The sequence below is a fragment of the Crinia signifera genome, chromosome 11 (assembly GCF_055691185.1).
Source record: "Crinia signifera chromosome 11, ASM5569118v1, whole genome shotgun sequence".
Classification (NCBI taxonomy): domain Eukaryota; kingdom Metazoa; phylum Chordata; class Amphibia; order Anura; family Myobatrachidae; genus Crinia; species Crinia signifera.
The window spans coordinates 101,329,714-101,594,448 of NC_139227.1; the positions used below are offsets into that span (position 1 = coordinate 101,329,714).

General features: G+C 46.3%; 3 protein-coding genes and 2 long non-coding RNA genes across 9 annotated transcripts; 2 read left to right on the plus strand and 3 right to left on the minus strand.

Moving 5' to 3' along the window:
• Positions 1–6,935: 6,935 nt before the first annotated feature.
• GAS2 (growth arrest specific 2) lies at positions 6,936–146,865 on the minus strand. Of its 5 annotated transcripts, XM_083163994.1 has the most exons (13): positions 144,561–146,865; positions 144,061–144,125; positions 143,697–143,777; positions 140,887–141,053; positions 103,035–103,124; positions 99,184–99,340; positions 82,950–83,110; positions 74,621–74,745; positions 58,319–58,460; positions 51,313–51,376; positions 45,355–45,502; positions 40,145–40,252; positions 6,936–10,260 (listed from the first exon to the last, which is right to left on the minus strand). In XM_083163994.1, the coding sequence occupies exons 7-13, from the start codon at positions 83,092–83,094 to the stop codon at positions 10,042–10,044; spliced, it is 951 nt and encodes a 316-aa protein (XP_083020120.1). In that variant the 5' UTR covers positions 83,095–83,110; positions 99,184–99,340; positions 103,035–103,124; positions 140,887–141,053; positions 143,697–143,777; positions 144,061–144,125; positions 144,561–146,865; the 3' UTR covers positions 6,936–10,041. The 5 variants fall into 5 exon arrangements, with proteins under 5 accessions (XP_083020120.1, XP_083020118.1, XP_083020121.1 ...); XM_083163992.1 differs by having other exon boundaries at positions 144,061–146,865; XM_083163995.1 differs by lacking the exon at positions 99,184–99,340 and having other exon boundaries at positions 144,061–146,865.
• Positions 52,839–108,451, plus strand: LOC146045259 (uncharacterized). The gene is made up of 4 exons (XR_014465394.1): positions 52,839–52,879; positions 53,911–54,024; positions 60,962–61,051; positions 108,220–108,451. It is a non-coding gene; the product is annotated as an uncharacterized LOC146045259 (long non-coding RNA).
• An 11,766-nt stretch (positions 146,866–158,631) lies between the features above and the next one.
• LOC146046070 (uncharacterized) lies at positions 158,632–166,358 on the plus strand. The gene is made up of 3 exons (XR_014465737.1): positions 158,632–158,765; positions 159,757–159,891; positions 165,726–166,358. It is a non-coding gene; the product is annotated as an uncharacterized LOC146046070 (long non-coding RNA).
• A 37,456-nt stretch (positions 166,359–203,814) lies between these two features.
• SLC17A6 (solute carrier family 17 member 6) lies at positions 203,815–246,856 on the minus strand. The gene is made up of 12 exons (XM_083163998.1): positions 246,136–246,856; positions 244,286–244,538; positions 243,449–243,567; positions 219,450–219,564; positions 217,691–217,778; positions 217,524–217,610; positions 215,286–215,428; positions 214,235–214,384; positions 212,283–212,415; positions 211,981–212,091; positions 210,140–210,267; positions 203,815–204,824 (listed from the first exon to the last, which is right to left on the minus strand). The coding sequence occupies exons 1-12, from the start codon at positions 246,219–246,221 to the stop codon at positions 204,486–204,488; spliced, it is 1,752 nt and encodes a 583-aa protein (XP_083020124.1). The 5' UTR covers positions 246,222–246,856; the 3' UTR covers positions 203,815–204,485.
• Positions 246,857–259,445: 12,589 nt separating this feature from the next.
• On the minus strand, positions 259,446–263,442 carry LOC146045268 (P2Y purinoceptor 1-like). The gene is made up of 2 exons (XM_083164012.1): positions 262,271–263,442; positions 259,446–261,284 (listed from the first exon to the last, which is right to left on the minus strand). The coding sequence occupies exons 1-2, from the start codon at positions 262,289–262,291 to the stop codon at positions 260,268–260,270; spliced, it is 1,038 nt and encodes a 345-aa protein (XP_083020138.1). The 5' UTR covers positions 262,292–263,442; the 3' UTR covers positions 259,446–260,267.
• Positions 263,443–264,735: the final 1,293 nt, after the last annotated feature.

Consider the following 264,735-nt stretch of genomic DNA (forward strand, 5'->3'; position numbering starts at 1 on the left):
GTCAGTGGGATTACTGTGATGTAATGGAGATGCGTCTGCACCAGGTCTGCGTGTGTCAGTGGGATTACTGTGATGTAATGGAGATGCGTCTGCACCAGGTCTGCGTGTGTCAGTGGGATTACTGTGATGTAATGGAGATGCGTCTTCGCCAGGTCTGGGTGTGTCAGTGGGATTACTGTGATGTAACCGAGATGCGTCTGCACCAGGACTGTGAAGCAGCGGGATTACTGTGATGTAACGGAGATGCGCCTGCACCAGGTCTGAGTGTGTCAGTGAGATTACTACGATGTAACCTAGATGCGTCTGCACCAGGTCTGCGTGTGTCAGTGGGATTACTGTGATGTAATGGAGATGCGTCTTCGCCAGGTCTGGGTGTGTCAGTGGGATTACTGTGATGTAACCGAGATGCGTCTGCACCAGGTCTGTGAAGCAGCGGGATTACTGTGATGTAACGGAGATGCGCCTGCACCAGGTCTGAGTGTGTCAGTGAGATTACTACGATGTAACCTAGATGCGTCTGCACCAGGTCTGCGTGTGTCAGTGGGATTACTGTGATGTAATGGAGATGCGTCTGCGCCAGGTCTGCGTGTGTCAGTGGGATTACTGTGATGTAACCGAGATGCATCTGCACCAGGTCTGTGAAGCAGCGGGATTACTGTGATGTAACCTAGATGCGTCTGCACCAGGTCTGCGTATGTCAGTGGGATTACTGTGATGTAACCGAGATGCGTCTGCACCAGGTCTGTGAAGCAGCGGGATTACTGTGATGTAACGGAGATGCGCCTGCACCAGGTCTGAGTGTGTCAGTGAGATTACTACGATGTAACCTAGATGCGTCTGCACCAGGTCTGCGTGTGTCAGTGGGATTACTGTGATGTAACATAGATGCGTCTGCACCAGGTCTGCGTGTGTCAGTGGAATCACTGTGATGTAACAGAGATGCGTCTGCACCAGGTCTGTGAAGCAGCGGGATTACTGTGATGTAACCGAGATGTGCCTGCACCAGGTCTGTGAAGCAGCGGGATTACTGTGATGTAACCTAGATGCGTCTGCACCAGGTCTGCGTGTGTCAGTGGAATCACTGTGATGTAACAGAGATGCGTCTGCACCAGGTCTGTGAAGCAGCGGGATTACTGTGATGTAACCTAGATGCGTCTGCGTGTGTCAGTGGGATTACTGTGATGTAACGGAGATGCGTCTGCGCCAGGTCTGCGTGTGTCAGCGGTATTACTGTCATGTAACGGAGATGCACCTGCACTAGGTCTGTGTGTGTCAGCGGGATTACTGTGATGTAACGGAGATGCGCCTGCACCAGGTCTGAGTGTGTCAGTGGGATTACTACGATGTAACCTAGATGCATCTGCACCAGGTCTGCGTGTGTCAGTGGGATTACTGTGATGTATTGGAGATGCGTCTGCACCAGGTCTGCGTGTGTCAGTGGGATTACTGTGATGTAATGGAGATGCGTCTTCGCCAGGTCTGCGTGTGTCAGTGGGATTACTGTGATGTAACCGAGATGCGTCTGCACCAGGTCTGTGAAGCAGCGGGATTACTGTGATGTAACGGAGATGCGCCTGCACCAGGTCTGAGTGTGTCAGTGGGATTACTACGATGTAACCTAGATGCGTCTGCACCAGGTCTGCGTGTGTCAGTGGGATTACTGTGATGTAATGGAGATGCGTCTGCGTGTGTCAGTGGGATTACTGTGATGTAACGGAGATGCGTCTGCACCAGGTCTGTGAAGCAGCGGGATTACTGTGATGTAACGGAGATGCGCCTGCACCAGGTCTGAGTGTGTCAGTGGGATTACTACGATGTAACCTAGATGTGTCTGCACCAGGTCTGCGTGAGTCAGTGGAATAACTGTTAGTTAACCGAGATGCGCCTGCACCAGGTCTGTGAAGCAGCGGGATTTACTGTGATGTAACGGAGATGTGCCTGCACCAGGTCTGCATGTGTCAGTGGGATTACTGTGATGTAACGGAGATGCGCATGCAACAGGTCTGTGTGTCAGCGGTATTACTGTCATGTAACGGAGATGCACCTGCACTAGGTCTGTGTGTGTCAGCGGGATTACTGTGATGTAACCGAGATGCATCTGCACCAGGTCTGTGAAGTACATTTTGGAGGCTGTAATTGTCCCCTAGCCAAGTTTGTTTACAATTGACCCAGTAAAATAAAATTTGAGAGTGACGCAAACAATAAACCGGACACAAACTAATCAAAAAATTACACACTTTATCAAAATTAGCCAGACATGAAAAGAATACACTCTAAACTACTCAAAGCTCAGCTAACACAGTAATGTACTGAAAAAGGAAAGAAATTAACAAAATTCTTTTCAACATTTCAAATTCAGCAATTTTTTTTTTTTTGCAGAAAGTTACAGAAATATCAGAATATAAAAAGGTTTGTGCTTAAATAATTTCTCTAACTGAAATGCGAATCGCGTCACCATAGAACAATCCCTCACATTGCCTCCGCTGTGACAGAGGCAATGTGTTACATGGATATAACACGTTAATAGTCACTCTGTGTAGCTACTGATTGTCATACAATGATTGCTAATGGTGATTTACAGACTGCATTCTCTAGAGGCGTCAGGAGTAACACTGTACATCGCACTCTACCTGCGGGCACGTTATTCCAGTTATTTGTAGATTATAAGGTTGATGGTTTTGAGAAAACTGCATCAGAACTCACCAACGTGGTACCTAAGGAACCTACTGACGGACGATCCAAGAGGTGCTTCCATAAGTACCCGCCTGAAATCTGTCGCGCCGTTAGCGCCCACTTAAAACAATAAACTTTTATGGGTTAGTCTCCGATAATTCCGATTTTTCTGCCGGCTCTATCTCAGCGAAAACTCTATTTCCAGCGCTGGCGAAGTGGATTTTACTATCTCTGTTGACTACAGTGAAAAGATTAAGAAATTAGGCAAACTGAGGTAGGTGGTTTTTGGTGGGTTAATGGCTACACCCTTGTGACCGTCCGTCAGTAGGCAATCTGATGTAAAAACACAAGAAACAACCTGTTATTTACTAATGACCTGCAGCAGCCAATCAGACATCTTCATATGAATAGTTTAGGCAAAGCTGCTGTTGCCATTGGCTACTGCACTTTTACACTCTTAGGAGACCCCAGCACAGTGTTCTGTGTATGATTTACACAACATTAACTAAAGAACTATACATGTAACCAGGGCCGGTGTAAGGCTTCTCTGCACCCTAGGCAAAACTTCAACCTACTGCCCCCCATACCCACTTTCCAACCCCAGGCCCCCAGGAAGGTGGCCAAGTTCCCTACTTTCTCTGGAGGCCTCCCTTTACCACCCACAACAGAGTACAAGGAGGAGGGGGCAGCAATGGAGTATGCCTCAAGGGAAAGTATGGAGGTGAGGTCTTAGAGGTTCCACTGTCGCCACCTGCATTAAGTACAACAAGGATCCTCATAAACATCCTTGATTTTTTGTAGGGAGACTTGGTGGCGCCCCCCCCCCCAGATCCCAGCGCCCTAGGCAGCTGCCTAAAGCTGCCTAATGGTAGAGCCGGCCCTGCATGTAACAGATTAATACAGCGGGTAACATGAATATAATACTTGCATGTCATTCTACCAGAGGTTTCATGAAGTCTTCTGCTTTGTAACCTGTAGGGGTCACGGTTGCCGTTTCTCTCCATGAAAGGATTCAGGGCCTGATTAATAGGTGGACGCAATGTGTGCAGTGGGGCGATATTACGCTACTGTGTATGTATAAATGTCGCACTGCACATATGACGCCATTGATTAGTGATGGTGAAAACACAGAGGATATGTTCTTAAAGTGAGATAAAGCGTCTTGAGGTGGCTACAAAAAAGCAGACATGTCCAGTATGTTTTCTGAGTGCCACAGTCACCCACTGGGACGCAGCTGAAGCCGCTCTGCCTGAGACAGCATAGGGTTACAGAGAGTTCCAGCATAGGGTTACTGAGGGTTCCAGCATAGGGTTACTGAGGGTTCCAGCATAGGGTTACTGAGAGGTCCAGCATAGGGTTACCCAGAGGACCAGCATAGGGTTACTGAGGGTTCCAGCATAGGGTCACCGAGAGGCCCAGCATAGGGTTACCCAGAGGACCAGCATAGGGTTACGGAGAGTTCCAGCATAGGGTTACTGAAGGTTCCAGCATAGGGTTACGGAGAGTTCCAGCATAGGGTTACGGAGAGTTCCAGCATAGGGTTACTGAAGGTTCCAGCATAGGGTTACGGAGAGTTCCAGCATAGGGTTACGGAGAGTTCCAGCATAGGGTTACTGAGGGTTCCAGCATAGGGTTACTGAGGGTTCCAGCATAGGGTCACCGAGAAGCCCAGCATAGGGTCACCGAGAGGCCCAGCATAGGGTTACCCAGAGGACCAGCATAGGGTTACGGAGAGTTCCAGCATAGGGTTACTGAGAGGTCCAGCATAGGGTTACGGAGAGTTCCAGCATAGGGTTACCCAGAGGACCAGCATAGGGTTACTGAGAGTTCCAGCATAGGGTTACTGAGCGTTCCAGCATAGGGTCACCGAGAGGCCCAGCATAGGGTCACCGAGAGGCCCAGCATAGGGTTACGCAGAGGACCAGTATAGGGTTACTGAGGGTTCCAGCATAGGGTTACTGAGAGGTCCAGCATAGGGTTACCCAGAGGACCAGCATAGGGTTACCCAGAGGACCAGCATAGGGTCACCGAGAGGTCCAGCATAGGGTTACCCAGAGGACCAGCATAGGGTCACCGAGAGGTCCAGCATAGGGTTACTCAGAGGACCAGCATAGGCTCACCCGGGTTGGGATCATTTGGTCTACAGCATGATGGTCGACACCATTAGGTCGATATGGGAAAAGGTCGAAAGGTCATTAGTTTGACAGGTCATTAGTTCGACAATATCTAGGTCGACATGGGGTTTTTCACAGTTTTTTACCTGGATGTCAACACAGTCGACATGGACACAGATTAAAGAGCACCGCTGTGCTTGCTATGCATCGGGCACGGTGCCCCGCTATGCTCGGCACACAATTTTATTCTCCCACCACGCCCTAGTGGATGGTAGGGCATGAAATAGCGCCTGTCGGCTCAAAAAACAATGAAAAACCCCATGTCGACCTTTTGACTGTCAACCTAGACACTCGAACTAATGACCTGTCGAACTAACTACCTGTCAAACTAATGACCTTTCGAACTAGAACCATGTTGACCTTTTCCTATGTCGACCTAGACCCATGTCGACCTTTTCCCATGTCAGCCTAATGACTGTCGACCATGCTGTAGACCAAATGACCGCATCCCGGGTTACCCAGAGGACCAGCATAGGGTTACTCAGAGGTCCAGCATTGGATTACTCAAAGGACCAGCAGACGGACTGCTATGCACACAAAGTTTTTGCTAATATCCATAAGCGGCAGATGTGAGACGTTGGCAGTGGGCCGCTCTGTGCGCAAGATGGCGTCCTTATTAGCATATTTTTGTCAGGCAGATAATTGCTCCTTGAGGAGACACTTACACTCTCTTGGGCCAGCAACGGTGTATTCGCGGGAATAGGAACCTGGTAAAGAACCATTGCCATTCCTATTGGGTGAGCCAACAAGTGTTCAGGTTAGCCTTCGTTCTCCCCCAGGTTCTCCTGACCAGCTCCGGCCGCGGTAAGCTGGAGACATGGGGACTCCCACACACTGGGCTCCTACTGTTCTGCGGCTGGATGTAAGTGCAGTTACTGACAATGCTTACAATGACCTTGGAGTTTTCTTTACATCATTTGTAAGTGTTGGGACCACGGGGCCCTGGCTGTTCCTTGTGTAATTCGGTTGGGTGCAATAAGCCAAAGGCTGATGGCCAAACAAGAAATGTGTAAGTTGACGCTTTTTTCAGGTCACTACAGCAATGTGATCAGAATCCGGGACTATGCCGTTACCTCCTACAGCCTATCGGAGTCTAGAACACATATGTGCCCTAAATATACGTAACTGGGTTACAGTAACTATAAAAGAAATAGGCACTCTCAATGTTTTATGTAAACCAAAGTATTATTTATATAGTCCAAATATTTATTTATTAAGTTATTTATGTAGCGCACACATATTCCGCAGCGCTGTACGGAGAATATTTTTACCAGTTATTATATAGCCAATTAACCTACCAGTATATTTTGGGATTGTGGGAGGAAACCGGAGTACCCGGAGTAAACCCACGCAAGTACAGGGAGAATATACAAACTCCACACATTTATGGCCGTGGTGGGAATAGAACCCATGACCTCAGTGCTTGGAGGCAGTAATGCTATCCATTACACCATCCGTGCTGCCAAATACTTACATGTATATGGGATGTGTTCAGGATGCCAGCGGTCAGGATACAATCGCCGTAATCCCGACACTAGTAAGAAGACCGGTGCCAGAGCTCTGACACCTCTCACATTACCGACAATGGAATCCTGACTGTTGGCATCCCAAACATGACTATGTTGGGCTGGTTAGGGATAGGCCATGGGTAGGGGGTTAAGCTTAGGCTGCAAGGCGGGAGAGTTAGGCAGCAAGGCGCCTATTCTGGATCACTCAGAGTGAACCGAAGTCAGGGTTTGTGCATTTCTGCGCAAGATGCAAACCCCAACTGCAAACATCAGTGGGAGAGGGAGGGGGGGACATCCTAATGAAAATGGTGGACTTTCCATGGGTACACGGGCGGGCCAATGCCTGCCGGGGGCCCGCCCTGTCTTTGTCCTTGACACCCACAAATACAAGTCAGTCTCAACTGACTTAGATTTGCGAAAGCAGGAGAAATCAATGTCGGAGTCCATGTAATTATTTCTCCTGCTGTGGGCACATGTGAGGGGGTGTGTCTTCCCCTCGCAGTTTACCAAGTCAATCAGAATCATCTCCTGTGACAGGAGGTATAGGCATTAAGGGATTAGACTGGGGGGGGGGGGGGGGTGTTGAGGGTTAGGTTGCAGGTAGGGAGAGGTAGGGTTGTCCTACTTACCGACCAGATTTTGGGATTGTGCAGGTCAGGATGCCACTGTCAATCTTCTGTACCCAACCCTGTGATAAAATCCTGTAAATCAGGGGTCTTCAACCCATGGCCCACGGGCCCGCGGAGCTGATCTCAGTGGCCCCCTGCCCGCCGGCCCACCATGCACAGGATTTTTTTTTTTTTTAAGTAAAAGAAAATGCTGCCGAGGGAGGCAGTGTAATGGAGTCCCCTTGGGTGCCACCTACCCGATTTTCAGGCAGGGCAGAGGAGTGGATCCAGCGCGGCTGAGGGAGGAGGAGGCACGTCTGGTCACGAGCTGGGAAGTTGGGACCCGGCGAAGCTGTGGGAGGAGGAGACGCAGCTGGCGGGAGCAGGGGACCCGGCACTGGAACTGCAGGAGGAGGCATGGATGGTGGAAGCAGGTGACCCGTCAAAGCTGCAGGATGAGGAGGTACATCTGGCCGGGAGCAGGGGACCAGGCAAAGCTGCAGGCATTACTGGGGGCATTGTGTGTGAGGCATTACTGGGGGCATTGTGTGTGAGGGGCACTGCTGGGGCATTGTGTGAGGGGCACTGCTGGGGCATTGTGTGAGGGGCACTGCTGGGGCATTGTGTGTGAGGGGCACTGCTGGGGCATTGTGTGTGAGGGGCACTGCTGGGGCATTGTGTGTGAGGGGCACTGCTGGGGCATTAGGTGAGGGGCACTGCTGGGGCATCATATGTATAAGCAGGAGTACTGCTGGCATTATGGTCTGTGGCATAATGGGCATCAGTGTGGGGCATAATGTGCAATGGGCATAATTTTGTGTGGATTAATGTGTAATGGGCATCACGGTGCGGCATAATGTGTAATGGGCATTATGGTGTATGACATAATGTACAACAGGTATTACGGTGTGTGGCATAATGTCTAATGGACACTATGGTGTGATGCACAATGTGTAATGGGCATTACGGATAAACAGTGTAACAGTGTATATTGATTTAAGTAGCCTTTCATTGTTTGGGTTTGATCTGTGAGGCATACTATTTCACTGTGTGGGCCTTCATGTTTGTATGTCATTGTGCAGCCTTCAGTCAACTTAAGCGTGTGAGGACAACGACCATTCCTGCGGTAACCATGGTCATGCAGGTTGCAAAAGAGGTGTCAGGTAATTGTTTTCCTGCTAGTTCACACTCGTTATAATTAGACCACGCCCCTTATAATTAGGTCACACCCGTTTTTGGGAGCGCGCCTACGGCGCGTGCAATTTATTTAATATCACATTATATATGGGGGGGGGGGGCACATATTTTACTGTTTGCACTGGAACCCAAATTGGCTGCTGATAGCTATTAGGGTGTGTGTGTGTGTGTGTGTGGGGGGGTTATGTGCTGAGTAAGGGCGGCTGTGCCAACTATCTATGAAGGACTGTGCTGACGTTATAGGGGAGCTGTGATTCTATGGAGCTGTCCGAAATTCCGTAGGCGATTTTAGTGGCCTCGGGCTTCACTGGATTTTTTTAGGTGGCCCACGCTGTCTTAAAGGTTGAAGACCCCTGCTGTAAATGATCTGACGTGCTCTGGTGTGTTTAGAAATATCGTATTGATATCTGTCTTGTGACCAAATGCTCACAGATTGGAATTTAATCATAGTGATTTACGGAAATCCTATATAATAAAAGGTTAACACTGCTCCTCACCTCTATGGGGAGAATTCAAGTGTTGTACAATCCGGCAGCCCTAGATTGCACCCGACAGAGTGATTCAAGTGTTGCTTCATTCCGGCACTATGTTTCATCTCACGGGCTGGTAACTAGTGCACGACGTATATATGTACTTTGACTATATCTATAATACTTTGGTTTATATAACACATTGAACGTGTCTGTTTCTTTTACAGTAACCCCGTATAACGTACACAAGGGATGGAAAGTAAAATACTTGGTGGAATTGGAAATGTTAGTGGCCCAAGTGGCAGAACCCACCATAAATACAAAGATACAGATGGGTCATTATTACAGAAAGTAAAAATAAACATATATTTTATTCTTGTTTTGCCCGTCCTTTGCCATCCCGGGAATAATTCCAGCACTACGGAAATTGTTAGTAAGTTATCAGCGTAGGACTAGGCAGTGTCCAGCTCAGATCCATTGTTACACTAAGGGGTACATGTACTAACGCTTCTAAAAATGAAAAGAGGTGATGTTTCCCAACCAATCAGATTTTGTCTATCATTTCTCTATGGCATCTACATGACAGAGGGGAAGGTTGTCGCAAAACCAAAATCTAATCGAAAATAACACTGAATCAAACAGTATTAACTGCCTTTGATGCAGATTAGATCTTGATGTGCAGCATTGGAATCGAAAGCAGAAATAGACTTAACAGGTATTGTAAGTCTATTTCTGCTTCGATCTGGAAGATCAAAGGCAGTTACATGCTGTTCTATGCAGCACCCCTCCCCCCCCCCACCCGGCGATATTGAATTGGTGTAGATGGCCTCCATATCCGAGTGTGTGTGCATCCCTTATAGGGTGTACACACGCTTCGATTTGCTTTAGATTCAATGTTCAATTCGTTTTTCCATTAGATTGAGCATTAGATCTTCCCATTCAGTTTGGCAATAGATCTGGACTTTTGCATTTGATCCAATATTTTTCTGTTCGATTTAGACAAAACGGGAGTGCGCATCGCATCGAATGCAGATCGAAAGTGTCTAAAAACCCATCGATTTTGATTCAATTTTGCTTCTAGAAGCAGAATCAAATCGAAAACGTCAAGAGCAAAGCGTGTGCACAAACGAGATGAGGGATGGGGGGGAGGGGGTGGGGGGCTGTTAATGGGAACCTACAATGGGAACCTGACAATATCGCAAAATACTATCACTGCTGAAAGCTACTATAGGTACAATTTAGCGCCCTCTTCAGTGTTCCTCACATATACAATAAGGCTTTGCATGTTTACTTTACATGCTAAACATACATCACTTATAGGCGTATCTAACCCTCTCGGCACCCTTGCATGGTGCATGTAATGCGTCCCAGCCAATGAGCTCGGCCACCCAGGAGGATCCGCGTTAATGTTTCACTTGATCTCCTTTTTGGGTTTGTAATGGGCGGAGACCACCAGGTAGGTGTCGGGACTCATTTCTTTGATGGTTGGGGACTTGTTTTGGATCGGCGAGGTTTTCCCATCCACGCGTGATATTTGCAGCATCCGACACGGGTCGTGCTTCAGCAGGTAACCGGCGAACGTCTCCCACCCGCCTCCGACGCGGACCATCACGTGTTTGTTGTGGAGCATCTGCAAAACAAAAAGGAGCCAGTTAGCACCAGTAGCGGATTACGGTTGTGGCCCGGTCCTGTAACTCCTACACCTACTGTCTGCCGGGCTTTCCACTGGGTTTAGGGACCACCCAACTGTCACAAATAATATTTCCTATGAAGGTGAATGATTAACAAGGAGTATATTGGTTATAATATAATAAGATGTTTATTGAAACCCCATTAAAAATGTATTAAAAAGGTTCTCTATACATCACATACATGGTATAGTGATCACATACATAGCATAGTGATTTAAAGTTGTATTCGGAATTGCAGGTCCCTTGTTGATATAAAATTCTTAGCTGTTGGCATATATATCTCTTATATATTTGGCTACATCTGTCAATCATCTGCGGCTGTAACGCTGGGCGGGGTCACACACCACCCAGCCAGCCAGCAAAATCGTAGCCAAATATATAAGAGAACAGAACCCTGCACGCCACACACCTATGCCCAGAGGCGTACCTCCTGGCGTCGGAGCTCTGCCGCCGGCTCCCCCGCCCTGCTAATACAGCCAGTGTGCGCCGCGAATGCAAGGGAGACTTCGGGGGACGGAAGGAAGCCCAGGTTCTCCGCAGTTGGGGCACGCCCCCAACAGTGACAGCGGCGGACGGGCCCGGCGCACACTTGATGTACACAAAATTGTGCGCGCTGCCCTGCCTCCCCTGGGACATGCGTCGGCCGGGAGTCCACCTCCGGAGCTTTGACTCCCGTGTCCCGCACTGTGCCCCCTGCCAGAGGCGTAGGGAGGGCGGAGTTGGGGCGCAGGGCGCCGCCTCCCCTCCGCAAATGAGAGTCCTGCTGCCCTACACACGCAGGGCAGCCTGCGCCAGTGGCTGCCCTGACCAGCACCTGCCCCGTCTGCCCGGCAGCTCACCTGGTCCCGGCCGCGACGTGATGGGGTCACGTCACGTGTCTCACTCCAGTCCCTAACCAAGCTGCTGCTGCTCGGGCCGGCTCCCGGGCAGCGCTGAGCAGCAGGAATAAGGAGATGTACTAAAAGGAATGACAGTGTCTGTGCTCCTCAAGGTAGATTTTTTTCGTTTTGTTTTGTTTTTTAAATAAAGAATTAAGGGAATAATCATGGGGTCTGGGGGTTTGGTGGGGTGTGGGGGGGGGGGGGGGGTCTCTCTGGTTTATGCTGCCACCCTGCTCTTCTCAAGGTGGATTTTAGTTTTTTACTAAAGATAAATAATTATGCCAATAATCATGGGGTTTGGGGGATTTGTGGGGGTGGGGTTAATCTCTCTTATATGTGTCTTATATAGCGCAGCAGATTCTGTTACAGTCTCTTATATAGCGCATCACATTCCGTTACAGTGTCTTATATACCGCAGCAGATTATGATACAGGGTCTTATATAGCGCAGCAGATTCCGTTACAGTGTCTTATATAGCGCAGCAGATTCCGTTACAGCGTCTTATATAGCGCAGCAGATTCCGTTACAGTGTCTTATACAGCGCAGCAGATTCCGTTACAGTGTCTTATATAGCGCAGCAGATTCCGTTACAGTGTCTTATATAGCGCAGCAGATTCCGTTACAGTGTCTTATACAGCGCAGCAGATTCCGTTACAGTGTCTTATATAGCGCAGCAGATTCCGTTACAGTGTCTTATACAGCGCAGCAGATTCCGTTACAGTGTGTTATATAGCGCAGCAGATTCCGTTACAGTGTCTTATATACCGCAGCAGATTATGATACAGGGTCTTATATAGCGCAGCAGATTCCGTTACAGTTTCTTATATAGCGCAGCAGATTCCGTTACAGCGTCTTACATAGCGCAGCAGATTCCGTTACAGCGTCTTACATAGCGCAGCAGATTCCGTTACAGTGTCTTATATACCGCAGCAGATTATGATACAGGGTCTTATATAGCGCAGCAGATTCCGTTACAGTTTCTTATATAGCGCAGCAGATTCCGTTACAGCGTCTTACATAGCGCAGCAGATTCCGTTACAGCGTCTTACATAGCGCAGCAGATTCCGTTACAGCGTCTTACATAGCGCAGCAGATTCCGTTAGTGTCTTATATAGCGCAGCAGATTCTGCCACAGCGTCATATATTTCAAATGTAACATGCCAACACATGTTAGCCACGCCCCCAATTCATTACCGGGGGGGGGGGGGGATATGACCTTGCTCCGGGCACCGTGGCACCTAGCTACACCGCTGCCCCCTGCTGCTGCCAAAAAGACAGAAGCTGCCTCCCATCCCACCAGGGAGCAGTATCGGCTCCTGCCGTCCTTCACCGTCCCTCTGACGATGCCCTCCCCCCTGCTGGCAGCAGCACGCAGCAGGGTAGCTGCCTCTTTTCTCCCCCACTCCCACCCCACACCGAGCACAAGAGACAGCTGCAGCACATCTCTACTCTGTGTAGCTGCTCTGGTCTCCTCCCATCACCACAGCAGCAGTGAAGTCAGCAAATGTTGGGCGGCCTGGCTGGACTGGGAACAAAATGTAAGTGGCACTTTTGAGGGGCATTGTGAAAGCTGCACTACTGTTGCCATTATTTATTATTTATAAGCACTGGGGGCATTACATTCAACAATGTGTGGCATAATGTGTAATGAGCATCACAGTGTGCAGCATATTGTGTACTGGGCAGTACAGTTTGTGGCATAGTGTGTAGTGTGCATTACGGTGTGTGGCTTAATGTGTAGGGGGCATTACGGTGCGTGGCATAATGTTAGTCCCCTCCGCCGCGCAAGGGTCCCACCTATTACAAATGGGGGGGGCGCAAAACATGCCCTAGCTCCGGGCACCGTGGAACCTAGCTACACCACAGCCTATGCCCAACTAACCCCCGCAATAACGCACACCTTGAAACAAGCAATGCACCAAAATCCACCAGCACGGTCCCTGTGCCCCGGCTTCTGCGCTCAGGGCAGTCAGTGTCGCGTCACAACTCTCGCGGGAACATGCTTCGCACACACACTGTGCCGAGAAAGCCGTGCGCCCGCTGACTCCTGCTGCAAACCCTGCGCTGAGGCCCGCAGGCCCGCAAGATGCCTTTACACTGCACCCGCTGCCTCCTGCTGCCAACCCTGTGCTCAGCCCCGCAAGCAGACTTTAACCTGCGCCTGCTCGCTGCCTCACACTTCCTCCTGCAGCCTGCCACCCCGCTAGCCTGCAGATGCCGCCTGGCACACCACCCACCTTCACAACTACTGTGGCTGATGCCTGGCAACACCGGCTGCCTGCACCCGCTGCCTGGCACCCCCTCCTGACGCAAACATACTCTGGCCGATGCATGCCACCACCGGCCGCCTGAGCCAGCTGCCTGCCACCCCCTCCTGGCTCACAACTACTGTGGCTGATGCCTGCCACCATTGCCCGCCTTGGACACCAACAGGCCACTCATCTATACCACCAACGGATAAAAGGTACTTTTCACACACCATTGTAACACACACACACTTTCTATACCACCCCATGCACACCTACCTACACTTACAGCACAGCAATAACATCCATAACACTACATAACACCACCCCACAACACCACACCACCAACGCCCCCATTAATGCCCAAAATTGCTTTGTAAAAGCAAGACTTTCAAAAACCCCACAACACCACACCACCAACGCCCCCATTAACGCCCATAATTGCTTGGTAAAACCAAGACTTTCAGCACCAATGTGTAACCTGATGGACGCAGGGACAGGCCTCCTAAAGGAGCCTCTCCTTGCGATGCACGGAGCATGGCCCTCTATGTATGCGCCGTTACGCGCTGAGCCACACCCCTTCCCCAAAACACCCTCACCCCACTAACCCTTGCCCACTCATTCCTACGAATATTTTGTTGTCATTTTAATGGGGCGCAGCCCCCTACGACGGTGTGAAGAGCGCCCGTAGGGCGCGATGAATCACCTAGTATATATATATCTGGTGTCCATGTGCAACCGAAACAATGCCATCTGCTGGCAGCAAGTGAAACTACATCTCTTTCTCCTTCACACATACAGAAACACAGAGACTAGATTTTGAAGCTTTTGCTTCGAGCTGGCTTAGCTAGTATATATATATATAAGGCTAGCTACTCCTCACTCCTCACCTCTATGAGGTGAAGTACCGCCACTGACTACTACAGGCCACTCGACGGACCAAATTAGTCCTTTGTGTGCTAAAAGATGTCATAACAGAAAGTGAATGCATTTTTTGCAGGGACACTGATCAGTTTCAAACTTGCTGGATATGGAGAGAGGGAGCTGTGAAGACAGAGATTGGGGGTAGGTAGGGGCAGGGAGTGGAGAGTTTGTGGGCGAAAAACTGTCACAGCTCAAAGTGAAAGTACATTGCAGAAGCTGTCATTTTGATGGACTTTTAACTAGTGTCTAAAACACAGACTGTTCCTAATAGTTGCTGCAGTTAGTGCAGTGTGGCTCATGAAGTACAACAGCCACAACACTTGTACTTCATTAGCCAGTTTATAGGGATAGTATGGTGTTGTGGATCAGACATAACCACTGATGAAGTCTTTCTTGACGAAACGCGCATAGGCAGAGCTACAAATGTAATCGGCGATGCAGGGACTTTCAGAAGCAGGGCAAGAATATAGCTCCTTTGCCGGGGATCCCGTCGGAAGCGAATGGTGATCAACGCTGTTATACACAAGTGCTTTTTGTGTTATGGCTATAACACATGTACTTATGTGAGTTTTAATTGTTACAGTAAAAACTGCTTTTAAACCGATTGTGCGCCTCAATCTTCTTTGATAATACACATATATATATATATATATATATAACATTGTAGTGTTCCCAGGCCTGCCGCACTGTGCGTGCGATACTGACAGGCCATGCAGAATGCATGGGGGCTAATCTAATGTTCTCTGAGAGAAGGTCAGAGCTGGTATGATGGGATTTCTTGAAGGCCTCTCCATCAGGATCACATCCTATAATTGTTCTTAAGCTCCCAGAAGAATTCCATCTAACGGCCGGGGGCTGAATACACTTCTTCTAAATTGTCAGAATGTAATATAGATTTTCTCCTCTATATAAAAATGACATTAGGCGAGGACTGTACGCCGTATATTCGGTATATATCGGGTTAGTCGACTTCTGCCTCGTTTATTCGAGGCAGAGACTATACAAGAAATATTGCGGCAAATATACACAACGGGGAATCAGTTGTGCAGCAATATCAGGGATTTACCGGTTTGTGTAATTTCCATGGCGGATCATTGGGAAAGGGGAGGATACAAGAACTAATCTCTTTCTAAACTCACTCGATACATCGGCTAAAATCTGAAGCTCACAAGTTAATAGGTTAGACACAAATATTGTCGGCTGAGAAGTTTCCAGAAGATTTTCAAATCTTAATATAAGTTAGTGAATATGAATTACTTTTGGGCATCAGACATGGGGCCAGATTCTCTAAGCTTCAAAAGTGATAAAATGGAGAGTGATAAACAGCCAGCCAATCAGCTCCTGCCTGACATTTTTCAAACACAGTCTGTGACATGGCAGGTAGGAGCTGATTGGCTGGCTGTTTATCACTCTCCATTTTATCACTTTTGAAGCTTAGAGAATCTAGCCCATGGTGTCTTGGGGCGGGGTGACAGAATTCCGCCGTCATTAGTGCGGCCCCCCCAGGGATGGACCTCGATGGAGGTCCTATAGCCACACAAAAGGTGGTTCTGGAAGTCCTGAGCCTGCACCTTGTCACTACCTGCATTTCCACTGCACAGTGCGGCAAAAGCTGTTTCCATGACAACAGAATCCTGGTTATGAGTAGATATTGACATGAAAGTTGTAAGCCGGGAATGAATGACATTATCCACTTCAGGGGCTGCATGGGAGAACCTCTAAGGGGCCACACACAATACCCTTCATCTCAGCAATCAATTAATGGGAGATACCGGTCTGTATGACATATCTGCAGCCATTTTACATACGTGTTTCAGTTACAGCTAACAGATCTGACAGTATGGTAGGTTGGAGCAGGTGGTCGCCAGGGGGCATCTGTGGCCCTCGGGCTGCCTGCTGCGCATCACTATGGGAAACGTCTGCACAAAGGACAACAACGGCCATCAAACACGGTGATATGTATTGTGCCATTAGCTGTCTAGGTGTATATGTGTAAAGGCGGCTGCAAGTGGGAAACGGCCCCAACTGTCAGGGAGTGAGCTCATAGGGACTGACGGTTTCCACTGGTAGGTCTACAGTGTCTAGGTCGATGGTCAATTGGTCGACATGGAAAAGGTTGACATTGAGAACATTTCAACATAAGAAAGAGATCGACATGAAAAAGGTTTGTTTTAATGATGCATGGTCCGGGCACCCCTCCTCGCTGTCACTCAGGCTGTGGATTGAATGCATCCGCAGTTTCATCCCTCACGTATTCGCGCTGCGTCAGATGCGCACTTGCGAAGAAATCTCCACATAGCGATTTTTGCACAATCGCGGGGCCTGCTAAATTAGACCAATAGTAGTTTGCCTGTTGCTTATATCTTCAGGGAACAAATATTTGCAATTCCCATATCCGCAGGCATCTGCAGACCCATATGCTGTGCCCGTGCCCACAAATACCCGTCCACGCCAGCATCAACTATCAGTCTGCTTCGTTAGTTACCCCGCTCTATGGATTATGTTTTATACAATATAAATCGGGCGTATGTTCTCGTACAAAAGTGAATTCGCTCCCCTGCGTGTTTGCACAGAGCGATGTTTAGAGACTGCGCAAAAGCATTTATGCGCATGTGCAGCCTCTTTGTGCGAGCGGGCGCAGCGAATTGATTATTCGCCGGCCTGTTCGCACAGAGCTGTGCAGGCGTGGAGCGGTGGGCAGTGCGTTCCCATGAATATGCTGGGCGTTCCCATGGAAATTTGCCGGTGATGCGGGTGCCGGGGGTGGGCAGCTGCCCGCCCTCTTCCCGTACAGGGGCGCTGCAGATCTAAGACACCAGAGAGTGTCTTAGATTTGCGAGCACTAGAGAAATCAATTATTTCGGCCCCGTGCGCAAACTGCGAATGTATGTTGTTTGCAGACATCCGTTTGCATGCGTGCGGGTGAAATCTGCGTGCGGGCGTTCGTACGGGCGGCATGTAGATGACCCACAAAGCTGAGAAGTTTGCAGAATGAGGGCCAAATGGCGTGCACCAATAGAATTCCTGTATTCATCCGTATGCAGAGTTATACACATAATGGCGTACACCCCCGACACTCCCAGATAATGGACAGTTACCACCCCGAAACGCCGGCTTCCTGTCAGTCAAACAGCAACCGGCGTGCGATTAAAGGAAACAAAGATTTTTGTCGCTGTTTGGCATCGCACATGCATACTGTGATCCATAAGCTTGCGCAGTCATTTGCTAACCGATCGACCTTGCGAATTGGCACAACGGTGATCAGGTCTGAATAACCCCCTAAATTAGGTGCAGCATACGCAGGCGTGTCATTGGATTAATTCCGCAAAGCCCGCCCCTTCATCCGCCATAACACCCAGGCAGATCCCATTTATGCCTCTTCAGTGCAGATGCGCTTGAAATGCATCCGCACCGCCCGCACTCATGCGAACTTGCCGCGAAAACATGCGCAAAAAAAAAGCGTGCTTACAACATGGCGTCAGCGCCAACGTCACAACACAATCTTTATCTAACATAACAATCTATCATTGTAATGCTGGAGTTATCGCCCTCTCACAGCACACTGCGTTCTGCATCGTCACACCCGCTCGCACGTTTCATGTTTGTTAATGAAAGCTGCGGCACCCGGGTTCCTTCGCCGGCACAGAAAACACACCACAGGGTTACAGATTGTTCTCCCTCTGATTTCATCTCATAAATAATCTACAAATCTTCGGCATAGCCCCGGTTGCCATGGAAACCACTTCATCCTTAAGGCAGCGTGCGGCAAGGTTGAGGCGGCGCGCCCGCTGAGACTGTATGCTCTTCCAGCAGCCTATTAAAAAGCGAGCGCAGTGCTTGATTACACGCGCGTACGCCGCTAATTAAAATCGTGATTTAAATATATTCTACAAGGCTCCCATGATCGGGCTGAGCAGTCATCTCTTCATCTGTGCATATTCTTCTGTGTATTTTACTATGTTATATCTTCATGTGAAGCTTTGCCCCCTGTTTCTGTCTGTATATTAGCTATATCTTCTCTGAATTACAGATTTGCCTCACTGGAGTTCTCCAGCAAAACAAAATGGCCGCTCCCTTGCACAATCATTCTCTTCATGTACTCTATCACTTGGGGCCTTATTCTAGTTCACTCTTTCTGACAAAATCCTTCTTAGATGGACAAAACCATGTGCACTGCAGGGGGCAGATGTTACTTGTGCAGAGAGAATTAGATTTGGGTGAGTTATTGTGTTTCTGTGCAGGGAAAATACTGGCTGATTTATTTCTACACTGCAATATAGATCTCACTTTGAAGTAAAACCCCACCCAAATCTAACTCTCTCTGCACAAGTAACATCTGCCCCACCTGCAGTGCACATGGTTTTGTCCATCTAAGAAGGATTTTGTCAGAAAGAGTGAACTAGAATAAGGCCCTTGGTGCTGCTCTGTGATTGATACAAGAGGTACCAACCAAACTGCTAATGTTACACACAATGGGGTCTATTTACTAAAGCTTCTAAAAATGAAAAGATGTGATGTTACCATAGCAACCAATCAGATTCTGTCTAGTTTCCATCAGTATCCATCCTAGAAAATGACAGAATCCGGGTGGTTTATTGAACCTTCCAAAGAGAACAAGGGGACCTGTTGCACATAGCCAGGGGAGCGAAGACGAGGGCAGGTACTGATTACCCAGGGTATCTGGTCCTTGAGTCGACAATGTATTGGTCGACAGTCACTAGGCCGGCACCTGAAAATGGTCAACATGCCATATGTTTTGCATTGACAGAAGGTCGACACAAGCTTAAGATTGACATAAACATGGTCGACACTCAAATGATGCATCAAGGTTTTTATATTTTTTTATTTGTTTAGACTGACTTGGTACATACTTTAATATCCAAGTGGGCATACCGTGAGAATATAGAATGAGAATATAATAGTGTGCCGACTCGGTACACTTATACTGTTTCCATGTCGACATATGTCGACACATTACAGCAAATCACTGTCCTTGCAACTTGCCATTGCTGCTCAGTAGTCCCTACTAATGACTCTCTTTATCCCCCCTTGTAGGAACCCCTGACAGGAGAGACAGCATGAGCACATGATCACACAGGGTCTTCTTACCTGTGCTGGTGTGCACTAACCCATAGCCTGCTGCTGCTGGTAGTAGTGAGTGATTTACGGTAATAATTTTTGCTAGTAATCTTTCTTTAGTTAAATACATTTGTTTAGAGTATTTGGTGTCCATAATGATTTGGCTAGTGCTATAATGGTATGGAAAACAGTACATCCCATAAATATAAGTAGTGCCTACAATTTGAAGATTTTCCAGTGTTCACAATAGAATAACATTGAATACACCGGAAACATACTTATATGCTTAAGGATGAATTCACATAAGGTCAAATTGCATTTGAAATTTATTGCATAAACATCAAACTAATCATGTGCTGATTATATCACAGCACATATTCCATATTCCCTGGACCGTAGAAAGCAGAAAAGTTTTGCAGACAAATATAATGTAATTTATGCCACCTGCTGGCCGGGAAAGCCGGCAGCAGCACTGACCTCATCTGCTTGGAACAAGCTCTGTTTCTTCCCGAATTTGCATTAGAAATGATTTATGTCTTTCTCAAGGTCACGTCCGGCAGAAATGAAGAAATGTCAGTGGTAGGTGCGCCATTCCGGCCTTAGATTTGTACAGTAAATACTGCTTCTATTGAACAAGGAATTGACTGACAGTCCGACTGCTGGAGAAAACACTGCGTTGCGCTGTCTCGGTAAATATTTAATGTACGAGCAAATATGATTCTGAGACTGCGGGATGGAGCGGGCCGGACAGGTTATTCAATGACACGTCTCATAAATAAGAGGTGAAGGAATAGAGGTGAATGAAGTAACTTGTTTAAACAGCTATTATTAAGTAGGCGCGTGTCTGCCCTGTTAACGTACCTGGAATCTCCTCTTGCGGGAAGTATATGGCAGAGACATTTACTACGCACAGAAATGGGTCTGGCGGTCAAACAGACCAGTCGTGTCATTTAGGGGTCTTATCTGTTTTAACCCCTTCTGGCTAGGGTCCTTTATTATTTATTTCTCTTCCCCCTCTCACGTTTGTCACTTTTCACGTTCCTTGTTTTTTGTAGTTTTGTCACGTTTTTTTGGGTTGTGTGGTCAACCCTTTCGGGCCTTCCATTTCCCCAATGTGCCGAAGCTCTCGCCTTTTGGGGAGAGCTTCGGTCCCCCCGAGGACGACCCCGAGCCGCAAGGCGGAGGGAAGTCCACTGCGGGTCTCTCCAAACCATGGGGTGCGGAGGACCCACCGTCCTAACCCTTTCGGGGGTTGAGGAATGAGGGTCTCTCTAAGCTTCGGCGAAGAGGACCCACCGTTCCCTATTTTCCCCTCTTCGGCCTTATGGTTGAGAGGGGTTAGGGGAAAACAGGGCCCTGTCTCCTAGGAGACGGACCCATTCGATCGCACAGCCTCCTTTGCACGTGTTTAGGCACAGCACTGGTGGTGGGGAGCACACCTCGGGCTCCTGAGTTTTTTCAAACTCATCTGTTTTAACCCCTTCATTTATAATGACCCAAATCCCAGTGGGGTTGACATGAGTGTGTTTTATGTCGACACCAAATGGTGCCCCACGTTATAAATAATACAGAAATCATTAGAATATTATAAAAAAGTTAAGGACATATCCTAGTAAATAAGGCTAACTACTTCTCACCTCTGAGGTAAAGTACCGCCAGTGACCACTAGAGGCCGCTCAATGGACCAAATTACTCCTTTGTGTGCTAAAAAATAACAGAAAGTAGAGGCAATTTTTTGCAGGGACACCTGATATTTAGGAGCCCCCCCAGCCACTACAAGAGATTGGGCAAATTTAACCCAACAGTTGACATTTAGACCTAAGAGTACTTTAAATAGGATTTGAGGTAAAGGGGTGTACACGCGGTGTGATCGCCATGCTATTTGATCCCGATTCGATCGGGATGGAATCGAATGGCAAGGCAAACTTGGAGAAGAAAACAACAACGCCCCCTGGGGGTGGTGGTGGCGGCGCTTGGCAGGGTTGACTTCACTAAGCTGCTGATATATAGGGGTTGTAAGTCCCTGAAAGACTAGAACAAAGCAAGAAAATGTAAAAATATCAGTGCTGAGTTTACTAATAGAATTATGCTAAGAATCAATAGGACTGGTTTTACAAATACATACCTCCCAACTGTCACGATTACAGCGGGACAGTCCCGATTTTCGGGTCCTGTCCCGCTGTCCCACCCTCGGCAGGCATTGTCCCGCTGCGGGGGGTGGCAGTTGGGAGACCCCCCAATCTAATAGAATAGACGCACATGCGCACAGCGTCTATTCTCGTATGAAAATGAGGTTGCGGCTAATTAGCATAATCCACACCCTCATTTGCATACGCCCCACCCCCTTTTCGGGCGCTCATTTCCCCAACACAGAAGTTGGGAGGTATGCAAATAGAGGAACAATTTCATAGACATAATGCGACCAATATTTAAAATTAAATGAATAAAAACAACATAAATGAATTACTTTGAGAATACGGTAAGAAGTATATTTCCAAATGCTAGTTCACTAGACTTATAAAACAACCTTTACAGTTCCTGGTAAACCAAAATTGGGGTATGGGGATCTGTCCATTCCTATTTTGCCCTTTAAATCACTCCAAAAGGTAAATATAATTGGATTGTTTTTTACCGTCCACCGTGTATGGCATACCCACCAACATGACCCATTCCATTAGGTACAAAATGCTCTATTCCTGGACTTCCCTGGACAGAGAGGTGGGACTCCAGAATAGTCCAAAATTCAAAGAAGGGGGGGTCACATCAACTGCCAGTGAGTCCAGGACAGTGATGTTTGAGGTGGCAGTAGGTGGGGCTCCCCTTTTTGAATATTGGACAATGGTGCAGTCCCACCTCTGTAACTGTCACCGGACAGTATAGCTGGCGGTGTTTGGGCTTGATGGAAAAAGCTCCTGTGCGGAAGTCAGTGGGAGACGTGTAGGGCTGGTTCGGATAGGTCCAGATGAAAAGCAAAGAATGATGGGTTGGATACCAGGATTCAGTAGGATTAGATAAAACGGTACTTGTTTAGTTTCATGGCGGCTGATATATCGGATGCGATATCGGACGATCCGATGCGATCCGATGCGATTTTTTACCTGTTCATAACCCCACTATCCACTGCGCAAGGAGTGGATTTTATATAGTGTGGCAAGCGCAGTGATAAATCCGTTTGACACGGCAAAACACGTCAGGAGTTTTATCCAAGTAATTTATTTTTATTGCTTTTATTAATTTCATTTTAAATATTGGTCGCATTACGTCTGTTAGTTTGTTTCTCTATCTGTAAAACCAGTCCAATTGGTTCTTAGTATAATTCTCTTAGTATACTGGTGCTGCCATTTCCACATTTTCTGGCAAGTCAAACTTGTCTATTTTTCTATTTGATTTCGATGTCATGGGACAGCGCATCGGGATCGAAATGAAATGCGTCTGATTTCCGTTCGATTAGATTTTGCTAATATATCATGACTCTCCCTTGCAGTGATCACTGGTGGCCGCCATATTGCAACCAATTAACACAATGACTGACAACTGGGACATATAAACCATTTCTGTTGCAGATACAGGATGAGCCTCACATACTGTATCGCTATTTGTCACCTTGGTAAAATGTTGGAATGTAGGTTCTATAGCGCGAATCTAGATATATGGCGCTTAATTTACGCTGAGCAACCTCAAAAATAACCAATTGCAGCCCCAGTAGCCAATCCAATGTACTGTAGGTGAGAATAGAACAAAAGCAGTTTAAAAGATTTGAATTACTGTGTTGTCTCCAGTTAAGTTTTTGAAGGTGCAATTCCACAATTCCCCAGTAGGTGGCAGGTTTGTTCCAGTCTCCATTGAGTTGAGTTTGCATTTACAGCAAGTTACAAATTGGTCTAAGGGGCCAATTTTGTAAAGTGTGTTTACAGTCAATCTATCAAAACAGTCTTCTTCATATAGCACACACATATTCCGCAGCGCTGTACTGAGAATATTTGGTCATTCTCATCAGTCCCTGCCCCAGTGAAGTTTACAGCATAGCTGCCTACTCTCCTGGAAGTTGAAGGAGACTCACGATTCTTTGGGTAGTACCATGCAGTGGCGTAGCTAGTGTAAGGCAGCCCCCACTGCTGCTTGGGGGTAGGGGGCTGCGTGGGCACCGGCACCCACCTGGGCCCTGGCGCACTGATTGAGTCTGACATGCTGCTGTCCTCAGCAGCAGCACCGACAGCACGTTCCCTCCCGGCACCTAAACACCCTGGTGGTGGTCAGACTTCAGAGGGGAGCCGTGGCAGGGCTAACGGTCAGAGGGGGCGGAGCTACATGGGCGGAGGGGGCAGGGCTATAAGGGAGCAAGAGTCAAGACTGACTGGTGGAAAAAGAAACAGGAGAGAAGGAGCTGCCACCAGCCTGAACTAGATGAGTAACATGTGAGTGTACTGCAACTGGTGTGGGCATATGTACAGGAAGCACTACTACTGTCAGCAACTGGTGTCAGCATATGTATATGCAGCACTACTAGTGTCGGCAACTGGTGTGGGCATATGTACAGGAAGCACTACTACTGTCAGCAACTGGTGTGGGCCTATGTATAGGCAGCGCTACTAGTGTCGGCAACTGGTGTGGGCATATGTACAGGAAGCACTACTACTGTCAGCAACTGGTGTCAGCATATGTATATGCAGCACTACTAGTGTCGGCAACTGGTGTGGGCATATGTACAGGAAGCACTACTACTGTCAGCAACTGGTGTAAGCATATGTATATGCAGCGCTACTAGTGTCGGCAACTGGTGTGGGCATATGTACAGGAAGCACTACTACTGTCAGCAACTGGTGTCAGCATATGTATATGCAGCGCTACTAGTGTCGGCAACTGGTGTGGGCATATGTACAGGAAGCACTACTACTGTCAGCAACTGGTGTCAGCATATGTATATGCAGCGCTACTAGTGTCGGCAACTGGTGTGGGCATATGTACAGGAAGCACGACTACTGTCAGCAACTGGTGTCAGCATATGTATATGCAGCGCTACTAGTGTCGGCAACTGGTGTGGGCATATGTACAGGAAGCACTACTACTGTCAGCAACTGGTGTGGGCCTATGTATAGGCAGCGCTACTAGTGTCGGCAACTGGTGTGGGCATATGTACAGGAAGCACTACTACTGTCAGCAACTGGTGTCAGCATATGTATATGCAGCGCTACTAGTGTCGGCAACTGGTGTTGGCATATGTACAGGAAGCACTACTACTGTCAGCAACTGGTGTGGGCCTATGTATAGGCAGCGCTACTAGTGTCGGCAACTGGTGTGGGCATATGTACAGGAAGCACTACTACTGTCAGCAACTGGTGTCAGCATATGTATATGCAGCGCTACTAGTGTCGGCAACTGGTGTGGGCATATGTACAGGAAGCACTACTACTGTCAGCAACTGGTGTGGGCCTATGTATAGGCAGCGCTACTAGTGTCGGCAACTGGTGTGGGCATATGTACAGGAAGCACTACTACTGTCAGCAACTGGTGTCAGCATATGTATAGACAGCGCTACTAGTGTCGGCAACTGGTGTGGGCATTACGTTTAAGCACCGCTACTACTGTCGGCAACTGGTGTGGGTATTATTTATAAGTTGTGATATTACTACTGTCGGTAACTGGTATGGGCGTTATATATAAGTTACGCTACTACTGTCGGCAACTGGTGTGGGCGTTATTTACAGTATACTGTAAGTTGCGCTGCTACTGTCGGTAACTGGGCATTTTATATATATATATATATATATATATATATGCAGCGCTACTACTGTTGGTAACTGTGGGCATGATGTAGGCATATGCAGGAGTACTCGGGGCATAGGGTAGAGCATAATATGTGTTGTAATATTATATGGGCATTACGGTGTGTGGCATATTGTGTAATGGGCATTACGGTGTGCTGCATATTGTGTAAGGGGAATCATGATGTATGACATAATGCATAATGGGCATTACTGTGAGTGGTATAATGTGTTATGGGCATTACGGTGTTATTAGTACTTTTATATGGCCACGCCCCTTTCTCGTGAAGCCACTCTCCTACATTTTGCTGAGCGCCTTCCACGTGCACTCTCCCTATTTTGACTGTAGTGGTGGGGCAGTCACCTGGTACAGGGTACCAAAATGGCTAGTTACGACACTGGTTCTGTTGGGGTACTGTGTGTTGTAATTTGGAATGGGAGTACTATCGTACTGACTCAGAGGTCAGAGGTTTTTTACACCAATATAAAGAAATATATATACTGCATATGTCGCCTAGCAATGCTCCACAACGCTTTCACGCTGCTCAGCCACTGGATGCAGGGTAGAGACCGATCTGCACTGGCTAGATATATAAATAAGTAAAGTGCAGTACATGTTTTTGTCTTACCAAAATGCTGTGTGTGTGCGTGGGGGGGGGGGGGGGACACAACACATTTTTTTGGCTGGGGGGAGCAAAATTTATAGTTCTGCCACTGGTACCATGCATCTCTGCAGGGGTAGGTCGATCCCCTTTATCCAGCTTGGAAGTAGCTGATCCAGAGGTGATCCATACTTGCCTACTTTTGAAAACCAGTTTCAGGGAGATTCCTATAGCAGACAGCGACACCCCAGGCAGGGAAGAGGAACTGCATGGGTTTTCAAATATGGCGGGTGCTAGAATGAACACTAATTATAAACAGCCCCCACACACACATTGCACAATGTGCACACAGTTTCTCTCCAATATATAACAGCCCACACTCCCCAGTACACACAGCACTCACCTGGCTGTGTTAATCCTTGTAGGGGAGTGCAGGGACCCTATGTGCAGAGCCAGATTAAGGTCTAAATGGGCCTGGAGCTGAAAATTATCAAGGGCCTATTATGCACAATGATAAGGTTGTGGCCAGCACCTAATAATATGGGGGCATGACCAGTGTTTAAGTGGTCTGCTCATGGGTGTATCTCTATTTGTGTAAATACTTTCAACTAATTATATATGCCTGGAAAAGACAAAGGGCTGGCATAGGACAAAGGCAGGGAGATATATTGGCGGGTGCCCTCCAAAGGAGCACTCGCAGGACGCCGATGTCCTAAGATACTTGTGGGGTGAGGTGGCACTCCAGTCATAAAAAAAATACCGAAAGCCGAAACTTGGTAGACAACATTTCAGCATCTTTTATGTGGTCACCTAAGTTTACCACACCATATACCCCTTATACAAATCATGTAACACAATAGTAACTCCTTTATACTTTACTTGCCTCTTACACAATATGCCACATGGAATGAGCCAAAATTCACACAGACTGAGCCAAAATTCACCCTATGGCACATGGATTGAGTCAAAATTCACGTTATGTCACACAGATTAAGGCAAAATTCACATTTTGCCACATGATTGACCCAAAATAAACACTATACCAAACAGATTGAGCAATAATGCACAATATGTCCCACAAACAGGGGCATTGCGCGCCGAAGGCGCGCTTTAAAAATTTACACCATAATGCCCATTACATGTTAAAGCCACACACCATAATGTCCATTATGTACTATGCCAAACAGCATAATGCCTACTAAAAATTATGCTACATAAGTGCTGCTTACCTACATGCTCATTGCCAGGGGTTCCATGCTCATTGCACTGTGGGAATGCATGCTCATTACCAAAGGGGAATACATGCTCCCGGTAACTGGGGGACAGCCGCCGCCGGGCAAAAAGGACAGCCGGGCAGAGAACAGGGGGCTGCCCGGCTGTATTCAGAGCACTGCAGGTCCCGGCTATTTGAAATAATACCCCTTTCACACCATAAAATGCAGGGATTTACCCAGTAATATGGTCCCACGATCATGCAGGGACATTCCCGGGCTGGCCCCTTTTATACCAGACTAGTTCCTGCATTTTCTGGTGTGAGGGGGAGATAACTCCCCCTTTAAACAACCAGCTATATCTTCAGAACCAACTGACCCATTTTCATGTGGGCTTCAAATGATTTTGTTTCCGTGAATCTGGGCCATTTGGTTCCAGAGAAATCTGCCCTCAAACAACATGAACAGCCAAGAAATTACATTTCAGAAAAAAAAAAAAAAAAAATGGTTTACCTGCAATATCTCTAGAATCAATGAACCCATATGGACCAGCCTGGTATCAGATTGAAGGCCCAGCGATTTGAGATCAACCTCAAGCTTCTGTGATGCCGGAGGGGAAACTGGCAGCCGTTGGAACCGGGTGGGGTCGGAATTAGCGGGTCCCATGTTATCCTATGGGGAAACTGTTCCAGCTTTGCCTGGTGGTATCTCCGGTTCCCGGGAGGCTAGCAACACGGGGCCAGGGTCGTTGGAAAGCCCTGGCCCCCGGCTACAAAATGGGCCTATTTGGAGAGTGGGCCTGGAGCTGTAGCTCCATCAGGCCCATTGTTAATCCGGCCCTGCCTATGTGTGGTGGGAGCAGGCAGTGTGGTGAGCGGGAAGCATAGGGCAGCCGGTGACAGGAGCAGGCAAAGCAGCAGGAGTAGGGCTGAGGCACGGTGTGGTGGGCGGAGCCAACCCCGGACGCACTGGCTGCTGCTGACTCGCCTGCAGTGCCCCTACCGACTTCCTCAATGGGACAGCAGCAGCTCGGCCACCCATATCCCCGCGGTGGCCGGCAGTGATGTTACCACGCAAGCCCCGCCCCCTACATTTCTGGGCGTGCGCATGCGCAGTCCAGATATTATTGCGGAACCCCCAAAAAACGGGAGTTGCCAGTATGTTTCTGGGGCAGTGGGAGGCTAATGCAAATAGTGGGAGCCTCCCGCTGAATGCAGGGGGGTAGGCATGTATGAGGAGATCACTGGAATTGCGGGGGAGTATATAGGGTGTGGGGATAAATGCCATGATTTGCATAGATGATGACAGAGCCTGAAGCCAAAGGGGCCAGCAATGTCTGGGCTTCTATTGCAGACAAGACTGTAATCAGCAAGTATGGAACATTCCCTACCCCATGCTTACCTAATCTCCTGGTGGCTGGCGAAAATTGGGTAGGTGCGCCGGGCCCCCAGAAGTTGAGGCAGGTATCCTGGAGGCCCCCGCCCCCCCCCCCCCCCGTCCCGTCCCGTCCCGTTCTATCTATTAGTATATTTTGGTGACCTTACTCTTTTTTGCTGTCTACCCATCACCGGGACGGGTTCTTTTTTACCTGATTGCACAGCCACGAATTTGAATTTGCAAGGACCAGCGTTCAAGTAGACGCCAGAGTGAAATCCTGCCTTGCTGTGCGAATAAATGTGTACGGCTGCAAATCTATTCTCAGCTGTGTAAATATGTTCAAAACCATTCGTAAGACAGAGACTTGCTCGACAGCTGCTAAGAATAGACACATATTCAGCCTGTTGCTGATTTCACACACCCTCCCCTAAAATACTTTGGCACCCTTGGTTTTCCCTGACACTCCAAGCGATTTTTTGCAGCAGCAGCAGCTTACCAAGTCAGACAGAATCAGCCACTTAGTCACAATGACGCTTCAAGGGAGGGGTGTGTGTGTGTGTTTTTTTGGGGGGGGGGGTGTTTGCACGAACACCAATGTGTTCGTTGGTGGGGCAGATGTAACATGTGCAGAGAGAGTTACATTTGGGCAGGGCCGGCGCCACCACTAGGCAAATCTAGGCATTTGCCTAGGGCGCCGGCCACTGGAGGGCGGCATTTTGCCCCCCCCCCCCCCCCCGTGCCGCCCGGGTACCTGTCCTGCGGCGCTGTGTATTTAAAGCTGGCGGCGGAGGCAGCGGGGGGTCCCTGCAGTCCATTAGAAATAACGAGCGCTATCCGCCGGGCTATGCGGAAGCGCTTCTGTTGTGAAAACACTGGCAGCACGGCGCACGCTGATCTCAGCCAATCAGCGTGCTGCCAGTGTTTTCACAACAGAAGCGCTTCCGCATAGCCCGGCGGATAGCGCTCGTTATTTCTAATGGACTGCAGGGACCCCCGCTGCCTCCGCCGCCAGCTTTAAATACCCAGCGCCGCAGGACAGGTACCCCATTCCCCTGGCACCGGACAGCGCCGCAGGACAGGTACCCCCCGGCACCGGACAGCGCCGCAGGACAGGTACCCCCCCTCCCCCGGCACTGGGGCGCCCCCACCCCGAATCGCCTGGGGCGCTCTGGTGCCTTGCACCGGCCCTGCATTTGGGTAGGGTGTGTTGAAACTGAAATCTAAATTGCAGTGTAAATATAATGCAGTCAGTATTTACCCTGCACAGATACAAAATAACTCACGCAAATCTAACTCTCTCTGCACATGTTACATCTGCCCCCCCTGCAGTGCACATGGTTTTGCCCATTTTGAGAACAAATTTGTCCTGCGATCAGATCTGAATAAGGCCCATAGCCAGTCCCTGGCAAGAAGCACACTCCAGCGTCCTGGCCGTACGCGCAGCGGCGCTGAGATGGGAGTCAGTATATATATATATATATATATAACCCATATCTCACTGCGTCTTACATGATAAGTACAGGATAAGAGGGGGGATTTATTTGTGTCGCTTAGAGTGACAGCGCCCCAGGGGAACTGCGCCACCAGGAAGCCACATTACATGAGCGATTTGTACGCGGCTATCTGTGAGATCAGCGCTGTATCTCCCGCGTCTGACAGCCTGCTGGGCCCAAGAGGCCTTATCCCTGTAATCACTTATACAGCGGAGGCCGAAGACAGGAATCCGGCTTCCTGAAACAATGGTGATGAATGACGGCGGCGACATTGCAAATTGTAACCCAACGCCACTTAATAAGAAAATGTCACATCAGGGAGATGATACAGACGTATTGGAGAACACTCAGCCGCGAATACGCTGTAATTCACAGCAGCTTCAGGCTGGACCTATCATAATCTCATTACCAGCGATCCGCCGTAGAGCGCACTTCATGGAGACACTGCGCACAATACTCCACCGAACCGCTGCAACACAGAACTGTACAGTCAGTTGTAAAATCATTCTGGCCAGGCTCAGTCTCTGATACCTACAGTAATCTCAGTACTCTCCATAAATACATCTACAAACAAACCATCAGCCGCAGGAAAAAACACTATTCCTCCATTGTTACCCATTGGGTTATATATCATAATATGGTGCTCAGGGGAAGATTTATTATAGCGGCGCCTATCGCGCCGCTATAACAGTTCCTGCTTCGCCTCATTAGCGAGGCGAAGCAGGAGGAGACACCGACAAGATCTATTAAGATCTTGCCGCCGGAGTGGGGGAGCGCTAACTCCCCCCTCCGGCGATGTCCCTCCTGGAGACAGCGCATCAGTTAATACTGATGCGCCGTCTCCTTCCCCCCCGGCCGGCTCACTGCGCATGCGCGGGATCTCGCTAGTCTCACGAGATCCCAGCGCAGCTTAGCGCCAGCAGCAGGGACAGCGCTGTCCCTGCTGTTAGGTATAGGGCATCGCCGCCTGCAGCTGGCGAAGTCAACAGCTGCAGGCGGTGAAACGGTCAGCGATGCTGACTGTTCATAAATCTGGCAGGAGGCAGGGGCGCAGTGCAAAATATCGCCCCTGCGCTATGCCTCCTGCCCCACACCGCCGGCGTTAGAGTAAACGCTCGGCGGGTGTGATAGATCAGGGGAAGCGCTATCCCCTGCTATAACGCACGGGGATAGCGCAGATTCCCCTGATCGCCATATAATAAATCTACCCCTCAGGGTGGTGTGAGTGGGAAAGTCATTACCGAGACCGTAACTAAGGTAGTGTGGAGATGCCATGGCACTGCAGGCAGGGGGTGCTGTTGTTGTATTTAATATATTAAACTCCTCACAGTTAGGACCATGGTTAGAATTGAACCCATGACCTCAGCGCTGTGAGGCAGTAATGCTAACCATTATACTGTCCGGGCTGCCCAATTTCAAACCCATCGCCTGTTGCATTGCAGTCAGACACTCTATCCATTGAGCGATCTGCCCTTGCATAGAAAGCTTGAAATATTTGAACTATTTGAAGCTCACCTTAATAATCAGCATGGCTGCTGAGGAGATCTATGTAGCGTGTCAATAGAATTGGATGTGTGACTGCACGGGGGATGCCGAAAGATGCAGACACCTCCGAATCAGGCCCTTAAGGGTGCACACTTAAAATTAAGACCCTCCTGCATCCTTCCCACCATTCATCCATGAGCCAGTAATTGCATCCATGTGGGTTATGCAAATTCCAATCCTAGTCACACCAGTAATATCAGGAGAATAGGGGCTTTCCCTATAACGCGCTGGCTGCGGCGTCACCTGATCACGTTTCTTACTTACACTTTGCAAACGATAGTTTCATCCACTGACGGCATTTCCTGTCTTTTTATTATGTTTTATTAAACCCGCAGATTCCGCGGCCCCTGCCAATGGAGGCGAGCGAGGAAAGTAAGCCTGCAGCTGATTTACCGAGACTATTCCCAGTCTAAACTATATCCCAGCTGTGGCAGGAAGATAATATTCATCTACAGTATATGTAGCCCCCTCCCCTCCTCCAAGTTGAAACAAGGCCGCTCTGTTACTTAGAAGTGCATCAACTGGAAAGACGTCTCACTCACCCACTGGATGCGATCAAAGACAAAGCGCGGCTCGGTGCCTTCATTACGCGACAACAAATGGGCAAAAATGATTTCACTACAGTATTTACATAAATAGTTTCTTCAAAAACATTTGGTGAATCAGAATTTAAAGCAGATTTTATAGCAGATTTTAAAAACTTTGCATTTCTGTTTTTAAACATAGGTAGCGGGAAAAAGTTTTCTTACGAGTAATAATGGCGAGTAACTAGTGCCACTGAAACGCCGCAGTCGGAAGCGTTTGACCTGCAATGTGCCCCCTCCAGCATGTTGCTTGGGGTTATGGTATATGATGTTGACAGAAGGTCGACACAAGCACTAGGTCGACAATGGGAAGGTCGGCAGACAATTTTTTTACGTTTTTGTACCGAATGTGGACACAGTCGAAATGGGCGCCGGCTAAGTGTAACGCGTCCCCTCGCATGGCTTGCTGCACTCGTCAAACTATATTATTCTCCCACTATGTCCTAGTGGATGGTAGGGCATGAAATACCGCCTGTCGGCACATGTCGGCAAAATGAAAATTGTTGACCTAATGCTTGTGTTGACCTTCTGTCAATGTTGAACATTCATAGGTGTCAACCTACTCATTGTTGACCAATCGTGATTGTCGACATAGTCTACCCAGGGTCCAGATGCCGTTCCTTGGGAGATGCCACACTGCTCTGTGGACAGCAGGAGAGCCAGTGATCTGTTTGGGGGTAACTCTTGTGTGTAGGGACCCCCAGATCTAGCGCACTAGTTGCCCCATCTATAACCCAAATGCTAGTCTCAACCTCCCCATGTGTTCTAGCCATCACCTGGGTGGGCAAATACTGAGATGCCCACTTTTAGTGCCCATGCACCGGTGGTTCTAGACAGTCCAACCTTTGGGTCCTACCCCGTGGGAGATCCTGGAGAGAAGGTTCAAGTGTAGAGGGAATGGCAACTCGATTCATTTCACCTTGGCCATGCCCCTCACCGGCATCATTTGGTGGGGAATGAGGACCTTGATGATGTCATTTGTATAGAATAATGTTATCAAGCCCTCATCCTGCCCACTTTATGATGGGAGTGGTGGGATACAAGAGGGTGGTTATGGCCATCGATGGCTCTGCCAGGCATGGTCGATGGTTTTAACCCATCAGCAGCAAACCATCGATGGCTGAGTGCTGTGCATGCACAGAGCGCAGACATTGGATTGGCTCAGTAATTTTCTTTAGTAGCGGGGTATCACCATCGGTCAATGGATGCAAAAGATCGATGGTTGATGACCATCCCTTCCCCCACAGGGTCATTCCCTTCTCTCCTGGGAGTCAATATTCGGGTGCATTAATGTTCACATGTATATGCCCAAAAGGGAAAAGATGTTTTGCATCTTAGTAAATTACCTGTAAAGTGTTACTTAGAAATACAGTATATGACAGTTATAATCTTTTTTGAAATGTCCTATACAAATAAAAAACTTAAAAAAGATTCATAAAAATACTACAGTGGTTGGTAACCATCGATGGTCAATGGACATCCCCACATGTTAGTAGGTTAATTGGCTTCCAAATATATTAACCCTAGTATGTCCATGTGATAGTATAAAGTACCTGGGCAGTACGGACGGTGTAATGGTTACATTACTGTCTCACAGCACTGAGGTCATGGGTTCTATCCCCACCATGTGTTATATATACAGGGCAGTACGGATGGTGTAATGGTTTGCATTACTGTCTGACAGCACTGAGGTCATGGGTTCTATCCACACCATGTGTTATATATACAGGGCAGTACGGATGGTGTAATGGTTACATTACTGCCTCACAGCACTGAGGTCATGGGTTCTATTCCCACCATGTGTTATATATACGGGGCAGTACGGATGGTGTAATGGTTAGCATTACTGTCTGACAGTGCTGCGGTCATGGGTTCTATCCCCACCATGTGTTATATATACGGGGCAGTACGGATGGTGTAGTGGTTACATTACTGTCTGACAGTGCTGAGGTCATGGGTTCTATCCCCACCATGTGTTATATATACGGGGCAGTACGGATGGTGTAATGGTTACATTACTGTCTGACAGCACTGAGGTCATGGGTTCTATCCCCACCATGTGTTATATATACGGGGCAGTACAGATGGTGTAGTGGTTAGCATTACTGTCTGACAGCAGTGAGGTCATGGGTTCTATTCCCACCATGTGTTATATATACAGGGCAGCACGGATGGTGTAGTGGTTAGCATTACTGTCTGACAGCGCTGAGGTCATGGGTTCTATCCCCACCATGTGTTATATATACGGGGCAGTACGGATGGTGTAGTGGTTAGCATTACTGTCTGACAGCAGTGAGGTCATGGGTTCTATCCCCACCATGTGTTATATATACAGGGCAGCACGGATGGTGTAGTGGTTAGCATTACTGTCTGACAGCACTGAGGTCATGGGTTCTATCCCCACCATGTGTTATATATACGGGGCAGTACGGACGGTGTAATGGTTACATTACTGCCTCACAGCACTGAGGTCATGGGTTCTATTCCCACCATGGCTCTAACTGTGCGGAGTTTGTATATTCTCCCTGTGCTAGCGTCGGTTTCCTCTGTTCCTCCCACAATCCAAAAAGGTTAATGGGCTTCCAACAAATTAACCCTAGAATGTATGTGTGCATGTTCATGTGGTAGGGAATATAGATTGTAAGCTCCACTGATTCTTTAAATATTCTCTGTACAGCACTGTGGAATATGTGTGCGCTATATAAAAAAAATGGTAATAATCTTTGTACAGCGCAGCAGAATATGTGTGCGCTATATAATATAACTGGTAATAATATTCTCTGTACAGTGCTGTGGTATATGTGGGCACTATATAAATAACTGGTAATAATATTCTCTGTACAGCGCTGTGGTATATGTGGGCACTATATAAATAACTGGTAATAATAGCCTCTGTACATCGCTGCGGAATATGTGTGCACTATATAAATAACTGGTAATAATATTCTCTATAAAGCGCTGCAGAATATGTGGGCACTATATAAATAACTGGTAATAATATTCTCTATAAAGCGCTGCAGAATATGTGTACGCTATATAAATACCTGGTAATAATATTCTCTGTACAGCGCTGCGGAATATGTGTGCACTATATAAATAACTGGTAATAATATTCTCTGTACAGCGCTGGGGAATATGTGTGCGCTATATAAATAACTGGTAATAATATTCTCTGTACAGCACTGCGGAATATGTGTGCGCTATATAATAACTGGTAATAATATTCTCTGTACAGCACTGCGGAATATGTGTGCGCTATATAATAACTGGTAATAATATCCTCTGTACAGCGCTGCAGAATATGTGTGCGCTATATAAATAACTGGTAATAATATCCTCTGTACAGCGCTGCGGAATATGTGTGCACTATATAATAACTGGTAATAATATTCTCTGTACAGCGCTGCGGAATATGTGTGCGCTATATAAATAACCGGTAATAAATAGACTCCGGCAGGGATTTGATGTAAGTCCTACACAGTGAGAATACACAATCTCATCCTCCTTATTTCCTGCGTCTCAGGGTGACAAACAATATTCCATGCAAAATAAGGTCACAAGGTCACAGTAGAGTTATACGTTCCGGGACCATCCCCTTCGCCAAGTGATAGTTGGTAATTTCGTAGGCCGGGGACCCCATGGCGCTGGCGTTGTGTTTTAATTAAATCTCGGAGTTGCAGGTCACATCTGGGAAATGACCCTGACCTGCCGCAGTCTCTGAGATTGAGTTGCAGGAGGCTGTCTCTGACAGCGACCTGAATATATGTCCATACATTACGATGTATTCCTGCACAGCACAATATCAGCGTTCACAGAGGAGGACCCGTCTATGTCCTTATTATACTGAGTGGTGCAGAGGACATAGAACAGTGTGGCTACACAGATATGGGGGTAATTCAGGCCTGATCATTGCTGTGAGAATTCGCACATAATCATACCTCCCAATATTTCAAGCTTGTGTGGCCTAGCGGGAAGGGGGTGTGGCCTGTACTTGCGGGGCTGCCGCAAGGCCACACCCCCATTCTTCGCCACTGTGGGAGCATGCTCAGGTCCATGCGTACGTATCTTAGTCAGGGTTGCCGACCCTCCCGGAATTTGCGGGAGTCTCCCGAAAATCGGGTCCTTCCTCCCGGCCCCCGGAAGGGTGGGCCACCCCTCCCGGAATCAGGGGGACCCCCACTGAGCCCCCCGATCGCGGCATTTATATGCCGCAATCCGCGGGTCTCAGGGGAGGGGGCGGAGCTAAAACGGCACAATCGTGTCGTTTTAGCCCCGCCCCCTCCATGGATATCAGTTATTTCTGCTATTTGATGTAATGGGGGCGGGGCTTAATGATGTCACGGTTAAGCCCCGCCCCCAAAACTCGTAATGCAATATTCCTCTCCGGGCTTCTCCCGGAGAGGATTTTTTTAAAGTCGGCAACCCTGATCTTAGTGCACATGCGCAAACCCAGACAGTGACAAAATCCAGCATCTAATCTGATCACAGGCCGTTCGCAAGTTGATTGACAGGAAGCCGGTGTTTGTGGGCGGTAGCAGGACTTTTTCTTGGAGTGTCAGATAAAAAGCAGACGTGTCCAGGCGTTTTCAGGGAGGGAGGCCCCCCATTCTCCCCTAAACCCGCCCACACTCCACCTCTCCCCACATCATGGGCTCTAGCCAGCTCCATACCCTAAATTACCTGTGCGCATATTACACCTCACAGTACAAATAACGTCCTCCGTTCTTCCAGGCTCCGGGGGAGTTACTGGGGCCCGCAATAGAGACAAAGGCGAGAGACAAAGCACCAGCTAATTCACTTCAAACTGACATGTTACAATGACAGTTAGGAGCTGATTGGCCAGTACATTATGTCAGTCCATAGGGCCTGATTAAAGGTTCCAGGTGCCCTGCACATGTAGCTTCCCGTGTAAAGCTGCTGAACATACGTGTATGGGCGCTTAGGGACTTGTAATACGGGTGTGACAGTCACAACGGAGCATTTGGACGGTATATGGACGACTGACACACAAGGGGAAATTTACTATGATGGGAGTTTTATTTTACATAGTATATTGCTATGGGCAACCAATCAGAATCTACTTCTTATTGATCTTGCACTAGCACCTTCTAGAAGATATTAGATAGAATCTGATTGGTTGCCCATAGCAACATCACATCTGAAATAGAATAAATTTCCCTAGCAATGTCTAGGTTGGCAGTCAATAGGTCGAGACCATATGGCTGACATACATATAGTTGGCATAGTGAAAAGGTCGACACTAGAAAAGGTTGACATGAGTTTTTCAGATTTTTTTACATTCTTCACCATGAATGGGAATGGTAAAGTGTCGGGAAGCATGAAGCACGCATGCGAGGGAACGTGGTCAGATGTCGACATTGACACTGAAAAAAAAAAATGAAAAACTCATGTCAACCTTTTCAAGTGTAGCTTTTTGGTTATGTCTACACTTTTCCAGTGTCGATCTTATACACGGTCGACACCTAAGCCTGTGGAGCCCCAATTAGTGCAGTGTGTACCCTCACATGCCTCTGGCCACTTTACCGATCCCAATCGGAGTCCACGTAGATGTTAAAGTATGAAATTGTATTTTCGCGTCGGCGTATTGGCGGACTATCTAGACGCCGATTCCAGAACTGAGTAGTATCACTGTTTGCATAATGAGACGGACCAGCCAATAGGCTAAAAGCTTTTAAATGAGCGCTGCCACCATCCCCCGGCAAATTACGCAAAGTGTGACTGGAATTGTGTTCACGTCCGCCATCTTGTGCTACATTACCGGGGCTTGTATATTCAAAGAGGCGACTAACACCTCGTGCCCAGCCATTTTACAGATTCCTAGGAAATCTACAGGCTGCATTGTCTTAGATACCAGACAAGCGCACAAAATGGCCGCCTGCGTGGTGGAACGCGGCTCGCGATTACACTGCGAAGTTGAAAGGCGCGCTCGTGCTCCTCTAGTGAGACCCGTATTTGTGCGCACATTGCTTTACTGTAACTGTGCAAGCGTCTGCACACTGAGCAAGCCGGCTGCCAGCGAGCTTGTGTTTATAACGTGCTAATGTACTAAACAGACATCAATATACCTCAGCTGCTGAGCTGGAAACATCACTCACTCCTAATGCCTCCGCTCCCTGTAAATCCCCAAAGAGATATCCCAGCTCGGTTACCATGGTAACAGGAGTAGGCCCCCATCGCTCAGGCGGCCTCTGCCTCGTGCCCTAACAGCCCCGGTAGAGGCAGGAGCAGAGATCGATATTCACCTTCCACATTATACTGTACGCAGCGCAAGTTCTCAGATCAAAGACTTGTTTTCCGTATTGAATAATTAAAAGGGCAAAACATCGTTAAGGTCGTTCTCACACAGACGGCGGGTTTATGTGTGCGTGCACCCCCCCCTCCCCCCCCCACTGGCGTGCAATGTCTGACTAACGCTTCAGATATGGAGCTAAGATTCCACATCACTGGTCAAATAGAATCCTGTCTCATTTTGGGCCCGATTCAGCGCTGATCGTAGAAGCACAAAAACGCTATTAGGTGATTTTCACACTTCTGCACATGCGCAGAACGTGTAATCTACGTCCCAAACTGCGGTTACATCCCGTAAGGATGCAATTGCATTTTGAGTGACAGCAGGGAGCGGCAACAGGACCGCGACGCATGTCCGGACAGTTATTTGCGGCGGTTGCATGACATTACTTGCAGCGGATGCGGGCCAAAACATGGCGGCCCTGTCCCTGGCTTCGCAGTCGGGCTGCCGGGCAGGGGGCTACCATAGAAATGCAATACATTGCATTAGCATTGTGGGCGGGGACTTCACATGCCGGGCGGCCTTGCCCCCTGCATGCAGGAGACTGCCGCCGCAGTTTTTGTTTTTTTAAGCAAAACTGCAACCGATGCTGAATTGGGCCCGTTGTCATTTTAAGGGGTTGGCTAATTGGCAATTGATTCAATCGGAACTAGTGATGTCACTGATGAATGAGGCATGCCATACCTCATACCTCATGCCTCATTGACGTAATTTGTTCCTAGTGCATTGACAGTCTGCAATTTCTCTGATTAGTCCGTCTGCCTACCAAATGATAATGAAAAGAGACACCAAGGTAGCATGAAGATAACACCTGGATGATGTCACAGGAAGTGCCTCAGGAGCGCACTGAGCGTGCTCCTGCCAGTAAATGGGATGGTCACAATCTCATAAAGGGGCGATTTGTGATTTATGTTCTTTAAATGATAACAATAATTGTTTCGATAGAGAAAATTGTTTGTAAAATGTAAAACCCAATATACACGCTGGTCACCCCCAAAATATACGCTGATCAACCCCAAAATATAAGCTGGTCTTCCATTCCTGCAGCAGATATTGCAGCACACTAAGGTATTATGCAGGTAGTGCGCGGAGGCCCTACATTGACACACGTTTCACAACTTCGCTAAAGCTTCTCTCTCATTTGCATTGCTTGGTTATCATTGGTCAGTTATCTGCCCTGCACAGCACATGGTGAAGCCAATATGCCACATCCACAACTCAATCACAGACCCTTGCTACATGCAAAGTGTACGTACAATACAAGCATAGCTACAAAACAATGGCAAGGTATACAGGGGGTTATTTTGGTTCACTCTTTCTGACAAGTTCCTTCTTAGATGGACAAAACCATGTGCACTGCAGGGGGGGGGGGGGCAGATGTAACTTGTGCAGAGAGAATTAGATTTGGGTGGGGTTTTACTTCAAAGTGAGATCTATATTGCAGTGTAAAAATAAAGCAGTCAGTATTTTCCCTGCACAGAAACAATATAACTCACCCAAATCTAATTCTCTCTGCACATTTTACATCTGCCCCACCTGCAGTGCACATGGTTTTGTTCATCTAAGAAGGAATTTGTCAGAAAGAGTGAACCAAAATAACCCCCATAGTCACAATATCCTAAAATAGTCCATGCATCAACAAGCACCAAGGGGGTTCTTGATCTGGAACACTGTCCCCCAAAATACTTTCATTCTACTCTGTATATGAGCTTAGTACTTCCCGCTCCGTACATTTGGAATCCCCATTCATCTTTTTTTACATAAAAAATGTTAGAAAAAATTTGATATACTGTATATAAAACACTTTACCCTGATAAACAGGATCTTCTCCCCGACTTTGTATCTTCCCTGGGAAAGACGTTCCACGCAGAACTTATTGGGGCATTTGCATGGGGGGTCCTCAGAAATGCGCTGAACCTGAGAAACACATGACCTTGATTATATCTTGTCTTACACCTGTCACATATCACTAAATGTATAATTTATTAAAGAACAGGGGGCGAAATGTAATAGGGTGCGATTTTTAGACTAAAAAAAAATCGCACCAAATCGCACCTTTAAAAATCGCATTTTTTGCCGCGAATTCGCATATGTAATGAGATGCGAATTAGCGGCAAAAAATGCGATTTGCCGCGATTTGCCGCGATTTTTAGTCATGAAAATGTGCGCATTTTCAGTCATGAAAATGTGCGCATTTTCATAAATGCGATTTTGTTCAAAAAAAAAAAAGGAAAAAAAAAAACGGCGTGGGGTCCCCCCTCCTAAGCATAACCAGCCCCGGGCTCATTGAGCCGGACCTGGTTCCAAAAATACGGGGGGACAAAAAGCATAGGGGTCCCCCGTATTTCTGAAACCAGCCCCGGACTCTTGGACCGGTCCTGGTTCCAAAAATACGGGGGACAAAAAATCTGGGGGTCCCCCGTATTTTGAAACCAGCACCGGGCTCCAACAGCCCGCGGTGTCATGCCACAGCCGGGGGACACTTTTTATACAAGGTCCCCCGGCCAAAACATGAGCACCGTGGCTGGTCAGCCTTGGACGGGGTACCTGGAGGAGTGGGGACCCCCCCAATAAAGGGGTCCCCCCCCCCCAGGCTTCACCCGTCCAGGGCTGAAGCCCGGGGCTGTCACCGGCGTCCGTGGCCAGTGGACGCCGGCCTGATAGGGTTAAATCCATCATACATATCATTACATTGCTTTTTACTGGCGAACTACAAGTGCCAGCAGACCTCCCCCGCATGCTGGGACTTGGAGAACCACAAGTCCCAGCATGCAGGGCATTAATGGGCCCGCTGGGACTTGTAGTCCACCTGTAAAAAGAATGTTTATAAAAAACACACACACAGAGAAGTACAAGTTTATTACACACACACACCTCAATTTTACACCAGCATACTTACCATTCCTGGATCCAGCGCTGGTCTGGCTGCTTCACAGCCGGCTCCCCCCGCACTGACAGGCAGCGGGGAGAAGCGGCTGTCTCCGTCGCTTCTAACAGCCTCTGTAGCCAGGGCCGGATTAACAATGGGGCTGATGGAGCTACAGCTCCAGGCCCACTCTCTAAATAGGCCCATTTTGTAGCTGAGGGCCAGAGCTTTCCAATGAGCCCGGCCCCGCATTGCTAGCCCTCCGGGAACCGGAGATACTGCTAGGTAAACCTGGAACGTTTTCCCCTCTTAGGATAACATGGGACCCGCTAATTCTGACCCCCACCCAGTTCCAATGGCTGCCAGTTCCCCCTCTGGCATCACAGAAGCTCGAGGTTGATCTCAATCCCAAATCGCTGGGTCTTCAATCTGCTACCAGGCTGGTTCATATGGGTTCATTGGTTCTAGAGATATTGCGGGTAAACTGATTTCATTTAATTTTTTCATTTCTGAAATGTCATTTCATGGCTGTTCATGTTGTTTGAGGACAGATTTTTTTGGAACCAAATGGCACAGTTTCACGGGACCAAAATCATTCGAAGCCCACATGTAAAAGGCTCAGTTGGTTCTGAGGATAAAGATGGTTGTTTTAGGAGGGGGTTCTCTCCCCATCACACCAGAAAATGCAGGGACTAGGCTGGTGTAAAATGGGCCAGCCCGGGAATGTCCCTGCATGATCCTGGGACCATATTCCCAGGTAAATCCCTGAATTTTTACTCAATCTGTGTGCCATTGTGTGAATTTTGGCTCAGTCGGTGTGAATTTTGGCTCATTCCATATGGCATTATGGGGTAAATTTACTAAAGGAAATTTGTAAAAAAAATAGGTGTATTTGTATCCAGAAATACACTTATTTTTGACATTTACTATCCCGAAAATATGGCAATTCGTAGTCGTATTGATGTGCTATCAATACGAATACGAATTGCCGTATTTTCGGGATAGTAAATGTCAAAAATAAGTGTATTTCTGGATACAAATACACCTATTTTTTTTACAAATTTCCTTTAGTAAATTTCCCCCTATGTGTAAGAGACAAGTACAGTATAAGGGGTTACTATTGTGTTGCATGATTTGTATAAGGGGTATATGATGTGGTAAACTTAGGTGACCACATAAAAGGTGCTGAAATGTTGTCCAAGTTTCGGCTTTCAGTATTTTTTTATGGATGACCCCACAAGTATCTTAGGACATCGGCATCCTGCGGGTGCAGCTTTGGAGGGCATCCGCCAAAATATCTCCCTGCATTTTTCCTATGCCAGCCCCCTGCCTTTTCCAGGCATATATAATTAGTTGAAAGTATTTACACAAATAGAGACACACCCATGAGCAGACCGCCCAACCAGAACACTGGTCACGCCTCCCACATTATTAGGTGCTGGCCACAAACCCTTTGTTGTTTGCATTATTGCGCCTAATAGGCCCTTGATAATTTTCAGCTCCAGGCCCATTTAGACCTTAATCTGGCTCTGTCTGTAGCGCTGTCCGAGTGCTACAGAGGCTGAGAGCGTGATTGGCTGAGCTACAGTATGCGTCTCCATGGAGACGCATAGCTCAGTCCTGATTGGCTGAGCTATGCGTCTCCATGGAGACGCATACTGTAGCTCAGCCAATCACGCTCTCAGCCTCTGTAGCACTCGGACAGCGCTACAGAGGCTGTTAGAAGCGACGGAGACAGCCGCTTCTCCCCGCTGCCTGTCAGTGCGGGGGGAGCCGGCTGTGAAGCAGCCAGACCAGCGCTGGATCCAGGAATGGTAAGTATGCTGGTGTAAAATTAAGGTGTGTGTGTGTAATAAACTTGTACTTCTCTGTGTGTGTGTTTTTTATAAACATTCTTTTTACAGGTGGACTACAAGTCCCAGCGGGCCCATTAATGCCCCGCATGCTGGGACTTGTGGTTCTCCAAGTCCCAGCATGCGGGGGAGGTCTGCTGGCACTTGTAGTTCGCCAGTAAAAAGCAATGTAATGATATGTATGATGGATTTAACCCTATCAGGCCGGCGTCCACTGGCCACGGACGCCGGTGACAGCCCCGGGCTTCAGCCCTGGACGGGTGAAGCCTGGGGGGGGGGACCCCTTTATTGGGGGGGTCCCCACTCCTCCAGGTACCCCGTCCAAGGCTGACCAGCCACGGTGCTCATGTTTTGGCCGGGGGACCTTGTATAAAAAGTGTCCCCCGGCTGTGGCATGACACCGCGGGCTGTTGGAGCCCGGTGCTGGTTTCAAAATACGGGGGACCCCCAGATTTTTTGTCCCCCGTATTTTTGGAACCAGGACCGGTCCAAGAGTCCGGGGCTGGTTTCAGAAATACGGGGGACCCCTATGCTTTTTGTCCCCCCGTATTTTTGGAACCAGGTCCGGCTCAATGAGCCCGGGGCTGGTTATGCTTAGGAGGGGGGACCCCACGCCGTTTTTTTTTTATAAAAACACTTTTACACATTTTTATTAACAGAACCATGCACAGATCTCAATGATCTGTGCATGGTTCTGTCAAATTCGCCTGTCAGAACCTGGTCTATTTTTTTTGCGATTTTTGGTAACATTTACCAAAAATCGCACCCTATTACATTTGCGAGTTGTATACTTTATAATGGGAAAACATCTGGATGCGAATTGAAATGTGACTAAAAATCGCACTTCTAAAAGTGCGATTTCGCGGTAAAAAGTGCGATTTTTTACCGCGATTTTCAACCTATTAAATGTGCGATTTTCGGAAAATGTGCGATTTCGGCCGTTTTTGACCAAAAATCGCACATGTCTAAAAAATCACACCCTATTACATTTCGCCCCATGTCTCATTCAGCATAAGATATAAACAATTTTCAGGCAACTGCCCCTTGCGATGGACTTTGGGGTGGGGTTGGGGGTAAGAGGGGTGTTGCATGTAACCAGGTGTGTCAATGTGATTTTCCGCAGAAAATTCGTACTATTGTTTACTAAATTCTTGATACACAAAAAGTATTCTATTTTCCAAATAAAGTGAACATTACTTTTTTTTTAAGTATTCACCAGAAGAGTCTATGCAGAGTTACTTACATTCAAACCACTTCATACCTCCCAACAGTCCCGACTTTTTGGGGACATTCCCGCGTCCCTCCCGCGGCCGGCAGTGTCCCACGGCGAGTGGGGGCTGTTGGGAGTCCCCCCTGTCGGCTGGTGAGCAGCGGTGAATAAACGCTGTGCGCACGCGCACAGCGTCTATTCCCGCAGCCAGGGGGCTGGGGGCATGGCTAAAGGCTCACAGAGCCTCTGGGTCATGCCCCCATAGCGTCAAAACGGGGGCGTGGCCTCGCGGCTTTCTCCTGGATAAAGCTGTCAGCCAGACAGGGAAACATGTCAGGGAGCACCTGCTGATTTTATCTTGTTGGACTACTTTGATTGGTATTGGACATCTTACTTTTGGAGATGTATTCTACAACTAATCTTCCTGGGCTACAAGCTGGAAAAGGTACCATCCTTATACAACCACTCTTGGGATTCCACCACCTACAAACTGCGGATTACAAGTATGTGCTATTGTTGAGGACACCCCTATTCCAACATCCATGTCCTCCAGCGTAACTGAAATCCAGCAAGGTTTATGGACCCACTACTCTTCTAAGCTCTCAGAAGGATCTGCCCAAGAGAATCCAACATCTCCAGGAATTGCCTATTAAGACTCCATACCACTAAGTATACAACTCATAATTATTTTAATTGAGTACACAAGTAGACAAACTGTTTGTCATAAATGTTTTTATACCATATTAACTGTTAATCTAATACAATTTACATAATAAATTATACATATTGTTTTTTACCATTAACAACCAGTTGATCCACTTTTCTTAGCCCTCCACCCTTTCACTATTTGTATCTATCCTTTAGGGGTTGACGCCCCCCAGTAGGAGCAGCTTGACACAACACCCTATCAGGCGCCCGTTTACTTCTGTCCGTAAGGCCATTAGTTAACCCCCTTGCACTCTGTGATGTCACTAGTTCCTAAAAATCGGATAGGCTACTTTCTCATGTATGTTGGTGTGTCTACAAAATGGCTTCCAGAATATCTTTTGTCATCAAACCAAAGACGAGTTTCTGGAGTTATATAACTTACTGCGTCATCTAGAAGCTTCCCAGCACTCTTCTTCCCAGAGGAGGACTTTGTCGGAGATGGGGAAGGGGACGGGGTGGGCGTTAAAAAAGTTTCTTCTTGTTCAATCTCCTTTTCCAACTTTATTAACCCAGGCGGCTCCACACCAAACCTGATGATCAAGAAAAAAGGGGTCACAGGATTAATTCAGAATTGAGGCCTGCACACTGCTAATATAACACAGTGATAGCTCCACTTACCCAATGTTTTACACATGGGTAACACTGGAGGGGACAGGCTGTGTCGGGAAACGAAGACATGCAGCGGGGAGGTATAGATTATATAGTGACAGGTAAAATACAAACATTTTATGGAATCATCAGATCTGTGCAATTGTTCATCTCACCCGTAAACAAACCAGGCAAGGCAGCCATCTTGGGCTGAGCATAAGAAAGGCCTATATACCATTCGTTCACCCGGTGTAACCCAGGCACATATACTACAGCTCTCTCCCGGTGTAACCCAGCCACGTATACTACTGCTCTCTCCCTGTGTAACCCTGGCACATTTACTACTGCTCTCTCCCTCTGTAACCCAGGCACATATACTACTGCTCTCTCCTGCTGTAACCCAGGCACATATAATACTGATCTCTCCCAGTGTAACCCAGGCACATATACTACTGCTCTCTCCTGCTGTAACCCAGGCACATATACTACTGCTCTCTCCTGCTGTAACCCAGGCACATATACTACTGCTCTCTCCTGCTGTAACCCAGGCACATATACTAATGATCTCTCCCTGTGTAACCCAGGCACATATACTACTGCTCTCTCCTGCTGTAACCCAGGCACATATAATACTGATCTCTCCCAGTGTAACCCAGGCACATATACTACTGCTCTCTCCTGCTGTAACCCAGGCACATATACTACTGCTCTCTCCTGCTGTAACCCAGGCACATATACTACTGCTCTCTCCTGCTGTAACCCAGGCACATATACTACTGATCTCTCCCTGTGTAACCCAGCCACGTATACTACTGATCTCTCCCAGTGTAACCCAGGCACATATACTACTGCTCTCTCCTGCTGTAACCCAGGCACATATACTACTGCTCTCTCCTGCTGTAACCCAGGCACATATACTACTGATCTCTCCCTGTGTAACCCAGGTACATATACTACTGCTCTCTCCCTGTGTAACCCAGGCACATATACTACTGCTCTCTCCCGATGTAACCCAGGCACATATACTACTGCTCTCTCCTGCTGTATCCCAGGCACATATACTACTGCTCACTCCTGCTGTAACCCAGGTACATATACTACTGCTCTCTCCCTGTGTAACCCTGGCACATTTACTACTGCTCTCTCCCTCTGTAACCCAGGCACATATACTACTGCTCTCTCCCGGTGTAACCCAGGCACATATACTTCAGCTCTCTCCCAGTGTAACCCAGCCACGTATACTACTGCTCTCTCCCTGTGTAACCCAGGTACATATACTACTGCTCTCTCCCTGTGTAACCCAGGCACATATACTACTGATCTCTCCCTGTGTAACCCAGGTACATATACTACTGCTCTCTCCTGCTGTAACCCAGGTACATATACTACTGCTCTCTCCCAGTGTAACCCAGGCACATACTGTATACTACCACTCTCTCCCAGTGTAACCCAGGTACATATACTACCGCTCTCTCCCAGTGTAACCCAGGTACATATACTACCGCTCTCTCCTGCTGTAACCCAGGTACATATACTACTGCTCTCTCCCTGTGTAACCCAGGCACATATACTACTGATCTTTCCCTGTGTAACCCAGGTACATATACTACTGCTCTCTCCTGCTGTAACCCAGGTACATATACTACTGCTCTCTCCTGCTGTAACCCAGGCACATACTGTATACTACCACTCTCTCCCAGTGTAACCCAGGTACATATACTACCGCTCATTCCCAGTGTAACCCAGGTACATATACTACCGCTCTCTCCTGCTGTAACCCAGGTACATATACTACCGCTCTCTCCCGCTGTAACCCAGGCACATACTGTATACTACCACTCTCTCCCGGTGTAACCCAGGTACATAATGTATACTACTGCTCTCTCCCGGTGTAATCCTGGCACATATACTACTGCTCTCTTCTGGTGTAACCCAGGCACATATACTACCACTCTCTCCCGGTGTAACCCAGGCACATATACTACTGCTCTCTCCCGGTGTAACCCAGGCACATATACTACCACTCTCTCCAGCTGTAACCCAGGCACATATACTACTGCTCTCTCCTGGTGTAAACCAGGCACATATACTACTGCTCTCTCCCGGTGTAACCCAGGCACATATACTACTGCTCTCTCCCTCTGTAACCCAGGCACATATACTACTGCTCTCTCCCTCTGTAACCCAGGCACATATACTACTGCTCTCTCCTGGTGTAACCCAGGCACATATACTACTGCTCTCTCCCGGTGTAACCCAGGCACATATACTACTGCTCTCTCCCTCTGTAACCCAGGCACATATACTACTGCTCTCTCCTGCTGTAACCCAGGTACATATACTACCGCTCTCTCCCTCTGTAACCCAGGCACATATACTACTGCTCTTTCCTGCTGTAACCCAGGCACATATACTACCACTCTCTCCCGGTGTAACCCAGGCACATATACTACTGCTCTCTCCCTCTGTAACCCAGGCACATATACTACTGCTCTCTCCTGGTGTAACCCAGGCACATATACTACTGCTCTCTCCTGCTGTAACCCAGGCACATATACTACTGCTCTCTCCTGCTGTAACCCAGGCACATATACTACTGCTCTCTCCTGCTGTAACCCAGGTACATATACTACCGCTCTCTCCCTCTGTAACCCAGGCACATATACTACTGCTCTTTCCTGCTGTAACCCAGGCACATATACTACCACTCTCTCCCGGTGTAACCCAGGCACATATACTACTGCTCTCTCCCTCTGTAACCCAGGCACATATACTACTGCTCTCTCCTGGTGTAACCCAGGCACATATACTACTGCTCTCTCCTGGTGTAACCCAGGCACATATACTACTGCTCTCTCCCGGTGTAACCCTGGCACATATACTACTGCTCTCTCCCGGTGTAACCCAGGCACATACACTACTGCTCTCTCCCGGTGTAACCCAGGCACATATACTACTGCTCTCTCCCGGTGTAACCCAGGCACATATACTACTGCTCTCTCCCTCTGTAACCCAGGCACATACACTACTGCTCTCTCCTGGTGTAACCCAGGTACATATACTACTGCTCTCTCCCGGTGTAACCCAGGCACATATACTACTGCTCTCTCCCGGTGTAACCCAGGCACATATACTACTGCTCTCTCCCTGTGTAACCCAGGCACAAATACTACCGTTCTCTCCCACTGTAACCCAGGCACATATACTACTGCTCTCTCCCTCTGTAACCCAGGCACATATACCACTGCTCTCTCCTGCTGTAACCCAGGCACATATACTACTGCTCTCTCCTGCTGGAACCCAGGCACATATACTACTGCTCTCTCCTGCTGTAACCCAGGTACATATACTACCGCTCTCTCCCTCTGTAACCCAGGCACATATACTACTGCTCTCTCCCGGTGTAACCCAGGCACATATACTACTGCTCTCTCCTGCTGTAACCCAGGCACATATACTACTGATCTCTCCTGCTGGAACCCAGGCACATATACTACTGCTCTTGCTCATTGCTATTATCTCGAGTTGTGTTGCTGACAACAGGGAACCTTGTTTTAGATGCCAAGAAGACTAGAAGTACTAATAGAATAGGCAGAGCTGTCGGTTTCTGCAGCCTGTGTGTAGCTTTCATAGGCTGGGAGGGAGATTCCTTCTCTTTCCTGTCTGTCTGGCCAGTCCTGCGAGCTGTAAATCCAGGAATTCCCAATGGACGCTTGCCTACACCTGCACATACTGTAGTCTGACTAATACATAATATGCCTGAGAACATAGAGCTCTCTCCTGCCGAGATCACAGTACAGGCAGACAGAGCACCGCAGGATAAGGTGTCAGTGCCCAGTCCACTAATACTCCCAGGCCCAGGAGTTGCTAACATGCCAATCTGGGGGTTGCGATAGGAGGACCCCCACATTTCCACTGACCATTCTTGGACACTGGCACTTTCCACATGAATCAGTTGTTACTGTGATATTGGTCTGAGCAGCGATGCAGATTAGAGTGTAAGGCTGCGAGCAGGGCCCTCCGACCTCTGTGTCTGTGCTATTGGTCTGAGCAGCGATGCAGATTAGAGTGTAATCCTGCGAGCAGGGCCCTCTGACCTCTGTGTCTGTGATATTGGTCTGAGCAGCGATGCAGATTAGAGTGTAAGGCTGCGAGCAGGGTCCTCCGACCTCTGTGTCTGTGATATTGGTCTGAGCAGCGATGCAGATTAGAGTGTAAGGCTGTGAGCAGGGCCCTCCGACCTCTGTGGCTGTGATATTGGTCTGAGCAGCGATGATGATTAGAGTGTAATCCTGTGAGCAGGGCCCTCCGACTTCTGTGGCTGTGATATTGGTCTGAGCAGCGATGCAGATTAGAGTGTAATCCTGCGAGCAGGACCCTCCGACCTCTGTGTCTGTGATATTGGTCTGAGCAGCGATGCAGATTAGAGTATAAGACTGCGAGCAGGACCCTCCGACCTCTGTGTCTGTGATATTGGTCTGAGCAGCGATGCAGATTAGAGTGTAAGGCTGTGAGCAGGACCCTCCGACCTCTGTGGCTGTGATATTGGTCTGAGCAGCGATGCAGATTAGAGTGTAAGGCTGTGAGCAGGACCCTCCGACCTCTGTGGCTGTGATATTGGTCTGAGCAGCTATGCAGATTAGAGTGTAAGGCTGTGAGCAGGACCCTCCGACCTCTGTGGCTGTGATATTGGTCTGAGCAGCTATGCAGATTAGAGTGTAAGGCTGTGAGCAGGACCCTCCGACCTCTGTGGCTGTGATATTGGTCTGAGCAGCTATGCAGATTAGAGTGTAAGGCTGCAAGCAGGGCCCTCTGACCTCTGTGTCTGTGATATTGGTCTGAGCAGCGATGCACATTACAGTGTAATCCTGCGAGCAGGACCCTCCGACCTCTGTGGCTGTGATATTGGTCTGAGCAGTGATGCAGATTAGAGTGTAAGGCTGCGAGCAGGGCCCTCCGACCTCTGTGGCTGTGATATTGGTCTGAGCAGCGATGCACATTACAGTGTAAGGCTGCGAGCAGGGCCCTCCGACCTCTGTGGCTGTGATATTGGTCTGAGCAGCGATGCACATTACAGTGTAAGGCTGCAAGCAGGGCCCTCTGACCTCTGTGTCTGTGATATTGGTCTGAGCAGCAATGCAGATTAGAGTGTAAGGCTGTGAGCAGGGCCCTCCGACCTCTATGTCTGTGATATTGGTCTGAGCAGCGATGCAGATTAGAGTGTAAGACTGCGAGCAGGGCCCTCCGACCTCTGTGTCTGTGATATGATATTGGTCTGAGCAGCGATGCAGATTAGAGTGTAATCCTGCGAGCAGGGCCCTCCGACCTCTGTGTCTGTGATATTGGTCTGGGCAACGGTGCAGATTAGAGTGTAAACCTGCGAGCAGGGCCCTCCGACCTCTGTGTATGTGATATTGGTCTGGGCAACGGTGCAGATTAGAGTGTAAGCCTGCGAGCAGGGCCCTCCGACCTCTGTGATATTGGTCTGAGCAGCAATGATGATTAGAGTGTAAGTCTGCGAGCAGGGCCCCCCAAAATATATCTCATACCCCCCCTTCCCCTGATAAATCTGTGTATCACCATTGCACAAGTGGTAAGGCTTGAACTGCTCACAGGCATAGATATAGTATAGATTCTCACGGCGACATCTGTCTGCAATGTGTCCAGTAGCGCTCACACTGAGATTATTATTACAAGAGAGGATGAAAGAACCGTAAGTAATGTCCCTTTCTGTGCAGTGACTCTCGCTCACCTGACTGCAATCCTGCCCAGCTCCAATAGGCACAGACATACCTCCCGCGGCTGCTTGTGGAGCACTAGGAAGGAAAGACATAGAGAGTCAGTACACATGCCCACAAGGACTATCTCACCCCATGGTGTCCGGTCAACAGTCATCATTAGGATGACCACTTTTGGTTGGCATTCGATAGGTCGATGTGACAATGGTCGACGCAGCATATGACCGACATTAATTTTTTCACAAAGTTTTTCATATCTTTCAACTCTTAAAAAAAAAACAATTTTGCTGTGGACCTAAAGAATCAAACACAACCCCATGACACAAATATAAAAATTGCGTTGTAACCCGCAGCAACTAGTCACATCCAGGGCAGCCTTGCTATGGTTTACTGGCATTTCGCAAATTGGCATCAAATTTTACTGACACATTTATTTGCAGCTGAATTTCTCTAGATGGTTAGTGACCGCTGTAGGCGATATAGTAACGCTCTAGTCTCACCCTACAGAAATATATAAATGTATTTGCACCAGTGCTCTGCAGACCCGCTACTGAGAAACATTTTCCAGTTTCCTCTCGGTATAAGGGCTCATTATTACTACCGTGTACCCTATTCGTAGACAGCACAGTAGTGTAAGCAGCCCTGTACATGAGGAGCACGAAAGTCAGATTGTTGCTGTGGGTTACAGCGCATTTGTAAATGTTAATGAAATAATCCAGATTGAAAAACAATGCATTGTGATGTGTGAGATGGGTTTGGGCCACGTGATTCCGGACACACTTATTGTACAGCCTCCATGCATGTGAGGTAACGCTGTCATGCGCTGGCACACGTGTGTGCATTTACATGTCTGATCTGGTGATGACACTTGGGCGTGGATATAGATAAAGGCGGTGATCGTAAATGGTGAAACGCGTGAATATGGTGAGAATTAGCAGCGCAGAGCCCATTACTTGCATTTGTAGAGAGATGGTTACATCCGTTATACTCCGTCTGTTGTCTTTTCCAGGCTGATGAGTGTAGTCTATAAGATTATAATACATGTTACGGCATTTCTCCTCCGCTGAGATGCCTGTGACAGCAGGTACGTCACACTCATACTAGCACTCTGGCACAGCTTGGTGATATCACCCACATGCATTAAGGGCCACAGTAACCCTGCAGTATGAGGGGGTACAGACACATGACGTGGAGAATCAGGGGTAAGTCATGGCTCTACTAGGCCAAATCTGACGTGGGGTTGGAAGGAGAGGGTTCTGGCTTTGGTGAACAGGTCTCTATGGGGGCTGTTTTTGAGGTCAGAAATGGCAGGGATTTCTCGCCCGTGTTATCGGGAAATAAGGAAACGTTAATATTTTCTCTGTGACTCAACATTTCGCAGCCCGTCCTCTGTTACTGGTACAGTTATGGAAGGTTCAGTATTTGGGAACTGGGAGTTTGGCAGATGAGCTCCCGTCTGTCAGATGAGCTGGACGCCTAGAACACCTCATGCAGAAAATCTGGGACAGACAGACCATTGTGTGCTGGTCATTAGCAGACACTGTACTAAATGTGTTCTCATGCCAGTAAGTAAGATACATGGTAAGGCTTCTCTCCACCTTCATACCACTTTAACGTCTTGTGTGCACACTCCTATAACTTTTACTAAGTCATCAGCTTTGTAGCTTCCCCTTGTACTTTCCAGCCTGGTGCTATACAACTGAAACGTAGATGTGAAGGCAGAAGGAGAAATCACGGCATTTAGTAAAAGTGAAGGGAGGGCATATATATATATATATATATATATTTTTTTTTTTTGTATATATATATATATATATATATATATATATATATATATTGTATATACTGTATATAGAAGCCATTGGTTAAAATCTGAAGGTAAATTAATGTAATGCCTTTCCATTGAAGATGAGGATGAACAGGCCTGTCTGAAGAGATTACCCTAACCCTAACACACTGCATGTTTTCAATACCCTTCCAGAGTCCTAACGCTGAACACATCACCATGCATGGTGGCCATTTTCCTGGTGTTTGGCACATGGACAATAAGAAGATCACAGGCAAAATGGCCACAGCACCATTTTTATAGAGTCCTGGACATGCTCATTAGACTCTGGCACATTGTTAGTATCTCCTAGTGACCTAGTGCCTGGAGAGGAGGGGGCTCAGACTCTGATTTCACACAGGCCACTTTCTATTAATGTACAGTATGACTAAATTCTACCTGGCTAAAGGACCTCTCATGTGACAACCAAGTGACACGCAGCAGAAGGGGGAGGAGCAAGTATATGGCCTAGTGTATGGCCAGCTTTAGAGGAAGGGATTGATGAAAATGCAATATTTGCTGGAAGATCCTTTGATGATGGCATACAATGAGCCGGTCTTCGGGCTCCCAGCCAGCCTGGAATAACTCGCAGAATTGGATTTCCTGTGGAACGCGCAGCATCTGAGATCTATAATGTTTTTATAATCTAGCATTTTATAGAACAACCAGTAACAGGGTAATAGAGAGCCGTCAGCATCCCCAGCTCCTTATGTGCTGTTTGTACAGACGATTAAGGAGTCTTATGGCAGCCGATTCATTCATTACTGAATATTCTCCTTTCTCCTAGGGTAAAAATAGCAGCCGGGAAGCTGATTGCATGGTTCCGATCTTACAGACAGGCACATACATAAATGAGGCTCAGATCCCAGCCTCCACCGTGGTTTTCGACAACAGAGAGACGGTAAGATTGGCGCACTGGCAGCTTTTCAGGCCAATGAGATTTAGCCACGGAAGACAGATCATCGAGGGTATGAGGAAGACAGTATCTGAGAATAGACTCTTCAGAAAGAGAAAGGTCAGCTCGTGTTATCTGGGAAAGGAAAGAACATTTCCCCATATCAGATTTTCTGTCGCGGTTTCCAAAGCGAACATCTCACTGGTGCTGCATTCATGCTATATTTAAGTATTAAGGCTGCGTTCCCAAGTTACAGTAAGTGAAACGTCACCCCATCAGCCCCTCAGGAGCTGTTCTAAGCACCCAGTTTTCTTGGGGTGTTCGTGGTTGTCCCAAGGCATTGGTGTGAGGACCAATCAGAATCTGCAGAAATGGAGATTGAGGCTTCTGAATGTTCTGCTAATGAGGTTGTGGGCAGTTTTACCTGTGTGATGTGACGATCGCTAGCTAGGTGGCGCTAGTATGTAGTCTGTTCCTATGAAGTGTGATTGCCTCTATCTGTAGCTCCAACTGGGGCTATGATGCCAGGCATGTTGGAATAAACCTGTAGAACCAGGCTGACATTGCTATTAGAAGACCTATATGTCATAGAGATAAACATGCTCAAGGGTACTTGGCTTCCACCGATCTTGTGTGTGCAGTCGTAGAGTCTGTTAAAATAATGTTGCTGTTGCCGGTGACAATGATGATGCCATAAAGATGCCAGTTAGTGTGCTGACCCAGATATAGCTAAACAATAGGAGCACAAAGAGCTGTCCACTGGTCAACACAGCAGTGATGAGGTAAGGACAGGGATCAGACAAGGAGAGTCAGCGTTTGGGTAGAGGTCAGGACAGGTATCAGACAAGGGCCCTTATTCTGATCGGTGCGGCCGGAGCCGCATATGCGGCTCTGACCGCACCAGGCGAATCCCCGCCTTCCATACGGATCGCCACGGCCGTCCGTACGCGGACATGTGGCGATCCGCATGAATGTGTACGGGGATACGCCTCCTCCATGGTGGGAGCTGCCCCTGCATTCGATGGGCGCCGAACATCGAATGCAGGGCCGCACGCTCCACCAGGTCCCGCAACACAAGACCACACGGACACTTGTCCGTGTGAAATCTTGTATGGGGGCGGGCAGCTGACATCCGGCGATGTCAGATGCCCGCCCTGTACCCACGCGTCACAGCCTCATTACCATGCATACGCCCCGCGTTTGCATGGGAACGCCCATGAAACGCGGGGCGTATGCATATGTAAATGAGGCATAGTAGCCCCTCACGCCCCTATCCACCCCCTTTGCGGCGGTCAAAAAACTTGTGCGGCGATTTCGCCTGCACATGCGCAGAGTGCCCTCTGCACATGCGCAGACCGAAAACATCGGCGGAACGGCCGCAAGCGGCCGTTACCGCTTCAATCAGAATAACCTCCAAGGAGAGTCAGCGTTTGGGCAGAGGTCAGGACAGGCATCAGACAAGGAGAGTCTGCATTTAGCCAGAGGTCAGGACAGGTATCAGACAAGGAGAGTCAGCGTTTGGGCAGAGGTAAGGACAGGCATCAGACAAGGAGAGTCAGCGTTTGGGCAGAGGTCAGGACAGGCATCAGACAAGGAGAGTCAGCGTTTAGCCAGAGGTCAGGACAGGTATCAGACAAGGAGAGTCAGAGTTTGGGTAGAGGTTAGGACAGGCATTAGACAAGGAGAGTAAGAGTTTGGGCAGAGGTTAGGACAGGCATCAGACAAGGAGAGTCAGCGTTTGGCCAGAGGTCAGGACAGGCATCACACCAGGAGAGTCAGTGTTTGGGCAGAGGTCAGGACAGGCATCAGACAAGGAGAGTAAGAGTTTGGGTAGAGGTCAGGACAGGTATCAGACAAGGAGAGTCAGAGTTTGGGTAGAGGTTAGGACAGGCATCAGACAAGGAGAGTAAGAGTTTGGGTAGAGGTTAGGACAGGCATTAGACAAGGAGAGTCAGTGTTTGGCCAGAGGTCAGGACAGGCATCACACCAGGAGAGTCAGTGTTTGGGCAGAGGTCAGGACAGGCATCAGACAAGGAGAGTAAGAGTTTGGGTAGAGGTCAGGACAGGTATCACACCAGGAGAGTCAGCGTTTGGGCAGAGGTCAGGACAGGCATCAGACAAGGAGAGTAAGAGTTTGGGCAGAGGTTAGGACAGGCATTAGACAAGGAGAGTCAGAGTTTGGGCAGAGGTTAGGACAGGCATTAGACAAGGAGAGTAAGAGTTTGGGCAGAGGTTAGGACAGGCATCCGACAAGGAGAGTAAGAGTTTGGGCAGAGGTTAGGACAGGCATTAGACAAGAAGAGTAAGAGTTTGGGCAGAGGTTAGGACAGGTATCACACCAGGAGAGTCAGCGGTTGGGCAGAGGTCAGGACAGGCATCCGACAAGGAGAGTCAGAGTTTGGGCAGAGGTTAGGACAGGCATTAGACAAGGAAAGTAAGAGTTTGAGGAGAGGTTAGGACAGGCATCCGACAAGGAGGTTGAAGGCAGCCAAACAGATCGCTCCATATAAAGTAATCCCGCAGCCAGTTTGCTGATAAGTGATCACAATGGTATCTGGTCCAAGTCGGAGAGTTCCCTACTCTGAATTACCTGGCTGGAACCAATGTATCAAAACGAACATATTTGGGGCCTCATTTAGAACTGGACGCATATATGTGGCCTGTATATGCACATAGAAATATAGCAGCAATATGTATAATTCCCTGGAACACTTTTATTTCATATTACATCCAACTCAGCGCGCAGCAGTATTCCAACGTCAGGCAAGTAAATGCGCATCTTTACCCCTAACTAATGCAAAATTACATCCGATGTCCACATCCTTTGCAGCAGGCCAAGGTTGCAGGCCCAATATAATATAGTAGAATGCACATCAACTGCTATCTCTCTGTGATTTGGTAGGTACTTAACTGGAGGGACGTAGAACTTACTGAGCAGCGCCATGTAACAATCAGAAGGGGTAAGTACTTCTTATAACCTAAAAGCAATATCTCCTATGTCCCACCCTTGTACAGGCTGAGCACCACATGCAGTAAATCATACTAGACTACCTTGCCTTCGGAAGATTGCATCCGCGTGCAATGGGGGTGAGGCCTGAGAGTACAAATCCCATTTATCATCGGGTTTCCTTTGTACCCACGCCTGAGAGCAGTGCGGAGAAGAGTGAGCCCATAGCAGCCGGTCTCTGCGAGGACTGACAAGATAGAGGAGAAGAGTGAGCCCATGGCAGCCGGTCTCTGCGAGGACTGACAAGATAGAGGAGAAGAGTGAAGTCTCTTCCCAGAGAGCCCTGACCGCTTTATCTGGGGCTTTGTTCCAGAGGAGCAGATCAGCCAGACGATACTCGGAGTCGCGTCCACAATGAGGGTGGAAAGAAGACACCGCGCAGGGATCTCGTGTCAGTTGGGAGAAGGACAGAAGCCTTTTCATACACACTGCTCCCATTTATCCCCTTATCCTGTCTCCCGTTATCTAACGTTAGCTGAAATATCAATTCTTTATGTGTCAGTCTGAGAGGCAGTCATGTGTCTGGCGGCGTGATCGGGGCTGATAGCAGGACCCGGCCAAAGTCTACTCAAAATAGATGCATCTCCTCCAGGGAAAATCTATTTATATAATATTACACAAGCACCGATATTTGGCTGTTTTTGGTGGGAAGGGGGTGGTGGGAGGGGGGAAGGCGGACATTTTCCTCAGTATCCGGGTGGCTGACAGACAATATTTAGGTCAACAGTCAATAAGTTGACCGCTAATGGTCGACAGTGAATAGGTCGACACCTAAGAATGGTCGACATACCCTAGGTTGACAGCGACAGAAGGTCGACACAAGCTAAAGGTACAAATGTACACGGTGGACACTCAAGGTCAAAATAAATTTTTCACGTTTTTTTGTTGGTGTCGATGACGAGCTATGTCGTCATGGGCCTCATATTAGTGTACCACCGCGTCAAACAAACCAAATCGTTTTTTTTAATCACAAAAAACTTGTCGACCTTATAAGTCAATCATGGCGACCTTTAGCTTGTGCGGTCTATTTTGTCAGTCCCGGTTCCCACAATCCCTGATGGCAGCCCTGTCTTCAGTGGTCAGCGGCTCTCTAGGTCTTTGTTGATTGTTGCCAGTCTACTGGGACATTTTCAAAATGTACTTTTGGTCCAACTTACATAAAATCTCATCCCCAAATGAATAAAGCCTGAAAACGTTTAATATACGTAACAGAACAAGCAGGTATATAGATCATTCACCATAGTGCCTGGCACTGCTGTGATACTATGCGCTAGCTGTGCAGATGATACATACCAAGTCCTTCCGACTCAAACAGACACGTCTCCCCAACACCTATCCTCCGGCACCAGGACAGGAAGTTTGCCGTGTTGTCTCTTGCAAAGAAGGAACCCGACGGGGCGTTGGCTCTGTAGGGAATCCTCCGGGATGGCAGATCCTGCAGATAAAGGTGTAGCTGTGAGAAATCGGTGTAATAATTCCTCTACCACACGGTAATAAAGGAGCTTTTCTGGTTTACAATAATGTGCAGAAAATCAGAGTCAGAGGCCATACTGCATCTAGTATTCATTACTGGGGTCATATGGACCCGTAGCCAATCAGAGCATTAGAATAGGAAAGGTGGAAAGATTCGAACTACTGTATGAGTACATTGCTCTGGTTATTCAGAACTGATGGGTTCTTTGCTAGTTTTGCAGAGCCCCGTGATCAGATATGTGCTGTGCAACCAGAGTGAATGCCGCCCTTTGCAGCCTGCTATAAGCTTGGGGCAAGGGCGTAACTACCATTGGTGCAGGGGGTGCAGCTGCTATGGGGCCCAGAGCTGAGAGGGGCCCACTTTGCCTGTCAAAGTTACATGTGCTTTATATATTTTTCCAGCATTAGGTAATAAATAGGGGCCCTTACAAACTTTTGCTATGGGGCCCACATGTATCTAGTTACGCCACTGGCTTGGGGAAATATTGCAGCCCTGCAATTAGCTGCAAATCCATTGGGAACTCACCATGGAATGATTCCCCAGTGTGTGCAGTCTTACTCAGCGGCTGCAATAGAATCCGGCTGATCGGGGGCGGAGCTGACATCACATGACTTCCCCTCCCACACCTGGCACACCTGCGTATTCCCTGACACTCCCAGATATCAGCCGCTCCCCATGTAATGGTTCCCCAGTGTGTGCAGTCTGTGCGTAGCCCAGGACTTACTCAGTGATAGAATTAGTCTGATCGGGGGCGGAGCTGACGTCACATGACTTCCCCTCACACACCTGGCCACGCCTGCGTATTACCTGACACTCCCAGATAACAGCCGGTTACCACCCAGAACACCTGCTTCATGTCAATCACCTTGCGTGCGGCCTGCGATAAAACCAGTAGCAGGATCGTATTGCAGGACGTCAGTGCACATGTGTACTATGAGCAGTCTGCCAATTATCGCCTGGTCTACCACTTAGCAACGATGTGATCAGGTCTGGATAACCTCTTTTCTCTGGATATCTTAATGTCAACAGCAGCACAGAGTATTTATGTGCAACTCTTAGCACATAGCTGCAGGAAGACTGGTCAAATGCTCCTTTGTATACATTATGTCCATGCATTCAAATTATACACAGAAATGATAGTAAATGTTTAGCGTTAGCAATCTGCCAGCTGGTTGCTGTTCCGGGACTTCTGCAGGTGCCTCTACACTGCTACTGGAGGTACACTGCTGCTGGAGGTACACTGCTGCTGCCGCTAGACTGCTGCTGGAGGTACACTGCAGCTGCCTCTACACTGCTGCTGGAGGTACACTGCAGCTGCCTCTACACTGCTGCTGGAGGTACACTGCAGCTGCCTATACACTGCTGCTGGAGGTACACTGCAGCTGCCTATACACTGCAGCTGCCTCTAGACTGCTGCTGGAGGTACACTGCTACTGGAGGTGCACTGCAGCTGCCTATACACTGCTGCTGGAGGTGCACTGCTGCTGCCTATACACTGCTGCTGGAGGTGCACTGCAGCTGTCTCTAGACTGCTGGTGAAGGTGCGCTGCAGCCAGTGGCGTAACTAGATACATGTGGGCCCCATAGCAAAAGTTTGTAAGGGCCCCTATTTAGCACCTAATGCTGAAAAGTGTATACAGCACATGATACTTTGACAGGCAAAGTGGGCCCCTCTCTGCTCTGGACCCCATAGCAGCTGCACCCCCTGCACCTATGGTAGTTACACCCTTGGCTGCAGCTGCCTCTAGACTACTGCTGTCTATACACTGCTGCTGGAGGGTTATGGTATAAAACATAGACTGACTCATGATAGACAGTCATATGGTCGACCACTAATGGTAGGCAGTCAAAAGGTCAACAGGGAAAAAGATTGACATGAGTTTTTTATGTTTTTAGGGTGTCTATGTTGACATAGGTCGACATGGTCTTTGTCTAAGTGTACCACGTCCCCTCACCTGGCTTGCTGCACTCACCATGCTTCTCCCTCCACACCCTAGTGGATGGTAGGGCATGAAATACCGCCTGTCGGCACATGTCGGCTGAAAATGTTGTAAAATAAATGCATGTTGACCTTTTCCATGTCGACCATTTGACCATGTCGACCTTTAGCCCCTCTCGACCTTTAAACCCTGTCGACCTTTTGACTCTGTTGACCTTCTGACTGTCTATCATGAGTCAGTCTATGACCAGTCCGGATACCCTGCTGGAGGTACACTGCAGCTACCTCTACACTGCTGCTAGAGGTACACTGTTGTTGGAGGTACACTGCTGCTTGTGCCCTAATTCCTATGGCTGGTGCTGGTCTGCCAGAAGATGTCTTGGTCTCTTATTTCTGTGCCTTGTGGATATCTGTTGGCAGTCCCTAATTGTTACAGTCCCTTATTGCCTGTGCCCATTATTGGGAATACCTCTTGGCTGACCCGGGTTGCCTCTAACTCTGACCTTACTGGATTCCTTTTTAGCTCCCTTGACTGTATCTAACCTATTAAAGGCTCTCTGCACATCTACTGCTTACCACACTGGTCCATGGATGGTAACCCTGAAGCCAACAGGTGAGAAGCTTACTTGCTTTTGGTTACTTTCTACCTGTTGCCATATCACCGTGACACTGCTACTGGGATTCAGTTTGTTTAGCGGTCAACTCCAGCATCCGCGTGCTTATTATAGTCGGTGAACACAATAAATATTTGGGGTTGTGATATTTATTACAATAGGAAACTTTATAACCTTGATAAAAATATAACATGTCTGTCTGTGTGTCTATCTATCCATCTATATATCTATATCTATCTATCTATATATCTATCTATCTATCTCAGGGTTTCTCAAACTCGGTCCTTAGAACCCCACACAGTTCACATTTTCCAGGTGCACAGGTGCACTCATTACTCACTGACACATTTTAAAGATCCACAGGTGGAGCTAATTATTTCACTTGTGATCTGCAAAACATGCACTGCGTGGGGTCCCGAGGACCGAAACTGAGAACCTGTGATTTATCTATTATACCACATAGTGCAGGGCAGGCCAACCTGTGGCTCTCCAGATGTTGTGAAACTACAAATCCCAGCATGCCTTGACAGTTTTAACACTCCCTTATAGCAAAACTGTGGCAAGGCATGATGGGATTTGTAGTTTGACAACATCTGGAGAGCCACAGGTTGGCCAGGCCTGACATAGTGCATCCATGTAGTTTTTTAATTGTTTTTTTTTTTTTTCATCTTTTATTTATCAAAATTTTTTTTAAGAGGAACAAGGCATACATACAAATAACAAAACAAAAAAAAAAAAAAATTTAAAGAAATACATAGATACATAGAAAAATATTACAAAGCAATAATTACCTATTGGACATAAACTTTCAGTCAAGTAAGATAATAAAATTAAGCACATTTGGATTGGAGAATGGATATAGTTAATTGTGGTTGCTCGCATCGAGGGTGGAGAAGTAGCCATAAATGTGGTTTTAATTATGCTATATATGGCCCATCCCTATAGTATGTCATCAATACAGGTTACACATCTTGACACAAAAACCGGCAGGGAGACGCCAACAAAAAAAAAAAAAATTTAAAATTTTGAGGGAAGGAAGGGGGGTGTATAGATGTACAAGGGAGAGAGGATGTTACCAAAATTGCTCTATCCTACTAATTATCAATAGTGCATATAGATCATAATCATAATATTTAACTATATTAAAATAATATGTATTATCTTTTCTTCTTTTTTTTTTTTTTTCCTTTCCTTCTCTCTCCTCCCTCTTTTATAAGTGCATTACTTTGTGACTCTCCATTTAACCATATTACCTTGTGAGTACTAAGTGTTCCTTAATTAAACGACCTGTAATGTTCCTGCTCAGTTGTGTAGTTTTCTAGTACTAACCATTCATCTATCGAAAGTACAGTACTTGCCAGGCAATATCTGACACATAGACTGGCAAAAAAAAAAAAAAAAGGTAGAAAAAGGAAGTGCAAAAGTGTTATATAGGGGAGAGAGCATATATTACCAAAGTTGCTCTTTCCTTCTAATTATTATTATCAATAGTGTGTATAATAATTCAAATATATCATAATCACCATGTTTGACTCTATTTAAATAATGTGTGTTATTTTTTATAGGTGCAATACTTTGAGGCTCTCCATTTAACCCATATTGCATTGTGCCTACTAAGTGTACCTTGGTTGGTCGACAAATAATATTCCTGCTCAATTGTGTAATTTACTAATGCTAACCATTCATCTATCGGGGGACCCGTGTTTGCCATCCAGTATCTGGAAACTAAAACCTTTGCAAGAGAACACAAACTGCTTATATATGTTTTTAGCGTTGACTCAACTCCGTCGCAGTGCAGAACATTCAAAATACAGCATTTACTAGTCAAGAGGTCCCGTTCCACCCCAGTGTGGATAATAATATTCTTGACCCTCCCCCAAAATTCCAACACTGGTTGACATTCCCATAGGAGGTGGAAATAAGTACCAGGGGAGGTCTTACATCTATTACATATTATTGAAGATACGGAGCCAAATTTAATCAATCTAGAAGTGGACATATAAGCGCGATGTAATACATAGAGTTGAATTTGTTGCACTTTTATGGAGGATAAGGCCTTGGCATATGTTGACAGCGCGACTCGCCAATCATCCTCACTTAGGGGACCCAGGTTCTCTTCCCATTTAATTTTTAACTTTTCTAAGTCATCTCTATCTGCCTCTGCAGTGACTATTCTATATATTTTAGATACCTTTTTTTTTACCGCAGTTTTAACATATTTTTTTAAGGGTGACACACTGAAGCTCAATCTTAGGTTGGGGTAATGATGCTCCAGACAGCTTCTTAGTTGTAAATAACGAAAAAAATAAAATTTTGGTAAACTAAACTCCCTACTGAGCTGAGCAAAAGATTTAAACTGCCCGTTTATAAAAAATTGACTCAAAGAGTTAATCTGGAATAAACCCCAAACTCGGGTGAGTTGTAATTCTTCAGAGTTATTAAACATCTGTTTATCTTCTAATGGATATTGGGGATCAATACCAGTATACCCTACAAATTTATTTGCTTCATTCCACACCCTTATAGACTGAACCACCAGGGGTGTATCCAAAAGGAGTGTGTAACCCTGGAGTAGCCTGGAGGCTGGTCTAATCTCTGGTGTAGATACCTTCACCAATTCGTCTACTAATCCAATTACAGGGCTCTCATCGAACCATTGATTCATTTGCGCTAATTGTGAGGCAAGATAGTACTTTTTGAAATCTGGTAGGCCAATCCCTCCCAACTCTTTTTCTCTAACCAATGCCTTGAGTCTAACCTTTGATCTAGAGTTATTCCAAATAAATGAGATCATAATGGAGTTAAGCTTACGGAATATTATGCTGGGGATGTAGATTTGGGACTGTCTTAGTACATATAATATTTTCGGTAGTATAGTCATTTTTACTAAATTTGCACGTCCCAACATTGTCAATGGGAGTCTTCTCCATGTTTTACATTTTGACTCAAAATACTCCAAAAGTGGTGCTACATTTAAAGGAATAAACTCTTTTGGGTCCACTGTCACCCATATACCAAGGTATCTAAATTTAGAAACAAACTTTAATGGGAGTAATTGGGAGGATAGAGATATAGGTTCAGGTTTAATGGGTAAAATATGGGATTTAGACCAGTTAATTCTCACTCCAGAGTAGTCCCCAAATTTATCAATTACAGCTAGGACTTTGAGTATATCAGTGCCAAATTTGGAGAGGTAGATCAACAGGTCATCGGCGTAGAGAGATACCACGTCTGAGCCATCACCCACCTTAAATCCCCGCTTATATAAGGATGCCCTCAATAAGCATGCCAATGGTTCTATTGCCAGGGCAAACAAGGCAGGGGATAGTGGACATCCCTGCCTTGTTCCCCTGGTCAACCGAAATGAAGTCGATGTCCAGCCATTAATTGAGATCCGGGCCAGGGGATTCGTATACAATAACTGTATCCATTTGATATATCTTGGACCGAATCCCATGGCCCTAAGGACCGACCATAAGTATTGCCACTCGATGACATCAAAAGCCTTAGTGGCATCCAATGATACCACAGCAGGCTGGGTATCTGCCGCGCCAGGGATCTGTAGGTGGCTGTGTAATTTTCGAAGATTCAGCTCGGTTGATTTACCCGGCATAAAACCACTCTGGTCGGGATGAATAATTTTTAAAATATATTTGTTAAGGCGAGTGGCCAATATTTTAGCCAGTACCTTTGCCTCCACATTTAGCACCGATATAGGTCGGTATGACTCGACCTTAGTCCCATCTTTCTCCTGTTTTAATATTAGGCTTATTTTTGCTTCTACAATGGAAGGGGGAAGTTTATTCTCATCGAAACATGAAGAAAAGGTATGTAACATGAGTGGGGCAAAATAGTCAATATATTTCTTATATAATTCGGCTGGTATACCGTCTAATCCAGGGGATTTATTATTAGGCAGCTCTGTTATTGCTCTCCTCACCTCTTCAATGGTAAATGGGGCTTCCAGATCTAATGTCTCTAGTTGTTCTAATGTCGGAATAGGGATTTTAGCAAGATATACATCTATGTCCAACTGGGTATTCCTCAGTTGTGAGGTATAAATAGAAGTAAAATAACTTATAAATTCTTGACCAATGTCGGGGGTAGCATGAATTCTAGTTCCATCCTCTTGTTGAATACAAACTATTTTATTAAGGGAGGTTTCGGCCTGAGCAAAAAAAGCCAGGTATTTCGCAGGCTTATCAGAAAATTGATAATTTTTTTGGGATCTAGCTGACATTACTCTCTGATTTTGGGATTTTAATGCCTGCAGCCATTTTTCCTGGGACTCTAGCCACTGGAGTCTAGAGGAGTCCGTACCATCGACTAGAAATTTGGTTTCTCTAACCACTGTTTCCCTCTCCAACCGAAGGATAGCCTCTCTGTCATTTTTTTTTTTCTCGGCTATACGCTTTTTCAAGGTTCCCCTTACAAATGCCTTAAAGGCATCCCAGGTGATGGAGTCAGGGGCAGACCCAGAGTTTAGGTCCCAAAATTCCTCCCACTGAAGGAGAATCCTGTCGTCCTGTTCAAAAGATTGCAACCAGCTAGGATTAAATTTCCAGAACCTTGGACCAAGCTCCTTTGATTCGGAGAGGTCCAACTCAACGGGGGAATGATCAGAAATCCCCCTAGCCATATATCCAACACTCTCCACACTCAGGGTTATATCTCTGGATACGAGAACGAGGTCAATTCTCGAAAATACATGATGAGTAGCGGAGTAGCAGGAATATTGCCGGCTAGTTGGATTTCGTACTCTCCAAATATCCACCCAACCCATATCATACACAAAGTTGCTAAAAGCTTTTGTATTCTTAGTTTTATCAGGTAAGGTGGATCGCCATCTGTCCCCTTGGGGATCCATTACATTATTAAAGTCTCCCGTACAGATGACAGGGATTAGTGGATATGTTGCAACGAATTCCGCCGCCTTCAGCAATACATCAAAACTGAATGGAGGGGGGATATAGACAAATAATAATAATAATTGTTGAGTATTAACCACACAGTTGAGAAAAATATAACGACCAGACGGGTCTATCACAAAATTATTACATGTAAATGCTAACGATTTCCTAATCAGCACTGAAACACCACGGGAGGAGGAAGTAAATGGGGCATGGAATAACTTCCCAATCCAAGGCCTCTTCAATGCCAATAGCTTCCCACCCACCAGGTGGGTCTCAACCATGCACATTATATCTGCCTTGGATTTCCTTAGGTGGTCGATAACTAAAGAACGTTTGGTACTTATGTAATATCTGGGCTCCCGTTTTTCTTATGAGACCGCGTCCCCTCGCGGGGCTCGCTGCGCTCGCCACGCTTCGGGCGCGGTGGCTCGCTGCGCTCGCCACACTATATAAAATCAACTCCATGCGTAGTTGGATAGTAGGGGTATGAAAAAATAGGGTGCATTTAACATGGGAGCCCAGATAATACATAAGTACCAAACGTTTAATTTTGTTATTGAGACCACGCACGTTCCAAGATATTAATTTAACCATGGTAAAGATGGGATAAAAGGCAGAGCTACCTCCTCCTTACTGGACGTACCACTCCAGTACAATGGGAGAAAGTTGCGAATATACCCACTCTCCAAACTCCAATACCCTAACTTGACTGAAAGATACAAAATTTCAAAATACATACAAAAATAACAACACAAAACATATGGAAAAATATTACCCCATATAGAACCCATTCCCACCCCCCTCCCTGTATATCACCCACTACTTGGCCTACTTTTTAAACCACTACTACCCATTTGCAATTATATCCAAAAAAAAAAAAAAAGGGAAAAAAACCTAACAAAACTTCCTCAATCGCTTGGGGCGATAAAATAAGAACCCCTGGCCACCAAAGTGTAGGGAGGCTCTCCGGCACTATAAAGGATTAATCAATCATGTTATTCTAACTGGGAGCCTGCTGATGCCGGCCCGGTAGCCATTTATCAAGCCATTTTGCGGCTTCGTCCGGCGTGGAAAAAAAAACAGAGTCACCGTCATTAACTACTCTTAGTTTTGAAGGATAATCATCGAATACTTCAATTTACAATCACGAAGTCTTCTTTTTATGTCCACAAACTTAGCTCGGTCACGTTGAACATCCAAAGCAAAGTCTGGGAAGACCGAAACTTTATGACCATCATACAACAACTGACCCTTTTCACGGGCCAGACGCAAAATTGCATCTCTATCCTGGAAATTCAAGAGTTTAATAATTGTTGTACGTGGGGGGGCACCCGGTGGTAAGGGTCTGAAAGGGATACGATGTGCCCTTTCAACCGCGAACTGTGCAGACAAAGATGTTTTACCCAGTTCTCCCGTCAACCAATTCTCAAAAAATTTCACTGCGTCAGACCCCTCCACACGCTCAGGTAAACCAATAAATCACAAGTTGTTCCTCCGCAACCTTCCTTCTACATCGACCAATTTAGCCCTCATTTCTGACACCTGGAATGAGAGATTTTTTAACTTAACACCAGTTTTGGTATTTTCATCTTCCAGGGTCGAAATACGGTTTTCTGTGTCCTGGATTCTCTCGTTAGTACGTTTAAGATCAGTTTGTAGACCTGCAATCTGTGACTGGATTGCATCAATTTTGTCAGTGAGACGATGCTCGCTACTGGCTATTGCCTCCAAAACCTGCTGCAATGATATTTCTGGGGTTACTGGGGGGGCTGTAGATTTTGATGGGGTGGTATGTGGAGTAGTGTTCGGGGTCTGTACTGCATTACTTTGCGAGCGGGCAAACCTTTCCAATTTTGCTGCTGCGGCAGTTGCGTTACCGGTTTTCCCCATGTTATTCAGTCACACTAGCAGGTATATTGCAAGGTTCAAAGAAACACTGGGGCACCTCTAGCCTCCTGCTCAGAGGATCAGTCCACAATATGAATTATACTTTTATTTTTCCTTTCTCTTTCCCTGCCGCACTCCCTTCCCACCAAATGGGCCTGCACGCTTCGCAGATTCTCTCGGATATAACCCCTCCACAAAAAATCTTTGATAAACCTGGAGTCTCTTTCCTCACCGTTTTACTGTGACCCAGGACCAGGTATGTCCGTACAGCACCCTCCGCTCCTTTTACTCCGTCCTAACCGGTGTCCAGGGGCAGCAAGTATCTCTGCAGAGCAGCCACGTATTCTCTGGATATGTCTGTGCAGCTTCCACCGCTCCCTTAGCACCGCTCTCACTGGCGCACAGGGACAGCAGGTAACCCTGTTGAGCCGCCTCCTCTGCACTGGATAGGTCTGCGCGGCCCCCTCCGCTCCGTTAGTACCGCTCTCACCGGCGTCCCGGGGCAGGGAGTGTCGCTGTATAGCAGCTGGGTCTTCACTGAGTGTAACTGTGCAACCCCCACCGCTCCATCAATACCGCTCTCACCGGTATCCAGGGGTAGCGGGTATCGCTGTAGAGCTGCGACGTATTCACTGTATATGCTTGTGCGGCTCCACCGCTCGAACCGGCGCCAAGGGGCAGTAGGTATCTCTGTAGAGCAGCAGCCTCTTCACTGAATATGTCAACGCGGTGCCCTCCGCTCCGGTAGCACCGCTCTCACCGGTGCCCAGGGGCGGCGGGTGTCACTGTGTATCAGCTGCGTCTTCTCTGGGAGTAACTGTGCAGCCCCCACCACTCCGTTGATACCGCTCTCACCGGCGTCCAGGGGCAGAGGGTGTCACTGTTGAGCTGCAGCGTCTTTACTGAGTGTAACCCCTGCTCCGTTAACGCCGCTCTCACCGGGTCCAGGGGCAGAAGGTATCGCTGTAAAGCAGCCGCGCCTTCGCTGCTATCAGGGACGCCTGACACCTTATCCTCCAACTCTCGGCACAGCACGCGGTAGGTGACCCGGAAGGGATTGATCAAACCCGGGCACGCACAGCACAGCAAACCAGTTAACAGACGGATGTTTAGCCGGAGAGCTCCCACAACCTCCTTACTCCCTCACTGCCGTGGCCACGCCCCCCTTTTTTAATTGTTTTTTAACTGTTTCACACTTATCCATCCATGTGGATTGGGAATAATAAAGTAATTGGGGGTCCACGTGATAAAATCTACAAATTGCCATAAAAAAACACCATGACAACCTTTTTTTAACGTGTCAACTATTTCCAGGTGGTTTCATGTGCTAACCATTTGGTGTTGACCTAGATACTGTCGACTTATTACCGTGGTATTGGAGGGGGATTCTTGTGCCTACGTCTGGACCAGTAATCAGAGAGTAAAGGTGGCCATACACGCACCGATATGTGTGCTGTGCGTTTTGTACTTTATTTGTGCCGTGCGATTTTGGCACTTGTAGGGGGATGCGATGTACTGTACTTTGCTGGTGCGATGCGATTTTAGCCACTTTTTTTTTAAAGTTAATGGACATCGCATCACATCTTTTTGTGCTTTACAATATTGTACCTGCGGGGACACGCATCGCATCCCCGCAGGTACACTTTGCGATTATCGCACGTGCAATGCGCTTTGTACTTTAAAAGTACAAAACGCACTGCAATAATCGCAGCGTGTATGGGCACCTTTCATGAATGTATCTATAGGAGAAGCTGAAGTCTAATGACCTGATGCAGGGAGAACAGTCACCAGCGCAATGCTGTATCCGTACGGGGAACACGTCTGCTTTACATGATGTCTCGTCTGGCTGTCCCGTGTTTGCAGGGGATGCGGTCAATTTACCTACAATCAAAATCCCGACTGTGAAAGTACCGCCAACCATTGACCGACGGTCAAAATACCGACAAGGTCAAAATACCAAAATGTTTTTTTTTCATTGAAACCGACTTGTACATACTTTACCATCCCATTGGACATGGAGGGGGAATATAATAGTGTGCCCGAATCACCGGGTTCATGTCGACCTATGTCAACATACAGACCCCAAAAAATAGGAAAACCTGTGTCTAATTTTTGACCTGTCTATATTTTAGATGTCTGTATTTTGACCGTCGGGATTTTGATTGTAGGTAAATCATACTGAACCCATTTGCAGAACATAAATAAAGAGAATGAATGGCCAAACAGTTGCCAGAAATGTTGTTTGTTGAGACGACTTGCTGTAACAGCAGATAACTACTCTTTATAAGCAGAAAAGATGAACTATAGGAAGTTCCTGCGCAGTAAAGCAATGCGCCATACCAGCAATAGGAGAGCACCACCTGCTGGCCAAACGGCAGAAGAGACATTTATTTATTTATCACCATGAAATTCTATTGAAGTTTGAGTCAGGTTGGGGGGTCATTAAGTCGACAAGTATAATGTCAACAGACAATAGGTCGATCACTATTGGTCAACAGGCAGAAGGTGGACACATTCAAAGGGTCGACGTGAAAAAGGTCAACATGAGTTTTTCAGTGTCTATGTCAACATAGGCACTGCGCTTGCCATGCTTCAAGCATGGTGCCTCGCTGTCCTTGGCACACTTATGTTCTCCCTCTATGCCCAGTGAGATGGTAAAGTATGAACAAGTCCGTTTAAAAAAAATCATGAAAAACTCGTCGACCTTTGTCCATGTCGGTCTTTTGCTTGTGTTGACTTTTGCCCATGGCGATGCCATGTCAACCTTTTTCATGTGTCGGCATTCTGCCTGTCGACCTAATGACCGCATACTGTTTGAGTCCCTTTTATTTTACTAATGAACACAGAGGAAAATGTTGTTTGCTTTTCTAAGAGAATATCTTTAACTGTGAGATAATTATAACAATAAGAGAATTCCTGGCACGTCTCGTTATCTTAATAAGTCGTTCTCTGTGATCAGAGCGAGCGCCGGGGACTCTGGCAGTATAATGAGCTTTCCATGTGGCGAGCGCGGATTGTGTTGACACAAGTGTAGAATATCCCGCCTATGCTCTGAAGCAGGGGTGCCCGCAAACCTGCTCTCAAATATCAGGCCAATGGCTCCCCTGCCACCGTCCCCGTACGATCTTGTCTCGCTGATGGCGATGGATTGCGGCTTTTATGCAGGATGTGAATGTGAGAGTAAAACACATGATGTCATCCTGCAACAATGCTCTCAGGTTGGCTTGCTGTAAGCTCTTGGGGTTCTCCGCTCCGCCGCTGTTGTGAAATCAGAGAAAGAAATACTTATAGACTTTGCTTTTTTTTTCCAAATAAATTGGCTGAATGGGATTAGCTGGAAACTCTTTAACACTTTGCTGGCAGGATAATATCCAGTGTAGTAAAATCCCAAATATTACGCTTGGCCAAATCACAGCGGTGCCCAGGCTGTATGTATCTTAGGGGCCAATTACACCCTACTCAGGGGCAGCCCAGTTACTTCATCATTCCTAATTTATGGCCATTTGTATTTTTATTTCCATCTCGGTTTCACCAACTTATTTAATGCAGAGGGGGGGGGGGGGTTTGGATTCAGGGTCCTGTTATGCTGCTGAGAATCACCAGTCCCAGCAGTCCTGGCCCATAATATCAGTTTGGGGGGGAAGGGGGGGGGGGGGGTTAAAGATTTGGGTAGTACTACAGCAGCTGGGATCATACGGATTGGCTACCCCAGAGGTTTCCAGTCTTCACGTTCTCCAACAGGTCATGTGTTCAGGATTTCTGTCCGTGCACACAGGTGGAAGAATTACTGACCAAGCAAAACAGATTAAGGTGTCTATTTACTGAGCATATACATAAAGTGGGGAGCGATAAAGTACCAGCCAATTAGCTTGTGGGTCCTAACGCTCATTTTTCAAACACTGCCTGTAACATGACAGTTAGGGCCCGATAGGCTGCTATTTTATCTCCACCCACATGTTTAAAGGAAACATGATCCGTCTGCAGGCCGAGGACAAATACATTTTAAATCTCATCATTTGTGACTTATTTTTCTATACATGTGAAGTTGCAGCGTGTCAGTGTAACCCAGATACAGGATGGTCCATTACAGAGCAACCTCCCAGTGAGTGGTGACATCACTGCTCTACAAATATACTGTAAGTGCTGATGTCACTGGTCACTGACTACATATAAAGATATATGTATCCTACCTATGTATTCTAAATCTGGGCATACACTAGGCAACTTCTCACCTCACAGAAGTAGCCCACAATCCACCTTTGAGCCACCAGGGCCCTTTTGCATGTGATATCTCATGCAAACCCAGCAAAGCCTTCCCAGCTCCGGTGCATTGCATCGGACCTGCTGTCAATCACATGTTATTTGGCCACTTAACATTCTAGGGTTCATTTTAGTAGAACCAATTAACCTACAGTACCAGTATATGCTTGTAGGAGGAAACTCGGGAGGAAACCAGCAAAAGCATGGGGAGAATATACAAACTCCACACAGATAGGGCCATGGTGGGAATCGAACCCATGCTGTGAGGCAGTAATGCTAACCACTACTTTGTATGCTCTGTCCAATGAAACTATGAAGGATTCATGTTGGCTTCCATAGCTCCATCATCTGACCTATATTCTCTCCCCCCATTCATTGCTGGAATACATTCCCTAGATTCCACAGGCATCACATAATCCCTGACAGCCAATCATCTGCCTCCTGCCAAACCATTCCTAATTATCTTCTAATTTGCCAACAGTGACAGCAGTGTTTCCTGTGCCAGCAGCCACTGAGAGAGGGGGTGCAGGCTGTACGTCCTTACTCTGATGCCGCATGTGGTGCCGGCACTACGTGACCTCCCTGAGTTGAGCAGAGGGGTCATGTGATGCAGAAGGGGTCATATGGCACAGAGAAGGTGGCGTGGTGCAGAAATTGGCTGCTATGGGCAAGTTTCAGACTTGGCAGGGCATAAAGTGTCACATGCCACTCAGATTACCCACAAATGCCACTTACTTCCCCAAGTGCCACTGAGATCTCCCCCACATACCATTCACTTCCCCACATGCCACTCACTTCCCCACATGCCACTCACTTCCACACATGCCACTCAGAACTCACCCACATACCACTCAGAGCTCACCCACATACCACTCACTTTCCCACATGCCACTCAGAACTCCCCCACATGCCACTCACTTCCCCACATGCCACGCAGAACTCCCCCACATGCCACTCACTTCCCCACATGCCACTCATAACTCCCCCACATGCCACTCACTTCCCCACATGCCACTCAGAACTCCCCCACATGCCATTTACTTCCCCATGTGCCACTCTCTCCCCCACATGTCACTCACTTCCCCACATGTCACTCACTTCTCCATCTGCCAATCAATTCACCACATGCCCCTCATTTCCCCACATGCCACTTAGAACTCCCCCACATGCCAATCAGTACTCCCCCACATACCACTCAGAACTCACCCACATACCACTCACTTCCCCACATGCCACTCAATTATCCCCCACATGCCACTCAATACTCCCCCACATGCCGATCAGAACTCACCCACATGACACTCAGAACTCCCCCACATGCCACTCACTTCCCCACATGCCACTCACTTCCCCACATGCCACTCAGAACTACCCTACATGCCATTTACTTCCCCATGTGCCACTCTCTCCCCCACATGTCACTCACTTCCCCACATGTCACTCATCTGCCAATCAATTCACCACATGCCCCTTATTTCCCCACATACCACTCAATACTCCCCCACATGCCACTCAATACTCCCCCACATGCCACTCAGAACTCCCCCACATGACACTCAGAACTCCCCCACATGCCACTCACTTCCCCATATGCCACTCAGAACTTCCCCATATGCCACTCACTTCCACACATGCCACTCAGAACACCCCCACATGTCACTCACTTCCACACATGCCACTCAGAACTTCCCCACATGCCACTCACTTCCCCACTTGCCACTCAGAACTCCCCCACATACCACTCACTTCCCCACATGCCACTCAGATGTCCCCCAAATGTCTTTGCTCAGATGATGATCCCTCAAAATGTCACTCAGATCTCCCCCACATGCCGCTCAGATCTCCCCTACAGGCCGCTCAGATCTCCCCCACAGGCCACTCAGAACTCTCCCACAGGCCACTATCCTTTCCTATTTAATTTTCATCAGATCCGTATGTAGAATGAGCAGATGATGGGTGATTACAAGGTGACAGTTATTCTGCATATTGTGCTCATGAGTCTTCATCTCCTGTCACCGCACAGTTCCCCAATGTTTCCTCTATACTGAGCTTGTTATTGAATCCTGGTGACACATGGCGTGGTATAGGGATCACCAGCCCCTCTGCTAGATGTATAACCAAATGCTGACCTTGGATACAACACAGAATTCTCAATACAGTCTTGGTAATGACACATGGAAGAAGGAAAGACAAAGCAATACAAAAATGAAATACAGCTCCAAACTGTCATTTTTTTTAAACACAGCCCACATCATGGCAGCTAGGAGCTGATTGGCTGGTACTTTATCTCTCTGCAGTGCTTAGACCCCAAAGTCACAGAAGTTCTGTGTGCGATACCTGGACTACTGACCTAATACTAGACAATAAACCATAATAGGTACCGTAGTATTTTCCTAATGCTGCATCTGGGTTCTACGGCAGTCTTACGAATCATTGCACCAGGCTCTGCGCCAGATTTCTCACCCTCGGGGTAACAATGCAATCGGAGCAGACGAGTGACTGACTCACCTTCCCAGTCTTCTTGGTGTCCATGTGCTTCTCTCTGAATTTGCCCTGTAGAGTTTCTGCAAGTTCACAGAGCAGTGCCCCATTATCCAGCTTCTCCATAAACGCCTCCGCCGTAACCTCTTTCCCTGTCACAAGCGTAAGGATAAATATATTAGGCAGCCATACAGGAAAACATGTTCCATCAAAAAGTTCCGGTGAATATATTGCTTTGCTGACACAAGAAGACTGAACGGTTGGGCATCCACCATCTACGCAGGCATGTCCAAACTAAGGCCCTCCAGCTGTTGGGAAACTACAAGTCCCATCATACCTTGCCACAGTTTTGCCATTAGAGAATGCTAAAACAATGGCGAGGCATGCTGGGATGTGTAGTTTCACAACAGCTGGAGGGCCACAGGTTGGACATGCCTGATCTAGAGAATAAGCAGCAGAACTGACATCACAGAATATTTGGTCGTGATGTCACTGTTTCCTCAGGAATTGACTGCTGCCCCTTCCAAGTTTAGGTCACCGATGTATTTTATGTAGCACCTTATATAGTACTTTTTACAGTCATTTTAAAGATGCGTTTCCCAACCTGCACAGAACTATATGGAACATCGCACTGTCCCAGGTAGAGATGGGTCGTTCGTGAATGAAGAGGGTCTTTTGAACGTAAAAGACTGAAGGAGCCGCCAATCCCAAAAAATCGTAGTTCTTTTACTTTCAGTTTCGTTTTTCATGACAATGCATTTGCCTGATCTCAGCACTGCCACCTGTGGCAGCTGAGATGTACTAACTCTGGAGACTGAGTACAGTGCTGTGACTGCAAGTAAAAGAAAGAATAACAAGGCTGCTAGGGATGGCCATCGGTGCAGACGCCATCGATGGCGATTCTGCACCCAGCCATCGATCAGTGTTTTACTCGGGTATGTATGTTCTAATTTGTTCAGCTCACTGTTTTAAAAAAAATAAAGTAAAAAAACAATGGGAATAAATGATTGTAAAATAAATTATGCTTCGTTATTATCAAATTACCCCTTCTTTCAAAGTGAACCGGTGATCCGCCTAAAAGATACAAATCTTTTTTACAAACTGATCTGCTGGATCCCAGCTCTCGCTAGTGACCCGTTTTGCCCATCTCTAGTCCCAGTTAATACTTTGCAAACATTATTTGTGCTGATGGGGGTTGAGAAACATGGTGATAGCTAGGTCCGCCCACTGACCAATGAGGATGCCCCTCTAACTACATGAGTAGCCCAGGTAAACACTGCAGATCATAAGGAAACTGAGTTCCTGAAAATACTTTGTTACCAGATGATCTGTATATTGTCCATTGTTTGCGTTACTGCCGGGTTGTGCTGTGACACTTTATGTGACACATTTATCAGTTGTGTATGATACAGTTTGCTTGGCCCGTTACAACCAACGCACTAAGGTTTTACAGTCACATCTTTTCCTCCTTGCTAGACTCTTGGAGAATCGCTTATTTCAGCGAACATCTGCATTCAATGAAAAATATATTAGGTGTCAGCTTTCAATTTACCGTGCTTTATGGCTGCACGCGGTTGTGCGCTGTTTCTAAACCAGAGCTCTGACATATTTTACAGTTCAGCTGTATTAGCTCAAATGAGGATACTGTGCATGAAAGACCCTTTTTTTTCTTCATTCAAATGGAAAATCCATTAAGACCCTTAAGCGTTTCTTACAGGGAGCCTATGAGGGCGCTTTGTGAGGGCGGAGCATCTGAAGTCTCGCCAGCAATATACAGATCGTGGGTCACCTCTCATTGGCCAATAAGGGGTAAATATTTACTAATGCCTCTAAAAATGAAAAGAGGTGATCAGATTCCAGTGGCAAACGCAGGATTTTCAGAAGGGGGTTTCCAGAGGGGTGGAGCAAAGCACGGAGATGGACACTTAGGTGACCCAGTATACACCAGGTCAGTTAAAGTATTATAGATAGACCAAATGTTTATAAATAATAATAATAATAATAATAATAATAAAAAAAAAATATATATATATATATACATACATACATATATATACATACATACTGTACATACATACAGGGGTGTCAACAGCAGTGTAGACCCCTGGGCATAGCAATGTATTGGGGCCCCTACCGATACTCCAACAGTAGGGGTGGGGGAAGCTTTGATGTTGCCGCGGGTGGTAGGGGGTATTATATCAACCACTCAGCATGTAGGGCCTGGATCAGTAATTTCCACTAATTACCCCTTTACTGCACAGATGGTGGGAGATGGGGTGGGAGAAGGGGGCATTGGGCTGAATGAAGGGGCCCTGATACATAACTTCCAGGGTGGTAGAGGATGTTTAATATGCAGAGGAGGGGTGTATAGTGGAGTGGGCTTATTATTCATAATTTTCTGGTGGGAGGACAGCTTGCTTGACTGCAGATATCTCCAGTTCCCGGAATTAGATTTCTTAGATTTTACTGGAATTAAAACTAGAGAATCCCACCTACCAAATGGTATTGGGGACTAGGGGATCAGAGTTCAAGAGGCAGAGCAATCTGCCAACGAGTATTTAGAACTACATACCAGGTGTGTGGAGCTGGAACAGTAACCAGCTGCTGGAAGGCTGATATCTCTGGTAGTGGTCAAGGTAGAGACAAGCTACTAGTGTCCATCAATGGGGGAGAGTCCCAGATTGTGGAATATACCCTCAGAAAAACTCTAAGCCAGAAATAACCTGAAATATCTGACTGGGAAGAGCAATTAACAGGCTTGGATGGGGACCACTGCTTTGAAGTCAGATATCTCCGGTTCCCAAGGGCCGATTTTTACAATTCTTGTACCTAGGGAAAGAGGGGACCCTCAGCTTTCAGCTGAGGGCCCTTAGACTCCTGTGGGGGTTTCTGGGTACTCAGAAACCCCCCCTGCGTGCGCTACTGGATTCTATTTTTTGTCTATTGCGTCCTAGAAAATGATAGAATCTGCTTTATTAAACATACCCATAAGAAACACCGTTTTACATACAAGCGTGTTTACAACAACAACAAGAACAGCAGCAAAAATACTTTTGGGAACAAAAATTAAAAAGTGTAATTTTTGTTTTAAAAACAAATCCCAAACTGCAATAAGAATATTACCATACCTCCCAACTGTCCTGATACACACAGGGCGGCCCCAATATTTTGTTACTGCCCCAATGTCCCACCTGTGGGCAGTAGTGTCCCGCGGTGGTGGGTAGGGGATTGGGCAGTTGCATACCTCCCAACTGTTACGATTTTAGAGGGACAGTCCCGATTTTCGGGTCCTGTCCCGCTGTCCCACCCGCGGCAGGCATTGTCCCGCTGCGGGGGGGTGACAGTTGGGAGACCACCAATCTAGTAGAATAGACGCTGTGCGCATGCGCACAGCGTCTATTCTCGTATGAAAATGAGGTCGCGGCTAATTAGCATAAGCCGTGCCCTCATTTGCATACACCCCGCCCCTTTTCGGACAGAAGTTGGGAGGTATGCAGTTGTAAGTCCCCCTGTCACTCGCTGCCTTGCCGAGCAGAGCAGCAACGAATGGATGTTGAGTGCATCTGTTCAGGGAGACAGGATAGGGGGCATGGCCAGCACTCTGAGCTGCTGGCCACGCCCCCACATCAATGAAAATGGTGGCCTGTCCAGTCCACGTGAAAAGTGATGCAATCATAGGCCAAACCCCCAACCATCAGGCCACACCACTTAATTTCAGGTGCGCCAATTTGTCCCTCTTCCCAGGGGTGCATATGATATGACACCGGTATTATAAATACTCATTAAATTATATTTGCTAGATCTCAGGTATTTGGTGTCTTTGGAGGCTAAAAATTGGGCAACACTTTTGGAGTAGTGGTTAGCATTAATAACCACTAATAGGATTCAGGCAATAAAATAAATAACTGTGGTCTCGGTATAAATCTTCACGTGGTTGGGATTATAATGGGAGGTGTTTTAAGAAGTGTAAAGGTGGAGAAGTTGCCCATAGTACTAATCAGTGTGAGGTAGATGATAGGTAGAAGCTGATTGGTTTGCATTGTCCTACCTCTCCACCCCATACACTGCTTGTACATCTCCCCCATAGATTATAAACTCTGTTGGGGCAAAGACTAATTGTTAATAAATAAATTGTTCATAAAAGTTTATTACAGGTACAAAAGGATTGGAGGGCCCTTAGACTCCTGTGGGGGTTTCTGGGTACTCAGAAACCCCCCCTGCGTGCGCTACTGGATTCTATTTTTTGTCTATTGCGTCCTAGAAAATGATAGAATCTGCTTTATTAAACATACCCATAAGAAACACCGTTTTACATACAAGCGTGTTTACAACAACAACAAGAACAGCAGCAAAAATACTTTTGGGAACAAAAATTAAAAAGTGTAATTTTTGTTTTAAAAACAAATCCCAAACTGCAATAAGAATATTACCATACCTCCCAACTGTCCTGATACACACAGGGCGGCCCCAATATTTTGTTACTGCCCCAATGTCCCACCTGTGGGCAGTAGTGTCCCGCGGTGGTGGGTAGGGGATTGGGCAGTTGCATACCTCCCAACTGTCACGATTTTAGAGGGACAGTCCCGATTTTCGGGTCCTGTCCCGCTGTCCCACCCGCGGCAGGCATTGTCCCGCTGCGGGGGGGTGACAGTTGGGAGACCACCAATCTAGTAGAATAGACGCTGTGCGCATGCGCACAGCGTCTATTCTCGTATGAAAATGAGGTCGCGGCTAATTAGCATAAGCCGTGCCCTCATTTGCATACACCCCGCCCCCTTTTCGGACAGAAGTTGGGAGGTATGCAGTTGTAAGTCCCCCTGTCACTCGCTGCCTTGCCGAGCAGAGCAGCAACGAATGGATGTTGAGTGCATCTGTTCAGGGAGACAGGATAGGGGGCATGGCCAGCACTCTGAGCTGCTGGCCACGCCCCCACATCAATGAAAATGGTGGCCTGTCCAGTCCACGTGAAAAGTGATGCAATCATAGGCCAAACCCCCAACCATCAGGCCACACCCCTTAATTTCAGGTGCGCCAATTTGTCCCTCTTCCCAGGGGTGCATATGATATGACACCGGTATTATAAATACTCATTAAATTATATTTGCTAGATCTCAGGTATTTGGTGTCTTTGGAGGCTAAAAATTGGGCAACACTTTTGGAGTAGTGGTTAGCATTAATAACCACTAATAGGATTCAGGCAATAAAATAAATAACTGTGGTCTCGGTATAAATCTTCACGTGGTTGGGATTATAATGGGAGGTGTTTTAAGAAGTGTAAAGGTGGAGAAGTTGCCCATAGTACTAATCAGTGTGAGGTAGATGATAGGTAGAAGCTGATTGGTTTGCATTGTCCTACCTCTCCACCCCATACACTGCTTGTACATCTCCCCCATAGATTATAAACTCTGTTGGGGCAAAGACTAATTGTTAATAAATAAATTGTTCATAAAAGTTTATTACAGGTACAAAAGGATTGTATATTAATCCAGTGTGGGACAGTGGGAATGTGACACCTTGTCAGAGTACCACGTAGTGTGTAATAGTCCAGCATGGACAGTGGGAATGTGACACCTTGTCAGAGTACCACGTAGTGTGTAATAGTCCAGCGTGGACAGTGGGAATGTGACACCTTGTCAGAGTACCACGTAGTGTGTAATAGTCCAGTGTGGACAGTCGGAACGTGACACCTTGTCAGAGTACTACATGGTGTGTAATAGTCCAGCATGGACAGTGGGAATGTGACACCTTGTCAGAGCACCACGTAGTGTGTAATAGTCCAGCATGGACAGTGGGAATGTGACACCTTGTCAGAGCACCACGTAGTGTGTAATAGTCCAGCATAGACAGTGGGAATGTGACACCTTGTCAGAGTACCACGTAGTGTGTAATAGTCCAGCGTGGACAGTGGGAATGTGACACCTTGTCAGAGTACCACGTAGTGTGTAATAGTCCAGTGTGGACAGTCGGAACGTGACACCTTGTCAGAGTACTACATGGTGTGTAATAGTCCAGTGTGGACAGTGGGAATGTGACACCTTGTCAGAGTACCACGTAGTGTGTAATAGTCCAGCGTGGACAGTGGGAATGTGACACCTTGTCAGAGTACCACGTAGTGTGTAATAGTCCAGCGTGGACAGTGGGAATGTGACACCTTGTCAGAGTACCACGTAGTGTGTAATAGTCCAGTGTGGACAGTCGGAACGTGACACCTTGTCAGAGTACTACATGGTGTGTAATAGTCCAGTGTGGACAGTGGGAATGTGACACCTTGTCAGAGTACCACGTAGTGTGTAATAGTCCAGCGTGGACAGTGGGAATGTGACACCTTGTCAGAGTACCACGTAGTGTGTAATAGTCCAGTGTGGACAGTCGGAACGTGACACCTTGTCAGAGTACTACATGGTGTGTAATAGTCCAGTGTGGACAGTGGGAATGTGACACCTTGTCAGAGTACCATGTAGTCGTGTGTAATAGTCCAGTGTGGACAGTGGGAATGTGACACCTTGTCAGAGTACCACGTAGTGTGTAATAGTCCAGCGTGGACAGTGGGAATGTGACACCTTGTCAGAGTACCACGTAGTGTGTAATAGTCCAGTGTGGACAGTCGGAACGTGACACCTTGTCAGAGTACTACATGGTGTGTAATAGTCCAGTGTGGACAGTGGGAATGTGACACCTTGTCAGAGTACCATGTAGTCGTGTGTAATAGTCCAGTGTGGACAGTGGGAACGTGACACCTTGTCAGAGTACCACGTGGTGTGTAATAGTCCAGCGTGGACAGTGGGTATGTGACGCCTTGTCAGAGTACCACGTGGTGTGGACAGTGGGTATGTGGCACCTTGTCAGTACCACGTAGTGTGTAATAGTCCAGCGTGGACAGTGGTACATGACATCTTGTCAGAGTACCACGTAGTGTGGACAGTGGGTACGTGGCACTTTGTTAGTACCACGTGTGTGACATTCGCGCTGCTCCCTACACAATGTGTGGTCACTGAACTGTAATTGCTGTGGAGCCGGGTAACTCACTGTCTTGGTGTAATACACTTTCTGGGTTGAAAGTGTCTCCGTCGACAATAGTCAAGTTGACACCAAAAGGATGAAATGCACCAGGCTGTCATTGGAAAAATGTTGTCACATGAAAAGTTCAACATGAGTTTTTCATGTTCTATTGGTGTCAATGCGGACGCCTGATCACGTGAACTGCCAATGTCTACACAGAAAAAAGTGTGAAAAACATATCAACCTTTTCAAGTGTCGATCATTGTCATGTCATCTTTTGTTTGTGTCAACCTATTGTCTATGTCAACGATATGTTGTCGATCTAATGACTAGACATTGTCGACTTATCATCTTGAGCCCCACTTTTTGGACTTAGCCCTAGTCTCTTCTGGTGGACATTTTTTTGATGATTTGCAGTAGAAAATTGTCTGTGGAACTTGTTGGGCACCATGTTTTCAGAGACCTAGAAATTAGGATCCGGGAACACAGCGGGTGATATGGTTTTAGAGACCAGAGTATGCGCAGAGGAGGGGCTCCACAGAGTACAGTGTGCACACAGGGCCCCTCTGTAATACCACCCCTGCCCAACAATCCAACATCCCAAGGAAGAAGCCTTTGGTTTTTCCGTATAACATATACACTGTTTCCTTGAAATCCCTTCATGGCGACTCTGGTGCTAGTTGTTATATTGTTTTGGCCTTTGTATTAGTCGATTTCCACAAGGAACTGCACCTGTTAGCTGTATTGTGGGAATGGGATCATTGGGTTGACCAAAAGATGGACGACAGTCATTTGGTCGACACCGTTAGGTCGACATACTGGAAGGTGGACAGGTGTCTAGGTCGACATGGGACAAGATCTACAAGTGTCTAGGTCAACACAAGCAATAGGTCAACATGGGTTAAGTCGACAGTCAAAATGTCGACATGGGGTTTTTCACTGTTTTTTGACCCGAATATTGACACCGTCGACATGGACACAGTTTTATGTGCACCGTGTCCCCTCGCATGGCTCGCTGTGCTCGGTACACTATTTATTTCTCTCACTATGCCCTAGTGGTAAGGCATGAAATACCGCCTGTCGGCACGTCGGCTCAAAAAACAGTGAAAAACCCCATGTCGACCTTTTGACTGTTGTCCTATCCCATGTCGACCTAATGCTTGTGACGACCTAGACACCTGTCGACCTGGTCCCATGTTGACCTAGACACCTGTCGACCTTCCAGTATGTTGACCTGATGACTGTCGACCCTCTTTAGGTCAACCAACCGACCGTATCCCGTATTGTGTTCCCCATATACTTTATGTCAATTCAATTGTCATATTGCAAAGAAACATTTTTTTAAATCCTCTCTTACCCAGCATGTTGGTCAGCCATAAAGCCAGGTCTTCCTTCATGGGCAGCAGGTTGGCCTCATGCCGAATGGCCAGCCATTGGCTGTATTGGTGCATGTCCGATAGGCCAGGTCCCCGAGCAGCGGGGCTTAATGTAGTGCACATCATAGCCAAGGGAGAGCGTCTACAACACAATGTACACAAAGTCAACACTTTAATGAACACAAACACACAATGTAACAAGTCATTGGCGCAGACATGATTCGCCCTATAGGGAGGCTACAAATGCACAACAAAGTAAGTAATATGTAATAAACAACACAACATAAACGAGCAATTACAGACGGTGTAATGGTTAGCATTACTGCCTCACAGCGCTGAGGTCATGGGTTCGATACCTACCATGGCCCTAACTGTGTGGAGTTTGTATATTCTCCCCGTGTTTGCATGGGTTTCCTCCGGGTGCTCCGTTTTCCTCCCACAATCCGAAAATATACCGGTAGGCTAATTGGCTCCCAATAAAATTAACCCTAGACTGTCTGTGTGTGCGTGTACATGTGGTAGGGATATAGATTGTAAGCTCCACTGGGGCAGGGACTGATGTGAATGTTGAACTATACTCTGTACAGCGCTGTGGAATATGTGTGCGCTATACAAGAAACTGTTAATAAATAAATAAATGACACAGCTCTGTGCGACATGATATCAAGCCGACTATACCCACCAGGTCACCATGTGTTTCATGTAACCCATCTATGTACATAAGATGTGGTTGTATTCGCTGTATTATTCCTTTCGACCTCTGCCATACGGGATACTGTCATGCACCAAGTAGGTCCACACCACTAGGTCGACATGCAGGTAGGTCGATATGACTTTAGGTCAATATGAAGGAAGGTCGACAGGGTCATTAGGTCAACAGAGTCATTAGGTCGACATGGGGAAGGTCGACAGTGAAAAGGTCAATATGGTTTTTTTTACTGTTTTTTGAGCCGACATGTGCCGACAGGCGGTATTTCATGCCCTACCATCCACTAGGGCGTGGTGGGAGAATAATATAGTGTAGCGAGCCATTTTTCTCTTGCGTCACCCTGACCGGCATTATATCCCGTGTCACCCTGACCCCATGCCGGCATTACATTCTGTGACCCTGAGTCGGCATTACATCCTGTGTCACCCTGACTCTGAATCAGCATTATATCCTGTGTCACCCTGACCGGCATTATATCGTGCGTCACCCTGCCCGGCATTATCTCCCGCGTCACCCTGACCGGCATTATATCCCTTGTCACCAATGTTCCCTCTAATTTTACGAAGGCTGTGTGCAGCAAAAGATATTGGCTGTGCAACTTTGGAAGGAAATGTAAATTTTTGTGCGTCACATAACGTATACAGGCCTAGGTTTCGAGTTCTGTTGAGTTAATAAATCTATTTGAATGTTTACAGACTTCACACACCACACATATAGGCTATAGCAGTGATTTTCAACCTTATTAAACTCGTGGCACACTAAAACAAGATTTTAACCTTTGTGCACTCAGTTGTAATGTCTGTGCGCGGGCTCGGCGAGTTGTGTGCGGGCGCACACGCGCACAGCTTAGAGGGAACACTGCTTGTCACCCTATGCCGGCATTACATCCTGTGACCCAGAGTCGGCATTACATCCTGTGTCACCCTGACTCTGAGTCAGCATTATATCCTGTGACCCCGTGTCGGCATTATATCCTGTGACCCCGTGTCGGCATTATATCCTGTGACCCCGTGTCGGCATTTTTATCCTGTGACCACGAGTCAGCATTATATTCTGTGACCCTGTGTCGGCATTTTATCCAGTGACCACGAGTCAGCATTATATCCTGTGACGCCATGTCGGCATTATATCCTGTGACCACGAGTCGGCATTATATCCCGTTATCTGATACATCGCATCACTATACCTGGCTCCATCACCAAATTACACAGATTTCACCATAACACAAAAGCCAATCTCTTCTCCCCAGGACCATGTGTGGGGTGCCGGATGGGGTCCCGACAGTCATTTACCCGACGTCGGGAATCCCGACTGTTAAACCACCGACAAACGGGTTCCCGACTGCCACCGGCTCTTCTCCCTGGTGGCAGCGTGGGGAGCGCAGCGAGCCCGCGAGGGGCTTTGTTGCGCTCGCCAGGCTGTCTGAGTCCGGCCAGTTGGGATCCCGACTGTCGGAACCCTATACTGCACCCCATGTGTGATGGTCATTAGTCTGTGTTTAATGACACAGTAGACAATTCTCTAATACGTTGTCATCAGATTATTTTTAAATTAATATTTTTTTTTGTTAAATTAAAATTAAAGGTATCAGGTATCAAACACCTTCCAATACCCTGTACCCAATACTATATCTAGCTCATTATAATATAATACTATATCTAGCTCATTATACTATAATACTATATCTAGCGCCATTAATACTATATCTAGCTCATTAGAACTGACGACTTTAGAACATACATTAATCAGTCCAATATCAGTCTTACCAAAAAATAATAATAATAATACATTTTGTTGTACAAATCTTTGTGAATTTTCAATGTGACCATTTCACACAATGAAATATATTTTCTTACAAATACTGTATTTAAGTGATTGCAAAAATCAATGCGATATATGATCCAATATCCAATATAGACAACACCCAGCCACAACAGAACTGCCACACATCGTACAACCACAGCCTGCTGCACCACACAACCCAATGCAGGTCTCAGGTATCACGGGAAGACCCCCTTACCTCGTCCCTCTTCAGGAAGACTGTCTAGCCCCCAGTCCCAGCCAGTACATGAAAGTCCTGTAACTTGTTGCAAGCCCAGTGCTATCTGTATCAGCATCCAGCCGTCCTCTTCTGTTACAGCAGAAAGACATCTCGGATTGAGAGAGCCATTGTCAGGCGAAGAATTTTGGAGCAGGATGGTTTACACTGTACCTAATGGTATGTAACACTTTCAACAAACTGCAGGGGTGCATTCCTCCCCCCTCGTCGGGGCTGAACAGTGAGCTTCTTATGTGACTACACAGAGAACCTTCTTTTTTTGGGGCTAGTTCAGAGCACAGGGCAGTTCTTGTGTTTTGCCAGCAAAGTCATTTAAACTATCTGCTGATTTCCAAATAATCATTTGCTTTAAAAACAATTATCACAGAAACTGGGTCAGCGCCGCTGTAACTGACTCTCATCTGGTTCTTTGTGAGACGGATCTCGTCCAACAGAGAGTTTTTATTTTCCTCTTCTTTTTGTGGGACGCTGAGCTCGTTTGATCGCTGAATTAAAACTGTCATCATAATTCTGTCGGGATAGTCGGCAGAAAAAGGTTTAACGTGAGTTCCCGGCTTCCCGGAAGGTAATGACGCTGCTATTCCAGCAACAAGAGGATCTTAGTGCCAGCAGTCCGTTGTTGTGTGCCAGGGCTGCCTGGCTGGGGTAAATGCAGGACTAAGTAAAAACAGGACCCGGACAAGACCCCGGAATGCCGGACCAGACATCAAACTCTCCATTCCATGGCTTGTAGTGTCCGGTCCGGGAGGTGTCCGGTACAGTATGTCCATGTGATAGTTTTGACCAGGGACATGGGATAGGTGTCAGAGCAGCCCCACTGGACGGGACACCCCGGCAATGCACCCCCCCCCCCCCCCCGGGGTACTGTCCGGTCCGGATTTTACCTGGTTAATGCCAGGGCTGGCGCAGGGTTTTCCAGAACACTAGGCAAAACTTCAGCTTACTGCTCCCATACGCCAATACCAACTTCCCAGACCCTCAGGTGAACGCGTGGAGGTGGCATCTCAGAAGTTCAGCACCTGCTGTTTGCATTAAGGACAACAAGGACTCTCTCAGAGTCATCCTTCATTTTGTGATAGACTCATGAGAGCCCCCCAGATACTGGAGCCCCTTGGTAGCTGCCTAAATTTCCAGATTGTCCTTAGTTTGTCTACTTTGGCATAAGTTAGACAGAGCTCTGCTCTGATTAAGGAACTATAAATCCCAGCATGGTCTAGAATGCTAGTCCGCCGACAGTGTGAGAGATGAGGATAACCTAGATATTGAAAAAAAATAACCCAGTAATGGGACACAGCATTCATAGCTAATAGTTCCCCCAGAGCTATCAATGACATCATTATGTAGGAGCTACAAATCAATGTAAATTACAAGCACAGCATCTGGGAGCGGTGACACCATATGATAATACTGCAGCGTACTAGGAGAAGCGTGTGATCATGTGGACGGTGTATAATCACATATAGTATCTGTATCCCACCTATCCCTCACTTCTCTTACGTGTGTGCAGTCATATAGAAGAGATACTGGGAACTATAGCCAGCATGTAGGATAAGAGAAGTTGTACTCAGGGCCGGCGCCACCACTAGGCAAATCTAGGCATTTGCCTAGGGCGCCGTCCACTGGAGGGCGGCATTTCGCGCCCCCCACCCCCCCCCCCCACCCCTGCCGCGGGGGTACCTGTCCTGCGGCTGTGTATATAAAGCTTGCGGTGACGGCGGCAGCGGGGGTCCCTGCAATCAAGAAATAACGAGCGCTATCCGCCTGGCTAGGCGGAAGCGCTTCTGTTGTGGAAACACTGGCCGCACGCTGTTTGGCTGAGATTCAGCCAATCAGCGTGCACCGCGCGGCCAGTGTTTTCACAACAGAAGCGCTTCCGCGTAGCCAGGCGGATAGCGCTCGTTATTTCTTGACTGCAGGGACCCCCGCTGCCGCAAGCTTTATATAAACAGCCGCAGGACAGGTACCCCCCCCCCCGGCACCGGGGCGCCCCCACCCCGACTCGCCTGGGGCGCTCCGGTGCCTTGCACCGGCCCTGGTTGTACTGTGCGTGTTTCAGGGTACAGGTACTTCATGAGTACACACACACAATGATACAGTAGAGATATAGAAGAGCAGGCAATTTACTGAGAAATAGCGCTGTGCATTTCCCATATGGTATTAGAATAGAGATGATAAGCAGACACACATAGTCTAAATCTACGGAAGGCAACAGTAAAGTATAGCCTGGGTCAGGGTAAGCAACAGTGAAGCATAGCCTGGGCCAGGGGCAGCAGTAAAGTATAGTGTGGGTCAGGGTAGTCAGCAATGAAGCATAGCCTGGGTCAGCGCAGCCAGCAGTGAAGCATAGTCCAGGCCAGGGCAGGCAGCAGTGAAGCATAGTGTGGGTCAGGGTCATAGGCGAATCTAGAATTATGGTAATGGGTGGTCCCAGATCTAGATATTACAGTAGGGGGACCTTTGCGCGGCGTAGCCGTGCACCAAAAAGGGGGCATGGCCTCATGGGAAGGAGGCGTGGCATCACAAAAAGGGGTGTGGTATTACACTTTAGACCATACACAGTAATGCCCATTACACATTTTAGCAAACTCCGTAATACCCATTACACATAAAGCCACACGCCGTAATGCCAATTACACATAAGGCCACATACCATAATGCCCATTACACATTGTGCCACACATCATGATGCCCATTACATACTATATACCAAACCGTAATGCCCATTACATATTTGCCACATAAGTGCAGCTTACCTACGTGCTTATTGCTAGGGGGTTCTTGCTTGATGGCACCATAGTACCCATTACACATGATGCCGCACACCATAGTACCCATTACACATGATGCCGCACACCATAGTACCCATTACACATGATGCCGCACACCATAGTACCCATTACACATGATGCCGCACACCATAGTACCCATTACACATGATGCCGCACACCATAGTACCCATTACACATGATGCTGCACACCATAGTACCCATTACACATGATGCTGCACACCATAGTACCCATTACACATGATGCCGCACACAATAGTACCCATTACACATGATGCTGCACACCATAGTACCCATTACACATGATGCCGCGCACCATAGTACCCATTACACATGATGCTGCACATATAATGCCCCTTACACATGATGCTGCACACATATTGGGGGAGGGAAAACCACCAGTGGTGCAAGTAGAATTTTTTTCTTGGTGGTACTGATAGCCTCCACCGAAAATGGGCGTGGCTATGTGTCATGAGGGGGCGTGGTAACACAAAGCTAGAAGAGTGACTAAATGGCATCAGGAGACAGGGAATGAGAAACAGGGAATGACTGGGGGTGGGTTGGCTCTTGCTTGGGGGAGAGCCAGGCAGCTTGTGCTTACGATAGTGGAGCCTGCTCTTCATGCCGTTGGCTCCGCTGATGCCTGTCAGTTTGACAGGCTAAATCAGCAGTAGCCGGTAGCTGCATATAGCACCAATCATAACGCTCGGTGAGCGGGCTGCGGATACATTACATTTAGACTTAAAATGAAAATAGAAATGACAGTGGATCAGGGGTAAGTGGTACTGCGTACCTGCAACATATTTCTTACAGGTACTCCGTACCACGCCGTACCCCCTTACTTGCAACACTGAAAACCACTCCCCTCTCCCTACCCCCCTTTAACCAACCAGCTATATCTTTGGAACCAACTGACCCATTTACATGACACCAGTATCAATTTGAAGAACTTTTAAGTTGGCTTTGAATGATTTTGATCCCATGAAACTGGGCTGTTTGGTTCCAGAGAAATCTGCCCTCAAAGAACATAAACAGTCATAAAATTACATTTAAGAAATTAAAAAAACGGTTTAACCTCAATATCCCTGGAACCAATTAACCCATATGGATTCAGCCTGGTATCAGCGATTTGGGTTTGATTGAGATCAACCTCGAGCTTCAGTGATGCCGAAAGGGGAACTGGCAGCCGTTGGAACTGGGTGGGGGTCGGAATTAGCGGGTCCCATGTTATCCTATAGGGAAAACGTTCCAGCTTTGTATCTTTGTATCCAGTATCTCCGGTTCCCAGGGGGCTAGAGACACAGGGCTGGGCTCATTGGAAAGCCCCAGCCCTCAGCTACAAATGGGTGGTCCTGTGCACCCCGGACCACCCCCTAGATTCGCCTATGGTCAGGGTAAGCAGCAGTGAAGCATAGTCTGGCTCAGGGGGAGGCAGCAATGAAGCATAGCCTGGGTCAGGGGCAGCATTAAAAGTATAGTGTGGGTCAGGACAGGCAGCAGTGAAGTATAGTCCGGGTCAGTGCAGGCAGCAGTGAAGCACAGCATGGGTCAGGACAGGCAGCAGTAAAGCATAGTCTGGGTCATGGGCAGCAGTAAAGCATAGTCTGGGTCAGGGTAAGCAACAGCGTGGGTCAGGACAGGCAGCAGTGAAGCATAGTCTGGGTCATGGGCAGCAGTAAAGCATAGCCTGGGTCAGGGTAAGCAACAGCGTGGGTCAGGACAGGCAGCAGTGAAGCATAGCCTGGGCCAGAGGCAGCAGTAAAGTAAAGTGTGGGTCAGGGCAGGCAGCAGGGAAGCATGGTCTGGGTCAGGGCAGGCAGCAGTGTAGCATAGTGTATGTAAGGGCAGGCAGCAGTGAAGCATAGTGTGGGTCAGGGTAAGCAGCAGTAAAGCATAGTCTGGCTCAGGGGGAGGCAGCAATGAAGCATAGCCTGGGTCAGGGGCAGCATTAAAAGTATAGTGTGGGTCAGGACAGGCAGCAGTGAAGTATAGTCCGGGTCAGTGCAGGCAGCAGTGAAGCACAGCATGGGTCAGGACAGGCAGCAGTGAAGCATAGTCTGGGTCATGGGCAGCAGTAAAGCATAGCCTGGGTCAGGGTAAGCAACAGCATGGGTCAGGACAGGCAGCAGTGAAGCATAGTCTGGGTCATGGGCAGCAGTAAAGCATAGCCTGGGTCAGGGTAAGCAACAGCGTGGGTCAGGACAGGCAGCAGTGAAGCATAGCCTGGGCCAGAGGCAGCAGTAAAGTATAGTGTGGGTCAGGGCAGGCAGCAGGGAAGCATGGTCTGGGTCAGGGCAGGCAGCAGTGTAGCATAGTGTAGGTAAGGGCAGGCAGCAGTGAAGCATAGTGTAGGTCAGGGTAAGCAGCAGTGAAGCATAGCCTGAGTCAGGGGAAGCAATAAAGTATAGTGTGGGTCAGGGCAGGCAGCAGTGAAGCATAGTCTGGGTCAGTGCAGGCAGCAATGAAGCACAGTGTGGGTTTAGGACAGGCAGCAGTGAAGCATAATGTGGGTCAGGGCAGGCAGCAGTGAAGCATAGTCCAGACCATGACAGGCAGCAGTGAAGCATGGTCAGGGGCAGGCAGCAGTGAAGCATAGCCTGGGTCAGGAGCAGCAATAAAGTATAGCCTGGGTCAGGGCAGGCTGCATTGAAGCATAGTCATGGTCAGGACAGGCAGCAGTGAAGCATAGTGTCAGTCAGGGTAAGCAGCAGTGAAACATAGTCTGGGCCAGGGGCAGGCAGCAGTGAAGCATAGCCTGGGTCAGGGCAGGCTGCAGTGAAGCTTAATCCAGGCTAGGGCAGGCATCGGTGAAGCATAGTGTGGGTGAGGGTAAGCAGCAGTAAAGCGTAGTCTGGGTCAGGGGCAGGCAGGAGTGAAACATAGCCTGGGTCAGGGGAAGGCAGCAATGAAGCATAGACAGGATCAGGGTCAAGCAGCAGTGAAGCATAGTCTGGGCCAGGGGCAAGCAGCAGTGAAGCATAGTCTGGGCTAGGGGCAGGCAGCAGTGAAGCATAGTCTAGATCAGGGACAGGCAGCAGTAAAGCATTGACTAGGTCAGGGGCAAGCTGCAGTGAATCATATTCAGGGTCAGGGTAAAGCAGCAGTGAAGCATAGTCTGGTTCAGGGACAGGCAGCAGTGAAGCATAGTCTAGGTCAGGGGAAGACAGCAGTGAAGCATAACCTGGGTCAGGAACAGGCAGCAGTGAAGCATAGCCTGAGTCAGGGTCAGCAATAAAGTATAGTGTGGGTAGGGCAGACAGGCAGCAGTGAAGCATAGCCTGGGTCAGTGCAGGAAGCAGTGAAGCACAGTGTGGGTCAGGACAGGCAGCAGTGAAGCATAGCCTGGGTCAGGTCAGGCAGCAGTGAAGCATAGTCCAGACCATGACAGGCAGCAGTGAAGCATAGTGTGGGCCAGGGTAAGCAGCAGTGAAGCATAGTCTGGGTCAGGGGCAGGCAGCAGTGAAGCATAGCCTGGGTCAGGAGCAGCAATAAAGTATAGTGTGGGTCAAGACAGGCAGCAGTGAAGTATAGCCTGGGTCAGGGCAGGCAGCAGTGAAGCATAGTGGTAGTCAGGGTAAGCAGCAGTGAAGCATAGTCTGGGTCAGGAACAGGCAGCAGTGAAGCATAGCCTGGGTCAGGGGCAGCAATAAAGTATAGTTTGGGTCAAGGCAGGCAGCAGTGAAGCATAGCCTTGGTCAGAGCAGGCAGCAGTGAAGCTTAGTCCAGGCTAGGGCAGGCAGCCGTGAAGCATAGTTTGGGTCAGGGGCAGGCAGCAGTGAAGCATACCCTGGGTCAGGCAACAGTGAAGCATAGACTGGGTCAGGGACAGGCAGCAGTGAAGCATAGTCGGGATCAGGGTCAAGCAGCAGTGAAGCATAGGCTGGGCCAGGGGCAAGTAGCGGTGAAGCATAGCCTCGGCTAGGGGCAGGCAGCAGTGAAGCATAGTCTAGGTCAGGGACAGGCAGCAGTGAAGCATAGACTGGGTCAGGGGCAAGCAGCAGTGAAGCATATTCAGGGTCAGGGTAAAGCAGCAGTGAAGCATAGTCTGGTTCAGGGACAGGCAGCAGTGAAGCATAGTATAGGTCAGGGGCAGACAGCAGTGAAGCATAACCTGGGTCAGGAACAGGCAGCAGTGAAGCATGTTCAGGGTCAGGGTAGGCAGCAGTGAAGCATATTTGTGGTCAAGATAGGCAGCAGTGAAGCATATTCGGGCCAGGGGTCAGTAGCAGTGAAGCATAGCCTGGGTTAGGGGCAGACAGTAATGAAGCATAATCTGGGTCAGGGGCAGGAAGCAGTGAAGCGTAGTCTGGGTCATGGTGATGCAGCAGTGAAACATAGTCCGGGCTAGAGGCAAGCAGCTGTCAAGCATAGTCTGGGTCATGGGTAAGTATCAGTGAAGCATATTCAGGGTAAGGATAGGCAGCAGTGAAGTATATTCGGGGTCAGGGGTAAGTAGCAGTGAAGCATATTTGGGGTCAGCGGTACGTACTAGTGAAGCATAGTCTGGGTCAGGGGTAAGTAGCACTGAAGCATATTCGGGTCAGGGTAGGTTAGGGTAGGTAGAACTGAATTAAAGAAGAGAAAATTATTTGCACGGTGGATGCACACCAAAAGATGTGGTTTTTCTATTATTTTACAACTTAATCTAAATCTAGGGCAGGCAACAGTAAAGTATAGCCTGGGTCAGGATAAGCAACAGTGAAGCATAGCCTAGGCCAGGGGCAGCAATAAAGTATAGTGTGGGTCAGGGCACAGTGAAGTGCCTGTGCACTATAAAGACAAGAAAGTGTGTGATAGATTTTAAAATGTGTTCACTGGACTTTGTTACTTGTTTCTATATTAGCTGCGATGTTTAGTACAAGAGATGTTGGTGTAATGGGCCGATGTGTGTAGGGCGACATACCTGTAGCTGTGCTAGGTCGGGCCGTTCTGCTCCTCTGTCGCTCAGCACACAGAGCTGACAGCCCACACACAGAGCGAGCTGTCAGCTCTGTATGCTGAGCGAGCGGACAGCGCCAGTGTTCTCCGGTGAGAGAACCCTGGCGATGCCGATATTGATGGACACTGTTCCTCAATCTCGGCCAGCGACAGCGACGTGCAGGGACGCGCATTGCTGTCGCTATAGCCCCTACACACACAACGATGGGGGCATTTTCTTAGGGTATATCCTTTGTTCCCCTTCTGTTCTCCTAACACCAACATCTCTTGTACTAAACATCGCAGCTAATATAGAAACAAGTAACAAAGTCCAGTGAACACATTTTAAAATCTATCACACACTTTCTTGTCTTTATAGTGCACAGGCACTTCACTGTATATGTATGTGTGTGTATGTATGTCTAAAGTTTTAACCCCTATCAATTGACAATAAGCGGAGCGGACCATTATCTGTGAATCCATATAACCAAAAGGAGCGCAGATATCAACGTGCCCTCTACCTTTTACTCAATAAACCAATAAAGGTTAAGTTTTAAAATAATAGAAAAACAACATCTTTTGGTGTGAATCCACCATGCAAATTCTTTTCTCTATTCTTTTAACCATTATTGTACAAACTTGCCTGGATAGCACCCCTGCCGAATTATTGAAATATAAGGCGGCCCTCATCCTTAAAGAAACCCTTATTGACCAAAAATAAAAGGGCATACAGCATTTGTGTGCGGATCCCAACCTCTCCCCTCCCCTACTTCCCCTAGTGACAACTAGGCAGAAGAGAAGCATAATCGGGGTCAGGGGGTAAGTAGCAGTAAAGCATAACATGAGTCAGGGGTAAGTGGCAGTGAAGCATAATGTGGGTCCGGGTTAAGTAGCAGTGAAGCATAGCATTGGGCAGGGGTAAGTAGCAGTGAAGCATAGCCTGGGTCAGGGGTAAGTAGCAGTGAAGCTTAGTCTGGGTCAGGGACAGGCAGCAGTGCAGCATAGTCAGGGTCAGGGTCAAGCAGCAGTGAAGCATAGTCTGGGCCAGGGACAAGCAGTAGTGAATCATAGCCTGGGTCAGGGGCAAGTAGCTGTGAAGCATAGTCTAGGTCATGGGTAAGTAGCAGTTAAGCATATTCAGGGTCAGGATAGGCAGCAGTGAAGCATATTCTGGGTCAGGGGTAAGTAGCAGTGAATCATATTTGGGGTCAGGGGTACGTAGCAGTGAAGCATAGTCTGGGTCAGGGGTAAGTAGCAGTGAAGCATATTTGGGTCAGGGTAGGCAGCAGTGAAGCATAATCTGGGTCAGGGGTAAGTAGCAGTGAAGCATAATCTGGATCAGGGGTCAGTAGCAGTGAAGCATAACATGAGTCAGGGGTAAGTGGCAGTGAAGCGTAATCTGGGTTAAGTAGCAGTGAAGCATAGCATTGACCAGGGGTAAGTAGCAGTGGAGCATAGTCTCGGTCAGGGACAGGCAGCAGTGAAGCATAGTGTGGGTCAGGGTCAAGCAGCAGTGAAGCATAGTCTGGGCTAGGGGCAAGCAGTAGTGAATCATAGCCTGTATCAGGGGCAGGCAGCTGTGAAGCATTGTCTAGGTCAGGGACAGACAGCAGAGAAGCATATTCGGATTCAGGGGTAAGTAGCAGTGAAGCATAGTCTGGGTCAGGGGTAAATAGCAGTGAAGCATATCCGGGGCCAGGGTAGGCAGCAGTGAAGCGTACTCTGGGTCAGGGGTAAGTAGCAGTGACGCATAGTCTGAGCCAGGGGTAAGTAGCAGTGAAGCATAGCTTGGGTCCAGGGTAAGTAGCAGTGAAGCATAGCCTGGGTCAGGGGTAACTAGCAGTGAAGCATAGCATGTGTCAGGGGTAAGTAGCAGTGAAGCATATCCTGGGCCAGAGACAGGAAACAGTGGTACATAATCTGGGCCAGGGGGCAAACAGCAGTGAAGCATATTCTGGACCAGGGCAGGCAGCAGTAAAGCACAATCTGGGTCACGGACAGGCAGCAGTGAAGCATAATCTGGGTCAGGGCAGACAACAGTGAAGCATAATCTGGGTCAGGGGCAGGCAACAGTGAAGCATAATCTGTGTCAGGGCAGGCAGCAGTGAAGCATAATCTGGGTCAGGGCAGGCAGCAGTGGAGCATAATCTGTGTCAGGACAGGCAGCAGTGAAGCATAATCTGTGTCAGGGCAGTCAGCAGTGGAGCATAATCTGTGTCAGGGCAGTCAGCAGTGGAGCATAATCTGTGTCAGGGCAGTCAGCAGTGGAGCATAATCTGTGTCAGGGCAGGCAGCAGTGGAGCATAATCTGTGTCAGGGCAGGCAGCAGTGGAGCATAATCTGTGTCAGGGCAGTCAGCAGTGAAGCATAATCTGTGTCAGGGCAGTCAGCAGTGGAGCATAATCTGTGTCAGGGCAGGCAGCAGTGGAGCATAATCTGTGTCAGGGCAGTCAGCAGTGGAGCATAATCTGTGTCAGGGCAGGCAGCAGTGGAGCATAATCTGTGTCAGGGCAGGCAGCAGTGAAGCATAATCTGTGTCAGGGCAAGCAGCAGTGGAGCATAATCTGTGTCAGGGCAGGCAGCAGTGGAGCATAATCTGTGTCAGGGCAGGCAGCAGTGGAGCATAATCTGTGTCAGGGCAGGCAGCAGTGGAGCATAATCTGTGTCAGGGCAGGCAGCACTATGAGATCTACAAGTCGCGTCTGCAGTACAATGGAATACAGGACGGTAAATGATCATGCTTACAATTGCACTTTTGGTGTGTGTGAAATGTGGTAAGTAGTTTGTGTAATGTCTGTGTGACACCAGCACCATATAAATGGGAGATCATTACAATGACCTATGCATGAAGTATTACAACAAGTCAGGATCTCGTCACTTTAAGAATGGAGCTGTCTTGTGGTTATAACAATGTTTTTCCACAGATAAGTGCTCTCCATTAGCCTCTGTAGCTACCATTACACTGTAATATGGTACATCGATACAGTTACACTGTACACAGAGAGCGGCAGTATACAGTATGAAAGTATATACGTCACGCAGCACCTCAGGATTGGTCAGTACACAGAAAGCATGACGCTGCACTTAGTACATCTGAAAACTGATTCATCTACCCAAAAGCACAGAAGGATGAGACAGGAATAATTTTCTCATCGCAGTCAATGATAGTGTAAGAGAAAAGCATAATACTTTCTTCTATTTCCTTTCCCACCTATCACTAGTGTTGTTTATTCTACTGTATTTTATTACAGAGCTGGCCTGTGAGAATGGACTTGATCTAACATTAGGCAAAATGAAGGATGCCTCTGAGAGAAGCATCCTCAGTGGTGCTGAGGGGATGCAGTTGAAATCCCAGCGGTCAAAATCCCAACACCCATAGAGGGAGAATAAATTAGTGCACCGAGCGTAGAGAGGCACCGGGCCCGCTGCGTGGTGAGCGCAGCGAGCCCGCAAGGTGTGGGGGGGGGGGGGATTTCAAACCAATCCCGTGCCGAGAGATGGGGCAGGTGGGGGTGGGGGTACTAATTATCTAGGCCCAGCTCTTCTCAGCTCACCAAATGCTGCTGTTTGCTGGGCTGCAGTGGGGCTAAGGAGGTGCATAAAGTGCTATTTGTCTGTATTTTATTCTAAAGGTGCATGGCCACGCCTCCCATGTTTAGGTCACTCCCCCTGAAAAGTACCTGGGTCCCACCAGACTCTCTGCTGCCCTGTGCATCCTTGTTGAACTTAACGCATACAGCAGGTGCTGCAGTTCTAAGATGCCACCTCTATGCAGCTAACTGAGATTCTGGAAAGTGAGTATGTAGTGTTCCTCACCTCTATGGTGTACTAGATGACGGACACGCCCCTACATCTACTCCTCTCCACTACTCCTACACCACATTTTGACAGGCTTTTCATTTGTAGATTTTAGAACATGGACCCGAAATTAATGCAACGGGCCCCCTTGAATTGTTTGCCGTGCCCCGGTCCGCTACTGTTCTGCGTGGCCAATGCGGTCCACGTGTATGAAAAAAGGCAAAGGCAAAAACCTCATGTTGACGTTTTCACGTGTCGACCATTGTTTGTAACCGACTTGTTCATACTTTACCATACCAGGGAGAATATAATATTGTGACCTAGTCACCCAGAAACTTTGATAAACTCATGTCGCCCTTATACCATGTCAACATTTTGCTTGAGTCAATGTCCATGTCCACCTAATGTATGTCAACCTTTTTAATGTCAACGTAATGTCTGTTGTCCTAATGAACCATATTGAATACAATAAGTAACCTAATTCACCTCTTGTGTGGTGACTGCTATCTAGGACCCCATTCTCTATGCCCCCTGCCCAGAGTCCATCGGTATTACCCTCCGGTGCCCACGTGCGGTCTCTGCATAGCTCTCACCCTTGGGGAGATTCTCTAAACTAAAAATGCAGTAACAACCCCATTATCGGGGGTTTTTATCACATTTTTAAATGCTCTAAACATCCCCCGCCAGATTACCTATGGGCTTCTACCGCGTCCCACCGCCACCCCACACCGACCCCCCCCACCTCCCCCTCACCTGTGTCTGGGCAGCACAGAGCAGTGCTGCCCGGACCTGTGAGCCAGCCCCCCACAGCAGCAGCACCAGTGCGGTTAAGGGAGGGAGGGGGGAGCCGCCGGGACCCGCTGACTCACCGCAAAGGACAGCTCTTAATGCAAGATAATTATCGCATATGCGCTAACATATCAGCGATGGTCGGCAGAGGGGGACCTGTTAGAACATCCCGAACCCTGTGAGCTATGTTATCGCTTGTTACGCAATGACCTATATACTGCGCTTCCGCTCATTTGCAGAAGGTAAAAAGAAAGTACATAAAATAACTCAAATAAAATGTAGTGCAATAGATACAGGTGACGAACGCACAAAACACGTCTAAAAGAAAACCGCAAACATGTAATAACGCGCTATATATAGATTTATTTCCCCCCGTTACTGTATGAATGCCGACCTTTCCAGTCATTCATAGCGTGCAGCCAACGCTGTACAGAACTGGCTACCGGTGTGGAGTTGGCAGCTTTCGCTGGGGCCGCACTGTTTACTTTCCCATGTACCTGTCCGCTAACACCTCTCCTGGGGAGACGCTAAGACTGTCTCATCCACAAACTGACACATTCCACAGTGTGACGGACAGCGGAGATGCTCGCTGGGTCTACACAGCCTGGAAAACACACAACCCCCCCCCCCCCCCTCCTAAAAAAAGAAAAAAATATGACACAAACAAAACAACAATGAGGGCAGTCATCAGCGGCATCGGCGGCCCCTCCGTCCAATTACCCACAGTTCTCCTGCTAGATGCCTGCCACCCCCTCTGCAAACAGCACTAAGTAAGAACAATCAACACTAAACACATTTTATCTATCAGGAGATGGCGATGATTACAGCGCATTCTGCAGCCTAATAACCATCCGCTGATTATTAAGTGTCCCAAAAGAAATAAATAAAAAAAATACCATTAAAATAACAAGACAGGAAAATAACCCGTGCAACGCCGAACAAAGCTTTATACGTCGGCTGCAAAAGGTTAACGGCTCGCCTTCAAATATTTCGACTTTTTACTGCTGGACCAGCGATGAACTGTAAAGAGATGCATTCCAGATTTCAATAGGCAGCTATGTGTTCCCTGCTGCCTGTGCAGACGTTAGGAAATGAAGCCCACATACAGGGGTCTGGCTTACACATGTTCTCAGCTCTCGCCGCGTTATATTACTTACCCAGATCTGTTCTCTCAGCTACTTGCAGGTTCTTCGGACGCCCCAGCTAATGGTTTCAGCGCCAGGATTGCAGGCCTGGTCCTTCTCATGGTACTCAGAAGACTTAGGTGACTTCTGCGGGAGAAGGTTCGGAGGGAGAGGCGGAGAGGGGATCAGCCTGTGAGGAGAAAGTGGATATGGGGTACTATTATAGAGCAGGACCTCTTAGGTGCTCCCTAAGATATTGAATTACACTTTGTCCTTGGCTTTTCCTTCCAGTTAAGGTTTTTTCCTGCTTTATACTGAGTGCTGTACAACTGGAAATTATAATAGTCTGGTTTATTAATGCATCCCAGGATCAATCGCTGTGCCGTGTTCTAACCTTGTTCTAAGTGGTAGCGGCCAAACTAACAAGAGCCTGGTGTTAAGGGGTCACTAGGCTGATAATACATGTTATCTTATATACACAAAGTATTCATAACAGTCACACGTTAGGAACCAGAGTGTTCCCAGAACAGGATCAGTAGGATTTACCTACAACTGAATTACCCATAATTACTTGGCCAACACTGTTATACCAGCACGGTGTAAACAGTGGCGTCGAGAGGAAGGGGGGGGTACTTCTTACCTGGTTCTGAGTCTGCTGGGGGGGGGGGGGGGGGCTCGGATCCCGTTCCCTCCTCCCGCCTTGCAGGGAGCCAGGCAGTGGGAGAGAGATTAGAGGCTGCAAGGGCAGCACAGCCTCTCTCCCCATCTCAGCACACTCTGCTCAGTGCCATGTGCTAAGCTGGGGAGAAGGACAGCTGCAGCAGCAGCACAGCCTCTCTCCCCATCTCAGCACACTCTGCTCAGTGCCATGTGCTAAGCTGGGGAGAAGGACAGCTGCAGCAGCAGCACAGCCTCTCTCCCCGTCTCAGCACACTCTGCTCAGTGCCATGTGCTGAGCTGGGGAGAAAGACAGCTGCAGCGGCAGCACAGCCTCTCTCCCCGATCTCAGCACACTCTGCTCAGTGCCATGTGCTGAGCTTGGGAGAAAGACAGCTGCATCGGCAGCACAGCCTCTCTCCCCATCTCAGCACACTCTGCTCAGTGCCATGTGCTGAGCTGGGGAGAAAGACAGCTGCAGCGGCAGCACAGCCTCTCTCCCCATTTGAGCACACTCTGCTCAGTGCCATGTGCTAAGCTGGGGAGAAAGACAGCTGCAGCGGCAGCACAGCCTCTCTCTCCCCATCTCAGCACACTCTGCTCAGTGCCATGTGCTGAGCTGGGGAGAAAGACAGCTGCAGCGGCAGCACAGCCTCTCTCCCCGATCTCAGCACACTCTGCTCAGTGCCATATGCTGAGCTTGGGAGAAAGACAGCTGCATCGGCAGCACAGCCTCTCTCCCCATCTCAGCACACTCTGCTCAGTGCCATGTGCTGAGCTGGGGAGAAAGACAGCTGCAGCGGCAGCACAGCCTCTCTCCCCATTTGAGCACACTCTGCTCAGTGCCATGTGCTAAGCTGGGGAGAAAGACAGCTGCAGCACAGCCTCTCTCCCCATCTCAGCGCACTCTGCTCAGTGCCATGTACTGAGCTGGGGAGAAAGACAGCTGCAGCGGCAGCCTGTCATCTCTCTTCCACTGTGTGCACAAATTACACAATTACGGGTTTTTAGTTCCGCCCCGGTGGCCATGCCCCCATCTGGGAGCCACCTGTTGGCGTCCCTGGGTGTAAATATCTATGATCAATATCCAGACAAAAAGAGAATGCCAACAGCTGAAATGCCTACGGTCAATATAACGACATGATCATAATGCCAAACATTTTAAAATACCTACACAGGTATGTCGACATGGACAACATATTAGTGTACTGCGTCACCTCGCAGGGCGCACTGCACATGGGCACGGTGCCTCGCTGCGCTCAGCACACTATTACAATCTCACTCTGTGCCCACTGGAATGGTAAAGTATGAACAAGTTGACATTGTGGTTGTGTTGGTGTTTTCTCCCTGTCCGTGTATTTCGATATTGTCGGTATTTCAATTATCGGTGGTGAGTATATGTCGGTATATTGTCCATCACATTTGGTTGAAGGGAATCTGTCCTATTCCATTCATAGGAATCTGTCTTATTCCATCTTAACCAAATGCCCATCAAAGCTGCAGATTGTAGGATTTGGGGGGGGGGGGGGGGGGGGGTGTCTGAGATAGAGCATATTAAAATATCTGGAAGCAGGGCCTGTGCACATGTTCCAAAAGAAAAAAAACTTTAATACATGGTTTGGAAAACCCTAGCGCTTGAGTCGGTCATGGAAGGAGATGCATTGACTGCCTGTGAAGCAGAGGTGCTGTAGGCTAAAGATGCATAGATTAAAGGCCTGAGTTGGGTATCGAGAGAATGTGATGACAGATAAGAAGTGAACCAGTCACCAGAATCTGCTTCTGATTGGCTGATTGTCAATTCACCTATGAAGTGTATATGTGTTTTCTTCACTGATCACACATCTATAAATTGATTTGTGGGCCTACTGTATGTGAGAAAAATATGTAGCTACTTTTATTAATTTCCCCAAAATAATATTGTTCCTGCCATACTATTAGATGTTTTAGCAATGCAACTAAAAATAACGGCGACTGCGCTTTTAAAGATCAAAGCAAAGATTGTGCCTATGACCTGGGTGGGTGTGCAATACGTCCGCCTGAGTGTAAGGACGCCTGGCAATAGGGAATGCTTACATTTTGGGAGGCCATGTATCTGTATATAAATAGAAGATGGAGGCTTTCTCCGGTGGTCATTGTCAATCCTGAAGCAGTAAAGGACACCGGAGGATACATCCTACCATAGTATAAGTATGGAGATACCAGCAAGAGAAGAGCTACATGGATATGGTTTGGGCTGGTAACCCCAATAATCGCACCTCATTGGGGGGGTTCCATGTTGACGTAAGGGGACAGATAAATGTTTTGGTGAAGAAAGCATTATCCAAACCTGTCCTCAAGATCTACCAACAGTCCATGTATTTCAGGGAACCTGTGGCTCTATAGTAGGAATGAATGCAGCATGAGACAATTAGTAATGGTCCTTCTCGTGGTACTCTATGCGCACCAGCAAGGTGATTTGGAAAAGTTGGACGATTGGTAGATCTCAAGGACCGGTTTGGCCAGCCCTGTTCTACATTATCCTCGAGAGGCAGAAGACGATTCCGCAGGCTTCCCGGGCCAGGAGGACGCTTGTGTGTAGTGGCAGGTAGAGGGGTGCCGGACGCGTTACTGACAGTCGGGATCCCGACAGTCATTTACCCGACATCGGGATCCCGACTGTCAAAACGCCGACAGACGGGTGCCTGACGGCCACTCGCTATTTTCCCTCATGGGGGTCCATGACCCCCATAGAGGGAGAATAGAATAGGTGGCGAGCCTAGCGATCCACCATGCCTGCAAGGGGCTTTGTTGCGCTCACCATGCTGACTGAGTATGGGCAGGGGAACACAATTATATTGTTAGGGACCGCTACAAGTTAGTTGCCCTGATGCCCCTACCAACCTTACTCTAAACCTGTGCATGATGCCTATATAAATCATGTGACACTCTTGGAGGAGAACAGACACATTCACAAAGAGCCATGCTAGGAGAAACAACAGCAGCAGCCGCCTTGTGGGGCTGTTATTGTGGTGCATAATAATATTCCCGATCCTTCTGACAGCGCTGCACATGTCCTCTCGCAGAACATAAAGTATAAACACAGACCAGAACTCTCTATCAGCTCATTCCCAATAACCGTCCTGGTTCCATTACTTTTATTATTTTCACTTTATTCTCTTTTCCCATGAATTAAGTACAACATATGGATATACGCCATGCTGAGGAGAGGTCCTCATTGTCCTACTCACATGAGTGTGACCCGCCATTACGCTGCATTGTGACCTCTCCTGCCCCCTGGTGACCACAGTATGGTAGGACACCTTTGGCACAGATCTCACCTGTCAGTGACATTAGGAATGGAAAGAAAATACTTGCATTAATCCTTTAATTAAGAAAATGATACCTCAGATTTCTGTCAGTGACAAAATAGACAGTGAGTTAAATCTACTAATAAGCATTTATCTGTGCAATACTAGGGGCTCAGACTTGTTCGCTAGACAGCATATATTCAAACAAGCAGGTAAACGCCAGCCCGCCGTAGTACACACGCCCCCCCCCACATGGAGCAATAAGATTGAGAGCCCCCCTCTGTCAACACTGTCACTCAGCTGAACAGTGGTGAATAGACGCTGTGATCTGGGAGCATGGCTATAAGCTCACAGTAGCCTTTTGCCATGCCCCCACAGGGGCAAATTGGGGGCGTGACCTCACAAAATGGCACGCTTATTAGGTCACTCCCATTGCCACTAGGCCACTCCCCCCAATTTGATGCACATCATAAAGTAGGGAGTTCTGGACGTGGACACACCTGTGTTCGCAGGGGTACACCAGCGTTTCTAAGGACACACCCATGAAATTATGCAAGATAGGATCTGGCCGCTGCCAACTGCCATTTTCCAAACCCAGCCTGTGACATAACAGTGAGGAGCTAATTGGCTGGTACTTTATCACTCTCCACTTTATCACTTTCCAAGCTTAGTACATCTGGCCCTCTGTGATTGCAGGACAGACATACGGAGAGGTATACTCACACACCACCCGTCATTGCGCTGTCGCCTTATATCCTGCTGTGACATAATTGTGTATCACTACATGCAGTTGCACTGAGTACACACAGGCTTGGTGGCACTGAGCAATCAGGCAGCGAGCCCCATGTCCGGAATATGTTGTGTGAATGTGTTGCCTAGCAACACTGAGTGCGATACACCTAAACCTGGGGCAACCTGTTCTGCAGGGAATGTCCTCACTCTGCAAAATTAATGCTGAGCAGCGTTCACTACTTAGTAATTACAATGAGAACGTGCCGGGGTGACACAAGCTCATCTTCAGGTGCAGGTCTAGTAGACTGATGCAGGCATAGCAACCAATGAGATGCTAGCTTTCAATAGTCTGATTGCACTTAGAGCCTGATTCAGGTTGGATCGTAAGATGCGAACATTGCAGATGTGGGAACGTCCCATTTTTTGGGGACGATCCCGTGTCCCGCCCGGGGCCGGCAGTGTCCCGCGGCAGGGGCTCAGTTGTGAGTCCCCCTGTCACCCACTGAGCAGAGGGGCTGGGGGAGCATGGCTAGAAGCTCGCAGAGCCTCTGGCCGTGCCCCTACAGTGGCGAAACAGGTCATGGCCTCAGACGCAATTGATAGGCCGCACACTCTTGAAGCCAGGCCACGCCCCCAAATTTCAGGCGTGCGCCTACGGCATGCACAGACGTCCCGCTGACACACTTCATAAAGCCGGGGGGGGGGGGGGGGGGGGGTTCAAGATTTAGCAATTAAATTCACAAAGCTATTGCACTACAATATTTATAAAAATTCCAGGACTTGTGCCGATAAATATTAAAGACATCAAATATTTTAGATATTAAAGACATAATAGTACAGACATTACAGACGGATAGATTGTATAAATAGTGATATACTGTGTATATATATATTTTAATAAAACAAAAAGTAATGTTTGTTGTTTTTATATAAAAAGTTTAATTGGAGGGGGGGGGGGAATTTTTAGAGGCTTGTTTATAATTTTAGAGTTGGCGACACTGACAACAACAGGTTTTGTGCTTAGAGATGGCGCCGAGGTTGGTGACTGCCAGCAGGGCCGGTGCAAGCCCCCCGCCGCCCCAGGCAAAACCCTCCTGCGCCGCCCGCTGCGGACGATACTGCGTCACGGGGGGGGGGGAGGGGGGTGGCGGGCGATACTGCGGCGGGCGATACCCCCCCGGAGCTCAGGTGGTACCGCGCAGAAATCCCCCCAGTGGGGAGCGGGCGGCGCAGGGGGGAGCAGCGTTGATTCCCGCCACAGGCGGGATAGGTGAGGGGAGAGGGAGGAGGAAGAATGGATCACAGACTTACCTGCTCCCCGCTTTCAGGTACCTCTCTATGGTACCTCGGCGGCTCAGTACCGCCAACCAGCGGCCGGCGCCCTAGGCAAATGCCTAGTCCTGCCTAATGGTGGCGCCAGTGCTGCAAATATTCCCCCTGCGCATTCTTAGGACTTTATTGTGGTCCACAGTCGCAATGCAGCGAATTTCACAGCATTGCGTGTGGACTAAACGCCACCCACACAGCCCCCCCCCCTCCCCTCGGATGATAGAATGATTTCTCCAGCGCTTGCAGATCTGAGACACCTCTAATCTGCGAGCGCCCTGTGCGGGAAGCAGGTGGGCAGCTCACATCTGCTGACATCAACTGCCCCCCCCCCCCACATAACCAGGCTATTTGCAAGGGAACACCCAGCATTTTCATTGGAATACCTATGAAATGCTGGGCAATCCCATGGGCTGTGCCCCACCGCTGGCGCCCTACATCCCCTACCCGCACTGCTAGATGCAAGCAGGATGGCAAATGTAGTTTGCAGTGCCCACTCGAGCCAAGCGTCTGCGCATGTGCAATGAACCAATTAGAATAACCCCCTTAGTGTGTGGTGCTCCACCTCCAGCTGAACATATGGCCCGCCTCCTCTACTTAGTATGACGTTACCCATACTTCTTTGTGATAATGGGGCAGATGTATTAAGCCTGGTGAAGAGATAAACTGGAGATAAAGTGGAAGGAGATAACCCACCAGCCAATCAGATCCCAACTGTCATATTTCAAACACAGCTGATTGGCTGGTGCGTTATCTCTTCCATGTTATCTCCACTTTATCTCCAGTTTATCTCTTCTCCAGGCTTAATACATCTGCCCCATTGCTGGATATGTGCGGAGGGGAGTCTGAGCGGAGTCACATCTCCAGGAGTCATGGAAATAAGGGTGTCCATAAGGCGCTACCCCATTACCATAACAACATACCCTCCAGCAAGACTCATTCCATTCGGCACAACATACTCTGTTCCTGGACTTCCCTGCCATTGGCAGTTACAGAGGTAGGGCTCCAGCACAGTCCAATATTCAAAAAGGGGGGTCACATCAACTGTCAGTGAGTCCAGCGCAGTGATGTTTGGAGTGGCAGCTGGTGTGGCTCCCCTTTTTGAATATTGGACTGACCTGCAGGCTCACATCTGTAACTGCCACTGACAGTGCAGTCCAGGAACAGAGCATATAGGGGCAGATGTATTAAGCCTGGAGAAGAGATAAACTGGAGATAAAGTGGAAGGAGATAACCCACCAGCCAATCAGATCCCAACTGTCATATTTCAAACACAGCTGATTGGCTGGTGCGTTATCTCTTCCATGTTATCTCCACTTTATCTCCAGTTTATCTCTTCTCCAGGCTTAATACATCTGCCCCATTGCTGGATATGTGCGGAGGGGAGTCTGAGCGGAGTCACATCTCCAGGAGTCATGGAAATAAGGGTGTCCATAAGGCGCTACCCCATTACCATAACAACATACCCTCCAGCAAGACTCATTCCATTCGGCACAACATACTCTGTTCCTGGACTTCCCTGCCATTGGCAGTTACAGAGGTAGGGCTCCAGCACAGTCCAATATTCAAAAAGGGGGGTCACATCAACTGTCAGTGAGTCCAGCGCAGTGATGTTTGGAGTGGCAGCTGGTGTGGCTCCCCTTTTTGAATATTGGACTGACCTGCAGGCTCACATCTGTAACTGCCACTGACAGTGCAGTCCAGGAACAGAGCATTTTGTACCTAATGGAATGGGTCATGTTGGAGGGTATGTAACACCATGCCCCCTTTTGTGGAGCACACACTCCACACATATTCTGACAGGTAGGTTCCCAAACAATTTACTATTCCTGGGGTCCCCACAAACATTATTCCTTTCCTGTATGTACAGCATAAGAGGCTGTGGGATGGCACATGAGGGCAAGAGGGGGCTCTGATGGCATATAAAGGGCATGAATGGTAAGAAAATGGTCTGGAATATGACAAATAAAATAGCTGTAACACAAATGTGGTTTTGGGCAATCCTGAACATGAAAAGATGGAATCTTAGACATTTTATTGTTGTACACTAAGCATATGATATGGCGCCGTACATTAATAATTATTAAGATAAATAACATATATTTTAAATAGCTTTTCTATCCAAGGTAAAAATGGAATATACCTAGAGTCAGCCATTTTGTTTGTTGAAGCAGTGTACATGAGTAAACCTAATTTCAGTTGGAAAGGCAGCATAAGGGCGGCAGCCATTTTATAAACGCAGTAACATTTGACTGGAGCCTATAAGCCTTTGTGCCCGGTATAAGACTGTGATTAGAAGAACGTGGGACCCACAGCAAAATCTAGAATTGGTCGATAAAGTCCCTCTCACAGACATTGGCAGCCCATCCAACTGATCCCCCCCCCCCACTGTGCGTCACTCTGCATTTCCTGCACAGGAGAGGAGGGGACCATTAGCGAGCCTGTCCCTCTCTGCGGAATCTCATTTTGGAGCTGTCTCATGCCCACGGCCTTTAAATGCCTTGTGGTGCCGACAGACACACAGCGGGGAGCTCATTAAGCTCCCTCCAGGCTGCGCGCAACGCGCTATATGACAGACAGGAGCACGGCCTGGACCAGCTGCTTCCTTGGTAGTTACACCAATGCCTTAATACCTAGACAATTGTTAAATAATATTTAGCTCTGCCGAGATGCATCTTTTCAATAAAGCCAAAACAAATAAAAAAACCTTTAAAAATAATAAAAAATAATGAAAAAAAAATCTTATTGCTGCATACACCCATGTAACGGGAAAGTAAGCCTTATATTACCATACAGTAGGGGGGGTAATAATAATGTCATAATGAGATTCATGGACACCAGCTTAGAATAAAAATGACTGCGCCCAGATTTAATTACCGCCAAGTCCTTGTGGTGTCCCCGAGCACGCATAAAGAGGGGGATTCAGTTTTGGGTTTGTATTTGTAATTAATGTAAATGAGTGAGGAAGAGACCATTGATTTCTCCCAGGAATTAATTGGACATGATCAATTAGTGTATCAGAAGTGTGCCAGCTAGGTCATTCATCAGATCGTTAATGTCATTCTAGGCTGGTGCGGCCTTTCAGCTGGGGGAAGACGGAGTGCCCTTAGGGAGAGAGGTGCAGATCATTACACCGGTGACAATTAATTTGTGTTCTGCTGCCTTCAAGACTCATTATTCTTCATACGGATGTGGCGACTGCTCGGTCTACAAAACCGCAGGAACAGGCCGGCAGTGCGACTGTATAATTCTGGATGTGGTAACGGCTAAAAATATCTACAGCAATATATGAAGCAAGAAAGTCCTCCGAGTTCTTGTGTGTGTGAGCTTTGTGGCTTACGTCAGCCATGCGTTAGGAGAACGCTGCCAACTTATGCAAAATGAGGCACGCAGTTAAACAAAACATATGCAAAGGTGTATCGTGGAAGCATCCATATTATGGACATGGTTTGTCAATTGATGAGGAACTAGTGACATTATTGAGCCTGTTTAGAATTAGCCGCAGTCTCCTGAATGTGTGGATAGCCACAAAATGGCCGCCACCGGTTGCGTGTTAAAGGCCATGGTAGGTAGTGTGCTGGTAATGAAGAGCTAGTACTTAAATAAGCACAAGTGACCTTAAACTTGCAGGTAATAAGATTAAATGAGCTTCACACAAGGGTGAGGTAGTTAAACAGTTAACAGTTCTGGGGCAGGAACCAGTTAGGTTAGAGGGAGGAGCTATCAGACATTTTGTGTGTGGAAGGCATAGGCTCTTCCTCTTTCTCTCTGGATTCCCTGCCCTCCCTCGCCAAGTTACCTTTTTTCCCCCACCCGTTTTTTTCTTTTTCTTTGCCGGTTGGGGTTTGTTACCTATATGTGGCAGGAAAGAGCGTCAGTACAGTGTCTATTGCATTGTTGTTTGGAGGTGTGCTCTTTGCCCAATACATTGTATAGTCTGGAATTTCTTACCGGGGGTCATTGGGCATTGGCTGTCTGGCCGGCCCTAATATGGTGTGTTGGGGAAAGAGTCGAAGCCTCAGCAGTTTGTTGGTGCAAATATCTCCAATATTTGCCGCGGATCGCTTGCAGCCACAACCCTGATAGGTTCCACTGAGATGCTGCCAGATTTACCAAGCTCCAAATTGCATTGCCCCCCCTGGCGAATGCCATCTGAAGATGACATCAGCCCGCTGTAGCCTATGGGGTGTAAACTTAGCCCGTAGAGGTTTCTCCCGGCACCCTCCCCATCTATAGCAGCCGCACATGTCAGCGGGACCGCGCGTGCGCATTTGCACCACCTCCACTTCCTTACGTTTGCTCCAAAGTACATTCCCCTGGTATAATTGCGTATTCCAATGCGATTGTGGGTGCGATTATTGCACCCAGATCTAATTGCAATGATAAATGTTCTCCTAAGTCCTTGGTACATAACATTCTACTGTTCCAATGGTTATGATAAAGAAAACAACACAACCCCCCCACTGCTCAGTAATAACACTCAGCGAAGTGTTGCCGCCTCTGCCCGCTTCAACTGGCGGCCGGAACAGTGACATAAATTGCAGGTGACTAACAGGAGCAATTTGCAGACGGTACATGAAACCCTCCAGTAGGCAGCAGATATATTGGCAGACGAGAAGTGACTGCAGTAACCGTGTATGGGGAGAGCTGGTGTTCTCTGTGTAATCTGTGGCTCGGGGTCACTGCTCTGCTGCTAATTGCTCCCGCGGGGAATTCATCTATTGTTCCCATTCACAGGAAGCATTTATATCAGATAGGAGAACGTGACTGAATTATAGGGCTTGTTTCTATTGTGCACAACATGAACCACACATTGTAAATGACATATCTGCACTGTTGTAAATTACATATACTGTACTGTTGTGTATACAGTGTATATACTATTACTTAAGCATTATTTTTCTTACAGTTAAAACAGTTGTTCAGTATAACATACATGTATAATGTACAATTCAAGTCCACAGTCTGGAACCTGAGAGAGATCGGCTGCAGCAGAGGGGACTGATGACCAGTCCTCCCTGTCCCTCCCAAGCTTCTGAGAGGCGGGGTTTAATCTGAGTGGGGGTGGCCTATAAAGGGGGTGGTGGTTGTCTTTATGCTGCCCAATAAAAAAGATTTTTTGAGGGGTGGGGGAGGGGTATATATTAAAAATAATAACACAAAAAAAATGATAGTGCCCCATGGGGAGGGGGGATACATTGACACTGGAGGGGGGGGGGGGGGGTATTGCGGGTTCTGCAAGGGGATCTGTTACCACCAGGGTGTGTGGGGTGCTAAATTAGGGGATTGAATGCCACTAGGGGGAATATTTGTGATGGGGTGGGAAGTAAAATTACAAAGGAGTTCTATGGACACAGGTTTGGGGAGTGGGCTAGGTAACCTCTGTATATTATTTTAAATACAATAGTAGATATATATTTAAAAATACTATTTTAAAAGTAATTAAATAATAATAAAAAATTGGGGGAAATCGTCAGTTAAGTGACATGAGTAAGGGAACACATGGGCTCTCGTTACACATGACATGACATTTTATTAAATGACATTTGTATATTTATCTGTTTTTATTACTGTGTCCCTGTTGTGCCTGTCCCTATCTCTCCTCTTTGCATCTTGAGGAGGTATCATTGCTGGAAATAGCCGACCTTCAGCCGGCAGCGCCCCATTGGCAGATTCTCACGGGTGATGCCACCATGACAAACTAAGCTATGTGCACAGCAGTATAAGGGACCTATTGTACATTAAATAATTGTGGCTGATTCCGTGAAAACACCCGTCTTCGGAGATTAGCTGCAAATATTAGTATCCCCAGAATATATCTAGGAGGCATCCCTCCTGCCCCACTCGCAACTGCATCTCCCATTGGCTCAGATGAGGGATGTGATGGTACATCTGGCAGCATCGGGTCCCATGGATACCACCATTCTGGGATGAAGGAACCTTCTGCGTGATCTAATGAATTTGGGATGAAGGAACCTTCTGCATGATCTAATGAATTTGGGATGAAGGAACCTTCTGCATGATCTAATGAATTTGGGATGAAGGAACCTTCTGTGCGATCTTATGAATTTGGGATGAAGGAACCTTCTGTGTGATCTAATGAATTTGGGATGAAGGAACCTTCTGTGCGATCTAATGAATTTGGGATGAAGGAACCTTCTGTGAGATCTAATGAATTTGGGATGAAGGAACCTTCTGTGATGTCTAATGAATTTGGGACGAAGGAACCTTCTGTGATTTGGGATGAAGGATCCTTCTGTGCGATCTAATGAATTTGGGATGAAGGAACCTTCTGTGAGATCTAATAAATTTGGGATGAAGGATCCTTCTGTGCGATCTAATCAATTTGGGATGAAGGAACCTTCTGTGAGATCTAATTCATTTGGGATGAAGGAACCTTCTGTGCGATCTAATCAATTTGGGATGAAGGAACCTTCTGTGAGATCTAATTAATTTGGGATGAAGGAACCTTATGTGAGATCTAATTAATTTTGGATGAAGGATCCTTTTGTAACATCTAATGAATTTGGGATGAAGGAACCTTCTGTGAGATCTAATGAATTGGGATAAAGGATCCTTCTGTGCGATATAATGAATTTGGGATGAAGGAACCTTCTGTGCGATATAATGAATTTGGGATGAAGGAACCTTTTGTGAGATGTAATGAATTTGGGATGAAGGAACCTCTTGGCGATCTAATTAATTTGGGATGAAGGAACCTTCTGGGCAATCTAATGAATTTGGGATGAAGGAACCTTCTGTGTGATCTAATGAATTTGGGATGAAGGATCCTTCTGTGCGATCTAATGAATTTGGGATGAAGAAACCTTCTGGGCGATCTAATGCATTTGGGATGAAGGGACCTTCTGTGTGATCTAATGAATTTGGGATGAAGGAACCTTCTGTGAGATCTAATGATTTTGGGATGAAGGAACCTTCTGTGAGATCTAATGAATTTGGGATGAAGGAACCTTCTGTGAGATCTAATAATTTGGAATGAAGGATCTTTCTGTGCGATCTAATGAATTTGGGATGGAGGATTCTTCTGTGAGTTCTAATGAGGACAGCATGAAGGGCTGTTTTCTCGGCATAAGAGGATTCGGTACTTATATGTTAGCTATTTGCTTAGTTTTCCACGTCCCCGCGCGTTTGTACATTAAATAATTGTGGCTGATTCCCTGAAAACACCCGTTTGGATGAAGGATCCTTTTGTAACATCTAATGAATTTGGGATGAAGGAACCTTCTGTGAGATCTAATGAATTGGGATAAAGGATCCTTCTGTGCGATATAATGAATTTGGGATGAAGGAACCTTCTGTGCGATATAATGAATTTGGGATGAAGGAACCTTCTGTGAGATGTAATGAATTTGGGATGAAGGAACCTCTTGGCGATCTAATTAATTTGGGATGAAGGAACCTTCTGGGCAATCTAATGAATTTGGGATGAAGGAACCTTCTGTGTGATCTAATGAATTTGGGATGAAGGATCCTTCTGTGCGATCTAATGAATTTGGGATGAAGAAACCTTCTGGGCGATCTAATGCATTTGGGATGAAGGGACCTTCTGTGTGATCTAATGAATTTGGGATGAAGGAACCTTCTGTGAGATCTAATGATTTTGGGATGAAGGAACCTTCTGTGAGATCTAATGAATTTGGGATGAAGGAACCTTCTGTGAGATCTAATAATTTGGAATGAAGGATCTTTCTGTGCGATCTAATGAATTTGGGATGGAGGATTCTTCTGTGAGTTCTAATGAGGACAGCATGAAGGGCTGTTTTCTCGGCATAAGAGGATTCGGTACTTATATGTTAGCTATTTGCTTAGTTTTCCACGTCCCCGCGCGTTTGTACATTAAATAATTGTGGCTGATTCCCTGAAAACACCCGTTTGGATGAAGGATCCTTTTGTAACATCTAATGAATTTGGGATGAAGGAACCTTCTGTGAGATCTAATGAATTGGGATAAAGGATCCTTCTGTGCGATATAATGAATTTGGGATGAAGGAACCTTCTGTGCGATATAATGAATTTGGGATGAAGGAACCTTCTGTGAGATGTAATGAATTTAGGATGAAGGAACCTCTTGGTGATCTAATTAATTTGGGATGAAGGAACCTTCTGGGCAATCTAATGAATTTGGGATAAAGGAACCTTCTGCATGATCTAATGAATTTGGGATGAAGGAACCTTCTGTGCGATCTTATGAATTTGGGATGAAGGAACCTTCTGTGTGAGCTAATGAATTTGGGATGAAGGAACCTTCTGTGCGATCTAATGAATTTGGGATGAAGAAACCTTCTGTGAGATCTAATGAATTTGGGATGAAGGAACCTTCTGTGATGTCTAATGAATTTGGGACGAAGGAACCTTCTGTGATTTGGGATGAAGGATCCTTCTGTGCGATCTAATGAATTTGGGATGAAGGATCCTTCTGTGCGATCTAATCAATTTGGGATGAAGGAACCTTCTGTGAGATCTAATTAATTTGGGATGAAGGAACCTTCTGTGCGATCTAATCAATTTGGGATGAAGGAACCTTCTGTGAGATCTAATTAATTTGGGATGAAGGAACCTTATGTGAGATCTAATTAATTTGAGATGAAGGATCCTTTTGTAACATCTAATGAATTTGGGATGAAGGAACCTTCTGTGAGATCTAATGAATTGGGATAAAGGATCCTTCTGTGCGATATAATGAATTTGGGATGAAGGAACCTTCTGTGCGATATAATGAATTTGGGATGAAGGAACCTTCTGTGAGATGTAATGAATTTGGGATGAAGGAACCTCTTGGCGATCTAATTAATTTGGGATGAAGGAACCTTCTGGGCAATCTAATGAATTTGGGATGAAGGAACCTTCTGTGTGATCTAATGAATTTGGGATGAAGGATCCTTCTGTGCGATCTAATGAATTTGGGATGAAGAAACCTTCTGGGCGATCTAATGCATTTGGGATGAAGGGACCTTCTGTGTGATCTAATGAATTTGGGATGAAGGAACCTTCTGTGAGATCTAATGATTTTGGGATGAAGGAACCTTCTGTGAGATCTAATGAATTTGGGATGAAGGAACCTTCTGTGAGATCTAATAATTTGGAATGAAGGGTCTTTCTGTGCGATCTAATGAATTTGGGATGGAGGATTCTTCTGTGAGTTCTAATGAGGACAGCATGAAGGGCTGTTTTCTGGGCATAAGAGGATTCGGTACTTATATGTTAGCTATTTGCTTAGTTTTCCACGTCCCCGCACGTTTGTACATTAAATAATTGTGGCTGATTCCCTGAAAACACCCGTTTGGATGAAGGATCCTTTTGTAACATCTAATGAATTTGGGATGAAGGAACCTTCTGTGAGATCTAATGAATTGGGATAAAGGATCCTTCTGTGCGATATAATGAATTTGGGATGAAGGAACCTTCTGTGCGATATAATGAATTTGGGATGAAGGAACCTTCTGTGAGATGTAATGAATTTAGGATGAAGGAACCTCTTGGTGATCTAATTAATTTGGGATGAAGGAACCTTCTGGGCAATCTAATGAATTTGGGATGAAGGAACCTTCTGTGTTATCTAATGAATTTGGGATGAAGGATCCTTCTGTGTGATCTAATGAATTTGGAATGAAGAAACCTTCTGGGCGATCTAATGCATTTGGGATGAAGGGACCTTCTGTGTGATCTAATGAATTTGGGATGAAGGAACCTCCTGTGAGATCTAATGAATTTGGGATGAAGGAACCTTCTGTGAGATCTAATGAATTTGGGATGAAGGAACCTTCTGTGAGATCTAATGAATTTGGAATGAAGGATCTTTCTGTGCGATCTAATGAATTTGGGATGGAGGATTCTTCTGTGAGTTCTAATGAGGACAGCATGAAGGGCTGTTTTCTGGGCATAAGAGGATTCAGTATTTATATGTTAGCTATTTGCTTAGTTTTCCACGTCCCCGCGCGGGGCTCGCTACACTCGCTACGCTTCAGGCTCGGTGGCTCACTGCGCTCGCCATACTATATAACATCGACTCCACGCAGACATGGATAGTGGGGGTATAAGCGTACTAACTATAGTGGGCGCCCAACTAACATATAAGTACAGAGGATAATGAGATTTCTATTTTTTAAACAACAGAAACTCAGAAATGTCTTTGTGACAGGTTGTGATCAGACATTAAACGGCGAGCTTCGGATATTAGACGGCAAGGCCGACTGTCTCTAAGATGTATTAAACAATCCCATATATAAATTCTAAAATCAATTAATGACTTATTAAACATAACTACATTCACATATCACCAAACTAGATTGATAATACAATCACACAGGATCCGTCACACCCCTCCCCCATATCTGCATATATTATAGAGTTTTATTATCCTGCCAATGTCATTTGAAATATTAAATTCTGCCTCTACATAATAACATCTCGTAATGGTTTAGTAACAGCGTTATATACAGTTTTGTTTAATTAGTAATTAGTAATTAGTGATACACTTTAATGATTTCCTAACAATGCTTGGTACAATAATTGCTGCCAATCTGCTAATGCTTTCCCTCAATATTACATATTAGTGGTTATATATCTGAAACAACAGCTACACTGAGTAATAATTGAACTTGAGAAATATATGTCAAGAGATCAAAATGATTTCTGTGCGGACTTTATGCATTTTAATAATTACAGTTACCACGGTAGAAACTCCGTTTGTCGCTAACCAGGGAAGTGAATTTGCATAAGCGTGTAAGGGTCACGTACAAACATGCAAATGATTATTATGACATAATATACGCCATCTTTAATGACCAGTTCCTCTAGTGATGAGATTACGAGCCAAGATGGCCTGACTGGTTTCCTGAGAGTAATTCCAAAGACCGGAAGCCACACTTCATGGGCAAAGAGAGATAGTGCAAGGTCACATTTGTGTGGGTTGGAAATAATAACTTTTTGACTGCCAATGAATTTGTTGCCCTGAAGAACTGCGAAGCGTACGCCGGCCTCCACAAGCCGTGCGGTCGCTCCCTTAGCTCTTTACTCCTGTCTGATTGCCTTATTTCTAGCCCTTTTAAGGACTCTAATGTTTATTTAAAATTGTCCTTGTTTATTGTGTACCGCCATATGCAGCAGCCTTAGGTGATCGAAGCGGATTGATGGTCATTCCGCCTATCAGTACTGGGTGATACATATCACTGACCCCAAGATCTGATAGAGACGGGACCCAACCGCTTGACCCTTCATAATACTGCTTATACCACTGCCGCCACCCGTCGATGCTGGGCATATGGTTAATACTCATGATTTCTTGCACACTGGGAAGCTATATGTACAGATAAGAGAGTTATCTATATATTAAGATCAGTTGAGCAGTACACACCAGGCGATTTTGCCTACTGCCCTGAATCCTACCTCGCTACTGTGCTGGTCCGGTAATAGGATCTATACGCTGCACAGTATACACCATGAGGGGTATCGCAGCATAGAGATTAACATAAGCACATCCCAGCTACTTTGTAACAACTGGCCCGCCATCAACGTGCATTAATACATAATCAAATCGATAGAAGTTTCTTCTCTGTATATAAGCCAATCCGATACGGTGTGTACACTTAAACAGGACACTGACAGGTGGCTAACTGTATTATAATACAAGAATATAACGTCCCCCCAGGTGCATTATAGGCAACACAGCCAGCACATAGGGAGAGACTCTCTGACAATAATACAGGTCTAAATTAAGATAAATAGTGCTAAGGGACGCTGCATGAGCCCAAGTTTTTAATTTCACTTATTCTCACTTGTCCTTGTTTCATGTTTTATGTAGTCTGTCATATTTCGCAGCCTTTCTTTTTTTAACATTGACCCAATAAAAGGTATATTTTAAGTCTTAGAATTTATCTAAGGTGCACCACGATTGAGACCACCCCTGCCTCCTCTCCATTTTCTGACTGCCAATGATACAGCAGAGCTCCCCTAGGGCCCTCTTCCCTCCTGTTGTCAAAGCCCACTTCTCTTCACATTTCACTCACAGCTCTCCTTTACTCCAACACTCAGTGACCATCTTCGTCTGCATACTCACCTCCATCATTGGCCTCAAGCCTCTAGTTGTATGTTGATTGAGTCCTCACTACTTACATTTAAGCTGTAATGTGTATTGAACTGTGGTGCTCTTTATTTGTACTGTATTTTTGTTATTTATTCAATGTTATGCCAAGTTTTGTCTCCCTGTATTGTTCCTTTGTACGGCGCTGCGAAACACTTGTGGCGCCTTATAAATAAAATTATAATAATAATAATAATGCTCGGAGATCACATCAGAGCTGAGTGAATAATGCCTGGATTGTGCATATTTGTATGCAGTGTGTTAAGAAGTGTGCACAGACGGCACTATTAAGTGTAACTGGGAGTAGTAAATAGGATGGGAGGTCTGTGTGATAGGAGGAACATCTGGACTTCATTTGTGTGGAATGTCAGCTAAATATTACAGATGTATTTGTGTATGTGCTGTTCTCCTATGAACAGAGGGCTTATTACAGCATTTTTAGCCGTTGTCTGATGGTATAACCTCTCCCCCCTCAGTATTTTAGGATCTTGTCATTGATATGGATCTAGGTCCCTCACAAATTTGCAGAAGTCTAACAGTTTATTCCATACATTACAAAGCCAATGCTGCTCCTTACCTCTATGGGGGGAATTGTGCGACTGTGACATTACTGTTTTGTAGTTCTATTGTTTTTGATGTGCTGTGAACTAGTACTGTAAACACAGATGTAGCATTCATCATTGCCATGCCAATCACCACGTGTGACATTCGTGGCGATTGGCACATACCTGTTGCCACGCTTGTGTGCATAATTCACTTATGCGGCTCATAGAAAAGCATTGAGCAGTAATTGCGCAGCACAGTGATTCCGTCCCCTGGGTGTGACATTGCTGTGCCAAACGGGTACTATTGGCCATATCGCAACAATGAGCGTGACTACATCTGTAACTTATAGAATCTTGAATCAACAGGTCATTCTCACAGCACGTGAGTCATTTTATAATTGTGGGTGGAATTGTATGTTAATATAATCTGTACATTAGAGCCAGATAAACTTTTTTTCAATTTCTTATGATAACTTGGCTTCTGGGTGGGGCGGTTAGCAATCTGGCATTTTCCGGGTTGAGGGGATTTTGGCCTGACTATTGGTTTGATTGCCCGCCATTCTAGTGTGTACCTAGCCTAAGCCCAGCTAGCATTAACACACCTGTCAGTGTTGGAATCATGTTTTTTCATATGCCTGACTTGCCTGTTGCAGCGGCCGTGTATGTATTCTGAAGTTTAAATTGTTAATAAAGTTTTACAAAGTAAAGCAGGAAATGACAGTCGTGAGTTGCGGCAATAATATGTGTCAAAACGTCTTTAATCTAAACACCCCATGACAAGGAATTATCTCATACCTATGGCCTAGGACAGCAGCAAAAGTCAAAAGCTTTAGAGAAGGTATACAATCAAAGAGCTTCTGTTCAGAAAGTCAACAGCAGAAGATAGACATCGATGGTGTCAACGTGGTTAAAATGTCGACATCAGGCACCATTAATGTCTGCACCTGCAGAATTCTGACGTTACCAGTATGATGTCATCACAAATATCGTAATTTTCGTTAGGGTTAGCGTTAACGTTAGGATTACGGTTAGTGTTGAGGTTACCATTAGGGCAGTTCTTGGGGAAGATGGAGCGAGACTTGTACATGAAATAAGCGATATTTCCGTAACCTGTCACTTGCCCTCTGTGATGTAATATGTGAGAATTACAAACTGTCCAATCACGATATACCGAGAACAGCTGACATATAATATCATTCCGTTGTTTGTTTTAAGTCAGTTCTGACAGCATATAACGTTTTATACGGATCAGGGCTGCTGCATGAGACTCAATGGAACCTCTGTTCAGTACATGACAACTCCGGTAATAAAATATACTGAAGAGATAATTACATATAATGAGAGGTCAAATATGTGACATCTGAGAAAATGGAGACATGGGAATCCAGTCACCCGTACAACATTCCGAAAAGCAAAAAATGTCATAGTCCACAACTGCAAATAAAACCCCTATACCCAATACACATATACCTATAGACAATAAAGAATCTATAGCCAATATAAGTGTTTTGTTACTGTATCTCTGGGGTGTAGCGTAAGGTTCCGGCAGAGGTAGGGGAGATTACAGGGCAGATGGGTTCTGTCATAAGTGCATTTAGAACAATCTGAGGAGCCAAATCACTACCAAGAACCTTACAGCAGTGGTCTGGTCGTCCGCATAAAATCTGCTGAAATGGCCCTCCAAAAATGGCTGCAGCTTGTGTGAAAGTGCGGTGTAGTGAGTGCTACCATGCTGGTGTAGACTGCCCTCTTACCTGGCACCACACACTCTCACTTTCAGGCTGAGGAATTAATCAATGGTCTGAACCCAGACACAATGGGCAGTATTCAATGAGAAAAATTCTCCGTGTTTTATGGAGAATTTTTTGCTTTTTTCGCCTTGGACGGAGCATTTTGCTCTCCAAAAGTGAACCACCCTATTCAATGTGAAATATTCTCCGTCTTTCTAAGTGATTTTCGCCGTCTCTCTCCGTGTAGAAATTCTCCATCTTTTGATGGAGATCTGGAATGTGAACTTTTAAACTAAAAGGTTTTTTTTTTTCATTTTGGTGTCAAAAAATCAGGTTTTTTTTTTCTGTGAAGAGGCATGTTATTTTTATTCATGTGCTTATAGCACATGAATATATATTTAATAAAAAAAAAAATATTGAATTTTTTTTTCACAGTGCAGCCAGCAGGGGGCCGGAGCGCTCGAGCCGCTCATTAGATATTCATATATTCACTGCACCCGATCGTTAATATGCACGATCGGGTGCAGTGAATACTGGGTCCCCCGCTGGCTATAGGGGGGGGGCAGCCTGTGCTGCCTGGGTCCCGGGGAGCCCACCTCCCCTCCACATTCCTCTGGAGCAGCCAGGGAGACTTTAATCTCTCTTGCTGCTTCCTTCCCCCGGCTCCCTGAAAGCTCCCTGCCGCGGACGCTCGTCCGCTGCAGGGGTTAAGACTCGCCGCGAGTGGCGGCGAGTCTTAAATACATTGAATAGTGTATAAAGTGCCGTGACGGAGAATCTCCAAACATGGAGAATCTCCGCAAAAACACGGAGAGTGCATGGCGAGTAAAATAAAACGCTCTCCATGCACGGAGAATTTTCTCATTGAATACTGCCCATGTGACATAGGAGGAAGGAGATGAGGTGAATATAATCCACCCTTTATGCTGCTCCTCCCACTCTCACTTTCCCTGACACCCTCTTTGTCCCTCACTCTTTCTTATGCCACCCTAAAGAGCATTGAAGGTGGGGAGGGGTTTTTTCTTCAGATTTTTTTCTTCGGATTTTAAAAAAAAGAAAGCTTGTATGGACCTTATGGCAGCTCCTTAAACACTAATTGATTTTCAGATATGTACAATAATGAATCGTCAAAAAAAAACTTGGTATTGTACAGCTCGCTTTGAAAATACCCGATGATCGATGCTTATTTTACTATTTGTTTTAATGTGATGTTTATTGTCTATTATAAACGTGCTTCGGTACTGTATATCAAGTTTTTTTTTCTTCATCTATGTTGTCCACCTATCTTTGATTCATATGAGAATTAAGGAATCTTGTGTAACAGGAAGGAATGAAGATTCATTTAATGGAAGTATTTTTCTAATCTTTGTGAAAATGATTTATTTATTACACATTTAGGGCCTTATTCTGGTTGGTGCGGCCGGCCCGTACGCGTACGTTGCAGGGTTTTTAATGACCTGCGCACTATCTCCAATGCGCAGGCGCGAACACTCCACAACGCTTACGGACGGGTCTCTCCGTGCGAAAAAACCTGTACGCGAGAGTACAGGCATTGGGGGCGGCATAGGGGCGTGATGAGGGGAGCGGCCGAAATAATGAGGGAAAATGGGCGTAAATATGGGCGTACACGGGGGTGTGCACCAAAAATGAACGGTGCTACTACCGCACGATCGGCTAAAGCACCGTTCATTTCGGACACAAAACAGGCGGCCGCCAACCGCCACCTCAGACCACCCCTACAGATACCGCATGCCAGCGTGCGCCTGGGTTTGCTAATTTACGCTGATTACTACTCAAACACATACACCTGAATGTAATAAGCAATGCTGCAGTCTATTAAGTCCAAACCATGATTTCACTACCTGCAAGCCTACACACAGCACTCAAACACATTGGAAGCTTATCTTTATATACTTCTCGACATTTAAAGGTTTGTTTAATTTAAGTTACAAGAAATGGGTGGGAGGGATCTGCACAAAGGATTGGAAGTAATAGTTAGGGAGAGATAGGAAGATTGGGAAGAAAACTGACTATAATAGAAAATAATTAGTTGCTAACATCACCTACCAGCCTATGCAACAAGCTGTGGCTTTAAGAAAAGTGATGGTCAGTGGTGCACCCCCGAGTAAAAATGAGTTTAATTGTAAACAAAGAAAGAAAAGAAACTCGGGTGGGGTGCACTCTTAATCCCCAATCTAAGTGGCTCAGCTGCTCGAAAAGTTTTACATATTTTTTTATATTTTTTGATGCCAAGTGAAAAAAATTATGAAAAAGAGTTTATTTAGAAAAAGTTTTTTTTCCAAAATTTTATTTGTATTTCAATGTGCTTTAAATTGCAATAATAAAATCTAATGCTGCACAAGAATTTTATATCAGAGTGGTTTTATTTAAATATTTTTAGACTATTTTATGTAGATAATTTAAATATATACAAAATATATGCCTTTATTTGCGAATAATTTTTAAACAATAATGATAGGGCTGGTATCAAAAATAGGTATAATAAATTAGCCTGTGTGTACCACTACATTTGATTCACCTCAGCACCACCACTATAATGATGATGGGGCTGGTATCAAAAATTGGTGCAATGATTCACGTGTGTGTACCACTATATGTGATCCACATAGGCACCAACAATGTATAAAGCTGACCTTCATAAATCCTTAATGCCTATACCATTTGGCATTGTAGTTTTGTTCTCAATTGGAATGAGACAAGGATTATAATCATTAGTCAGCAAAATAATAAATAGTAAATCAAATGAAGTATATACACACTATTTACATTTGTACTCATGCATTAATTCACTTCATAATTGACTGATTGTTGTGAATGAATTAACCAGTTAGCCTGATGATATTCACATAAAGATCTATCCAATTAGCCTGATGATACTCACAAACACAGTTGTAACAAAAAATGATAGGACTCCAATGTCACAGTTTTGCAGCAAAGAGCCTCACTCAAAAATAAGCAGTCCAATTAGTGTATCTCAGATAGTTTTGCTTATATATTCATGCGTATCCACATACATGACAGTCATTGCTAAGCCAGAGTTGGGTTCACAAAAACACATTTACACTGAAAAACGCTATAAGCCTTAGTGCCTCTCTGATTTTCCTGCGGCACCTTGACAAGCACTATGTGGTTGTGAGCAGGTGCAGTTGATTAATTACATATACAATTGTCGGCTGTGTCTGCCTCTAAGCAGAGCAGCCAATCCCTGTAAATATTCACACTAGCTTGCACAATTATAACTGTGTAATGTTTAAGCGATTTTTCAATACAAAATTTCACCCAGAACCAGTATGGGTACAGCTGATTTAAAACCAGTAAGTGTTACAACTGAAAAGTGCTACCAATTGGATACAATCATATAGTGCAACAATCAGAGGCTCTGTTACAATATAGAAACAGTCAATTGCCCGATTTTAAGCTTTTAAAAATGAAGTGAAAAAGGAGAGAACAAAGAAGGGAGACCAGGGTCCCGTAGCCAAAGCTAAGCCGGCACTGACAGCGCACGGCTGCCTTGCGGGGAGAGGTCTACGTTACCAGCCCTGGATCTCTATGATGCAGGGACGCCAGGAGCGCTTGTCTCGTCTTTGATGCTTCAGTCTGGAAGCCGCTCCTGCAGTCACGTGTGCACACGTGAACGCGTCTCTGTCAGTCTAGGGGACGCACGTTTCGCAAAAGCTTGTTCACCCGGCAGCGTACCTGTGCTGCCTGGCTGTGACTATTTATGCTGGTGTCCAGCCAATGAGAACCATTTATAATTAATTGTTCTCACTCCAACAGCATTGTACATTTGTTTTACCTATTGCGGCACAGTTTGTTTTCCTCTTAAAGGCGTATCACCACTTAACTACTCATGAAACCGTAAATATAAATAAAACAATAATGCAAATAAGTTTATAAATGAAAGGGGAATTATTTGTTGTTAATCTTATTCATTGTCCTTAAATTGGAATACAATAATGAACCCTTATTAGGCTCTCTTACTTAATGTGACTCCAGCGTGATTATCAGTTGCGCTATATATCTTGACCCTTTTTATGTAGGATATTGAATTTATGTGCATAATCTAGCCCTTTTTAATTATTTACAACTATTTTTCTGTTTATTCATATAGTCTGTATGGCGTCCATAATTTTGCCATCCATATCTTACCATTTTGCCAAAGAATTACTATATTATGTATTGATATTTTTAATAGAGAGAAAAAAAGGGAGTTTTAATATACCATTTTTTTATATATCTATTCAATTTTTGGTTATGTAAAAATTATTATATATACACACATGTGCAGTCTTTATCTTTTAAAGAGATTTTTGTGTTTTTTTACAATTTTCCTAAAAAGATGTTTTTAATTTTTTAAAATTTTGATAAATATTTTTTATTTTTTAATTTTGTAACTTTTTTATACCATTATTTTATACTTTTTTTCTCATGCTTTTTTTTATTATTATTAATTATTTTGGAATGCATTTCATCGAAGAATACCAAATTGAAAAATACTCCCCTTATTGAGTGTTTATTAATAATAGGAGACCTATAGTCACTGATAAGGATCTATAGGGCGTGCCTTGTGAAATAGTTAGATAGAAAAGGTGAATCAAAAGCCAAGTGAATAAAACCAAAATTAACAAACAAATACGTGAAAGTGCATGCGTGATGGGCAATATTCCACATTGCCTGAGGTGTAACTGAATTACAGATTGATGGATTTATGATAAATGTGGAAATGACTAAGTGGTTGAAAGTGTGTATAATTAAAATAAAGATATTGGTGAAAGTAATATTATGAAGTGCACAGGAAAATATCTCTACCTGTGTTGTATAAACTTGTGTGGGGAAAATAGTTTCCCTTTATTGAAGCCATCCCTATTCAATGAATAAAATTGGGTGAGGGAAGGAAATGAAGGGAAAAGGGGGAGAAAAAAGGGGTGATAAGGAAGATAATTTATTGAAGAAAGGGGAAAAAAAAGAATTTATATAAAATTGAAGTAGGTATTCCTATCAAGGTCATATCTATAAAATTGATCTTTCAGAAGATGATGTTAACTAAGTTCGTGAAATGCTATCCATAATGCGTTATAGGGCTATCAAAAATACTATGAATGATGACTTTAGGTTCTCAGAATCAAACATGATAAAGAAAAAATATATAAGGGGGGAAAAAAAGGGGAGAAAAAAAGAAAGAAAAAGAAAAAGAAAGAAAAAAGGGTGGGATTTGAATGTCTAAATTGGTGTTAGTCTGATGTATCAGAATTTAGGTGAGGAAGACTCCATAATTTATATATTCGTTCATGCCATCAGGACTCAGGCTGCCCAAATCAAAAGTCCATCGACTCTCTTTCTTGAGTAGGACTTGAGCAAGATCACCGCCCCTAATGCCCAGACTGGCTTTTTCCAAGCCGCACACTTTAAAGTCTTTGAGGGCACCCCCATGCTTGCTCATGAAGTGTCTTGCGACAGATGTTAACTTTTTACGATTTTGTAAATCCAAAGTCACATTTCGAATAGAACCCACATGTTCAAGTATTCGTTGCTTGAGGGGGCGTGTCGTCATCCCGACATATCTCTGGTCACACCCACAAAAGATACAATAGACTACGCCTTCGGTTTTACAATTAATGTAGTCTTTAAGTTCGATTGTCTTGCCAAACCGATCTTGGATATTATCCTTGGTTGTCATATATTGGCAAGCCCTACATTGTCCGCATGGATGAGTCCCTTTTAGGCGATTTGCCGACGGTGTGCTTCTTACAAAGTGACTATTGACCAAACGATCTTTCAAATTTCTCCCTCTTCGCCAGCTCATGGATACCTTAGGTCCAAGTCTTCTGGCTAATGTTGGATCTAGGAGTAGGGTAGGCCAATGTCTCTGTATGATGCCTGTGATGCTCTTCCATTCCTGACAGAAATCGCCCACAAAGCGTAAGGTCTTATCTTTTGTTTGCTTGTTTTTGTTTCTGAATATTAGGGACTCGCGGTCCAAAACCATGGCGTTCCTCATAGCCTTCTTGGTGGAAGTGTGACTGTACCCTCTCTCTCGCAGACGTTGGGTAAGATCTTGACTTTGGATTTTAAAGTCCTGTTCACCCGAGCAATTTCTTCTTAGTCTTAAGAACTCCCCTTTGGGGATGTTCTCGACTGTCGGTGGGAAGTGTGCGCTTGTTTGATGTAATAATGTATTGGTTGCGGTGTCTTTGCGATATAGTTGGGTAGCCAGACGGTTATCTTTGTCTTTGTAAATCTTTAAGTCTAAAAATGCAAGTTCTTGTTTGCTGATGGTATGGGTAAAGCGGAGATTGAGATTATTAGTATTCAGCTGTTGTATGAACTGCAGGAGTAGCGTCTCATCTCCCTCCCATATGAGGAAGATGTCGTCGATATACCTCAACCACATCGCGACATGTGAGGTAAATCGATCGTTGGTCTCATTGAACACTACTTCCTGTTCCCATTTTCCCAGGAATATGTTTGCATATGTGGGGGCACACGCCGCCCCCATAGCTGTGCCCCTCACCTGCAAATAAAACCGGTCATTAAATGTAAAAACATTGTGATGGAGTATAAATTTCAATAACTTTATGAGAAATAGCTGAAATGGCTCATGTTTTTCAGCATCCATAAAGTAACTGACCGCTTCTATTCCCTGGTCATGGTTGATTGAGGTGTAGAGGGCCTCCACATCTAACGACACCAGGAGTTGGTTGTCATCTAAACATATGTCATGGATTCTTCTTAGCACATCAGAGGTGTCTTGCACGAATGAAGGTAAATTGAAGACAAAATGTCTGAGGTGCAAATCCAGGAAGGTGCAAGCCTTTTCAGTAAGGCCGCCATTGCCAGATACGATCGGCCTTCCTGGAGGATCGTCAAGTCTCTTGTGCACCTTTGGCAACATGTAAAAGGTTGGCATTACTGGATTGTTGTTCTGTAAATATTTGTGTTCATTGGCAGTAATGGTGCCATCTGATATTGCCTCATCCAATATTCTGCGATATTGTTCTTTAAAGCTTTCAATAGGATTGAATAATGAAGATTTATAACAATTCGCATCATTTAGTTGACGATGAGCTTCCTTCAAATATTTATCTTTTGACCATATTACAACATTGCCACCTTTGTCGCTAGGTTTTACTAGCACGTCCTTCCATTCCTGTATTTCCCTGATGGCTTTGCTTTCTTGTATACTGATGTTTGATTTCTTGAAGAATCGATGTTGATTACAATGTAGATGATCAAGTTCTTGGGACACTGCCTTCATGAAGATTTGGATTTCCGGACTCCCGGTCTCTGGGGGAAAAAAAGTAGATTTAGGTCTCACTTGTGGTCTACTAATGTTATTGGCATTGCCAGGTCCGGACCACTTTCAATGTCCAATTCCTCTAATGCCAATAAGGCTGCTTGTTCTTCTTCGCTCATCTCCTGATGTTGAGGTGAGGGGTCCTCCATTGAGTCCTCTTTGTCATACATTTTAGTTAAAATTAATTTCCTGCCGAACAGCTTCAAATCTCGTTCCCACTTAAATCTTTCAAAATGTTGTGTCAGGGAAAAGGACAGCCCTTTGCCCAAAATGTCCTTTTGAGTTTGGTTAAGTATATGTGATGAGAGATTGATCACTTTTAATTTCTGCATGCTTGGACCTTGCACGCCTTGTATATCAGGGTTTTCTTCAGGATATGGATTAACTTGTGTAGATGTTATGGGGATGGCTTCGGAGTTTAGCGTCTGCGTGTAGTTCTCACGGGATAGCGCTGCTGTGGTATTGATTCCCATTGTTGTTGATTTCTTGAATCTACCGCTCCCGCGCCTCGTCTTCCTTTTCCCCTTTTCTGTTTGGACCTGCCCACCGGATTGTCCCCTAAAAAACGCTGATTGTATGAGGAACCACCTCTCTGATACCCCGCTCCTAGCTGTTCTCTTTCGGGGTCACTACTATCTCCGGCTGTAGTATCTAGTTCTGATGATGAGTACTGTTCCTGCGTCCTAGTTCCGGCTTGGGTTCGTGGTCTAGTATTCCACCTAAAGATACGTCCAGATGAAAAGTCTTTCATATCTCTCACAAATTTATTTCTCTTACGATCAATAATAATCTGCTCATAATTCTTAAGATCTTCTTTGTTTTGCTCAAAACATTTTTGGAATTGGCTGTCCTTTTCCCAAGACTCAAGCTTTTTACTTAGTTCTTCCAATTCTTTCTCACATTCTTCTAACACCAAATTGTCATGTTTCACCAGAATGTTCATTAGCTCCATAGAGCATTTAATCAGTGAATTCTCCCACTCAGTTTTCAGGTTCTCGGTCATGAGATTAAATGCAGGGAAGACCCTTGGGCGCAGGCCTCTTGGTATAATTTTATTTTTGATATAGTTCTCCAATGTTGTTAAATCCCAGGAAGTCCTGGTTTGCTTTTGTAATATCAATTTTAGTTTTGTATAATCACTTTCCCAATTTGTGTGTGGATCATTGTTTTGGATCTCACTTGGGAAGATATCGTCCAAGTTTTCTCTAGCCTGCCTCCTAGAGGTCAACTCCTGCCTTAGATTGAAGCTCATTTTGCTGGGTGGTACACTATTTTTAATCACTTGGTTTAGGGACCCAGTGCACTCAAAGGGAGAGTGAACTTGGGTACTTGAATATAGACCAATATGTGCTAGAAAACCCCCCAGAAAGCTGGTGTTCCAGCCACTACGTCAAGTTACAAGAAATGGGTGGGAGGGATCTGCACAAAGGATTGGAAGTAATAGTTAGGGAGAGATAGGAAGATTGGGAAGAAAACTGACTATAATAGAAAATAATTAGTTGCTAACATCACCTACCAGCCTATGCAACAAGCTGTGGCTTTAAGAAAAGTGATGGTCAGTGGTGCACCCCCGAGTAGAAATGAGTTTAATTGTAAACAAAGAAAGAAAAGAAACTCGGGTGGGGTGCACACTTAATCCCCAATCTAAGTGGCTCAGCTGCTCGAAAAGTTTTACATATTTTTTTATATTTTTTGATGCCAAGTGAAAAAAATTATGAAAAAGAGTTTATTTAGAAAAAGTTTTTTTTCCAAAATTTTATTTGTATTTCAATGTGCTTTAAATTGCAATAATTTAAGGTAAGAATCTTTTTAAGACCTGCTTATATATGCTAAGGTAGGTATTTGTTAAACAGTTATACACATTCACTACGTGCTTGCATAGACTTTACACAGTAGCACACTCAATCTACACAAGTCAACATGTGTCAACGTGTTCACTCTAATACAAACATAGGTTTTGTATTTATGATACAATAACATAAACCACATCTAACACCTACAAAGGATGTTTCAGCAATGTTTTAAGCCCATGCCCACTATTTTGCACACAATCTTCAATTGAGTTAATAGAAAACAATAATTGAATAACAATTAGAATAATTAATTAATTGTCTGAATTATAGTTGAAAGGCAAGATTTGCAGGTCAATACATGTGAAGGGTATGCCAGCGTACACGGACGTACGCTCACTCTCACGAGCGGTGACATAAGCTGAGTTTTCCATTGAAAACAATAGCGAGCCGTCCGTGCAAGCTGGCGTACGCTCAGATTTCCGCAAGAAGTCGGCGGGAAGACGGACGAGAGACGTCCGTAAACGGTGGCGTACGCTCTGTTGTACGCCAGTTGTCGGAGTCTAAGGGCTGATCCGTCCGTGTACGTTGGCGTACGCTCAATTGTACGCAACTCCCCTTCGACGTTGTTTCTGGCCGTACGTATGCGGCTGATTTGTGGGTGGACTTAACCTCAACGGCCGCGTACGGAGAGCGTACGTTAATATGGAACGTACGCACGTTTGGCCGCACCGATCAGAATAACCTCCTTAGTGTGCATATCCATTGAAGTTGTGTGTATGAAGTTGTACATCCGTCAACTTGCAGATAACTTCACTGGGAACCTTCACTGGTGCAGGAGCCCCCGAACCCTTCACAATCACCGGCCATCTGGGGACCTCAGCAGCAGCCCGACCCGGCTCTCCACTTCTACACAGTACAGGCAGCTCCCCCCCACTGACAGCTGCTGCCACACTGACACCCCGCAGCTCCGGACCATCAAAGGAGCCCACTGCAGGAACCACTGGGTTCTTCACTGTTGCTGACTGCCCACAGGTCTCCGTTGTCTGCCGCTTGGAGACTTCGGCAGCTCCTGGCATCTTCACTGCTGCTGGTCACCCAGAGGCTACACTCGCGACTGCCCGTGGACGTTCAGCGGCAGCCTAATCTGGTCCTCCATCTTCAGTCCAGTGCAGGGGTGGAGTAGACTCCCCCCCCCCCTTTCCATCCCTGTCCCTGCTAGGAACATTAGTGTGAGCCAGCCCGGAGGCCCCCTTGGTGGATGGGAGCCTGGGGAACAGTATGCCCTGCACCCTCTCCTTAATTTGGCTATGCCTGCAACAATCTGTTTGCAGATTATTATCCAGGGGGAGTCAATATCATTGACCACTAGGAGTTCAAATATAATTTATTATTTATTACGTTATTTATATAGCGCTCACATATTCCGCAGCGCTGTACAGAGAATATTTGAACACTCACATCAGTCCCTGCATCAGTGGAGCTTACAATCTATATTCCCTACCACATGTACATGCACAGACATTCTAGGGTTAATTTTGTTGAGAGCCAATTAACCTAGCAGTATATTTTTGGAATGTGGGTGGGAACAGGAGCACCCAGAGGAAACCCACGCAAGCACGGGGAGAATATACAAACTCCGCACAGTTAGGTGGGAATTGAACCCATGACCTCAGTACAGAAATATAATAATTCTTAAATAACAGTCATTTATAGCGCTCGCTGTACAGAGAATAGCGCAGTCACCTCTGTATGTTTCAGGGCTTTTTGGTGGGAATTTGGTTTTCTATGTTTGTTGTATTATTTTGCAGATTTGTGGTAAGTAAATCGATTTTTTATTGTTCTCTTCGAAAGCATCATTTTCCTCCTGTTTTCCTAATTGCTTTTTACACCAGCTCGGCCTGGAGAAATATATTGTAGCAATATTCTATGTACTGGTAAGTAAAGATTAATGTGCTTCTGCGGCATAATGTGCAGCTGGGAGCAGGACGAGGGCTCCGGGCGAGGGCTATTCTCCTGGCTGTGCAGGTCTCAGCATTACAATAGCTCTAAGCTCGGCAAAGAAACATTATTAAAAAAAGGGTCTAGCCTCAGCCCCTGCGCTCAATAGGAATAAAAATGCAATACTGTGGGGATTGCCGTCTCTATTTAGTCATGTCATTTGGCACTTTGCCTGCAGCTAAAAATGTGATCCCATCTGTTATACTAACTAATGGCTTTTTCTTTCCAATTTCTTTGCTAGTTTTATATATGTTTTTAAGTAACGTTTTCAGCTTCCATTAAAGTGAAAAATATAAAAAACTACAGAGCAATTCCACATAAAACATGTTCAAATATTCTCTGTATAGCGCTATAGAATATGTGTGCGCTATATAAATAACTGGTAATAAATACATTTTGTGTATATATATATATCAGGGTTGCCTACCCTCCCGTAAATCGGGTCCCCCTCCCAGCCCCTCAGAAAGGTGGCTCCCCTCCCCCCCGTGGCAGCGTTAATTTCCTGTTATTCGCAGCTTTCCGGGGAAGTGGGTGGGGCTAAAGAGGCAAATCGTGTTGTTTAGCCCCACCCCACCTTGAAGACCCACGAATTGCAGGGTTTGCCATACTGGGGGCGGGGCTTGATGACATCTACATCAGGCCCTGGCCCCCGAAGTGCTGCTGACAGTGTCCTTTAAAAGGGATGCGGTCATTTGGTCTACTGAAAAACCCCATGTCGACCTTGTGAATGTCGACATAGACAATGTCGAACTAATGACCTTGTCGAACTAATGACCTGTCGAACTAATGACCTTTCGACCTAGAATCATGTCGACCTTTTCCCATGTCGACCTAGAGTCATGTCGACCTTTTAGCATGTCGACCTAATGGATTCGACCTAATGACTTTCGACCATAATGCAATAGACCAAATGATCCCAACCCATATATATATATATATATATATATATATATATATATACACTGCTCAAAAAAATAAAGGGAACACTTAAACAACACAATGTAACTCCAAGTCAATCACACTTCTGTGAAATCAAACTGTCCAATCAATTTTGCATGCTGTTGTGCAAATGGAACAGGTGGAAATTTTAGGCAATTGGCAAGACACCCCCAATAAAGGAGTTGTTCTGCAGGTGGTGACCACAGACCACTTCTCAGCTCCTATGCTTTCTGGCTTTCTGCATGTGTCTACTCAAACGGTCAGAAACAGGCTCCATGAGGGTAGTTTGAGGGCCCGACGTCCACAGGTGGGGGTTGTGCTTACAGCCCAACACCACGCAGGACGTTTGACATTTGCCAGAGAACACCAAGATTGGCAAATTTGCCACTGTGCTTTTCACAGATGAAAACGGGTTCACACTGAGCACATGACAGACTTGACAGAGTCTGTAGACGCCAAGGAGAATATTCTGCTGCCTGCAACATCCTCCAGCATGACCAGTTTAGCAGTGGGTCAGTAATGGTGTGGGGTGGCATTTCTTTGGGGAGCCGCACAGCCCGCTCGCCAGAGGTAGCCTGACTGCCATTACGTACCAAGATGAGATCCTCAGACCCCTTGTGAGACCATATGCTGGTGCGGTTGGCCCTGGGTTCCTCCTAATGCAAGACAATGCTAGACCTCATGTTGCTGGAGAGTGTCAGCAGTTCGAAGGCATTGATGCTATGGACTGGCCCGCCCGTTCCCCAGACCTGAAGCCAATTGAGCACATCTGGGGCATCATGGCTTGCTCCATCCACCAACGCCACGTTGCACCATAGACTGTCCAGGAGTTGGCGGATGCTTTAGTCCAGGTCTGGGAGGAGATCCCTCAGGAGACCATCCGTCACCTCCTCAGGAGCATGCCCAGGCGTTGTAGAGAGGTCATACAGGCACGTAGAGGCCACACACACTACTGAGCCTCATTTTGACTTGTTTTAAGGACATTACATCAAAGTTGGATCAGCCTGTAGTGTGTTTTTCCACTTTAATTTTGAGTATGACTCCAAATCCAGACCTCCATGGGTTAATAAATTTGATTTCCATTGATCATTTGTGTGTGATTTTGTTGTCAGCACATTCAACTATGCAAAGAACAAAGTATTAATTCCTTCAGATCTAGGATGTGTTATGTTAGTGTTACCTTTATTTTTTTGAGCAGTATCTCTTATATATTTGGCTACATGTGTCAATCATCCTGAGAGTGTGTGTATAACGCTGGACAGGGTCACACATGAAACTCCACCCCCCCCCCACCCAGCCTTATACACACACACCACACATAATACACACACACATGTAGCCTAATATATGAGATAATACACACATATTGGCCCCTGCCTGTCTGCACTACACCCCCCCGCAATACCACACACCTATAATACTCACAGACACATGTAGCTCAGCCAGCGTGGATGGGGGCTGAAGGGAGTGCAGTGAATAAATTAAGTCTGCGCAGCTGCAGATCTGTGGTGCTGACATAGCAGCCTCTGGCAGCCAGGGGGAGCAGCTCTGCCTCTGCCTCCTCTCAGGCTGACCTCGAGTCGCAGACAGAGTCACATGGTCACAGCCTGAGAGGAGAGAAGCATGATGCAGCTGTGACTCGGCAGAGCTGCCTCCTCCTTTATAGTAAAGCTCTGGGCTGGCTGTAGCTCCTCTCAGGCATTTCCAATCTGCCGCTGGCCGGGTGAAGCAAGACTGCCCTGTGAGTGTCAGGCGCCACAGGTATGTCACATGTGGGAGGGGGATGCCAGCAAGTCTGGGGAAGGAGGGGGAGAGGAGGAGGTTGTCTATAATAACTTAGGGGGGGTGCACAAGGCAGCAGCAACCCGCTCCCCCCCCCCCCCGGCCTGCACACTCACCCCTGGCACACACACACCCCCCCCCCCCCCGCCTGCACACAGCAGCAGCAGCAACCCGCTTCCCCCCCCCCCCCTGGCCTGCACACCCCACCGTCCTGCACACCCACCCCTGGCACACACACACCCCCGCCTGCACACAGCAGCAAGGTCACCAGGCAGACACACACAGGTGTACTCATTACTCACTAACACACTTCCCAGGTCACCAGGCAAACACACAGGTGTACTCATTACTCACTGACACACTTCCCAGGTCACCGGGCAAACACACAGGTGTACTCATTACTCACTGACACACTTCTCAGATCACTGCGCAGACACACAGGTGTACTCATTACTCACTAATATACTACCCAGGTCACAGCGCAGACACACAAGTGTACTCATTACTCACTGACCCACTTCCCAGGTCACAGCGCAGACACACAGGTGTACTCATTACTCACTGACACAGTTCCCAGGTCACAGCGCAGACACACAGGTGTACTCATTACTCACTAACATGCTTCCCAGGTCACCGCGCAGACACACAGGTGTACTCATTACTCACTAACATACTTCCCAGGTCACAGCGCAGACACACAGGTGTACTCATTACTCACTTACATACTTCCCAGGTCACCGCGCAGACACACAGGTGTACCCATTACTCAATAACATACTTCCCAGGTCACCGCGCAGACACACAGGTGTACTCATTACTCACTGACACACTTCCCAGGTCACAGCGCAGACACACAGGTGTACTCATTACTCACTGACACACTTCCCAGGTCACTGCGCAGACACACAGGTGTACTCATTACTCACATACTTCCCAGGTCACCGCGCAGACACACAGGTGTACTCATTACTCACTGACACACTTTCCAGGTCACAGTGCAGACACACAGGTGTACTCATTACTCACTAACATACTTCCCAGGTCACCGCACAGACACACAGGTGTACTCATTACTCACTAACATATTTCCCAGATCATCGCGCAGACACACAGGTGTACTCATTACTCACTAACATACTTCCCAGGTCACCGGGCAGACACACAGGTGTACTCATTACTCACTGACACACTTCCCAGGTCACAGCGCAGACACACAGGTGTACTCTTTACTCACTGACACACTTCCCAGGTCACAGCGCAGACACACAGGTGTACTCATTACTCACTGACACATTTCCCAGGTCACAGCGCAGACACACAGGTATAATTACTCACGGACACTTCCCAGGTTACAGCGCAGACACAGGTGTACTCATTACTCACTAACATACTTTCCAGGTCACAGCGCAGACACACATGTGTACTCATTACTCACTGACACACTTCCCAGATCACCTCGCAGACACACAGGTGTACTCATTACTCACTGACACACTTCCCTCATCACTGCGCAGACACACAGGTGTACTCATTATTCACTGACACACTTCCCTCATCACTGCGCAGACACACAGGTGTACTCATTACTCACTGACACACTTCCCAGGTCACAGCGCAGACACACAGGTGTACTCATTACTCACTGACACACTTCCCAGGTCACAGCGCAGACACACAGGTGTAATTACTCACGGACACTTCCCAGGTTACAGCGCAGACACAGGTGTACTCATTACTCACTAACATACTTTCCAGGTCACAGCGCAGACACACGTGTACTCATTACTCACTGACACACTTCCCAGATCACCTCGCAGACACACAGGTGTACTCATTACTCACTGACACACTTCCCTCATCACTGCGCAGACACACAGGTGTACTCATTACTCACTGACACACTTCCCTCATCACTGCGCATACACACAGGTGTACTCATTACTCACTGACACTTCCCAGGTCACCACGCAGACACACAGGTGTACTCATTACTCACTGTCACTTCCCAGGTCACCGCGCAGACACACAGGTGTACTCATTACTCACTGACATACTTCCCAGGTCAACACGCAGACACACAGGTGTACACATTACTCACTGACACACTTCCCAGGTCAACACGCAGACACACCACCAAAATCCCTAACCCAACACACCCCTTCCCGCCAACACCATCCGCCCCACCCAAAATTAAAACACATTCATCCACAAATAACAAACATAATTCACATTAAAATATATTTATAATTTTAATGGGGCGTAGCCCCTTACGACGGTGTGAAGAGCGCCCGTAGGGCGCGATGAAACACCTAGTATATAATAAGAGAGGTCCGCAAAGCCGCAACAATAGCGGCGACCAAACTGAAAGTTTGATCTTCAATCTTTCGAATAGGGTGTTGACAGCAGAGGAGAAGAAGGTTCTGAACCTTGGGTTGAGCTTCGTGCCCAGCAACAGACACGATGAATTTAACGGGAAACTGAACTTACACAAGTTTTCACGTAAACTAAGGTTGAAAGAATATTATCAACACAGTGTTGTGTCATCTCCAGATACCATCTTCACACCATTTCTCAGCTGTAGATCAACCTCCAACTTTGACCCTGTTTCCCTCAATGGGTCAATCAAGACCTTCTCTCGACTCATGGATGATTCTGTGAATCGATATCTGGCAACCCCACAAAAAATACGTCCCAACCTCACCATCAATGAATCCATGGCCATTCGATCTCTTGAAGCGGACGAGTCTATAATAATACGCCCCGCGGACAAAGGCGGGGCTGTTGTTATACAGAATATTGAGGATTACAGATCAGAGATCCTTCGGCAGTTAGCAGACCCCGAGGTCTATGGCAAATTGGGCAGCGACCCGACAGCGAGATTCCAACGAGAGCTGTTTGCTGTCATTGACAAGGCCCATAAAGATGGTAAACTACCAGCAAAGGTAGTGCAGGCAGTGCGGGTGCCACATCCAAGGGTACCCGTGCTGTATACCCTGCCTAAAATCCATAAGGATGCCATTAGACCACCAGGGAGGCCGATTGTTTCTGCCAGAGACTCGTTGCTCCAGCCCACCTCACAGCTACTAGATAGCATCTTGCAACCACTCCTTTTAAATCAGGTTACCTTTTTGAAGGACACGACTACCTTCTTGAATAAAATACAGGACATCCATCACATACCTCCAGGAACCCTCCTTTGCAGTTTGGACGTGTGCAGTTTGTACACGTCCATTCCTCACGAAGGGGGACTATTGGCTATGAAGAACTTCCTTACTGAGAACTTGGATAACTCCGCCTTCGACCACAATTTATTCCTTACATTGTTGGAATTGACTTTGAGTAGAAATTATTTTCTCTTCGATGGGGAGTTCTACATCCAGCATAGGGGGTGTGCCATAGGATCTTCTGTGGCACCCTCCTATGCGAATGTATTTATGTTTTCAGTTGAATTTTCTTTATTCCTCTCCGACCCGTCCACTAGGGGACATATTTTGATGTACACCAGGTACATTGATGACGTGTTCCTGATGTGGACGGGTGGAGAGGAGCGTTTTGTACAGCTCATGGCCACCACCAATGCCAACAGCCCATTTATTAAATTTACCTACGCCTACAGCATGGAGTGCTTACATTTCTTGGATGTGGCGGTCCAAGTACGTGATGGTATTCTACATACGGAGGTATATAGCAAGCCAACAGACCACAACACCTTGTTGCGATCCTCCAGTTACCATCCTGCACCCCTCAAGAAAGGCCTCCCACGCTCACAAATGATCAGGGTGGCAAGAATAACCAGCAACCCTGATCATAGAGCTAAAGGTTTAGATGCGGTCATAACCAAATTTAGAGACCGCGGGTACGGTGAACGTGAGTTGCTATTAGCCAAACAGGAGGTGATGTCAATGTCCAGAGAAAGATTATTGAAACCCTCGCATAGGAATCAAGATAAGGTCATTCCTTTTGTATGTGATTATTCTACTGTGCATCCTATCATCCAGCGGGCCACCAAGGCCCTATGGCCTATAGTGAGCACAGATAAGGACCTGCCTATCTTTAAAAATCAACGCCTTATTCTTGCCTACACTAGAGGCAGAAACTTGAGGGACAGATTAGTTAAAACCGACATCACGGGACTGGGTCAAAGTATCCCGCCCAATACCACCTTTAAACCACCTGGATGCTACAGTTGCAATAACTGTATTACCTGTAAGTTTCTTACCCCGTGTAAACAATTCAGACATCCACATGGTCCCAAAATTTATGATGTAAGGTTTGTACTCTCTTGTAATTCCACCCACGTGGTTTACATTATTATTTGCCCATGTGGCCTGCACTATGTAGGACAAACATCGTGTAAATTCAAACAACGCATGGCAGGACACAGGTCCTCTATTGGTATAGCACTGGGAGGTCGCGAAATCGATCAACCAGTGGCTAGACATTTCAAAGAGGCAGGCCACACTCTTGAATCCTTGCGCTACTTTATGATCGATCACGTACCCAAATCACTTAGGGGAGGTGATCGATCTAAGGTGCTTCTTAAGAAGGAGTCACAATGGATCATCCGCTTAGGCACCACTAGTCCAGGCGGACTTAATGAGAAAATTAATTGGAACAGCCTTATATGAAATAAAGTGTCCTCAGTGTTAATGCTGATGTTACAGTGGCTGCTATCACGGTTCCCTGTATAGAAAAGTTTCCCCACATGCTGTTATTATAGTATAGATGGGGGTTAGGGATTGGGTATATCCATATATCATTACTGTGGTTTTATGGTTATTGTTGTATGTATTTGGTTTTTTTTATTTTTATTTTATTTTTTTGTCTCACTAACTTTGGTTGGGATCACATCTGGGATCCGTGTTGGATTCAATGATCATGTTTTGGTAGAACTGCTGGGTATTTGCCCAGTCTGCCTTTACCTTGTGTCATTTTTGTATGCTAATAATTATTTGTGTTTATGTTTTGTGCAGGACTCAGTCTGTAGTACCGACGCTGTGCCAGGAGATGTCAGCACTAATGCGCGGATTAGCCCAGACTGTCCTTCTGAGTGGAACGCAGGAGCACGGAGATTTGGAACGCACGAGAGTGCGCTCCAGCTTCCGGGTGCCGCAATCCCGGAAGTGATGTCTGTAGAGCTTCTGGGTAAATTGACACTGCATCTTTGCTTCTCTCTTGTGTGTATTGCCCTGAGGACGGGGGACACCCCGAAAGCGCTAGGCGCTATAATACACATGCTTTTTATCACTACATCGTGGAGTGCCGCCCCCTACCTGGACTGTATATATAAATATATATATATATATATGAGATAAAGAAAGAGCTAAGAACCACAAGTACAGTTACAGCTGCTGTATATGGGAGTGTGTAAGGCTCCCTACAATAGATAAAGCAACAGAAAAAGGTATACAGCGCTTGGGGTTCGACTGAATTACCAACTACATACGGCAATATAAAAACATTTAATACATTTAAGACAATGCATACAATAACAATTAGAGAATTCTCTATGGATAAGGGGGTGAAAAAAATGAAAAAAGAAAAGGGGATAAAAAAAATATTGATAAAAAACTTGATGAATATTAAAAAACAGTCATTGTTAACATGAATTGCACCAGTAAAAAAATGGTGGAAAATTTGACAGTTTGTGGGTACCAACGTGGTTTGGTATAATTACCAGCAGTGATAGTCAATGTGGACGTCTCCTGTGTTGAAAGAGGATAATGGAGATGGTTCTGGTAGATTACCCATTTTACTTTCACTTTGAGCTGTGACAGTTTTTAGCCCACAAACTCTCCACCACACCCCCAGTCCCTATCTGCTCCTACCTCCAATCTCTGTTTTCACAGCTCCATCAGATCAGTGTCCCTGAGAAAACTTAAAGCTTTAACTTTCTGTTGACACAAGTACACAAGTAATTTGGTCCGTCAAACGGCCTCCAGTGGTCAGTAGCGGTACTTCATAGAGGTGAGGAGTAGTTGGATATTTATGCCTGATTCTGTTGCATACATGGGCTAATTCAGCATATCATCGATAATTAAAGAAAATATTTTCAATACAAACAGAAGTCCAAATAGCGCAAAGTCCACTTGTACATGTGGTCTGTCAGGGTATATGGGCCTTATTCTAGTTCACTCTTAAGGTGGCCATACACACGCAAATCTATCTTCAGATCTGGCTGGGTGGAACAAAAACATGGTTATGGATGAGAGCAAATGACAGTTGACCATTTGCTTGGAAATGCTGGAAAACTGACAAACTGTCACTCATCCATAACCATGTTTTTGTTCCAACCAGCCAGATCTGAAGATAAATCTTACTAGTGTATGGGCACCTTAAGAGGCAAATTCCTTCTCAGATGGGCAAAACCATGTGCACTGCAGGGGGCAGATGTAACAGGTGCAGATAGAATTAAATTTGGGTGAGTTATTTTGTTTCGGTGCAGGGATACTGACTGACTGCGTTATTTCAACACTGCAATATAGATCTCACTTTGAAGAAAAACCCCACCCAAATCTAATTCTATCTGCACATGTTATATCTGCCCCCCCCCCCCCCTACAGTGCACATGGTTTTGTCCATTTGAGAAGGAATTTGCCTCGAAGAGTGAACTAGAATAAGGCCCTATATCCATCGAGTGCAGTGCAGCCACTTCTCCAAAGAAAGGCTATCTCCAGCCTCCGTGTGACTTCACATGCAAAGAGAAATGGAGGAGGCGCACGCATGTGCACGCGGTAAAAAAAACACTTTTCTAATGCAATAAAAGCTCACATACACTTAGGGGGGTATTCAAAGTCAGGGGAACGGCTGTCGAGCCGTGCCCCTGTCCTGTTCTCGCTTTGCTCGACTTGAGCTCGGCGGTCGGGATTCAATGTCCCAAGCGTCGGGAAAGGGGCGTGGCCGCGAGTTGAGGATGGAAATAGACGAGCTCCGGACGGGAACTCGCCTATTTCCAGCTTTTCTCGGCAGAACGAACCCGACAGCTTGTGATGTTGGGCTCGTTCTGCGGAGAACCCCTGTTCAATACTGTCGGGGAAGACAGCATTAAATAGGGCCCCGCAGCCATCTCCCCCGTCGGGAGATGGCTGTGGGAGCATGGCACAGATTGCATACCCCCCTCAAGTTCTAAAAAGATGGACAAACAGTTCAGTCACCAACGTCTGTACAGCGGCAAGCGGGTATTTCTGAGCCGGAGGCTAGGGGCTCTATGGCTGCGCAGCAGGCAGGAGTATCACCACAGCTTGGGACAAGACCAGCCGGTTCTCAGTGTCACTGGAAACACGCCCTCAACACATTTCATCACGGGGGACTCCTGGGATTCGGGATTGAGTTTGTCAATATAATGAAGACCTGTGATTCCCCCCTCTCCTTACAAACTGCGCGCCCCGCAGTGTTACTTACCCGATGGTGGCAGACAGGAGCCAGATCATGCAATGGGCAGAAGCCGGGTGGTACGGCGGGCAGGAGACAGGCATTGAGGTAGGTGGGAATGGCGGTTGGGCGAGAGCAGCAGCCAGGCGGCTTAGAGTTACCTCTGAGATCATGTCACACTGCTGCAGTGCTGCACAGCAGGAGTAGCTGGGCAGCATCTGTGCGGGTCTTCGGGGCAGCATCTGTGCGGGTATTCAGCACAGCCCAGCATTAAATTTGCACATTCGCAGGATAATCCTGGATCCCACCGATCTCGGGATAGGCCACCCTAAAATAGAAACTGAAATCGTGATCCTGGTCTTTCAAATGTGCATAGCGCAAATGACGAAACATGGGCTCAGTACAGGATGGAGAACATCTTCAGCAACAAATGTGGGAAAGGAAGATCATCATCTCAGCCAAGTTCCTTAGATGACTTTATGTCCATACCTCTTAAATGTTAATCAATATAATATTAATTATAACACTCTACAGAAGCTTTTGTTACTAAGGACTAGGAGCAATGAAAAGCAGGGTTAAAGGTCATAAGACACTTTATTTATACTGGGGGGGGGGGGGTACAGGGTACTCCAACACGTGCCACATTCCTCCTCCTCCTCCTTCTTAATGAGCGTTATAGTACAATGCCGCAGGTGCTGTTATTACGATTTGTTAAGTTACCGGAGACTGGAGCCAAGTCCTCGCATTTGTGAACGATTTCGGGCTAATGAAATGTCTCTCTCACAAGGACAAAACTAGAAATAAATTACTTTTTTATTTCCAGAGAGGTTGCTATAAACTTTTACAATGTCGGCTTTTGTGCGGTATTACGGGCAGCAGTCGTGACACAACTCAGAATTGTAGGGCAGGTTGATTAAATATTGATTCAAAGTGATTCTAAGATTTCGGTATTTATGAATATTAATGCAGTTAAGGAAGTTAAAGTAAAACAACAGCAACTTTTAGTTTTGCCCCCGCAGGATGCCTAAGCGCTACAGAATATCTGTGTATTATCACCTCCTGGTGTGTGTAAGTGTGTAGGATTATATACACCGCACCACTCAATGTGCCGCACGTTACACAGTTACCCTAGTGGGGGTGATTCCTTACATGTGCAATATGATAATGAAGGTTCAAAACTGAGACCGGTACTAAATATTACAGCAGCCATGTTCATTAACGCTATGAGTGCCAAGTGAATTGATCAAAATAGGTGTAACAATTGGCAAGCAAATATTTGTAGTCATCATAGTGGCCTGTAGTGTAACCTTACATTGGAAATATCACCTTTTTTACACAATTTTAATTTGAATTTATGCGCGAAATTTACTAAAGGAAATTTGTAAAAAATAGGTGTATTTGTATCCAGAAATACACTTATTTTTGACATTTACTATACCAAAAATACGGAAATTGCCGTATTTTCGGGATTGTAAATGTCAAAAATAAGTGTATTTCTGGTTACAAATATAGTGTTCCCGCTAGGCTGTTTTAGCGGGGCGCTGCGCCCTGCCTGATTTTTCAAGGGCAAAATGCGCCCTGCCCCGCTAAAACAGCCTGCCTCCTCCTCTTATCATGATATCGGGGAAGCACGGCGCCGCAGTATATAGCGGTGCCCGGCGCTTCCCCAGCAGCGGAGAGCCTTTGGTGCGTCCGGGCCTGCCCCCTTCAATGACGATGCTGGCCGGGCCCGCCCCTTTTCCTGACGACGGCAGCCAAGCCCGCCCCTTTTCGTCATGACGCGACCCGGGCCCACCCCTTTTCGGCACGACGCGGCCCCGCCCCTTTTCGTCACGACGCGGCCCGGGTCCGCCCCTTTTATGACGTAGGCGGCACGGGACTGCCCAGAACAGTGACAGCGGGCCCGGTCCGCCCCCTTGACGATGCCCCCCGTGCAGCGGCGCCCTGCCTGCCCCGGTTCCTAGAAGGAACACTACAAATACACCTATTTTTTACAAATTTCCTTTAGTAAATTTCCCCCTATATAACAAATGTGAGTGACGCTTTCGTTTTTAGCGGGTATTTTACACATCGCTCGCAGAAATGTTGGCACTCAAAGGGTTGAAGGGTGAAGAATCCAAAATCCTGTGTCAGTTTTTGAGGATGCAGGATGTGAATGATGGTCATTGCAGGGGCTCTGATGGGCCAGGGCCATCTTAACGTATAGACACACCGGGCAGCTGCCTAACAATTCTAGGGGCCTCTGATCTGGTGTTAGTGGTGGCACAATCACATCGGCCAAGCAGTGTTCTCTACCTGCTCCCAGCCTGCAGCCAGACAGTGATTGGCTATCAGCATGCTGATTGGTGGATAGCTGGAACTATCCACTAATCAGAGGGCAGCAATCTAAAAGACTGTTCTGCAATGTTACTGCACTCTGTATCGCTTCCTTTGTCAGGAGCCAACTGTCCATTGTGATCTGCTGGTGACCAACATTTATCATCCTCCTCATCACTGTTTGCTTCCCTCGCTTTAGGATATGTTGCTTGCTGCGGAGAAACGCGTTGTTGGCCAATCGGACTAAGAACCACCCTGCAAACTGCTAAATATTTTTTTGAAATTTCTGCACTTTCTTGAAGCACATCCAATTTAATAGGTACAAGGAATGGTGCATATACGATATATATGATATCACAGGAAGAGGGTAGAGGTCAAAAGAGCGTTTTATTTGACATTGATCGAATATAAAAAGCGACAGATAATGATTTACAGAGGATGACTGCTCCCCATAAGATTTATATCCCTACAGGCACTTAACCACCTTACCCTACCGTTACATATACAATAGCGGTTACATCTGAGATATATTTAACCCCAATTTAAAGAAAAATTCCACAAAGGGTGATTTATACTTTAATACTCTTTTACAATGTGTCTCATTAAAGGTTTTCCTAAGTAATTATGAAATATCATTTTGGAATGTTCAACGTACCCTACACTGGGCGGGAGCCAGATTATTTGTCGCTCAGGTTTACGTGCTCTGATATGGGTGCAGCGTCTGTAACGCCTTAGTCTGTGATGATGAAGTGGTAAAATAAAAAAGTTTTTATTAATTTTGAATGTAAAAAAAACAAAGAATTTTTACATTTATGTTATTACGACCCAAATAACCAAACATTCAGTGACACATATATATATATGAGGTTTATTTGCTACTGGTTAAAAGCCCGTCACAATTATAGCTTCTGCAATGTTCTTTCACTTTAAGCTGTGACCGTTTTCACTTTCACTCTGAGCTGTGACAGTTTTTAGCACACAAACTCTCCACCCCACCCCATGTCCCTATCTGCTCCTACCTCCAATCTCTGTCTTCACAGCTCCCTCTCTCCATATCCAGCAAGTGTGAAACAGATCAGTGTCCCTGCAAAGATTGATTTCACTTTTTGTTATGAATTTAGTTCTGGACTGAGCTCCAGTTGAAACAGCTGTTGGGTCAGCCCTATTGTTCTCTTTTTTTTTTACCATGTTGTAATACTCAATACAATCATTTTTTTTTCACCTTTATCACGAGTGCTGGTCTGTTCCTTTCCTCTATACAAGGTTGGGTGAGTGCTGTTATTTATATATATAAATATATATATATATATATATCTTGTTATACATCTGGCACTCACTGCATAAATCGTTACAGGAACCAGTGCCCTCCAGAGCATATCAGCAACATGCTAAAGATGATAGTGAATCCGCGGCGGCACTCAGTAATAAATCAAAGCAAGACAAACGCCATATAGATGCCAACGTTTCAATGCTTTGATCGCATTTTCGTCAGGGCAGCAAATAGTTACAAACAACTCACCCATCTTGTAGTGCTCGCCATCACCAAACATCCTCCTGACAGAAATCGGCTGCTGCCGCTGTCATGCACAGGAATCTGTAACCCAATCATACCATCACCACCATATTGCTTGAGGGAAAACAGAAGTATTACATAATGCAAGTACTGGCAAAGTACAATAAACACATACAGTTTCCAAAGAAAATCAAACCTGATACATTTTATAAGAAACATTGCAGACCCATAGTTTCATTTAAACCTGCCGGGCTGAGGGAATCCAGCAAAAAGAACCATTTTGCTTCTTTTTGCAATAATAACTTGGATCTATTGAATAAAATCTATATAAGCACCCACATCCATCCTCTCAAGCTTTATTGATCCCATGGGAATATTCTTTCCTGTATTAGCCTGAATGGAAATGACCAATCAGAAATCAGATGGGGGCGACCTGACGTAATGTAGCGGTTATGCTAATTACTAGGTGATGACAATACGAAATTGGCTGCTCGCCAGCAGAGAGAGGATTAGTTCAATTCTAATCTTGATCTCATATTTGGTGGTGCAGAGCGGTGGCGGGTGGAAGGTAGGCCTGGACTTGTGGAGGGGACCGGTGGTGAGAGCCCAGGCTCATCGCAGCTAAGGGGGGCATTCTGAGCATCCGTAAAAATGACTGATTGTTTGTTGTGTGATTGATGGTGCATCTTTATACGTAACCGGTGGATTAAAGACGCAGCCAGGGGACGTCTCTGTGATTCCGACAGCTGCAGCATTAGCACAATTAGACACCATTATCACTGCATTTGCGTTAAATTACAGTTCTGTGATTGGCTAGCTTCTAGTCTCCTTTAAACCTGGTTTTAATCGGGCACAGAGCATGTGTAACTCATGTGTCACTTATAAAGGGATGATCTGGTGACCCTGTGCGTGCTAACGGGTGACGGCCTCTTGTATTATCTGTTTACTTTATATGGGAATGTACTACACTATCTACAGAATCCATATTTGCTTCTCCTTACATCTCACCATCTGCTGTAGAACATCTCCGGGGCGGCCACTAGGGAGCAGCAAATGGACTTTGTCATTTGCAGCAACAAATTTGTATCAGCTGATGTTCTTTTAATGATTTATTATGCAAAAAGCCTCAGTCTATGAGTGAGCGATGTGGTCACAAATTGCGCAGCGCAGCCATATTACGTAGAACACTTATGTATCTGCTGATATATAGGGAGGCAGTCTGGGAACAATAATTACCAAAATATATAACATTACAGGGATGCAGAGGGAATTGTGCTGCAGGTGGGAGAAGCAGTGTTGCTGGCGGACAGATGGAGTCGCGGGGAGGGGGAGACGGACTGCGGGAGGGAGTCACGGGGGTGAGAGTGGTGCGTGGGGGAGTCGTCCTAATTACAGTAGGATGCGCCGTGTAAAGTGTGGTGCGCCGTTGATGGGGCATGTCATAATCTCCCCAATTGGCATGTCTAGTACCCCATATGGGTGTGTCTATGCTTAAATGATTGTGGTTGCGAGATATTGCTATATAATGTTTAGTACTAACATATTTTGGAAAGCTTTACAATATGGGGTTTCCAGTAGCTAGATATTCACTGTGATATTTCTTTTCTTCTCACTCAGCACAGTATACATGGTTAATGTGATGCCTATGCCATAGATTCCAAATGCAATTTGACCTTCTGTGAATTCATCCTTAAGCATATAAGTCTGCTTTGAGTGTATTAAATGTTATGTTATTGTGATCACTATACTGTCTACAACTTGTAGGCACTACCCATATCTATTGGATGTGCTGGTTTCCATACATTATAGCATTAGCAAAAGCAGTATGGACACCAGATACTCCAGTTAATGAAAGTGTTTAAAGAAAACTACTAACAGAAATTCTTACCCTAAATAACAATTTACTAGCAGCAGCAGCAGTCTATGGATGAGAGCACACCAGCACAGATAAAGAAGAATAGGGGGAATTTACTAACATGGGAGTTTTATTTCAGATTGGATGTTGATATGGGCAACCAATCAGATATGATCTATTATCTTCTAGAAGGTGGTATATAAATAAGAAGTATATTCTGATTTATTTGCATCCCATGTGAAATAGATACTCCCATCTTAGTAAATTTCCCCCAACGTGTGTTTTTATGTGCAGTGACTCTCTCTCCTGTCGGGGGTTTCCCCGCGCAGGGGATAATGAGAGTCAGCTCCTAAGCAGCTCTAGCAAATCAAAAAGATTACAGCAGATTACTGTCCTTGCACAGAAACTCCTTGCAGGATCTTAGGAATGGTATACAGTCCCTGGGTGGACAATGTCTAGGTCGACTGACTGTCGACCTAGACATTGTCCACCCAGGGACTGTATACCATTCCTAGGTTGAACACTAATGGTTGATAGTGACTGGGTCGACATGTGCAAAATGGTCGACATACCATAGATCGGCACTGATAGAAGGTCGACACACGCTTACGGTTGACATGGACATGGTCAGCAGTCAAAAGGTGGACACGAGTTTTTCAACTTTTTTTGGGTGTAGACTGACTTGGTTCAGTGAGGCACCATGCCTGAAGTACGAGGGGACGCAGTACACATATACAGTGCCCATGTCGACATATGTCCATATGTAAATGTCGGCCTATGGTATGTCAACCATTTTCAGGTGTCGACCTAGTCCCTGTGAGCCATTGGTGGTTCCCCTATTGACTGTCGACCTAGACATTGTCGACCTCCTTTAGCGTAACCCTTATGAATTCAGGAGATTAGAAGTACAATGCAGGATAGCAGGAGATTTATGGCTGAAATGGAAGCCTCCTGCAGGATGTGGGAGGGTAAGCAACTATAATGTAAGATCAGGTAATGCTCACTGGGGTTCCCTTTTATTGCCGACCAGCCGTGATAGGTGACCATTTGCTGTCCATAGAACATCTCCCTTTTGGCCCCCGTTTCCCAAGCTCAGCTTTAATTTCTGTCACTATACAGGGTATGCATAAAAAGTAATAAGACCTATTTTTTTTGTGACATGACTGTACATCGCAGAGTGCATGCTCCAGGGGGGTTCGATGGAGGGGGAAGTCAACTTCAACACGCACCAAGCATCAGTAGCCTACGAGCTTCCGTGCGGCTCGTATCGTGGTTTAAGTGGACCCCTGTCCCTAGGCTCGGTTAAAGCTTAAAAATGCAACGTTCTATCGAACAGCGCTATGAAAATCGGCTATGTAGACGCAAGCCCAGATCCAGAAAGTGTTCGGGAGTGAAAGCCTAGCCAAAGCTGCTGTTTCACGACAATGCACCAAGCCACACCTGCTTCGTAGTCAACGACTATCTGGCCTGGAACAGCATTGCAACGCTTCCCCAGCCCCCCTACAGTCCCAATCTGGCCCCGGCTGACTTTTTCCTGTTCCCCCGAGTGAAGACAGCCCTCAAAGGACACCGCCATGGGACCGTAGCAGAGGTCAAATCGGCTTTGACGCGCTGCTTGAAGGACGTCCCGGAAAAGGACTTCCAGGCGTGGACAACTCGTTGGCAGAAGTGTGTCGACGCACACGGTCTTATTTTGAAGAATTTTAATTGTTTGTGGCGATATCTTCAATAAATATTTTTTCACGAATTTGGTCTCATTACTTCGAATACAAACCCTGTAAATCACTTCCTGCGCTTATTCAAAAGTTATACAAAATATGCTAATGTCTATTTATGTCTATTTATGTAGTTGCACCGTGTATGTCGCCTGTCCATTTATTTCTGTACACTGCAAGAGCCACCGTCACATCCGCAATCCAATGGAAAACATAGAGAAACAATTCCAAGCAGCGACACTTAATACAAAAGATGCATGCTTTCCTAATTGGATCATTCACAGGAGCAATTACATGTTTTCAGATTGGTACTACCCATTAATTGAGTAGCACATTAGGGGAGATGGAAATGGGAAGGCAATCCTGTTTGGTACAATGAATCCCTTTTTGGTGTGAATTGCTGTCATTTGGAAAACAGAGAATATTGCTGTACACATAAACACGTAATTAGACGGTACATTCATCCAAACACTCCGCATCTCCACAAGTGCACTGATAGGTCAATTGCAGTTTGAACACAGCCCACCTGAATCAAGGAGACTTTGGCTGCACAAATGTTAGGTGGAAGACCTCAGCAGGAGTCTGTTGGGAGGAGGAGGGCTGGCTTGGTGGCGCAGAGACAGTTAATATATATATATATATATATATATATATATATATATATATAAGATATAGTGTGCGCTTAGTGTCGTCCACCACCTTATTAGACAATTTAAGGGTAGACAAAAACAATTAAAATCATATAAAATTTATTAGTCAATCAGACAGGGTTTCCATAATCCAATTCTTCCAAGATACAATGATACCCAATGCGTTTCGTCATAAATGACTTAATCAGGGGTTATATTATCTAAACCATTGGAGATGGGTTTAGAATTTAAAAGTATTGTGTCCACTTTCTTAAGTTCTTTATGTATATGGAAAAACACTTTTTTTCCAACAGGATAAATAGATCTCAAGTGGGATAAACTGTATAGATAAAGATTTTTGCCAATGAGTACTGGGTGACAACCTGAATCAATGATTTGACTCCTATGTCTCCAGTGTCTGATTGCAGCTGCAAAAAAGTGTTTTTCCATATACATAAAGAACTTAAGAAAGTGGACACACTACTTAGAAATTCTAAACCCATCTCCAATGGTTTAGATAATATAACCCCTTAAATTGTCTACCCTTAAATTGTCTAATAAGGTGGTGGACGACACTAAGCGCACACTATATCTTACCTTTATCTATCCACTTTATCCTCTACTAACAGGGAGTGCTGCTATAGTTTTAAGCGCAAACACAGGTCTACCCCCCATTTGTTCCATATATATATGGGCGTGCCTCACCAGAAGCTTACCTGCACACCGGTCACTGTACGGGAGAGGGAGAGCCGCTGTGAACTGGAAGAAATCGTGGCAGCTAGCTACAGATCCAGCGTGTTGAGACCAGCTGAAGTTCCCCAGCTCCACTTCATGACGGTGACTTGTGTCGTATGGAAATCATTTATATCATGTGGTATTTAAGCCCACACTGATGTACTGTGTGGTACGAGCATTTGTAATTCTTTTATCTCTTACAAAGTGGCAGATTGCCTTTTAATAAAACGTTAATACACTAAGAAGCGCTTCCTTCTACATTTTTCTGCAGATATATATATATATATTTATATTAAGGGCTATATATATATATCTCTAACTGCTCCTCACCTCTATAAGGTGAAGATAACAAGTTGGGTTACCAACACTAATTATTTGTGTCAAATATCATTCGCTTACTATGCTCTGTACTGTTTTGAAGTTGGTTCTAAATTGATCCTACACACTTTACCTACTCTTCGCTTTCTCCTGCCCTGACCTTTGCTTGCTTTGATATTCCTTGTCTGCCACCTGTCCTGACCTTTGCACGTTATTCAGGTCCGTTCGCATGGCCTGCTCTTTCGCGAGGGGACCGATGTTGTGCGTATGCGCATTTCTGCGCATGTGTATACGCCGGATGTGTGTGGCCACGGCGAACAGACTGTTCGCCGGGTGCACGCACCCAAGACTGCAGGCAGGGGGCGTATGGTGGAGGTGGATAGTCACGCCCATGGGAACGCCCAGCATTTCATTGGTGTTCCTATGGAAATCGCCTGGTGACGTGGGTGCCGGGGCGATTTCCATGGGAACACCAATGAAACCTTAGATGTGCGTGGGACTTCCACGTTATTCCAGTCGGCGACCATCGAATGATGTGGGTGTTCCCATGGAAATCGACAGTGACGTGGACGCCGGGGGCAGGAAGTTGACATTACTGGAGTCAGCTGCCCGCCCACTTCCTGCTGAATGTCCACACATATCTAAGGTTACCTGAGAGTAACCTTAGATGTGCGTAGGACTTCCACGTTATTCCAGTCGGCGACCATCGAATGTTGTGGGTGTTCCCCCACAGCTTGCGAATGGATGTTTATCTTAAACATCCATTTGCAGCCTGTGCAAAGCGTACACGGCGTGCAAGGGGGGGGGGGGGGGCAGGCATACCAGCATTCGGTGGGCAGCCTTGCAAATCAACCAGTATAACCCCCATAGTGTGTCTTGTCCTGACACCTGACTTTTGTTCATTAGGGACATTTCCCGGTGAATTGATCATTTACATTCTCGTGAATATTAGTTCAGTTCACAAAATGACAATTGTGTATGTTCCGAGTCCATCGAAAATGTATTTAACAAGCCAGTGATAATCAGGGAATCTGCAGGGGACATTATTGATACTATTAGGTGCAGAAAATACAAATAATATACATTCCTGGGCAATAGCCTATCTATGTCATATAAGCCCCTTTCGCCTACAGGTTTAGCCCCTCCCCTCCCGCTACCATCATTCTCCCTATATATCTCTGCTCATTTTCACTGAACCGGTCTCTCCCAAAATGGCCGCTGCCTCCTCTAATATCCCTCATGACTCTCTCATCTGAGGGGGCCATTTTGGGATGGATATTTTCAATGGGGGCAGATGCAACGGACCTGCAGGCAAGCATCCTCACTTCCAGTTAGGGGTCTTACAGTAGCCCCCACAGACCACTTTTCCTGCAAGCGCCTCCAGAGCCGGCCCTAGCATAACTGATGCCCTAGGCAAGATTTTGGCTGGTGCCCACTAGCACCGCCACTAGTTCCGCCTCTGACCCTGCTCCCCTTTCCCAGCACCATCAATCCTCATCATAGCAGTCATCATTTTGGTGCTCCTACCCGCAATATTTTAAATAGAAACAGTGCACACATTCGGTGCGCAGCACAAACAGGGGTGTGTTCTTGCTGTGAAGGGGCATGGCCACACAATAGTACCCCCAATTCAAATTATGCCACACAGTAGTGCAACTTTATTCACATTATATCATGCGATGGTGTCCCTTATTCACGTTATATCACACAGTAATACCACTTTACCTTATATACATTACTCCTCACATTATTGACATTATACCCTTAGAAAAAAATCCTGAGAAAATATTGTATTTTAAGCACCTCCATGGCCACACTGCAACCCAGCACAAAGCAGTGTGTGCTGGGCAGAGGAGAAGAGCTGCAGCTGCTACTGTCACTTAAGGGGAGGAGGCCCGGGGCCCCCACTGGGCCCTTCCATCAGACTTTGGCCTGGGTAATTTGTATCCCCTACCCCTTTCTCTCTCAGCACCCCTGATAATACCACACAGTAATACCCCTTACACGTGACACACATTATTAATGTCCATATAAACATAATGCCCCTTACACATTATGCCAACCTTTATTAATGCCCTTCATAAACATAATGACTCACATAATGCCTCTTACACATATGTTGCACAATATTAATGCCCTTATCCACATGACACACATAATGCCTGTTACACATATGTCGCACATTATTAATGCATTTATACATGACACACATAATGCCCCTTATGCATATGCCGAACACTATTGCACAACCAACCTGCAGACAGCACTCGCACAGCCGCTAACACTGTGACTTCTGCCTCTGCTTGGATACAGTTTCCTCATACATCTTGCCTCAATAGGCCATGCAGCTCCTGGCCAGTTCTGCTAACGTTGGGTGCCTTTTTTGCTGAAAATTCGTCTTATTTGCATTGTTTGACCAGCACAGACAAGGAGCTTCCGATAATTAAAATGATATCCGGCATGCCTATATTCTGTGTGCAACTGTGGCTGTACCTGCATACGGAATGCTATGTTACAGTGATTTCCATAAATACACTATTTCATATGCAGATACAGCCTCACCTACACACAGAATATAGGCATGCTGCATATCATTTTAATCAACAGAAGCTGCTGGTGCCCCTAGGCATTCCAAATGCCCTAGGCAATTGCCTAGTTTGCCTATGCCTAAGGCCGGCTCTGAGCGCCTCCAAACCTCTGCGGAGTCTATACTACGCCACTGTTTATGGGCTTACAGAAACAGGCCTTATTGTATCCAAGGCAATTGACTCTTCAGTAGGGCTGCCCTCAGGAATTCTGGGTCTAGGGACTGCCAGAATAGGCAGGGCCACCCACCACCTTACCTTCCGCTTCCTCTGCAGCTCCCATAGTTGCTCTTCTTGGTATGAGCTGCAGGATATCTGGTGGCTCCCCTAGGCATAACCCAAGCATGCCGGGACCACAGACACTGCTACACATAGAAGGATCTTTTGAACCCACAACCAATCAGGAGCTACCACTATAGCCGTTTCTTATTGGCTGCCGTTCCACAAGCTCCAATTTTCTCCTCACCAATTCAACATTTTAAATACTGCCAGTGCTGTGCCTCAATAGCTGCCTGTGGTGTGCGTGATCCACACTGCTGCCATTTGGGCCCCATCACAGCCCGGGCCCTGGACTCCAGCCCCCCCCCCCCCCCCCCCCGACGGCTGCCCTGCTCTTCTGCCTACTCAATGCCCACACATCTCAATGCTAAATCCAGAACAGTTATCTCCTCAATATAAGATGTCTCCTTTCTGGCACTACCACTACCCACGCTGCAGACTTGAAACTCCATAAACTAGAAGTCTGTAATTCACGAGAAGATAGGGGGAGCTGAAACTGCACAACTGTAATGAGATTACACTGAAAATAAAGCAAACAATGACTAAAATCTAATTTGGATGTGATGAAGTGCATGTTATTACCAAGTAATTATATATCCTTACCACAGGGGACTCACAGCGATCAGGGACCGTGCTGCTGGGATGCTAAATCAGTACAGAACCTGACTCAGCCGGCCTCTCGTTTCCACTAATAAATGGGCAAATAGGTATTATTGGGACGGTGTCATCAGAGCACGATATGTAATATGATTCACAAAATTACGTTTTATATAATTGAACTCAATCATTTATTTCACTGGAATAAAATTAATTTTTTTGCACCATTTCAGTCAGTGATAACTGATCTCCTTAGGGAGGGCCTATGTTTTATTGCAAGCATATAATTACAGTTGTGCTCATAAGTTTCCATACCCTAGCAGAATTTGTGATTTTCTGGCCATTTGTCAGAGAATATGAATGATAACTCACAGACTTTTCTTTCACTCATGGTTAGTGGTTGGGTGAAGCCATTTATTGTCAAACAACTGCGTTTACTCTTTTTAAATCATATTCATAATGACAACAGAAACTACCCAAATGACCCTGATCAAAAGTTTACATACCCCAGTTCTTAATACCGTGTATTGCCCCCTTTAACATCAATGACAGCTTAAAGTATTGTGTTGTAGTTGTGGATGAGGCTCTTTATTTCCTAAGATGGTAAAGCTGCCCATTCTTCTTGGCAAAAAGCCTCCAGCTCCTGTAAATTCTTGGGCTGTCTTGCATGAACTGCACATTTGAGATCTCCCCAGAGTGGCTCAATGATATTGAGGTCAGGAGACTGAGATGGCCACTCCAGAACCTTCACTTTATTCTGCTGTAGCCAATGACAGGTCGACTTGGCCTTGTGTTTTGGATCATTGTCATGTTGGAACATCCAATGCGCAGCCAGCTCCCGGGCTGATGAGTGCACATTTTCCTCCAGTATCTTCTGCTGCATTCACCTTGCCATGAATTTTGACCAACTTTCCAGCGCCTTTGTAGCTCACACATCCCAAAAACATCAGCGATCCACCTCCGTGTGTCACAGTCGGAATGGTGTACCTTTCATCATAGGCCTTGTTGACTCCTCTCCAAATGTAATGTTTATGGTTGTGGCCAAAAAGTTACATTTTGGTCTCATCACTCCAAATGACTTTTGTGGCTGGTCTCTGTGCTGTTTGGAGTACTGTAAGCGGGATACTTTGTGGCATTTGCGTAGTAATGGTTTTCTTCTGGCGACTCGACCATGCAGCCCATTTTTCTACAAAAACCTCCTTATTGTGCATCTTGAAATAATCACACCACTTTTTTCAAAGAGAGTCCTGTATTTCCGCTGAAGTTATTTGTGGATTTTTCTTTGCATCCCGAACAATTTTCCTGGCAGTTGTGACTGAAATTTTGTTGGTCTACCTGACGTGATTTGGTTTCCGCAGAATCCCTTATTTTCCACTTCTTAATTAGAGTTTGAACACTGCTGATTGGCATTCTCAATTGCTTGGATATCTTTTTATATCCCTTTCCTATTTTATACAGTTCAATTACCTTTTTCCGCAGATCCTTTGACAAAACTTTTGCTTTCCCCATGACTCAGAATCCAGACACGTCAGTGCAGCACTGGATGAAAGATGCAAGGGTCTTTCAGGAGACCAGAAACTCACTGACCTTTTATACACACACACACTGATTACAAGCAAACAGATCACAGGTGAGGATGGTTACCTTTAGTAGCCATTCAAACCCGTTTGTGTCAACTTGTGTGCATGTTATCAGGCCAAAATCTCCATGGTATGTAAACTTTTGATCAGGGTCATCTGGGTAGTTTCATTTGCCATTATGATTTAAAAAGAGTAAACACAGTTATTTGACAATAAATGGCTTCACCCAACCACTAACCCTGAAAGAAAGTTTGTGAGTTATCACTCATATTCTCTGACAAATGGCCAGAAAGATCACGAATTCTGCTAGGGTATGTAACCTTATGAGCACAACTGTACCTGGCCCCACCTTCTGCTTGCTCTGATTTATTGCACGCCAATGAAATAGTTAATAAACAATTTTTTTAAAACCCGTTCTATACATGTTAATTTGAAATGACCATTCTACTTTTGCAAATACCTTGCACAAATGATTAGCGCTACCCATCATTCATGCATGTGCCCGTTTTCAGATCTGATCGCAGTACAAATTTGTTCTCAAAATGGGCAAAACCATGTGCACTGCAGGTGGGGCAGATGTAACATGTGCAGAGAGAGTTCAATTTGGGTGGGGTGTGTTAAAATTGAAATCTATATTGCAGTGTAAAAATAAAGCAGCCAGTATTTACCCTGCACAGAAACAAAATACCTCACCCAAATCTAACTCTCTCTGCACAAGTTACATCTGCCCCACCTGCAGTGCAACATGGTTTTGCCCACTTTGAGAACAAATTTGTACTGCGATCAGATCTGAATAAGGGCCATAAGGCCTTATTCTAGTTCACTCTTTCTGGCAATTTCCTTCTTAGATGGACAAAACCATGTGCACTGCAGGGGGGCAGATGTAACATGTGCAGAGAGAATTAGATTTGGGTGAATTATTTTGTTTCTGTGCAGGGAAAATACTTACTGCTTTAGGTTTACACTGCAAAATAGCTCTCACTTTAAAGTAAAACACCACCCAAATCTAACTCTCTCTGCACACGTAACATCTACCCCACCTGCAGTCCACATGGTTTTGTCCATCTAAGAAGGAATTTGCCAGATGGAGTGAACCAGAATAAGACCCATAGTTAGGTGCCGCACACTACCATAAAGTCATTACCATAACAGTGTTCCTGCTAGGCTGTTTTAGCGGGGCGCTGCGCCCTGCCCGATTTTTAAAGGGCAAAATGCGCCCTGCCCCTCTAGTAGTGCCCCGCTAAAACAGCCTGCTGTCTGTCCCGCCAGAGTGCACTGGTGAAGCCCAGCGCCGCCGAAGATGGTGGTGCCCGGCGCTTTCCCGGCAGCTCAGGAACGTAGTCACAGCCAGGCAAGCCCCCTTCAGTGATGCGGCGGCCCGGGTATGCCCCCTTTAGTGACGCGGCGGCCCGGGCACGCTGCCTTTAGTGACGCGCCGGCCCGGGCATGCCCCCTTTTGTGACGCGGCGCCCTAGCACGCCCCCATTTGTGACGCGGCGGCCCAGGCACACCCCCATTAGTGACGTCTTATGCTGCCCCAAATACACCGGTGCCCTGCCCCATTTGGTTCCTAGAAGGAACACTACATGATAAGCAGGCGCATTGTGAATTTAGTGGGCTTATGTGCAATGCTAGCGGCTGGGCCACAATTACATGTTATATGGGGAGAATGGTGGAAGAACATTCCCCATGTCAGATATATTGGCCACCATTCCTGCCACCTGTGCCCCATGGGTATCGCCTCGGAGGTTGCAGACTGAGATGCTCTCTTCTTGCTGTTCTTACACATGCCACTAGGTGATGCTGCTCCTGCTCATGTCTGCTGATGGTCACCTGGATACTGTTTGAGAAATAGGTATGTATATTACTAACACCCTCATAAGTACCACCTGCACACAGTATATGGCATTTATATGACACACATGCACATTACATTAATATGAAAAACACATAACATTAATAATACAAACATATAACAGTATTATGCAACTAATACAACATACACACACAACAGTAATATCACATAACATTTATCGAACCATAACAGTAATAGGACACAAATAATATTAAAATCACACATACACAACAGAAGTATCATGCATATACTGAATATACTGTAACACTAATATCACACAAATAAACCACACTAATATCATAGATATACTATATTAATATATCCCACGATGCTCCCCTGATCTACAGGCTGTGGGAGCCTCCTCTGTGTACTGTGCAGGAGAAAGGGCAGCCCATATGGCAGAGATAGAAGGCGAGAACTAGAAGGGAGGGAAAGGATAAAAAAAAAAGAAGCAAAGGAACAGCAGGGGAAGGTGAAGGGCGGAGCTGAGGGGAGAGGAGGAGCGGGGCCGGACAGCAGGGGAGGATCAAGATAGTGTGGGAAGAGCAGGACAGCACACTATTTGATTACAGCACAGTGGTGGAGGTATAGACGGACAGACGGATGGAGGAATAGGGGAAATGGACTGAGAAATAGACGCACAAATTGGAGGGTGCATTGATGGACTGATGAACAGGAGGGGGCATAGCTGGAGAGGCAGGCTGGGCCCTCTATCTAAAGAGAGTGCAGGGGATGCAATTTTTATGGGGCTGGTGACTCGGGGTGGCCCCAAGGCAATCCCAGTGCACAGTTCAAAGTTTGTTTTCTATTTTTTTTAGCTTTGATATCTGCTGCCGCAGACCAGGTTGGGCCCTCACCTCCTCCCTGTATAACCATTATTGTGCCACCCTCCCCCCACATAGACATATTGCATACCTCCCAACTTCTGTGATGATGAAATAGGGACACTCGCGCGGCGCCCGAAAAGGGGGTGGGGCGTATGCAAATGAGGATGCGGCTTACGCTAATTAGCCGCAACCTCATTTTCATACGAGAATAGACGCTGTGCCGCACAGCGTCTATTCTATTAGATTGGGGGGGTCTCCCAACTGCCACCCCCCGCAGCGGGACAATGACTGCCGCGGGTGGGACAGCGGGACAGGACCCGAAAATTGGGACTGTCCCGCTGTAATCGTGACAGTTGGGAGGTATGATATTGCGCCTCATGTCGTCCAGTGCATAGCCATTGTTGTGCCACATTCAGGGCTGCCATCAGAAATGATGCCCCCCCCCCCCCCCCGTGTGTGTGTGTGTATATATATATATATATATATATATATATATATGTGTTTGTATGTATGACATATGTATGTATGTGTGTGGTGTGTGTATGTGTGAGAGAGAGAGATAAGGGAATAGGTGGAAATGGAAGAGGGAGGGTGAGAGAGAATGAATAGGGGAAATTGTTGAGAAAACAGAAGAGAGAGCGAAAGGAGAAATTGGGAGAGGGAGGGAGAGAGGGAGAGAGAGAGGGAGAGAGAGAGAGAGAGAGAGAGAGAGAGAGAGAGAGAGAGAGAGAGAGAGAGAGAGAGAGAGAGAGAGAGAGAGAGAGAGAGAGAGAGAGAGGAGCAACAGGAATCAGCCGGAACAAGAATATATAATACAAGTACTCACTGTGGTGGGGGGCTGACAGGGAGATCCTTGCTGCACTGTTTGCTTTGGATCCCTGTGACTTGCTGGGCCCTCCTCCTTCCCTCATCCGCACAGGCAGTGCACCATCTCCATGCACCACTCTGACACCTCCTGACTCCTGAGCAGCAGCTCTCACCGAGAACTGCTTCAGGCATCCATTAGTCTGGTCTGCTCTGGCCCCGGACAGCAGGGGCTGCTGGGACATGTAGTTTGGTTTTAAGTGCCTAGCTGCCAGACACCTACAAAAAAAACTACATGTCCCAGCAGCACCTGCTGTCCGAGACCAGAGCAGAGACCAGAGCACTGAGAGCAGAGTCACTCTGGCTACAACAGAGCCGAATCCCGATGGACACACCATGGGGACTGAATTCAGGGGCAGAGATAGATAGCTGGTAAGGAGCTATTTAATATTTATAGTTGTAGGACCAGGTCTGGGCCCCCTTCTCTGTCAGGGCCCGGGACTCAAGAGTCCAGACCCCCATGTCGGCGGGCCTGGCCACATTATAAGTGCAGTGTGGAAGGGGTATAAGTCACTGACTACTAATCCCATACATGACCTTATATCTTCCTTAACTCATAATAGGCATTCTGCTGTTTTATTCATTCAGATCCACAGCAAAGATTTTTATGGGACTTCAATTCTGTCCAAGTTTAAAAATCCATAGTAAATTCCCCAAATTTTCCATTCACCAAAAAAAAGGAAAAAAACGAGAAAACGTCTTTATGGGGAGGTTCAGCGATATCGGTCACTTGCGAGTCGCGACCTGTCTGCTGTCAAAACAAATATGCGTTCACAGGCTAAAAGCACCAGCCTTGTATTTGTTCAGTAATTACATGCAATTTGCTGACAAATTCTGGTTTTCGCAATGTCGTGGAAACATTATACCGTGTGGGAAGCAGCCGGAGAAATTGGAGTCGGCTCATTTAATACTGTTGTTGCATGTCTGGGTTGGCCATCTGTCTTAATATAATAAATGTTTATGCTAGCAGACATTGTCGCTGGCGTGCAATGAAAGCCGGCCTATTGGAGCGCTGGCAACCGGTTTTGGTACTTGACGTTTGGCAGACAATCGCAATGTGCAAAGAAGATTTCAGAAATGACGGCTTAACGTATATATCCCGTTCATTTATACGACTGCTACTAGAATCTGGAATTCCCATTATACCTGAATATTTAATGCTTAAAATGCTGCTTCCTTTACGATGCTATGGTAATGCAATCAATACAGTCCAATTTCTTTTACTTACCCGGGAAAGCCATTAGAACAACATAAATATGTAACTCGGAGAGTCATTTGCTTTTTCTGGTTGTCTTAAAAAATTGTCATTTCCGTGGGACAGACGGACACTTTGTCAAATGATTTTTATTGTCATTTAATATAGGTTTACAGAATACGAGGGCCGTGCAAATGGAAAAATCATGCTACGTTACTTGTACTTCACCCTGTGGTCTATGAAACATGGCGGCTGATAGCGTTGGAGGATCTCAGACTTTGGGTTTTATTCAATGCTCTGACGGTGAGTTATGAGCAGCGCCGATAGCCCGCCATCAGAGTATTCTACTGCCTCCCCCCTTCACTTGCCATTTCCACTTCGCTGGTTCTTTTCAGCAAGGTGGAAATGGCAAGTGTGCCCATTAGAACGGCGAGGCTTGCCACAAAATGCAGCGGCTCGCTGCATTTGTGGCGAACCTCGCCATTTATGGGAATCCATGCCGTCCCCCGGTTGTGAGGATTCTTGTAAATCATTGAATACGGCAAGGGGGTTGGATGGTGAGGATGGCATTTCCTTACCAAAAAAATGCCTTCCTCGCCGTACAAACCCCCCTTGCCACAGCTTGCATTGAATACACCGCTTTGTCTACTGCAAACAGGGGTGGACTGGCCATCTGGCACTTCTGGCACTTATGGCAGAGGGGCCGATGGCCAGGTGGGCTGATTTCTTGCCACAAGGTGGAGACTCCGCCTCCCGATCGGTGCACAGAAAGAGCTCGCGGTGGGCCCGGTGGTTCTCTCTGTGCGCCGCTGGAGTCCAGGAGAGAGGGGACCATCACATGCCACTACTCCCCTCTCTTCTGCAAGCCGGGAGAGGCAGCGCACATATGTGCGACACATGCGTGCCTGACGTGTGCATGCAAGCGTCAAAGGTTGCGCACGCGCACAAATGCCAGGGCTGATTCGGAGGCCCAGTCCGGTGCTGACTGCAAATGTATTCATATCCTTATATCTATATATTGGTGCAGTATGGATGGTGTTATGGTTATCATTACTGCCTCACAGCACTGAGGTCATTGGTTCGATTCCCACTATGGCTCTAACTGTGCGGAGGTTGTATATTCTCCCCGTGCTTGTGTGGGTTTCCTCCGGGTACTCCTGTTTCCTCCCACAATCCAAAAATATACTGGTAGGCTAATTGTCTCCCAACAAATTAACCCTAGAATGTCTGTGTGTGCGTGTACATGTGGTAGGGAATATAGATTGTAAGCTCCACTGGGGCAGGGACTGATGTGAATGTTCAAATATCCTCTGTAAAGCGCTGTGGAATATGTATGCGCTATATAAGAAACTGTTAATAAATAATAAATAAAAATCCTATTTCACGGGTGGACAGACTTACCACCATATATTCTGAGAGCTGTTCATAATCTACTAAGGTGGCACTGTGAGTGCCTAAAAAACAGGGCATGTGTAACAAAAAGGGTGTGTTTAAGGTCTCGCCGAAATCACATATTGGTCTACACATGACAAAAAAAAATACATATTAGCTGCCACAGGGGAAAAAACACCCATAGGGGGAAAAAACACCATTGTCTGCGACAAAAAACTAAATCATACATTAAATTATCCCTGACCCAGCAAGCCTTCCCCAGCTTACGAGGCATTAAAGGGCATGCTGGTACCTGAAGGTACACCTGTAAAACAATAACTACAGCACACACACCTTGAAAGTAACATTTTATGAAACATACATGCACACTCACATACATGCACACTCACATACATGCACACTCACATACTTACCTACATCGCACATAAACCTTCAGTCCTCTTGTCCAGGATTTGTTCAAACTACCGGGTTTTGTGTTAAATAAATGACTGAGATACAGGTGGAGATTCTCTAAACCAAAAATGCAGTAAAAACCCAGTTATCGGGGTTTTTACCGCATTTTTCGATGCTCTAAGCATCTCCCACCGGGTTACCGCGTATGGGCCTATGGGCTTCTAACGCGACCCCGCCCTGCATCGACCCACCGCCACCTGCACCGCCCCCTGCCGCCCCTCACCTGTGTCCGATCAGCAGCACAGTGCTGTGCTGCCCGCACCTGTGACCTCCTCCCTGCACTATGATCCTCTTCTGGGTGCAGGGAGGAGGAGAGCCAGCCCCCCCGCTGCAGCAGCAGCACAGTGCCGGATAAGGGAGGGAGGGGGGAGCCGCCGGGTCCCGATGGGAACCGCTGACTCACCGCAAAGGACAACGCTTAATGCAAGATTATGTATGCGGTAGCCGGCGGTAAGGGGGCGTGGATATTAGAGCATCCGCCCCACAGTCTTGGAACTGCAAACTAGAATGGACACCATAAATCTACCCCATAGAAGATCAGCACCTGCCGTTTGCCTTAAGTTCAACAAAGATGCCTCTCTCAGAGTCATCCTTCATTTCGTTATAGTCAGACTCAGGGGGGCCCCCAGATTCTGGAGCCCCTAAGTAGCTGCCTTTAGTGGCGACCCTCCCCTGAACCCTGTATGAATGGTTCTCTTAGGGTAATCTGACCTCTATAGTTTTACTTATCACCAGTTTGTTCATATAGCGCCAGCATATTCCGTTGCGCATTACAACATGACATCATCCAACCACCCAACGTGCCAGACCTATTAGTGATGGAGATTGTTCTCCTCTGTGCGAGATGATTGATGTTTATGTCTCAGTAACGAGTTTGTCACGATGCAACATCTAATATCAATCGTGTGCAATTACACTTCATCAGTTCCACCAGTGTGACATCATCCCCACACTCCGATCAATATATCGGCATCTTATGTATGAGCCGCTATCAGGAACTTCCTAGATATAATCTCTGCAGGGACCATGGGAGGTGTTTTCTTCCTCAGCGCTCAATGAATGACTCATTGCTGATGCGCCTCAGATAACCTCATTATGGACCTGCCTCATGTATCGCCTCGTGTGCTCCCTCACTGTATAATATATGAAGTCAGTGTGGTACAACACAGGGGAGCGGTAAGACTTACCAAGGGGCGGGGCTTGTCCATGGTGCCGAGCATTGGTCCTGACAGACTGATTCGCTGTATTGGGTCCTGTGGACTAGTGATGGGCAGAACGGGTCACTAACGAGAGCTGGGATCCATCAAATCAGTCTGTGAAAAGATCCGTATCTTTTAGGCGGGTCAACAGTTCACTTTGAAAGAAGGGGTAATTGATAATAACGAAGCATAATTTGTTTTAAAATCATTTATTGCCATTTTTTTTACTTTTTTTTTTTTTTTTTTAAACAGTGAGCTGAACAAATAAGAACATACATAACTGAGTAAAACACTGATCGATGGCTGGGTGCAGATTGAATCGCCATCTATGGCAACCATCGATGGCCGTCTGCACCGATGGCCATCCCTAGCAGCAGCAGCCTTGTTATTCTTTCTTTTACTTGCAGTCGCAGCACTGAGCTCAGTCTCCAGAGTCAGTACATCTCAGCTGCCACAGGTGGCAGTGCTGAGCATAGGCAAATGCATTGTAATGGAAAACTAAACTGAAAGTAAAAGAACGACGGATTACCTTTTTGGGATCGGCGGCTCCCTCAGTCTTTTATGGGATCCGTTCAAAAGAACCGCTTCGTTCGCGAACGACCCATCTCTACTGTGGACGATGTCCTGATCATTGGGGCTGATTGACTGGGACCAGTGGCGTAACTATAAATGTTGCTCCCCCCTGCCAAAAAAATTGTCGCGCCCCCCCCTCAGGCTAGGCAATCAATATCCAGATGCTGTAAAAAGGTATGAGGAACCTGTCAGCAACAGGGACTGTGCATCAGTAAATTGCCAGTGACTGTGTCCAGGGTCTGAAGGGGGGTCCTTATATAAATATTAGAGGGCAGAATAGTAGTTGAAAAAATAAACTTACAGTAGGAGCTGCAAAGGGCTGTTACAGGGATCCTCCTATGACTCTGCGGTCCAATTGGGGTCTGTGCAGATCTAAGGTACTCAAACCATTGAATCAGGGGTCTAGTGAAGGCCCCAAAGATTCATCAGCCCCTGAAGACAGCCGCCGCTCCGGCCGGCGATATTGCCACCGCGGCGCGGTGAGGGCAGAGCTGTGCAGTGAACGGGAGCCAGAGTGTAAGATGTCCGGGTAAGTCTCTCACGTGGCCAGGCTTCCCCGACACAGCGGCAGCGCCAGTAGTCCAACAGTCAGCGGGTGCTTGGTAGCATCAGCTGTCCTCCGCAAGTGCAGGGAGGGAGCAGGGGGCAGCTTGATATGCTTCAAGAGTCCCGGGGAGTCCAGGCGGTCCGGCCGGAAGTGCGAGGTCCCGGCTGAAGGCGAACAGGCAGGAGTCTTTGTCACTCAGTGTGTCCCAGGCGTGCGCTGGCGCCCACGCAGCCCCCGCTCCCCCAAGCAGTGGCGGGGGCTGCCTTACACTAGTTACGCCAGTGACTGGGACGCAGTGAGGATCCGCGCCCAGCCACCAATTCGGCGGAAAGCGGCCATCTGGAGTATAGACTTACATTTCAGAGTGAAGTCTGGAAAAATCATTTGGTGAGCGACCATCGAATTATTTTTTCCTCCGTGCGGCATCATGCCGGTGGATGTGTACGCTTTACACATCTGCTCACATGTGGGGATTCATGGTGGAGGGGGGAGGGGGATGGGGTTGTGTGTTCGGCAGGGTGTCATCTACCTGCTCACTAGTCAGCGAATATATGTTGCCAAGCGAGCAGGTATGAATTGGGCCCTTTGTCTGGAGAACACCATGTTGCCTGCAATGCGAGCAAATACACTTCAGGGTAAATACTGATTGTTGCGTTTTGCATGTAGTCAAGGGTTGCCTACTTTTACAGCCTCCTCTTCGGGAGAACCCCGGAGAGGAGACTGTCAGCATCACTTCTGGGGGCGGGGCCTGATGGAGACATCATCAGTCCCTGCCCCCAGTAATGCAAATACCGCAATATGCGGATCTCGGATGAGGGGGCGGGGTGAAATACGCACGGTTTGCATAATTAATTGCGGCAATTTAACGCTTCCGCCAGCGGGTACATGAGGGGGGAGGGGACTGCCGGAATCCGGGAGGGTTGCCGACCTTTCCGGGGGGCCGGGAGGGGGAACCGATTTTTGGGATCCTCCCGGCTATTCCGGGAGGGTTGGCGACCCTGATGTAGTCCTGTCCACACATGTTTGACAGCTTCAGCTTTTACACTGCAATTTAGATTTGCTTGAACACACCCCAACCAAATATCTCTCTCTCTCTCTCTCTGCACATGTAACATCTGCCCCACCTGCAGTGCAGCATGGTGTTACCTGGGTCTCTCTGCACATGTAACATCTGCCCCACCTGCAGTGCAGCATGGTGTTACCTGGGTCTCTCTGCACATGTAACATCTGCCCCACCTGCAGTGCATGCCCATTTTCTTGCTTTTGCTAACAAAGCTGAATCGGACCCATAATCTACATGCTTTGATTGAGTGATGTTTCGGGGCAAACCCAATTAGTAGCTGGAGGTTTCCAGCTTAAAATCCCCTTAGTGGTGGTAAGACTATTACTACACCGCGCAGCGCAGCGCTGACCCACGCGGGAATACCGGGAGATGCCGCATCCGCCGCACACCCCTGGCTGAGCTTCGGTCCAGCACAGGTTAAGAGCTACCTATATTTCCTGGCGTGGGCAGTAAGGTGCTGCTCCTGCGCTGAAGGCATCACATTACTGAATCCTTCTCACAGGGACCTGGAAATGTTCCCAGATATTTTTAAAACGTGATGGATTTATAGCAGAAAGCTGAATTAGGTGTGAAATATTTAACTGTGTCAGTCTGGCAGAAGCCGGCAGGGTCTCTATAACATCCCGCGCAGCAGCAGCAGCGGAGGGTGCGACGGTCTGCAGGAGCCTGGTTTAGATTCAGCGTAATGAAATCAGGTTGGCAGGTTTATTTGCTAAGTGGGTACATAGACTAACAGGAAATAATGCACAATGTTACATAATGATTGCAATGCTCTATCATCACATAAAGGGCCTGATTCAGGTTGGATTACTATGCAGCACGCGTGTCACCTGCAGCCCTGTCCTCGCTGATACATCCTCTATCTCCTGATATACCCTGATAGTTCTGTTTTTCTTTTGTTATCTACAAGGTTCCAGGACACGAAGCTCCACCCCTTTGTGACACATACAAGTGAGTTATCCATAGTTGAGAACTTTTGAAACGTAGAACACTTTGCCGCTGAGTAGGGCGGAACGTTGGAACGGTAACCTTGGTTACAATAAGAAATGCTCAAAAACTTCTGACATGTACACGGTGCAGGTATCAAGCAATGGTTCACGTTCACGATGAGCGCTTTAGCTGTTATTTTCTCATTTTTGGGCCCCATCAACCAACCGTCTGTGGTGTATAGTGTCATTATTCCTCTTCAATAAATAATACATTTATATAGCCCAGATATTGTGCAAAGTGTGACTAGAAATAACATTCCGCCTGCTGAGAGAGAAGACTTGCCATGTTTTCATGCTTTCCCAGGTTTGTGTCAGATTCCTCTGTGTACTGCGGTTTCCTTCTATACTCCAGTTGTAATGGGATGCTGGGGTGCTCCCTGAGGGGCACGGACAGGCGCTACCACGGGTGCTGAGCCAAGAGCAGCCACTTAATATAGGGGTAGTCAGCCCCAAAATGTCAAAATACAAAAGAAAGGAAGTGGCGCTGATACTCCAGTTGTAATGGGGACTGGTGCAGCCCTGTCATCACTGACACATCACTCATCTCCTAATATACTCTGTGCTGCTGGGGACCCTGCTCCTCCCACTATATAACTCTCAGTCTGTGGCTTCCTACTGCCTTCATTCCTCTCCTTATATCATGACAGTGCCACCGTCACATGCCAGATGCAAACCTGGGGGAGTTTCCAGGTGCCCAGAAAACCCCTTTGACAAATCAAACACCCCTCTGATGGCCCAATTTCATCACAAATAGCCAGGAAGAGACATGCATTTGAAGCAGAGGTGGCTTGATTCATGTACCCAGTGGCATAACTATTGTAAGGCAGCCCCAGCAGCCGCTTGGGGGAGCAAGCAGCTAAAGGGTCTATGTGGGCGCCGGCACCCGCTCGACACACTGACATGATGCTGCCTGCCGCTGCCCACTGACTGAGCACTGGAGGCGAGTCAGCCGCAGCGCGGGTGGGGCCATGGCAGAGATGACAAATCCCTCCACTGATTCAATTGACTGTACACAGAGCCGGGTATTGGCTACTGTGTACAGGATGGGCGGGTGTATGGGCGAGCTGGGGCAGCCTGGGATGTGTCGGAGCCAAGGGAAGCAGCAGTGTCTGCTGGTCTCTCCTCCTCTCTCCTGCTTCAGCTTCTCCATTATGCATGTGTCGTCATCACATCACACACTGGGAAAACATGCTGGAGAGGAGGGGGTGCAACAAAATTTTTGGCATGGGGGAGCAACATTTATAATTACACCACTGCATGTACCTCAGCCAGGTATACAGGTAACACAGGTTTAGTTGTGTGGATTTGTAAGTAGAATTCTATATATATTGAATAGTGGTTGTAAAATGCTCTCTGTATTGTATGGAGGTTCACAGGATGCTCTTTTTTTATCATATGGTGGCAGCTAGGGTGTTCATTGTATAGTATAGCAGTCATTAAAGTGCTCTCTGTATGTGATGGTTGTCACTAGAGTGCGTCTTTATCACATGGTTGCCACTAGGGTGCTCTCTGTATAGTATGGTGGTCATTAGGGTGCTCTTTGTATTATATGGAGGTCACTAGGATATTCCTGGTTATCGTATGAGTACCACTGGGTTACTGTCTGTATAATACAGCAGTCATTAAAGCACTCTTTGTATGGGATGGTGGTCACTAGAGTGCGACTTTAGCACATGGTTGCCATTAGGGTGCTCTCTGTATGGTATGGTGGTCATTAGGGTACAAAGATCACCAGGATGTTCTACATTATCGTATGATAGATAATAGGGTGTTCACTGTATAGTATAGCGATCATGTGGGTGCTCTATATGGGATGGTGGTCACTAGAGTGCACCTTTATCATACGATGGCCACTTAGTGCTCTATGTACAGTATGGCGGTGGTCTGGGACTTATATTTCACTTCAGTCCTTAGTAGTAATGCCGCAGGGCGGTTGTTGCCGCTTCTTTACGATAAACCTGCAGGAATCACATTACACAGAAGACAGACTCATACACCAACTATATCCAGTACAAAATGAGATCCGGCGTATCCTTCCACCAAATACACATACTGTACAACAACCACACAACAGCTGGGGGTATGGTGAATTAGGTTGACTCTTTCTAGGTCGAAATGCATTAGATTAACATGGTCAAAGGGGGAAGGTTACTAATTGCTCTCTCATGTAAATGTACTTTAAAAAGCTGTTTCAGCCGTAGGAGCTGACGGTCTTTTGCTACCCTTTGTACTTGAAGATAGCTCTATTGTGTGTTTCTACAGACCCAGCTGCTCTCAAGTTACTGTATTAGTGCATGTGGGGATCTGTGTCCTATATCTGCACACATTAATTATTGTTTTCATAGAGACCCGCAGAAAGCAATCGCTGCTTATCCCGCTCTGTGATTAGCTGGGTTCAGGTGGCTGCTAGGCAACCTGTCTCCTCCGCAGCAGTCCAGGTTCTCATGCACTAAGACTGCAGGATGCCCAGAGATCAATTAAAATGCCAGTCTTTCCCCGGCTAGTCTCCAGCGTAGCTGTGCATGATGTAGCATCACTTTCTGGAATTAGGTGTCCGGCAGCAAAGTAAACACACGTATGCTTGTGCTAACAAGGCGGGGGGGGGTCTCCATTCCCCTGCTGCTCTCTATTACCACCGTGCTGTCTGTACATCTATTTCTTAGGTTGGGGCGATTGCAGCATATTTGCCAATGGCCCCTCATTTCCAGGGATTGCCTCATGTTTTATACATTTGTTAATGGAATTAGTGTCCCTGCTTCAGCCTTTGATAGATTACTCAGGAAATCGGATCTGCAAATGCCAGTTCCGTTCTCCGTGCTCCTCTCTTTGGTTTAAGTCATCCTCATCTTTCAGACCAGTGTTAGCCACAGTAATTAATGAATATTTCGGATGCTAAAACTGGGGAATCGGTGGTTCCCGGCTTTGCGTTGCTGAGGGCAGAGGCGTACCTACATCTTCATGGGCCCCATAGCAAAAGTTTGTATGGGCCCCCTATTTAGTAGCTGATGGTGATAAATGTATGTAAAACATATTACTTAGACTGCAAAGATGGGCCCCCTTCAGCTCTGTGCCCTTGGCTGAGGGCACAGCCGCAGCGATGTCCCTTGCCCCTCCCGATTCAATTGAGAAGTGGCAGCGTCCATCTTGAAGGATCCATGGGACCCTAAAATGAAGGGGAATTTGCACAATCATTGTCTTGTTATTCTAACACTTGCCTTCAAACCGTTCCCTATTATAGTGGGCTACAGGTCATGAATGTGCGTACAGCGTAGTGTTGAACTGATTGGATGATGCTTTTGTAATAATTCTTCAATATTCTTAAAGATGAACAGCTCACAGAAGTACGGTGTAGGCTACGTGTGTCTATTATCCAACACTTGTTTTACTGAGGTGTTTTTCCCTCTGTACAGGAGGTAGATATTGATCTGGTTGATTTGTGTTGCTGTTAATAGCCTGTTTCCTAATTGCATCCTGTAACTAGGATAAAGCACATACATCATTATAATTATCATCATCATCAATTTTTAGTTTAGTTCTATTTTAATCAGGTCCCTTTATCATTGAATATTTGTGGCAGTTCCCCTCAAAAACACCAGTTTTTAGGGGTATAATGGAAAATGTTAAGTTTACCTAACATTTTGATTCTGACTGGCTGGCTGTTTATTACTCTCCACTTTATCACTTTTTGAAGCTTGATACATCTGGCCCACGGTGATTTTGTTCAAACAGAACTCTAAATTTGCTGCAAAGATGCCATATTACAAAGGAGGCAGCCATTTTGGAATTACTACAAGATTTACAGTCGATGAATAGAAATAAAAATATTCAAAAATGAAATACGGGATACCCACAGAATCATCAGTTCCATGGGTTGTTCATCTCATGCATTCAATAACCAGGCTAGGCAGCCATCTTGTGCGCACTACATAGGTTACACTGGGCGGGGATAGCAATGGAGGTATGTTTTACATATGGAGAATAAAAAAGTAGGACTATACCATATACACACAACAAGTTACCCAGAGAATCATCATTCCCATGGATTATTTTGCCTACATCATATGAATTTACCTGATGAGGCAGCCATTTTGTGCGCACTATGTAGGTTACACTGGGCGGGGACAGCAGTAATGGAGGTATATTTACATATGGAGAATAAAATAGGACTATACCATACACACACAACAAGATACCCAGAGAATCATAATTCCCATGGATTGTTCAGCCTACATATGAATTTACCTGATGAGGCAGCCATCTTGGACACCGTACATTGGTTACTGTGTGCAAGATAAAAAATACCTGGAGATGTGTTGCTCATTAGAGAAATACAAAATACAGAAAGTGGGAAACTAGAAACTAGAATTTGGGTGGTTCTGTGAGGTAAAGCTGGCACTTCTGCGGTGCAGGCCACACACACAAGGAAAAGGCATTTTTCCAATTGACCAAGCCCTGGCTATACACTATTTTTCCCACATATAAATGCCCATTATACACATTTTGCCACACAGCAGTAATGCAGTTATGCACACTATAACACATTTGGCCACACACAGTAATGCCCCTTATAACATGTGCCTCACACAGTAATGCCCCTTAAAACACATTATGCCACACAGTAATGCCCGTTATAACTCATTATGCCACACACAGTAATGCCCCTTATAACATATTATGCCACACACAGTAATGCCTCATAACACATTATCTGCACAGCTGCCAGTGGGCTTCTAAATACAAATCCAAGCCACAGTGATATTTGCATAATTTTGCACAACGTGTGCATGCACATACACATTAGTGAATTCATTAGCATATATCTTTGAATCAGACTCAGACAGTGGCGTAACAATAGCCCCACAGACACCGCGGTCGCGGGGAGGCGCTGTGTAAGTGCAGGTGCTGGGGGTCTGCAGGGCTATTGTAACGCTCCCGCTGCCGCTGCACAGATGTCTGTGCTGTGGCCGGGACCCGCTTTGGAAGATCTTCTCTGCTGTGCGGTCTCGGCTCCCCTCTTGGCTACTGCTGCTTTGGAAATGGACCATCATAAAATGTCCACCCCCATACAGCAGACAGTTCTGTGAAACTGTCTGCTGTATGGGGGCGGACATCTTGTGATGGTCCATTTTCATAGCAGGAAGGGAGCCGGGACCACACCGCAGAGAAGATCTGCGGGTCCCTGCTGAGTTGAGGGGTAAGGCACGACGAGGGCATGGGCAGCCGGGGGGTTGCTAACTTCACTGGGGGGGGGGGGGGGGGGGGGGGGGCGCTGCTGAAATATTCAGTGGGGGGGGGGCACATAAATTATAGTTACGCCACTGGGCTCAGAATGCCCTGGACCCGGGGGATACAGTCGGTTGGTCAACATAAAGATGGTCGACACCACTAGGTCGACATACTGCAAGGTCGACAGGGGTCTAGGTCGACATGGGACAAGGTCGACAGGTCATTAGGTCGACGCAAGCATTAGTTCAACATGGTCTAGGTCGACAGTCAAAAGGTTGACATAGGGTTTTTCACTGTTTTTTTTAACCGACATGTGCCGACAGGTGGTATTTCATGCCCTACCATCCAATAGGGCATGGTGGGAGAATAAAATAATGTGCCACGTGTAGCGAGGCACTGTGCTCGAAGCATGGCGAGCGCAGTGAGCCATGCGAGGGGATGCAGGGCACTTAATACTGTGTCCATGTCGACTGTGTCAACATTCGGGTAAAAAAACAGGGAATAACCCCATGTCAACCTTTTGACTGTCGACCGAGACCATGTCGACGTAATGCTTGTGTCGACCCAATGACCTGTGGACCTTGTCCCATATCAACCTAGACCCCTGTCGACCTTGCAGTATGTCGACCTAGTGGTGTCAACCGAATGACTGTCGACCATCTTTAGGTCAACCATACAATCCATACCGGGACCCGGATTGGACTGCGCCTGCGCTCTACATCTGTCTGTGGATGAATACATCCTGGAAATCACACTCAATATGTTGTTAGTATGGAAGTGTTATCTCATCTCGCTAAACAATCAATATGTTATCTATATACCTGTCACACGTTCCTAACAGATTCATAGGCTAGGCTGGAGAATATAATTGGTGCCAATAAATATTCCACATTTCCGTCCAGTGTATGAAGCTGTAAGGGCCAGTCAGCTCAATTGCTATAAAATGCAGCTGTGCCCTGTGTATTAACAGGACAAGCTTACATGTTATTTAGGGGGATTAAACAAAAGGGCCTCATTCAAAGACTTAGCAATAGCAGACCCTGCAGTGGCTGGGAGCCGCTGGGGGACTTTGGGAGCTACTGCTACCACTGCCTGGATGGCGGACCACAGACAATATACTTGTCTGCACTCCCTTTGTGCCTGCCCACTTTGAAAATGCCCTTCCCAAAATTGTTGCCGCCTTATAGGGGACAGTTATTATAGATGACTAGGTGATTCATCGCGCCCTACGGGCGCTCTTCACACCGTCGTAGGGGGCTGCGCCCCATTAAAATGACAACACAATATTCGTTGGAATGAGTGGGCAAGGGTTAGTGGGGTGAGGGTGTTTTGGGGAAGGGGTGTGGCTCAGCGCGTAACGGCGCATACATAGAGGGCCATGCTCCGTGCATCGCAAGGAGAGGCTCCTTTAGGAGGCCTGTCCCTGCGTCCATCAGGTTACACATTGGTGCTGAAAGTCTTGGTTTTACCAAGCAATTATGGGCGTTAATGGTGTGGTGTTGTGGGGTTTTTGAAAGTCTTGCTTTTACAAAGCAATTTTGGGCATTAATGGGGGCGTTGGTGGTGTTGTGGGGTGGTGTTATGTAGTGTTATGGATGTTATTGCTGTGCTGTAAGTGTAGGTACAGTAGGTGTGCATGGGGTGGTATAGAAAGTGTGTGTGTGTTACAATGGTGTGTGAAAAGTACCTTTTATCCGTTGGTGGTATAGATGAGTGGCCTGTTGGTGTCCAAGGCGGGCAATGGTGGCAGGCATCAGCCACAGTAGTTGTGAGCCAGGAGGGGGTGGCAGGCAGCTGGCTCAGGCGGCCGGTGGTGGCATGCATCGGCCAGAGTATGTTTGCGTCAGGAGGGGGTGCCAGGCAGCGGGTGCAGGCAGCCGGTGTTGCCAGGCATCAGCCACAGTAGTTGTGAAGGTGGGTGGTGTGCCAGGCGGCATCTGCAGGCTAGCGGGGTGGCAGGCTGCAGGAGGAAGTGTGAGGCAGCGGGCGCAGGTTAAAGTCTGCTTGCGGGGCTGAGCGCAGGGTTGGCAGCAGGGGGCAGCGGGCGCAGTGTAAAGGCATCTTGCGGGGCTGCGGGCCTCAGCGCAGGGTTTGCAGCAGGAGTCAGCGGGCGCACGGCTTTCTCGGCACAGTGTGTGTGCGAAGCATGTTCCCGCGAGAGTTGTGACGCGACACTGACTGCCCTGAGCGCAGAAGCCGGGGCACAGGGACCGTGCTGGTGGATTTTGGTGCATTGCTTGTTTCAAGGTGTGCGTTATTGCGGGGGTTAGTTGGGCATAGGCTGTGGTGTAGCTAGGTTCCACGGTGCCCGGAGCTAAGGCATGTTTTGCGCCCCCCCCCCCCCCATTTGTAATAGGTGGGACCCTTGCGCGGCGGAGGGGACTAACATTATGCCACGCACCGTAATGCCCCCTACACATTAAGCCACACACCGTAATGCACACTACACACTATGCCACAAACTGTACTGCCCAGTACACAATATGCTGCACACTGTGATGCTCATTACACATTATGCCACACATTGTTGAATGTAATGCCCCCAGTGCTTATAAATAATAAATAATGGCAACAGTAGTGCAGCTTTCACAATGCCCCTCAAAAGTGCCACTTAAATTTTGTTCCCAGTCCAGCCAGGCCGGCCAACATTTGCTGACTTCACTGCTGCTGTGGTGATGGGAGGAGACCAGAGCAGCTACACAGAGTAGAGATGTGCTGCAGCTGTCTCTTGTGCTCGGTGTGGGGTGGGAGTGGGGGAGAAAAGAGGCAGCTTCCCTGCTGCGTGCTGCTGCCAGCAGGGGGGAGGGCATCGTCAGAGGGACGGTGAAGGACGGCAGGAGCCGATACTGCTCCCTGGTGGGATGGGAGGCAGCTTCTGTCTTTTTGGCAGCAGCAGGGGGCAGCGGTGTAGCTAGGTGCCACGGTGCCCGGAGCAAGGTCATATCCCCCTCCCGGTAATGAATTGGGGGCGTGGCTAACATATGTTGGCATGTTACATTTGAAATATTTGACGCTGTGGCAGAATCTGCTGCGCTATATAAGACACTGTAACGGAATCTGCTGCGCTATGTAAGACGCTGTAACGGAATCTGCTGCGCTATGTAAGACGCTGTAACGGAATCTGCTGCGCTATATAAGAAACTGTAACGGAATCTGCTGCGCTATATAAGACCCTGTATCATAATCTGCTGCGGTATATAAAACACTGTAACGGAATCTGCTGCGCTATATAACACACTGTAACGGAATCTGCTGCGCTGTATAAGACACTGTAACGGAATCTGCTGCGCTGTATAAGAGACTGTAACGGAATCTGCTGCGCTATATAAGACGCTGTAACGGAATCTGCTGCGCTATATAAGACACTGTAACGGAATCTGCTGCGCTATATAAGACCCTGTATCATAATCTGCTGCGGTATATAAGACACTGTAAAGGAATCTGCTGCGCTATATAACACACTGTAACGGAATCTGCTGCGCTGTATAAGACACTGTAACGGAATCTGCTGCGCTGTATAAGACACTGTAACGGAATCTGCTGCGCTATATAAGACGCTGTAACGGAATCTGCTGCGCTATATAAGACACTGTAACGGAATCTGCTGCGCTATATAAGACCCTGTATCATAATCTGCTGCGGTATATAAGACACTGTAACGGAATGTGCTGCGCTATACTGTATAAGAGACTGTAACAGAATCTGCTGCGCTATATAAGACACATATAAGAGAGATTAACCCCACCCCCACAAATCCCCCAAACCCCATGATCATTGGCATAATTATTTATCTTTAGTAAAAAACTAAAATCCACCTTGAGAAGAGCAGGGTGGCAGCATAAACCAGAGAGACCCCCCCCCCCCCCCCCCCCCACCAAACCCCCAGACCCCATGATTATTCCCTTAATTCTTTATTTAAAAAAAACAAAACGAAAAAATCTACCTTGAGGAGCACAGACACTGTCATTCCTTTTAGTACATCTCCTTATTCCTGCTGCTCAGCGCTGCCCGGGAGCCGGCCCGAGCAGCAGCAGCAGCAGCTTGGTTAGGGACTGGAGTGAGACACGTGACGTGACCCCATCACGTCGCGGCCGGGACCAGGTGAGCTGCCGGGCAGACGGGGCAGGTGCTGGTCAGGGCAGCCACTGGCGCAGGCTGCCCTGCGTGTGTAGGGCAGCAGGACTCTCATTTGCGGAGGGGAGGCGGCGCCCTGCGCCCCAACTCCGCCCTCCCTACGCCTCTGGCAGGGGGCACAGTGCGGGACACAGGAGTCAAAGCTCCGGAGGTGGACTCCCGGCCGACGCATGTCCCAGGGGAGGCAGGGCAGCGCGCACAATTTTGTGTACATCAAGTGTGCGCCGGCCCGTCCGCCGCTGTCACTGTTGGGGGCGTGCCCCAACTGCGGAGAACCTGGGCTTCCTTCCGTCCCCCGAAGTCTCCCGTCCCTTGCATTCGCGGCGCACACTGGCTGTATTAGCAGGGCGGGGGAGCCGGCGGCAGAGCTCCGACGCCAGGAGGTACGCCTCTGGGCATAGGTATGTGGCGTGCAGGGTTCTGTTCTCTTATATATTTGGCTACGATTTTGCTGGCTGGCTGGGTGGTGTGTGACCCCGCCCAGCGTTACAGCCGCAGATGATTGACAGATGTAGCCAAATATATAAGAGATAGTGGAGTGTGGCAGCCATTTTTAACAGGAGCAGAATTGTGAGACCAACGAAGGTTGGAGGAATCCCATTGACAACGAGAAACTAACAGGCAACATGAAGGAGGAAGGGGGTCAGCTGTCTGACTGCAGGGAGGGGGAAGTTGGCTGGCAAAATATTAGGGGGGGGGGTGTGTGTATGGATGGAGAGGGGGGGGGGGGCTGGTGATCGGTGGTGGGGCGATAGCGTCTGAAGCAAGGGCGTAACTACCATAGGTGCAAGGGGTGCAGCTGCTTTGGGGCCCAGAGCTGAAAGGGCCCACCTGTACTGTCTAAGTAATATGTTTTACATACATTTGTCACCATCAGTTGCTATATAGGGGGCCCTTACAAACCTTTGCTATGGGGCCTACTAATATCTAGTTACGTCCCTGGTCTGAAGCATTCTGTGTAGGTAACATGTAAATCTTCTTTGGCCAGACTTTCAACGGTGCACTTAGGGCGGGATGTATTAATATACATCGCCGCCCTTCGCCTGCCAGCCGCCGCGATGCTGCCGCATATGTACTAACACATGCGGCTAGCATCGGGTTGCCGTGACGGAGACCCCCCGCGATACCTGTGATGTGGTCTGCAGGGGGTCTCAGTCACATCCCGGCGGCTGGCAGTGTCCCCGGCGTCGCCTCCTCCCCCCTGCAGCCGGATGTCCTCCCGGCTGTGACATCTGCTGGGGGAGGAGGAGATCAAAGGAGGACGGGAGGGGGGGCGCGGACGGCGGGCGGCGATAGAAGCCCATAGGCTTCTATAGGGTATTGCCACCCAGAGGGTGGCGATACCCTGCCAGGCGAAGATGGGACGCACGGGTATTGGTACATAGGAAAATGTGGTAAAACCCCTGTTTTACCGCATTTTCCCTTAAGTACATCCCGCCCTTAAGAAGTTGGAGTGGTTGCAGTTTTGAGTGCTGCTATGCTCTAGAGCAGGGGTGGCCAAACCGGTCTTCGAGATCTACCAACGGTCCACTATTCCAGGTCACCTAGCTGGTGCACAGCTGTAGTCATTACTAACTGTCACATTTTAAAACATGCTGCAGTCATTCCTACTATAGATCCACAGGTTGCCGGGAAAACATGCACCATTAGTAGATCTTGAGGACAGGTTTGGCCACCCCTGCTCTAGTGTCACCAAGTCATGGTGTTGTCCGCAGAACTGAGAACTGCAGCATCGCTCCCCGCTGTTGAGGTCTCTACCCCCGGCTTCCACAGTACGCTCCATGGCCACTGACCATCGATGATTCAAATTATTATTTTTTTTAATAAAGTGCCGAGACGTAGAGCTTAGCTCCACTTCTGCAAAGCCCTGCCCCCGGGCTCTCATTGCCACACAGACTACTGAATTGTGAAGCAAGGGTGACCATCTGTGGGTCACACCTATAAATAGTACCATCGATGGTCAATCCACTGATAGCCATCCTTAAAAAAAATCTCCCTGGGTTCCTGGCTTTTTCTCATACAGACACATACACACACACACACACACACAATTATTTATAGCATGCTATGTTTAATACAAGAGGACTTCCTGCAATATGTGTTAGGATTGTCTATAATAAAGACAGCTTCACATTGCAGAGAGTGGGGGAGAGGGTTGGGGGGATTGGGGTGGTGGTCCCCTCCTGGGATCCTCACCGTCTCTGCTGGATAAATCAGGTGCTTGTAAGGCTGTGAATAATATGGATTAAATCTCCCAGAATCCTGTGTGTAAAATGAATGCAATCTCATATACCAACACCTGGGGCTCTGGGACCGGCTCAGGGACGTAACAAGCTGTCACTCAGCTTCTCAATTAAAAAAGTCGCTGTGCGCCAAGTGTAACCTTCTCCAAGGGAAGGCATAAAGTGAGCGAGGGGCATTCTGCCGACACAGACACTCACTGATCACACAAGAAGTCAGAGGCCGTGCGATTACAGGGGGAGGGAAGTGGTGCAATTACTAACGCTTCTAAAAATGAATAGATATGTTGTCCATAGCAACCAGATGTCTATCATTTCTATTGCATCCTAGAAAATGATAGGCAGAATCTGATTGGTTGTTAGGGGCAGCATCACTGCTTTTAGAAGCTTTAGTAAATTTACCCCAAAGAGTCAAATCCGTTCTGTGTAAATTTACTAACGCTTCTAAAAATGAAAAGAGGTGATGTTGCCCATAGCAACAAAGCAGATTCTGTCTGTCTATTTCTAGAAAAATAAATGACAGACAGAATCTGATTGGTTGCTCTGGGCAACATCACTGGGTTCACAAGCGTTAGTAAATATACCCCTTATCACTGATGATAGCCCTTGCGGGTTGCCAATAGTGATGACGGCAGCGGTCTGTCATTACTGGAAATATGTCTTGATTTCGGTAAATATCTAAAATTATATAAAAAAACATTTATAAAAACTTTTTGTTGTTGTTGTTAATATTCTCTTAAAATTCAGGCTTCTAGTCCGCAGTGTATGATGGTGAGATTGCGATGGCCTGGCGGAGCACCAGGTTCCGCATTACCGCGGTGTAATAGGTTTTTCAAACACATGGCGTTTAAGAGTGGAACACTTGGCAGTTGGGAGCTGAACACAGGGCAGATAAGAGCAGAACACATGGCATGTGTGAGCTGAACACACAGAAGTTGGGAGCTGAACACATGCCAGTTGGGGCTGAACACCAGACAGTTAGGATCATAACATGTGCCAGTTGGGAGCTGGACACAGTACAGTTAGGAGCAGAACACATGACAGTTGTGAGCTGAATACATGACAGTTAAGAACGGAACATGTGACAGTTGGGAGGTAACCAGTGGTGTAAGTTCGTTCCAGTTGCCCGGAGGCAAGATATATATTGGTGCCCCCCACACACACACACACACACACGCACACACACAACCCTATATAACCTTATATAAAATATGTTTCTGTTCAGAAATTTAGATAGGTAGATAGGGAATACATATATATTTCAGAACTCAAAATTAAACTCAGAAAGAAATATCCTTGGCTTTTAAATAACTGATTTAAACTTGCAGGGTAGGAGAGGTGCCCCCTTGGGAGCAAGAGGCCAGCAGCAGATGACTCCATTGCCTCCCAGAGTTTTGCCTCTGGAGGTAACCCTGAACAGTTAAGAGCATAAAACATGGCAGTTCAGTGCTGAACACAGGACAGTTAAGAGCTGAACACAGAACAGGTAATAGCTGAACACAGAACAGGTAATAGCTGAACACAGAACAGGTAATAGCTGAACACAGGACAGGTAATAGCTGAACACAGGACAGGTAATAGCTGAACACAGGACAGGTAATAGCTGAACACAGGACAGGTAATAGCTGAACACAGAACAGGTAATAGCTGAACACAGGACAGGTAATAGCTGAACACAGGACAGGTAATAGCTGAACACAGGACAGGTAATAGCTGAACACAGGACAGGTAATAGCTGAACACAGGACAGGTAATAGCTGAACACAGGACAGGTAATAGCTGAACACAGAACAGGTAATAGCTGAACACAGAACATGTAATAGCTGAACACAGAACATGTAATAGCTGAACACAGAACATGTAATAGCTGAACACAGGACAGGTAATAGCTGAACACAGGACAGGTAATAGCTGAACACAGGACAGGTAATAGCTGAACACAGGACAGGTAATAGCTGAACACAGGACAGTAAAGAATTACATTTGGGAGCTAAACACATGCCAGTTAAGAGCTGAAAACATGGCAGTTGGGAGCTGTACACACGAAAATAAAGAGAGCGGAATACATGACAGTGGGGAACTGAACTCATGACAGTTAAGAGCTGAACACATGACAGTAGTGAGCTGATTCGAGCACCATTTATCATATGTAATGGGTTTTATCACTCATTAATAAATCAGCCCCCTCACTTACTTAAATGTCTCCTAGAACACTAGATTCTGCCTTGTTCTTATTGTCGATGAAGTGTGCGGACGCAGCTGGTCTGTCCATGCAGATTCCACTGTGTGATATGCATTGGAGCACAATGGTGCTGGAAAATACACTCGGGCTCTCTGAATAAACGCTAATAGTTTGGGTCGTCTACATCTTGCAGGCGGAGAAAGAGTTAAGTGCTCACTGTACAGTAAATTGGTTGTAAAGATGTCATCCATTCATTAGGCCGGGCGTTAATTTGACAGAGACAAGTCACATTCAATGAAACAAACATGTTATCACCCAGCCAGCCACCCGCAGCGGACATGGCTGTTACTCTAACAACTGGATATTGATTGTGATCAGTCACCGCGTCAGACCTGAGAGTGGTCACACAGCTGCGGGCACCTGACCGCACCACCCTTCAGCTCTCAGCAGCTGCCTAGGTACAGAAACCACCACAGAATGGCCCCTGGGCAGCTGATATACATTAGGAGCATGCTGTTCTAGTGTTTCCTATACAATGGTAACCTCCGCATAATATTACATCAGCCTATCAGAACCTGCAAATTGCCACCCTCTGTGTCGGCAAGGAGAGTCACAGCTCCTGTGTGTTTGCTCCATGGGATGTTAGTAGGGATGCAATTGAATGTGTACAGTATGCCTACAGCGAGGAAATTAGAAGGATTGTTTGCTCCTGTCGCAGAACCAATGAGCTTGAACAAGGTCCTCTCAGTCTGCCGCACTGCAAAACATGTTGGTGTTATACAAATAAAATATAGTAATGATCAAGCGGCAGAACTTACCAGATGCACCCTGGGAAGCCTTGTAGGGTACATGGTTACTGCAATGGAGTCATCTGCCGCCGGGCTTCTGCTCCCAAGGGGGCACCTCTCTACCCCTGCGAGTTTGAATGAAAGCCGTTGATATCGCTTCTGTGGCTGACTCCCCCTCCTAACTTTATTTTGGCAAGTGTCACACCCTGTTTTAGAACCCATGACCTGTCTGATTGAACTATTTGGGGGGCACTAATATTTGTCTTGCCTCCGGGCAACTGGGATGAACTTACGCCACTGAATGCAGGTAGGAGTGAGGACCATTGTCCAGTTTGGGGATACACGTCTGGGATTTTTGGGGCTTCTTGGCGTGTTCAGAAAATGGCTACTGTTACGCAACAAACTTTGCTGGTGCACTTACAGGATACGGCACACGGCCCCTAGTCCTCCCCGGCTTCCAGCTGGGCAACGCAGGATCCCCCTGGGCCACCCTCCATCTTTGCAGGTGCGCAATTTACAAAAACTCTGCTATGTGGACCCTGTTGGGCTCCTGGTGTTACTAGTGCCGGGAAATCTTATCTAGTTCCTTGGGCTTGTTATCCAGCTATGGCTACTGAGACATCTGAAGGACCATAGTGCTTGAATGGGGACAATCATGGAGGCATTGGCATGCCCCCTCAGCAGGGTCGCTGAGAGCTGAACGGGGCCCAGGTACTGGGAGCGGCATTTTCAAATCCCTCTTATTGGGCTGTATTCAATGTCGCCGGCGAGGGGGTTTCTTGCCGCCGGCTGCTCGCCTTATTCTATGTTCTGGGGTAATCTTCGCCGCCAGAGGACGTCGAGGATTCCCCTGAACGATGAGGTTCGCCTCTAATGCAGCGAGCCCGCTGCATATAGCGGAGACCCGCGCCGTTTTGCCAGGTGCACTCACCGTTTCCACCTGGCAGAAAAAACTCAGTGAGGTACAAATGGCGATTGCGGGGGGGGGGGTCAGTTGAATACTGACCTGCGAGCTATCGGTACCGCTCGCTGTCACAGCTCGACATAGAGCATTAAATGTGCCCCATTGTATGATTGCTGCCACCTTTAGTACAACACCTTTTACAGCAGTTAACTAGATAAACACAGGTGACGGCAATCCTAAAATAAGTGGGAAGCCCAGGAGCGGAGCAAGCAGAGCCGAATTTCCCATTAGGCACATGTTTGGGGGCGGCACTTGGATGCCTGTGATGGTACTGTCAGCCCAAAGTGTACCAATAACTGCAAAATATCCACTGTACTGTACCGTATTCCATCTTAAATAGAGTGTAAATGATAGGACATGCAGATACTGCCCCTGTAACCTGTCCTACTTAGTAATATGTATACATAATAAAAGAACGTCACAGTTAGTGGCTTTTTTTAATAAATCCATTATGTTGGCTATTATCAAATGAGGGCTTATAAGTAATCAATAAAAATAATATAATTAGACAGGGGGTAGCATTATTGTTGTGCCTAGGGGCGCCGTCATCCCAAAATCCGCCCCTGGACGCAAGGTGTGTGTACGGTGTGAAGAGAGCAGAAGAGGAATAAGTATGGGGAGGTGGGAGAATGGGAAAGAGGAACAATGAGTTATGAGGGTGTTGTTGGAAATGGTTGAATAAGGATGTATAGATACAGTATGATAGATGGGGCACAGGGAGAAAAGGAGGGGGACAGATACTCGGCAGAGAAAGGCGGGACAGCCAGATCTAGGCAGATAAATTGGAAAGCAACCAAATTCTGGGTAGAGAGGGGGTGGCAGCAAGATGCTGGCCAATGAAGAGAGAAGAGGACTGATGCTGGGCAGAGAGAGGGAGGAAATATCCTGGACAGAGACAATGGGCAGATGTTGGGCAGGGAGAGGGAGGGCAGATGCTGGGCAGGGAGGGGGGGGGGCAGATGCTGGGCAGGGAGAGGGGGAGGGGCAGATGCTGGGCAGAGAGAGAGGGAGGACAGATGGCCCTAATCTTTGCACAACTTTTGGTATACTTTATATAGAATAATTTATGTTTTGCAAATGAAGCTGAAAGTTGTCAGTACAGTCACACAGTAAGTCTGACAGCACATTTACACAGTTCTAACTTAATAACAACAAAATGAATATTGCATTGGTCCATGGTGGCTGTGCCACTACCAATTCTTAAAGAACTGGTAACCCCATCGCCAAGGGGCCACGCCCGATAGCCATGCAATAACAGCCACGGGTGGGGGGGGGGGGGGGGGGGGGAGAGGGGAGGGGGAGTGGGATGGGATGGGTTTCTTTTGTCTCAGGTTCCCAAGCCTGTATGTGGGTCTCTTTGTCTTCGGTTCCCAAGCCTGTATGTGGGTCTCTTTGTCTTCGGTTCCCAAGCCTGTATGTGGGTGTCTTTGTCTTCGGTTCCCAAGCCTGTATGTGGGTGTCTTTGTCTTCGGTTCCCAAGCCTGTATGTGGGTCTCTTTGTCTCAGGTTCCTAAGCCTGTATGTGGGTGTCTTTGTCTTCGGTTCCCAAGCCTGTATGTGGGTCTCTTTGTCTCAGGTTCCTAAGCCTGTATGTGGGTCTCTTTGTCTTCGGTTCCCAAGCCTGTATATGGGTCTCTTTGTCTCAGGTTCCCAAGCCTGTATGTGGGTCTCTTTGTCTCAGGTTCCCAAGCCTGTATGTGGGTCTCTTTGTCTCAGGTTCCCAAGCCTGTATGTGGGTCTCTTTGTCTTTGGTTCCCAAGCCAGTATGTGGGTCTCTTTGTCTTTGGTTCCCAAGCCTGTATGTGGGTCTCTTTGTCTTCGGTTCCCAAGCCTGTATGTGGGTCTCTTTGTCTTTGGTTCCCAAGCCTGTATGTGGGTCTCTTTGTCTTCGGTTCCCAAGCCTGTATGTGGGTCTCTTTGTCTTTGGTTCCTAAGCCTGTATGTGGGTCTCTTTGTCTCAGGTTCCCAAGCCTGTTTGTGGGTCTCTTTGTCTCAGGTTCCTAAGCCTGTATTTGGGTCTCTTTTTGGTTCCCAAGCCGGAGCTGTTGCTTTAATTCAGATGATGATCCAGTGCCAAGGAAAGGTGAGAGCATTCCTGTGACTGGCACATCTCTCCTGCCAGGTTAGTTATCTGCAGGTTCAAGTTCTTCAGGGAGTCCAGCTTCACTATCAAGGTCCAGTAAAGCATCATCAGCAGCATACATAAGGCGATATCGTCTGTAACAAATGATGCCCAGTGCTATTGCAATTAACACTAGACTGAAAATGGCCACTGTTGAGCAGGTTGTTATCCAATAATTGGTGTTCTCCGTATTCAGGGTTTGTTTCAGCTCATCGCTCAGGTCACTTTCTTCTGCTGCTTCTGTAGTAGTTGCTTCTTTATAGCCTGAAGTTGGATTATTCTCCTCATAATAGATGTTAGTTCCATCATCTTGGGCTAAGTGATCTTCAGCTGCCCGAATTGGAGCTCCATTGCCCCCAGTAATCACTAATATTAGCAAAACGAATATCTGTATACACAGCATCTTCAATACAAGTCTTATTCCATGGACAACTTCCTTTCAAATGGTGCCTGCTGATCCTGGTGCAGCCTATGACATCACAATCAGCCACAGCCTCATGATGAAATGTTCTGTGATGTCATAATGGAAACCAGGGAAGTGGCTGGGACCTTATTAGGAGGCAATTTGTATTATACAAAAGAAGAACTAGGTTTTGTCATCCATAGTGCACAAACTATTAAAGTTAAGTCAGTGAAATATTAAAATAAAGAAGAAAGTGTAAATGATAAAAGTTTATTATGTTTTATTAATATATATATATATATAATAGTTATTTTTACAAATGTATGTAAAAGCAAAAAAATAATCTCTTAAGTACAAGTACAAGACCAGGCTATGCAGCTATGGTCCCAACAATATAGGTGTTTTGTCAGTCACCCATATGATGTAGAAGTAGAAAAAAATTGTTATCGTTAAACACACAGCGTACATTTTATAACCACGACTTGCTTTCCATTGTCCATTAAGTATAATTTGATTGGGTGTTATGGGTGACATCCAGTGACGGTTTTTACCTATGGGCTGCAGGACTGCAACCCCGCCCCCTGCCCAGGTAAATTCCGCCACTGTGCTCTGTCTAAGTGAAGCCAGATACAACCTGTGACATTACTCTGGCTTCACTGCAGCCCATATTATCTGCATACCCTCCAACATCTGAAGAGCAGAAACCGGTACAAATCCGTAAAGGGGGAGTGGTCATGGGTAAAGGGGGCGTGGTCATGCTCCCTTCCTACACCTACAATGTACAGTTGCAGACCCAAAAAAGATACAGGCCATAAAAAATGGTGCTGTACCTGACAAAGTACAGTGGTGGGTATGTATCAGAGGTATGTGCATGTGCAGTTCAGATGCCGTTACTGCACTTTCACCGTTCCCAGTGCCTGTCATTTGCAGTGTACAGGCGCCGGGACAGTAATTTAGCATCTGTGGGCTGCTGACCAAACATGGCCGATTCAGTATACCATAACCACTGTCTCAATTACAGCGGTCACGCTGAATTGCACAGTCCCGATGTCGTAGTGTCAAGGAGGGGAACATGAGATTTGCCCAGCTGTTCGGGGAGCGCTGTGCATGCCCCCAAAATGTTGACCAATCAAAGGCATTATAGATAAGATCACAAAAAATACTCAGCAGGAGGCCCTAAATGTGTATTAAGGTAGGACAATTATTATCCTAAAAGAATAAAATAGGATTCTATAGAGTGGTGGGTCAGAGGACCATCCAGTGCTTATAGTAGTAATAATTCTGATTTCACTCTCTGGGCCTTATTGTTATTACAGTTTTACGGCCCCCACGGACCACCTTGGGTGCCGTCTGTAGGAGCTATGAAGCTGGGTTAGCTGTGCCTCCTGGATGAGATTAGCTCTTAGATACTTATCAGCTGTCTGAAGCAACTATTGTGGAAGCAGCCTCTATACTTGCAGTGAGATTGAGGTCAATGCCTCGGAGCGGATTCAGGCCCTTATTCTGATCGGTGCGGCCCGATCAGAATATGCGGCCAGGACCGTGCAGGCGAATCCCCGCCTTCCATACGGATCGCCACCTCCGTCCGTACGCGGATATGTGGCGGTCCGCATGAAAGTGGACGTGGATACGCCTCCTCCATCTTGGGAGCAGCCCCTGCATTCGATGGTCGCCGAACATCGAATGCAGGGCCGCACGCTCCACCAGCTCCCGCCACCCTAGACCACACGGACACTTGTCCGTATGAAATCATGTATGGGGGCGGGCAGCTGACATCCGGCGATGTCAGATGCCCGCCCCCCTACACATGCGTCACGGCTTCATTACCATGCATACGCCCAGCGTTTGCATGGGAACGCCCATGAAATGCGGGGCGTATGCATAGGGTAATGAGGCTAAGTAGCCCCTCACGCCCCTCTACGCCCCCTGTGCGGCGTCTAAAAAGAACGTTCGGCGAAACCGCTTGCACATGCACAGAGTGACCTCTGCACATGCGCAGACGGAAAACATCGGCGGTACGACCGCAAGCGGGAAAGACCGCACCGACCAGAATAATGCCCTCAGTCTGTTAGGCTCTCTCCTTGCCCATGATCCTGCCATCTCCTGCTCCCATCCATCCACTGACCTTCTGTTATACAGCACATATGGAAGCAATGTCAGATACTGTATGTTTCTGAAGCACAGATTTATGCTATAGCACAGTATAGAACTTGTAAGTAGTATTGGATATATTATACAAGATGACCTTTGTTTTAGGCTTAGTGACTCGAATACTTACATGTATTACAGTACGTAGGGCCTTATTCTAGTTCACTCTTTCTGATAAAATCCTTCTTAGATGGACAAAACCATGTGCACTGCAGGTGGGGCAGATGTAACATGTGCAGAGAGAATTCGATTTGGGTGGGATTTACTTCAAAATGTGATCTATATTGAAGTGTAAAAATAAAGCAGTCAGTATTTACCCTGCATAGAAACAAAATAGCCCACCGAAATCTAATTATCTCTGCACATTTTACATCTGCCCCCCTGCAGTGCTCATGGTTTTGTCCATCTTAAGAAGGATTTTGTCAGAAAGAGTGAAGTTTTATCGTTTGCATTGATTCTTAAATATGTCTTTATGGGTATGGAATGTATGGTCGACCTAAAGATGGTCAACAGTCATTAGATCGACACCACTAGGTCGACATACTGGAAGTTCGACATCGGTCTAGGTCGACATGGCACAAGATCAACAGGTCATTAGGTCGACACAAGCATTAGGTCGACATGGTCTAGGTTGACAGTCAAAAGGTTGACATGGGGTTTTTCACTGTTTTTTGACCCGAATGTCGACATAGTAACAGTTTTAAGTACAGTGCGTCCCCTCGCATGGCTTTCTGCGCTCATAAAAACAGGGAAAAACCCCATGTCGACCTTTTGAATGTCGACATAATGCTTGTGTCGACCTTGTGCCATGTCGACCTAGTGTAGACCCCTGTCGACCTTCCAGTATGTCGACCTAATGACTGTTGACTATTTTTAGGTCGACCAACTGACCGTATCCATCTTTACAATATACAGTAACTGAATGAATGACATTCCTATTCAATGTAGGGTCTGTTCTTCCAACTGGCAGAATATATTCTGACAGTCATAGGGCTATTTCACATGCTCCGGCTCCTGCCGGGTGGCATAAACCCCGCACGGCCAAAAGCTGTGCCGCACACAGTAGTTAGTAATGCACATGATTCTGTCCATTCACACGGGATGGCCACGGCCCGGCCAACCGGTTGCAGACGGATCCCACCACTGGAAGGGACGGCTGCCATTGAAAACTTCGAGGTGCGGGGCTTTGCTGCCCGGCAGGAGCCGGAGCTTGTGAAATAGCCCTAAAAGTCCCGGCATCGGCGAAAATGGACACCGATAGTCTGAAACGGCAATCCAGGCTCTGTTTCCGACAATACAGATCCGCCTCCATGGTGAGGCAAACCTGTTGCAAGCGAGTCCTGGCCGGGATTGAATACTGCCAGCTGCTATTGCCACCTGGTTGAAATAGCGACTGGGATTTCATATTTCTATTAATGGTTAATGATGCCTTTCATCTGTTTTACACACTATACTGTACGGTATATAGTGAACGATGGAGTCATTGGTGACAACTTGCAGTGACCTCTTTTGGTCACAAATTCAATGATATCGTAGCTGAGCGATTATCGGCAGACTGTGTATGTCAGGCGGGTCCAAACTGTGGCCCTCCAGCTGTTGTGAAACTATACATCCCAGCATGCCTTGCCATAGTTGTAGCATTCCCAAATAGCAAACCTGTGGCAAGGCATGATGGGACTTGTAGTTTCACAACAGCCATAGTTTGGACAGACCTGGTGTATGTGATAATAGATGGAGTTAATCACTGCGCTGTGTTTGAAAAAGCTGCTCAATAGTTAATAATACAATAAAATATTATCTAATAGTCGATAGTGACAAAGTTGACACTAAGAGTGGTCGACATTGACCGAAGGTTGACACAATCTTTAGGGCAACATGAGTAAGGTCGACATGAGTTTTTGGTGTCTATGTCGACATGCAGGGCCGGATTTGTGCCTAGGCCCGTGATGCATCGGCCTCAGGGCGGCACCATTTAAGGGCGGCAGGCAGGCTGACATTCTGTTAAATAGCAGCATGGCAGAGCGGGTGGGCAGCGGTGAGTGACGAGCGCCGCCACAGACATGAATTATCATATGTTGGCGGCAGCGCCGCTCGTCACCTGCCACTGCCCACCCACTCTGCCATGCACATTACATCACCGCTTAGTGGCTGGGTCCGACGGTCCCCCTGTGTATCCGGAAATGGCTCAGGCTCACTGCTGCCGGCACCCGCCCATTGGCTACTCTACACACACACAGTCTATTGGCTGCGTATCCAGCAGCTGAGCGGCGCGCAGATCCTCCCTGCGCTCAGTCAGTCACAGTGTGAGAGAGACTGACGGAGACACTGCTAATCACTCTGCATTAATAAGTGCCTCCCTCCGGGTCATCTGTACAGTGAGCAGCCCAGAGTGCTTAAAAAAATATTAAGGTGGGCTACAGTTAAATTTTAATGAAATATATAAATAACAATGTATATACACATATATGATTACATTAAAATAGGGGGGGGGGGGGGGACACAAAAATGTTGTGGCTGTGTGTGGTTGTGGCTGTGTGTATTTGGTTGTGGCTGTGTGTGTGTGGCTGTGTGTGTGTGGTTGTGGCTGTGTGTGTGTGTGTTTGGTTGTGGCCGTGTGTGTGTTTGGTTGTGGCTGTGTGTGTGGTTGTGGCTGTGTTTGGTTGTGGCTGTGTGTGTTTGGTTGTGGCTGTGTGTGTGTGGCTGTGTGTGTGTGTGGTTGTGGCTGTGTGTGGTTGTCGCTGTGTGTGTGTGTGTGTTTGGTTGTGGCTGTGTGTGTGTTTGGTTCTGGCTGTGTGTGTGTGGGTGTGTGTGTGTGGTTGTGGCTGTGTGTGTGGCTGTGGCTGTATGTGTGTGTGGTTGTGGCTGTGTGTGTGTTTGTGGCTGTGTGTGTGGTTGTGGCTGTGTGTGTGTGTGTGTGTAATACACTTATGGTAGAAGACTCCCTCATTGCACGATTCCATCCCAGCGGTGCAGTGTATTGTACAGGCTGCGCACTGAGGGCACAGAGACTTGAATTAAGAATTCATGAAGGCAGAGAAGAGAAGCCGGGGCAGCCGGCGTTATAAATGCAGAGGGGACGGCGAACGAGCTTCAGCGTCTCTGTGGAATTCGCACAAATCAGGGAATTGCTTTCTGATTACGGAGCCATAAATAATCCAGACGCTTCCGTTCCACAACAAGCACCAGGACTAAGCAGCATGAATGGTGTGATATTGGGGGCCATCGCCGCCCCCTCATACAGCAGTTACAAGCTCACGGGGAAATTGACTAAGATGGTAGTTGTATTTCACATGGGATGTTGCTATGGGCAACGATTCGGAATCTACTTCTTATGTATTTAGCACCTGCTAGTACTGTGGGATTTGTGGGGATGGCTCTGTGACTAATATACGGACAGAAATATGATTTATCTTGTATCAGGGGCAGAACACTACACCGTGTGGGGCCATACAGTATGTGTGTGTGTGTCTGTCTGTGTGTGTGCCTGCGTGTGTGCGCCTGCTGATTCCTACCACCGCCCTCGGCTCCACTGCACATGGAGGAAGCATAACTATGTATTCATATACCACCAACATATTGTGTAGTGTAGTACCAAGAATTTTTCATATCTTCATCAGTCGCTGCCCGGTGGAGCTTACACTCTAAGGGGGGGGGGATATTTATCAAAGATTGAACAGAGATAAAACTGTGAGAGGTAAAGTAGCAGTCATTCAGCTTCTGACATTGTACAGACTATGGCGCTGTTCTGATCTTCTGAATACAGCGCTCGGCCAATGGACACCCGCCGTCAACCAATGTGTAACTTGTCAACAGTATACATATGTGTGTATGTAAATCTATATACTGTACATATATATAATATATTTCTATATTATATGTATATTGGGGGTTATTCTGGTTGATTCGCAATGCTAGCAAATGATGGCCTGGCCGTCACCCATTCACAGGGGCGATTCCCTCGCAGGGAATGTGAATGGATGGTAACACCCATTTGCATCCTAGTGGGATCCACCCCATCATTCCATGGTCGTCGGCCATCAAATGATGGTGAAGGTGCACGCATATACAGTAAAAGCGACTCTCAAGTCACTGACATATGCGCAGATGGTGATGTCACCTGGCCGCCCCCGGCACCCGCGTCTACGCTGGGCGTTCCCATATGTAAATGGACCGGCCCGCTGCCCCACGCCCCCCGCCTGCACACCCTGTTCGCCATGGCCGCACGCACCCTGCGTCTGCACATGTGCAAAACTTTGCTCTCCCGTGTGAAAACACAGGGGGCGAATAAACCAGAATAACCCCCATAGTCTGTGGCCAGATTTACAGGGCGAGAGTTTGGTAGCGATCCCCAGCTTGTGAGCCCCGACATGTCGCTGGTGACTATCTCGCCCCGTTGCAGCGCAGAGTATGTGTGTCTGGGATTACAGTCTGATGCAGGTAGCCAGGAGCGGCGGTCGCTGTTTGTTCAGCGCTGCCAGCTATTGCACAGAGTATGGGGCCAGCGTTAATGTAAATGTTTCAGGCTGTTACTGCCTCTGCTTAATTCATGTCACACCTCATTCATTGTTCCACCGGCTGCTTTTAGTATTTGCTTTAATGAAATGAAATTGCAGAGAAAAGTGCTGGGACTTGTTGCAGCCTCTGCTGACTCCTGGTGGTTTTACTGTCTACGTTCATTTACTGAGTGTATCCTGACTGTAGCCCAAATGATGATATTCTAATGCAGGGGTGTCAAACTCAAATTCATCGGGGGCCGCATCAGCAGTTTGGTCACCCTCAAAGGGCCGGTTGTATCTGTAGGACTATGTGTCCACTCTTTATTATCATAATAGTGTCCATACAAGTATGTCCCAAATAATACCACTGTAACTCAGCAGTAGCATTTCCCTCCTGCTATTGCTGTGAACTGTAGTGCATTAGGGCACACGCTGCCTGCACAGGGGGGCAGCACTCAGTCTTAGGGCATATGTCCTGCTTATTATCATGGGACACAGCAATTAATGATGGGCTGCAATGTGCCAGTGCACACACACACACACATAGGCAGAGAGTTTGACACTTACCCGCTCTGATGCGTCCACTCCAGTCTGAGCTGCTCCACCACCAAGGACACAGCTGCGCTCTCACACAGGCGCATTTCCCCCTCCCTCCTGTGAGTAGCGCTCCTCGCACTATCTATCCAGGAGTGGAGGGCAGCGTGCTCCCGGTCCCGGTCAGCAGTAAGTGACCTGGAGCGCACACCAGCAGCACCATTCACCACAACGGACCTGCTCTTTCCTCTCTCTGGCTCCTATTTAGCAGGTGGAAGCGGAGGAGGGGTTGACGACCGGCGGCACTGCGCTAGAGGGCAGACGTTCTCTGGCTTGTAGGCTGAAGAGGCGGCTTTCTTGTTTAAAAAAAAAATCGAGAATAAAAGGTGAAGGCTGGCGGCGGCTGCGCAGGCCACATGAAGAGGTCTGGCGGGCCGGATTTGGCCCGCGGGCCTTGTGTTTGACACCCCTGTTCTAATGGATTGCCTCATATTGGCTTAGTAATATCGTGCCTGGTCTCTTTTCTCTGCCAAGGGGTTTTCTGGGTACTCAGAACCCCCCCCCCCTGCGTGCGCTTTTAGCACTGCACCACTATGGGACACCAGACATTGAGCCAGATCTTACACAGAACAAATTGCTTCAATACGGGATGTACTTTGTCCCTGTAAATGACGGGATAATCCCATACAATCCTGCAATTTATCTAAACTATGCATCCTGTGTAATTGGTGACACTGTCCTTATGTGATGCCTTGTAACATATAGGAGAAGTGGGGTGTGGCGGTTATTGGCTAATATCTCACAGCTATAACTAACGGGAACCAATAGCGCTGCGGGTCACTGCGGAGCTGCACCGATATGCAGTGTCAGTGGATAAGTCCCTGTGTACAGTAAATCATTCCACAGCCCGCCGTCACCGGCAATGATGGAGGAGTGAAATTTGCATATTACCATCCACAATTCCCAGGCTCATCTTTAACCCTGTATTGTTGTCACTACAGATGCTGGAGGGAATTTACTAAGATGCGATGTTGGGGGCCCAATTTTCAGGAACCTCTCGGCCATTCCGGGAGGGTAGGCAACCGTGCTATGGGCAACCATCAGAATCTGCTTCTTATTTAAAAAGCACCTTCTAGAAGATAACAGAATCTGATTTTGTTACCCATAGCAACATCCCGTCTGAAATAGAAGTCCCGTCTTAGTAAATGTCCCCCAATGACTATGCGGCCTGTGTACATCTTAGGCCGGGTCCTGATTGTTCACAAGACTCCAATTATTCAAATATTTACCAAGCAACCAGCAGGTGGCGCAAATAATCTTTTAACTCGTCAGTATTATTATTAGAGTTTTCTAGGGCTTATTTGTTACTGCCGTCGCTTTGGGTCCATACTGCTTCCTATGGTAATGGTTAATGCAGATAAATCACTGATTCTCATATGGTCCCTTTGTTCTCCTTATCTAATATTAGGTCGCAGTGGTTTATCATTTAATCAAAATGGTATAAACTCGCCGGTTATAATGTTATCACTATAATCAGTCTGTTCTGATGTCATCACTTAAAATCATCGAGTTATTGTTATCACATAATCAGTGACTTGTGATGTCATCACTTATTATCGGTGAGTTATGATGTAATCACTATAATTAGTGAGTTCAGATGTCATCACTTAAAATCGGTGAGTTACAATGTTATCACTGTAATCAGTCTGTTCTGATGTCATCACTTGTACTCAGTGAGTTATAATGTTATCACTATAGCAGTGTATTCTGATGTCATCACTTATAATCAGTGAGTTATAATGTTATCACTGTAATCAGTCTGTTCTGATGTCATCACTTGTACTCAGTGAGTTATATTGTCATCACTTTAATCAGGCTGATGGGAAGATCAGGAGAGGCTGTGAGAGGCGGGGGACAATAGGATAGCACATAGGGGTCCTTGTCCCACAGCTGAGCCCTTCCAGTGTAGGTAAATGGAGGCAGGAGGTGCGAGGCACCGAGAATTAACCTGCACAATGCCTCAAGTGTCTGCCTGTGTCAGTGGGATGAGCCGCTTTGTCTCCACAATAAACAGATCACGTGTTACATAGGGCATATATACGGGAGGTTCATTTATAGATTATACAGGCACCAAATATCAGCATTTACCACATAGCATACAGCGGAGTCCAGACACAATTACTAAAGTGCTAATTAGGTTTAATTAGATGCAAGCCTCTGTTGTCTTCCCTTTTATAACATCAAACGGGAATTTGCTTCTGTGCCATGAGCTGATTACAATATCAGTTTAGTAATGGGGACAGATCACAGCAGCCACACCGATCTTATCTGTAGAATCTGTGGGTGGGGGTCGAGACACACTCAGCCAATCATGAGGCCTGTTGTTAGCATTATGAGTCCATGTACTGCATGCAAAGATCACGTTTTGCGTGCGGGTCGAATGTCAGTATACTCTGACTTACAGGGGCTATTCACCCTTGTGGGGGTACACGACCCCCATAGTGGGAGAACAGAACTTGTGGCGAGCGCATCCCCCGCAAGGTGCTTTGATGTTGTCGTCCTTCTGTCGGAGTACCGGCAGTCGGGATTCAGATGTCAGTATAATGAGATGCCACTCGGCCCCCCCCCCTCAGCCCTACTATCTTAAGGGTAGATGTACTACGCCTTGAAGAGAGATGATTTAGAGAGAGATAAAGTTCATTCAACCATCATCCATTTATCCATCCTTCCTTCTATACATTATCCATCCATCCACCCAGGACCTCTTTCTCTCATCGTCCGTGGACCAATATGCAATATGTAGCACATATACGTGTGTACTATCTATCATCCTATTTCCCTATATTTGCCTGTAAGCCTGTGAGCAGGGCCCTCCTACCTCTGTCTGTACATTATTACCTACCAGTCACACATTATTAATGTCTTGTTACCATGTGTACAGCGCAGCGGAATATGATGGTGCTATATAAATAACTGTCAATAAATGATACAATCTGTAATTGTGAGTTGCCCAATCAGAAGTGATTGGAGATCTGCTAATTATTTTCATTTGCTCTAGTAATAAACCTTCATCTCTCAGATATAAGGAACGACCCCGGAACGCCGGCTCCAGTAGCTGTATAAAGGTAGCGAGACTTCCGAGGAGACATGTTTTATTAAGTGCTCGTTCTCCCTGACCCACAAATGAGGGATAGGCACTTAACTGAGAGAACGATGGTCTATTAAAACCAAATCTGCTGTTTATACCATAGAAATGGTTTCCAGAGAAACAGAGATACAATGAAGGACGGAGAACGAGGCTCATTTCTTTGTGTCTTATTCAATGTACGACTGAGAGCATAACAAAGCGCGCTGCGGAGCTCCAATCCCGGAACCTGCGCTGCTGCTGCTGCTGCAGCACCATCATCATAGCCCTATAGGAAAATGTCTTTGGGTTCAAGCAATATGTGAATTACAATGTGATAAAATACATCAAAGGAAATGTACTAAGCCTTGGAGAGCGAGGGAACGGAGAGAGATAAACTGCCAGCTCCGACAGAAATTGCCATGTTACATGCTGGCTGTGAAAAATGACAGTATAGTGGCATGGCCAGGGCACCGCCACCCAAGTGGCAGCGGGGGGTGTTCACTGGGGGATCAGGGTCTACTTTTTGCAGATACACTCTGACAACATGCATAGAAACCCCTGGCAACGAGCACGTAACACCCCTGGCAATGAGCATGTATACCCTGGCAACAAGTAATGTATCCCCTGGCAACGAACATGAAAACCCTTAGCAATGAGCAAGAAACCCCGCTGGGATGTGATGGCATAAAGCACAAGGACAGGAACCACTGAAGGTGCCAACATGGACCTTGGTATCTTGATGCTGTATACAGTAGCCCGCGATGGCACAGGGCACCTTATCAGCTGTATTGCAGACCGAAAAGAACAAATGCTGTTTCCTTTTAAATACTATTTAAATTCCAATAAAAAGAAATATAATCTATCATTCCAGGCTGCAGACTAGCAGGAATCCTCCACGTGCTTCATATAAGTGTACCGGTGGGCTGCTGGGTAATGCTCCGTGTATTGGCTGGTAACTAGCGTTTCATATAGCCATGCTGAAAAGGATAATAACGCAAAGGGCTCATTGAGTATAATTTTCTGCTATTAACTGAATTTGTGTTGGAAGACACAATGCGCATTAGCCGCAGTCAAACCCTCAATCAAGACATATTACACTGACAAAGGCCCCCAGCATTAAGCTACAGATAAGCACTATTTATCCCACTTAGCTGACCAATTGTCCTATCTATTGCTGCACAAAGGGCCCATTTATCTGTGACCCTCCGTACATGACACCCCCCTCCCAGGGCGATCAGTCCTTCCACAGCGTATTCTTCACTCACAATCCCCGATCTCATGATGCACGAGGACAAATACCGATCAGAGGAAATAATAATAATAGAGATAGAAAAATGACGTTATAACAAATAGGGACTTTATACCAAAATGTTTTCTTGTTGTTTTATTTTACATCTGAGGTCCCACACCGCTGCACCCGCATTAACGTATCGTGCCAAAGTCACACCTGTGACTTAATGCTAATGCTCCCCAGGCATGCCAGTGTGCAGTTGAATGTATAAGGACTGAGGTGCCCGCGCGGAGAGTCATCAGACACGTTAATGCCACAAGTCTCACGCAGAGGCACAGAGAGGGCCCAGGTAAAGCCTGGGGTGTGGCCTCATTGCAAAAGACGTGGTCATGCTCCCTTTACACCCCTCGTAAACTAGAATAAAAGTTATGCACACAAGGGTATGCCATGTGCCCCTCAGCAAGGGGTAGATCCATGGGGGCGGGGTGACCAATGGGATCGCATGACCTCACCCCCGTTCCGCAAGCAGGGGAGGAATGCTGTCGCTCAGCCGCAGGAACTCTCCAGACCCATGCGGCCCAGCACACAGATACCTGTCTCAATTTGTTAAAGATGGGGATAGCTGACAGGGGCCAATTTCCCAGCAGTTTTTGTCGCTGTGCACTGTGCACCCAGTAAACATAATACTTAATATTATATCATACTGGGGGAGCAGGGGTCTGTCCAGGGTGTCAAAGTGCAAGTGTCATTACTGAGAGTTCAGCCTATACAGTCACTAGGAACCAGTGACATCATTGAGAGTGCAGCCTATCCAGTCACTAGGAACCAGTGACATCACTGAGAGTGCAGCCTAGCCATAGGAGCCAGTGACATCACTGAGAGTGCAGCCTATCCAGTCACTAGGAACCAGTGCAGGGTTGCCGACTCTCCCGGAATGGGCGGGAGTCCCCCGAAAATCGGGACCCCCTCCCGCCCCCCCCCCCCGGAAGGGGTGGCAACCCTCCCGGATTCAGGAGGGTTCCCCCTGTGCCCCGGATCGCGGCATTAAAATGCCGCAATTCTCGGGTTTTAGATGAGGGGGCGGAGCTAAAATGACACAATCGCATCATTTTAGCCCCGCCCCCTCCACGGAGATCCGTGAATTCGTCAGTTAGTCATCATGGGGTGGGGCTTAGTGACGGCAAACTTAAGCCCCGCCCCCTGGGCGGCTGCTGGAACTCCCGGAGAGGAGAATTATAAAGTCGGCAACCCTGAACCAGTGACATCACTGAGAATGCAGCCTAGCCATAGGAGCCAGTGACATCACTGAGAGTGTGGCCCATCCAGTCACTAGGACCCAGTGACATCACTGAGAGTGCGGCCCATCCAGTAACTAGGAGCCAGTGACATCATTGAGAGTGCAGCCCATCCAGTCACTAGGAGCCAGTGACATCACTAAAAATGCAGACTATCGGGTCACATGGACAGTGACATTACAGCCCTTCGTTAGATTTTATATTACTTATCAGGATAAATGAATATATTTTTGTAGCATGTTAGAATAAATATATTTTACTGGTGTTATTTAGGGACAAGAAGAGCACAATTAGAGAGCGATGCCCCCCCCCCCCCCCCGCGCGCCCTTCGCGAACAATCACAGTATGTGTTACAATGTTCCAATATGTAAAACATTCTAATATCTGTATTCCTGTGAGATTAAAGACCAATTCATGCTTTAAAACAAAAATCCATCAAATTGAGACGTATTCATTAATTAGTCATTGTTAGTGCACTTCGCATGGTGCTAAAATATTACAGACACCCCCTCTATCCCCTCCCGCCCCTCGCTCTTCTCGCCCACTCGCAGAAATCAATAGAGGACAAAAGACGCTGCATAAAGCTCTTCCCAGCGCAGCCTTGATCTGAAGTACACTGCCGGCTTCTCTCTCTGCCGAGGGACCTTTGTGTTGTTTCTCTGCCTGTCATTCAACCTTGACATTTTCCCATGACAATAATTCTGTTTTATAAAAGAGGCCTCATTCCATGCACCTGTGTACCGGCCGGAGGAACGTACTAAGGCGAGGAAGGGACGTGATAAACAGATAGTGAATTTCAGTGGGCAACAGAAAGCAAGAATATGGTAATAAATCCTGGGCTGGCGTACATCGTCTGTACATTTCATCGCCTCTTTTGAGTCGCCGCAGAGATGTCTGCCTGGAATTTAAAGTGTAAACTTCCTCTGTACATGGTGCAGGGCGATGGTCAGCTCTGCTTGCTCACCTACTCTCTCGGCCCGGTCTAGGTGCTCCTGCATACTAAAGGTGCACCTAATTGTTTAGCCCTTATAGAGGTTCAAGGGTCAGAATACCAATGGTGGCTGGTGCATGGGGCCCTTGTTGAACTAGAATGCCATGGCATCCAGGGGCCAGATGGACCTGTTGCTATAAAATATATGAACAAAAAACTGCACGGACATTGTGAAAAATAACGCCCTCCAAAAACCAATGCTTATAGAGGAGATGTAGTCGGCAGATCGACAATAAATCAGTCAACAGTCAATAGACCATTATTGATCAATAGAACATAGGTCGACACTTAAAAAATCTCAACATACCTTAGGTCGGCACAGTTAGACAACCGCCTAAGCAGGGCCTAATTAAGGGTTCCAGCCGCCTTAGTGGCCGCCCCCGCCCACACCACTACCATTTTTTTTGCTCATATTACGCTAACAATTAGTAACAGACTCAGGCCTCAGTTCCATTCATATTGTCCCTTACCGACATAGCAGTGCTTTGAAGGTTCTCCACTTCCCTGTGTCCCTGCCTCGGTGCCGTTGGCAATTCCATTTGGCACCGCTGCCCCCACAGGCCATATAAATGATGGTCACATGATACAGAGCCACTATATCTGGACTGGATCTTTACCACTGATCTACACGAAGTCCAGTGTAACTGCCGCTGGTTGGTTCCTTGCCCTTTAGTTAGTGGAGTATTTATACTAGGAGTTCTGCACTTCCAGAAGGGAAGACCAGCCTCACCGAGCCTGCCTACTTCCTGAGTGAAGTCGGAGATCTGGGGCATGATGGCCCCATCGCCCTCCAAGGCCACCAAGAATTTTGGGAGCCCTGACTGCTGGTAGGAGAGACTGTTGGAGAATTTGAGGAATGCCCCTCATAGTATGCATAACTATACTGCTCAGATCAATGGAATAATGGCTGCATTACAAGGGATGGTTGTCGTTATCTTTCCTCTGCCCACCTGGGCCCCTACAGAGGTTCAGGTAATCTGTGTCAGCCTATCCTATTGGTGCACCTTACTCCCTCTGACCAAGTATGAGGTATACATCATTGCGCATAATGCCAAAGATAGCAGGGTTATATCTCAGTTCTGAACAGTGATGTCACCGCATAGGAACCTTCCAGTATTTTCTAATGTGATGTCAGATGTGGGAGGGAAGAAGGAGGGCGGTGCAGGGTGGAGATGATGATGATGTCATCACATTCTGCTGAAGATATAAAAGTTAATTCGGTACTCTTTACTTAGTTGGGCGCCCGTCGCGGTCATCGCGGGTACATTTATGGCTGGCCGCGACGCGACCGACGCGATGCCCGCGATTTCCCATTGAAACCCATGTTAAACATGGAAATCGTGTCGGTCGCGTCGCGGCCGGCCATAAATGTACTCGCGATGCCCGCGACGCGATGCTCCCGATTTACCATAGGAATCAATGTTAAAAGGCGCGATGGACCCGATTTTACTGTTAAATGGCTCAATGGACCCGATTTGGCCATAGGAATCAATGTTAAATGGGCCACAGAGCCCATTAACCCTTAAATGTCCCCCCCAATTTTTAACGCCAACCCACGATCCACACCAACCCGAAGCGTGGCGAGCGCAGCGAGCCCGCGAGGGGCGGCGGTACACGTCCTCCGACCTTTTCATGCCCTACTATCCACTAGGGCGTGGAGTGAGAATATAATAGTGTGGCGAGCGGACGCGGATACCTTCACAGTTATACGCGTCCCCTCGCGGGCTTCACAGGTGTCCGTGGCGACGCCGACACCTGTGAAGCCCGCGAGGGGACGCGTCTACCTGTGAAGGTATCCGCGTGCGCTCGCCACGCTTCGGGCTCGGTGGCTCGCTGCGCTCGCCACACTATTCTATTCTCACTCCACGTCCTAGTGGATAGTAGGGCATGAAAAGGTCGGAGGACGCGTACCGCCGCCCCTCGCGGGCTCGCTGCGCTCGCCACGCTTCGGGTTGGCGTGGATCGTGGGGTGGCGTTAAAAATTGGGGGGGGACATTTAAGGGTTAATGGGCTCGGTGGCCCATTTAACATTGATTCCTATGGCCAAATCGGGTCCATTGAGCCATTTAACAGTAAAATCGCGGTCAATCAGCCTTTTTAACATTGTTCCCTATGGGAAAATCGCGGTCATCGCGGGCATCCCGATTTACCCGCGATGACCGCGATTTTTACCCCCGACGCCCGCGATTTCAATCGCTGGCGCCCTTCTAGGTAAAGAGTACTGTTAATTCTTGTGCCGCTTACTAGTAAATGAGAGACACTGGAAAAACATGACACAAAATGTTTTTTTTTCTTTTTTTTACAAAAAGATAAATAGCATTTTATTAACACTTTTTGCACCAACAAAAAAGTGACACTGTCCACCTTTTTTCATTAAACACAGCAGAGCTATGGCCACATTTCACATCACTTTGAGGCACGAAGCAGATCATTTTTTTTTTTCAATCAAGATTTTCAAGGCCTTGAATGTTTTTTTGCAATTTTTTTTCTTTTTTCGGCCTTGAATTGTCAAGGTGGATATTGCAGTAGCAGGGCCTCCACTCACTAACACGGTACAACAGACGCAATAAAAAGGGTTCACTAACACACATATAGACTGGAGTCGTATGCTTGTTGGCTTGTGCATCATGACAGAACTGCTTATGTGGACAATGTGGGTTATGTTACCTTACCATTTGGTCTCAAACACCAGCTACAGGCAAATGTCAAATAACTGGTTCATTTTAAAGCAAGGTAAATCCTGCACCTTTCACTTGAGGTATTGCTTGGAACGTCACCTAGAAATGCTCAAAATAAATATGTTTCTATGAAATTGAAAAGATTTCTATATTTTTATGTAATATATAGATATATATATTCTGTATTAACAATAAAACAATAGAATTTATAACAATATCTACTAGAACGTGTTAGACCTTTTTTTTTGGTGGGGTTAGAGTTGCAACATTTTAAAGCTTGATAAAGTCAGGATATGTTCCAAACCAGTTTTAAAACCTAGACTTTTAAATGCCCTCACAAGGCACAAGTCTACCGAAGTACCCCAACCCACTTTCCCATTTCATCACGAGCTAGAAGCTGGGAATGAGCATCAATTCTGTACGATGCTCCGCCTGAGCAGCGAATGTGATTTTTGGCCAATTTGGCCAGTCACGTGACTGATCTTTTTAAAATAAATTTGGGTTAATGGTACTTGGCCCAAGAAACTGGACAACCAAAGTAGAGTTGGAGGATTCCACATATAATAATGGTCAGCTACCAGCCACATTCGCCAACCGACCTGATAATGATCTTATCGATTTTGTTAGGAGCAATCGTGGTATCCTGGACTCTTCAGACCACAGATGACCTAGTACTGGGTTGATACCACAAGAGTTGTTTGGTGAAGGCAGTGCATTTCATGGTTTGCATCCATATCCAAGACCATAAACTCAGCAAGTTCAGCTAATTACGTCATGGAATAAATTCAGTGATGTCATCAATTTTTAGCCAATCGATAATTTGCTTTCCTATGATTATAGGTTTGACCCACAAAGTTGCTTCCAACACTGGACTGATAGGTGGACCCAGTTCCGATGTCAGAAGTATGGGGCATTGGCACCAGCAGCCATGTTCTGAAGGCCATTCTGCGCTGGTCATAGGGCTGGTGCAATGTACAGTGGTGTGACCGATGGCTCATCCTTACATGCACAGAGGCTGCTACAGCTTCCGCACAAGAATCAGGCCCTCTATGATTACCTCACCGATGGTGCCCTGACTATAGCCGCCTTTGTTACACAGCCCTATGAGTCCTATTTGCTAAGCCTTGGAGGCAGATACATTTGAGAGAAATAAAGTGCCTGTCAATCAACTCCATGTTACAGGCTCTGTTTGAAAATGACCGTTAGGGCTGGTTGGTTGGTACTTTATCTCCGCCCGTTTCAAGGCTTAGTACATGGACCTTAAAGAAATCTTGTTTGGGGAAATAATGTGCTTAGGATGGAACATTAAATGCTGATGAAGTTAGGTACAGTTAGCTGCAGCCTAGTCTCAGTGCTATATAACTAATCTATATGGCTTTTCTTAATTCAGAATGACACAAACGAATCCCCATATTCTACAGACCTTTACGGATAATAAGTGGTTCCCAATGTCGGTCATACGTCACATTATCTCACATGAGAAAATCGGGACAAAACAGACCACGCCTTACCTTACCTTTTAATCTCTGCGCCAGCTCCAAGTAAGGCTACGCTCACTACAACTAGTACCACGGAACCCTAAAGTGATTGTGATGTAATATTTGTATACAGAATGTTCTTCGGGAGCTGAATACCCTGCTGGCGTCATCTGTGCTTTACACGCAGGACTTCATATCATCCAGGCACTGTCAACCCTCCATCCCCTTGTGCTATATGCTAAAGAGAAGGAACCATAAAAGACCAAGCAATGCATTCATGGCGGTCACAGGAGGGAGTGTACAAGCCTAAGTATGGATAACCATTATTCCTAGTCACACCGTTACTTTTCCCTCACTTCTACAATCAGAGGCAGAACTATCATTGATGCTGCAGGTGCAATGGATTGGGGGCCCTGGGGAATAAGGGGCCCACTGCTGCCCCTGTCACCCTCATCCTGTCACCTACTGTTTTCCCCTGCCATACTCTGCCTCCCCCTGTCACCCTATGCCTCTTCTTGTCACCCTTTGCCCCTCCCTGTCACCCTCTGCCTCTCCCTGTCACTCTCTGCCTCTTCCTGTCACCCTATGCCTCTCCCTATCACCCACTACCTCTCCCTGTCACACACTGCCTCCCCCTGCCTCTTCTTGTCACCCTCTGCCTCTCCCTGTCACCCTCTGACTTTCTATGTCACCCACTACCCCTCTCCCTGTCACCCTCTGCCTCTCTATATCACCCACTACCTTCCCCTGTTCCTCTCCCTGTCACCCTATGCCTCTTCCTTTCACCCTCTGCCTCTACCTGTCACCAAGGGTGTCTTAAGAGAGGAGGCCCATGTGCAGCCTCCTTCTTCCCGGGAGCAGTAGGGTCTGAGCACTAGAGCGCTCCATTGCGCATGCGCAGATTTCCAGTAAAATGCCTGTCGCTGCACCTAGTTTGCTGAACACTTATAGGAAGCTAATTTTATATATATATATATATATTTATATAGACGGACATGGATAGGGGGGGGTGGCGAGGGGCACCGGGGGAAGCTCCGTAGCCATGGGGCGCGCGAGCGTCTCGTGCACGCCCGCCCCCCTGGTGGTAACTTTCGCCTGCCCCTGCATGAAACAGGCCAGATTGTCTGAGCATCTGGCAGCTGGAAATATTTGTAAATCTCTAGTGATAACTTCCTCAAGGTGCCCACACAAGGTGCATTTTGCCCGCGCAATGTGGTGAACGCTTCCGCGCACATCACATAGCACTGTACAAAAAGTAAGGAGCACATTGCTTCGTGTATGGACCCCTTAACGGTGAATAAATCAGATACTGTATATACCGATCAGGCTGCCCCTAATCACATTACTGGCCGCTCCCCCTCCCCCCTCATTTCACTTCCTTAATTTTGGGGCCAATTCGGATGCCTTGAGACCCCCCTAAGCAGCATCAATCTCACTCCACTACCACCACTAGGACCACAATTTGCTGGCTATTGTCACACTCCTGTCAGCTGCAAAATAAAATACTTAAAAAAATAAGTCATAATGACATAAAAAAAAAGAAATCACATGGTCTCATCAGCCTGGTGCAGCGCTCCACGAGAAGATATCGCCCCTAGGGCACTTACATTCCTAGTGGGAAATCCACCCTTAGCTGTTGGGAACTACTGATTCAGTTTTATAGTGTTTATAGGTTGATATTTCTCTTTTTTTCCTTGAGATTAATATATCTATCTCTATCAAACCTACATAAAGGAATTTCAAAAGGTTGCGAGTTAAATATTGAATAAGTGCATCTAGCGGTAAATAAATTGCTACCGTGCTTCATATAGTTTGTCCTAGAGATACCGCCCCATGTATTTATGTGTGAGATATTCACAATCCCGTGTGCATACGATGTATCTCGCCCTGATAATATCTATACGCGATATCACTCCATGTATCAGTCATTTGATCACAATGGCAAAAAATACAAAGTCAGCAATGGACATGAATGACTTCAGACCCCTGGCTTTAATATTGTCTCTGGTTCCGATATAATTATTTCCTTCTGTTTCGGAACTGCTGGTTGAATAATGTTCCTGGCCGATCGGTCCACCATGAACGTTCTGGGTTTACCAGAAGTGTTTTTGTTAGGGAACCGGTTCTTGGTTCTCCCTCCACTGTCGGCTGAAAATGTCAATTTGATCGACAACCACTTTTTTTATAATGCAAGGTGGATATATTTTTTTGTGGATTACCCTTGATCTTCTAGAATTCCAAACTGTGTCACTCTTCTAGATCTTCTTTCGACTTGGCTTCTATTTGGCATCTTCTGAGGGTCAATGTAGATTTATGGCTGGTTGGGTTATATTGAAGTAAAATGTGTCCGCGTTTCCCCATGTGCTATGTCTAATTGTGCTTTGAACAACTAGCTGAGATACTGTATCTATAGGGTACATGAGGTCGGCAGTAGATGGTTTTGTAAACTGAAATCCAGATGGATACGTTGATGGAGCAGCCAAGCCAAGTGTCACCTGTCAACTCGTACAGATGGTTACTCATGATCAAAGCAGGATCGGATGTTAATGGTTATGGGTGTTGTAGATGGTCCACCACATGTGCATATACCACAATGAATTTCATCACAGACACTATGAAACATAATAATCTAGGTTGGGAGTTGTTAGGATGAGTAATCTCCTTCGTCCTTGTATTGGTATGAATCCCTTCCTTCTTCCTGTACAAACTCTTCTCTCTTTTCCCAGCCGTTGGGCCAGCCGCTGTTCACCTGTGTGGTAGCCCCGTAGGTCTTTGCGGCGCTGTAATTTATGTAGCTTTCGCTAATGTCCCCGGTTTCCTCAGCCAGTTCGTCCTCGTGGATGAAGCCGCACTTCTCGATGCTCGTCTGCTCGGGGTCTGCCCATGGCTGCTTCTCTCCAGAAGCAAAAAGCCCATAGAAAATGACTCCGCCATAATGGACCAAGGCCGCTATCAGAAACACGTACTGCCATTCTTCTCGTGTCTGCAATAAGGGAGAAGCTTAGGTTAATGAAAAATCAGAGAACTAAAAAGCAAATAAAAATGTTTTTTTTTTTAGGGTAGGTGCAGGGCAGGCGACAGGGGGGTTCAAGGGGGACAAGTGTGACGGGCCCCAGAGATCTGAAGGGCCCCAGAGTTTTCCTACCCCAGTACGGCCACTGCCTGTACTAGCTGGCCTGTCAGTGACCCTTGCGGCCCGGCCGTCTACTGTGCACCATCTGTTTTTGGCTGAGTCTGACTGACTCACTGTATGCCACTGCCGTCTACTGTGTGTGCGCCCTGCCACTTGGCGCGCAGAGCCATCTACTCTGTGTGTGCGCACAGCCTGGGGCCACAGGTGCACAGTCTTACCCGCCACTGGTGCTGTGGCCTCAGTCTCTGGCTCCTGTACTTTTACAGCAGCAGCTGGGAGCCAGCAGGGAGCAACAGCCAGGAGCCAAGCCAGCAGGACTGAGAACAAGAGAAGTCCGCACCTGAAAGCAGGATCTGGAGCAGCAAAAGGTTAAATGAGGCTCATGCAGAAGAGCGTTGTGTGGATTGGGGATTAGGTGGGGGGCCCCAGAAATATCATTGAAAAGGGCCCCAAGATTTCTGTTGCCGGCCCTGGGTAGGTGGTTACACTAGCACCCAAAGATGGTGTGTGGTGGTTAAAGATGTCTTATGGAGCACAAATAGGAAAAAATAATGGGTAGGGATAGTACAGGGTGCTAGAAGTTTTAATTGGTCCATTTCCTCCTTGGCCTCTAATCCGGCTCAAAGGCGATAGGATGATCCTAAAGGCCCCCATACACTAGCCGATTTTGGTCAGATTTCAGCCAGATCAGTCGGATCTGGCCGAAATCGGACCAAAATCTGCTAGTTTTGATGTCCCCTCAGATCCGATGCGCGGTCCCGTGCGCATCGGATCTGCGTCGGGTGGTCGGACCTGCTGCACGTCCGACCACCCGACTTGGGACCTAGTGGGGCGGTGCGGCGGTGGAGGGAGCAGGGGGGGCTGGGGACGCTGCGGGGGACACAGGCGGCATAGAGCCGGCCGGGAGCTGTCAGTAATGAATAAAAAAAAAAAAAGCCCATACAATGAATGGGCGGCCTGTGATTGGCTGAGCGCTCTCTCAGCCAGTCAGCAATTGGCTGAGAGAGCGCTCAGCAGCCAATCACAGGCTGCCCATTCATTGTATGGGCTTTTTTTTTTATTCATTACTGACAGCTCCCGGCCGGCTCCCCCTGCCCGGCTCTATGCTGCCTGTGTCCCCCGCAGCGTCCCCAGCCCCCCCTGCTCCCTCTACCGCCTCAACGCTGTCCGCCGCAGCGTCCCTAGTAGCGGGGGACACAGACATGTCCCCCGCAGCGTCCCCAGCCCCCCCTGCTCCCTCTACCGCCTCAACGCTGTCCGCCGCAGCGTCCCTAGTAGCGGGGGACACAGACATGTCCCCCGCAGCGTCCCCAGCCCCCCCTGCTCCCTCTACCACCTCAACGCTGTCTCCCGCAGCGTCCCTAGTAGCGGGGGACACAGACGTGTCCCCCGCAGCGTCCCCAGCCCCCCTGCTCCCACCTCTGTAGACCCCCCCCCCCCCTGCTCCCCGGGTTTTTTACATGTGATAAATCGAGACGATTTATCACATGTAAAAAATGGCACATCAAGTGCCAATCTAATCAAGCTCCCCCGGGGAGCAGCCGGGGAAGCTCAGGGGATAGTCGGGGGCGACTTGTCCTAAGGACAAGTCGCCCTAGTGTATGGGGGCCTTAAGTCCAGTACAAACTTCTGGTGATAGTTAAAGGTTTACCAAGGGCGACTTGCGGTTCAGTCCTTCCTGTTGACCAATGACTCTTTATAGTGATCTTCTTTGTACTAATTGCGTTTTGCCACAGTCTTAAGGTGGCCATACACACGCAGATTTATCTGCAGATCTGTCTGGTTGGAACAAAAACCTGGTTATGGATGAGAACAAATGACAGTTGACTATTTGCTTGGAAATGCTGGAAAACTGACAAACTGTCACTCATCCATAACCATGTTTTTGTTCCAACCAGCCAGATCTGAAGATAAATCTTACTAGTGTATGGGCACCTTTACAGTTACCTTTGTACCAAAGCGTGTGGTTTCTAGACCTTTTATACACTTATTGTACTTTATTTTTAGTCTGGAAGTAGATGTGTAGTAGCTTCCATAACCAAGGGCAACAGAGAAGACAGGACCTGTGAGTCATACTTGGTAAACCTACAACTATATACCAGCAACTGGGCCTGGGATAACCCTAATACACCTTGTAAGCCGGACTATATACACATACATACATACATACACACATATGTAAAAAACTAACTATGCATCACTAGAGGCCACTCAACGGACCAAATTACTCCTTTGTGTGCTAAAAGATGTCATAACAGAAATTGAAAACAAGTTTTGCAGGGACTCTGATCTGTTTCAAAGTTGCTGGATATGGAGAGAGGAAGCTGTGAAGACAGAGATTGCAGGAAGGAAGGGACTGTGTGTGGGGTGGAGAGTTTGAGTGCTGAAAACTGTCACAGCTCAAAGTGAAAGTAAAAAGGTCACAGCTCAAAGTGAAAGTACATTGCAGAAGCCGTCATTTTAACAGGCCTTTAACTAGTTAACTCATAGTTGAAAATAACTTTCATACAAAACGTGTGAGCCAATCATTTACTTTGTTGCAATGCAGTAATTGTTTATGCCCAGTAGGGGTCACCATTGCTAAGGCTGCCTATAGATCTATAAGACGGTGCTGAACTAGCAAAAAGATAAAAAATAAATACAAGATATAAATTAAGTATATTACATCATGTGATATTTTTGGAAGATGGCGCGTGTGAAAGAGGTACTGTAGATATACCTTTGCCAAGGGTCCCTTGGTACTACTATTTTGAGGGAAAAATAGCGCTGATACTGACCTTGTATTAGCAACTGTTTGGTCTATAAACTTACAAAAGACAGTTTTTGTCTGCCACACCCATTTCCCAAACACCTGATCTAAGCAAACATTTGAGCGGATTAAAGCTGTGAATGCCATGGCAACCATAGTCACATGACATATGATGAAATTAGCAAAGACTTTGGGACAATCATGGCACAAACCCTGCTCCCCGCCTTTCCTTCGTCCTCTGATGTTACATGATGAAAAGGACGGATGACTGATTGATCCCAGCACCTTATTACAGCTGCGGATTATCGGCAGCTTTGATCAATGCAACAGAAATAAATGTGCTACGCCAGGCTTAGTTAGAATCTATCTCTGTTACCGATTGAAACCACCTGTCAAAATCACCGATCATCGATGGCTTTAACTAACTGCTGAATAGTAAATCTACAACTAAGTAACAAGTTACACACTCCAGGGATTCACACAAGGGCCCTTATTCTGATTGAGTAGGACGGCTGCGTGTTCGGTCAGACGGCTGATGTATTGTGTTTGCGCATGTGCAGAGGCGTTTCTGCGCATGTGCGAATGTTGCGCACGTCTGAATACAGCGTGAATTCCGTACAGAAAACGATTGTACGGAACCATCCGAGCAGGGGGTGGAGAGGGGCGTGATGGGCTGTTTGGGCTCATTACCATATGCGTACACCCCATGTTTCATGGGCGTTCCCATGAAAACGCTGGGTGTACGTATGGTAATCCAGCCATGATGCACGTGTGTGGGGCGGACATATGACATAGCCGGATGTCAGCTGCCCACCCATATCCCTGCTTTCGCACGGAGAAATGTCCGAGTGGTCTGGAGCACTCGGTGCTGCCTGACCGCTCGGTCCACCATTCGATGGTCGGCGACCATCGGAGGATGGGGGAGGTTCCCACAGATGGGGGAGTTGTTCACATGAAACATACACTCGCAGTATATCAGCGAGTGTATGTTTGCTCAGCAAGTGTATGTTTGCTCATGTTTGCTAGTGTATGTTTGCCGTTCGCTCAGCGTCTTACCACATTCGGACTGTGTGATCGATCTGTATGGTAGGCGGGGCTAAGAACACTCGGTGGCCGTCTGAAAATTACGCATCCGTCCGAATCAACTAGAATAAGGGCCATAGTGGGATTTTGAAAAAGATAATTTTGAGTTCTAGGAGGATCTGTAGCTCCATGTGAAATAGTTACATATTTAACACTTTGCTGTTTAAAAGCAAGTCTATGTGACATTGCACCACTCGCACTAAGAAAAAAACAGTAATACCCCTTTTACACCAAAAACGCCGGGTCGCACCCAGGTTTTTGATCCCTGCTTCAAGCCGGGTGCAACCCGGCGTCTGCTCCATTTACACGGTCCGCAGGTTGCACGTCTTCCATTGATGTAAATGGGAGCCGGGTCATCCGACCCGGCATACCCATTTACACTGCCCTCTACCCAGGTCCTAGCCGTGTTCTACCCAGGTCAGGACCTGGGTAGAAGTCCCGTGTAAAGGGACACGGCGTGACACATTTACACCGCCTCTGACCCACCGAAGACCCAGAGTTTTGCGGCGGTGTAAAAGGGGTATAACTTACAAAATTTATCACCTTTTATTTTTAGTATTTTATAAATTATTTTTATAGATTATTTGCTATGAATGATTTGCTTCTATGCTTTTAAATATTTTGATCCCCTAAAAAAGGGGAACGTTAATTTTTTTTCAAAATGATTTATACCCCGTTAAAACTATATTCATAAAACAAAATTCTTCAACATATATAAACATTGTTAAAGCCCATCCACTTGTGAGCCGGAGATTTCATGAAGTCACTTTCTAGGTTGTATGTGATAACATGAATCGTTCTGCGGACGATATAATAATGAGAGTCGTCTGCTGCCCGCGTTGCACTGATCGCAGCATCTCTCTTTGGGGGTTATTCTAGTTCATTCTTTCTGACAAAATCCTTCTTAGATGGACAAAACCATGTGCACTGCGGGTGGGGCAGATGTAACATGTGCAGAGAGAATTAGATTTGGGTGGGGTTTTACTTCAAAGTGAGATCTATATTGCAGTGTAAAATCATGCAGTCAGTATTTTCCCTGCACAGAAACAAAAAAACTCACCCAAATCTAATTCTCTCTGCACAAGTTACATCTGCCCCCCTGCAGTGCACATGGTTTTGTCCATCTAAGAAGGATTTTGTCAGAAAGAATGAACCAGAAAGAATGAACTAGAAAAAAACCCTTTATCGGTTAATTAAAACATTAGGACTCTCCAGTCACAGGCGGATCAGTCCTATTTATAGAGGATGTTCCTGAGGGCTCTTCTCATAGTCTCCCGTTCTGGGTATTTCCTGAGTACACATTATCAGAGGCGAGCCCAAAATACCACCGTACCTTGTTCTTAGTCATAGCTCCAACGATCAGCGGACAGACCATTCCGGATAGAGTGCCCACGCCATTGGAAATACCCATAAGGATGCTGGCATAGCGAGGGGCGATATCAAGGTGGTTGACATTGAATCCTACCAATAAATATAACACAGCACAAAGCGATATTACCAATAATCCTAAAATAATAATAACAAAGTCATAGGAGTATCATTCAAATATTTTTTTCCTTTTCTCTCTGCACTTCAATCGCACCCACCCATTGTCTGCTGCTGCTGCTCACCAGCGACCCCTGTGTGGCATCTGTGCCTGCTTTGCACCTGTGCCATACTTACATAGTTTTTGTTGCACCGGGAGAAGCCCGGAGAGGAGGGGAATCTATGTGTGTATATTTGACTGCGCTTATTTTTATTGTAGCCCTGCCCCCGCACTGTAGAGCAGGGGCAGAGCCACGATGATGCAAACATTCTGCAAACATGCCCACTGGACTGCCCACCTGTGTGCCAGCCAGGCCCCCTATGCACCAACCAGACTGCCCCCTCCTGGTCCTCCACTGATATCTTCCTGATTTGATTACATGACAGGCCTGATTCTTCTTCACTCACAAAAGCAAACTCTCTCTCCAATGGATAAAACCATGCTGTGCTGCAGGGGGGGCAGATGTAACCGATGCAGAGAGAGTTAGATTTGGGTGAGTTATTTTGTTTCTGTGCTGGGAAAACACTGGCTTCTTTATTTTTACACTGCAATATAGATCTCACTTTGAAATAAAACCCCACTCAAATCGAACTCACTCTGCACATGTTGCATCTGCCCCACCTACAGTGCACATGGTTTTGTCCATTAGAGAGAGAATTTGCTTTTGCGAGTGAACCACAATCGCATAAATCAGGGGAACACCAAGTATATCATGACATCCAAGTTTATAATACATACATCGGATATTTCCACAACTGTAAAGTTCTATTCAGAAGTCACCAACATTTGTTTATAAAGGCAGAAACTGTATTGGAAAATGGCCGTTCCCTTGGTGCTATGCTCCAGATTTCCTGTCCTCTATACCCCAAGGATGCCAGGATGGAATATAAGGCTCCAATGGGACCACACAAGCTGCTGAGATCCGAGGCTTCATTCAATGTATTGTACAATTGCATTTAGTGCTGTTCAATGATTTTTATTTTACGTGTATGTATTTTTTTACACATTTTTTTTTGGTACTTATTTTTTGTAGGAGGAGTTAGTCCCGTATGGGTGTGGCTGGCATATTATGGAGGATATGCCAAGGATTACGGACCAGCGTACAAACGAGACTAAATTTCCTCTTTTTAGTGTGACACATTGGGCCTTATTCTAGTTTACTCTTTCTGACAAAATCCTTAGATGGACAAAACCATGTGCACTGCAGGGGGGCAGATGTAAAATGTGCAGAGAGAATTAGATTTGGGTGAGTTATTTTGTTTCTGTGCAGGGAAAATACTGGCTGCTTTATTTATACACTGCAATATAGATCTCACTTTGAAGTAAAACCCCACCCAAATCTAATTCTCTCTGCACAAGTAACATCTGCCCCACCTGCAGTGCACATGGTTTTGTCCATCTAAGAAGGATTTTGTCAGAAAGAGTGAACTAGAATAACCCCCAATGTGACACAGAGAGGACCAATCAACCGTAGCGGAATGTTCCCAAACAGCCAATCACAAAGAGTTCTATAGTGCAGGAGACTATTACATCTCGCTGTTTGGACCTCCCGCAGGAATTGCACCGTTCTCGGGTATACAGTATATGCATCTGTCACCCCTTGATGTATTTTAAAACTAAAATAATGTAAAAACAAATCATTTGATTACCTGATATAGCAAATCCACTGAATCCCACGGCCAGTACGAGGAAGGATATGGCCACTCCTTTACTGTGAGAATATCCAACCACCAGAAGGAGCGTCGCTTCCATCCCAAAACCTGGAACACAGCATGAGAATGGGTTATCCCAGTACACTCAAAATTGGTCAAATCCATCTCACCGGTTCCACACCGCGGTTCCACAAAGCGGGTTGGTTGGTCATGCCTAAGCACCCATTGGACCATAGAGGCACCCCAAGATGTCAGTACACACACACCCATAATGCCTTGCCAGTCGCCGCATCACTTACCTCCACAGTTCATTATTTTTCTAACAGTCGTCGTGGTCAGAATATTTTTGCTTCGTAGGTAGTCGGCAATCTGTCCTCCGATTGGCACGATGATCGTCATGACCAGATGCGGCAGCGCGGACAGCATTCCCACCTGGCACAAAGCACAAACACTGAGAGCAAAAGACCGGACTCAGTATGTATTTGCCACGGAATCGGTACATCTGTCAGACCACACTTAAGTCTACAGTCATTAGGTCGACCCCACTAGGTCAACTGGCAGGAAGGTCGATCTGACTTAAGGTCGACATGGGCCAAGGTCGACATAACTTAAGGTCGAATTTGCATAAAGGTCCACATGAGGAAGGTCGACTGGCCATAAGGTCGACATGGGTTTTTCAGTTTTTTGACCCGAATGTCGACACAGTCGACATGGACACAGTTGGTAATGAGAATCGGACCGTCGCATTGCTCGCTTTCTCTCGCAATGCTTCGCTCGCCACAGCTTTAATAACCTCCTCCACGCCCTAGTGGATGGTAGGGCATGAAATACCGCCTGTCGGCACATGTCGGCTAAAAAAACTGTGCAAAACTCATGTCGACCTTATGACCAGTCGACCTTCCTCATGTCGACCTTTATGCAAATTCGACCTTAAGTCATGTCGACCTTGGCCCATGTCGGCCTTAAGTCAGGTCGACCTTCCTGCCAGTCGACCTAGTGGGGTCGACCTAATGACTGTAGACCTAAGTTCATTCTAATAGATGACCGCTTCCCTTTGCCACATAGATAACGTCGACAATAAGAACGTGGACATGCCGACACACTAATAACGCAAGGTAAAGCAGTCTGACCGTGTCACTTATAGAACTTATAACCCTTTAGCATCCCGTATTTTACATGAATGTCCTCGCTCTTATTGTTGGCTTGGTGAATGTTGTAATTGCAATGACATCCTGAAAACATGCTAGGCTTCCATTAGTGTTGTAATGGCTGATTGAATACATAGGGGGGAATTTACTTAGATGGGATGTTGCTATGGGCAACCGATAAGAAACTGATTTTTAGTTATTTAGCACCTTCTAGCCCATAGCAACATCCCATGTGAAATAGAACTCTGATCTTAGTATATTTCCTCTGGGATGTTGCCCATAGCAACCAATCAGATTATATATATATTATCTTCTAGAGAGTGCTTAATAAATAAGAAGTAATATTTGATTGGTTGCTAGGGGCAACGTCCCATCTTCAATAGAACTCCCATCTTAGTAAATTTAACCCTATTTTGGAATCCATGGGCCTTATTCAGACCTCATTGCTTGGCTGCAAATCTTCAGAGCCCAGCAGTCAGGTAAATGCCGCCCCACCGCATTCTCCCCTCGCCCCTGTGCACTCAGGGGGGAACAATTCGCAGTCACTCACCATCGATAGATTTCCCCCTGTTTTCGCAGACTTACTCTGTGCTGCTATGGCCGTGGGGAGATGGAGACTGCAGCTGCTGTCAGTGGCCCTCCCTCCCAAGGGCCCGGCAATTTCTAGGCGTCATTCCCAGAAAACGCGGTGTGCAGCCTTCAAATGCCCCCCCCCCCCCCGGCTGTCAATCAGGTTGCGGACACCCAGCGATGGCTAGCTATCGCTGGCTGTGATCGCGCGGAGGGCTCGCACATGCGCACGGCGGACATTGCGCACGCTCAGTCACCCGAAAATTGCTGGGGCTGCGCTAGTGAACGGGGCCGAATTAGCTCCTATGTGATGAAATCTACAAATCATCGACACCAAAAAAGCCTGAAAAAACTCACGTCGATCTTTCCATGTATATTTTCCATGGCAGCCTTATGTCTGCCGACATTGTGCATATTGATCTTTTTGCATCGATCTGTTGACTATCGACCCAAACAATGTCAACCTTTATACCGTAACTGTCTGCCCCACCACAAGGCCTCATTTATTTTATCGAAAGGAAAAGTTTAATTACCTTGCTGATCTCAAACCCAAACACCTCCTCGAAGTATGCCGGCTGGCTGATGAGCAGCAGGTAGAACGTCCAGCTCCGGCAGAAATTCGCCACGATAATTGCATAGACCGGCATCGAGGTAAAGAATTTTTTCCAAGGAGTCTTGAATTTCTGCAAGATAAGTGACGGGCGACCGGTTACACCCTTCTGAGGATTATGTGGGCATTATCGACGTTCTGTCTGCTGTGGTGATTTGATTATGGCCACATTTTGCGCTCACTGAGCCTCATTCAGATTGCTAAGTATAGCAAAAAAAAAGAAGAAGCAAAGAACCATCTACCTGGAACAAACCATGTTGCAAGGGGAGCAAAAGCATTTATATTGTTTCTGTGCAGGGTAAGTACCAACTGCTTTTGCATGTAGTCCACAGATGTTAGAAAGCTTTATTTTTACACAGCAATTTAGATTTCAGTTTGAATGCTCCCTACTCAAATCTAACTCTCTATGTCCATGTTAGATCTGCCCCCCTCCAGTGCAGTATGGTGTTACCTGAGTCTCTCTGCACATTGCATCTGCCTCGCTGCAGCGCAGCTTGGTGTTACCTGGTTCTCTTTGTACATGTTACATCTGTCACACCTGCAGTGCAGCTTGGTGTTCCCTGGGTCTCTCTGCACATTACATCTGCCACCCTGCAGTGCAGCATGGTGTTACCTGGGTCTCTCTGCACATGTTACATCTGCCCCACCTACAGTGCAGCATGGTGTTACCTGGATCTCTCTGCACATTAAATCTGCCACCCTGCAGTGCAGCATGGTGTTACCTGGGTCTCTCTGCACATGTTACATCTGCCCCACCTACAGTGCAGCATGGTGTTACCTGGGTCTCTCTGCACATTGCATTTGCCTCTCCTGCAGTGCAGCTTGGTGTTACCTGGGTCTCTCTGCATGTTACATCCACCCCCTGCAGCGCAGCATGGTGTTACCTGGGTCTCTCTGCACATGTTACATCAGCCCCCCTTACCCATTGCTTGCATTTTTATAAATATAGTATAACATTCTAGTAAGTATCTAACCTCAAGTGCCCCCATGAGGCTAGCGCTTTCACCAATGCTTTCTTCAATGTAAGTGCGTTCCTCCTCTGTGATAGTTGGGTGCGCCGCCGGGCTCTCATAGGATACTAGAATCCAGAAGAGGTACCAAACAAGACCAAAACAACCTACACATGGGCAAAATATTATACCACTGTTACACATTTTATTTAACGGACGACTTTTGGCAGAGACAGAAATGATCTTGGATTCCTCTCAGTCATCACCCTGATCCTGTGCATTAATATTTCCATTTTCTGGGTCAGGGGCTGTGTAATACGGGGGTGATCTATCATTCCTATATAATAACGCTGCTCCTCACCTCTATAGGGAGAATTCAAGTGTTTTGCGCACCGGCGGCCACTAGGTGGCGTTAGATGGAGAAATTCAAGTGTAGCTGATACTGATAATCTAATGTCTCCAGTAGCACTGCCACCTTCTCTCAGGCTTCTTTAATGAATTTGCCTTTATTTGGGCAGGAATGTGCTTATAATCAGTGCTATACGGCAGTTTCCGATGTCTGAGATGGCGCAGAGGACCGCGGTAATTCAGGCCTTTCTCTGTGCGACACTAAGATGTTAATGACATAGCACAAAATGTCTCACAATAAAGTATTTTAATTGGTTTCCGAGATGTGTGGCGATGTTCTTATTCCAAGAACTCTGTTCATTAAATCAGCTCGGCCCGATCCCTGAATGTTTTCAGCCAGAATTGTGCCATTTTAAATAGAACATATTGTGCGGGGGGCAATTATCCTCTGTGCGGCCGGTCCTGACCAGGCGGAGGGCAAGACTGGTACACTTTCATGAATATAAATGATGGTATAAGATTCAGCAGAATCCGAAGCCCATGCACTTTACCTATAGATAGATATAATAGATTTTGTGTTGTATTACTTCCACTGTAGACCAGGTCAGCAACCCTTGGAATATGTGTCACTAGGTGGCAGGCGAGGATATCTTACATCATACTTGTCTACTTTTGAAAACTAGTTTCGGGGAGATTATAGTTGGTAGTAGAATTTCGCACAGTGCTCCATTGAGGAGGCATGTCATGCTCCATCCAATGGGAGTGTCTAGTTCCATATATGGACAGATTGTGAAAAGAGATTGTGAACGTGGCACCTAGAATCGTGGATTTGTACTGCTGCATCTGAGAGGAATCTTGTAAAATTGCTTATATCCAAATGTAGATGAGCCCCAAAGCAGTTAGTAAGAGCTACTATACTTGGTAAAGTACTGGGAAATGGTGCAGATGATTCATTGTAAATGTATCGATCTCTCATTCCTTTTTCCTCCCAAAAAGTAACATTGTAATGTGGGCTAGGTCACATAAGGGAGATTGCTAGACTAATGAGGGAGAGAGGGAGATTGCTGTTATTTCAGGAAGTCTCCTGCAGAATACAGGAGGGCAGGCAACTATGTCTTACATAGTGCCCGTCTCGTGCGTCCCTCTCTCGCTAGGCACCATGCATCACTTCTCCCTTCCCGATCCTCCTCCGAAACCCAAGTGTGGCCTACACATCCAGCTAAGCCTGAGTCCTAGCTGTTGCCATGTGAACACTATTCCGCTGTCCCACTCGTGGGCTGCAGTGTCCTGGGAGTGATCACTGGATAGATGGTTAGGTCTAAATTCAAGCGGGCTAAGGCACCTTGTGATGTGACAGGGGCGGAGAGAGGCGGAGCAAGGGACCCATACTGACCCTCGCAGGCTCACCTCGCTTGCCACACTTCGGCCACGGTGGCTCGTTCCGATCTGTTCGCTCACCACCTGGTTACCAAAGGCAACCAGTGGTGGCGTGGCTAGGGAAGGAGCAAGCCCCTCCGGGATTGCTCCTCCCCCTGGGTGTGAAAGGTCCTTTAGCCCACTACAATTTTGCAACTACCCTGAATAGATGTCATGCGTCTGCATCTAATAGTGCGAGGAGGGAATCTGGGGGCTGCCTGGTGATCACTGGGCTGGCCCCCAATATGGTGAAAACGGAGGTCGTGGTCCTACACCTTGCCCCCTCCACCAGCGGCCCTGTCCCACCCTCCAGAGGCCCCACCCACATCTCCACAGCTCCCATCCGGCACGGTCGGTTCTAAATCCAAGACAACTAAAGTCGGGAGGTATGATTTAATTAATAGGCCCCTAAAACCCCCAAACCTTCCACACCAAAGCCAAATCATTACTGTAACAACACCTCTGCACATCATGCATAACACATACATGCTTACTTACCGTACACATAGAAGACAGACGACCACCCGGTGTATTGCACTAGAATCCCAGCTAAAGGCATAGCAATCACTGCTCCTGCATAGGACCCTGGGGGAGACAAAATTCAGCGATCTCATCACTACCGCAACCAATCGCTGGGTGTGAGGGGCGAAAAGGGCGATATTTACCACAAAACGAGGTGGTTGCCAAGCGGCTCCTTTCTAATGGTGGGGCCCACTTGCTCCATATTCCATGGCAGGCGGGGTAGGTGACGCCCTGAAATGATTCCAGAAAGTTCATGTACGAGAATGCCAAAAAATGCAAAATCATGCACTTGGGTTGCAAAAATCCATATTCTAAATGGCACTATAATGGAAACTACTGAGGAAGAGAGGGATCTAGGTGTCACTATTTCAGGCAGGTAGGCAATGTAACAAAGCAATGAAGAAGGCAAGTCAGATGCTTGGTTGCATAGGGAGAGGTATCAGCAGTAGAAAGAAGTAATAATGCCACTGTATAGGTCATTGGTACGACATTGGTATCTCCAGAAGGATATAAATACATTAGAGACTGTACAAAGAAGGGCAACTAAAATTGTGCATGGCCTACATCACAAAACGTACCAGGAAAGACTAAGGGCCCCATTTATCAACTAATATTTGCGGCTACATCCCCGTTTTCAGGGGTTAACCGTAAATATTAAGTATCACTGAAATGTATTAAAGGGGGACCGCAGCAGGAATCTCCGATTTCCCAGAGGTATGGGGACAGGCTGCCGGGACCTGCTGCGGGGGCGGGAGGGTCAGTGGATCAGCGCCGCAGTGGGGATCATCAGCCTGCCGGGATCAGCGCATCTATAGGGGCTGCCTCCGGTCGGGACCCGCTCCAATGCTATACTGAGCGGCAATGGCAGTGGGACAGGGGAGGGATAACGCCACTTTAGCTTTGCGAAGCTATCGGGCAACAAGTCCTGAAAGAAAAATTCTTTCGGAGCTTGATACATTTGAAGAGACAGCCGTTCCCATTATAAAGATGGGAACTGCGAAAAGTGTACAAATGCGAAATCTGTCACCTCATACTTTCAAAAATACCTGCGATAGCAGGATGATACATTTGTGTGATACTTTAATTTCACGGTACTGGCTGGTTATCGCAAAGTTTTTCTCACTCCCCCCTTGATAAATGCGTCCCTTTCTCTCTGGAACCTGTAACTCCTGTGTCTCTGCCTGCACTGCAAACTATCTTGTTCACATTCTAGTTGCCTGGTTCTGCTGCTGCATAAGCGGGAAAGCTAGTGATGTCAGCGTGCTCTGGTTGAGGGGCCCCCTTATACCCCTTTCACATCGCACTTTTAAAACGGTAAATTGCCGTTTTTTTTCCCTTTTTAAAACGTTTAAGCCTGCACTGTGAATGCACCACAGCCGATTTACCGTTTAAAGTTAACTGGCATTTCGAACCGTGTAAAAAGCAGAGTCCTACACGGTTCCTTGCCGTTTTTTGTGCAATGTGAATGTGTACAATGCTATGCATTCACAGTGCAGGCTTAAACGTTTTAAAAAGGGAAAAAAAACGGCAATTTACCGTTTTAAAAGTGCGATGTGAAAGGGGTATAAACCGGTATTTAAAACGGTAATCTGCGGCAATGTAAGGCTCTGACCCGTTTTAATTACCGTTTTAAAATACCGGTTTTTAAAACGTGTCGGCGATGTGAAAGTGGTATTACAGAGGGGAGGCTGTAGTACAATATCTCCTGCACCCTCCCATCTGATTGGGGCTGAATTCGCCAACATGAGTTAGGCCCTTTGTCTGACGTAGTAAGCCCCCAATGCTGACACAGTGGGAAATGATCGCATCTAAATAGAGCACGACCATAATAATTGATTTATTTATTTAAAAGAAAGAAAACCTACTAGAACAAATAAGAGACAAGTGATATAGATCTGGTACCTCCACAAGCCCTTGTAAGATCCTGACGAAGATCACGCACCCATAATGCACTCTGGCCGCGGACGGAATCAGCATGTTCAAAGTGGCGGTCAGGACAATAGCAGCACCAAACACCCTGGAATGTAAAGACAAATGTGGTGACTGTTATATTGGGACGATCCCCCAAAATCACCTCAACATTTTATAAACCATTTTCTATGTTTGATGTAATGTTACCGTGACGCTGGCACACAGTGTCTGCACATGCGCACCAGCTGAACATCGCTCCCCTGCGCGTACAAGCAGGGCAGCGTGTAAAACAGAATCACTCCCCTAACTGCGCTAAGGGCTAAAATTTCCTGCTGGAATCAGTGGATTTTGGATCCCTCTGCTCCAATCCATCTGTTTGGTAACAGATTAAGGTTTGTGGGGCCCCATTCAACTAATATTACATTACGCCACACAGTGCCCCCAGTATAAACATTATGTCACACAGAGCCCCCAGTATAAACATGTCACACAGAGCCCCAGTATAAACATTATGTCACACAGAGCCCCAGTATAAACGTTATGCCACACAGTGCCCCCCAGTATAAACATTATGACACGCAGTGCCCCCAGTACAAATATTATGCCATACAGTGCCCACAGTATAAACATTATGTCACAGTGCCTCAGTATAAACGTTATGCCACACAGTGCCCAAATATAAACGTTATGTTACACAGTGCCCTCAGTATAATCGTTATGTGACACAATATCCTCAGTATAAATGTTATGCCACACAGAGTCCCCAGTAGACACGTTATGCCACACAGTGCCCCCAGTATGAAAACATTATGACACACACAGGGGCAAACGCAGGATTTTCAGAAGGGGGTTTCCAGACGGGCGGAGCAAAGCACAGAGATGGACACTTATGTGACCCAGTATATGCCGGGTCAGTTAAAGTATTATAGATAGACCAATTGTATATAAATAATAATAACAATAAAAAAATATATATATATATACATACACATACAGGGGCGTCAACAGCAGTGTAGACCACTGGGCATAGCAATGTATTGGGACCCCTACCGATCCTCCAGCAGTAGGGGTGGGGGAAGCTTTGATGTCCTGCGGGTGGTAGGGGGTATCATATCAACCTCTCAGCATGTAGGGCCTGGATCAGTAATTTCCACTAATTACCCCTTTACTGCACAGATGGGGTGGGAGAAGGGGGCATTGGGCTGAATGAAGGGGCCCTGATACATAACTTCCAGGGTGGTAGAGGATGTTTAATATGCAGAGGAGGGGTGTATAGTGGCGTGGGCTCATTATTCATAATTTTCTGGTGGGAGGACAGCTTGCTTGACTGCAGATATCTCCAGTTCCCGGAAATAGATTTCTTAGATTTTAATAAAATTAAAAACTAGTTAATCCCACCTACCAAATGGTACTGGGGACTAGGGGATCAGAGTTCAGGAGGCAGAGCAATACGCCAACGAGTATATAAAACTAAATACCAGGTGTGTGGAGCTGGTGCAGTAACCAGCTGCTGGAAGGCTGATAACTCTGGTTCTGGGAACAGTAGAGACAAGCTACTAGTGTCCATCAAAGGGAGAGAGTCCCAACTTTTGGAATATACCCTCAGAAAAACTCTAAGTCAGACAGAACCTGAAATATATGACTGGGAAGAGCAATTAACAGGCTTGGATGGGGACCACTGCTTTGAAATCTGATATCTCCGGTTCCCAAGGTCCAATTTTTAAAATTCTTGTACCCATGGAAAGAGGGGACCCTCAGCTTTCAGCCTAGGCCCCTTAGACTCCTGGGGTGTTCTGGGTACTCAGAAACCCTTTCGGTTCGCCGGGTGCATGTGAGGGGGGGGCGGGGGGCGCCAGGCTGCACCATTACCATATGGGAATGCCCAGTGTTCCATGGGCGTTTCCATGAGAACGCTGGACGTTCTCATGGTAATGAGGCAGTGACGCGGGTGTGGGGGGCGGGTATCTGACATCACCGGATGTCAGCTGCCCGCTCATATCCACGCCAGCGTGCACGCAAATGTAAGTAACTGAAAAGTCACTTTTATAGGCGTGCACGCTAAACATCATTCGATGGTCGGTGACCATCGAAAGATGTGGGAGGTTACCCGAGCCATGCGAATGGATGTTTATGCAAAACATCCATTCGCAGCTGTTCGGGCGAAGGGGCGGTCGTTCGCCGGGCTGGGTTTGGTGAACTTGCAAGGCTGCGAATTCACAGCCTTGCGAATCAACCAGAATAACCCCCTAAGTCACACAGTATCCTCAGTTTAAATGTTATGCCACACAGTAACCCCAGTATTAAAGTTATGCCACATAGTGCCCCCAGTATAAACATTATGCCACACAGTGCCCCCAGTATGAACGTTATGCCACACAGTTCCTCAGTATAAACATTATGCCACACAGTGCCACCAGTATAAACATTGTCATACAGTGCCCCCAGTATAAACATTATGTCACACAGTATCCTCAGTATAAACATTGTCATACAGTGCCCCCAGTATAAACATTATGTCACACAGTATCCTCAGTATAAACATTATGCAACACAGTGTCCCCAGTATAAACATTATGCCACACATTGCGCCCGGTATAAACTTTATGCCACACAGTGCCCCCAGTATAAACTTTATGCCACACAGTGTTCCCAGTATACATGTTATGTCACACAGTATCCTCAGTATAAACATTATGCCACACAGTACCCCAGAATAAACGTTATGCCACACAGTGCCGCAGTATAAACTTTATGTCACACAGTGTCCCCAGTATAAACATTATGCACACAGTACCCCCAGTATAAACATTATGCACACAGTACCCCCAGTATAAACATTATGCACACAGTGTCCCCAGTATAAACGTTATGCAACAAAGTATCCTCAATAGAAACGTTATGCCACACAGTGCCCTTAGTATAAACAGGGATACGGTCATATTGTCTACAGCATTTAGGTCTACAAGCATTAGGTCTACACCACTAGGTCGACCTGCATTTAGCTCGACATGACCGAAGGTCGACATGACCAAAGGTCGACATAAATTAGGTCGACAGGGTCATTAGGTCGACAGGGTCATTAGGTCGACTTTTATAAGGTCGACAGGGTCATTAGGTCGACATGGGGAAGGTCGACACGGGGTCAGTTGACTGTTTCATCAGTCGACATGTGCCGACAGGCGGTATTTCATGCCCTACCATCCACTAGGGCTTGGTGGGAGAATAAAATAGTGTGCCGAGCGCAGCGAGCCATGCGAGTGGACGTGGTGCTATGTTGACTCTGTCGACGCTTGAAAAAAAAATAATAATAATAATAAATAAAAAAACATGTTGACTTTTTCACTGTCGACCTAATGACCCTGTCGACCTTATACTTGTCTACCTAACGACCCTGTCGACCTAACACCTGTCGACCTAATGCCCCTGTCGACCTAATGACCCTGTTGACCTAACCCATGTCAACCTTCAGTCAGGTCGACCTAATGGTGTAGACCTAATGCTTGTGGACCTTAAGTACAGTGCCCCCAGTATAAACGTTATGTCACACGGTGTCCCCAGTATAAACCTTACTGTATGTCACACAGTATCTTCAGTATAAATGTTATGCCACACAGTGCCCCCAGTATAAACATTATGCCACACAGTGCCCGCAGTATAAACATTATGCCACACAGTGTCCCCAGTATAAATGTTATGCCACACAGTTTCCCCAGTATAAATGTTATGTCACACAGTGCCCCCAATATACACGTTATGCCACACAGTGCCCCCAGTATAAACCTTATGCCACACATTTTGTCACACAGTGCCCCCACTATGAACGTTATGCCACACAGTACGCCCAGTATAAACCTTATGCCACACATTATGTAACACAGTGCCCCCAGTATGGATGTTATGCCACACAGTGCCCCCAGTATAAACTTTATGCCACAAATTATGTAACACAGTGCCCCCAGTATGGATGTTATGCCACACAGTGCCACCAGTATAAACCTTATGCCACACATTATGTCACACAGTGCCCCCCAGTATGAAAGTTATGCCACACAGTGCCACCAATATAAAAGTTATGTCACACAGTGCGCTCACTATAAATGTTATGCCACACAGTGCCTCAGTATACACATTATGCCACACAGTGCCCCCAGTATAAACATGCCACACAGTGCTCCCAGTATAAACGTTATGCCACACAGTGCCCTCGGTATAAAGGTTATTTCACACAGTGTACCCAGTGTAAACGTTATGTCACACGGTATCCCCATTATATACTTTATGCCACACAGTGTCCCCAGTTTAAACGTTATGCCACACAGTGTCCAAGTACAATTGTTATGCCACACAGTACCCCCAGTATAAAAGTTATGCCACACAGTACCCCCAGTATAAACGTTATGCCACACAGTGTACCCAGTATAACGTAATGCCACACAGTATCCCCAGTATAAACATTATGCCACACAGTATGCCCAGCATAAATGTTATGCCACATAGTGTCCCAGTAAAAATGTTATGCCACATACTGTAGGGCGCCCAGTATAAACGTTATGGCACATACTGTCCCAGTATAAACGTTATATCACACAGTGCCTTCAATATAAACATTATGCCACACAGTGCCCCCAGTATAAACGTTATGCCACACAGGGCCCCCATTATAAACGTTATGCCAGAAAGTGCCACAAGTATAAACATTATGCCACACAGGGCCCCCAGTATAAACGTTATGACAGACAGTGCCACAAGTATAAACATTATGCCACATAGAGCCCACAGTATAAAGTTGTGCCACACAGTGACACACTGTGCCCCCAGCTTGAACATTATGCCACACAGTGCCCACAGTATAAACGTTATGCCACACAGTGTCCCAGTATAACCGTTATGCCACTCAGTGCTCCTAGTATGAATGTTATGCCACCCAGTGCCCACAGTATGAACATTATGCCACACAGTGCCCCCAGTATGAAATTTATGCCACACACTGGAGGTTATTCTGATCGGTGCGGCCAAACGTGTGTACGTTCACTATTAACGTACGCTAGCCGTACGCGGCCGTTGGGGTTAAGTCCACCCACAACTCAGCCGCATACGTACGGGCATAAACAACGTAGAAGGGGAGTGGCGTACAAATGAGCGTACGCCAACGTACACGGACGGGCCAGCCCTTACACTCCGACAACTGGCGTACAATTGAGCGTACACCACCGTTTACGGACGTCTCTCGGCCGTCTTCCCACGACTTCTTGCGGCTATCTGAGCGTACGCCAGCTTGCACGGATGGGTCCCTATTGTTTTCAATAGAAAAGTCAGCTTATGTCACCGCTCATACCCTTCATATATATGGACCTGCAAATCTTGCCTTTCAACTATAATTATGAAAATTAATTAATTGATTGAATTAATTAATGTGCAAAATAGTGGCCATGGGCTTAAAACATTGCTGAAACATCCTTTGTAGGTGTTAGATGTGGTTTATGTCATTGTATAATAAATACAAAACCTATGTTTGTATTAGAGTGAACACGTTGACACATGTCGACTTGTGTAGATTGAGTGTGCTACTGTGTAAAGTCTATGAAAGCACGTAGTGAATGTGTCGAACTGTTTAACAAATACCTACCTTAGCATATATAAGCAGGTCTTACAAAGATTCTTACCTTAAATTAAACAAACCTTTAAATGTAGAGAAGTATAGAAAGATAAGCTTCCAATGTGTTTGAGGGCTGTGTGGCTTGCAGGTAGTGAAATAATGGTTGTGACTTAATAGACTGCAGCATTGCTTATTACATTCAGGTGTATGTGTTTGAATAGTAATCCGCATAAATTAGCTAACCCAGGCGCACGCTGGCATGCGGTATCTGTAGGGGTGGTTTGAGATGGCGGTTGGCGGCCACCTGTTTTGTGTCCGAAATGAACGGTGCTTTAGTCGATCGTGCGGTAGTAGCACCGCTCATTTTTGGTGCACACCCCCGTGTACGCCCATATTTACGCCCATTTTCCCTCATTATTTCGGCCGCTCCCCTCAACACGCCCCTATGCCACCCCCAATACCCGTACACTCGCGTACAGGTTTTTTCGCACATAGAGACCCGTCCGTAAGCGTTGGTGAGTGTTCGCGCCTGCGCATTAGCGAATGTACGCATGCGCAGATCATAAAAAATCCCGGGACGTACGCGTACGGCCCGGCCGCTCCAACCAGAATAAGGCCCAATGTCCACAGTATAAACATTATGTAACACAGTGCTCCCAGTAAAAACTTTATTCAATACAATTCCTCCAGTATAAACATTATGCCACACAGTGCCCTCAGTATAAAGGTTATGTCACACAGTGCCACCAGTATAAACATTATGCCACACAGTATCCCTAGTATAAACGTTATGCCACACAGTGTCCCCAGTATAAACGTTATGCCACACAGTGCCCTCAGTAAAAACATTATTCCACAAAGTTTCCCCAGTTATGCCACACAGTATCCCCAGTATAAACGTTATGCCACACAGTGTCCCAGTATAAATGTTGTGCCACACAGTGGCCCTGTATAATCATTATGCCACACAGTGCCCACAGTATAAATATTATGCCACACAGTGTCGCCAGTATAAATGTTATGCCACACAGTGCCACAAGTATAAAAGTTATGCCACATGATGTCCCCAGTAAAAACATTATACCACACAGTGTCCCCAGTAAAAACATTATACCACACAGCGTCCCCAGTATACATGTCATGCCACACAGTGTCCCCAGTATAAATGTCATGCCAGACAGTACCCTCAGTATAAACGTTATGCCAGACATTGTCCCCAGTATACATGTTATGCCACACAGTGCCCCTAGTATAAATGTTATGCCACACATTGTCCCCAGCATGAACGTTATGCCACACAGTGCCTTTAGTATAAACATTATGCAACATAGTGCCACCAGTATAAACTTTATGCCAAACAGTGCCCCCAATATAAATGTTATGCCACACAGTGCACCCAGTTTAAATGTTATGCCAAAGAGAGCCCCAGTAAAAACGTTATGCCACACAGTGCCCACAGTATAAATATTATGCCACACAGTGCGCCCAGTATAAAATGTATGCCACATAGAGCCCCAGTATAAATGTTATGCCACACAATACCCCCAGTGTAAATGTTATGCCACGCAGTGTCCCCAGTATGAACGTTATGCGACGCAGTGTCCCCAGTATACATGTTATGCCACACAGTGCCCCTAGTATAAATGTTATGCCACACAATGTCCCCAGCATGAACGTTATGCTACACAGTGCCACAAGTATTAACGTTATGCCACACAATGCCCACAAGTAGAAACATTATGCCACACAGAGCCCCCAGTATAAACATTATGCCACACAGTGCCCCCAGTATAAACGTTATGTCACACAGTGTCCCCAGTAGAAACATTATGCCACACAGTGTCCCCAGTATACAAGTTATGCCACACAGAGCCCACTGTATAAACATTTTGCCACACAGTGTCCCCAGTATAAACATTATTCCACACAGTGCCCCAAGTATAAACATTATGCCACTCAGAGCCCCCAGTATAAATGTTATGATACACCGTGTCCCCAGTATAAACATGCCACACAGAGTCCAGTATAATAATTATACCACACAGTGCCCTCTGTATAAACATTATGCCACACAGTGCCCCCAGTATAAACATTGTCACACAGTGTCCTCAGTATAAACATTATGCCACACAGTGACCTCAGTATAAACATTATGCCACACAGTATCCACATGATACATGTTATGCCACACAAAGCCCCTAGTTTAAATGTTATGCCACACAGTGGCCCCAGAATAGACATTATGCCACACAGTGTCCCCAGTATAAACATTATGCCACACAGTGCCACAAGTATAAACATTATGCCACACAGATCCCCCAGTATAAATGTTATGCCGCACAGTAACCCCAGTATAAAAATTATGTCACACAGTGTCCCCAGTATAAACATTATCCCACACAGTGTCCCCAGTATACATGTTATGCCACACAGTGCCCGCAGTTTAAATGTTATGCCTCAGTGTCCCAGTATAACCGTTATGCCACACAGTACCCCTAGTATACACTTTATGCCACACAGTGTCCCCAGTATGAATGTTATGACACACAGTTCCCCCTATATAAATGTTTTGCCACACAGTACCCCCAGTATAAACATTTTGTCACACAGTACCCATGGTATAAACATTATGCCACACAGTGCCCCCAGTATAACCGGTATGCCACACAGTGCCCTCAGTATGAACATTATGCGACACAGTGCCCACAGTATAAACATTATGCCACACAGTGTCCCAGTATAACCGTTATGCCACACAGTGCCCCTAGTATACACTTTATGCCACACAGTGCCCCCCAGTACGAATGTTATGACACACAGTTCCGCCTATATTAATGTTATGCCACACAGTGCCCCCAGTATAAACATTTTGCCACACAGTACCCATGGTATAAACATTATGCCACACAGTGCCTCCAGTATAACAGTTATGCCACACAGTGCCCACAGTATAAACGTTGTGCCACACAGTGCCCCTAGTATAAACGTTATGCCACACAGTGCCCCGGTAGAAACATTATGCCACACAGAGCCCCCAGTATAACTGTTATGCCGAACAGTAACCCCAGTATAAACATTATGTCGCACAGTGTCCCCAGTATAAATATTATCCCACACAGTGGGCCTTATTCTAGTTCACTCTTTCTGACAAAATCCTTATATGGACAAAACCATGTGCACTGTAGGGGGGCAGATGTAAAATGTGCAGAGATAATTAGATTTGGGTGAGCTATTTTGTTTCTGTGCAGGGTAAATACTGGCTGCTTTATTTTTACACTGCAATATAGATCTCACTTTGAAGTAAAACCCCACCCAAATCTAATTCTCTCTGCACAAGTAACATCTACCACACCTGCAGTGCACATGGTTTTGTCCATCTAAGAAGGAATTTGTCAGAAAGAGTAAACCAAAATAACCCCCAGTGTCCCCAGTATACACGTTATGCCACACAGTGCCCGCAGTATAAATGTTATGCCACACAGTGTCCCTGGTATGAACGTTATGCCACACAGTCCCCCCAATATAAATGTTATGCCACACAATGCCCCAAGTATAAATGTTATGCCACACAGTGCCCACAGTATGAACATTATGTCACACAGTGCCCCCAGTATGAAAGTTATGCCACACAATGTCCAAAGTATAAACATTATGTCACACAGTGCGCACAGTATAAACGTTATGCAATACAGTGTCTCCAGTATAAACATTATGTCACACAGAGCCCCCAGTATAACTGTTATGCCGCACAGTAACCCCAGTATAAACATTATGTCGCACAGTGTCCCCAGTATAAACATTATCCCACACAGTGCCCCCAGTATACACGTTATGCCACACAGTGCCCGCAGTATAAATGTTATGCCACACAGTGTCCCTGGTATGAACGTTATGCCACACAGTCCCCCCAATATAAATGTTATGCCACACAATGCCCCAAGTATAAATGTTATGCCACACAGTGCCCACAGTATGAACATTATGTCACACAGTGCCCCCAGTATGAAAGTTATGCCACACAATGTCCAAAGTATAAACATTATGTCACACAGTGCGCACAGTATAAACGTTATGCAATACAGTGTCTCCAGTATAGACGTTATGCCACACAGTGTCCCCAGTAAGAATGTTAAGGCACACAGTTTCCCCTATATAAATGTTTTGCCACACAGTGCCTCCAGTATGAACATTTTGCCACTCAGTACCCACGGTATAAACATTATGCCACACAGTGCCTCCAGTATAACCGTTATGCCACACAGTGCCCCCAGTATGCACATTATGCCACACAGTGGGCCTTATTCAGATCTGCGTGCAGTTCCGATGTTGCCCATCTGCGCATGCGCAGACAGGTATCTGCGATTGTGCAGGCATATGGTGCGTGCATCCACGGCGACCTTTCGGGTCGCCGGGTGCACGCACCCATGGCAGCGAGGGGGGGCGGAGATGGGCGGGGAGCGCTGGGCTGCCCCATTACCATATGGGAACGCCCAGCGTTGCATGGGCGTTCCCATGAGAACGCTGGGCGTTCTCATGGAAATGAGGCAGTGACACGGGTGTGGGGGGCGGGTGGCTGACATCACCGGATGTCAGCTGTCCAGCTGTATCCACGCCAGCATGCACGCATATATACGCAACTGAAAAGTCACTTATATATGCGTGCACGCTAAACATCATTCGATGGTCGGCGACCATCGAATGATGTGGGCGGACACCCCAGCAAAGCGAATGGCTGTTTATGCAAAACATCCATTCGCTGCTGTGCGATCGAAGCCGCACTTTGCTGGGGCGGCGGGGGGCGTGCGTTCGCCGGGCGGGGTTTGGTGGACTCGCAAGGCTGCGAATTCGCAGCCTTGCGAATCAACCTGAATAAACCCCAGTGCCCACAGTATAAATGTTATGCCAGACAGTGTCCGAGTATAACCGTTATGCCACACAGTGCCCCTAGTATACACATTATGCCACACAGTGCCCCTAGTATACACATTATGCCACACAGTGTCCCCAGTATGAATGTAATGACACACAGTTCCCCCTATATAAATGTTATGCCACACAGTGCCCCCATTATAAACATTTTGCCTCACAGTACTCATGGTATAAACATGCCACACAGTGCCCCCAGTATAACCGTTATGATACACAGTGCCCCCAGTATGAACATGATGCCACACAGTGCCCACAGTATAAACGTTTTGCCAGTGTCCCCAGTATAAACGTTATGCCACACACTGCCTCTAGTATAAACGTTATGCCACACAGTGCCCCAGTAGAAACATTATGCCACACATTTCCCCTAGAATAAACATTATGCCACACATTTCCCCTAGTATAAACATTATGCCACACAGTGCCCCCAGTATAAACATTATGCCACACAGTGCCCCCCAATATAAATGTTATGCCACACAGTGCCCCCAATATAAATGTTATGCCACACAGTTCCCCCTATATAAATGTTATGCCACACAGTACCCCCATTATAAACATTTTGCCACACAGTACTCATGGTATAAACATGCCACACAGTGCCCCCAGTACAACCGTTATGCTACACGGTGTCCACAGTATAAACATGATGCCACACAGTGCCCACAGTATAAACGTTGTGCCACAGTGTCCCCAGTATAAACGTTATGCCACACAGTGCTGTTGTATAAACGTTATGCCACACAGTGCCCCGGTAGAAACGTTATGCCACACATTTCCCCTAGAATAAACGTTATGCTACACAGTGCCCCCAGTATAAACATTATGCTACACAGTGCCCCTGGTATGAACGTTATGCCACACAGTCCCCCCAATATAAATGTTATGCCACAGAGTGCCCCCAATATAAATGTTATGCCACACAGTGCCCCCAGTATGAATGTTATGCTACACAGTGCCCACAGTATGAACATTATGCCACACAGTACCCCAATATGAAAGTTATGCCACACAATGTCCAAAGTATAAACATTATGTCAGTCACACAGTGCGCCCAGTATAAACGTTATGCAATACAGTGTCTCCAGTATAAACGTTATGCCACACAGTGTCCCGGTATAAAGGTTATGCCACACAGTGCTCCAGTATAATCACTATGCCACACAGTGCCCCCAATATAAATGTTATGCAACACAGTGCCCCCAGTATGAATGTTATGCCACACAGTGCCCACAGTATGAACATTATGCCACACAGTGCCCCCAGTATGAAAGTTATGCCACACAATGTCCAAAGTATAAACATTATGTCAGTCACACAGTGCGCCCAGTATAAACGTTATGCAATACAGTGTCTCCAGTATAAACTTTATGCCACATAGTGTCCCCAGTAAGAATGTTAAGGCACACAGTTTCCCCTATATAAATGTTTTGCCACACAGTGCCCCCAGTATGAACATTTTGCCACTCAGTACCCACAGTATAAACATTATGCCACACAGTGCCTCCAGTATAACCGTTATGCCACACAGTGCCCCCAGTATGCACATTATGCCACACAGTGCCCACAGTATAACCGTTATGCCACACAGTGCCCCTAGTATACACGTTATGCCACACAGTGCCCCTAGTATACACGTTATGACACTCAGTGTCCCCAGTACGAATGTAATGACACACAGTTCCCCCTATATAAATGTTATGCCACATAGTGCCCCCATTATAAACATTTTGCCACACAGCACTCATGGTATAAACATGCCACACAGTGCCCCCAGTACAACCGTTATGCTACACAGTGTCCCCAGTATAAACATGATGCCACACAGTGCCCACAGTATAAATGTTGTGCCACAGTGTCCCCAGTATAAACGTTATGCCACACAGTGCTCTAGTATAAACGTTATGCCACACAGTGCCCCGGTAGAAGCATTATGCCACACATTTCCCCTAGAATAAACGTTATGCTACACAGTGCCCCCAGTATAAACATTATGCCACACAGTGCCCCTGGTATGAACGTTATGCCACACAGTGCCCCCAATATAAATGTTTTGCCACTCAGTGCCCCCATTATGAATGTTATGCCACACAGTGCCCACAGTATGAACATTATGCCACACAGTGCCCCCAGTATGAAAGTTATGCCACACAATGTCCAAAGTATAAACATTATGTCAGTCACACAGTGCGCCCAGTATAACCGTTATGCATTACAGTGTCTCCAGTATAAACGTTATGCCACACAGTGCCCTCAGTATAAATGTTATGCCAGACAGTGCCACCAATATAAACATTATGCCACACAGTGCCCCCAGTATAAACATTTTGCCACAGTGCCGACAGTATAAAGGTTATGTCACACAGTGCCACCAGTATAAACATTATGCCAAACAGTGCCCTCAGTATAAACGTTATGCCACACAGTGCCCCAAGTTAAAACATTATGCCACAAAGTGCCCCCAGTTTAAACGTTATGCCACACAGTATTCCCAGTATAATCGTTATGCCACACAGTGTCCCAGTTTAAATGTTGTGCCACACAGTGTCCCAGTTTAAATGTTGTGCCACACAGTGCGCCCAGTATAAACGCTATACCACACACTGTCCCGGTATAAACGTTATGCCACACAGTGCTCCAGTATAATCATTATGCCACAGAGTGCCCACAGTATAAATGTTTTGCCCACACAGTGCGCCCAGTATAAACTTTTTGCCACACAGAGTTCCAGTATAAATGTTATGCCACACAGTGCCACAAGTATAACCGTTATGCCACACAGTGTCCCCAGTAAAAACATCATACAACACAGTGTCCCCAGTATACATGTTATGCCACACAGTGTCCCCAGTATACATTTCATGCCACACAGTACCCCGAGTATAAACATTATGCCAGTGTCACCAGTATACATGTGATGCCACACAGTGCCCCGCCCCCTAGTATAAATGTTATGCCACACATTGTCCCCAGTATGAACGTTATACTACACAGTGCACCCAGTATAAACGTTATGCCACACAGAGCCCCAGTAAAAACATCATGCCACACAGTGGCCACCGTATAAATATTATGCCACACAGTGTCCATAGTACAAATGTTATGCCATACAGTGCGCCCAGTATAAACTTTATGCCACAGAGCCCCAGTATAAATGTTATGCCACACAGTACCCCCAGTATAAACGTTATGCCATGCAGTGTCCCCAGTATAAACATTATGCCACACAGTGTGCCCAGTATGCATGTTATGCCACACAGTACCCCTAATATAAATGTTATGCCACACAGTGTCCCCAGCATGAACATTATGCCACACAGTGCCACCAGTATAAACGTTATGCCACACAGTGTCCACAGTATAAATGTTATACCACAATGTACAACCAGTATAAATGTTATGCAACACAGTACCCCCAGTATAAACGTTATGCCATGCAGTGTCCCCAGTATAAACATTATGCCACACAGTGTGCCCAGTATGCATGTTATGCCACACAGTGCCCCTAATATAAATGTTATACCACACAGTGTCCCCAGCATGAACATTATGCCACACAGTGCCACCAGTATAAACGTTATGCCACACAGTGTCCACAGTATAAATGTTATACCACACAGTACAACCAGTATAAATGTTATGCCACACAGAGCCCCAGTATAAACATTATGCCGCACAGTGCCACAAGTATAAACGTTATGCCACACAATGCCAACAGCAGAAACATTATGCCACGCAGAGCCTCCAGTATAAACATTATGCCACACACGGTCCCTAGTATAAATGTTATGCCACACAGTGTCCCCAGTATAAACATTATGGCACACAGAATTGGGATTTAATAAAAGGTACATTGCATCCTGTGTACACCCCTTATCATATATAATTTGGCATATGGTTGATTGTTATTTGCGCAATTACATTGGCAGATTTTTGTTCCCACCAGATAAATTGGACAGATGAATTGTTAGCTGTGTTCCCAGCATTAGTGTGCTGCTGCTTAATTAATAAATCTGCATATGCACATGGAGGAGAATTTGAAGCTTGATATTATTCGCTTATGTGTAATTATTATGTATATTTACTGCACTTTGCCTAAACATTTCTCCATGTAATTACTGGTTTAATTTGTCATTTGTTAGCATTTATTAGCAATCGCTAGGTGTGAAGTTATTTACTCTGATGTTGTGCTGACATCGATGTATAAGCGCTGCTTTATTCTTGTAATTTTGAGTGAATGTGCGCAATGTTGTGTTTGTAGGTATGCGTGCAATGGAAGTGGGCTATCTTTGCGATAGGCTTGCAGTATACGCAGATGCGATTGTGGGATTGGCTAGAGGTCTTCGCAGATTTGTGATTGTGATCGCATTCAGTGTGCATTCATTCGCAATTGCAATCTGTGCTGAATGAGGCCCACAGTGCGGACAGATGGTGGCAAAGTAACAGGCAGATGGAATAGCGCACAGCCAGGTCAGCACACAGAAAATAACACCAGAATTGCGTAGTGATCAACTTCAAGCTTGACTGACAGATTAGACAATCACCAGCACTGAGTGTTCAGACAATCACCTAGCACTGAGTGTTCAGACAATCACCTAGCACTGAGTGTTCAGACAATCACCTAGTACTGAGTGTTCAGACAATCACCTAGCACTGAGTGTTCAGACAATCACCTAGCACTGAGTGTTCAGACAATCATCTAGCACCTGAGTGTTCAGACAATCACCTAGCACTGAGTGTTCAGACAATCACCTAGCACTGAGTGTTCAGACAATCATCTAGCACCTGAGTGTTCAGACAAATCACCTAGCACTGAGTGTTCAGACAATCATCTAGCACTGAGTGTTCAGACAATCACCTACTGTAGCGCTGAGTGTTCAGACAATCATCTAGCACCTGAGTGTTCAGACAGTTACCTAGCACTGAGTGTTCAGACAGTCACCTAGCACTGAGTGTTCAGACAATCATCTAGTACTGAGTGTTCAGACAATCACCTACTGTAGCGCTGAGTGTTCAGACAATCATCTAGCACCTGAGTGTTCAGACAGTCACCTAGCACTGAGTGTTCAGACAATCACCTAGTACTGAGTGTTCAGACAATCACCTAGCACTGAGTGTTCAGACAATCACCTAGAACTGAGTGTTCAGACAATCACCTAGCACTGAGTGTTCAGACAAATCACCTAGCACTGAGTGTTCAGACAGTCACCTAGCACTGAGTGTTCAGACAATCACCTAGTACTGAGTGTTCAGACAATCACCTACTGTAGCGCTGAGTGTTCAGACAGTCACCTAGCACTGAGTGTTCAGACAGTCACCTAGCACTGAGTGTTCAGACAATCACCTAGTACTGAGTGTTCAGACAATCACCTAGCACTGAGTGTTCAGACAATCACCTACTGTAGCGCTGAGTGTTCAGACAATCATCTAGCACCTGAGTGTTCAGACAAATCACCTAGCACTGAGTGTTCAGACAGTCACCTAGCACTGAGTGTTCAGACAATCACCTACTGTAGCGCTGAGTGTTCAGACAATCATCTAGCACCTGAGTGTTCAGACAGTCACCTAGCACTGAGTGTTCAGACAGTCACCTAGCACTGAGTGTTCAGACAGTCACCTAGCACTGAGTGTTCAGACAATCACCTAGTACTGAGTGTTCAGACAATCACCTAGCACTGAGTGTTCAGACAATCACCTACTGTAGCGCTGAGTGTTCAGACAATCATCTAGCACCTGAGTGTTCAGACAGTCACCTAGCACTGAGTGTTCAGACAGTCACCTAGCACTGAGTGTTCAGACAGTCACCTAGCACTGAGTGTTCAGACAGTCACCTAGCACTGAGTGTTCAGACAGTCACCTAGCACTGAGTGTTCAGACAATCACCTAGTACTGAGTGTTCAGACAGTCACCTAGCACTGAGTGTTCAGACAATCACCTAGTACTGTGTGTTCAGACAATCACCTAGCACTGAGTGTTCAGACAATCACCTAGCACTGAGTGTTCAGTATGTTCCATACCCCACAGAAGCAGGACTGAGCTTGCTAGAAATGGCAGACAGCATCACACATGCAAAGTTCACTATGAGAGGTACCAGACCATGTATAGGTCTTCATATGAGGTTGCTCACAATTTTCTTATATTTTTTACGGCCCCACATCACCTTGTCAATCTTGCAAAATAATGTGCACAAGTATGAAGCTGTATCCTGGACCAAGCTTCCTGACATACACTATACAGATGATTCTCTAACTGACAATGAGACATGAAGACAAGCAGTGATGGTATTCCTGTGGTATTCCTGTGGTTTCAAAATTTGTGTTGACTGCCCCTGCCTGGCTGCTACCTGGTGCTCCAGCTACAATCAGCACCAATCACCACTGCTGACGCCTGGGTCACCTGTCTGTTCAGGCCCAGGACGCAAGGCCCCTCAGTACCCTCTACACAGGTGGGATTTTCCCATTGGAACCATCCCACAGTCCTCAGCAACTGCATACACATATGCAGCACCAAATCAGACTAATGGGCAGCAATGCTCTCTGAGAAGTCCAGGCAGGGTTCGGATCTGCAGGCAAGTGTCCTCTTACTCCCGGGGCAGGGAGTGAGTGCACCCCACCAGTAACATGAAGGCAGCATATATTGTCCCAGGGAGGGATCACATGGTGGTAAGAGATCCATCATTAATTCCCAGAAGCTGAACCAAACTTATTCCAAATCCACCCCCTCCGCCTTGTAGCTGAGAGTGCTGTGATTGGAGGAAGTAGTACCGCCCCAAACAAATAATCATGGCAAAGCTGCCAATGTATCATCTAAGAACTAGTATTGTTGCAATTAAACTTAAACTGAACGTTTAAAAGTATTGATGTGTTTGCGATCTGTTATTTCTCGCCTCTCCTTGAATAGTATAATGTTTTCCTAAAGTTTCTCAGTACACACTGCCATAATTCAGCAAAAATTCACACCCATTGCCAAGCCTCTGATTTGAATTAACGAATAAACTATTATACAAGACAGTATATATACAGGGCACATATTCCACCTCCAAACACTACATCTGAAAAATAGTTACTGGGGGAAAACATTTCTGTTGTCTACAAATTTACTGCATACTCTAATTATAAATGATGCAGATCAAATGACTTGTATAAGAAAGATCGGCATGGTACATTGGAGCCATGGTAATAAGATAGACCATAAATAGAAACCTACTAACTTTGTGGTGAACTGACTTGAGACCAAAGAGGGGGCGTGGCTTCACGGGAATGACACTGTCATGAGCTATGCTGCCCATGGGGGTGTGTTCAAGCCCCACAGTACCCCCCCAGCCCCTCTGTCTCCTGTGCACATGCTAGACACAGGCCCTTTACAACCGCCCCATTATCACCACGGGACACTGCTACCTGTGAGTGAGACAATCCCAAAAACAGGATTGTCCATGAAAATCAGAACAGTTGGGAGGTATGCAATAGGTCATCACCAAATGGTCAACAGATAAGGTCGACGGGCTCAGAACATCAACACAAATATGGTCAGAGACACTATTCATATGGATACTACTGACAGCTGCACATGGCAGAAACATTTCCACTATTTGTTCCACTGACAGTTTTCCAGATAAATGGCTATTTATTACAAATAATTCAAACTAAACAGAATATTGTCAGTTATTTCTCCCTCCTTTCATCGATAGATAGATAGATAGATCATAGCTGCCTATCCTCCTGCATTCTGCAGGGACTCCCTGACATAGCAGCAATCTCCCTCTCTCATTAGTCTAGAAATCTTCCTCATGTCACCTAGCCCACATTACACTGTTACATCATAGTTACCTCCCCTCCTGCATTCTGCAGGAGACTCCCTGTAATAGCAGCAATCTCCCTCTCTCCCTCATTAGTCTAGCAATCTCCCTCATGTCACCTAACCCACATTACACTGTTTCATTTTTTGGGGAAAAAAAGGAATGAAAGATAGATACATTTACATTGAATCCTCAGCACCATTTCCCAGCACTTTACCAAGTATAGTAGCTCTTACTAACTGCTTTGGGGCTCATCTACATTTGGATATAAGTCATTTTAAAAGATTCTCCTCAGATGTAGCAGTGCACACCCACGCTTCTAGGTGCCATGTTCACAATCTCTTTTCACAATCTCTCCATATATGGAACTAGACACGCCCTTTGGGTGGAGCATGACACGCCCCTCAATGGGCCACTGTGCAAAATTCCACTACCAACTATAATCTCCCTGAAACTAGTTTTCAAAAGTAGACAAGTATGAGATAGATAGATAGATAATAAGGGATGTACACACGCTTCGATTTTGCCAAGTTTTCAATTTGATTTTGCTAATAGAAGCAAAATCGAATCGTAATCAAATGTTTTTTAAGATGCTTTCGATCTGCATTCGATTTGATGTGCGCTCCCGATTTCTCTATATCGAAAAAAAAATAGACTGTGCAGACAAGGAAATATCAAGTTCGATCCAGTAAATCGAGTGTGTACACTGTGCCTTGAATGTAAATCGAATTCAATATAGAAATTGATATTCAATGTGAAATTGAATGTGAAAGCAAAGGCCAAATCAAAAGGAGGTGGAATAACAAATCGAATCGAACGTAAATCGATACCAGTATACACACCTTTAGAGAAATAGAGATGGATAGATAGAGATGGATAAATAGATAGAAAAAGATGTATAGATATATATATATATAGAGAGAGAGAAATAGACAAAGATAGATAGATAGAAATAGAAAAATAGATCGATAGATAGAGATACATAGAGATAGATAGATAGATAGATAGATAGAGATTAATAGATAGATATATAGATATAAATAGATAGATAGACTGATAGATAGATAGATAGAGTATACAAAGATAGATAGATAGATAAAGTATACAAAGACAAAGAAAGATAGATAGATAGATAGATAGATAGAGACACAGAGGAAGAAAAAGAGGGAGGGGGAAGAGAGGGATCTTGGATCTTTTTGTTGATCCCTTGTTAGCACAGACTGCCCTCTCTCTTACAGACCATCTTATGAATCTCCGGCCGGTGTGAGATCCGCACTGGGCCGAGCAGATTATCCGACATTGAAGGTGCGTACAGACGCATTGATTTGCTTTAGCTTTCGATTAGATTTTGATTACCCCTCTTCACCACCTTTCGATTTCCCTTTTGATTTTCCCTTCGTTTTCACATTTGATCTGCACTTTTGTGTTCGATTCGATTTAGATATCGAATTCGATTTACATTCAAGGCACAGTGTACACATTTAATTTACTGGATCGAATTCGATATTTCCTTGCCTGCACAATCTATTTTTCTTTTCAATATAGAGAAAACGGGAGCGCGCATCAAATTGAATGCCAGTTGAAAGTGTCCTAAAAACCAATCAATTTAGATTAGGTTTCGATTCTATAAGCAAAATCTTATAAAAAAAAAAAACAGGGAAAAATAGAAGCATGTGTTCACAGCTTTACACAAACTTTGCTTTAGCCACTCCTGAGTGTTGGGCACGGTTTTCGGTAGAGAATTGTTTGAGATGAAGACGCGTGTCAGGGAGCGGGTGCAGAACTACAACCACATAAAGCCACCAAACAAACGTCTCCTCCTCAAGCTGCCTTAGATGCATTAATATGCTAAAACACAGCCTTCCCCCTTCCGATCTAATATAATGGGGAGAAAAGGTTGCTTTCATTCATTAGTGGAACACATCTGAGGCTCACTTCTATTCAACAAATCCCCCAGTGATTAATTAAATCCAGAGAATGTCTATATTACTAGAGAGACAATGGCTGTAGCAGAGAGCATATGGTAAGGGGGGATTAGGCCCGTCACATAGCCCAGCACGGACCTGCTCTCTCCTGTGTAGTACAAAGCACTTGTCTTCACGGTCACTACAGCTTAAGAGCCGACCTATTCACCCAGGATGTTTATTGATCGCCCTGATTATGTGTCCCCCTATTAGGGCCATTTAACTCTGGTTTGCATTAAATTCATTGCACTAACTTAGAGCTGGATTTACTATCACTGACCAAACAAGACCATCCTGTCTTATTATACTATAAAAGGTTTTTGTATCTGACCTAGCTTAGGCCGGAGGTACTGTAGGAAGGAGACTTCTCATTGCTACCCTCAACATGCTGCAACATATATGTCTCTAAAATGACACCTGAGATCAGAACCAGGATCTGCACTCATGTGGCCACCAGAGAACCAGGCGCCTAGATGAACCATGGGAGGCTTGGGGCAGGTCTGTAGGCTATGGAGGTTCTGGTGGTTAGGAGTACGAAGAGCCGCCTCGGTGACTGATATGGATACAATACGCTTGGCTTGCGAGTTGCAATAGGTTGGTTTAGGACATAGAAAAATGTCTTCCTGCTTGCCACAGTTGTGGGCTAGCTCAGTGGCCTGGTGGCCAGGTGCTCTGCTGGCAGATGTGGAAGAGGCCTTGTTCCAGTTATGAGGAGCTCTCGCCTTCTGAGCCCGTACCAGGCGGATTTGTGATGGTATCTGGATGATCAGTCAACAGGGTCTAGGACTCACAGATCTTCAACCTGTGGCCCTCCAGATGTTGTGGAACTACATATCCCAGCATGCCCTGAGGGTTTCTGGCATGCACTTATTGGAAAAAATGTGGCAATGCATGTTGGAACATGTAGTTTCAAAACAACTGGAGGGCCACAGGTTGAAGACCCATGGTCTAGGTCAAAGGTCAATAAGTTGAGACCAAAAGGTTGACATGCACTAGGTCGATACTGACAAAAAGTCAACACAGAGAAAAGGTTTGCATGGCAATGGTTGACACATGGAAAGGTCTACATGATTTTTTCCCAGTTTTTTGGACTTTTCCATACTTTACCATCCACATGGATAACGTGTGCCAAGCACAGCGGTAGCAGAGCGAGGGAACCGCAGGGCCAAAGCAAACGATAGTACGTGTTACACTTATTAGGGGTCAACGTGCTCAGGAGTCAACATTGACTTAAAAAATTTGAAAACCCCATGTCGACCTTTTGCCTGTGGTCGACATAGTGTATGTTGACCTTTTGGTGTTGATTTATTCACTGTTGACCCTTTGATCCACACCCATTTATAACATAAAGATAATTATTTGTGCTTGCTTAAACTGTGAGTGGACCAAGTGGCTAGTGGCTAGTGGCTAGTTTCTATATGACTTGTGGAGTCCATGGGCTAATTCCCACGACAAGCTACTCTTTTAATAAACTGGATTTTGCACAATGATAATTAATGATTTGTGGACTAACGATATCCTCCATTGTTCTGTATCTATAGACAATGGAGGACATCGCTAATGACACGCAGAAGAGTGCATTGTTAACGATATACTGCATATACACTACACGATATGAACAAAAATATTGTTAACGATGGTCATTATCGTGCATATGTCATTAACTATATCGTCTAGTGCTGGGGTAGCCAACCCTAGTCCTCGAGAGCTACCAACAGTGCATGTTTTGCAGGTCTCCTCACAGAATCACGTGAGCTAATTAGCTCCATCTGTGTATCTTTTAAAATGTGTCAGTGATTAATGAGTGCAGCTGTGCAGCAGCTAGGTTGTCTGGAAAATGTGAACTGTTGGTAGCTCTCGAGGGCTAGGGTTGGCTACCACTGGTCTAGTGTGTATGCACCTTTAGGTGGTTGGGAAAAACATCTCCCTGAGTCTACAAGCAGTCTGCTGCACTATCGAGGATACTAAAGGTTCTCCCGCCTGGTGATTGGATGGAGACCTTAAAGCAACAATGCTAGGAAAGCACAGAGCCAGCTTATTTTGCCGGTAAGTAGGAAACCATCCTCAATGACATTACCAAGCCTGCCGCAATATTCATGGTGCAAACAGGAAGACCAACCAGGGATAAGAGATAGCAATATGTGTATGAAATAACATAGATACTGTAGACCACTCCCTTACTTCCTATTTCCTCACTGACCGTGTCATTAATTTGTTCCATTAATGTACTATAGAAGCTAAACATAATTTTAAAGGCCTTAAAAAAAAAAAAAAAGTAAAATGAAATACACTTTAAATCTTTCTGCCATATGCCAGCAATTATAATAATTCATCATATCCACTTCAGCTATCTGTTCATTAGTGTATTCAGTACCAACAAGCATTGCAGCATTTGTTGGCAGACAGTGATGGCTGACAGACCAAACACGTCTGGAGCGAAACGCGTTTCACTGATCAATGCGGCTGCAGATTGCAGGAATAGGACTCGACATCCAGCAGACAACTCTTGTTAACTGGATTTGGGTTACCGATAAAATACCCCTTAGATACTTCATTCCTCTATTTCCCTTACATTATAAACATGGAACAGCAAAAAATAAATAAAAAAATTGCGCCAAACACCTACATGAATCTGCATTTCTTGGACTTTACACTGACAGCCTTAAGTGTGGTTCGGGAAATCTGTTGAGTTAAATGAATGATAAAAGGATGCACAGAATGACACAGAATTTGGAGGCTGCGTCACCTTGTACAGTTATGGAATGGTCCCATAAATACAACGGATGAGGAGATATTTAGCACAGGACAACAATGTATGGCTAAATATCATTGGGATGGGTCTGGGGGGGATTCATCTACCTGTTCTCATTCAGCAACAGCTAGAAAGCACCGACCTCCTCTCTTCCATTCATGAATAATTTATTACTATGCAAAATAGCTCACAACCACATATTAGTTTAACCCCTTCTGCACAGCCTGGGACAAGCAACAGAACAACCCTTTAAATATTCATTTGGTGTAATGCAATTGCGGCGTAATTACATCCACAGCTATGATGCATCACCTTAGCCCGATAGGCTTATTTTGAGTGATGTATTCTATATTATCTCGGGGATCTGATTGACAGTTCATGTTGAACCAAATGCCAGTTTCCTTTTCCTGAACACTAAGCCGGCGTTATTACACTGGGATCAGAGAGCAGGCTGCATCCTCAATCCTCAGTAGATCTAATTAACAGGTGGAATTGCACCCTGGGTCCTTGAAATATTGCCAAGCACCATAGAAACGGGGGTCTCCGCAGTGTGTGTGCACCATCTGGAGCAGCCCTGGAATTAAATCTATTTACAATGTGCTTTTTCCTTACCATGTATATGTCTATCATAACGTGCAATCAATCATCAAATACATATAATTACTGTACATTATAGGAAAAGCAAATTATAGAATTACTTCCATATAGTACATTTTCTCTTTTAGTAATTCTAACATTTTAAGGTACTAATCTACTATATGATACAACAACAACAATAATAATGAAAACATTTTTTGGGAAATAATACTTTATAGTAATCACTCATGCAGCTGAATAAAATAAATCAAACAGCTATTTAAAAAAAACTTTAAAAAAAAAACAAAGAAAATTGATATATATCTCAAAAACTATGAAATATTTAGATTTGTCCCATTTGGATGATTTGGCTGGTACCTGTTAGCAGCTAATCGTGAGGCTATATATCCTCCTGGGATTTGTGTTACAATGTAACCCCAAAAGAACGAACCATGGATCATCCCAACAATCTCAGGATCCCAATCAAATTTTGCTTTCTGTATGAGGAGCAAAAACAAAATCAGTAAAATATAATTTTGATAGTAAATTACAAATTATGACGCTGTTCTCAGAAATGTTTCTGCCATGTGAAGTTAAGAGAATAAAGAAGCGTGTGTTCTATAGATCTAGATATAAATAAGATATGAAAAAATCGAAAAAGAAAGTAGTAGATAAATATATATATATATATATATATTTTAATAGAAAAAATATATATATATATATATTTAAAAAAAATTGAATTAAAGAACAAATAAAATTGTTTAATGAACAATTTAATTAAAGAACACATAGAATAGTTTTAACCAGGTTCACACAGTGAAATTAAATAAAATAGAATTATAAAAATATTTTTACCATAAAAATGCTGCTTGAAATGTTGCTATTTGTTTTATAGCTTTGCTTCTATTTATGTATTGTTGCAGTATTATATATATATATATATATATATATATATACACATACACACACATATATGGTTTTTTTTTTACTTTAGTTTTTTATATTTTATTTACACTTTAAAATTGTGCGAGCCCCCTGAACACACTGAATCTGTATGCCTGCAGCTTTTAGCTCGGATGATTACATTTTCTGAATGCAGATAGGTTAAACAGTACTAGATACTTAATGGGGGAGACCTGCTAGAGAGGAGGGCGGATTTGTGGTGTTGGTGGTGGTGGTGGTGGGGATGGGGGCGTTTAAATACTTTCTCACCTCTTTGATAGTTTTTCCTCCATGATGAATGGTGCTGTTATTTACCATATCCACTATGGCCACTCCCAGATTACAACGAATCCCAAAAGAAATGCAGAACCCCAGCCCACTCATGATGGCGATGATGTACCTCCGAGGTAGACCGAAGCAGGTGCAGTCGCACAGGGGTGGCTTTTTCTCAGACACTTCCAGTGGCTTCCCATCTTCTGTCAGCTCAATGGTTTCATTGCTTTTTGGTTTTCTCTCTAAAACCCTTGAAAGAAAAATAAAAAGAAAAAAGAGAAAATGTTATTAAAATCAAGTTGACGTTTTCATGATATTAATTTGTAAAATGATATGGAATGTCTCTGTTTGCAGCCTGAATAGTGTTTAAAAAAATAATAATGGAGCAGTAAGATTTTTTTTTTAATTTTACTGTAAAAAAAGAAAACATATAAAACATAACTTTTATATTTACATTGTTCAATTATTTGAAAAAAAAATCTAAATAAACTTTCTGCAAAATAGCTGAATTTGACGCTTAATCTGACATCTCTATAAATGCTAAAAAACAGTCTCATAAATTATGAATCGCGCTCCTATAGGAATGATTAAATATTTATCATAAAATAACCTATAAGTGTTCAAACAACTTAAGAATTAAATGATTATCATCGAGCTTTGCTGTATTAAATGTAAACGTTAAAACTTTTCTAAATTTTACAGTATTTGTCCTTCAAGTATATAAGCAATATATGGGGCCAATGGAATTACCTGTATATTCATTTTTCATTTTTAATTTTTTTTTTTTTTTTAATTGTTCAAAATATACTTTCATTATTAAACGATGTTTTTTATGTTAAAATGATTCATATATGTATTACATACACAATAAATAAATTGATGGATTTTTTCTTTCGTCATTGAAAAATATTTTATGTTGAATGTCTTATGACTTGAGAAGAGCTTGAAGGTTGAAGGTGTTACACAAATACCTTATACCTAAACAAATGTAATATTGTTTGTCATTGTTTAGGTTTATTACAATTTTTTTAACAAGATTATTTGCAAATGTCCTGCCAATGCCAAAAAAATCTGTGCTATAATTTTGCAATGAGATGTTTATTACCTTTGTAATGAAAAATAATATATATATATATTGTATACTATGGAACATGAAAAGATACACAGATAGTTTATATAAATGTAAATAAACTGTATATATATATATATATATATATATACACTGAATCTATCTATCTCTCTTTATATATATGTAGATATATATATATATATTTCTATATGTAGATATATATATATATTTCTATGTGAGTGTTTGTGACTGTGTGTGTGTGTGTGTGCGTGAGTGAGTGTGTGTGTGTGTTTGTGTGGGTGTATATATAATTATGGAATTAAATATAATAAAATTAAATTAAATGGGTGATTTTTAACTAATTGCAAGATTGTAAAGGAGAAATATAAATATTAAGCTAATGCTTATTTATTTTTTTAATCAAATAATTCTGTGCACAATACAAAATGTCTGATTATCTGAAATGTTGACCTATTTATTCAGGAGCATGGGCGAATTCCACTTGGGAATCCATCAATCAGGTGTACGTCTTCTTTACCTTTGCAGGTGTCAGGTTTTACCAATTAAATGATAACATTTTAATTTAAATTGAAACAAATATGCAGAATTATGTCCCTACTAACGATTATCCCACTGTCATGTGCAAAAGGTGTATCCAACAGAAAAATGGTTATTATCCTCTGTAATAATGGAAATGTTTTCCTTACTTTTATACAGAGAGGATGGAACATTTCATATACATGTGTAAAAGAGTGATAGGGAAATGATGTACAATTACCTGTATAGCTGACCAAGGGATTTTCCTGCCAAATTCTTCAGCCCTTCTTTGCCAGGTGTTAGAACCCTTTGTTTTATTGAATCCATTATTGCTTCAGGTGTCTCCTATATGGTGCAATGCAAAGAGTGGCAAATTCTCATAGTGCTATTATATTCCAGGATACAAAAGAAAATAGTAAGATATCCAAACCTGCAAAAAGGGAAAGTGAAAGCTGGTGCCAGAGATGGAGGGGAAATGTTAGACAGTACTCCTGGTGCTAAAGTCTCCTCTCTCTGTACGTGTAGGCAGAGCAGCCTGCATTGGTCCTCTGGTGGCTTAAAAATCCTTTTCCAAATCACAATTGCATCCACAGACTGTAGGCTTTGATCAGCAGCAATGAAAAGTTGGGGAGAAAATATTGCATTTCGCTCATGAATTCCCAGGTAAAAAAATTCCAGTGTTTGGAAAAGACCTTGAGATTTATTGTCTTGATACGAAGTGTAACAATGCAATGAGTGAGGTTATGGGGTGGCTGCCCGTGTCCCTGTGACCTCTGGGTACAATTACAACCTTATGTTGGCTAAGGTGACTTACTGATCAGCTGCCCTGAACTCTTCCAGCTTTCAGCACCATGGACAGGTCCTGGCCAGAGAGGGAGCAGCTTTTCCCTCCCCGCATCCAACTTTCCCAGGGAATTGGGCGGATCTCCCGTACACAATCCATTCTCAGCCTCTTCAGTGTGGACGCCATGGAAACCACAGGGAAGATGTCATCATTTCATTCTAGGTTTGGAGAGGATGAGAGGTCTCCACTTGCAGTTTATTAAAAATAGCTTAGTTAGTGCTGAGCCCATCTTGATGGGTATAAACTCAGCATTAGGTTACAACCCCCCCCCCCCTCCATAATAATAATAATATAAAACAAAATGTTTTTTTTTTTTTGTGTATAAAACTGTCAATACTTTAGACATCCGCACCTCTACTTTACCCTTAAACTCCTTTGTTGGAATCTGTACCTTTAGAGGAGCTGGTCATAAGTTATCTGGGCACATATATTATATATATATATATATATATATATATATATATGCCCACACACACACATACACACACACACACACACACACACACACACACACACACACACACACAACACTGCCATCTGTTGGCAGTAAGGGAAACTACATCTCTTTCTCACACATGCACAAACACAGAAGCAAGCACAAGGTAGTAGACTAGCTGTCAAAGCATTAGCTAGTATATTACTAATATATATATATATATATATATATATATGCATAGAAATATATATATATATATATACACACACACACACACACACACACACATATATACATATTTTAATATATATATATATATATATATATATACACACATACATACATACATAGACATACAAACACACGGTGTATTGGATTCGGTATGTAATCCCGGCGGTCGGAATCCCGACGCTGGAATCTCGACCGCCGAAATCCCGACAAGGGGGGGACATGGAGCGCCCCCCCTTGCGGGCTCGCTGCGCTCGCCACGCTAATTTATTCTCCCTCTATGGGTGTCGTGGACACCCACGGAGGGAGAAAGTTTCGGGATTTCGGCGGTCGGGATTCCAGCGTCGGGATTCTGAACGCCGGGATTCCGACTGCCGGGAAATTGACTGCATCCCGGTGTATTTATGTTCTAGAATTTATATTAAGAATTAGTTGCCACTTGATTACATGTACAGCATATAGACAAACATCATTACAAAGTATGTCATGGCCAATTTGTATTATAACATTCTGGCCTTTTTAATTGTACTGAAAGGTTGTTTGCGGAAGGTGTCATATTTTTTCGGTACAGTAATAAAGAAAAAAAACCTGTTACATTGTTAGTAATTGATTTTTGACCTAATAAGTTCAGTGAAAAATGTAAGAGAGATCAATCAGAAGATATTGCACAGGCAGCCTTGACTGCCATGCTGTAATGCCACTACCCAATGCCGCGGCCTGAAGATCTCTCTCTCTCTCTTTACAAGGCTGCCCCCTGGTGGGTAGTCATAAGCACTGCAGGTATACTCTGATTTTTCCAGTTGTTAACAGGTTAACGGAATAAAAGCTGTATTTGCTACATTGTTGAAAACGTGCTGCCCCCCACCACACACACACACACACAAATCACATTTGCAACAGCAAATTTTACAAAATTTGTATTTAAAATCTGCTCTCTAATGCAGCGCACACACGGGCCGATTGTAGCCCTATTTCTAAGCAATCTCATGAGTCCCCCAGAAATCAGGATAATCAGCAACTATCTTCTATTCACCCCTGATGATACGTGGAGGAACAGCACCAGATTACGGCCCCTTACTCTCTGGCATTACAAAATGATTACTTTACTAACATGTTCTAACAGTAATAAACCAGGTATAACTGGCATCTATTGGTTCTTCCCATAGACACTAGCGCTTGTGACGCAGGGTTCCGTCATCTTCTGGATGCATTATTAGCCTCAGTCTGTGGGAGATTATGCTGCCCCTATGGGTACCAGCAAGTCCTGGTCACCACTACATGTCCATGGGTTACATTGTGTTACAGACATTGAATAGCCAGCAGGTAACCAGACAATAGAGGAAGAACTGCCGCCACTTCTTATATATACGGTACTAATAGTCTGAGGTATGGGCATGACTAGGGTCAGAGGACAGTCACAAGCCTCAGTCTGACATATGTATCCTCTGTCTGAGACACAGACTAGAGGTCATTCCTGGGTCTGAACAGGCCATGGGGCCATCATTGCAATTAGAATATGCATTAGATGCTCTGATTGCAGCTACGCAGGGCCGTCTTAAGGTATGGGCTCAATGGGCAGCTGCCCAAGGGCCCCCCCCTAATTCTAGGAGCCGTCGAGCTGGGACAGATTGGGTTGTAGGCATCTGCAGAGGCGTACCTAGATATTCGTGGGCCCCATAGCAAAAGTTTGTAAGGGCCCCCTATTTAGCAACTGATGGTGATAAATGTATGTGAAACATATTACTTAGACAGCAAAGAGGGGCCCCAATCAGCTCTGGGCCCCATAGCAGCTGCACCCCTTGCACCTATTGTAGTTACGCCCTTGGGCATCTGCCTCCTGAGTCACACCAAGGCAGCATCCTCTTCCTGCTTCCCAGCCTGCAGCAATACAGTGAATGGCTGTCAGCATGCTGATTGGTGGATGGCTGAAGATATCTACCAATAGGAGTCTAGCATACTCTCGCTGCCTTCCAACCTGAAGTCAACAGTAAATGGCTGTCAGCATGCTGATTGGTGGGTGGCTGGAGCTATCCACCAATCAGAGTGCTGACAGCCATTCGCTGTATGGAAGCAAGGGGAGAGATGGCACAGGGGCACAGGACCACAGGAGGGGGGCACAGGGGCACAGGAGGGGGCATCTTATGATTTTTTTTTGTTTTACATTTTGGACTTTATTCTAGTTGTCTCACAAAGCTGCAAAATTTGCAGCTATGCGAGTCCACCAAATGACTATGTAGCTTTGTACAAATGCTGTGACTATGACACTGTGACTAGCTATGTACAGATGCTGTGACTATGACACTGTGACTAGCTATGTACAGATGCTGTGACTATGACACTGTGACTAGCTATGTACAGACGCTGTGACTATGACACTGTGACTAGCTATGTACAGATGCTGTGACTATGACACTGTGACTATGTAGCTACGTGAAGATGCTGTGACTATGATGCTGTGACTATGATGCTGTGACTTTGTAGCTACGTATAGGTGCTGTGACTATGATGCACAGCTACAAACAGATACTGTGCTGTGACTGTGCTGACTGTGCTGTGACTGTAGCTATGTACAGATGCTGTGACTATGTAGCTATGTACAGATGCTGTGAGTATGACACTGACTAAACAGCTTCATACCGACGCTATGATTAAGATGCTGTGAATATGTAGCCATATACAGATGCGTGACTATGACGCTGTGACTATACAGACTCTGTGACTATGATGCTGTGACTATACTGCTACATACAGATGCTGTGACTAAGACGCTGTGACTATACAGCTACATACAGACGCTGTGACTATGACTCTGTTAATATACTGCTACATGCAGACGCTGTGACTATGATGCTGTGACTATACTGCTACATACAGACGCTGTGACTATTATGCTGTGACTACACAGCTACATACAGATGCTATGACTATTATGCTGTGACTATACTGCTACATACAGATGCTGTGATTATGATGCTGTGACTATACTGCTACATATAGACGCTGTGACTATTATGCTGTGACTATACTGCTACATACAGACGCTGTGACTATTACGCTGTGACTATACTGCTACATACAGATGCTGTGAATATGTAGCCATATACAGATGCGTGACTATGACGCTGTGACTATACAGACTCTGTGACTATGATGCTGTGACTATACTGCTACATACAGATGCTGTGACTAAGACGCTGTGACTATACAGCTACATACAGACGCTGTGACTATGACTCTGTTAATATACTGCTACATGCAGACGCTGTGACTATGATGCTGTGACTATACTGCTACATACAGACGCTGTGACTATTACGCTGTGACTATACTGCTACATACAGATGCTGTGAATATGTAGCCATATACAGATGCGTGACTATGACGCTGTGACTATACAGACTCTGTGACTATGATGCTGTGACTATACTGCTACATACAGATGCTGTGACTAAGACGCTGTGACTATACAGCTACATACAGACGCTGTGACTATGACTCTGTTAATATACTGCTACATGCAGACGCTGTGACTATGATGCTGTGACTATACTGCTACATACAGACACTGTGACTATTATGCTGTGACTACACAGCTACATACAGATGCTATGACTATTATGCTGTGACTATACTGCTACATACAAATGCTCTGATTATGATGCTGTGACTATACTGCTACATATAGACGCTGTGACTATTATGCTGTGACTATACTGCTACATACAGACGCTGTGACTATGATGCTACATACAGACGCTGTGACTATTATGCTGTGACTACACAGCTACATACAGATGCTATGACTATTATGCTGTGACTATACTGCTACATACAAATGCTCTGATTATGATGCTGTGACTATACTGCTACATACAAATGCTCTGATTATGATGCTGTGACTATACTGCTACATATAGACGCTGTGACTATTATGCTGTGACTATACTGCTACATACAGACGCTGTGACTATGATGCTGCATACAGATGCTGTGACTATGATGCTGTGACCATGCAGTCTTTGGTACTCTGCAGCCAGATAATAGCTGACACCTGTGAGACTTGCAGCATCCACCATCTCACCATTTGTGCGCTGTAAAGGTGGAGGTAGCACAGCTACGCTATGGTAACCTGTGTTCCTATGGAAACGCAGTGTGAGCCCAGTCCATATGTATATGGAGTAGAGGGGAACACCTCTCGCAGCCTGTGTGACATTAGTGTGCTAGAGTTAAATGCTAAATATGAAGTATTTCCCCCTTTTTTTCATGTTGACATTCTGCATATTGACCTTTTCGGGTTGACTGAGACACTGTCAACCTAAATACTAATGACTCCTTGATCCACACCCATCGCCGGAGATTCCTCCTGCCATTGGCGTATCTGTAATGGGTGCAGGGTTTACAGTGCACGGGGCCCACCCAGTACACAGCCCACACCCCTATAAAACGGTGCAGTGGCCATTTTCCAGACGATACGCTCAAGCACTATGTACTATGGCTGCTGAAAGAGGAGGGGCCGCACAAAAAGCTTGCACATGGGCCCCTTCCTCCTGCCTCCACTGCACTTGAGGAGCCCGGACTGACAGAGCAAGAAGTGGCGGTACAAGGGAGCAACCGGTTACCTGCAGTCTTTATAGCGGCGCGGATGAAGCACTAAGGGCCTAATTCAGGTTGGTTTGCAAAAGCCAACTCCTTCTTTAAAGGACAAAACCATGCTGCACTGCAGGTGGGGCAGATGCATCATGTGCAGAGATTAAGATTTGGGTGGGGTATGTTCAAACTGAAATCTAAATTGCAGTGTGAAAATAAAGCAGCCAGTATTTACCCTGCACAGAAAGAATATAACTCACCCAAATGCGCTCTCTGCACCTGTTACATCTGCCCCACCTGCAGTGCAGCATGGTGTTGTTCATTAAAGAAGGCGTCTGCTTTTGTAAACCAACCTGAATCACCCCGTAAATAACATCTGAGATTCTATATATTAGTTTGGTTATGGGATTAGGTCTTAATTTCCATGGTATTAAAGTGCAATTAAATGGCGCAGGTTGACAACAAAACATAAGTAAAATGACAATGAATTTGGCCTTTATGTAATTGATTTTCATCCGCCGGGTAGCAGTGAACAGCGCTGGGCAGCTGTTTGTCAGAGCCCCTCTGGGCCCCTGTACTATTAGTGGGATAACAAGCACCTGTGTTTCCGTGTCACAAGAACAGCTCAATCACAGAGAGGACAGAGATTGGGGAGGAACGTGTTCCATCAGCCGGTGGTGCTGGTGACCCCCCTCCTTCATTCCCAACAACAGCTGGGAAGTCGGATTAAAATAGAGAGGCCTCCGGAGAGCCCTTGTACACATAATTATAGGGCACACACCGTACCACAGATTGATAAATACACATTACTATGTCTAAGTAACCTAAGTCTCGCTGCTCCCTGAACGTCAAATATACAGTGGATTACGGTCAATTTTTGAAATGATTCTGAGCAATTTAGTGAATACACTATTCTATTATACATCTATATAATGTGATCTAAGACTCCCATTTATTGTTATCTGACTAGTTTCCCGGCCATTCCGTGAGAGTAGACAAGTATGGACTTGATGATTGTGGCAGCCATTATGGTTCACTGATCTCATTGCCTTTCCTCCACACTGCACTGTTGAGGAAGAGGAGTGTGAAGAGGAGCATTCATTACAGGATCATTAGAAGGCAAATTGGGGGCACTGGGGGAGTTGGCTTTTGAAGTGACAGGCTGGAGTAACAGTAGGCTAGAAACACACAGGGGCATGGCAGAGGCTGGAGATACACAGGGGCAGAATGCTGGAGTAACAGAAGATTAAAGATATACAGGAGCAGAACGCTGTAGTAACAGGAGGCTGGAGATACACCGGGGCAGATCACAGGAGTAACAGTAGGCTGGAGATACACAGGGGCAGAATGCTGGAGTAACAGGAGACAAGAGATATACAGGGGCAGAACACAGGAGTAACAGTAGGCTGGAGATACACAGGGGCATAACGCTGTAGTAACAGGAGACTGGAGATATAAAGGCGCAGAACACTGTAGTAACAGGAGACTGGAGATATACAGGGGCAGAACGCTGGGGTAACAGGACCCTGGAGATACAGAGGGGCATAACGCTGTACTAACAGGAGACTGGAGATACACAGGGGCAGAACGCTGGGGTAACAGGACCCTGGAGATACACAGGGGCATAATGCTGGAGTAACAGGAGACTGGAGATATACAGGGGCAGAACACGGGAGTAAAATTAGGCTGGAAATACACAGGGGCATAACGCTGGAGTAACAGAAGGCTGGAGATACACAGGGGCATAACTCTGTAGTAACAGGAGACTGGAGATATACAGGGGCAGAACGCTGTAGTAACAGGAGACTGGAGATATACAGGGGCAGAACACGGGAGTAACAGGAGCCTGGAGATATACAGGGGCAGAACGCTGTAGTAACAGGAGACTGGAGATATACAGGGGCAGAACTCTGTAGTAACAGGATACTGGAGATATACAGGGGCAGAATGCTGTAGTAACAGGAGACTGGAGATACACAGGGGCATAATGCTGGAGTAACAGGAGACTGGAGATATACAGGGGCAGAACGCTGTAGTTACAGGAGACTGGAGATATACAGGGGCAGAACTCTGTAGTAACAGGAGACTGGAGATATACAGGGGCAGAACGCTGTAGTAACAGGAGACTGGAGATACACAGGGGTAGAACCCTGTACTAACAGGAGACTGGAGATACACAGGGGCAGAATGCTGTAGTAACAGGAGACTGGAGATATACAGGGGCAGAACACGGGAGTAACAGTAGGCTGGAGATATACAGGGGCAGTACGCTGTAGTAACAGGACAGTGGAGATACACAGGGGCAAAAAACTGGAGCAACAGAAGGCTGGAGATACACAGGGGCAGAATGCTGGAGTAATAGGGGGCTGGGGATACACATGGGCAGAACGCTGGAGATACACAGAGGCATAACGTTGGACTAACAGGAGACTGGAGATACACAGGGGCAGAATGCTGGAGTAACAGGGGGCTTGAGATACACACGGGCATAATGCTGGTGTAACAGGAGACTGGAGATACACAGGGGCATAATGCTGGTGTAACAGGAGACTGGGGATACACGATGGCAGAACACTGGAGAAACAGGAGGCTGGAGATACATAGGGGCATAATGCTGGAGCAATGATGTAAGAAACTGGAGATACACAAAAGTATATTGCTGGAGTAACAGGAGACAGGGGCAGAATGCTGGTGTAACAGGAGGCTGGAGATACACAGTGGCAGAATGCTGGAGTAACAGGAGGCTGGAGATACACAGGGGCAGAATGCTGGAGTAACAGGAGGCTGGAGATACACAGGGGCAGAATGCGGGAGTAACAGGAGGCTGGAGAGACACAGGGGCAGAATGCTGGAGTAACAGGAGGCTGGAAATACACGGGGCAGAATGCTGGCGTAACAGGAGGCTGGAGATACACAGGGGCAGAATGCTGAAGTAACAGGAGGCTGGAGATACACAGGGGCAGAATTCTGGAGTAACAGGAGGCTGGAGATACACAGGGGCAGAATGCTGGAGTAACAGGAGGCTGGAGATACACAGGGGCAGAATGCTGGAGAGATGATGTAAGAGACTGGAGTGACATGGGGGCAGGAGGCTGAAGAGGCACGTGCTGAAGTTACAGAGGGCAGGAGACTGGAGTAGTTGGGCAGGAGGCTGGAAATACAGGAAGCTGTAGTGACAGGTGACAGCGACATTGGTGTTTTTGGGGTTTGAATGGGCCCATAACTTAAACCATGGCTGCTATGGAACACTTGTGGTGCCCAATGCACTCTCAGCATCCCAGTGTCCTCCACGCGACACCGCACCCTGAGTGCTGATTTCCTCTTTGTTACAGTCATGTCACGTTATACAAACAGATCCACAAAAACATTACACACAAATGGGATTCCAGCCAGCGTGTGACCTTTACCGCACCAGAACAGGTGTCAGGGGCTGTCTTCCCAGAGGCGCTTCGTGTAACAGATAACACAAATAAAACAAACATGATTAATTAGTCTCATTATAGAGCCGGAACTGATAAGGCTGATACACATATTAGGTTGGAGCCTGTTTATTTTAGCAATGCTGGTTTCTAATACAAAGGAACACAAAGCATTCCTACTAATAAACAGTCATGTGGTCCGCATGGATAATGGTAACGCAATTGTTGTGCTACATTATTCCATGTGACTATGGTGTCATACTGTGTTTACGAGAGACACATTCTGTATTTTTATTACACATTCCGCTATTTAACAAATCACTTTATATATAAGGTTAATTAAATCCTCCTCATTTTTTGAGTTGAACTACCGCCAGTGACCACTAGAGGCCACTCAACGGACAAAACTCCTTAACAGAAAGTGGAACTAAAATGATCTGTTTCAAACTTGCTGGATATGGAAAGAGGGCGCGGTGAAGACAGAGATTGGAGGTAGGAGATAGGGACTAAGCCGGTAATGGAGTTTTAGCTTGTAAATTATAAATTACTGCAGTCATTACATTGTATATATTGTATCTTGTAAGTTGTAATATACTTATCATGTATCAAGTAGCTATCATCAACAATGACAGTAAATTTATCTAACTGATAGTTTAGAGCAGGGCTGGGCATCACCGGCCCTCCAGATGTTGATGAACTACACATCCCAGGATGCTTTGCATTAGTTTTGCTATGTGGCCATGCTGAAACTGATGCAAGGCGTGCTGGGATGTGTAGTTCATCAACATCTGGAGGTCCGGTGTTGCCCAGCCCTGGTTTAGAGGGTGGGGGGAGAACGTCTCTGTATTTCCACATATGTCAGCACTTTATACACTCTTTATTCTAGAGCTTAGCATTATATTATTATACCATTGTACTGTAGCTAGATACATGATCATATACTGTAGTTAGTAATGCTGTGTGCTTGCATATATTTATACTGTGTCTGGCTTACACATTGCCAGGGTCATGAGTTAAAAGGTCGATAGTGTCTAGATCAGCGATTCCTAACCTAGGGTACTCGTACCCCTGGGAGTACACTGCAGAACAGTTGGGGGTACTTGTAAATAATGGGGCTGATGTATTAAGCCTTAACAAGAGATAAATGCAAGGGTGATAGGAGAGATAAATGTCCAGCCAATCAGCTCCCTACTGACTTTTTTCAAACACAGCCTGTAACATGACAGTTAGCAGGTGATTGGCTGAATGTTTATCTCTCTGCATCACCCTTGGATTTATCTCTTGATAAAGTTTAATACATCTGCCCCATTATTTGTTATGTGGAAGAAATAGTCTCCCAATGGTGGACAAAGTTTCCCATTGCCATGGAGACGAACCACCTTGCGTCAGTTCCGGTTCCGTCTGCAGCGCCATCAGCGTCACCTCGTCCTTTTGCCCGAACAGCAATCCACTGGAAGCTACCTGTGCTGCCTTCAGACATCAGGGTTCATCTGCCCCGCACTGACACGGGTTAAGGAAGCAGCGGCATTAATCGGTAGTGTCTAGATCCCCTTCAGTTTTGACAATTTTCCCATCATGCCCTGGGTCCACGTATACCTGGAGGGGGAATATAAATCTGTGGCGAGCAAAGCGAGACACCGCGCCCGAAGCTTGCGAGCGTACAATGCAGCTAAAATAAAACAAAATAACCTACACCTACGTAAATTACAGATAAAATAAAAAACATTGTGAGGGCATCTAACAACTTCCACCCTCACTGAACATCACATCCTGTAATCAAAACTGAAGGGATCTAGCTCTGTGAAATACAGATAGAGCAGCACTAAATAGGAAGCCCCGCTGCTATCTGCTGGTTGTAAATGGCACTGCAGTGTTTATTTTTATTATAGGGGTGCTCTGTGCTAGGGGGGTCGTGAATAAGAAGGTCAAATAACTATGTAACACGGAGATCCTTTAATGCAGCAGATAATCTTAGATGTAGGGACTGTAGTCTAGAGCAGTGGTTCTCAACCTCCGTCCTCAAGGACCCTCAACAGTTCAGCTGTTTGGGTTCCTTGATGACCGAGGTTGAGAACGACAGATTATACTTACACATTGAACTTAATGTTTCACTTCTTCACGTAGGCAGCACTATTTCAGCTGACCGAATCCCACATTTGAGGATCGGACGACCACCTTTGATCAAAGAAACCTTTACAAGCTTGAAAATATCCCAACTTACCGTGAGTAGGGGTACGCCCATCATCTTCCCCTCCATATACACCATTTAGATGTTCACGTATCAATAAGAAGACACTAACACAGTTCTGTTTTCTATACTTTTACATCTTGGGACATCAACAATTTATGACCGCATCAAAAAGGAAACATTCCACTTATGAACTATAGACTCATGCGCCTTTGGAAAGTATCCTCCTTCCCCCATTTTGTGTTCCCAGAGGGAAGCTTCAGCCCACCCTCTGGAGGAAAGGGTGACCCCAATCCTTGCGCCCAGTACAAGCCTGGAGATCCTTGCCTTTGGGTTCCAGGCGTCAGGGATCTCAACGCTCTGAGGGGATGGATGCGGAGAAATGGGGCCCTTTTACTAATGGGGACGGATAAATAAATGAAGAGAAGGCAAACAATGGCTCTGTACTAAATGGTAACCACTTAAAGTGATAAAGTGACATCACAGAAGCCGTCATTTCTTATTACTTACATTACACAACTACAATGGGATAATGTAACGGGATAATAAGGAAAAGAAGGCACATAACGGAACTGTACTGAATGATTGGATTTTTATGGAGACTTACTACTAATTCTAGTATGGAACCCGGTATATAAGCATATAAGAAGAAATGTCATCCAGATGCCCCATTTTATTTACATTGCAATCGGAAAATATACAAAAATGAATAGAAGGCAAATAATGGGTCTGTACTCAGTGCTATTATAGAACCTGGAATAGATGATAGGAAGAAATGTTATACAGATGTCCCATATTCGGTACATTATTAGGCAATATAATATAGAATATATAAGGGTACTTGTTTCCTAGCACGGCCACAATCGCGGGCATCGGGTGTAATTTTTAGTGGTCTGCGACGCGACCGACGCGATGCCCCCGATTTTCCCATTGAAATGCATTGAAAAAAGTCAAAATCGCGTCGGTCGCGTCGTATGCGGCTAAAAAAGGCTTAAATGGTCCAGACGCGATGCCCCCGATTTCCCATAGGAAAACAATGTTAAATGCCTCAATTTACCCGCGATGCCCCCGATTTCCCATAGGAAACAATGTTAAATGCCTTAATTTCACCAAATCATCATAGGGAACAATGGTAAATGGGCCAGAAACCCTCCCAAAACACCCCTGAACAGTGAAATGTCCCCCAAAAAGTAGTTTACGCCACCCCACGATCAACGCGAACCCGAAGCGCGGCGAGCGCAGCGAGCCCGCGAGGGGCGGCAGTACGCGTCCTCCGACCTTTTCATACCCCCACTATCCACGTCGGTGTGGAGTTAGGAATAGAATAGTGTGGCGAGTGCAGCGAGCCACCGAGCCCAAAGCGTGGCGAGCGCACGCGGATACCTTCACAGGTAAACGCGTCCCTTTGCGGGCTTCACAGGTATCCGCGGGGCTCGCTGCGCTCGCCACACTTCAGGCTCGGTGGCTCGCTGCGCTCGCCACACTATTCTATTCTCCACGCCGACGTGGATAGTGGGGGTATGAAAAGGTCGGAGGACGCGTACCGCCGCCTCTCGCCACGCTTCGGGCTCGGTGGCTCGCTGCGCTCGCCACACTATTCTATTCTCAACTCCACGCCGACGTGGATAGTGGGGGTATGAAAAGGTCGGAGGACGCGTACCGCCGCCGCTCGTCACGCTTCGGGTTCGCGTTGATCGTGGGGTGGCGTAAACTACTTTTGGGGGGACATTTCACTGTTCAGGGGTGTTTTGGGGGGTTTCTGGCCCATTTACCATTGTTCCCTATGATGATTTGGGTAAATTGAGCCATTTAACATTGTTTCCTATGGGAAATCGGGGGCATCGCGGGTAAATTGAGGCATTTAACATTGTTCCCTATGGGAAATCGCGGGCATCGCGTCGGTACCATCGCCCCCGATTTTTACTCACGATGCCCACGATCATGATCGTTGTGGCCGTGCTAGGAAACAAGTACCTATATAAGTCCTTATCCTCACAAGATGTATCTTGGGGGGCTCTGATATTCTCCTGCCCCCAAACCGGCGTTCTGTGGCTGTTTTAGTGGATATTCAGTCCGCCTGTTATTTAATGGAACCTTGTACTGTCCTTTACAGCAAACCTGCTAATGACATTTACCGACACGTAATTCCGCACGCAGCCTAGCTACACTTCCCCACTTCATTGGGTCTTTTTACGAACACAGGAAATCTACTGAAGATTGGACGGAGACTATAGCAACCCAATTCTATCTATTATCTTCTAGGTAGAAGGTGCTAAATAAAAAAGAAGTAGAATTTGATCGGTTGCTAGGGGCAACATCCCATCTTCCATAGCAGTCCCGGGTTTCATAAAGTTACCCCATTGTGTCAGCCTACAGGCAACTTTATTTTCTTGCCCCTGACCCCCTGCTCCAGCTTTTGCTATAAGCATTTTGTTTTAAGTCTACCTCCCTCCTGTGCTCTTCGCTCGGGCCTTTGTAGCATCCCGCAAAAACGTTTCCCGGGAAGACGGCTGCGTCGTCTTCACCGCACTTTATATAATTACATCCAGACAGCAGAACTTTACATCTTCCCCAGGACAATGGACACATTTTCCCTGATGATATAAATGCAATGCTGAAACGCGCAGGGAGGTGTCAGAGTAATTTCCAAGTAGATTCATTCATTGTATTATTACAGGTTTCTGGGCTTTAAACCTTCTAGTCCTACAGCGCTAGGGCTGACATTCACCCGTCCTCTGCTAGCCCGCCACCGCTTCAAAGGAGCAAGAGACTGGGTTATCCTGCAAACCTGTTCACGAAAATCGCCCCCAGCTAGGAAACAGAACAGGGGGTTGATGCAAGTGTTGAGACTGCACACAGCCATCTCTATGAAGTACAAAGCATCGGCTGTCTCAGTCAAGGTGGCCCCATGGGGCCCAAATGCCCTCAAGAATATACAAAGGTTCCTGGTGGCGTGGTAGGGCAGGTAGAGGAGTGCGAAGATCACCAAGGTGGAGCACATGAGCCTGGTGAGAAGGTCTCTCTTCCTCAGCCTACGCATCTCCGCCTGTCTCAGCTGGCTCACACTGCTGCAGTAGCAGTAACACAGGGAGGCGAAGGGGAACAGGCATCCAACGATGGTGGAGAACACAGAGAAGGGCAGGGTGACGTGGGTATCCTGGGAGAAGACGTAGAGGGAGCAGATGGTTTTATTGTCCTGGCACATTTGCGTTCTGGCCAGGAAAGTTACGGGCAAGCTACTGAGGAAGGTCCCTGCCCAGATGACCAAGCAGACGGCCAGAGACTGGCGCCTCCTCAGCAGCCTCAGAGACTTCAGGGGGTGAACAATCGCCAAGTAACGATCGATGCTCAGGCAGGTGACAAAGTAGATGCTACAGTAGTAGAACGTATGGTAACAGGTCCGCGTCACCTTGCAGAGGGCATCCCCGAAGACCCAGTGAAGTTGGTTCAAGTGGTAGTAAATGAGGCATGGGAGGCACAGGATCCAGGCAACATCTGCCAGAACCAAGTTGAAGAGGAAGGTGGTGCTACGGTTCCATCGCTTCACCCGAGCCACGAGGATCCACATTACGGAGAGGTTCAAGGACAGTCCCACCAGAAGGATAAATAGGAAGGTGGTGGGGACAACAATCATCTGAATGGTGCCAAGGAAGGTCCTCGCTTTCTCGCAGAAATCAGCCTCCACCCCCTGCAAAGAGCAACACGAAGAACAAGGTTCAGATACAGGATGGGGCCCAATAGCAGCTTAGGGGGCCTTAATGCAGAGGATGTGTCGCTTGCCGATGGAGCGCTATGAGGTGTCAAAACATCACTGACCGTGCCAACCTGACTGCAGGGAGGCAGATGTAACACGTGCAGAGAGATTTGGATGAGGTGTCTTCATAAATTGCAGTGTGCAAATAAAGCGGTATAACATTTGTGGGCTATATGCAAAAGCAGCCAGTATTTAGCTGCACAGAAAACATAAATGTATTTGCTCCTTTTGCATGGACACAATGGGATAAATTTACTGAAGCTTCTAAAAATGAAGTGTTGTAGCCCATAGCAACCTTAATACAGTGACGCGGAGACCCTGAGGCCACACTCTGGTTCTGGGAACCCATCCGCGGACCCATAATCCACATAGAGCTCTGCTTATACCTGTGTGCGCAGAACATTTACAGTAACACGCTCAGAGCTGGCAGCCACGGTCTGACAGGTGTGGGTAGAAACCGGACCCAGACAAGACCCCAGAAACCTGTCCGGAGCTTGTAGTGTCTGGAGTGTCCCGTCCTGGGGGCTTCACGTGACAGCTGTCACCGGGGAGAGTAGGAGGAGGGGAGGTGGGAGAATAAAGCCTTCCTCCATGTAGCAAAAACCGGAACGGTCCGAACCACACAGGGAGGCTGTAATCTCCCCTTCCTCATGTCCCTATCACAGGCATTCCCCCAGACGGGACACCCCCCACTGTAAAAACTGGACCCAGACAAGACCCCGGACATCAAAATCTGCAGTCCAGAGCTTGTGTCCGGTCCGGCGGTCCGGGGTCTTGTCCAGGTCCAGTTTTTACAGTCCCCTGTCTGACCATTCACTGACTAATATTCTTTATCTATATGGCGCCATGAGGGGTCCGCAGCGCCAAACAATGTAACCGATCCCGGTACCAGAGTGCAATGGGTCCATATCATCACTCACCTCGTCTGCAGCGTCTCCCATCCTCAGTAACACAGAGATCTCTGCTTTGGTCTCTCGGACTCAGAAATGCCTTTTAAATGTGTTTGTTCCTGCAGGTTATCTACCAAGGTAACCGTCAAGGCGTGTGACATGTCCGGCAGCAGAACATTTCTCCCACATCCTATGGTCTCTATAGTGAGCCCTCGTTCACACAGCTTCCCTGCGGGGAGGGACGCCGGATGCAACAGGCAGGTAAGTCGGTCAGCAAACAACGTCTCGTGCCACCGATACCCTCCGATATGGACTCTGGACTCTGCTATCGGGTGATGTTACCTGGAAAATCCAAGTGGGCAACTCTGGAAGCAGAAGGAATTCTTTGGTGACCCTCACATATAGGAAGTACAAAAGATATGACTGATGGGTGTAGCTATAGACAGATCCACAGAGTAGAAACACCTTAGACTGCTCAAAACGTGATACAAGTGGAAAGAAGTGAATGTGAGACAATAGCGCTCAGAGGTAACTATGCTCCAAGGAGAATAACCTTGTATAAATAAAATATACAAAACCAGCTACAACTTGTCAAAGGTCACACAGGGATTGTATACAATGAATGGTGCTGATGATCCAGATTAATCCATCCGATTCTCCCCTAATCAACATACAGGGGAGACATAATAAAAAGCAACATGGTGCAGATCAATTAGATATAAAAGGTTTTAATTTGAACAATGCACTTACAAAGTAGTGACTTGTTTAAAAGGCATAAACCGTATGGTCCCAGGCAAGCAGCAGGCATGCAGATGTAAGGGGTCGTCCTTCAGTCTGAGTCCCTTGGTCCGGAAACAAGGGGGCTCAGTCCAGGATTCACCGTTGCCGCACACTCTCTCCAGGGAACCACACGTCAGAATAGCAGTGGAATCACGCTTAACGCGTTTCGGAAATAGTTCCTTCATCAGAAGGGTGAAATAAAATGTCCATGGTGGGGCATATATATATACCCCCATCAAATTAAAAGCACAATAGATATACATGCCGCTAATTGCGGAAGTTGTCATCATAATAGGCTTACAGCGGCTGTGCGTTCCAGAACAGTGCCGATTTGCGTTCCATCCTCATTCTTAAGGGGATAGTATACAGAAGAGGGACTGAACGTATATATATATAAAAATGTCAGCGTTTCACAAGGAAAACGGATGCTGTGTGCAATAACTAATATATATATATATATATATATATATATATATATATATATATATATATATATATATAAATGAATGAATGCGTCACTCCAGGGGCTTCACCACAATAGACATTTAATGGCATTTGTCAACGGCGTTTCGGGACACTTCCCGTCATCAGGACAATTACCACAGTGAGATTACAAAGACATTAAATACATACCGGCAAGTGTAGGCTCCCCCTCCTGGCGGTTCTCCGTCCCGTTCTCAGCTCCAACTTCCGGATCTGGATCCGGAAGTGACGCGTTCCCGGTCGGTGGAACGCACGCCAGAGGCGGGCGAGGCCTGTGAACAGAACAAACAAACTTTATTGACAACAACAAAACAACATTTATCAGTATATAACAAGACTGATATAAATCAATATATTATCAATATGCAGTGATACTGTGTGACAAGACAAATCATGTAACGTAATGGTGCATCATGCACCAATAAGCTCGGTAGGGTTAAGCTGTTATGTGAATAAAAAATTGGGTGATGTGAAAAAACTATTCCACCCTATTGTCACTAGGAGGCAAAGTTGATCCTTACTGGTGTTAGTGTGTTATATTACCCTATCGAATTGTGTGGCTTATTAAAGCCTTGAATACTTATACCCGAAAAAATCAAAAAAGGTGTTAGAAGATATGTTTATAAATGAATGAGATAAAAAATAAATAATTAATAAAGATGACATCTCTGCACAATAGTGTGCCACAGATGTATTGCAAGGTGGTATGTGCAGCACACATTTCTCCTAACTTGCCATTCTAGGAATGTCATTTATTTATTACAGTGCAGTTGCGGGCTTTCATATGTGGGTAAAACCTGCAGACAATTCAAGGCTCGTACTGCTGAACATATTTATAACATACGCAAACAATTGAAAACACACACATGGTACAGAACATTTCCGTGTTGTGCATAATTTCAATGAATGCCAGATCATTAATTTTTGTGCTATTGAACCAATTCTCCCTAAAAGCCATACCAGTGATGTAGCCAGGAGACTCTCAATGACTGAGATGCGCTGGATACATCGTTTAGGAACATTAGTCCCCAAGGGAATTTGAGTTAAAGCCTTTTTTGAGTTAAGAATTTAGCTAATTTCCTCACTTTCAATGGTGTTGGCAAGATATCAATGCATATGTTTATTGTATTTCAAGACATTTTTTCTTTTTATCTTTCCAGCTTTTGAATAACTGGAGGTTAAGGTATTCTACACAGCATCCGTTTTCCTTTTAATTGATGGGGGTAATATAT

Coding starts and splice junctions, on each gene's coding strand:
- GAS2 (XM_083163994.1), bottom strand. CDS start 83,094: ATGATGTGCACTACATTAAGCCCCGCTGCTCGGGGACCTGGCCTATCG. Junction 74,746..82,949: donor ATGGCTGACCAACATGCTGG/GTAAGAGAGGAT, acceptor CGCTTGTGACAG/GGAAAGAGGTTACGGCGGAG. Junction 40,253..45,354: donor GGAAGCTTCTAGATGACGCA/GTAAGTTATATA, acceptor TGTGTTTCTCAG/GTTCAGCGCATTTCTGAGGA.
- SLC17A6 (XM_083163998.1), bottom strand. CDS start 246,221: ATGGATTCAATAAAACAAAGGGTTCTAACACCTGGCAAAGAAGGGCTG. Junction 244,539..246,135: donor TCCCTTGGTCAGCTATACAG/GTAATTGTACAT, acceptor TTTTCTTTCAAG/GGTTTTAGAGAGAAAACCAA. Junction 204,825..210,139: donor GAGCTATGACTAAGAACAAG/GTACGGTGGTAT, acceptor CCCTTATTGCAG/ACACGAGAAGAATGGCAGTA.
- LOC146045268 (XM_083164012.1), bottom strand. CDS start 262,291: ATGGGAGACGCTGCAGACGAG. Junction 261,285..262,270: donor TGGGAGACGCTGCAGACGAG/GTGAGTGATGAT, acceptor TGCTCTTTGCAG/GGGGTGGAGGCTGATTTCTG.